General features: G+C 48.3%; 2 protein-coding genes and 1 non-coding gene across 4 annotated transcripts; 1 reads left to right on the forward strand and 2 right to left on the reverse strand.

Moving 5' to 3' along the window:
• Nucleotides 1-39,201: 39,201 nt before the first annotated feature.
• On the reverse strand, nucleotides 39,202-229,748 carry MCPH1 (microcephalin 1). Its single transcript, XM_058666665.1, has 14 exons — nucleotides 229,632-229,748; nucleotides 227,951-228,042; nucleotides 224,760-224,878; nucleotides 207,320-207,404; nucleotides 203,951-204,065; nucleotides 201,928-202,065; nucleotides 201,023-201,112; nucleotides 197,306-198,409; nucleotides 180,625-180,728; nucleotides 159,973-160,010; nucleotides 156,609-156,771; nucleotides 138,069-138,146; nucleotides 47,563-47,800; nucleotides 39,202-39,677 (listed from the first exon to the last, which is right to left on the reverse strand). Exons 1-14 carry the CDS (start codon nucleotides 229,669-229,671, stop codon nucleotides 39,622-39,624), a joined length of 2,460 nt encoding a protein of 819 aa, XP_058522648.1. The 5' UTR covers nucleotides 229,672-229,748; the 3' UTR covers nucleotides 39,202-39,621.
• On the reverse strand, nucleotides 83,169-83,277 carry LOC118759039 (U6 spliceosomal RNA). Its single transcript, XR_004995947.1, has one exon. It is a non-coding gene; the product is annotated as a U6 spliceosomal RNA (small nuclear RNA).
• ANGPT2 (angiopoietin 2) lies at nucleotides 89,606-135,945 on the forward strand. 2 transcript variants are annotated; one of them, XM_004590881.2, is made up of 9 exons: nucleotides 89,606-90,027; nucleotides 113,166-113,321; nucleotides 115,946-116,067; nucleotides 122,203-122,435; nucleotides 124,400-124,530; nucleotides 127,754-127,855; nucleotides 128,627-128,793; nucleotides 132,472-132,602; nucleotides 135,776-135,945. In XM_004590881.2, the coding sequence occupies exons 1-9, from the start codon at nucleotides 89,740-89,742 to the stop codon at nucleotides 135,934-135,936; spliced, it is 1,491 nt and encodes a 496-aa protein (XP_004590938.2). In that variant the 5' UTR covers nucleotides 89,606-89,739; the 3' UTR covers nucleotides 135,937-135,945. The 2 variants fall into 2 exon arrangements, with proteins under 2 accessions (XP_004590938.2, XP_004590939.2); XM_004590882.2 differs by having other exon boundaries at nucleotides 124,403-124,530.
• Nucleotides 229,749-288,358: the final 58,610 nt, after the last annotated feature.

Consider the following 288,358-nt stretch of genomic DNA (forward strand, 5'->3'; position numbering starts at 1 on the left):
AGGTCCTGGGTGACAAGGGCGAGCGATGCTCCTCCAGGCGTTCTCACGTGGCAGCCACGAGTGTAGAGGGAGCCACCCGTGGGCTGTGGCTGCTGCACACGCCCGTGCTGCTTACACTAGCTTTGAGAGAGAACAGGAGGAAACTTGTTTTGTGTTCACATTAGGATCTGCACATGGGTGGTCTTCACATGAGTTCATGGGAAATGCCTGCTATTAAAAACTGCATAGATGTAACTGAATAATTTTCTGCCGAAATGAGCTCATTACAGCTTGTCTGAACAGGGGCTTCTCGAGGCACCATCAGGTGGAAGAATGGCAGGATCATTGATGCTCTGAGCTGAGTGCATGGGCGCAGCGCTCTGAAGCGGCCGGCAGCTCAGAGACAAGCACCTCGCTTTCAGAAGGCCCGAGCCGGTGTTGCAGACAAGCCCACAGTGGCAGACCATCTACATCGGAGTGCGTGGAAGAGGTGAGTCGTGCCCTGATGGGTAGCAGGAAGGGAAGCCATCTCCCTGTGCGTGTCAGCAGGCGCAGCTAATGAGGCAGCTCCGCCGAAAGGTTCAGATGGTGCATGCACAGAGTTGTCAATGGAAATTAAACCCGCGAAACCAAGATCCTGAAGTGTTCGAAAAATTGTAGCAGGAAGTGAAATGGTTTATCAGTGCAATTCTGAAGTCAAGGTCCAGGCAGACCAAGAGGTGGAAGCGGTTTGGGCCACAGAGACCGAGTCAGGAGCAGAGGTTGTGTGACACTGTAGGGGATGCTCAAGGCATTCTGGATGACCAAAAATGACAAATTCTGCTTACTGTGAAAGTGACTTGAGAACGCTGGCTGAAACTTTACCTGAGAAACGCCGAAGGTCGGTGCGGCAGAGAGCGCCCGCGCCTGCAGTGGGCCTCAGCGCTCTGGCCACTGGCCCTACAGCAGGAGTGATTAGGTCCTCACAGGCCTGATTCGCTGCATTTCTCCCTCTGTCTCTGAGCTTTCTGCTCTGGAAAGTTGGGTTTTGGGGTTTTTTTAGGATTGCATTTACTTGGCCTTAAGTGGCTGGTATCATTATAAAAACATCTTGAACTTAATGGCGCTTACATTGGGCAATGCATGTTTACTTTCCATTTTATCTTTCAGTTCCCTTGTTAGGAACTGTGGTTGAAGTCTCTGTAAAGTCAGTGTATATGAGGACATGTCCTGTGATTTATTCCATGTTACCAAGTGGGATGTTTTGGCATGGAGACACTGAGAATTTAAGCTTCTCCCGTCCCCTGCTTATCTCTAACCCCAGCCCCTTTCTCAGTCATTCTCTAGGTCATACCTATGTCCTATTGTTAAAACAATCACATTTTCACCCTCATTTTGGCTGCCATGCCTTCTTTTTCCATTTCCTGCCTTCTCCAATCATATCTTCTTTTTTTTAAAGATTTATTTATTTTTATTACAAAGTCAGATATACAGAGAGGAGGAGAGACAGAGAGGAAGATCTTCCATCCGATGATTCACTCCCCAAGTGAGCGCAACAGCTGGTGCTGCGCCAGTCAAAAGCCGGGAACCAGGAACCCCTTTGGGTCTCCCACACGAGTGCAGGGTCCCAAAGCTTTGGGCCATCCTGGACTGCTTTCCCAGGCCACCAGCAGGGAGCTGGATGGGAAGTGGAGCTGCTGGGATTAGAACCGGCATCCACATGGGATCCCGGGGCATTCAAGGCGAGGACTTCAGCCCCTAGGCCACGCCACCAGGCCCTGCAATCATATCTTCTAAGTCATAAGTCCCGCCACCATCTGCCTCTGTTGCCCTCTGTCCAGGCGTGGACGCCTGCTGACTCTGCTAGGCACTAGCATGTTAACAGTGAAATGTAGCTGTCTCTGATGGGAAGTTACAAGTAGGTTGCAAAAGGGAAGTGTGTAGTATGGTGGGAACTTGTGTGGAGATGTGCTTACCATGGAGAACACGTGGCTGCCTGGGCGAAGTGATACTTAGGAGGAAGGGGCGGTGAGAGAAGAGGAGGAGGCCCTCCCTGTGTGAGGGTGAGAGATGAGGAGAGAGGTGCCCTCCCTGTGTGAGGAGTGCTGGGCACTGCTGAGGAAAGTGCAGATTCCGCTCGATCCCCCTTTAACACATCCTTATCTAAAATTTTCCATCCATTATGAAAGAAGTAGCTTCTGATGAGGATTGTAAATGGTCCTTCAAACCTTGAGCATTTAATGCCCACCATCATCCATTCTAAGAACAGTTGATCCTTTACCAGTTGGAAGTTTTATTTGGCTCATCTCTCCTTGAAAACATTTTAACACTTGTACATCAGGATTCTGTGTTAATAGAATATGCCTTTGTGGTTCTGGCGATGAGACTGTATCATAAGGGCTCTTCAGAGTTAAAAATTTGCAGGTGCCAACATTGCAGTGCAGTGGGTTATGTCACTGCGTGCAGTGTAGCATGAAATATGGTGTCAGTTCAAATCCAAGGTATTCCACTTCAGATCCAGCTCCCTGTTAATGGGCCTGGGAAAGTGGCAGAGGATGGCCCAAGTGCTTGTACCCCTACCGCCCACACAGATGGAACTGCTGGGTTTAGGCTGGCCCAGTAGTGGCTGTTGCAACCATCTGGGAAGTGAGCCAGTGGATGGAAGATTGACTCTATAACTCTGCCTTTCAGGTATTTTTTAAGTGTTAAAATTTCTTCCAAATTGAGCTATTATTGTCATTATTATGCATCCCACAAGTTATAACACAATGCATACCGCAAGTTATAACCTCAAAAGTTTAACTCTTAAGTTACTTTAATTAAAATAAACTTGCAAATTATCCTTTGCTGTCCTCAAAGTTGTTACACCTGTGTTTCTGTGTGTAGTGCAGCACATTAAAGTGACATGTGAGCTGTGCCAGGTGGGAGAAGGGCCGTTGTGAAGTGCAAGGCCTGGGCTCCAGAAGCACTCTTGGACAAATTGAACCCCTTATAAATGATTAGTCACATTTCAGGGATACTTGGTCCCCAGTTTGAATATTGCAGAGTAACAATGGGCAAGGCAAGAAGGGAAGAATAATAGAAACTGGGTGTGGAAGGATGAGCATCGGTAGAAGGCTGCGTGAAGCGTGGTGATGCGGGGCATGCAATGGAGCAGTTACGTAGGCAGACCTAGGCGCCAGTGTACGGCACAGCCAGCTAAGCCCCGCGAGTCACTGGCTTGAGTCCCAACTTTCTGCTAAGGTCCCTGGGACACGGCCTATGGTGGTTCAAGTACTTGGTTCCTGCCACCCACGTGGGAAACTTGGACAAAGTTCCTGGCATGTGGAGGCTGCAGCCGGTCCTGGACCTGGCTGGTGCGGGTGAGACTTTGGGTCGTACGCCAGCAAATGGAGCTGCTCTACTCAGGCCTACACCCCACCTTGCTGCAAGTAAATCCTCTTTGAGAAAGTCACCAACCCTATGCCTTAAAGTTAATATATCTGAATGTTTAGTCATGAAAAAGTCTATGTTATATTGAAGAAAGTTTCCAATATGCTGTTCCTGTAAAAATTAAACATTTCTAAATGCAATTGTCCAAAAAATATTGGAAGATATATTGATGATTGGTTGTCTCCCAGTTACAGCAGTGAGATCAGATCAAAGTCAACTATATTTCAGTATGGTATCAAATTATAGGAGGAAACGCTGATTGACAGGCATATACCTGTCTCTCTTAGATACCCCACAGCATGGAATATGGGTCAGGAATGCTTTCTGGAATCAATGCTTTCCTTCAGGGAGAAGGAAAAGGCCATGAGGCAACCTTTTGTAAGAAATAAAAGATAGCTAAAGGTGTGATCTGTGGGCATTAACTCAGCTGGCAGTGATAAAGAGAGGAATGAAGAACGCCTTTCAGACTTCAGGCTTGAGCAACCACAGAAAGTTGGCTTTTAACCACGGAGAGTGGAGGAAAGGTTTGTGGGTCATCATGATTAACTCAGTTGCATAAAATCAGTTTTGAACATAGATATTTAAAGTTTTTTCATAAGCTGATATTCCACCATTAGAAAACAAAATTCCAACAAATTAAGCTTTAAAGATCTAACTATCACCAGTTTGTGATCAGGGACATCCCCACCCCCGTAAGCTAGAAGGAGTTTTCATGGACTGAGCATTGGGGGGGGGGGGGTTTACAGGCAGAGGGCTCAAGATGCGAATGAAATGAAAGCCTCCCAGTCATCTCAGACTTACTCTCCCTAAAAGGTTACAGCAGAGAGGACGTGCTTTTCTGTGGGCTCAGGTGGCCTGGAGCCCTGCTGTTTGGCTGCCATAAATCTGTCCTTTGGAAAACTAGCTCGTCTTTTTTTTTGTTGTTAAGATTTATTTATTTTATTACAAAGTCAGATATACAGAGGGGAGGAGAGACAGAGAGGAAGATCTTCGGTCCGATGATTCACTCCCCAGGTGAGCCGCAACGGCTGGTGCGCGCCGATCCCAAGCCGGGAACCAGGAACCTCTTCTGGGTCTCCCACACAGGTGCAGGGTCCCAATGCATTGGGCCGTCCTCGACTGCTTTCCCAGGCCACAAGCAGGGAGCTGGATGGGAAGTGGAGCTGCTGGGATTAGAACTGGCGCCCATATGGGATCCTGGGGCGTTCAAGGCGAGGACTTTAGCTGCTAGGCCACGCCGCCAAGCCTGGAAAACTAGCTCGTCTTAAAGCTTGGGTTGCTTGGGTGCCAGTTCCATCAGTGGCCCCATTCTGGTTTGAGCTGAGCTGCTGAGTCCGGTATGCAGCAGCTCAGAACAGTTGACTCCATAATTTTTTTTTATTGCCACAAGGAGGAAATTATCAAGGGAAAAAATGTCTTATGTGTCTTCCATCTGTAAGATGGCATACTTCTCACTTGATTAGGAACCTGTAGTACTTTGTATAGAGAAAAGCAGTCATCTTTCTGCTAACATAGTAAATGGAAATTTGCTTTTATCACTGATTATCGGGAAGTATAAGATACCCAACTTTACTGTATTGTGGTCATACATACTGACTGGAGAGTAGCAGGATATGATAGGAGTTCTAGAAAGCTTTCCAAAACCAAGGGGAAAACAGCTCAAGATTTTTCTTAAAGACTTATTTATTTTTATTTCAAAGTCAGATATATAGAGAGAAGAGGAGATACGGAAAGGAAGATCTTCCATCCGATAATTCACTCCCCAAGTGACCACAACGGCCGAAACTGTGCTGATCCGAAGCCAGGAGCCAGGAGCTCTTCCAGGTCTCCCATGGGGGTGCAGGGGCCCAAGGCTTTTGGCTGTCCTTGACTGCTTTGCCTTGCCATAAGCAGGGAACTGGATGGGAAGTGGGGCTGCCAGGATTAGAACTGGTGCCCTTATGGGAATCCTGGTGTGTTCAAGGCGAGGACTTTAGCCACTAGGCCACCGCACCGGGCCCAAGAAATTAAAATTACTGCGTTTGCCAAGCAGTGTGCTGGCCATTTGAAGATGGTCACATAATTTCTGGAGCTAGGAATAGCTTAGGTTGCATGGCAGAGGAGAATTCAGAGCGTAGGTGGATCTGGCCTTGCTCATCAGCTAACCTTAAAAAGAAGTTTGACCTGAATTATCTCCCAGGTCCAGTGTAAACATGAGGGTTCTCGAAGTGGAAGGAGTAAGCAGAAACGGTGGCACAGTGTCAGAAGATACAACCTGTGTTGGCTGGCTTTGAGCATAAGGAAGATGCCGGAGCCAAGAGTCAGAGCAGCAGGTGTGGAAGTCGGGAAAGGTCCAGGAGTGTGGCCACTTGGCATGCCAGCTTCAGCATAGTAGGACCGTTCTGACCTGCAGAACCGTGTACTTTGTTTGAGATCCTAAATTCATGAGAGTTGGTTAACATCTTCCATAGAAAAATTGGTGCACTGGGTAAGGGCTTCTCCCAGCGGGCATCAGAGCATAGGAGTGGTGTTACCAGTGCCAAAATGGTGGATCACGGAACAGCCTGCGTACCGTGATGTGTAACTTGCATCGTGTTTTATCACAGAGGCACTTAAAATTAGAGCAGAAGGGGAGAATTAGTCAAAAATGTGTTGTTAGTGCAAATGTACTTTAAAATGTAGCATCACAGCCTACACCAAACTATGAGTCAGGTGGCACTCAACTGTGAAAATACAAACAACTGAAATACACCAGAAGAAACCGAGGACATTGGCTTTATAGTGTGGAGGCAAAAAGCGGACTTATTTGGTTTGATACCAAAGTCAGCAATGATAAAATCGTGTTGCCCGGGAGCTCTTGGCCCCTCTGCAGGGCCGTGTGACAAAGCAGAGCTGAGGAAACTTCTGTTTCGGTCCAACAAGGGGATTCAGTTACTGAGCTGTCCTGCTGTCGCTGGGGCCTCAAAGAACACCACAGAGTCCACAGGAACTCCAGCTTGGGGTACAATTATAGAAAGCTGTAACCTCATCAGTCACATTGTGAACTGATAGCCCTGCCTGGTGGCAGGAGGCGGTGCTGGACTGCCAGCTGCAGTGCGAGAGAACGCAAAGACCTGGTACTCAAATACCTGCCGTCCGCTCACTAGCAACTTTAAATGTCGCCTGCGAAATACGCCAAGAATCATCACCTCTAAGGGACCATGCTCATCCAAGTCGCCATCTTTTCTGACCTGAACAGCTGTGCCTGGTGTTGTCCACGCAGCAGATGTTAGGGGTTGAATTGTGCACCCCTCAAATTCAACGGCTGAAGTCCTTTCCACCCTCCCTGGTTCCAGACCCGTATGTGAACACAAGCTGAGCAGCCATCGGGGTGAGCTCTGCTGCTTTGAAGGAACGATATTTGGACACAGATGTGCACGTTGGAAGACGGCAGCCAGCTCCAGGCAGGGCAGGGGGCATCAGCACCAGGCCTCTGCCCTGAGCACACAGTGGGGCCGCTAGCCCATGCTGAGGACGGATCGTGTGTGAGCCACTCCAGGCTGCGGTGCGGATGCAAGAGCCCAGCAGTCTTTTGTCACCGAGTTAAATATGAATAAATCCACTTCATGGCCTGCAAAGCTGTCCATGAGCCATGTCCCAGCTTCAGGGACCACAGCTCTGCTCAGACGCTTGGCTTAGGCATGCCCTCAACCCGCCTCACTCTTCCACAAAGTTTGTGCCCATGATAAACCAGCAAATAGTTTCTTGAGGCATCTCTCAAAATTCCATTCTTCCACAAGGGGCTGCCTGGCGGCCCTCGCTCGGCACAGCAGATGGCTTGTTGGAGTTAACCATGCTGGCAGGACAGTACCTCCTCGACACGTTTGCTGTGTCACCCCTGTGCCTGCAGTCAGCCATCCTGACCTCTGGCTGTCTCCAGCACCTGGAGTAGGACGGAAGTTCCCTGTTTCCGCAGTGTTCTTAACCCAAACACAGGCACATCAGCACTCACTTCTTTCCCGGACTCAACTGCGTAAGAAACTGTGCCTGAGCACCTTCGGTGGCCCCTGAATACTCTGGTATGTATTACTGCCCTGCTGAGACCTGATCTGCCCCCCGCAGCCACACTCTCCTACTGTAATCACTAGATCTCTTATTTTAGTGAGACTCCTTACTGTCCAAAGAGCATGCCTTCCAGAGTCGCCTGCAATTAGCGGGCCTGCCCACGTCATACAGTGCCCAAGGCAGTGTGCTGATATGACGCACAGATAAGCCATTCTCTTTGCTCTTGGGTGTATGTACAGGTGAGCTCAGGTGGCCATATTGGCAGCCACACATGGCACGACAGTGATACAAAAGGAACATGATTTCCTGACATCATGAGGCATTGCGTCCACCTTGTCAGACTTGCCACCTTTGGACAAAGTGAAAAAAAAAATGTATTTAAGCATGTTCTAGGCTTTTGGTTCTTTTTTTTTGGAAATGCAATGCATAGTGATATGTGATATAACCCCCTAACCCTGCTTTGTATCAAATTGCACCTATTTAGCGAGAGCATGTGAATTTATCATTACCTATCTCTTCCTTAATTGAAAGGTAGCCTGCTTGAGGGGAGAGGAAGATCTTTTTTTTTTTTGCTGTATTTCTGCAGCCTGAAGCAATGCCCAGCAAACAGCAGGAGTTTGACAGAAGTGGACCAAGTAAATGAGAGGACATGTGCAGCCAGTGAGATACACACGGGGCTGCCTTCCCAGGCCATGCGCCCATTAACGAGCTGCTCCCCTAAGTAAGACAGAGCTCCAGGCATGGAATACCCTAGGGAATCCCTCCCCTCCAGCCCCTGCCAATGGGGTCCTTTGTCATGTCACATACCACCGGAGTCACAGATGACAGCCAAGCATGGGAGCCTGGAGCTGTGGGGACCAGTAGCGGGATCATGTGATGCTGTGGGGGAGGGGAACACGTGACCCTGTGGTGCGGCACGTCCCCAGCCTACGTGACTGCAGAAAGGGGCCCAGGGCAAGGCGGTTGCCAAAGGGTTCACCTCAGCTCACTTTCAGCACCTGAGTCTTCAGAGTTAACTCCCTTTTCGTGGACACTGCCCAGCAGTGGGTTTGTGTGCTTCATGAGGTTGATGCCCCTGTCTTCCTGGGATATGTGCTCCCGAGGACAGCACACAGGGTCTCCCCTGCCAGACCCAGGCCTCCTTTCTGACATCACGTCCTCTGGCTAACCAAAGTGCTGCTACCTGAGGCTCTGCTTCACACCGGCCATTGCAATTCCTGGAAGAGCCAGGCTCTCTGGTTCCATAGGGCATTTCTGTCATCATATGTACTGGGATTGTCCTCCCCAATTCACCCACTGGGACCTCACTCACATCTCGCTGCTAAAAGCATCCCTGGGCATTGTCTACTTTCCCCAGCAGGGCCGAACACTCCCTCTTCTGTCCTGCATAGTGCCTGGTTTTCTGTCTGCTGGTGCACTCGTGAAATGCCCAGGAGTTGTGGCCGGGTAAGGCTGAAGCCAGGAGCTGGGAATTCAGTTGACATCTCCCTCCTGGATGGCAGGGACCCAACCGCTGCACCGTCACTGCTGCCTCCCGGGATGCACATGAGTAGGGTCAGAACTTGAACCCCAGTAATTGGGTTCCAAGCAGGGTGGTACCTACTGTGCCACATGCCCCACCCACTGGACCTCTGTTTTCTGGAGCCAGTCCAGTGGCACCTATGGCTTCTCTGCTACGTGCTGATGATCTTCACTTCTGAGCAGCTGGCATTCTATTTTTATCTGCCTCATTGACATCCAAGTCCTGAGATTGCGTAGGAATTTTAAACATCCTCAGTAGAATGTGTCCCTCTCACCCCCACCAGCAACCCTGCTGGTTCCCAGGCTCTTCCCACTTTGGAACCCTGTACCGTCACCCATGGGCAGCCACCATTCCTGTTTGTTTCTCTACTGGCTGGTGGAGTCTGCCAGCTCCTGTCTGAGGGGACGCCTGCGCCTTCTCCAGACTTCACCAAGCATGCACCATGGACTCCATGAGAGCTTTCTTGCCTCTCTGGGATACTGCTCCCCTCTCAGCTTTCCTCTCCCCTGATGACTTCTCATCCAAGAGTGAGGTCAGATCCTCTTCATGCCACGCGAGGCCCTTCACAGGACAGCTCAGCATGTCCTACAGCAGGTGCCCGTGGGAAAGTGGGCTGCTCACAGGCTACTGCAGGAAGGCTGGCTCCTCCACTTCATCCTGCCCACGGCTCTCCTGGAGCTCACAATCACATTACCCCCTTCCGATTCATCCTTGTTGGTAGCTTGACATGTTAAGCCCCAACATAGGCTCCCAGGGAGAGGACTTAAGCTATCAGAAATCGATAAAATTTTAAAAATATGCTTACTCAGGCTCGGCAGCATGGCCTGGTGGCTAAGGTCCTCGCCTTGATCCCATATGGCCGCTGGTTCTAATCCCGGCAGCTCCACTTCCTCTCTATCTCTCCTCCTCTCAGTATATCTGACTTGGTAATAAAAATAAAATAAATAAATAAATAAAAATATGCTTACTCCACCTAAGCTCGACAACTGTATTAGCAAAAAGTTATTTCTTAAGTACTTTCTTTCTGGATTCATGCCCTCTTTTTCTTTTTAAAAATATATATTTTTTGAACCATGCACAATAGCCTAGTGGCTAAATCCTTGCCTTGTGTGCACTGGGATCCCACACAGACACTTCATGTCCCGGCTGCTCCACTTCCCGTTCAGCTCCCTGCCTCTGGCCCGGGAAGCAGTGGAAGTGGCCCAAAGCCTTCCACACATGGGAGACCTGGAAAAAGCTCCTGGCTTCAGACTGGCTCAGTTCTGGCCAGCGCAGGCACTTGGGGCGTGAACCAGCATTGCACCTCTGTATCTTGTTCTCTGTAAATCTGCATTTTTAATAAACACAATCTTTTTAAAATATTTTTAAATTTTATTTTGAAACAGTTAAAGAGAAAAGGGGAGAGACACACATACACAGCGAGAGAGATGCTCCATCCATTGGTTTACCCCTCGAGTGCAGTGGTCAGAGCTAGCAGTCAGGAGTCTCTTCCGATTCTCCCATGTGGCTACAGATTCTCAGAGATTTGAGCCCTCATTGACTGCCTTTCCAGGCCATTAGCAGGGAGCTGGATAAAAAAGTGGAGCTGCTGGGAGTCAAACCAGAGCCTAGATGGGATCCTAGTGCTGCAGGCAGAGGCTTAGTGTGTTGTGCCACAGCACCGGCCCTGGTGCACTCTTTCATACTTACTAGAGCTGTTTCCCCTCTTTTGGTCCCTTCATTAGACATACAAAGGCTCTGCAACTTCAAGTTTTTTCAGAGAACCAACATTTGGCTTCATTAATTATTGTTTGTCCATTTTATCTTCTCTCTCTTTTTAATGTATTTATGAATTTCAGAGGCAGAAAGAGAGAGAACAAGGTCCCAACTGCTGGCTCACTCTGCAAATGCCCACCTGGGTGGAGCTGGACAAAGACCCAAGCCAGGATCAGGCACTTAGCCCAGGCCTCTCACGTGGGTGCAGGGAACCCGTGATTTGAACCATCCTTCTGGCTCCCAGGGTATGCTGTAGCAGGAAGCAGTAATGAAAGTGTAGCTAGGGGGCCCGGCACAATAGCTTCACGTGCATCAGGATCCCGCGTGGGCAAGGGTTCTAGTCCTGGCGGCCCCACTTCCCATCCAGCTCCCTGATTGTGGCCTAGAAAAGCAGTCCAGGACAGTCCAAGGCTTTGAGACCCTGCACCTGCATGGGAGACCCAGAGGAAGCTCCAGACTCCTGGCTTCAGTTTGGTGCAGCTCCAGCCGTTGTGGCCGCTTGGGGAGTGAATTAGCAGATGGAGGATCTTCCTCTCCTGTTGTATCTGACTGTCCATTAAAAATAAATCTTAAAAAAAAAAAGGTTGCAGCTGGAAGTCAAACCCAAGCACTCAACGTGAGCCGGGAGGATTTCAAGCACAGCCTGAACAGTTGCACCAAACTCCCATCTGCACTCTTCGCCTGCATTCAATTTTAATCAAGTGGTTTCTTAACAGTTCTTTCATAACCTAGTTCCTTATAGTTGCATAAAAGAATAAGATAACATGCTATGTGTAATTTTAGCAAGAAAGGAGTTACAATTTGGGAAGTACTTAGCAACAACCACAGCTTCTATTTTAAGAATATTGACCTCTGGCTTGCCCTTCCGGTGGTGGGGAGGTGCAGGACCAGTATTCATCACGTTTGCTCTTTATGTCAGGAAGATGTGCCGTGCTTTTCATAGCTTCCATTGAGCACAGAAGAGGCGGGAGCAGCCTGGAGGGCTGGTGACTGGCAGTGACCCCTGGCTTGACCTCTCGGACAGTGAGTCTTGTGGTGCAAATTTCAATTCAACCTCGCACAAAATGACCTCAATATGACTGCATTGAACTGTGGAAGAAAAAAATCAGAGTTTAGAGGGAGTGCTTTGGTCTCAGTCTTCGCGCTAACTTCAGTTTAGTTATGACACACCCAGTAGGACGGAAATCACACAGAAAGGCTGGATCTCAGGTGAAGCCAGCAACTCGCAAACCGAGGTGTAGAATCCTCGCTGGAATGGCCTTTCACAGGCCAGCTGGCACAGTGAGAGCACAACAGCTTTCTGGTAGATGCCAGGGGTTGGGGGCTCTGCCAGGAGGAGCCCTCTCTGCCCTCACTCCATCTCCCCAGTCCCCTGCCCACCGTCCTTCCTTGCAGTGCCAGGCCTAACGATGTCCCCCAGGCTGGGGGCAGTGCCAGGAGCCACACCAAGCCACCACACTGCTTGCCCTCCTCACAGGTGTTAGCTGGAGCCACTGTGGTTTCTTTCGGCTGCTTTGAGCACAATACAGAGTTGCTATGCGCAGGTGTAAGGCCTTTCGTGCTTTGCAACTAGTGCAGAAAGCCATTTTATTTTTCCAAAGCCTTCCTTTATAAATTGCTTTGAGAGTTCTGAAATAATACGGCTGTTATCTAATCATCTTGTCATTTAGATAAACCATTCTCTTCTGATGAAAGATGGCTCTTCTGGAAGCATTCCTGTCTTTTCCTGTGAAGAAAACAATCCCATTGAGAGAGGCCCTTTGAGCGAGTCCTGGCCATTTGTGACTGCACAGCAGGCGGACTTGCCTTCTGCCAGAGAATCCCCTCGGTAATCCCCCTTGCCATCTGCCAAGACGTGTCAACAGCCCTCAACAGGACGTTGCTGCCGCCGGCACACATGACCCTGCGTGTGTCGCTGGCCTTGGCCCGTGACCGTGCTATTGCCCAGCTTCTGTCTCCTGATGGCTTCCCCGGGAGGGCGCTGGTGCCCGAGGAGCAGGGCGGCGGGCCGGCTGCCCTGGGCTCTGGCTTCCCAGCCCCTCTGCGCGGCGTCTCACCTTCACTCTCAGAGCACGGTCTGTTACGATTTTTGTTCTCAGAACTTCAAGCCTAGATTTTAAAAGTGCTTTTCTTCTTTTGAAAATCCACCCCAATCTCTGTTGCTTTCTGCACACTGTATCATTTTCAGATTTATCTGCTCTGCTAAGAGGATTTTTTAATTTTAATGTTATAAGTTGGGGGAACCTGCTTCCATTTAAATCTCTCAAAACCTCAATGTGTCTACAGAGTTTTTGCTGTTAATTCCAAGATTTAAGAATATATGTCACTCTGACAAAATCATCTCACATTTAGACTTGCTACATGTATTCTAAGTTCAATTCTCTTTGTGAGGGTCCGGCGCTGCGACACAGCTGGTAACGCTGCTGTCTGCGGTGCCGGCATCACGCAGGGTGTGAATGCCAGCTGTTCCACTTTTGACCCAGCTCCCTGCTAATGCACCTGGGAAAGCCACGGAAGGTGGGCCAAGCGCTCGAGCCCCTGCATCCAGGTGGGACCGCCAAGGGAAGCCGCTGCTGCCAGCTCCCGGCTTAGGCCCGGCTCTGACAGGGTGCCGTTCGAGGGGTGACCCAGCAGAAGGAAGACCTCACCCTCTGACTCCTCTGTCATTTCATATTTTAAACAAATAAATAAAAATTCTTTTTAAAAACATTGTTTTACTAAATTAACATTTTACCATTTCATCTTTCACTCTGTCCAGTGCGAGTTTGCTCACCACTTACCTAAACTTCACCAGGCGTCGTTTTGGACCAAGCACCAATAGGAGCCAGCTGGAGAAGAGGGAAGACCTCACACTCGTAGCGCCAAAAGCCCGATAAAGGACCAGAACAGCAAACAGCTGTTCATGCTGAACTTTTTTCGCTAAGAATGCCAAGAACACCTGCTTCTATAAAGACACCAGCAGGCAGGTGGAGACAGGATGGAAAACCTCGAAAATGATGAGTATACCGAGCTGCCAAAGATCTCTTGTTTTGTCCTTTGACTCCTTCCCCTCTCCCAAAAGTGTCCCGGCATCCTGGGTCATACCATTACACCGTAGGAACAGGGAACAGCAAAGAACCCCGGTGAAGCTCCTCCTGATTGGAGAACCAAGCCCCAGTGATCTGAACACCACGGCCGGTGCAAGGCCAGGTTCTCACCTCTTCACTGCTCGCTGTCCTGGCCCACCTTGCAGAGCTCCTCTGCGTCAGTGCAGGCCTGGACGGCTAAAGCCCAGGCAGAAAACCCCATCTAACCACGGGGTTGGGTAGGCAGCTGTTGCGGGGGCGATCCCAGCTTGGGGGGCTTGGGGGAGAGCCATGCTCGGCTTCTGAGTCGGAGAGCACCCGAGTGTGAGTGCAGAGGACGCCCAGCAAGGCAGAAGGGAGGCCTGGGGAAGTGAGCTAGGGACCTGGAGCCGGCCTGGTGGGACAGACGCAGCGGCGGGCCCACGGCTGACGCCGGAGTGCCCAGGCCCAGAGCTGCTTCTCATCCCAGCTCCCTGCTTCTCTGCCTCTTGGGAAGCAGCAGCTGTTTGCTCTCTCTCTGTAAACCTGTCTTTCAAATAAAAATAAATCTTCGAAAAGACGTACAGATTAAAAAAAAAAAAAAAGCAAAAAATATGGAGTAAAATGGGAAGGTCAGAAATGTTTAAATGTTTCAGAATTTAAGCTGGGGTAGGAGGAGTGAGGCAGAAAGGAAGGCTAGGAAAGGCGCGTTCAGAAACAAAACGAAAGGAAATGAATGGACAGCCAGCGGCAGAGGCAGCCACGTGGATGAGGCGCGACTGAGCGCACGCGGGTTGTCGGGGCAGGTGATAGGATCAGAGCACGAAGTCCTGCGCAAGCTTAAGGGGCGTGTGAAAATTCTAGAAATCAATCTCAGAAGGAAATTTAGCATGAGTACAGGGTGTGTTCACCAAGTAGAAATAAAAGCAGCCGTACATGTACACGCCCCTCGTGCAGGAGACAGCAACGGGCAAAGCCCGAAGGACGGACGCGGAAGCCCCCACACTCCTCGCCCACCTGCTGGGCCGGAGTAACGTCCCGGCCAAAGCAACAGTGTCCCCCAGCCTCTCTGCCTCTCAATCTTCATTTTTAAAAATGAGGGGACATGGAGGGGGTAGGAGCGGTCAGTTACATGGGAACTGCCTTTTCTGCTCGGTATTTTCTGTAAAATAGAAACTTTTTAAACAGTCTTTATAGCACTTGTTTTTCTTGTTCAGGATTCTTTTTTCTTGTTATTATTTTCCGTAATACAGTTTTGTAGGCATAGGGTTCCACCCTTCCCTCGCCGTCCCCCCCGTGTTACTACAGTATTACAGTACTACAGTAACACAGTAATACAGTCCTTCAGCTGCAGTCACAAGTTTAAGTGCATCGTGGCCGATTCTTCCTCCCTTCCGTCTTGGCCCTGAGTCCCAGCAGCCTGCCGGCAGGGGCTGCTAAAACGCAGGCTGCGGGGCCCCTCCGGGGGATGCCGGGAAAGCGGGCTGACCGTCACAGCTCCTTTCCTGGGTGTGCGGGTGTGCGGGGGTAGGACTCCTGCCGAGGTGGGCTTCTCTCACCTTGCAGCCGCCAACCCACTCAATCCAGATTCCCAGGGAAACTGCAATACGTTTTGTTTCATTAAGAACTGGGAAGGCTAGGGCAGGGCTTGCCTTGATTTTATGTTTTAGAAGCAAATTCCGACGAAAATGTTAAGGGCTTACTTTAAATGTGCTTTTGTCAGAAAATTGTGTCTGAAGCGGCACCTATTGGTGCACATCTGTTGCTTTAGGTACCCGAGGAACATTTAAAACCGCCAATAGGCTCATTGAAAGTTTTGCGAAAGTCCCTCCATGGGATTCTCAGTGGACCTCGCTTCAGTCCCAGAGGTTATCCAAGAAAGGAAGTGGAGAATGTTCCTTGAGAAAGCATGAAGTGGGAAAATGTTTAAGACTATTTATAGCAGCACTTACTGTGGAAATCCCAGACTTCACCATCTATTTATAGTTAGTCTTCGGGTTAAAAGGGTGAAACCAGAAATCTTGAAAATGCTGCGTGCTTTTATCCAGCAGTTAAAACTAATAAGCTGCCTCTCTGTGGTTATGGTAACCAGATACTTAGAACAATTCTGAACTTGACAATACACACATTTTGGTTATGAAAACAAGACAAAGACGATGTTTGAAAGAGCCACGTTTTCTCTGAGTGATTCCTGTTTGGATTTCTTAGGTTTTCTGTCTGTAGCACGTGGGGTTTCTAATAACAAGAGGAGGGCTGTGGGTTTGCAAAACTTGCTCTTGGGCTGGTGGATCTGAATGTAGAGGTGGAAACGCCTAGCACACGGAGCCGACTGGAAGCTTCCTGCAGGAACACTGACCTATGGAAATCCCAGCAGGCTCTCCCAGGCAGGCCTACAACGCGCACGTGCGGACCCGGGCAGGCTGTGGCTCCCGCCTGGGACCTCACTGCGTCCAATGAACGTTTTCTGTTTGGGAGGCAAAAGGGCCGACGGGAGGCTGCCGTGGTCATCTGTTCGGAGCTTGGGAGAGTTAGGACCAGGGCCACATGCTGAGACCTTGCTGGGGGAGACTGTCTTAAGAATGAGATCCTTGTGAGAGAAGACGTTTTGCACCAATGGTAACGTGACCTCTGTCTAAAGATTTGACTGTGGTGAAGACTGGATGCTTGAGGGCTGGCGCTGGCAGGCTCATCTGCCGCCTGGATGCTGGAATTCCATACATTTCCCAGCTGCCCCACTTCCTATCCAGGTAATCACTAAAACACCTGGGAAGACGGTGCAAGACGGCCTGAATATTTGGGTCTCTGCCACCCATTTGGGAGACCTGAATGGAAATGCCGGGTTCGTGGCTTTGCCTGGGCCAATGCAACCATCTGGAGAGTGAACTAGTGGATGGAAGATCTTTGTCTCTCCTTTTCTCTCTCTCTAACTTTTCCTGTCAAATAAGTCTAAAAGTGCATCAATAAAGCAGTGGGAAAATGCGATCATGCCTTAGCTACTGGTCCTTCCTCCTGCCCCACTCCACATGCAGGAGTTCTCACCTGTCGTTGGATGCAAGGCGGTCCCCAGAACCTGTGGAACCCAGGTTGCCTTGGCAAGTGCCAGCTTAGACACCAGAACTCAGGCGTCAGCTGCCCCTGCAGAGCACACGGGGCCTTTCCACCCACAGGCCCCACCATCTGGCAAGCTTCGCAAAGGCACAGCTGCTGACCAGTCGTGCCCTTCGAGCTGGAGGGCATGGCTTTTTCTACAACTTCTGCCCGCGATCGCTCCTTTCCCACCCGCCCTGCTGGGGCTGCGTGGGCAGGCCTGATTCCGTGCTGCCGCCACCTTTGACACGGCCGTCCTTCCTGTGGCTCCTGCAGCATGAGTTTCCTGTGGCTTCCGCGGGGTGGTTGAGGCATGGCCAGCCTCTTGACGTGCTCATGTCCTCAGACAGCCCTCGTGCAGCGTGAACCCGGAGGGACCTGGGGTGAGGCTGGAGGGCTCCCCAGGCCCACCCTGCTTCTGCTCTCCATTTCCAGTGACTCCGGGCGATCACTTCACCTCACCAGCTTCTGTTTCCTCTGCTGTGAAATGAAAGATGGGCCGGACGTCATCCCAGTTCCGTGGCTCTAAGTAGCCCCATCCCTTCACGCCCCTTCCCCACGCCTCTGCCCACAGTTCCTCCCTGGCTAGCCCTAAACCTGCTTTCCTGTCTGCCACCCTGCTTCCTCCCACCACAGCAGTTCTGAGAAAGCTCTGACAGCATCCAAAGCGGTTGGTGAAGACGTGGCCGGTTGGTGAAGATGTGGCCGGCTGCTGTCACTCGGAAGCCATGGGCTGCCTCAGGAGAGCCTGGGGGTCAGCAGCGCCAGCAGTTCACAGGTGGACATGGCCTCCGTGGAAGCCGACCCTGTGTGATGTCCTGCCTGCTGCCCAGGAGCAGGCACGTGCAGAGAGCCTTCCTGGCCTTCTGGCCCTGGGAGCTCAGCAGAGACACGTCTCGGGGAGTCTGAGCAACAGTCTAGGAAGTAAGCAGCAGTCCAGGGAAAGCCACTGAGTTGAAACCAAGACAAAAAAACAAATGGGCAACTGTGTTTGTCCCTGGCCTCCCTCAACCCAATCTCCCACCGAATCTTGTTTTGCACTGGGTGACTTTTTCTGTGTATTCAGCATTGGCGGCTGCGTGGCAGAATTTGTGAAGGAATAAGATTGCTCCTTGTAGCTCAGATCGAACTGGCCCAACAGCACAACCACAGCGCAGGGAAGCCATCCCCCTGCATTGAATGGTGAATGCGATTACACATGCAGCTGAAATCCGTGTGTGCGTGTTCAGATAAGAGCGCTGAGTTCTTGAACCATGGTCAAGGCACTGAGAGCTGAGATGCCCAGCTGCGTGGGAGAGAGGACTTGGTGGGGACAGTGCCACATGCCTGAACACAGAAGGCACTGTGGGAAGGTATGGGGGCAGAGGCTGTGCTCTGAGGCGTTGGCACCTGGGCTGGGACCTGCTGCTGGTCAGCACCAGAGAAGACAGAAAAAGGTGACTGCTAAACAGGATGCTTAGCCATCATACATACACACACACATAACATACACACATAGAATATGTATATACACACACACACATTCTTTTTTTCATGGAAAGAGAAAGAATTCCTTCATAAGGAATCCACATATCTGGGAGGTCAGCTGGAGCCAAGAAATGTGGTCATTTCTTGAGGCTCTCCTTGGGCACCCTCAGAGGGTCATGGGAGCTTAGTGGTCAGGGGAAACTGAGGCCTGCCTCACACGCCAAGCGTGTACATCTTCACACTCCACGGGAAATGCTGAGTGGGCTTTGTGTCCTGCTATCCATTTGCCCTTGTATTTTCTTGGTGTTGAATATGTGTGCCATCTCATGGCGTCTGCCATTAGACTTACCCCAGTCATTGAACGTGGTATATGAGGTTTTTTGAGGGGTAATTCAGTCATGCGGTAACTCATCCAGCTGCCTCTTAGGGGCTTCATTTGGACTCTGCCAGGGTCCTCAGATACATCAAGTGCACATTCCAATTCATGATCTTTCCTTTAAGCCTAGCAAATATTGCTGTATTCATCTAGAGTCCCAGTAACTAACCTAGGCAATCCATAAGTCCTAATGATCCTGCATCCCCAATACCACAGCTTCCAGCCCAGACCCTCACTCCAAGCACCTGAAGAGCCTCCTGCAGCCACCTTCAGAGAGCCTGCATTTTTGCCCCACTTGAATTGTCCACTCTCTGTCATTAGAACAACCTTCACCCAACACAAATGGGATCTCACTGTTCTACTGAAAAAGGTCTGAAGGCCTTTGAGTGCTTACAAGATGCAGGCAAGCTATGGTAGCACAAGACCACCCCCTTTCTGCTAGCTCATTCAGTCCCACAGCCTGCTGCAAGACTGCCTGGTCTGCCTCTGGCCCCACAGGCTAGGCCGCCCAGGCGGGCAAGGGCCCTCAGGTCTTCGCAGTGCTGTTTCCTATTCTGAAAGGCCCTCTTCAGCTGCTTACCTCTGTCCAGAAATCCCTTACACATTTTTAAGGAGTAATTTCAGTACCATATCCCCATTTCTCTTCTTCATTCCTCCTTCTTAATCCTCGGCCACTTTAATTCCCAACCCTCTGCGTTGAGTTGAGATTTATTTTTATGTGACACACTCAATCCATTCTGGTGCCTTATTTATCTTTCTACTGCCAGCTTCTCTAGTGCTCGAATTGTCAGTATTTTTGTTAAGATTCATTCATTCATCCATCTGAAAGGCAGAGAGAGAGTTCTTGCGTCTTCTGGTTTACTCCCCAAATGCCTGAGCAGGCAGGGCTGGTCCAGGCGGAAGCCAGGGGCCAAGCATTTTACCCAGATCCCTCCCAGGACTGGCAGGGACCCAGGTACTTGGGCCATCAACTGCTGCCTCATACGAGCCTTGAGAAGAAGCTGTACCGGAAGCAGAGGAGCCAGACCTTGAGCAGCATTCACGTAGAACTTGGCCATCCAAGCACTGACTCTGCCTCGCAGTCTCAGCATTCTCTCATATTTGAGGCCCTTGTGTCAAACAGGTGCTTAGGAAGTGTGCTTTAGTGAAGTAAGCCACACGGACCTTCACTGAGATGAAACTCATTGAAACTTCCAGGGGACCCCTGGCTTAACTTCCCACAAAGGTCACTTACAAAAGTTTATTTCCAGTTCTTATTCCCAGTCCGCTGAGTTCCTGCCCATTATCAGCGCAGCAAGTGGCTGCTTTCCAGCACTCCATCTCATAGGCTTCCCATAAGCATGGCATGGGACTATGACGCTGAGGGTCTGGAATCAACCTCCTCTGCTTACCAGGACAAGAAAACGAAGACAAATTTTTGAGAGATTTTCAAAAGGAAGAACTGAACTCAAAAAAAGCGTTTCTGGTTAACCATATTAACCAGGGAATTCAGAGAATGATGAAGTTCCTGTCTCTGGAGCTCATGGTGAGCTGAAGGCTTATTGGATCTGAAAGCAATAAACAACGTGGTGGATTTTTTAGTAGGTTGTAGAGTTCCAGTTGTGAGATTCCAAACTCCATTTTCCTCTCAGACCCCACTGCTTTGCTTTATTGTATTAACATAATTCAATTTAGATGGGATACTTATTTTTTGACATGATTTTGACTTTTCTCAATTCTATCTGTGGTGGTTAGAAAATTTTTTTTGGCCTGTAGTCATGACTTTGAGCATCTAAACCATTTCATAAAAACGTGTGCAATCATGACACTCCATTTGTTATTTTTATTCCTGAGAGAAACTTGTCTTGCTTGGCAGAGGTATCATTATTAGTGAATTCTAAGCACCCGCCAAGGTAGCGCTTTTGTTTGGGAACATTCACATGGCAGAACTAAATGCATGGAGTTGATCTAAACCCTGCTGCTCTCCCTTTCCAAGCTGCAGAAGCTGTTATTAGTTACTGTGGCATAATTGGTACCTGCTGGCAAGTCAGCCTATGTGGATATTTTAAAAAGGAAACAGCCTACTAACCAGGATGTGGCAACTGCTCAGGGCTGGCACAGCTCAATTTGCGATTGTTCCGTTCTTGAGCCAACCCATGTTCCCTCCCCCAAGCAGTTGCTGTGTTACTGAGATTCCCCCTGGGGTGCCAGGGAGCCGGGTGGCGGCAACCCTAATCCCTGGCTGGGTTTTGCTGGGGACCTGGGGAGCTGGAGGCAAAACACTACGAGCCTGAAGTAACCGATCCCGAAGGCGGCTTTCCGTCCTGGAGGGGAGTTCTAGCACATTGTCTGTCTTGGAACTCTGGTTGGAAAGAACATAGACTTTGGGATCACATGGATGCAATTGTAATCTCCTCTCTGCCACTTGGACATGGGTGACTTAAGCCTTGGCATAGCCGTCAGCGGCTCTTGTGTGTTCAGGGCAATTAACACACACATTGCTGCTCACAGGAAGGGCTGCTCAGTGTTAACTCTTGCCTTCACTTGTGTTCTTGACCTCACTTCAGCTCACGCTGGTTCTGCGTGTGCAGCACTGCCCCTCTCGCTCATGGCTTCGCTTTCCTGGGTTGTAGTTACCTGGAGTCAACCTTAGCCTGAAAGTATTATGTAGGAATTTCCAGCAGTAAGAACTCCTGTACTTTAAACTGATGCCATTCAGAGTAAGATGAAGCTCTGGCCTCCATGCTGCAGCCCACCTGTGATGAGAGCCTCCCTCTGCACACACCGTCCGTTGAGGTTTGGGAAACAGTCTGGGGGCCTCACGAAGACCCTGTGTTACGGGCTGCATCCATAGTTTCAGGTTACTGTAGGATGGATGGAAGTTCCGTCCTGGTGTCAGAGACAGGCTCTTGGAAAGTTACTGTACCGTCCTGGGTTGTTAGGCTAGAGCGCTGTGAGGTCATGGTGTCTTGGTCAGGGCAAACCAGACACGGCACAAGCACGCTGTCTCTGCTTCTGGCTCACGAACTGGTCCTTCCTCTGCCTGTGTTCCGCCATCTCTACTGCCTTTGTCGGACACCAGACTACTGGGACTGCAGGACCTTGCACTGTGACTCTCTGAAACCTTTACTTCCTTCTGGAGGAGCTTTGTTTGGGTGCTGGTCTAGTGAAGAAAAGTTGATGAGCACACCAGGCCAGTGACCCAACATCACCTGGACAGAAGGTCTCCTTATGAGTGACAGATCAACAGTAGCCTAATACTCATCACTTGGGCACTGAGTTATCTCACATCACCACAGAACTTGGGGGAGAAAACTCAGGCATAAGAAGAGGGAAACAGACCACTTTCACTACAATAAATATAGAAAGAGCAAAGGAGGTTGGGGGTCCACTCTCCTTCCTGGAAAACCCTGAGAACCGGGATGGGCTCTGCAGATGGGGCGTGAGACCCAAGGCTTGGCCCCTCAAGCCAGCCATAGCCTTGCCATCTATGGTCTGTTGTTGGCCCCCAGGAATCAAGGACACCCCAGCCTGGGCCACTCTCTGGCTTACAAGGCTACAGGAGCCCCAACTCCAACCACGTCGGCCTCGTCTACTCTCTTCCCACATCTTTCTCCATTGCTCTATTCCCACTGTTGTCTTTCTCTATTTCTGAATCCCCTAATGTCTTAGTGTCCCCAGGTGGTGCTCTTCCAAAACAGGACTGACTTCGGCTCTGCAAGTGTTTGACTAGAAACTTCGTATCACACAGGGAGGCTGATGCTGGAGAGGGAGCCAGGAAGAATGGAGCAGGGGCCATGCTGAGTCCTGCCAGCATTCCTGTCCTTGGAGGACCTGCTGTCACCCGGTGCGACCTGCCTCCCTCACCTTCCACCCACTGCTCTTCAAAGCCAGGGCTGAGGTCAGCCGAGGCTCCCCGTGCCCCAGGCCTCTTCCACATACTTCCGCAGAGTGAGCAGGGCTGTAGAGAGGAGTGTCCCTCCCTGGACACAGCATCCTCCTTTGGAGCAGATTCTCTGGTTTCCACATCCTCCTTCCGGGGTGAGTGAACATGACTTCTAGGGCTCTGTGGGTTGCACCCGCCCTGGGAAATGATTCTGAAAACTAGGTAATAGCATTTGTTCTATGATGTATTTCTAATCCACAATAGCACAATTATGCTATGGGTAATAGTTATGTAATGGTCAGGCTGAGAAGCAAGTACCAGCTGAGGCCATTTCTGTGGAACTGGGACTGCGCGGCTCATTAACTTACGTAACACGCTGTCATTTGGGAACCCCTGGCATGTTGTAACCAGGAAGGGGACAGATATGACTGATTTCTTTCAATTGCTCTTCATTCTAGGAGCAGTTCAAAGCCACTCTGGCAACAACTGAAGTGTGCAGCTCAACAGAGAGACTCGGGGATTTACAGTGACTGTGGTCGCTGTGCGGAACCCAAGACCTCTTGGTAAAACCAAGAGATACAAATTGTCCACCAAAATTGTGATGGAAGATTAAAGACAACAGATAACCGTGTAAAGTGTGCGTGTGCAAACACACACACACATAGGAGTCAGTCTGATGAATGGGGAAAAGTGCTGAGGGCGAGAGACCCCTGTGCTGTCACCAGTAGAACTCATCATCACTGCAGAACTCCGCCTTCAGGACGCTGAGTGCCAGAGCCGCGGCTGGCCCAGCAGGCCCAGCCCGTGCACAGGGACATCTTCCTGACAGGCCATCCGGTCCTGGTCCTCCCACGAGCTTGCCTCAGCAGTGAGGCTTAGTGGGGGCGCCGCAGGGTGGGAGGTGGGGCAGCTGCGCGAGGGGTTAAAGCAGTGAACCAAGGCCAGCACTATGTGGAAGAAGTTCATTTTCCTTGTCAGGGCTACCCCTGGAGCTATCAGATTGAGTGTGGGTCCAAATTAATTCAAACAGTTTAATGACCAGGCAATTATCAAATATTCATAAGTTGCAGATCCAAGTAGGAAAGCCTGAGGAACTGTTCCTTTCACTTCATTTTCATCTGAGTCCATAAAATAGACAGCCACGTGCTTTGTCTGGACAGTCTAATTCCACCGTAAGCCCCCACTGCAAATCTCAACCAACTTGTTGATTTACTAATTCCAAAGCCGCATTTGCCTAAAGCACAGCTCACTTCAGCTCTGCATGTACTTTTTCACCCCATTTCTTTCTCTTTATACAGGTTTCTGGCCTTTTAGTGGTTATTTTGAAGAGTCTCTATATGCAGTTACAGTGTAAAGTTCATGACTATTTTACCACTCTTCTGAATGACACAAATATGCCAGAGTGCTTTTGTGGCACCGTCTGCTACCTCCAGAATTCATACAACTGGGACATGACATTTGGAATCAATCTCGGTTTTTAACCTCACAAATTATGTAATTATTATAATTTACTCAATGTGAATTTACATTTATCCATGCATCTATCATTGGGTTTACTTCCCAACCCTTCTCACACCTCACACTTCTGGGATCATGTCATTCATTCTGAAGCACATTCTTTGAATCCGCCATCACCAAGGTTTTGGGGATAAACATTTCCAATTTATGTTTATTTGAAAGTGTTTTCATCTCATTTTTGGAAATTAATTTCACTGGATATGTAATTTTGGAATAGATCGCTCTTGCACACTGATGGTATTCTACTTCTAGTTTCTTTTGTTACTAGGTAAGAAGACTGTTGTTAGTCTAATTTACCTCTCCAGAACCTATCTTTTCTCTTTGGCTTCTTTATTAATCTTCTCTTTGCCTACATAATACATAGTATGACTAAACTATATATGCACAAATTTATTTTCACTTATCTTGATTGTTAAAAGTGTCTCCTCAATCCTAAGAAAATTTAGCTATTTTTTTTAAAGTAGTCAGGTACATATTCCTTATATGCCATTGCTGTGCCATCACTGTCATTTAAATCTCAAACTCAAAATGGCCATATACTGTATTTCCTTTTTCACTTTTTCTACTTGCCCTTAGGCGTAGCATTCTTAGCCATTTCTTTGGATATATTTTCCAAATTACCAATTCTCTCTTGAGCTGTGTCCAATTTGATTATACTTGTATTAAATACTATGTTTTCTCATAAGAAAAAATGTTATGTCTTTAGCTCTTCAAAAAACTGACATCTTTCTCCATTTGCCTTCATTACAGTAATCTAGTTTATCTTCTGAAAGGCCAAGTCATTTAGTTAGTCTGTAACTTTTCCCATCCTGTGAATTTTGAGTTGCAAACTCATGCATAAATCCTGTGTGATCCTTAGTGCATTTTCTTTTGGAAAAAAATACTTATTTATTTGAAAGACAGAATTAGAGAGATAAAGAGAGAAATCTTGCATCAGCTAGTTCACACCTAAAATGGCCTGTGTTCGCGAAGGGATCCAGTTCCTTGGGCCGTCCTTCCTTGCTTTCCCAGGTCATGAGAAGGAAGCTGGACTGGAAGCGGCACATGGGATGCGGGCACTGCAGGTGACAATTTAACCTACAACATTGTTTCCTTTGTACATTTCCTAAAAATTATTGCTGAATCCACTGACTGCATCAAAGTCAAGATTCAGTCCCTTTGTTGTAACTATTGGTGGCGTATGATGTCTAATTGTCTTTCTTTGGCTGATGACCTTATAGTCAAGTTGATATTTAATGTCTACAAGGGTAACTTGCTATCATTTTTTTATCATCATTGGCTGGAATATAAAAAGATTTATTTATTTTTGTGGAAAGGCAGATTTATAGAGAGGAGATACAGAAGAAAGAACTTCAGTCTGTTGGTTCACTCCCCAGGTAGCTGCAGTGGCTGGAGCTGGCCGAGCTGATCTGAATGCAGGAGTCAGGAGCCTCTTCCAGGTCTCCCACATGGGTGTAGAGTCCCAAGGCTTTGGGCCATCCTCCACTGCTTTCTCAGGTCACACGCAGGGAGCAAGATGGGAAGAGGAGCAGCTGGGATACAAACTGGCACCCATATAGGATCCTGGTGCATTCAAGGTGAGGACTTCAGCCGCTAGACCACCATGCCAGGCCCCGGAATATACTTGTCTAAAATACGTATTGGTGAAACAAAACAAAACAAACAAACAACAAAAAAAAAATTAGAAGAGACAGAGAACTACCAGGAAAACTTAGAACTAGACAGGAAACAATCAGTGGGGACTTACACTTACCTTACTAGGTAGGACACGAAAATAAACTACTCCTAACTAGGGTATGGAGGATTTCTCTGCACACCCCTCCCAACGGTGTCCTATGCCTCAATGGGTGTCACATGCCTTGCTAAAGGTATAAGCCAGTTTAGACTACTCTGAAATCTGCCAAGTTCAGTAAAAATCATGCTTCAACACAATAAACTGCTAAATACTAAAATGAAAATAGACATGAGATAGCTGAATAGTACCCTATAGCCAATTTAAGGTAGATAGAAGCCAGTTGTACACAAACTATAATTGAAATGTTAATGAAGTAGTCTTAGAATGTGGTTAAGATCTCGCATTATTTAACATATCAGTCAGTGAATACAATGTTAATTAACCCCACAACGTTGGAAACTGTTGTTGATGTTATGTTATGGCTTTTAATTATGTTATGGCATTATTCTGCCAGCTATGTCTTCAGACCAGAGATGGTCTCCCCAAGAAACTGTTGGATTGATCTGGACAATAAGATGCTGGACTCCATGCATGGCACATGCTTGCATTGAAAGAAACAAGACAAGATTTGAACCGTAATACTGCAACAAGGTGGAGCAATCCACCATGGGGGGAGGACGGGGGAGGGGATGGGGGAACCTCAGAGCCTGCGAAACGTTGTTACAAAATGAAATGCAAAAAAAAAAATATGTCAAAAAACATACTGGTGGTGTGACAAGGTGTTACAGATTCACTCATACTTTTTCTTTTGTGAATCCAGCTGTTTGTCCAAGAGGCTTTGAAATCCAGCTGTTTGTCCAAGAGGCTTTGAAATCCAGCTGTTTGTCCAAGAGGCTCTGAAACGTACCGTCTGTTGATCTATCTGACATCTCTGTTCCATTCAAATTACACTCTTCGGGCCCGGCGGCGTGGCCTAGCGGCTAAAGTCCTCACCTTGAACGCCCCGGGATCCCATATGGGCGCCGGTCCTAAACCCGGCAGCTCCACTTCCCATCCAGCTCCCTGCTTGTGGCCTGGGAAAGCAGTCGAGGACGGCCTAATGCTTTGCTACCCTGCACCCGTGTGGGAGACCCGGAAGAGGTTCCTGGTTCCCGGCTTGGGATCGGCGCAGCACCGGCCTGTTGCGGCTCACTTGGGGAGTGAATCATTGGATGGAAGATCTTCCTCTGTCTCTCCTCCTCTCTGTATATCTGACTTTGTAACAAAATAAATAAATCTTTAAAAAAAAAATCACACTCTTCAGAACTTGTCCTTATCTTGATTCGTTTGCTATCTTTTTGTATCCATACCTCTGAAGCTAAATTTCAAAGACAATAGGAGACGACAGAATTTGAATATTACATAAAACGACTTACTTTATGCCACATTATATCACAGCAACTTCAGAATAATAATGTTAAATCCACCACTAATATTGCTGAAAACAGGTTTTCCTACTCCCACCCCATCCAGATTTAAAATATTTGGTCTGTCCAAATTGTTGGACCGTCGCCTAGGACCAGGATACACTATGCTGCTCCCTCTTCCACTCATGCATATGAGTGTGTGTGTGTCCTTCAGACACCACCATGGTGTAAGTCAACTTCCTGCCCACCGCTCTGATTGTGTGAAGATTAAGCTAGGCTCACGCCCCGGCACGGGCTCAGGTGACTTCCGGCACGCTGATAATAGCTCATCTCTGTCTTTCCTACTTCAAAGTTAGTTTTGCTGGATATAAAATTCTTGGCTTACACATTCTTTCCTTCAGTAGCTTAGAACTATTACCTCATTTTGTTGCTGTTGTTATTTTTCTGGCATAAAACCTTACAGTGAAAAAGGCTGATAATATAATTTTCTTTTCCAAACTCACTTTGACTAACTCTAAGACTTAAAAAGTGGAATTTGGCCCTCCACCAGCTTTTGCCTGGGCTGTGAGCTAACAATGGTGTTTATGGGTTAAATGGTTCAAACCAACCTCAAAAGAAAACTATTTTTGTGATACGTGACAATTGTACACGTCAGATCTCAGCATCCGTCAACGGCCGTGTCCATCACTGACGTGTTAGCTACAGCTGCTTCTGCACCCTAAGCGCAAAGCCCGTCCGTCATGAGACCGTCTGCTGGATTCACTCGGATCGTTTAGAAGGACTCGCCGAATCTGGTCTCGACTTTTCCTTCCATCTCAGTCACTGCTGTCTTGATTGATCTTGGTTAAGTTTACCAGAAAGTCTCTGCAGCGTAGGGCCCTAGCCTGCAGGGGCAGTTGTTCTGCTTCTTATGGGAGATGGGTCTCCTTGGGACTCTCCAGGCCTTCGCAGAGTGTGCTTCTGGTGCCCACAGGTCCTGTGTCTAACCACAGCTGCTGTGTGCCCCCTGACAACTCCGCATCCTGCCCTTCCCAGGCCCAAGAGTCTCTGCCCACAGCTTCCTTGCTCCTTCTCTCGGATACACACTGGTGACACATGGGGCTTGTGTCATGGCTCACAGGGTTTTGTATCCACTCATTTATGTTTTGAAGCTCACGAGAATATGCTTTGGCCTGATTTTGCGCTCCAGCTCATCAGCTTTTATCTGGGCATTCAGAAAAATGTAAACACTATTAATTTTTAGGTTTTATGACTTTAAAATCTCTAAAGTTCTATCTGGTTCTTTTAAAACTTGATCTTATCGTTTGGGGGGCATTCTGGCTCCTTCCTTGTATTCTGTGGCCTTTTATTTCGTTTTTACATGCTGAACATTCTACCTTATCATCTAAGTCTGCTGATGCCAACGTCTGAAGTTTGGTCCATCTGGTTCTAGTTTGCTCCACTCTAACAGTATCATGGTTTATTTGGATCCTCTCTCTCTCTCTCCTTTCTGCGCCCTGTGTGTGTGTGTGTGTGTGTGTGTGTGTGCATTCACATTTACGGCTGTTCATTTGTTGACAGGCACTCCTTCTGGAAGACACACGTTATCTTCCCCCAGGGATATAAGAAGCTTGCGCGTCAGGACCAGCTCCTTCCAGTTTGCCTTCCTAGGGAAGTAGCCTTCCCCGTTCCCTCGGAAGAGTGGCCCTCCTGGGAGCGCATTTCTTCAGGGTGGGCTCTGTTCGCAGCCCTGCCCACCCCTAGATGTTTCCCTCCCTTCTCTCCCTGCATTTCCGGTTTTAGAGTATTTCTCCAACCTTCTTGCAGGACATCACTCAAAAGGAAATCCTCTGCACTTCATTCTGTATGTATAAAGTTCACGGTCCTGCTCATTAAAACTCTCCCGGCAGCTTCTGCGCTACCTCATGCCTCAACTCCAGTACAGAGCACAGAGTTTTGCATGAACTACCTCATGCTTGTGCCCAACACCTCCAGCTCCGAGAGCTTCCTCCCTCCTGCCCAGTGTGTGTGCACATACGCTTTCTCCCCTGAGCTTGGGAAAGGATTGCTATCAAAACACAGAGCCTCCAGACAATGCTACTCCTTCAGGCCTGGACCTCAGACTCAGCCTCACTCCTGTCAAGCTCCCTCTGCTGCCTGTCCGGCAAGGCCCCGCCCTGCCATCGCCCAGGCAACGCTTAGCTCCACCTCCTCCTCAGTCTGCAGAAGCTGTTTGTCCAGCCCTGCAACACATCTCACCTGGAAACTGAGCGCAAAGCCCTCCTCACCACCCGCTGGGTTCCTGCCAAAGCCTTCCTCTCAGACACAGTTGGGACTGCTCGAGCCCCCTCCTGGTCTCTTCCCTGTCCAAAATGGCCTCTCCTGTGAGCCTTCCACACTGCAGCTAACTTGCTGTCCAAGTTTGCTCCCTTCCAGGCACTCAGATCACTGAGTGCACGTGCCCTGTCTCACTTCTTGTGGCTCTTGGGCCTGGAGCAGTAACTGACACAGAATAGATGCCCGATATGTATGTTGGTGTTTTTGGCTACTTCTCCTGGGTGTAAGTAAACCTCAGAACATTTCCTGGAGGTGTTGGTGGCAGGAAGAGCAGGCAGGCACCGTGACTTCAGAGAGCAGATGGGACAGGCCTTCAGAAAGATGAAGCTGGGGGCCGGCACTGTGGCACAGTGGGCAGCACAGCATCCCATACGAGCCCTGGTTCGTGTCCCGGCTGCTCCACTTCTGGTCCAGCTCTCTGCCAATGCCCCTGGGAAAGCAGCAAAAGACAGCCCAAGCACCTGGGCCACTGCTGCCCACATGTGAGATCTGCAGCAAAGATCTGGTTCCAAGCTTTGGGTGAGTCTAGCCCTGCCATTTTGATCATTTGGGCAGTGAACTGGTGTTTGGAAGATCTCTGCCTCTCTCTGATTTTCAAATAAATAAATAATATTTTTTGAAAAAGAGGAAGCTGTCAAATTCTTGCTTTGAGTAACCGAAACAAAGACCACCTCAAGGGCAGAGGCTGCCCCCCATGGTTTCAGCTAACCCATCCACAGAGGTCTGCAAGTGCTAAACGGAGAGCTGCAGAAGCAGTTCCTAAGCTGCAAGCTGAGTGCCTTCCATGCAGCCCGGGACACCTGGCCCACTCCATTGCAGCCTGGTTGTAAGGCGAGTCACCTCTTCACCCAACACGGACATGCTCTGCCCACTTCCCGTACACGAGCCGTGCAGCAGCTGTCTGGACTCCACACTGGCTATGGCTGGACTGTAACTCGTGTACAAACAACTCCCGGTTCACTTTCCCAGGGGCTCCACAGCCAGGGAGTGCAGCTGCAAAGGAGGCACTGGGGCATAACTGGGCTGGCACTGTGCAGTGCTGTAGGGCAGCCAGGAGCAGCACACACAGCACTTGGCACTCCCAGAAGTTCCAGGCAGCTGCCAGGGGCTGCAGAACATCCTCCTCCTGGAGACCACAGTACTTCCCTTCTCCCCAGGGGAGGCTAAAACCAAGGACCAGGTCGGTGTTGTAGCACAGTGAATTAAGTTGCCACTTGCAGCACTGGTTCAAGCCCCAGCTGCTCCACTTTCGATCCAGCTCCCCGCTGAGGTGTTCTTGCAAAGCATGGGAAGTTGGCTCAGGTATGTGGGCCCTTGCCACCCGTGTGGGAGACCTGGCTGGAACCCCTGGTTCCTGGCTTTGGCAATCATTTGGGGAGTGAACGGGTGGATGGAAGAGAGCCCTTCCTCACATGCACTGACCATTATTCTGCCTTTGAAATGAATAAATATTAAAAGGTTAAGGACCAGGCCCAGTGCAGTAGCCTTGTGGCTCAAGTCCTTGACTTGCATGTACCAGAATCCCATATGGGCACCAGTTCATGTCCCGACAGCCCCACTTCCCATCCAGCTCCCTGCTTGCGGCCTGGGAAAGCAGTTGAGGACGGCCCAAAGCTTTGGGACCCTGCACCTGCGTGTGGAGATCCGGAAGATGCTCCTGGCATTGGATCAGCTCAGCTCTAGCCATTGTGGATGCTTGGGGGTTGAGTCATCAGACAGAAGATCTTCCTCTCTGTTTCTCCTCCAATCTGTGTATCTGACTTTCCAATAAAAATGAGTAAATCTTTATTTTTTTTTAGGGTTAAGGATCACAGAGGATCCTGTTTCCCAGTCTGTCCCCTCAGTGAGGGAGTGAGCCTCGAACTGGAGCAGATAAGTGCTCAAATGTAAGCTAGCTGAAATGACATTAGAAGGTGGCTGTTGAACCCTATAAGTCTTTAAGAAGGGGTGGGTTGGGACTCAGGAGGAGTAAAACCCAGAAGATTTCAGAATTTTCTTTTTTTTTTTAAAGATTTATTTATTTTTATTGCAAAGTCAGATACACAGAGAGGAAGATCCTCCGTCCGATGATTCACTCCCCAAGTGGGCGCAACGGGGCAGGTGCGGTGGAACCTCTTCCGGGTCTCCCACATGGGTGCAGGGTCCCAAGGCTTTGGGCCATCCGTCCTTGACTGCTTTCCCAGGGCAAGAGCAGGGAGCTGGAACCTCTTCCGGGTCTCCCATGCTGGTGCAGGGTCCCAAGGCTTTGGGCCATCCGTCCTTGGCCACAAGCAGGACTTGGATGGGAAGTGGAGCTGCCAGGATTAGAACTGGCGCCAATATGGGATCCTGGGGTGTTCAAGGCGAGGACTTTAGCCGCCGGGCCCGAGATTTCAGAATTTTCAAATCCCTATTCAAGTCTGACCATGCCGGAGGACCAGCTCCACAGCCCCTTCTGGGCTCGGTGCCCACGGAGGACCTGAGTCCTTCATCACCTGACCTGAGGTCAGTCTTGAGCCCCTGCCTCCCTACCGTGGCGTAGCCCACCCCATGCAGCATCCCCAGTTCTGTGTTTGGAACAAAGCATGTGGCCTCCTGAGTCACAACCCGGTCTCCGCCCCCCACTATCCACAGTGTCACACAATTGGGACAAAGAGTCCTTTCTCCTCTCTGACCGCTTCCCAATGACCCAATAGCTGCTGGCTGAGAGCAGGCTCTGGCTGATAAGGACTCTCCCTGCCAAGCTCTGAGGCCTGGCAGTCCCTGCCTTCCCCGCGCCCCTGGCCGCAGTCACCTTGAGCTGCTAGGCTGCTAACTCACCCCAGTCCAGCCTCCTCCCCCTTGACAGAAGGAAGGACGGCCCACCTCTGCGCTCTCCTTGGCTGCGGCTGGGATTTCACTAGCTGGCTTGCAGGACAGGACCCTAAAAGAACTTTTTCATTGAAATCTTCTCTCTTGGATAAAGAAGACTGAGCAGTGATTTGTTCCCTGAGATAAGCTATGAAGCCAAACATGTAAAAAATTGAAAGCAGACTAACAAAGTGACAGTGCCTGCCAGGACATGAGCCTGGGGCAGGGCGTTGAGGAGCCCAGTCCCCAGAAGGCCTCCAGGCTTTGGGCATTGAAGAAGCTGCAAGCTTGGAGCAGATGGTGCCCCTGCAGAGTCAAAGAATGATGGCCCCAAGAACAGACGACTAGTGCATCTGTCTTGGATTTGGTGTGCAAAACCCAGCAATGTTCCCATCCTAACCAGGAACTATGTTACCTGGTAAGGCAAGGGGGACTTAAGGCTGTGGATGGGAAAGTTTACTAATATGCTTTTTTTTTTTTTTTTTTTAAGATTTATTTATTTTTATTGGAAAGTCAGATATGCAGAGACGAGGAGAAAGAGAGAGGAAGATCTTCCATCCACTGGTTCACTCCACAAGTGGCCACAATGGCCAGAGCTGAGTCTGTCCAAAGCCAGGAGCCAGGAGCTTCTTCCAGATCTTCCACACGGGTGCAGAGTCCCAAGGCTTTGGGCCTCCTTGACTGCTTTCCCAGGCCACAAGCAGGGAGCTGGATGGGAAGTGGAGCTGCCGGGATTAGAACCGGCGTCCGCATGGGATCCCGGGGCGTTCAAGGCGAGGACTTTAGCCGCTAGGCCATGCCACCGGGCCCAAGTATTTAGTTTTTAAAAAGTCATCAGAGGGCCCAGCTGTAGCCTAGCTGCTAAAGTCTTCGCCTTGCACCCACCAGGATCACTAAAATGAAAGACAATCGATGAACAGTTTCTTTGAGAAGACTGATAAAACGGGCAACTATCTGAAAAATTTGGTCAACTGTTAGGACAAAGAAGGAACAAAGCAACATTAGGCATGAAGAGCAAATCCAGGTTTCCAAATTTTGAAGTGTTTGAAAAGTCATCCTGGGCCCGGCGGTCCTCGCCTTGAACGCCTCAAGATCCCACATGGTTGCCAGTTCCCTGCTTGTGGCCTGGGAAAGCAGTGGAGGATGGCCCAAAGCTTTGGGACCCTGCACCCGCGTGGGAGACCTGGAGGAGGTTCCTGGTTCCCGGCTTCGGATCCGGGCACAGCACCGGCCGTTGCGGCTCACTTGGGGAGTGAATCATCGGAGGGAAGATCTTCCTCTGTGTCTCTCCTCCTCTCTGTGTATCTGACTTTGTAATAAAAATTAATAAATCTTTAAAAAAAAAAAGAAAAGTCATCCTGGTATGAGATGAATGACAAACAGCTGAGAGCAGCATGGTGCAGACAAGGCTCTGTGACCGGCAGCACAAACAGCAAGGACTCTGACCGAGTGGTGGATGGCCAGCCTGGACCACTGTGCTCCTGGCTCTGGGGAGAAGCAGGGGAGGCCAAGGCAAGGAGGCACTTTCTAAGGCCCAAAAAGGAAGGTTACATAAGCTGCTTTGATAGTTATTTTTGGCAGTAGGGCCCAAGTAACAAGTGTAACACCCGTCCAAGTCACTAGGGGCAGACGTCCTCACAGAGCACGCTGAGTGTCGTGGCCATGTCCTCATGTGGGTGGTGGCTTTCCAAGAATCCTTATCACCATTTTGGTTCTGGGCAGCAGTGCTTGAAAATCTCCTCTATAGCCCCTTGACTGCACTTGGCTTGCATCTGGTTTAAGTGGCTTCATGTTGATTCTAACACGGCTTCTCTCAGAAATAAACCTGGCATTCAGCAAAACCAGGCTTAAACTTCAAACTTACAGTCAAGTAGGGTGAAGTCTAGGAGGGAGCCAGCACATGCCATACTCAGGGACCTCCAGGTGCTGTCCACTCCCGCTCGACCCGCCCGGGCAGTCGGTATGGGGGTGTCCTAAGGTAGGTGTGGTTGATTGTGCTTTTGTTTGGCTGACCTCTAGTCCTCCACTCCAGCTGCACCGAGCAGAGGTCACGACCACCCAGTTCCAGCCTGCTGAAGCTGTCTCTGGCGCTGGGAGGGATCCGTGAGGCCCTGCACGTGCCCCTGGCGTTCGCTGGAACAGCTGCTTCGGGAATCGCTGGTAATACAACGTATTCCTCCTTCCTCTGCACCACGACTCCCTCAGCCCCCCTTTTAATGAAATTAATGACATGTAACTCAGTAGTTAACACACCAGTTAAGATGCCAACGTCGCTATCAGACTTCCTGGACTGCACACCTGCCTGCAGCTCCCCACTGCACCTCCCTAACACAGAGACCGCAGGCCCACAGGAGACCAGGGCTGTGCTCAGCTGGGTCACCAAGGGAGTGAGCAGGAGATGGGGGCGCTCTCTCACTCTCTCCCTTTCAAATCATTTATTTTAAAAAGTATTTTACTTTAAAAATTAGAGTTGGAGGGAGAAGCAGTGAAACAGAGCTACGGCCTACTGGTTCCCTCCCCAGGTGGCTGCAGTGCCCAGCGCTGGGTTGCGGGAGTCTGGCTTCTTCAGCAACCGGCCAAACCGAGCCTGTTCTGCGCGCCTTTGGGACTGATGCTCTAGGCAGGTGACTCAGCACCAGTGCTACTCACTTCTCGCAGACCCCAGCCTCCCTGCAGACCCCGACTCCCGGGAGTCCACCTCCAGACTCAACGCCTGGGGCTGCTGCTTCTGTATCAGGACTGCTGCAGCACGCTGAAAAGCAAATCTGAATATTTTTCCTACTATTCCTAGCTATATGGTAGCAGAAGCACGCTTAGGTCACTGCGTCAACTCTGCTTCTCGTCAGTGTTTGCAAGTGAAAGCCTTGGCATCATGCTTGTTTTCCCTTTGCACCCTCTACACAAAATCCAGCTTCTCACTAACGCAAACACACTAACACACTGCATGGCTCCAAGTGAGCACTCTGCATGAACGTAACGCATGATCCAGAATGGTAAACTGTGCAGCAGAGCTATTTCACGGTCGCACAGATTTTCATACATGTTGCTTTTATTTCATGCTTTCAAATCCATCATTTTAACTCTCTGCTTTTCCAAGACTAGCTGCGGAATGTTGACTTTGCCCCTGTAGGCCTGGGTGTGACTGTCCCCAGGAGCCCGGGTCGTGGTGCTTTCCCCATGGGGAGCAGAGCTGGGACGCCCCGAACTCAGAATGCACTGTTCAAAGGACATTGCCCCAGGGGTCAGGACACACCGAGGTGGTCCTGTGTGGCTGGCACTGCTGCTGCTTCTGCACAGGGAAGTTTTTGACCAAAAAGCATTAATTTATGCTCACTGGTACAGGTAGGCACTGGCATGCGGCAGCGGATTAAGCCATTGCCTGTGACATTGCATCTCACATTGTCACTCTAGTTGGAGCTGTGTTGCTCTGCTTCCAGTCCAGCTTTCTGCTAATGCACCTGGGAAAGCAGAAGATGATCCCAGGGCTTTGACCCTGATGCCCACATGGGAGACCGAGAGGAAGCTCCAGGCTCCTGGCCCCTTCCTGGCCATTGTGGCCATCCGGGAGCGAGCCAGTGGGTATGAATTTCTCTCTCTTCTGCCTTGGCTGTGAGGTTAAAGCTTCCTCGTTGTCCCAAATCCCAGTTATCCAAATCACAGGTTGGCAAGCAGCCACAGGCCCCTTCTCAGCTGCTCTGTGTTCTCCCTGATTATTCACCCCGTATTGTTGTTTCTGCTGGCACAGGAGTGACGCTTGTGCCCTCTGAAATGCATGCCGAGAAGAGTGGTGCCATGAGGAGTCAGGAATTGGGCTCCGCTGGCCGCTTTGCAGAACTGCCGCCATGCTTGCTAGGTGGGCAGTGGGCTGTCAGAACGCAAGGCTGTCCCTGTGCTTGCTGATTGGCCCAGGGCTGCGTGCGCACCTGGACGCTGTGAGCACACACAGCTGTCACGCTCTCAGCTGCCAACCTTCACAACCCATCCAATCTAAGGATCTTCCTGCAGCAGCAGCAGCCGACAGCTTGAGCCGACAACCCGGTGACGCCCACGCCTTGTTGAGCCTCGCGGTGCGCACTGTTGTATCGTAGGAGGTGAGCAGTGCAGCAGTGGCTGATGGCAGTGAGGTCAACCTGCTCTGATCCCACCATACGGTGGGGGAGACCTGAGTCTGCCAACAGATTCCACTGCACCTCACCTCTCTCTCTGCTACACCTGCCTCTGTCTGATGCCCCCCTGCCCCTGCTGTGGACTGGTCCTACTGTCCATGCCAGACAGGGAGCTATCTCCTAAGGGTGTGTCCCACCTAGCCTGTCCTGAGGGGCAGGGGAAGGCTGAACAATGCGCAGCGGCTGGGAAGTCCTGGCTCAAGGTGCTGGCAGCTCTGCAGCCTGCCGGGGACCTGCCTGCAAGTGTGGCAGGGGAAGCAAGCTCTATCAGGACGCATAGTCACCTAGCAAAGACCAGCAACTTGGGGGTAAAGGGTCACAGGCAACGAAGTTGGGCAGGGGAAGGTGGGTGCCGCACAACGTGAGACTGCAAGAGGGAAGGATGGCAAACTGTGCCCCTCCCCTCCCCCCACGAACATCTGCTCCACCTCTGCTGAGATGCTTAGAGTTCAAAATTGCCCACCACAATACACCACCACATCCTTGGCTTCCACAAAGGAAGCTCCTGCCCTGTGGGTCAGAACCAAGTGTTGGCAAACACTGAACCATTCCACACGAGGAGGTGGCATTGTGCATTGGCTTTGCCCTGTTTGAGAAGTGGGTGGTTACGCGAATTCTCCCGGCTCCACACTGTGGAATACTGCTCAGCAATGAAAAGGTGACGAACAGCTGACATACCCAATGTGGGTGACTCACCAGAGAATTATGCCAACTTCAAAGGTATTATACTGTGTGGTTCCACAGGAATGGCCGCCTCAAAATGAGACGATTACAGAGGAGAGGACAGACGGCAGCCAGGAGTCCAGGAAAGGGGGAGCCGGCAGGGATGGATCGTGGCTGTCAGAGGCCCCACAGGGATCTGATGCCGTGGAAACAGAGCTGTTGGGTGTTCACTGTGGGGTGGAAACACAGACAGACACATGGGGCAAGCCATGTCCCCAGGGAGTGGGGGTGGGGCTGCCGGCTGCATAGACTTAACCTCACAGTTCATCCCAAGGTCCTGTGAAGGAGTGTCATTGCCCGAGCCATTCTCAAGCAGCTTGAGAAGCATTCCACAACATGTTATCAGCACAAGGCTAGCAACAACAGTTTGGTTTAAGGATGACACTAAGCTCCCGAACCATTCATTATAGCTCAGACCTAAGCGGAAAGTCGAGTAGTGTAAGTCCCCGCTACCCTCATAGCATTACCATCAACCGCGCGCTGGCTCCAGATCCGATCTGCTGAACTAAGGATCTACCTAGGAACCACAGGCCTGGTGATCGAACACACACTGAAGTCTCAGAAGCGCTTGCTGAAATCCTTTATTCAATTGTAAGGGAGTATGACTGCAAACAGTTACCTAGAAATGTTCTCTCCTAAGGCCCTAAATGGCATTTCCAAAAGCCTGACATCATCACACACGCACTGCTACAATGCACACCCCGAGTTGTCTTGGATGCAGGGAGCAGAAATGGTGAGCTGCAAGTTCTGCTCGTTTGCTGTGTAACTTGAGAGGTCTTGGCTTTGTTAGTAAGGCATGGATGGGGTGAGGTGGATGCCTCCCAAATCTCCTGGGAAGTACCCACAGAGGAGCTGTGCAGGCTGTCCTGGGGAAGGGTGAGCTCCCGGGGGGCCGGAAACCCCACACCACCATGGCCCGACCTTGAGGCCGTGCTGCTGGATCCTTTCTCACCCACTGAACCTCATCTGGACAAAAGAGCGCAACGGCTGCTTAACGAAAGCCGGTAACAAGCCGCACGGCACTGCTCAGATTCCGAGCGTAACGGCCATGCCGAAGTCTCGGGCACGGAACACACATGCGTGTAGCACTCCTTAGAGCGACTCCAGTGAGCCTTGTAAAATCAATGATGACTTAGCCTATCCACTGTTTTCATGGCTGCCCTGTAAGGGCGAACCAGCTTGCGGTGTAGTATGGAGAATGGAGCGCATACCCTGGAGCTAGCACTTGGCCAGGAACACTGGTTCCGCCACTGCCTAGCTCCTGTGATCATGAAAGCTGCCTATTCCTGAAAAATTCAGCAACCTTACTCAATGATACAGCCCCACCGTCCTTAATCTACAATTGCAAGATGCAAAACACTGAAGATCAGAATGCTTTTGTAGATGAATTTCTGTATAGCTTTCCCCGTCTGTAATTTACACACCATAAAGTTCGTTGCCCAAAACGTCTGCTTGCCCAGCTATGGGAAGCCCTGACGGTAACACTCTGTCCCTGCCCTACAGGCTTGTCTGTTCCAGGGGTGCCATTCAGCGGAACACACAGCATTGAGTCCTGACTGGCTTCCTGCACACGCTGTGCGGGACCATGCGTGCGGTCTTGGTCTCTGCCGTCGGCTCTATTTGTGAGTAGCCGTCTATAGACGCAGGTGCTGTCTGTTTACCTGTTTGCCAGCTGACAAACTGCCTTGGTTGTAGCTGTTATTATTAATCCTTTTATGAATTTTTTTGTAAATAAGAGCTAATGTAGACAAGATATTTTTAGGCTTCTTGGTTAGTGGCCGATACAGTAAATGTAGGTTTAACGTTATTTTACAGCAAAAGCAGGCACGTACGAAGTCTAATTTCCCCACATCCTGGCCCATTCTTGGTTTAGTGCCATCCCAATGGGTGTTCCACACAGACCTCAGCACAGGGCTATCTTCAATGTGGCCACTGTGGGTCATGATGCTGATCCACGTCAGAGGCGGCCACCTGGCGGGTACAGCCTGCCATCACGCAACGCTCCTCGCGCCTGTCTTGACCAGGTCCTTCCAGAGGACGCCAGGGACATCGCAGCCAGACTGTGGTGAATGGCTTTCATTTCTAGCATGTGACCCATTCACAAACACCTCAGAGCCCATGCCAGGAAACTCAGGGGGCTCTGCTCTCCATATCAGAACAATTCCGATGACTTTCCACACTTTAATTAGCAGCACTTTAATGACAGAAGTCCAGTGATCCACGAATCACAGTCCTTGCTACGATTCACAGACTGGCATCACAAACCAGGGCTGCCGACGCTGATGACAGCAAGCTTGGTCAACAGGGAGGCGGAGAGAGGAGGCCTCATCGCAGCACACACAGGCAGACGCGACCAGAGCACATGGCACGCTAGGCCTGTCTTCTCACAGCTGTTTCTCGCTTCAGGGTCCTACGCCATCCATGTGGCTTTGCCAGCAGCCATGTGCGTAATGTCCTGGTCACTGTGGCAAGAGGTAGTTGTCGGAGGTGCAGAGTTTGTGCTGCGTGATGGAATCTAAAGAGAGAGAGAGAAAGCAGTATGGCGTTACAAGTGCAGTGACTCGGGGAAGGATGTCTTTTCACGCACACTCAGCCAAGTTCAGAAAACCCCAGGAGAGTCAGAGCCGTGTTATCCGTATAGCACACAGTGGGGAGGGTGGAATTTAGAATAAAGGCAGCATTAGATCTTCAGGCACACTGGCCCTGGGGCCGATGCTCAACAGCACCTCTCACAACACTGTGTCCATCCCAGTGAAATGTTCTGTGGGCAAGGTGCTGTGTGGGACCCAGCAGACCCCAGCTCCGACCCCAGCTCGTGACCTCACACATGCCTGTTGACATAAGGCATGACACTAATGACAACGCCCAGTCTGTGTCACCCCGTCTCCTGAGCCAGGTTTTCCATCTGGAGTTTGAAGCTAATAGGCACAGTCTAAAAGTTCGTTCTTCGGTGACTTCAGAGATTTCAGGTAGTTCCTGGTCCCGGAGAGCATTGCAGGCGCAGCCAACCACCAGCACGGTTGCACGCAGCAGCTGGCTGGACAGAATCCCTCATTATTTCTTCAAGCCTGGATTGTCTCCTGTCCCGACTAGCAGAATGAAAGAGGCGCACGCACGCCCAGCACTGCAGGCTTCCACAGTGGGCTAGACTGACTGCGTTTGTTGTCCAGTTGTCTGTTCCACGTGAAGGCCCTGTCACGCTGTGGAGTGGTGGAAGATGGACAACCACCGTGGCTGTGTGGTACAAGGGCTCATCCCACCTGAGCTCCATCCAGGCAGTGCCCCAGGGATGTCACTGCAACCTCCCAGCACAAGTGTGCTTCCCAATGTCTGCTTGGGGGGGATCTCTCAGAGGAACTCCAGATGGGAGGAAGACTAAGACTTCCAGAGGCAACACTAGATGAAGAGTCACCTATGCACACACTGAAGTTACAGTCCAGATTACAGAACTCTAACAATGATCAAGAGTCAGGAGCACTGCCTAATTCCCCGTGACAGCCAAGTGGGCTAACTCATGTTTGTATATTAGTCTTTACTTTTGATATGGCTTCTGTATGTTTTAGACCTGTCATTTGTCTTTTGACTCTTCTTCTGCAAGCTTCTACTTTTTATGTTTTAAAAAATATACATTTTTTTTTTTTTACTGCCATCAGTTGTGGAGTCGCGGGGGGCAGCTCACTCTTAATGTCCAGATCATAAAGTAATTTAGCCATATTGCTTGACAGGTTGTGAAAACTCTATAGATTTGATTTTTACATTCAGATTTCCGACTGGATATAATTTCTGAAAATCAGATACACTGTGGAGAGCATGGTCTTTCCTATTAATCCAAGAATGCAATATAATCTCAAAGTTTTAAACTTGAAGTTTTATTTGAATGACAGACTCTCTCACACACAGGGAGACAGAGTGAGAAGGGGGTGGGAAAAAGAGAGAGAGAGAGAGAGAGAGAGAATATCTTCCTTCCACTGGCTTGCTCCTCAAATGGCCAACGAGGCTGGGGCTGGGCCGGGCTGAGGCAGGAACCTAGAACTCCATCAGGTTCTCCCACGTGGTGGCAGGGCCCAAGCACCTGGGCCATCACACACCACTACCATGTATTTGAGATGCTAGAGCTTTAACCTACAATACCACAAACTGGCTTCAAGTTTTAAGCCTTTTATAAAAAGATTTTTATTTATTTTTATTGCAAAGTCAGATATACAGAGAGGAATATCTTCTGTCCGATGGTTCACTCCTCAAGTGACCGCAATGGCTGGAGCTGAGCCAATCCGAAGCCAGGAGCCAGGAGCTCCTGCAGGTCTCCCACGCGGGTGCAGGGTCTCAAGGCTTTGGGCAGTCCTCGACTGCTTTCCCAGGCCACAAGCAGGGAGCTGGATGGGAAGCAGGGCTGCTGGGATTAGAACTGGTGCCCATATGGGGTCCTGGCACATGCTAGGAGAGGACCTTAACCACTAAGCCATAGCGCTGGGCCCAAGTTTTTAAACTTCTAAAAAAGAAAATTTGATATGTTTATTTTAATGTTTCTGCAAAAGGGAAAACGCACAAAGCGGTCGTGGAAAAGGGGAATGACGAGAGGGAATGTGACATGCAGACACAAAGGCAACCACGGCCCGCACTACAACGCAACAGTCTCAGCAGTCAAATGGCACGTCACGAGCCCAGGGCAGACAGGTCAGTGGGAGAGAAGATCCAGAACACAGCCATGCAGATAGCGGGATTAAGGACATGAGTCGGAGCGGCATTTTAAGTTGGTGGGAAACGGCTGAGCTTATTAAAATGGCCCTCTTGGATCACTCAGTAAGTAAACTAAAAACGAACTGAAGCACCAAAGTTAAAACAAAACCAAACCAAAGGAAAAACCCACCATAAACAGGAGGCTTACGAGACTGTTTGTGAACCTCTGGGGCTGGGGACCAGCTTCCTGACCAAACCAATAAATGTAGATTCCATGTAGGTTTCTGGGTTTATTAAAAACCAATAATCAAAAAAACTTAAAAGTTCTGCCATGCTGAAGACACTGTGAACAAGATACAGATGGAATCTTATGACGTCTATAACAAGATACTCTCCGCACCGTTCAAGTACTGCTGGCAAACAATGCGAAACAAAAATAATAATGAACAAAAAACAATGTAAAAATGGGCAAGAAATAGACACAACTAAATGAAATATTAACCCCAGGACAGCCACGCCGGTGAGTGGCTTAGTCATCAGGGAATGCCTGACTCACCCATGAGATCCTTCTAAACACATCAGACGGAACGTGGCTGGTGCCCGGCCTGGCAAATGCTAGGGGAAAACAGGAATCCACACCCTGGTGCGAGAGGCGGTGAGCGACCCAGGCAGCCTCCCGCAGACACAGCCCCGGGCACAGAAATTCCTCCTCTGTGAGTCTCCTACATGGAACCAGTCACAAGCCTGTGACTGCGCTAACAATAATTATAGCTCAAACAAATGAATCTAATTTGTTCCAATTAGAACAGATACAACATTTAAAATATATGGGCCAGTTAGACTAACCCAAATGTTCAAATATAGGGGATGCATAAATTCAACAGTTAAAAAGACTAAAACGTGTGAGATAAATAAATAAAAACTGGAAACATACATGAACTGCCTCTCACATGCAAACAAATCTCCTAAACAATTCCCATGTTCATATGTTTACGAAAGGGCAGAATGAGAAGCGAGCATGTGACAGGCGGTCAGCACCGCTTCTGATGTCAGCATCCCACGGGAGCACCAGCGCTGGACGCTCTGCCTCTGGTCCACCCCCTGCTAACGCGCCTGGGAAAGCGGTGCAGGACGGTGCAAGTGCCTGGGCCCTTGGCGTTGACATGGATGAGGCTCCTGGCTGTTGGACTCAGCCTTGCCCAGCCCTGGCCACTGAAGCCCTTTGGGGAGTGACCTACTGGATGGGAGATCTCTTTCTCTCAGTCTGCCTTTCAAATAAATAAAACACACTTTAAAAGGGTAAACCAATTGGGGTCTCCATGCATTTCTCAGCTGTTTGAAGTAGGACTGCATTTGGTCCCCATTTCTCCTCCTGCGTCCATGATTCGATAGGCGCCAAGCACAGCGTCACTTCAGCGGAGACAGAGTCTGGGCACCGAGCAGGGACCATATTGACAAGCTGGCTCTGAGCCAGCAGTGAGTGTGGAAGAGCAGGGCTCACGGCCGGATGCTGAGCCCTGCTGGGTGGCTCTGTGGGCCCGCTCCCTTGCCCAGGCCAACACCTGGCACAGCCCGGCAGAGGTGGTAAGGACTTCTGATACACAGAAAACCCAGAAGAAAAAACTATTATGTCTGTGAATGCTGGGTGGTTGATTTTGAGAGGAGACACAGAATGATGAGAGGGACCCCCGTGTGGCTCCTGGAGGCCCTGGGAAGAGACACAGCTGTTGTGGTGCCTAGCTTTGCTTCCACAAAGTGAAAAGAAATCCTAATGGTTTAAAAAACAAACCTTTTCTGGTCTAGCTCTTGTGACTTTATTATAACCCCCTCCAAAAGCACATAAAGTAATAGGAAAAAATCAAAGCCATTAAAAAGTGACCAAACCAGGAATGGTACTGTGGTGTGGCAGCTAAAGTTGCCCCCTAGCACGAGCATCCAGTGGGAGCCAATTCAGCCCTGGCTCTTCACCTGCTAATGTGCCTGGGAAAGCAACAAAAGACGGCCCACGTGCTTGGATCCCAGGAAGCACGGGGGAGACCCGGATGAAGCTCCTGAATCCTGGCTTCTGTCTGACCCAGCCCTGGCCACTGTGGCCATCTGAGCAGTGAACCCATGGATGCGAGACCTCTTTTCCTCTCTCTACCTCTGCCTTTCCCTCCCTCCACCAATTCCTTTCAAAAAAACTGAGTAAATCTATTTTTTTTAAAAGGCAAGCCAACACCAAAACAGCCACACAACGGTGACATTTTCATTTTGCAGTGAATTACAAATCTGCAAGTGGTCATCACAGGATGATTCCATGACTTTTAACAAACTGTTCCGTCCAAGCAACCTTGAAGAGCTTGCCTCCCACAACAGCCCCTTGGAATTCACTTCCTTTACACATTCAAGTAGGGCCTTTCATTCCCTCCCACTAAGTGACTGCTTTCCTTTTACAACAGCTCGAGATGCTGCTGTTTAACTTCACAGTGTTTAACGCAGCATCCTGCAGACAGGCTCTGGCGGGACTGGCTGTCCAGATGTCCACGTCCCGTACCCGGGGGGCTGCGTTCAGTTCCCGCCTCCACTCCTGACCCCAGCTTCTGCTAATGCAGACCCCGGGAGGCAGTGCTGATGGCTCCGGTGGCTGGGTCCCTCCAGCATGTGGGAGACCTGGGTTGAGCTTCTGGCTTCTGGCTTCACAACCTCCCCGGGCGTACCTTTAACAGGTGTCTGGGGAGTAAAACAGCAGACTAGAACAGAGAGCATGCTTTTCTCTCTCCACCAAATATAAAAAGAAAATGTTCGAGATGTGTTTGTCTCTAAGGATTAGTAGGACAAAGGCACCCACAACCACTGTGCTGCTGTGTCCTGGGCTCATTGCACTCCTCAGCGACCCTCGAAGATGCCTGCTGAAGACAGGTGCCACCACGTACCATGCACAGGCTGGGGGTCTTAACTCTGTGGATGAAGGACCTGAGAGAACGGGGCATCCACTTCAGGTCCAAGAAGAGACCAGTGCCAGAGGCTGGGGAGACAGCAGGTGGTCTGGCCCTATGTTTGATGGCATGTGCATGTGTAAAGTAAAACCCTCCACATTTGCACACAGTTGGGCTACTGGATTGCAATTTCATTCGAGAAAAGCAAAATATGAACTAATAAATATTCAAAACATCTATGGTGTTATGTCCAAGGTCTGGCTGGGGGTGTGGGGAGGAGGTGCCCAGGAGTTGGGGGATTTCATGAAGGAGGGCTGCTGTCACGCACAATACCCCGATGTTACCCTGACACACAGGTTTTCCACCGGGAGATCAGACTGGGACACAAGGCACAGCAGAGAAGAGGAGCCCAGTGGGGGCTGCAAACCCAGCCCCGAAACTCAAACTGCCAACAGAATGGGCAGGTGGTGACCGTGGTAGGAACAGGGAGCCACCAGTAGTCACCCAGCCTTGACGTGGCAGGATAAGTGCGGCTGGGCACCTGGGCCTCTCTGCCTGGCACATGGTCCCCAGGTCAGGGAGCACTGGAGTGGACAGTGACTATGTGCCCAGACCCGGGCACAGATCTGTGAGCTAAACCAAAGCCTGCTGTGCAGGCAGCGTCATTCTGAAGCACACAGGAGTTGCTTTGTGAAAGAACAAAGCCAAAACGTTGGGCCTGACACAGTAGCCTAGCGGCTAAAGTCCTCACCTTGCGTGCACCGGGATCCCACATGGGCACCAGTTCTAATTCCGGTGGCCCTAGTTCCAATCCAGCTCCCTGCTTGTGCCCCAGGAAAGCAGTCGAGGACGGCCCAAAGCCCTGAGACCCTGCTCCCACCTGGGAGACCTAGAAGAAGCTCCTGGCTTCGGATCGGCTCAGCTCTGGCTGTTGTGGCCGCCTGGGGAGTGAATCAGCAGACATAAGATCTTCCTCTCTGTCTCTCCTCTTCTCTGTATACCTGCCTTTCCAATAAAAAAAAAAAAAGTTAAAAAAAGAAAAAAAACCCAACCCTGAATGTTTCAGAACATGAGATGTCCTCGAGGTTATATTCTTGGCATCTGAGGAGTGAACAGTCTTCCGGCTTTCACACGGCAGTTAAGATTGGTTTGTCTTTTTTTTTTAGTAAGTTTCCAGGCAAAAGATAAATTACCCTGTGCCACACAGTTAAAAAAAAAAAGCCTTCTGATTGCCATACTTTAAAAACACATCCAAGGAAGTGCATCAATCACTTAGAGAATTGCACGCAGCCTCCGTGGCTCCGTGTGGCTGCAGCTCGGACAAACACGGCACCCGCTCATCTGCTGAGGGGAAAGGCGCAGCAGGGCTGGGAAGCAGCAGAGGTGTGGGACGCAGGGACGAGGGGGCACAGGGCACGACAGGGAGGCAGGGAGAGCCGGGGCGGGAGTGAAGATGGAGAAAAATCTCCCTGAGGAAGCCACGCGTGGCTCTGGGCCTGGCCTGGACTATCCGGAACGAGCTGTGTCCCCAGCTGTGTCTGCTCAGCCTGACCGCTGCACCTCACAAGTGGGCTCTCACTGCAGACAAGGTCCTGCAGGGGATGAGCAAGGTGGCCCGAGGTCCCCAGAGGTCCTGATCGGTGTGCTGTGGCTACTGTGTGACGAGATCAGGGACCGGTGCCGCGGCACACTGGGCCAGGCCGGCATCCCACATGAGCGCTGCTTCCAGTGCTCCGACCCAGCTCCCTAGTAACCTACCAGGCAGACAGCGGAAGGCGGCCACATGCTTGGGGCCCTGCCACCCACAGGGGAGGCCCTGACGGAGCTGCAGCCTCCGGATACTGGCTTGGCCCAGGCCATTCTGGCCATGTGAGGAGTAAACCGGCAAGCGGAAGTAGTTTATCCCTTTCTGTTACTCGGTCCTTCAAATAAATAAATCAGTCTGTCTTTTAAAAGGCGAGCAGCCTAGGGCCCAGCATGAGATGGCAGGCCCACACACACAGGGACAAAACCACGGGAGGGCACAGCAAGAAGGCAGTGACTGGCAGCCCTGGAGAAAGGCCTTGGGAGGAACCCATACTGCTGTCCCCGACCATGGACTTGCAACTTATGGAACTGAGGAAATGCCACGTGCCACAGCACAGCCTGTGGCATGCTGCTGCAGTGGCTGGAGCAGACGAGGGTGATTGCCAAGCCTAGGTCTGTCCCTAGAGAGGCCCCTGTCCAGGGCCAAAGCTCCGGCACAAACCCTGCAGTGCCACCTTGGCTGCATACCCACATCCCGACCGTGCTGGCTCCAACGCTCATTTCCCTGGCAGCCACAGGGCAGCTCCCGGAGCCAACACAGCAGATCGTGGCCGGCGGCGGCTCCTGAGCCAGTCTCTCTGGGGGCACGGGGACAGGTGTAGCTCTGTCGCGCCCGTCACGAGTGCTCCCCAGTGACCGTTACTGCCATCTCTAAGCCTTCACTATCACTGGAGCCAGAGAGAGGAGTGTGACAGGGACCCCGGGTGGGAACAAGGCAGGTGGGCAGGCAGGGTGACTCCGAGCACAGCATGCCTGGGCCTGCAGTGTGGGAAGGTGGGAAAGGCAGGCGTCTGCTAAGATGTCCCTTTCGCGCGGAGCTGTCCTCTAGCCGTCAAGGACAATGGGATCGGGCTCCAGGTTTCCTTCTCATGACCCCTGGCCATGTGGGTGAGGTCCCACAACAGAGGCCCTGAAGCAAACATGGAGCATTCACCGCCACCCACTGGTGCCATCCCCTCGCTCCCACAGACCCATCCGTTTCCACACCCGCCTTCCTACCTAAGACCCATTTCTCTGACAGGTACTTGACTGTTTCTTTCTTCTTCCCGCTGTAAGGCCCAATACAGATGCTGGCCTGGCCAGGAGCTCGGCTGACCTGACCGCCACACAGCTGCACCAGTTCACACAGCTTGGCCCAGGGAGGGCTGCTGGCTGGCGAGATGAACATGGGAGGCTGAGCAGCGAAGAGGGTCCCCTGGTACTGTCCCAGGGCCAAGTGACGCTCGCGACGGCAGACCTGGAGGGGGAAAGAGGGACAGGGTGAGGCACAGAATCGGCTCAGTCCTTGCTTAGCCTGGGTGAGCTGTGCAGCTCGTGTCACCCTTCTTGGGACAACAGCAGCCTACATGTAAGGTGTTTGAATTCTGAGGACCTGGGAAGATGGTACAACACTGGCACAAAACTGAGATTTCCTGAAGTGGCCATTAGTACAATTCCAAGCAGATAACTTACTAGGCAAAGCTATCCATACACCCTTGAACTCTCACACATCATACAACCAAGAGTTGAGAGTGACTGAGGGTTGAACAAGGTGAGAACACAGTGACAGTACTGCACATCCTCACCAGTCCCCAGGGCAAAGGGTAACTGGGGGTTTCGTAGACAGACCCAGCATTTCAAAGGCTCCTGGCACCTGCCTGGCGTCAGCAAGCCCTGGAGCCCCAAAGCGGCGGGCGGCAATGCCGCACTTCCAACCTGGTGTTCTGCATGGGCAGAGCAAGGATTCCCGTTGGCGGCAACACGACGGGATGTTACTGGAATGGGCGTGATGACAGGAGTAGGCATCAAACTGTGCTCCTGCTCACTCAGGGCACTGCGTCTCTCCAAGGAACAGCAAGAAGGCCTGTCAGTCTGAGTACACACACAGTTTACCAAGTACTAATCCATAAAGGCTCCTGCCTTAGAGCGGACGTGATGATTATTTGTCACTTGTACTTTGAGATTTTCACTTCCATAAAATCTGAGCTCAGTGCCTCAGAAACATCAGTGGCTTTGAGGGGTCTGGGGACTTGCAGGAGTGGATGTGGGGAGCTGGCAGGAACCAGATCCCAGAGTGGCTGATGAGCTCCCCGTCTGTGCCGCTCACAGAACTGCACAGTGACTTGTGCCCCTCTGCTCTTAAAAAAAAAAGACCAAACAGTGAGGAGAAAACCGCTCCAGTGCCAGTGCCATGGATCCAGTACACTCTTCCCCCACCAGGGGTTTTTATCCTTTACCCCTTCCCTGTCCCTTCTATCCCTGACCCCTGCAGCTGAGCACTGCACGCTAGTGCCAATGATTCTACCTGTGTGCTAACTGTGCCTATTCCTGGTGGAAAGATGATTAAGTTTATCTTGCAAATAAAAGCACTGAGCTGAAGCATGCCAAGTGCTTTGCTTTGGCTGAATGGTGAGGCAAGTTGCAGCAAACCCCTCCGGGCCAGGGTTTCCTGGATGAAATCAAGAAAGGCAGTCTTTTCTGCCAGAGTAGCATATGACTGCATATTTCAAACTGTGGATTCAAACAGTGATTGGCAATGGAAGCAACACACGTCTATGAAGTACTGCGACTTCCTGTGCAGATATGGTGGTGTTACTCCAGTCTCTCCTGTGTGCAGTGTGTGCATACACAAATGTGTATGAACATGCATGTATAAATACTAGTGTGTATGAATGTATTTGCACATGTGGGCACACGTGCATATATTTATGTGTGTGCATTTGTGTGTGTGTGTGTGTGTGTGTGCACACACATGGCGGATAGGAACTTAGAGGCTGTCTCTAGACAATCAGTTCTGAGGCTGCAGCCTGATTACCCAGTCCTCTGCCACCCTACCTGGACCAATGTTGAACAATGATGCCTACGCAATGGCTCCTCTGGATAAACCAATCTCTCCATGTGGCACTTGTTTCTCATATTGCCTTGGTTACCTAATCCTTAAATGATTTCTCCCTCCAGTTGTATGCTTAATTCTGTAATGACTCTCATGTCTACCTCCTCTGTATCCTTCTGTCCCTAGCGGCTGAAGGATGCAGGGCGAGTGCTGGCATGGGCTGCAGGAGAGAACATGTTGAGATCTCAGCTCTGCCACTTAGCAAATGCATGGCCCTGCTGAGTCCTAAACGCTGAAGTCTCAGCTTCTGCAAATGTATATTTAAAAAAAACCCAATGTTACGTATACCCAGCAAAAATACTGAGAGTTAGGATGAAAACCTATGCAAGCACAATGCCTGACTGCTAGGAAGGAGCTAAATGAACGCCAGCCACTACCTTGGTGCAGACGCCTTCTGCTGGTGTGGCTGCATGCCAGAGTCCCACGCGTCAGGAGGACCAAGGGGGCGGCACAAGTTAGCATGGAAGTCAACAGTTGTAGATTGCACAAGTATTAATATTTAGTGAATATCTGCATGCGCAGTATTAGTTGTCAAACTAGCTACTTTCTGCGAAAAATCCAATGTTAGTAGCCACAAAAGTCCTGTAAGGCCAAAACTCTCATTATACCCATTTTAGAGTTGATAAAACCCAAGGCTGGACTAATTTGACCACGATGCCAACTGGGGTGCTGTGGGACAGGTGTTCAACATGGATGTGTGGCTCAGCACACTCACGAGCATCATTTCCTTGACAGTAGCTATCTGAGGATACTCACGTCTGCTAGGACCATCTTTCACTTTCTGTTTTTTGTTTTTAATTTAGGATTTACTTATTGTTATTTTTATTTCAAAGGCAGAGAGTTATAGAGAGAAGAAGAAAAAGAGACAGATATTGTATCCGCTGATTCATTCCCTAAATAAATGATCATGCCTGGTGATGGGCTGTACTTCAATGCTTTTCCAAGGCCATCAGCAGGGAGTTGGACCAGAAGTGAAACAGCTGGGACACAAGGCAGCACCCAGACAGGATGCCGGTACGGCGGGCAGGGCTTAGCACGATATACCACAGTGCTGGCCCCCATCTTCCTCTTTCAAATAGGCCTGAGTCCACTGAATTTCTGTCTGACTTGAAGCTGGTTCTCCTTTGCTGATTTGGGACCTGAACTTGTGCTGTCTATAAATACGGTGTCCTGGATCTTCCTCATCTCCCAGTTACGTTATCTTGCACTACACAACCTGGGTACCTTCCCGTCTCCTTCGAGACCTGATATGGACAACAACCGCTGGTGCTTCTGCAGTGTCTTCTCGTCCTGGTGTTCGTGGACGCCAGGCACGTGACTAACACTGCCATATACCAGAGTGCTCCTGCACTGGGTCCTAACTGGAGCAGGGATGAGGAATTCTTTTTGTCGGCCAAGGCCATCTGGACATTTATAACACCATTTGTAGATTACACAAAGTCATCAACTTAAAATACCAACCTGCTGCAGATCATTGAATTTTGAGACCCACCTGTGCTGCCCTGGCAAGGCCAGACTCAGTGATTTCACAAGTCTCACATGCTGGCAGGTGGGATGTTCCCTGCCTCTGCTCTGGTAGGAGGGCCACACAGCTACCTGGCTCTTTGCTGTGTAGCAGGTATAGAGCCCATGTTCAGGGAGAAGTAGGGCATCTTTGTGGGGCGTGGGGGCCTATCTGTAGGGCTGAAGACTTCTCACACAACACTCAGATTAGCCCATGGAGGACAATGTAGACCCTAGATCCCAGGCCCCCCTTGTTCCCCGACCAGCCCATCTCCCAGCATGCCCTGGGCCTGAGCTCCAAGTGTCCCCATCCCAGCTCTTCTTAAGGAGCGGACCAGGAGGAGCCCAGTGGCGCCTCAGCTGCACACATCTGCATCTGTTTAGGAGAACTGGAAGCACAGAACATTTCACAGGCTGACAATGGGGAGAAGAGGACATGTCAAAGCAGAAGACTCACAAAACCCGTAAAGGAGTGCAGACGATTAAAAACCTCATGGCTCTTGGCAGCAAGTTCTCAGGCGAAAACATGTGTTGTCAACCATGGGAGTATGGTTTTTGTAATCAGCCTGTTTTAATGCCATGGCATTTTAGAATTTTCCAAAAGTAGAAAGAAATCCCAAAGAACTTCTCTGAGGAAGAGGGGCAGACATGATTGGGTGAGGGCAGCGAAGGGGCGTATGAAGGCAAGTGGGGGCTGCTGGTGGACACCTATCCTGGAAGCGTTGCGTAGCATAACCTTGATAAGGAAAACCCGCAATGGAATGAAGTCGTTGACACGGTCCAAGCAGACGAAAGGGAAGGGTTTGTGTTTTGTGTTTCTGAGACGCTGTCTTTAAGGAAAAGCTCTCATGGCTTAGCTTGTCCAGAGCTTACCTGTGAGCGAGCGTTCTCCTCCCGGGGACAGAGCATCGTGAAGCAGGGGCCAAAGGCATTCTCCCCCCTTCTGCTCAGTGCCCCTCGCGACCAACGCGGGGCTCAGTGAGTGCCAAATATGTCTCTTTTTTTTCTTAAAACGTCCTTTGAGTTTTTAAAAGGCTACATAAGTGATGGGAACACAATCGTCTTGGGAATCCACAAATAACTGTTTAAAAAGTCATAAATCTGGATTTCATGCCTCATAGTTTTCAACAACTACAAGAAGTATGTCAAAACTCCAAGCCAGCGTGCTCTGTCGCTGCAGCGGTCTGCAGGCTGGTGGCGCTGGGTCTTTTCCAGGCCCGTCGGTGACAACAACAGGGACTGCCCTGCAGTGTTTGGTTCGGAATTGCCGATGACTGGTTTAACTCTCATTTAAAAAACAAACAAAACCATGATAAACTGCAAGGAAATGAGCCCTTTTACATGTTGATGTGACTTATGTATGTGTAGGAATGGTTGTTTGACCCTTTATCAAGTGCTTGGTGGCAAGAAGTTTGCAAACCTTATAAAAATGCTATGTACATTCATGGTATAATTGCAATGGTTTAACTGCAAGTTCTAAGAGGAATTCTGGTTGTACCCCAATAACCCTAGGGTGTTCTGCAAGCTTCAGAGGAGGGCTCACTAAAATCTGCTGAAGCCTGGCACAGCCATGTTCGAGCTCTCCAGCTCAACCGACTGAGCTGTATAGGCAGAAAAAGCAGTTTAACAGGGGGCTCGCTAACACGAGCTCCATGACAGCCACGTGGGCCCCAGCCCAGAAGGACTTACAAAGACCGGAAGTGGCTGGGCATGCAGGAGGTCAGAAAAATCTTTCCATGCGAGACAAAGGAAAAGACTGGAAGCAAAGAGGTGCAGAAGAGACAGGTTGTGCTGTGACTCTGGGGTCCCCTGTCACCGCACACCTCCCTGAGGGCAGAGAGGGAGAACAATGGGCCCCAGCCCCTTCCAGATGGTGGAGACGGCCGTCAAGCATCTCTTACTGGCTGGTAAGGGCTGCCTAATGGGGTCTCAACACCGCTAGGAATCCAAGAGGTCCACGTGAGCTTCTCTATCCCCACAAGCTTCTAGGGTGACCGGGTGTTCTTTGGTCACACACAGCCCAGACCTTGCTACGATCACAGCAAAAGTCAGAGTTATCAGACAAAAGCACACCTATGCATTCAATGTAGATTTTAGGTGACACGGAAGCTTTCAGAAGAAAACCGAGGATCCAATGAAACGGGCAAATTTGGGTATTTTTGTGAAGAAGTGGGAAGAGTCGTGTGATTGCACAAATGGGATGCGACCGAATGGCACTGCCTGTCCCATTCTTCTTCGTGGCGTTATGTTCTCAGAGCAGGGGGAGAACTCCGCAGGGCTCCCCTTGAACGGGGGTCCTCTCGGGGAAGGTGAGGCGGCCTGCCTGCTCCCGTGGCTTTTTCAAGTGCCCAGAGCCCTCTCTGGGACAGCCAATCCTCCCTTCCTTCCGGCTGCCACACTGCAGAGGGTAGCTCCCTGTGGCAGCGATGGAAGGGACATCCCCACAGCCCTTGTCCTCAACTGGCAATCACAGGTTTCAGCTGCAGAGTCGGAATAGTCTCTCCAGTCCTCATGGATCTTCTTTTAACAGAAAATGGCCAAATGCTTTATGCAGTTCAGGGTTTTTTTTTGTTTGTTTGTTTGTTTTGTCTTGCTCTTTTTAATACTTTGTTTGAGCAATGGAAAGATAGCTCCTCTTCGCTGGTTCACGCCCCATATGCCCACAGCCGAAGGCAGGAGCCAAGAATTCCAGGCAGGTCCCCCACGCAGGTGGCAGGGACCTAGGTACTTGGGCCGTCATCAACTGCCTCCCAGCAGCGTTAGGAAAGAGCTGGATCCGACGCGGAGGGGCCAAGACCTGAACTGGTGCACATGCGGCATTTGCGCATCCCAAGGGGTGTCTTATTCACTCAGCCACATGCCTGGCCCTAACTCAGGATTTTCAAAGAAGCTGCTATTCAAAGCCATGCTGCTGGTTCAAGATTAAAAAACGTAACTTGTAAATTTTCAAGTATGAATTGGGATGAATTGTATTTAAGCGTTGCAAATGTTCTGCTTTCGTTCTACGTATAAGTCAATAGAATCAATCACTTCAAGCTTTTCCTTAGGCCAGGAAGGCTTGTCAAAGCACTCCAGAATCCTCACCGTGCTCCGGTCTTACCAATTTACTGCTGCTTAGAGGAGTTTCCAAACTGACTGAAGCCTGACAAACTTCCTCACAAGTTTTTCATTAAGATAAAATATACCAACTTGTATTTTAAAATTTTTCTCCTAAAAATTATTTTCACGGCTGGCACAGTGGCAAGAGGCTATTCCTCCACAGTGGTGCCACTATCCCATATGGGCAGCAGTTCATTTTCTAGCTTCTCCATTTCCCATCTAGTTCTCTATTCATGGCCTGGGAAAGTAGCAGAGGATGGCCCAAGGCCTTGGGCCCTGTGCTGTGGGGAAGACCTGGAGGAAGCTCCTGGCTCCTGGCTTCGCATCAGGTCAGCTCCAGCTGTTACAGCCACTTGGTGAGTGAACCAGTGGATCAAAGTCCTTCTCTATCTTTCCTTCTCTTTCTGTAAAATATGCCTGTCCACTCAGAACTCTGGGCTATTATTCTATAAGATAAATTAGGAAGATATCACTTTGTCTTGGTTTAAAAAGAAGTGAAAGGCACAGAAGTGAAACGTCACAGAAAAATGAAATCAAAAGATAAATTAATTTTGATGCAAAATCTTAAAATCTTTTTAATTTCCATGCAATGCCTTTTCTGTGAACTTGTTGAACACTCCGTGTATGCTGTTCGGTTCCACCACTTCCTTCTGTAGAGCCCAAATTTAGCTCCAGCAGAAAAAGGGTCAATAGGATGCCTGCAGGCAGAAGACCTTGTGAGATAAGGAGCGGCAGAAGACCTTGCAAGATAGAGAGCTAGGAGCCGTTGGGTGCTTTCCAAGAGCTTGGAACAGTAAGTTTCAGTTTCCCAAGTTTCTATTTTACAAAAGAGAGATAAGTTTCCATTTCTCAGACATTGAGCCATTCTTAAAGACTGCTTTAAGCAGGGGCAGCTCCTGTACCAATCATAGCCTTGTGTGACTTAAAGGTGCCAATGGGATCCCTGCAACTATGCATCTGCTTCTGTAACCCCGCTTCCTGCTTCCCATATCCTATAAAAAGACCCAACTTGTGTGACTCGGGGCGACTCCTTACTCGAACGAGCGGGAGCGCCCACGAGCCCGTGTGAAATAAACCTTGCCTCATGCGTGATTGCATCTCTTGGTCTCCTGTCTCGTGTCTGCCGGAGGCCTCCATTCGTTGAGGGGCGAGGGCCCCTGGCCCCTGCCCACTCAGGTTTAACATTTGGAGGTTCCACCGAGATTTGGGGACCCTCTGCCGCACCCACGGACAGCTGGCCAACAGGAGGTAAGGCTGTGACTGCAGTCAATCGCTTTCTGTTGTCTCTTATTGTTGTTTCTCTTTGTGATATTGTGAGACTTGGTTTTTGGAGATCTCTTTGTGATATTGTGAGACTTGGTTTTTGGTGATCTCTTTGTGATATTGAGAGACTTGGTCTTTGGTGTTTTCCTGACGGATCCGTGTGGCCTCTGATGAGGCGTGTGGGGGAGACTTGAGAAGGAGTTGACGGACTCAGACTTCTCTCTCCCCACTCCGGGGGGCGCCCCGTGGGAGTGGAAGCCTTCGGGCTTTGTGTGGAAGCCTTTGGAGCTTCATGTGGAAGCCTTCGAGCTTCGTGTGGAAGCCTTTGGAGCTTCGTGTGGTGGCCGTGTGGCCTCTGATGAGGCGTGTGGGGGGGACTTGAGAAGGAGTTGAAGAACTCGGACTTCTCTCTCCCCACCCCGGGGGACGCCCCGTGGGAGTGGAAGCCTTCGGGCTTCGTGTGGAAGCCTTTGGAGCTTCGTGTGGTGGCCACATCTTTTTTTTCCTTTTCTTTTTTCCTTGTTGTTGTTGTTTTTGGGTGCATTTATTATCCAGGGGTTAAGTCTGGTTGAACTCCCCGTGTGTTCTGTAGAGGCACCAGCGCTGTGTGAGTAAGCACGCTGTGTGTGTGTGTGTGAAGAAGACTTGTGTATGTTGCCTGTAAGGTGTAAAGTTTAATCAGTAAGTAGTGTATATGTGTTAAAATAAACCAAAGGGTCACAACTCCCCTGAGTCTCTCCCTAGATCACTGGAGTGAGGTCCGTGACCAGAGTCACAGCCTCTCCGTGGATGTGAAAAAGAAGAAATGGATGACCCTCTGTGTGACTGAATGGCCATCATTCGATGTCGGATGGCCACGAGAGAGAACTTTTCATCTACCCATCATTTTACAGGTTAAAGATCCAAATCTAGAAGAGTGGTAAATGTGTAGGAAAGTGTGTAAGGTGGACAGGTCCAAGTGAAAATTAATTTGCTGTGAAAATTTGTATATTTGCGGGCCTAAATTGGATGTATACTGTGTGTCCTTGTTTTGTAGCCCTGTTTTTATTTTAGGCTTGAATTAAATGCCTGAGAAGGCTCCCACAGTTTTGGAGTACTGCTGGTTGGCCAAGGTGTGGCTTCTAGACAACAAGACCTGGGCGGGAGCAAGCTCTTCAGTTAATTTAACTCTTTCTAGTCTGAGAGATTTTGGTTCCTTTTCTAGGGTGGTCTCTGCCTCTAACTAGGAGTGTAAAATCCTATGTGCCTTTTGTAATATATTTTACTAACATTAATAATGGGTTCATGTGCCTTATCAGAGTTTTTATATTATGGCAAGTGATTTCAGTAATAAACTCTCAAGATTTTACAATGTTCTTTGCTACTTTTTGGTCTTAAAAGTTAGCACTGGCTTCTAGTGTTGTAACTCAGATCAGATCTGACCTACTTGTCAGCATGCTCAGTTCTCCCGACTTTGGGAATTCCATAGGATCCATGGAACTCTCAAAGAAAGAGACAAAATTTGGATAATTCAGTTCCTATTTGAAACAACCTGGATTATATTCTTACAATGTTATAAAATTATGCAAAGTTGGTTGCTTCATATGTTCTATACAGTAATGGATATTTACATGGTTACAAAGAATGTGTATTGATGTTTATGTCCATTGGTCAAAATGTTTTTGATCACAAAATTGATTCAAGTTATAAGTTATCTGTGCTCTTATTTATGAAAAAGTACTGTTTTTAAAATTTTGCCTTACAAGAAAACAAGGAGTTTTTAAAGGATGTGTAATAAAGTTGTCTATATCGTACATAATCTTCTAAGTATTTAACCTTTTTAAAGCAACAGAATCGAAACAAAAATCAAAAGTTCTTGTCAGAAGTTCTTCAGTGCCCTTGACTTCAGTAAAACAGAAGATAAAAAGATAGTCCAGGCCAATCAGCCCAAGAAAAAAAGAAGGGGCATGCTTGGAGCCTGGCCTTTGAAGAAATTGAGACTTTAGAACCTTGACCTTGTCTCTGCCTTCATTTAAAAAGAGAAAAGTTCCCAAATCAACTAAAAGGAGGTAACCGCTTCTGGTTCTGAAGCGGGTTTGGGTTTTAAAATGTGTTCATGAGTTGGTTATATATAAAAAAATAATTAAAGATTGCCTAAAGCAATTGTATTTAAAGGTTAACCTGTTTTTGTTTAGAAAATGTTTTAGTTTAGAGTTTTAAATGTTTCAAAATGTAGATCCAGAGAATTGCCAGATGAAAGCTGGTTGTGAATCTGAGAATGTGTTCTTGGTAAGAAGGTTATGAAAAGAGAGTACTTTTGTTAAAGAAAGAGCATAGTTTGTAGAATTTTTTTGTCCTACAGAATGGCTAAAAAAAAAAAAAAAAAGAAGAAGAGCTGGGACAAAATACTTAAAGGTTTAAGCACGTTAAGAAAGAGTTGGGAAGTCAGAAAAGTTGAAATGTGAGTCTTGTAAATTTTATATAATTGGCTATAATTTTTGAGATACTATGACAGTATTGTTTAAACTTTTAACACTAATATCTAAGGTATATTGATATTAGATACAAATGTGTTCTTGATGAAAAATGTTATAAAGAAAAGGTTTTTTTGGAAAAAAATAAAACATTTGCAGAATAAAGTTTGCTGAAGAAAGAATGGAGAAGCCGTGAAAAATGTGAGAAGGATACATCTTATATGATTTGTATGCAATATAATTAATCATAGTCTCTAAATACTATTTACAACATTTCCTAGGTAGTCTGTTTAATTAGTGAAATTGTGAGATGATTTTATACATTAATTTCTGTCTTTAATGTTATAGTTTCCTTTTTGGTGACCGATTAAGGAAATATACATTTTGCCTTCCAGTTAGGTAACTTTTGAGTTCTCTATATTGTCTTTGTTAAGTTCGCATAACTTAAAAAGAACAGTGTTTTCAAGAGTATTTTCTGATATGTATTTAATTTAAAATATCTGCATAATTACTTTATAAGTAAAAAAATGATCTGGTACTGCTTAAATCAGCTTGACTAAATATTACTTGATAATAATGAGAAATCTCTAATTAGATCCTTTAAGACCTCTTGGTATATTTAACAGGTTTAACTCTTGTGTTTTGGAATTTCCAAATGGGCCCTGGAGGTCTGAAAGTCAAAAGAATGTGTGTCAAAGTCTCTATCTTTCTTTTAGTAAAGGTAATAACTTAGTTTGAATATTTGGATTATATGCAAAATATTGTAAAATGTGAGATTATGTTAAATTTCAAGTTCTCTCGTATTGTTATTAGTCATGATGGTTAGGCTCCTAAGCCTAAAAAGTACAACCATGTGTAAAATCCTACAGGTGATTTCACAACGCTAAATGAAACATAGGTGTCTCTACCTATTTAGTGTTTTATAATTCTAATCATGGCTACTGTATTTTCTAAGTTCTGACAGACCTATTGTATCCATTAAAACTATGATTTATTCAGATTACTAAGAGCAAGATATAATTCTAAATAACTGGTCACTTTAAAACACTTCAGAGAATTCTCAAGTAACTGTTATAAAAGCTGTTTTGTTTTATAATGTGTTTTATCTGATATGCATGTGCACGTTTATGTGGAAAACTATGAAGTCTATTTTAATTGGCTTATAAATGAAAATGTTCATAAATGAAAATTGTTAAGCTGAATCCTTTTGAAAATAATGTATGGATGCATAATTAAATTCTTGGAGAATTATGTCTGTTCCTGTTTTCTCAGGACCTACGAAGTCTGTTCAACTATATAGTTCTGCATGCATTCAAATAGACTTTCTGCTAAAGGCACAGTTTCAAAACGTCATGGAATGCCAGATCCCCATGAACTAAGTGGTAAAATGCATGACTGTATATATATATAAAAGTGTTCAATGATAACTCAGATGTCAGGTAGTGTTAAAAATGCTCCAACATGGGAAACGGTTCTTACAGCAGACTCATAGACTGACAATCTTGAGTAACACTCAGTGGCCTCAGAATCAGCCCAAAGGCATTCTGGTCTGACAGAAGAGCCAGCATGAGAACAAGCATATCAGGTGTGGAAAGCCAGGACACTGCTGCAAAGACTGTCCCTCTGCGAAGAACCTCAGTGGTCCACGCCCCAGTGCAAAGAAGCAGCCATCGAAGATGGTTGTGCTCTTCTCTCAATAGAGGAGAGAACTTCCACTTTGTATATGGCCTTGTCTAAAGAATCCTGAAAGTGTTGTGAATTGAAGAAGCTTCCACAGCCTAAGCATTGTGTGACAAGAGCCTCAGGTGATCACTGATGTCACACATAAGAGTGTTAATTTGTTAAACTCGTTAGAATCACTGTGTACTGACTTCCCATGCAGGACCTCTATCTTCAGAGTTACACTAGAAAGATATATTATTAATATTCATAGATTCTTTTAAGTAGTGATTTGTGAATTTCAAAAAACCTTTTTAGACTCCGCTTGGCATAAAAGCTAAAATAAAGGTCGCCTCGGCCCTTGTTTAGTAGAGTAATGTGGGTTGGTGCCCCTCATTAGTGCTACAGTGGTTTCACAACCTAAGAGAGGCCCCACCAGAGTTCTGCCATGCATTCCAGGTTTAATTAGAGGTAAACTCTACCTTCCTCTGATAACTGTGGTAGACATTACCTATGCAATAATTTCCAAAAAGTCAGCTTGCATTTACCTGTCCTGTAGCGGGCTTATATCCAGATGCTACATGCTAATCCTTACATTGTTACTGTGCCTTCTAATTAATCTAGGTCAACTATTTATACAGCTCAAAAAAGAGTTTCATAATTTAGTAAAACAAAGGTTAAAACCTAACAATTCTCTTACATCTAAGCTTTGGAGCTCAAGTATTAAAACTAATGTTATGTTTTGTTATCTAGATTTCAACAAGAAAAAGATTTTCATGTGCCAGGCTGTGCATCAAGCATCTGATGACTTCTGCCTTCTATCAGGAACCGTTAGATAGACCCCCCCACTATTACTGTTACTCGACTGCGCCCATTCTCAGCAGGAAGTAGTCAAGAGCGGAAGACGACGTCCCCTTTCCCTAAACAGTTGACAATTAAGGTCTCTGGTTCCTGACAGAACTGTGTTGTATACATGTAACATCTTAACACTAAAAGATTCTTAAATATTAGTATTTTCAACGATGCTTGTACATTGTTAATTGTATTAATAGTGTTATTAAATCAGATATTTAATTAGCTACTAAAATGAAAAATGAAGAACCTAAATGTTCTCTGCCTTTTGTGATTCTGCCCTAATGGCTTGGCTGAAGACTGTGTAAACTCCAGGCCTGACAGTCTACGTGACACCCGACAGAACGCCTGGCAAGTCACGTAAGCAGACCACTCCTCAAAAAGAAAGATTGTGCGCTGCCCTAAAGGAAAAGTGTTGTTTTCATGCGGATCAAACAGGCGTAGTTACTGAGACATTAGATAAACTGAGAGAAAGACTGGACCAGAGACAGAGAGAATTTGAGGCCCAACAGGGCTGGTTCGAAGGAGTGTTTAACCGCTCACCCTGGCTGACTATCTTAATTTCTTCGCTACTGGGACCACTCATCATTTCGTTTTTGCTCCTAACCATTGGGCCATACGTTATCAATAGACTAGTATGGTTCATGAGAAAAAGATTGTCAGTGATCCAGACTTCTATACTAACAAACCAGTATCAAGCCCTCAGGCCAGAACAAGAAGCAACTTGAGTCAATGATTTGCCTCATGCCCAAAAGAAAAGGGGGGAATGTAGAGCCCAAATTTAGCTCCAGCAGAAAAAGGGTCAATAGGATGCCTGCAGGCAGAAGACCTTGTGAGATAAGGAGGGCAGAAGACCTTGCAAGATAGAGAGCTAGGAGCTTTGAGCAAGGGCAGCTCCTGTACCAATCATAGCCTTGTGTGACTTAAAGGTGCCAATGGGATCCCTGTAACTATGCATCTGCTTCTGTAACCCCGCTTCCTGCTTCCCATATCCTATAAAAAGACCCAACTTGTGTGACTCGGGGCGACTCCTTACTCGAACGAGCGGGAGAGCCCACGAGCCCGTGTGAAATAAACCTTGCCTCATGCGTGACTGCATCTCTTGGTCTCCTGTCTCGTGTCTGCCGGAGGGCTCCATTCGTTGAGGGGCGAGGGCCCCTGGCCCCTGCCCACTCGGGTTTAACACTTCCTGCTGAACCTTTGGTCAGAAATGCAAGGCCATTTCTGGTGCCTTCCTGCTGATGGGCCTTTCCGAGGTGCTTGGGGAGGGGTGTGGGCAGAGATGAATGAAAGGCAGGGAGTCTGTGCTCACGGGGAGCAAGCCCTTGTAGGCCCAGCCCACGGGGAGCGTGCCCTCCTACGTCCAGCCCACGGGGAGCGAGCGCTCGTATACCCAGCCCACGGGGAGCGAGCGCTCGTATGCCCAGCCCACGGGGAGCGAGCCCTCGTATACCCAGCCCACGGGGAGCGTGCCCTCCTACGTCCAGCCCACAGGGAGCGAGCCCTCGTATGCCCAGCCCACAGGGAGCGAGCCCTGGTACGCCCAGCCCACGGGGAGCGAGCCCTCGTATACCCAGCCCACGGGGAGCGAGCGCTCGTACGACCAGAGGCTACACGTCACAGGCCTGGGTTCCCACAGGGCAGCATGATGAGGAGGGACTTTTCTCTTGCTAGCGATGTGGGCAGCCCACCCTAGTTTTACTGCATTCTCTGGTCCTTAACCGTCCACCCACAAAGGGGATGGACCAGCTTGTTTTCTTTGCCTTCTGCTTGAGTACTGTTGGTTTGGTGGTTCCTTCTTAGCTGTTGTCTCACTCCGTGGAACTGACTGTAAAATCTAGCACTGCTCTCAGCTCGGTCAGTCCCAGAATCCTTGCCCGCCCCTCAACTGGCTCCATGTGCCACTGTCTTCAGCCAACAGTCCAGGGGTTCCGAGGGTTTCTGTTGGTCTTTTTGTTTCAGTGCCTAAGTAGAGCACCAAAGCCTCAAACAGAGACGTGAAGGGCAGGTCTGCTTTCCGCCTCTTTCTAGCCACAGAAGCAGGAGAGCAGGAGTGGTGAAACACCTGGCTGGCTCCTCTTGGAGGGACTGCTTGTCCCCGGGGGAGGCCAAGTGGGGAAGCACTGTGACCCCAGAAAGCAACTTTCCTGGGAGCCCAATCTCGCAAGAGGGACCAAGCCAGCCAAAGGCAAAGGCTAGGCTCTCACGGCTGCTGCCCACTCAGCACCAGGTGCTACGACCTGCTGACCCTGATTCTCAGTATAGAGTGGAGTACTTATGTAAAAACTATATAAACGAGAGCAAATAGTGAAATACTGACGTGTAATCCCATGAATGTCACTGATATTTTCACCAAATTACTTAAAAAAACTGACATGCACATCAAGAGCCATTAAAAAAGTACATCCGGGTCTGGTACAGTAGCCTAGCAGCCGAAGTCCTTGCCTTGCACGTGCTATATTGCATATGGGTGTTGGGTCATGTCCCAGCTGCTCTACTTCCCATCCAGCTCCCTGCTTGTGGCCTGGGAAAGCAGTAGAGGACTTCCCAAAGCCTTGGGACCCTGCATGAGCATGGGAGACCCAGAAGAAGCTCCTGGCTTTGGATCAGAGCTCAGCTGTGGCCCTTGTGACTGCCTGGGGAGTGAACCGTGGACAGAAGATCCTTCTCTCGGTCTCTACTTCGCTCTGTAATTCTGACTTCCCAATAATAAATAAATAAATCTTTTTAAAAATCACTTTTACTGAGTTTCATTTATAAGCAATAAAATGTGCCCATTTTAAACACACTGTGGCATTTTAAGCTAAACCTCTGCCTGTGGTGACAGCACCCCACATGTGTGTTAGTTCATGTTCCAGCTGCTCCACTTCCATCCAGCGCTCTGGCCTTGGGACGGCAACGGAAGGAGACTTGAGTCCTCGGGATGCTCGGAGGAGGCTCCTCATTCTGGACTGGCTCAGCTCTGGCCACGGCGGCCATCGAGGAGTGCATAACCCAAAACAAGACCCTCTATTTCGGTTTCTTCCTCTCCCTGTAACTCAGCATTTCAAAGAAAAATAAATGTTTAAAATATATAAATGCGAAAAGGTTGATGATTTTGACAAGTTGAAGTAGTAACAGCTCAAAGAAAATGCAGAATTTCTCTGCTACTCCAAGAAATTCACTCATATTCCTTTGCGTGACCCCCCACATGACCACTCGAGGAAGGCAAATTACAGCCGGCCTCCTGAAAGCTGTTGAGCTGGAAATCCTGGCTGGGACCAAAGGAACCACCTCCTGCCCTATTAATTCTACTTGCTTATCTGAGAGAAGAACACAGAGCGCTACCACCCATGGTTCACCTTCCAAATGCTAGCAGTGGCCAGGGTCACATGCAGAGGCAAGAACACCATCCACCTTTTCTGCACCTGCTTGAGCCACTGCCGCTCCTCCCAGGGTCTGCACTCCCAGCAGCCTGGAGTCAGGAACCAGGGCAGGGCACGGAACCCAGGCATGCCAGTGTGTAATGTGGGCATCTTAACAGGTATATCAACTACTAGACTAAAAACACCTGCTCCTCTGAAAAAAAGAAAAAGAAAAAAGGAGTATGGATTACCTCCTCGGGAAACCGGGGGAATGCAGACAGGAGGTGGATGCGTGAGGAAGAGTGGCAGCGAGGTCAGGGAGTGCTCTCAGGGGGCTGGGGCCCTGGGATCCAGTAGCCTCACAAACACATAAATATAATTTATTTTTTCCTATCATAAGTCCATGCTTGCCAAGTCATATTTAGTTTATTGCATCTCTTAAAATAGTCAAAATAGAATAACATCTGAAAATACAAAGCAATTATGCTTTAGAGAGTGGCGAGAGGTCAGAGTTTAAAACAGTGAAACACAGGGAGCTGGGCCAAGAGGTGACTCAGAGGGAAGGAGATAAGATCTGTCTGCAAATACCTGGAGGTGGTAAACAACAAGGAACAAACCCGCCAGGCCACAGCAGGGGCTGGCCAGGAAATGATCGGCAGGCAGGAGTCCCACGCGTGCGCACACAGCCTCCTCTGCAGGCACTGCGGCCCTTCCTGCCAATCGCTCTAAGAGCTGGTCCTGATGATGTCTGTGCTGCTGGGCCCCCTCCCTTCAGGAGGCTGAGTTCTGCTGCCACCTGCCTTCCCTCCTCACAGAGGGACCTGCCACGGACCACCTTCCCTGGCAGAGTGCCTGCTGGAACCTTGTGCACAGGGAGCTCTGGCTTTCTAGACACGCATGCCTGGCCTCTAACCACACACAGGAGGCAGCCTGAGATGCACACAGGTGCAGCGGGCTACAGAGAGGAAACACGCAGGCCCAGCTTTCATGCCACTGCACCTCCTCCAAATGACACTGGCAGACCAATGAAGCTGTGGTACCTTAATATCCTAGTCCTAGGTATTCATCCTGGGGAATTCAAGATGCTGCTGCTGAAGTCATGCAATGGACCTCTCCGGGAGGTGTGGAAGTGGTCCCCAGGAACGCTTGTCCTTCGGCTAAGTAGGAAAACGTGTGTGTGTATGTGTGTGTGTGCACATGTGCTGAGTTGTGTGTGCTTGCACACACTGTGCACCGTGTTGTTTGTGTGGAGCGCACATGTTGCGTGCTGAGTGTGTGAGGGAGGCCAGGCATCATGAGGCTGGCACACATGGCTGGATGGCAGCAGCGACAGGGACACCTGCTGGGGAGACAGGCAGGGAAGCTCGAGGCGGCTGGCTTCACACTGAGGCTGGGAACTGCACTGAGCCAGCAGAGTGGGAACTGCTGCCATCTGAGGGCAGAATGTCACTGGCCAGGGTCTCCGCTGCTGCTCCTGGGGCTCCGGTCCCCATGCCAAGTGGCTGGCTTGGCATGGCCAACTCAGCATTCCCAGCCGAGGTGCTGTTTCACCCATGCCCTCAGCAGCGCCGAGCGGCAGCCGCCCATCTTGGATTCGCTTTGTGACTCTGTCATTCAGAGGTGCAGATGTCCTCTCAGACCCAGTCCCTTCCTGTCATGGGGACACTGCTCTGCTCATTGTTATTCAGTCAAAACACTGACATGGTGCCCGGGCTTCCTCCAGGGCAGACGGGCCAGTGTGCTGCCCACTCCATCTGAGACTTCCCGGCTCTCCAGGGCAGGGCGGGCTGCCCTGTGTCAGCCGGCCTGATTTCAGAAGTGGGTCCCCCAGGGGCAGGTGACGGAAGACTGGCTTGAAGCAGCACCTGTGTCCAAACGAGGCCCTGGCAGGAAGAGCCAATATACTTCCACCTGGAGCACAGGGGTTCTGGGGCCAGGCTGGGGTCTCACAGAAAGCAGACATGGGCCGTGTCCCTCCTGGGCTGCTTCCATGTGAATCTGAGGCACTGTTTGACTAGCCTGTTAGCTGACCAGCACCTGTTTAAACCTCTGACCTCTCTCTTGTCTGCACATCTTAAGGCTACGTTCTGGATGAAACGTTCAGAGCAGAACAGGCATCTCCAAGAGGACTGCTGTGCTAAGGACAACTCCATGGTGCTTCTGCCACTTCTTAATGCCAAGAATCAAAGTGAGCTATCTACTGCTGTGGCAGCTTACTTTACCAACCTCCTAACAGCAGGCAGAGTGTAAGAAGCTAAGTCACAACACTTCCTAACCATCTGCAAAACCACTCCCTGAGGCTCATGATCTACCAGTTTCACTCTTCTTCTAGTTCCCACACAGGTAATTCCGTAACAGCGTCTACTTACTGAAGAAGAGAATTCCTGCGTGTTTTATGTGCCTGACCTGAATGGCAGATAATATATGTTGCCAAACGCACACAATCTCTGTGTTTCTATGCAGTTTCCTACCCCTACCTGACTCCCACTACTTCCCAAAAACAAAACACAGATAAGTCAGCAGAGGGGAAAACTCCCAGGCGCCCATTTCCAACAACAGATGACTCAACGCGCACCTGAGAATTTGTTGTGCCTGTGTGTACTAAGGTTCTGAACTTCCTGTTTCAATAAAATACCAAACAAGTTGTGTTTCCTTTACAAATAGGCTGTTACATCAAGCCCTGTTCCTATCATTTCGGGTTTTTGTCTCCCTTCCAACATTTTCTTTGGCAAATGTAGAAACATTCTAATTAAAGTGGGGAGGAAAACACGCATCATTCATCACGCTGAGAATAATGCACAAAGGCACATCCTCGCTTGCCTTCTTTCACTGAGTTCTGCCCTGCTTTAAACAGCGGGGGCCTGGCGGCACGCAGCCCCCGACACGTTCCTACGCAGTGGCCTGCACAGAGCCTGAGTCACTTGAGGAAAAATTCCAAATGTATCAATGATTCCTGTCACAAGCTCCACATTCTCGGAGAAATATCCTTCCGGTCCTTTCAGGTAATCATGTGACCGCGGCGAGGTCTGAGATCACAGACTTCCGATGTGCAGGCACGGGGCTGACGTGGGGGGCGGATTCTCCCTTTCTGGGTGGTTTACACGTTGCTTTTTCCTGCCCTGCATGGGACCAGCTCCCTGGAAGTCACAAGGACCTGTTCCCTTGCCCACCCAATCGAGCAAGGAATGTGTGCATACGTGTGTGTGCGCACACGTGCGTGGCAGGATTGAGCTTGTGAGAACAAATGCTTATTGCTTTTCCTCTGAAGCCACCTTGGAAAGTCACTTTCTGAATGTGGAAGGCTCTCTGGTTCAGGTCATGGCTCTCCCAGCCTGACGGACCAGCGCAGCACAGCTGCCCATCTCACCAGCCATGACCTGGGCTAAATGGGAAATGCAGGGCCACCCGGGGCATGTTTGCTTCAGCTGAGGATGTCATGGGAGACAGAGCCACATGGAGAGACAACAACTGCCCTGCCTCCACCGCTGAGGCGCTCAGCCAGGTGTGGCCCAGCAGGCACAGAGCTCCTGGCTTCTCTTGGTGTGGCCAAAGCCTAGGCCCCGGCTTTGCTCCTCTCCAAGCTCCGACTCAGGCACCCGCACTGCTACTGCTTCGGCTCCCGCATTGCCCGCACTGATTCCGACTGTGGGATTCTGGAGTGTTCACTCTCCGGACTCTCCCGACCCCAACTCCTGAAGCCCAGGAAAAGTGCGGGCCAAGTCTCCGGTGACTTCCTATCATTGTCCAACTTGGTGTCTCCGAGCTGTCTCATACCTTCCTCTTCACCTGTGCACACGGACCTTCTCCTCCCTTAGGGGAGGACGAGATGCAGTTCTACACAGATGAGCGCTAAGGCTGACTGGTAGAGCACACAGCCTGCGAATGTGGCTGTTGAGCAGCAGGCACGACTGGCACTGGCTCTGTGACGCATGCTGGGGGCACAGAGATGAAAGCACAGCTGTGGCTTTGCCTTCAGGGAGCTGGCATCCCTGCGGCGCACAGGTGATGAAGGAGAAGCACTTCTATACTGTGGGGTGCTGCCTATGGGTGTTCTAGGATGGCAGAGGGAGGAAGGTCGCACGGGCTCAATGAAGGACAACATTCTTAGGTGGTAGAGGAGTTCAGCAGTAGCCCAGCAGAGCTGGAGGCTGAGAAATGCAGGGTTCCCATGAAGTTAGTCAACAGAAGGGGACCACGCATCCCTGCTCCCCTTCTAGCACGGACACTCAGCCTGCTGGTCTCCTGAGCACCGCAGCCATAGCCCCTCAAGTGGGCCCGGAACTCCTAGCTGGGCTGAGCTGTGTGAACGCTTAGCTGAGACCCCAGAACTGTCAGTCCTTATCTCTGCCCTATCAGTGTCACTTGGCACTGGAACAAAAACACCATCCTCCAAGAAACTCAGGCCACCAGTCAAGGAGCTGACACTGGCGCATGAGTCTTGGCTTAGCAAGGACTCCCCCAGACTGTCAATGTCTACCCAAGGCTAAACAGAAAACTCTGCGTCTCACTTGCTTCCTTCTAGACTGGCTTTATCTTGATGGAGAGGATGACAAAGATGAGCACCCAGGCTCCCTGCTCAGGAGGAACGCCATTGCATCTGCTCACTTGTACAACCAGCTCATCTTCAGTGACCGGCACCACCATCACCAAGGCTCCGAGAAGTTCCCTACAGTGATGCAATCACACCCAGTGAATAGAGAGGGCCTGTCTGACCTGGGCCATGGACCCGACTGCTGTACCTGACTGCTCCTTCTCCACCTTAAAGTCATATCTACACGACTGTTACATCCCCTGTTGATGCCACAAACTTGCAGAACTGCTTGGCTGCTAGGCCTCACGATGCAGATTCCTCATTGGGGCCCAGCACGATGGCTCCGTGGCTCAATCCTTGCCTAGGGCTGGCATCCCATGTGGGCACCAGTTTGTGTCCTGGCTGCCGCACTTCCTGTCCAGTTCCCTGCTTGTGGCCTGGGAAAACAGTCGAGGACGTCCTGCTGTGTGCCCCATGTGGCCTTAATATATAGAATTCTTTCTCTTTCATAGGCTCCATTTTGTAAACTGAAAATCATCAAAACTACTGTTTTAAGGATGTCAAGAGCCTTTACTGGTGCCTCCCTCACTATTCTAGAACTTTCTGGAATGTTCCTGGTCGTGCTTCCCCTGCCTCTTCCCTACACAGCAGCAACAGGGGCAGAGATGCTCCTGTTCTCAGACTTGTGTCCCCACATCTCAGAGCAGGGCTCCACTGCCTGTATCTGGGCCAGCTCCCCGTATTGGCAGCCCCTTGCTGGGGGTACTTTTGCTCCACACAGCTGCCCGTTGGTGATCTCGCTGGCTCACACTCTCTCCTTGGACCTTCTTGAGAGGTCATCACACTGTCCACCTGAGAGAGTTCCCACTCCTGGCCCATCGGGCAGGGTTGTGCCTTTGGTTTCTGCCACACTATTCCTGCTTGCCCACTCCGGATCCCTCCCCCTCAGGTAGGACACACCCTCCAAGAGGGCAGGATCCCTACTTCCTTTGCCCTGTGACATTGCCCCAGGTCTGGATGGTGCCTCCTGAGATGTGAGTGCCCAGCATGGGCTTTGCAACCCATGAATCCCTTCTGTTTCACAGACCAGGGACTAAGGATTAGAGGATAAAGTGATTTGTCTGAAGCCACTAAGCTAGTGACACACCCCACCTTGAGTTGCCTGTTCTTGATGCCTACACTCATGTCGCCATAAGATCTAGAGAAGTTCTATATGTCAGATGGGATAGACATTGAAAGTCATCCAGAAAAGCTTCCATCCTAAGGGACAGTTCAAGCCCACATAGAGGCCACGAGGAGCCAGTGAGCCGCTGACCCCGACCCTCGGGGCCTGCTCTGCTTGACTCTGCAGGATGCCCACAGTGGGAGCTTGTCGGTGTTTACAGCTTTCCTTGCCTGTCAGCCTGAGAGATGAGACTGCTGGGTTTGAGGCGAATCCCAGTGTCCTCTACAGTGCCCTGCAAAGGTACAGGTAGGTGTTGGGTAGTGCTGCTGCCAGAGAAGAGAGTCGTTGGCGACGGCGGGATGAGGGCTCTCTGCAGGTACCTGGCCTGAGGGCACTACATGCTGGACACCATGGGCAACAAGGAGAGCCAGGTCCTGTTCCTTTGCTCTTCCTAAATGGACTCAACTGGATCCCTGACCTTTCACTGATGCCCTAGAGGCTTTTATGGGGCACTCACATGGGTGTTTGAGAAGCATGACCTGGCCCACAGGAATGGAAGCCCTCTCTACCCTACCACACTGGCATCTTTGACCATGCTTCTCATGGTCATGTGCCACCATACTCATCCAGTGCCATGAGCTGGCTTACAGGCACTTGGTTAGGTGCTGGAGAGAACTGTCTTACAACATGGAATCTTGTACTGCAGCTTTCCAGGGTCTTGCTGGAGAGCTGCACCTGCTACAGCCAGTCTCTGGGGAGCAGTGACTTGAAGCTGCAAAGCAGCAGCCAGCCTGGCCAGAGAAGCCGTGGAGGGAGGCGGTCCCTGGGGGGCAAGGGGTGGTGGGAGAGCCACCTGTGCCTTTTCTCACCACAAATGTGCTCCCCTGAGGACTGGATAGAGCTGAGCCAGCTGGGCACTTCCTCCTGAAGACAAAAGGACGGCAAGGGGGCAAGGGAGAGGCCATCTGCTCTGGCACTCTGGTGTGGCAGTCACAGCCTTACCTCTACACACTGGGGGCATTCTCTGCCCACAGGGACTTCCTGTAGCCCAAGCAAGCGCCCAAATCCCCCAGTGAACAACAGTCTCTGGATAGGACAGCTTCAAAGCAACAATGTGACTTGGAGGGAGAGAATAAAGAAACAAAACAACAGAAGAAAACAAGGGCCCAAATCCGTTAAACAAAAGCAGCCTAAGCACTAGTCTGAATGTGATTTAAAAGAAGAGGCTGGTTCTGAGGTGCAGCATGCCAAGTCTCCACCTGCACTGCTGACATCCCATATGGGTACCAGTTCAAGTCCCAGTGGCTCCAATTTTGATCCAGTTCCTTGCCAATGGCCTGAGAAAGCAGCAGAGGAGGGCTCAGGTTCTTGGGCTCCTGCACGCATGTGCGAGACATGGAAGAAGCTTCTGGCTCCTGGTTCCATTGTGGCCATCTGGAAAGTGAACCAGCAGATGGAAGATCTCTGCTTCTCTAACTCCATCATTCCAAGAAAAACAAATACATCTTTTTTAAAAAGAGAGAGAAGACAAATGAACTCATGCTGGAAAGCCATGTTGTAAATCCCAATAGGATTTACAACGAATGTATAGGGGAGTGCAGTGTAAGCTGGAAGCAGATACCTGCTGGAGTGTGCCTTCCTGGAGGGCCAGGGAGCCGGCTGTCACCAGAGGTCTCGGGTTGCTTGCAGCTCTGGAATTCTACAGGCAGTCCAAAGGGGCATCATCATGAGGTTTCTCTGAAATGACTTCAGATGCACACAGAGCTCTGAACTGCCACTCTTTCCAGGTGCTACTCGTCAGCCAGGGGCTGCCTGAAGTGCGTCACTGGGTACTCACTGTAACCCCAAAGCATGAGAGTTACATCCTCCAGGAAGGGGCAGTCCGTTCTTCTCCTCTGACATCTAGCTCATGTCCAGTGTCTTTCGCCCCAGTGCATTCCCCTTGCTTTAGTGAAGTGTCACATAAAACTCCCAGGAGGGGCAAGGCTGATCCTCCACTTGTTAGCACCAGCATCCCATATGCGTGCCGGTTCATGTCCCAGCTGCTCCACTTCCAATCTAGGGCTCTGCTTACAGCTTGGTAAAGGAGCCGGAGGTAGCAAGTCCTTGGGCCCCTGTACCCACACGAGAGTCTTGGAAGAAGCTCCTGGTTCCTAGCTTAGGACTGGCCAGTTCTGGCCATTGCAGCCATTTGGGGAGTGAACCAGTGAATGGAAGACTGACCTCTCTCTCCCTCTCTGTCCCTCCTCTGTAAAAATCTTTAAAACAAACAAAAAGCAAAGCAAGCAAACAAAAAAACAAAAACCCTTTACAGAATAACTGTGACCACAAATTCGGGACCACTATTAACCGTATAAATTCTGTAATATTTTACTTGTGAAAAGCAAATGGAAAGGGATTGAAAACAGAAGTGTGGACACAGGTTATGTGTGGAGCGCATGGATTACAGTGAGCTTGCTCTTGCCATGAACTACAGGCATGAAGGACACGAGCTCTCAGGGATGATGCCCTGCCACAGCACCCCGGTTTCCCTCGTGGAATTTTCCCCCTACTTCTGTCCCAGAGACTTGCCCCAGCATTTTATTTGGAAAATTTTAAAGCACACAGCAAGGCTGAAAAAATTTTACTGTGAACAAGATAAATCCATGACCTAGACAAATGCTTAGAGTCACTTTCAACTCTCCCCCCTTTAAATTTTTTAATAAATGTAGAGTTTGTTGCGATCAAAATGGTCAATTGTGTGGATTTTAGACGGAGCTGCCCTGGGAGAGTCTGAATATCCTTCTAGTTCAATACAAATACTGAAGCTGTGGTGCTTGCCCGACGCCCGGCCCGACACCCAACCCTCCGCCTGCAGCAAGAAGTGGCAGCACTCTTCCCCAAGGAACGTGCCCTGGCACACAGAAGCCATCTACAGCCCCTACTGCACCCCAGGACTGAGCACGCTGGGCAGACACGTGCAGGAGGCCCCTGCAGGGTTCTTACCCACTGTACCCTCAGGGCATGGCAGCAGGACAAAGGGCTCTGGGTCCCACCAACACGGAGACTTCCATAGGAAAATTCCCATTATTTCTGCCCAGGCAGCAGAGGAATCTCTGGGCCTGGTTTATCTCTCAGCATCTGATAATCTGCAAACACCATGTGAGGTCAAGACCTTCAAAAACAATAGCCCTCCAGTTCAGCTATGATGTAACCAAAAGAGAGCAAGTGTGGCCACTATAGGAAGCAGGCAGGTGGCCAGTGTGCGTGACCTTAACTCCTCACGGCGGACAGCGGTGCTCAGTGTGGTACAAAGAGGCAGAGGCCACCGTGAATGCGAGAGCTGGAAAACGTGGCCCAGGGGAATGAGCTCAGAAACTCTCAATGGCTCTTTCAGGTTTATCTTCCATACTTTATTGCTAGTATTATTCTGCATATTTTGCCTTAAGTTTCCTGGTTGTGTTATAAGCATGTGTAACCAAAAGCTAGGCCTTGGATAAGCCTGAAGGTGGAGCTTGGGTGGGAATTTAGAGCAGTAAGGGGCTTCCTCAGCCCACGGCCACCAGAAGATATATCAGTGACTGGGTTCGGGTGGGCCCGAGGCTCAACCTGGGGCCTGCTCCAAAGCAGTTTTTGTTGTCCAATATATTCGGTTGCCACTCTGTGTTACTGAGACACTGTCACAGCCACAGCTTTACGAGAAAGACCAGCAAAACATGCAGGATAATAACAGCATCCACAGAGGCAGGCACTGTCTCAGTCTACGAACCTGTACTGCCTCCACTGCCTCTCGCTGCTTTACCAGCTGCCAGGCCAGCTCTCCTGCTCACTCTTATTTCTGTGTATGACTATTAGATAGCAGGAGCCCGAATGTTTTTAAACTTAACATTAGAAGAGTCTCTAACACAATAGAATCCACTGAAAAAATATTTTTTCTTGTTTGTACCATTTTCCCCACCATTCTTCGAAAACAGGGCACTGTGCCTCACTCCTTCGTGCGCTGCTGTCACAGGGAACTGTCTGACACACCAAGTCTGACGAGCAGGGCCACACTAGGGGTGCTTCACGGCGCGATAATTTGTGCAGGATAAGATGCACCTTTTCGTGCTAGACTTTTAGATCTTCAAGGAAAATACTTCTTTTAAGAAGAGGCTTCTCTTTTGAATTATTCTCTTATCAGGAAGCAGAGAACTGTCCCTTGGACAGTGCTGCAACTCCTTGCCTCCCTGGTTGTCTGATGGAGTCCAGAAGCATCCAAACAGCCACCATGCCCTGGGCACTTCAGATGCACCTGCCTGCCACAGGCGCTGAGGAGCAGGGTACACGCTTGGACTGGCGGGGCCCTTGGTTTTCGTTGCACAACACAGTGGGACATTACCGAGAGGAAGGCTGGACACACCACCACGCGGCAGGTACCCATGCCCTTCCCACTGACTTGTCTTCCTGAACGTGAAGTTGTTGTTCCGGATTTCATCATTTCCGGCTGCCGGCTCTTCAAATGGTAGCCAGGCAGGCCTCACTGATGTCATCAGGGCTGGAATTTCTGGTGGGAAATCGGCAGTAGATGAACTCATTGGAGACAGAGATCCTGTTTTCATGTCAATATCCTTAGCAATAAATATGAGGAAAGAGGAAGTTGAACATATAAATACTCTCCACTCACTGGCAGCGTTCAATCTGTGCTGGGAAACATTCCCACGGACTGAGGGGGCGGCTGTTCTTCAAGGAAAATACGGAAATGCAAAGGGTGTCCTTGGAAGGTAGAAACAGCGCCATGAAGGCCTGTGCGCCACGGCATTCCTCAGCCACTAACCCTCCAGCACAGAGCAACCCTGCCTCCCCGACAGCATGGCAGCAGCGAGCTCTGGGAGATTTCTGATGTCGATTTGTTACCAGGGAGGTTGGGGTTTTTAGAATCCAGTTATCACACAGGGAGTCTCTATTTGTAAAAACAAAAGAATGTTTCCAATGGCTGCCATGCCATTCCAGCCCTGTTTACTTCCTTCCCTTCTACCTGGCTGACTGTCATCTGTTCTGACCTGGAAGCCACAGCTGCCTTATGAACAGGAAAAGCCCTTGCTGGCACCGCGGGGTTCCTGCGCATCTGTTGTGGCCCTGGCAGACAATGCAAGGCACTGGTGGGAGATGGGCACATAAAGCACAGGGGCCCACGGGGTAAGATCCGAGTGCTGGGCACAGGCTGAGCACCCAGCAGCACGTGCAGGGGTGCACGGGGTAAGATCTGGAGTGCTGGGCACAGGCTGAGCGCCCAGCAGAACGTGCAGGGGTCCACGGGGTAGGATCTGGAGTGCTGGGCACAGGCTGAGCGCCCAGCAGCACGTGCAGGGGTCCACGGGGTAAGATCCGAGTGCTGGGCACAGGCTGAGCGCCCAGCAGCACGTGCAGGGGTCCACGGGGTAAGATCTGGAGTGCTGGGCACAGGCTGAGCGCCCAGCAGCACGTGCAGAGGCCTATGTGGATTCCGTCGCTGCTGTATGAGAGGGCAGGTGAGAGCTGGCAGGCAGGGAGGTCCCAGGGACATGGACAGTCCTGGGTACTGTGGTCCTCTGAGCTCAGCAGTGACCCAGACACACACAGTCTACTCCCCAAAGCCACCTGGACCTACTCTGTGTGCAAGAGGAGGGGGCCATCTCCTCTCTGGGAGGAGGGGTCCCACCCTCCCCCACTGGCAAGCTCACTTTTCAAGGGCATTCTAATGATGTGAGTTCCTTTCTGTTGCTGCCCATTTCCCCCTTACAACATTGGAAGTGGACTTTGGAGGTCCTGCTCCATCCCAGGCGTGCCTTCACAGGTGAGCTGGCACTATTTGAGCGTGGAGCAGGATGGGTGTATTCATCCTGCCAACATATCTGCCAGGGACTGCTTGCCTGACAAGCCCAGGCAGTGCCACTCACTCCTGAGCGTTTGCTGCAAGCCATCTGTCCAGGCTCTGTGTTAAGTACTAGCTTTCCTAGCAACCTACCAAAGCACCTGCAAGTAACAGTCCTTCCCTGAGAGGATACGCCGGGCAGCATGCTCATCCTGGGGAACTTCCTGACACCACGGGCCACTTGCCAGGCCCCAAGCTCACTGTGGACCTGAAAGATCATCAAGGGGCTGATCATACATACAACTGTGGCCAGAAACTGGAGGTGACTCAAACGGCCTGCAGCCATCATGAGCAATGCATGGTGTGCCAACTCTGGAGTTCTGTCAAAGCTAGCTGTCCACACAGTACAAGTGGGGAGTCGCACTGTGTGGGAATCCTGCACCAATGAAGCCGTGGACTCACAGTCCTGAGCTGACGTATGTGGAACACAACAGGACCAAAGTTAGAAGCTGACCCACTGATAGCAAAGCCTGAGGCACACAGCTGGAATGCAGTGTGGTCCAGCTAGCAGTCCAATCGGAGGCTCACGATCTGCCAGGGAATCATGTTTCCTAGCTCATCAGCATTATCATTTTTTTTTGTATACAAGATGCATCATACTGGCCATGAGCCTGTGAGATGTCACAGCAAGTCAGCACACAGTACCAATGACAGGGACACATCTAGGAAATCAAGGGCCCCCAGGGGCTGGGGCACGGCCAGATGCCCTGTACCAACGGCAGGGACACATCTAGAAACACAAGGGCCCCCAGGGGCTGGGGCACGGCCAGATGCCCTGTACCAACGGCAGGGACACATCTAGGAACACAAGGGCCCCCAGGGGCTGGGGCACGGCCAGATGCCCTCCCTGGCAGCAGGAGGATTCCCAGCAAACAGCAGCTACTCTCCCAGGTCAGGTCAGGTCAGGGTGAAAACATGAGTGAGACAGCTCCTCTAGCCAAATGAAGATCAGCCTGACGCGTGCTCACTCCTAGCAGCAAAGCTGCTGTGCCCACAAATGAATGACTCGCGCTCAGCACCCAGTCTCCCCTGCTGGTTGCACTTCTGTTCCCAATGCACAATGGGGTGCTCATGGTGTCTTCTTCAGGTCCTGAGGCCTGTCGTTCATGTTGTCACAAATACTTCTCATTATGTATGTTCTCATGCCTCAGGGAAGACTACAGCAGATACACAGTAACTGCTGGCTGAGAGAGGGTCTCCTCTCCAAGAAAGGTGACCACATGCAGGCTGGGAGGCGGCAGCGTGGCCAGTAGATGCGCCCCTGTGTCTGGACAGATCACCAGCAGCAGGCTGCTTTAAATGAAAGAAGTTTACTTCGAGAAGAACTTAAAGGACTTGTGTTGACATGAAGGCATGCAGTGGGAAAATCTACACCATCATTTCCCCATGGGCCGGCTTCCGTGCTGGAGAAACCAGAGCCCCTGCACTCAAGCCTTCTGCCCACAGTGCCATAGCTGGTCGGCAGCATGAAGTACTAGTCAAGTTTTCCAGCCACCAGGATGTGTTTTATAAAAAGGAGAAAGAAAGCAGTTACATGGAATTTTGTTGTGTTTTTATGGACAACACAGAAGGATAAGTACTTGATTTTGTATGGAAATCAAACAAAAACATCTAAGCAAGTCATTCGTTCGTGGGCACGCTGCAAACACATTCCGGTAAGAGAATTAGAGATCTATAATATTCTCATTTATGACCAGTTGAAAGCAAACTCGTGGAGGCTTCCTGCCACCCTCACGCTCATCTCAGGGCTTAAAGCAGAATCTAGGCAGCTAACGGGGCGAGAGCGGGGTGAGAGCGGGGTTCCGGTGGCCACGGGCCGGGCCTCTGTGCTCAGGAGGCAGCTCTCAGCAGTGGCACAGCCAGACCACATCTCCAGCCGAGCAGACCACTCGCAGAGGCGCCTTCCCTGCTGTAGCCACCCAAACCAGCTCGCCGAGACAGGAAGCTCACGGGACAGTGACAGTGGGGAGACCCAGTCCTCTCACCACGGGGGACACAGAGCACACCTCTGCTTGGTGGGGCTCCACGGAATCCCACACCCCCTCCCGAGGGGAAGGACTATCTTTGTGTGTAGATAAAGCCTCTGTTTGTCAGACACACAGAGAGAGACCCATTGTGTACTATTCTGAAAAGCTTAGAAACACAGTGTAGTGCCCAACATTCAAACTGCATTACTGGAGAATAGTTTGTGCTTAGAAAACATCACCCACTGTGCTGCCAAGACATGCTGGCACCACAGTGGGAGAGGGCGTCGTTTGTCTGCCTACTCAGTGATTGCTACTCCAAGCTGGACAATGTGGAGCAGACTCGACAGGAAGTCTCCTGTATTTTATTTGGGTTTTTAGGCCCATGGATACGTGCAAGAGTGTTTCCATTTTGCTATTTCTTAATAAAATATTGGATAACTTGTAGAATTGGGAGACACGGTCTGAAATGACATGGTTAGTGACGCTATTGGTAGGTAAGCACTCCCACAAATAGCCACATTTTGCAATATCATCACTGGAGTTAGAGAACGCATGTCCAACGGGGCCACTTTATTGTACAGTTGCTTCAAAAAGTCACTAAAGACTGCTTGATGTAGTTTAGATTTTGGAAACGTGTAAGGGAAGTTGTAGCCAGCACCGATGCCGGCCCCCGTTATGACGGTCTGAGAGCAAGGGCTGCGATGAACTGCCTTCTGCTCACGCGTCGGCCTGCAGGGCTGCACGCAGCTGCAAGGACCGGCGTGAGCCGAGGTTAAAACAGAAACAGCATGAGGTTGGTAAGAATTTGTTCCCCAGTAATCTCCATCTGCCGTGTCTCTTTGAAGCCAGTTGAAATACGATTTTGGCGGGGGGTGACATTTGTTTGCATTTGTGCTCACTTTTATGATTCACTAAGCCCTGGATTGTGATGTGAAGACAAACGCTTCCAGAGAGGAAAAGAATGAGCACTTGAGCCGGGCAGTGCACACGTGAACCTGCCCTGTGAGAGCCGCCTCCGTGGACCGAGGCCCTGCCCTTCTGGGGCTCCTAACTCAGAAGCTCATTTTTAAGGTCTGTATCAACTGTGGAGATCTCCATGTACACATCCAAGGCCCACAACCGCAGCTGAGCTTGACAGCTTCTCAGAAGTGGCCACTGCCAAAGAAACACAAAGAAAAGGCCCAGAGCTGGCATCTTTGCCAGCCCACATCTCCAACCGGCCAGGTAATAGTGTCCAAGTATGAATCAGCTTCTACAACGACCCTGGGAAGTGCCACCTGAAAGCAGCAGCACCTTAAATGTTAGGACCACACAAAGTGCACATGTGTGCCACTCCAAGAGGCAGCCGGAAAATACACCTGCCAAGGAGCCGACAAATGCCACCGAGCAGAGGAGATGGGACTCCACAGCAGCTCCAGGCAGGTGCCCGTTGCTGGGGCTGTTCACAGAGCACAGGCAGGGCTGAGCTAAGACTCCAAAGCTGCACTTCCTATCATCACCTCACCTAAGTCACGTGTTCCCAGGCACTCAGACACCGTTTCCTTCATTTGGGTGTCTTATCAGAGAGCCACATCTTGGCTGTGCTATAGAAACCAGGTGCTGTAACTGTGGCCAGCTTCATGTTACTGCTAGGCTTTTCGATCTCTCTGTCTCTCTCCACTGCACATGCACGCACACCCCCTCAGGGGGTTTGTGCCCTTATTCCTCACTATACAGTCAGTGCATGGAAGTCACATGGAAAGCATCTGAGACCGATTCCTGTGTGTTTGGGTGTATCTGTAACAGCCACGCACTTGCACAGCACGGTTACTAGGACTGCACTGGCCACGGCTCAGTTCACTCCTACCATGCACCAGCAAAGCAAAGAATTTCAGAGCAGAGAGAAACATCCCTCTGGGAATTACGGCCTTTTTAGAAGACTTTATGGACCTTCAAGGACGGGATGACTTTTCTCACTTGTAGCAAATGACTTGAGGGAGAATCAGTCTGATGAAATCCCAAAGGGTCCTGCGAACGGTGTTTGTGATGCAGAAAAGTTAGGGAAAGACAAAAAGAAGGAGCTATGCTGCGGATGGACTTCAGGAACAGGATTCCTGCTGAGGCCCAGGGAGCATGCGCAGAGGCCCAGCATCTGTCACATTACTAAAAGAAACAGTGCCGCTGAAGGACAGACAAGGGCCGGGCACGGGCAGCAAGAGCGCAAGAGCTGAGTAAAGGAGTGTGGTGTAAACAGGCTACACAGCAGTGGGCTGCGGCTCCGGAGCTTGGGGGGAAGCTTGTGATACCCACGTCCCATACGGGACCATACGGGACCCTGCCACTGTGCTTCCGCTCTGGCTTCCTGCTAATGCATTCTGGGAAGCAAGGGATGAAGGCTCGAGTACTTGCGTCTCTGCCACTTATGTGAGAGACCCAGATAGAGTCTGTGGGTTTCTGGGAGGTGAACCAACTCAAGGAAGATCGATTGATTCTCTTGCATTCTGCCTTTAAAATAAATATAAACAAACAAACAGTGCTAAAAATGGGAAATGGGTAGACAGGTGGATGAAGTAAGTGCTCTGAGCTTGGACTGGGGTTTGAACTTGAGCCCTGCCACACAGGGCTACACCCTAGTTTCCTCAATGCTAGCGCTGGGCGGCCTTGCAGGGTTACTGTGATGCCCACAGAGACGGCGGGAGCAGAGGGCAGCAACAGCAGGCGTTTATGAACACTTTATTACTCAGACACTGCGTTAAGCCTCACTGAGATGGTGCTCTTTCTCCTACACAAAAGCCAACCCTGCCTTCCCAAGGGAAAGCTGAATGTTACCAAACACACAGGACTCAGACCACAGGCAATGCTGGCCATCTGTGCCTCCCCCAACGTGATGGCCTTGGGAGGCGATGCGATTATGAGTGTGGTACCCTCATGAGAGAATTCACTTGCCCCTTCCATTCTGTTACACCTTCTTCAGGACTTCTGAAGTCAGGAACATGACATTTAAGCACTCATGGTCTGGATGTCTTCTTGTCGCTGGATGTAACTTTGTTTTTGGCAGGAGACCCTGATGGTAAAGTTAGGTGCCAGCTAACCATCAGAAAAGCAAGAGAACAGGGCAGGCTGCTTTTATCTCAGATCCTGGGCTCTGCCTGACCGCACCCTCCACACAGTTCCGGAACTCCTCACAGTTTCACAAGCTCCTTGCAGCACAGGGTGTGGGGCTTCTGCTGGAAGGTCCATGCTAACAGTGAGTCTACCCCCACCAGGACAGTCAGATGGTGGCGGATTCAGAATCAGGAACATTCAAGCTACAGAATCCTTAAACTCACAGCACTTATATGAAATCAAATTAGGCACTGCACACTGAGCAGCATCAGGACCTTGCCTAGGCTTGTGTTTCCCATCCGTGATACGAGGCATCCTTTTGAGTCCCTGCAACTCCAAGATCGCCACAGCTGAATGCAATGTGGGCAACGGCTAAATCCAAAAGGTGCCAGCTAGCAGCCGTCGTCTGGATCACACGGCGATTTAAGAGGGAAACTGCTAACACCTTGTTGCTTGCACAGGGATGCTTCACCTTGCACACGGCTTCCCAGCGCCTTCAGGGGAGCAGGTTCCCATCTGGGCTGAGCCTGGCAATCTGTCCTCCTAGGAGCTGGGCTCTGGTGACAGAAGCTGATTCCAGGGAGAGGAACCTGTTGGCTGCAGAGCCCATCCAGTGTGACGGAGCTACAGGCAGAAGTTACACCTGCAGGCCAGTGTGGGGGAGACGTGCATGACCGTGTCACTGTAACCTCTTTATTACTGCTCTTCCAAGCGATCTAGCATCTTTTCAGAAAGCTTGTATACAAATTACAGAGCACCTGTCAACCACTCTGGCTTGTACCGAGGAGCCGGTCCATGACTGCTGTGGGTGTCTGCGGGAATCTAAGGCACAGCCGGGCGGACTCTGCTCGTGTTGCTTTTCCAATCCCATGGCATTACTTAGTCATCTGTACTAGGTGCAAACCAGTTAGAAGAAAAGCATCAGGCATTCAGTTAGTGTTAGGCTCAAGTCAGCAACGGCATGTCTAAGCAGAATGTCCACAGCTGACATGTCAGCCAGACTCCTATCCCCTGCTCCTACACAAGCTCTTACAGACCACTTCTAACACAGTACAGGGACATGGCCACCTTCCGAATGCACGTGACCTAGTCAGAGGACTGCCAACACCTTGGCCTCACCAACACAAGAACACGAGTTTTGCCGTGTCTAGTGCTGACTGGGTGGAGGAGTGCTTCCTGGTGCCTCTTCCTAAGGCACTCGCTCTAAAACGGCTGAAGGATCCTTCCACGATAATTACTCAAACGGACACTGACAAAGGGAACACACTAGGAACTGCACCTCCTGCCTGGTCAAGGTCACTTAACTCTCCAAATAACCCCACCAATTATTCCCATTTAACAGAGGAAGAAGGTAGGGGCTGAGGTGGCGAAGGCTGAGACGACGGAGGCACTCCCTGGCCTGGGGAGCCTCAGCGCACAGTCCCATCTGGAATGTCCCTAGTGCACTGAGTTCCTCTGCTTGTCCTGGATGGCTAGCCCAAGGCCAGGACTTCTAGGCCATCTCTGTTTATGAGCAACGGTGTAGCTGGTCCTGTGGCATAGTAAAGAAAGCTGCTGCCTACGATGCCAGCACCCTGCCAATGACTTTAACAGCAGTGGAAGATACAGACAAAGTTCCTGGCTCCTGAGTTTGGCCTGTTCAAGCTCTGGCTCTTGTGGCTATCTGGGGAATTAGCCAGAAGATGGAAGATCTCTCTCTCTTCATTTCTCTCTAATGCTTTGAAATAAATACATCTTTAAAAACCAAAGGCTGTGGACTCGCCTGCCTGCCCTGCGAAGTAACTCCAGAGTAACAGAATCTCCAGCCCAAAGAAGCCACACTGTGGTCCTGATCCCCAGCCCGTCCCAAGCAGCTGGATGTGGGTCTACCAAGATGGGTATCTGAGACTGGACCATGTGCCCAGTGCTGTCCTGTCCACCTCTGTCCGTATCAGCTCACACCTGCTGTGAGCCTGTACCCTTACGTGGAGCACTGAGGAACTTGGGAAGCCCAGTCTGCTCTCCACAGAGGTCTCAGAGTACTGCCCCTCCCAGGCAAAACTGCTCACAGCACCAGCTCCCACCTCGTTCTACTCATTTGGCGTTTTCCAAATTACTGGCATTTCAGTGTTCATGAAATGAATAGTCTGCGTTGAGAGAAAAGGGAAACCCAACTGCACAGGGAGATGTAAGCACAAGTACAGAAAATGATCAGGTGTTCTGAGAGATTAAGGCACTTCACATGCACTCAAAATAAATACACGAGCATGGAAAAACTGGACAGTAGCTTTTGTCTTGAAAACAGGTGTATTTCTAAGTGGGAAAATCAGTCCCAATATAAAACCCACCCCATTACTGGAATCCCTGTGTCCCATCTGTGTCCTGCTGATGGTACCTCTTAAACAGCTGTCAGTCCGGCATGTGTACTGTTAGCCCAGGCCACCACACTACCTGAGCTGTCAGTCCGGCATGTGTACTGTTAGCCCAGGCCACCACACTACCTGAGCTGTCAGTCCGGCATGTGTTCTGTTAGCCCAGGCCACCACACTACCTGAGCTGAATGATCCCAGTGGCTCCCGTCTGACTCCCTGCACCGCACCTCACCTGTCCTGGGGCTCTTGGCCACACAACACCAAAGGCCATTCCAGATCAGCCCATGCCCTGGCCATCCCACGGGTGGAAGAGCTCCTTTGTGCATTGGTAAACAACTCAGCTCCAGTTGAACCTTGCAGGCCTTCCAGCTGTTCCCTGAGCCTGCACCTGCCCGATCCACCAGCTCTGTGTGCAGGGAGGGGCAGGCCCCCGGGAGTGGCTGTCCTTTCACACTGCTGACCTGCAGGACCCCATCGCTCAAGTCCATGGCTACTGAGACAGAGAGAACAGACCATTCTCTGGGCTTGCAGAGAGAGCACCTAGCTGCTTATGCTCAATGGATACCTGAAAATATTTCTTCCTGTCCTTTTTTTAAAATATGGAACGCTTCATGAATTTGTGTGTCACCCTTGCGCAGGGGCTATGCTAATCTTCTCTGTATCATTCCAATTTTAGTGTATTTGTTGCCCAAGTGAGCACAATGCCTGGAAATATTGCTTCAGCATGTGAGTGCGTGCGTGTACCTGTTTTGCACTAAAATGAAAACAAAAACACTCACTGTAAACAGTATATAGTTTGCTATCATTTCTCTTCATGACTAATAAGTAGATAGGGTAGCCTGCACTGACTATGAGACCAGCAGAGGGAGCAAGTGAGTACCACAAGTGGAGTTGGCAACTGAATCTAATAGGAATCAGATCTTGCAGCTTTTTATTTTGTTACTGTAGGGGCTGACTTTGTGGGGCAGCACATTATGCCACCATCTGCAACACTGAAGTCCCGTGTGGGCACCAACTCGAGCTCCACTTTCAATCCAGCTGCCTACAAATGCGCCTGTGAAAGCAATGGAGGTCGGCTTCAACACCATGTGGGAGACCAAGACCGGGGTTGCAGGCTCCTGGCTTGCGCCTGGCCCAGCCATGGCCACTGCAGCCTTTCGGGGACAGAATCAGGGATGGAAGAGCTCTTTTTCTAACCCTGCCTTTCAATTAAAATGAACATATTCTCAAGAGTTTTATCTATTTATTTGGAAGGCAGAATTGAGAGAGAGGAGAGAGAGCCCTTCCATCAACTGGTTCACTCTCCAAGTGGTCACAGTGGTCAGAGCTGGGCTGGGGCAGTCTGAAGCCAGCAGCCAGGAGCTTCTTAAGTCTCCCAGCTGTGCGCAGGGCCCCAAGCACGTAGGACACCTTTCGCTGGGCCAGAAGTGGAACAGCCAGGACTCGAAGCAGCGTGCATTGCGGCTTTTACGTGTTCTACCAAGCTCTGGTCCCAAAATCAATCTTAAAACCTTTTTAGTCAAGGAAGACTTTTTGACCTATAAACTTGAAGAGAAACTGACATGCACAGCATAATTTAATTTTTTTCCTTCTTGAAAGAAGCAGATATCATGAGTTGGCTCCTCAGCCCTGCCACATTCATTTCCTTTTCTTTTTTTCTGTCAAACTTTCTCTGGCATGAGACCCTTTCCTTGAAAGGGAACATTCTGAGGGAGGGAGACTGTTACCAGTGGAGAGTTACGCCAGTCCCAAGAGAAAGAGCTGACAGGGTGCGTACCAGGAGGCTGGGCCGGGCTTTGCTGACCCCGGCACCCAAGCCTCGACAGGAGAGAGGTGGAGCAGTCTGATACATTTAAACAGGAACATCACTTCCTTATAAGCACAACTATTTATCCTAATTCCAATATAACCTCAAACACCACTCGTGCATATGACGCGGCCACCCCGCCGCATTTCCCACAGGAAGATTCCTCTGCAGCACGCTGGCCAGATGCGTGAGAACCCCAAGGAGAGGTCGTGGGCTTTAGTTTTCCTCCTCTGACAAGCAATTTTATTTATGCTAACCTACAACCAAGAGGCATCATAGATCTTCATGTAAATAGCACATGTGACATTTTTATCTCTGTACTTTAAAAAGGTCTCTCAGTAATTAAGATAAAAATTTTATAAATTTACATTCAATGAAGATTAATCTAGATGGCCTCCAGCCACTTTCAAGAGAGAATTAACTGTGACAAACAGACAGGTCTTCACAGAGAGCCCAGGCACGTGGTGGGGAGGCAAGAGCTGGGAGTTTCTACTGCTCCTGTGAAGTGGATCCAGGAGCATGTAACATAAAATTACAATTAAGAAATGCATTTTGAACTCTCTAATGAAATACTCTGTGAAAGGAAAGCTTTTATTTGACTTAACGTAGGTCATGCGCAACACATGTAATCACCAACATCAACCCACCGGGAAAGAAAAAAGGTTTCGCATGTCTGCCGGCATGGAGAAAACAGGACACAGAATTACTGGAAAAATATTATCAGGCGAACGCACTCATCCATTGTGCGCGGTTTCATCTACTACCTTTTTAAAGTGGTGGCTCGTACCTTGACCTTTTTGGCATTTTTTTTTCTTTCAGTGGAGATAAAACACTCCATAAAAATATCAAGAGAATCAAAATATTTAAAAATCAAACAGCATTTGGGATAACTATGTGGCAGCAGAACTATTCAAACTAAAATATTCCTAAAAATTCTTGGAATTTATGGTGAAATCTTGAAAAAAAAAAGTGACTTGGAAGTTTCCCAAGTTTCTAGTAAATACAAAGTTCTTCCTTTCTGCGTCCTGAAACTTGCCTGGCACACAGCGCGGCTGCCGAGCGGCCAAGCTCTCTAGTTGAGGCTACTCCGCTTGGTTCAGCAGAAGCTCTAAGAGGTTCCAGGATTTTTGTTACTTAAAAAAAATCAAAGATCGTTTACACGTGATTCCACTGGGCAACACTCAGGTAAGTTGGCACCTTCTCCGGGTAAGGAGCCGAGCACGGCAGCTCAGTATGCCGGAGGAGCCACTTGAACCATGGCTACTTCTCTCATGTGATTCACTCCGACACCACCCCCCATCGTGCAAACAGTTTCTGTGGTCCTGTGTCAGACAGAAGTTGCACAGCTGCAGGCAGAAAGATAACTGAGATGGGGGGGGGGCTGCTGTGGGGCTGTCCTCTCAACTGGCCGCACCCCCCCAGCCCCCCCCCCCCCCCGCCCGGCGAACGAAAACACACTGGTGAGGCAGGGGAAACGACTGTTTCTCAGGAAAGGAAACGGCCTGAAAACACATCTGGCAAAGGGCTTTTCCTTCTCCTTTAACAGCTGGATATATTACCCATATACAGGCTTCCTCACCTTTCTCAGAGGAGAATTCTACCGTCTGAAATACAAGCAGAAGATACTTAGCCCAGGGCTACATGTGTGTATGCACTGATTACACAGACACCTTTAATCGCACCTGGGACGGGAAACTGCGAATGCAGGCCTTGGACTTCACTTCAGAGCCGGTTCCTACTCTAAAAGACCCTCCATGACCGTTTCCCTATCTGCATCAGGCGAAGAAGTGAGCAGGCTGTTGTAGGTGCCACAAAAAGTGAGCGTCTAGCCGCCTACAGAATGTATTTGCAGAGCTTAACAGATGCATTTAGAAACGCTGAGCTTTCCAAGACTCCGGTCTGTTAGTGAAATGCTATGTGCTCTCACATTGGGATGGCCCTTGTTCACAGGGCCCACTGAGGGCCAGCAAGGGTCAGCAAGCCAGCTGGACGCACTGCTGGGCGGAGTGTGCGGGGCGCAGGGGCACGGCTGGCAGTAGAGCGCTGTTCTCCAGCACCTGGAAGCAGACTGGCTCTGGACACGCTACAACTGGGGAGGAGATCCTTGCGTCAACACCCTGTGATCCATCACCGCAGAGGGAGAGCACTGCTGGAACGCGTGCCTCCTCGCCTCGCCGAGCCCGTTTCCTGGTCTGTGACACAGCAAAGCCACCTTGCACACTCAGGTGTACATGTCCAGGCTGCTTTTCCTGTTCGTCCATGTTTATGGGAACCTGAGGGGGTTTTCCTTTGGTATTCTGCCCAAACCCCACGGCTCGGAATGAACTTTCACAGCATTCCAGACTGGGTTTCATGGGCGCCCCAGAGCAGGGGGCCCTGCGCAGTGCTGACACCTGCCGCTGTTCCGGCAAAGCCGTGTGGATGGCATTTACAGCTCCTCAAACGCAGCTCAAGCCCAGCACGACGCGCAGAGCAGGTGCCCTGGCAGGAGGCATCATAAGAAATTGCTCTAGAGGTCTCTGCTCTGAGGAGGTTAGAGAAGTTTTTTTATTCTTTGTCGGTGGGGGCTACTTTTTAAAGTTCTCGTTTATTATCGTGTAGAAGTTTGGGGAGTAGTGAAAATAGATTTCTCTCACTAATGGTTTCGTATCCAGTGAACTCACTCAGTGTAGTTTTCCCCTGTGCACTGAACATTACGATGGACTTATAAACATGCTGACTGCTTTTATTTAGACAAGGAGAGGGAGGGAGGCGAGATGGCCAAGATGTCTGTGCAGTGCCCGATGGGCGCATCGTGCCAGATGCCTGACAGTCCCAAGTATGCCCGTCTGGCTACAAATGGCTACAATCAAACCGTAGCATCCGGCTTCATCTCTTAGGCCATTTCAGCACTCCAAGTTCCTCATGGAGGAACACAGCATCTTCCAAGATTTCAGGCCGTGCTGGCCAAAGAAGCGGAGCCAGTCACCACCTCGGAGTCGTGCAGGCAGCGATGACGTGAGGGAAACTGATTCCGGCTGGGTGGGGTGAGGCTGCAGACAGCAGCCTGGCTCAAGAGGGGCTGCCCGGCCCTGTGGAAATCAAGTCCAGCCTGGCTGTGCTGTGACAGAGGCCCCGGTGGAATCGACGCAGACTCCCAACCACCAGGGCTTTTGCAAAGCGACAATGGCTGTCTCCTGGGATTCTATCCATGGGGGCGCAGCAGTAACACCTCTCCCTGTTCCCCCAGGTCAGATTCCAGGTGCCAGTCCACACCTGGCTCTGTCCAACGATAGAACTCCCCAGGGAAATCCTGAACACAAATAAACTGGCTCCTCAGAGCACAGCAGAGGCCATGTGCACATTCCTCTTGGCACTGATAGCTAGGACTGCCACACCGGGTGTTGACCTAAAGCTGGCACCTGTAGGTGTTTCTGGTTCCCTGTGACACTGTGCAAGCACAGCAAAATGGCCAGTCGGACAGATAGTCCTGGACGGCTTGGAGGCCAGGCAAGGGTGTGCACCTGTCACTGACACAGGGGGCTGAGAGCAAAGACTAGAGAGTGTCCCTGATTCTGGACCTTGCTTAACAGGCACATGAGCAAGGGCCAATAGCTGTGGTTCTTTGTTATACTGGCCTCTGTCCCTGGAATGTTACAGTGACCACATACATACCTTAGGGTACTTAAAAGGGGAACAGGAGCCCCTGCTAGTACTCCACGCGGGCGGGGACCAAGGTTATTAAGAAAACAAGCAGCACTGTGCACAAGTGCTTGGCACAGAAGTATGGGGACGACGGACTGGGCAGCTGGGGGCGCTCACCTACCTGGAACAACCACTCTCACTCCTCCTTGCCTGCCACCCTGGCAGCAAGGCACAGTGGGAAGCCCTCAACTCCTGCCACACGGTGCTTCTTAAACGGCCATGGCAGGCTGTGGTCTGGAGGAGCCAACAGACACTTTCCCAAGGCACCACGTGCTGTGAGGATGGCAGGGGCAGGCGTGCAGTGTGGAGCACGTACTACAGCGCTGAGGACAGCGCATCCCACCCCAGGAGACACAGGTCACAGCGAAGGCCTGAGGCCGCTTTCCGGTGTGCATTTGGGCCAGGCAGCCAGTAAATCGGTAACTGCTTAGTTTTCAGCTTTAAAGAAAGCATCTCAGAGGACTTCTAGGGCCAGAGAACAAACACCCTCAAAGTTAGAGAAACTTCTGAATTCCACAGACGAAGCCATCAGAGGTTAATTAGGAAGGGGAAGTGATTTGCTGGAGTCTGACATCGGATGGAACTAATTTAACTGAGACTGCACCAGAAAATGATGAGATCTGAGGGAATTTCAACTTGACGAAGAAGTTCACACGTTTTTCTCTCAACACAATCTTACCTAAATTCTGATTTCTCTGACTTTCGATTGTAAGTTAATAATCCACTCATTGGTACAGTACATTTAAAGTCAATTTTGAATATCAAAATGAACGTTTCATTTAAAAGAAACAACAAAGTGAACTTAGCAAATGATCTCTGCCACAGGATTTGATAGTGGGACTCTCCCAGTCAACTTGTTTTAAAATGAAAACCATGCATCGCTTAGCTAGATGGCACAAAAGCCAAGTAATGTGGAGGAAACAATCTTCCCTGTGAAACAGCACACGGTTTATATGAGCCAAATTTCTCTCTTTATTTGCAATAACAAAAATAAGCCGAAGCCTTGACATAGCGGTAGTATTTTTATTCCTAGAGGGAAAAACAGGAACTTCATTGTACTTTAAAGTTAAAGTTCTTACCTCAGATACTCTGCCAGCTGAGCACAGCAAAATGAGTTTCAGACAAAAGAGCCCGAGTGCTCTCTCTAGGAAATACTTAATCAGGGTGGGGCCTGGGCTGTGCCCAGGGGTGCTGTAACCGATCAGCTTTCCCAGGGGGCTTCTGCAGCCTACAGCCCAAGCCGGCCGCCCAGCACGCACCAGGCTCCGGGTTTTCCTGTTCCCGGGCTGCTGACCCCCCTACAGGAAGATAGCGGAAAAGCCAGGAGGGCGGAGCAGCTGGCCGCACATGTCTGGCTGCTCTTATCAACTTATCATATAAGGAAAGGAAAGTGATTGATTCGGACACTGACACGGTAGAATCTGGGGGAAAGAGAAAACAAAGCCGCGGGAAGGCTGCTCGGCGAGGCTGCTCCTCCGGCTCTGCACAGCCGGCAGGGACAGGGGTATTAAAGCCGGCTCTGCCCCCGGGGAGGGAGGAAGAAGACAGACTTTCCTGGATGGACCCAGCCATGGCAGCATAGCTCAGCGTTTCAGACGACAGCTCAGGACGCTGGACTCGCGAGTGCCAGACGCTTGCTAAGCCGGTGGTTTATTGCCCAAAGCAAAGGGAGAATGTGGCGGATTGTTTTCTTTACCCTGAGCTGTGATCTTGTCGTGGCCACAGCCTACAGCAACTTTCGGAAGAGCATGGACAGCGTGGGGAGGAAGCAGTACCAGGTCCAGCACGGCTCTTGCAGCTACACGTTCCTACTGCCCGAGACGGACAACTGCCGCTCTTCCTCCAGCCCCTACGTGTCCAACGCCGTGCAGAGGGACGCGCCCCTCGACTATGACGACTCAGTGCACAGGCTGCAAGTGCTGGAGAGCATCATGGAGAACAACACGCAGTGGCTGATGAAGGTAGGAGAGCCCATCTGGGACAAGGAGCTGCAGCCGTCAGCTCAGGTGCAGAGGGAGAGTGTGCAGGAGCAGGCGGCCTGGAACGCAGGAGTGTTTCTTTTTCTCAAGCAACGGTGGGGTGAAACGTGGGCAGGCTTCTCTGAAGAGAGTGCAGGAGTCAAGACAGAAAGTCTCTGCTGACCAAGGAGAGGAAATGTGCTTGTGTGTAAAACTGGTGTGTGGTGGTGTCTGGGCTCCAAACAGCCCAGGGGAGGGCGCCGCACTCAGGCTGCAGGGGAGGCTGTGTGGCAGGGCATGTGCGGAGGGCCAGTGAAAAATGCCGCAGTCACGCTCACTGCTGACACAGGAGGCATGGAGTCAAGGGCTTTCCTAATCTCCTGGGCTGATTTACCAATGTGGATTGTGACTCCTGCTAAATGCGGCCAGACTCCCCACGGCAGCCAGGGCTCTGCCCCCAGGGACCCCAGTGCTCAGGTGATGCCAGGCCAGCGTGGTCTGACAGCTTGTCTTCTGAACTGTGATCAGCCAACTGTTCACAGAGCTGTTCACAGAGAGCGTAACTCAAAGTTCTGTGTTCTCGTTCACGAATCATCATGTCAGAAAACCTCAAATGACCCTGGAATTTGCTTTATACGGACCATATGTACTCTAAGAAGTCTCAACAAAGCCAATGAATAGATCAGTTGTTAAATATTATAATGACGACAGCACACGAGGAGGCTCACACAGCGAGTCTTTCAAGCCACATAAAACCTTTTATGAGCTGTTGAGCCTCACGCAGCACTCCCCCCCCAGAGCAGTGGGATTGTGTCCTCTGGCTTTCGTTTCTCCCTAAACTGTGTCTTCGGGCACCTTATCTCAGTCACAGAATAGGACTGGGTTCCTAATCTGTGTTTCTCATTAACTCTCCCACCTTCAGAGAGGAAGCGCCTAAATTGCGCCCAAGTCTAAATGAATGAGTGTTCCCAGCACAGCCGCTTATTGTGATGAGAGGGATGGCTCCCGGAGAGCAAGAACGTACCTAAAGACGCACTGGGCATGGCCAGTGCTGCAGAAGTCATTAGCAGTGCGGGCAAAGTTGCCAGAGAGGGTCTTTTGAAATTCATGGCTGTGCCAGTTCACTGTGTTAACCAGCAGCACAGGTTTCCACATGTGGCAGGCGCGCTGCGTCCAAACTTCTGGCAACTGCAGCTCTCTGCTGTGACCTCACACTCACCGGCTCTCCCCACGGTTACCGGGGCACGCGATGCTACAAAGGACAGCGGCTCCTGGGGGGTGACTGCAGTAAACATTAGATCTGCCTGCCTGCCTGCCTGCCTGCCAGGTGGTCTCCGAAAAGCAACAGTCACAAAACATAAAGGAGTGTGGCCAAGTGCTGGGGAGCCCACAGCAGTGTAGACACGCCAGCCCCCAGGCAAAGTGGGGGCTTCCTCCTCAGATAACACTCCGCTGGCACCACCATTTCTCTTCCTTCCCAGGCTCAGTGAGTCAATATTTGAATAGTTGGGCTCTGGTATTTCCAAAGTCTGTCTTTGGTCATTCGGCTAAATATCACCAAGAGTGACTTCATGTTTATCTGGCCGCAGGCCCAGCCTATCCTGGAGATGTGCACCTGAGCAGTGCAATTCGGGCTCCGGCTCACTGCCTTCAGGGGCTCCGCTTGGACAGGAGCGCAAACAAACATAAAAGCCGCTTGCAGCCACTAAACGGGCCCTCTGTGCTTGCTTTCCACGCCCGTGTTTTCTCACCTGCGCTAACAAACGCGGCTTCTCTCGTAAGGCAGAAGGAACACCCACGGGAATGACAGACAGACCACACACTTGAAGCATCAACATCACTGCCTCGTGAACCACGGCAGTCTCTCGGGAGGACAGGCACACCGTCCTGTGGCTTTCATTATTTCGCATATTTTCTTTTAGGCTTTTTTTTTCATGCTTCCGTATCTCCTTTCCCCTGATCAACACAGAAAACATTAGAGACATAAAAAAAAAAACCCAAAAAAACAACCCATAAAAACTCTACACACCTGTCAAAATGACCTTTGTGCTCCCCCTACCCCCTCAAAAAAATTAGAAATGGAAGGGCAAGGCTCTGGTTCATTTTCGGGCAGACGAGGCACGGAGAGGCAAGCCGGAGCGAGCTGCCGGGCACACCATCAGGATCTCCTGCCGCCGCTTTAATCTGCAGGCAAAGGAAGTGTCCGATTCTGAATGAATGCAGAGCAGTGGGAGCGGAGCCCGACAGCGGGGCCTGATGTTGCACAGTGCTTCAACAGGGATGAGCAAACCCATACCAGACACAAGAGCGGGACTGCAGGGACCACGTCCCCTGTACCTCTGTCCCAGGGACACTATACACTGGACAACTCGCCCATACGGCTTAGTGAGATGCACTTTCTTCTGCTGAGTGACCAAGCAGATTTTTTCCCTCTGATAAGAGGAAATATGAAAAGGAAATAATCAACTATTTCACACTGATGAGTGCTTCATATTTTATAAACAACCGCAAACCTCACAGCCAGGGTAGAACAGAAATTTGAAAAACAGAGCTAATGCCTATTAAGTTGATGTAAACATTTCCTCTGCCACCTTACTTAGAAAACAAAACAAAACAATGCAAGTCCAGGCTGGGAAACAAGCTTGAACTGAAATCCTTTCCTTGCTTTAGAAGTAACAAGAAACGAGAGCTAACGCTCCCCATTCGCTGAAGCGCGACGTGTGAAGCACCACGCTGCCTACTGCGTGCTTTGACCTGTGCTACAGCAAGTGCTTACTAGATGAGGCACCCAGAGTTCACTGATAACAAACTTATCTTTTTTTTTTTAAAGATTTATTCATTTTATTACAGCCAGATATACACAGAGGAGGAGAGACAGAGAGGAAGATCTTCCCTCCGATGATTCACTCCCCAAGTGAGCCGCAACGGCCGGTGCTGCGCCGATCTGATGCCGGGAACCTGGAACCTCTTCCGGGTCTCCCACACGGGTGCAGGGTCACAAAGCTTTGGGCCGTCCTCAACTGCTTTCCCAGGCCACAAGCAGGGAGCTGGATGGGAAGTGGAGCTGCCGGGATTAGAACCGGCGCCCATATGGGATCCCGGGGCTTTCAAGGCGAGGACTTTAGCCTCTAGGCCACGCCGCCGGGCCCCAAACTTATCTTTTAATTCCATTTTTTCCACAAACCTTTTGAAGTGCCCTGCGCACAGTTCAGAAAAGATAACAAATGTGTTCTCTATGCAGATGCATGTGCTTCCTGTGGCCAAGTGGTCCCTGCTTGTCAAACAGGCTGCTGGAACCCTCGGCTAGCTATCCAGCCATTACACTACAGGGACTGCCAAGTCCAGAACTAGGAGATGGACTCCTGTTATTTTGCTTCCTGCTGAGACAATAGACCACTGATATTTTTTCAATGCTGAAAACTGGTGATTGGTTGATTTTTAATCAATAGGTCACAGCTGACAAACAGCTTGTGCTCCCAGAGTTTATCTGTGTAACAGGTGCCCTACGCAGTGGTGGAAGGATCATGACCTTGTAAATGAAGTCAGGTGCTGACGGAAATGCTTTAAATCACTGGGATTTTCTAACTGTGTAATCAGACAACAACAGTGTAAAGCAAAACCTGCCACCATGTGGATCACTTCAAACAAAACAAAAATATTACAGAGCTGAGAAATGAGCACTGCTAACAGAAAGCAGGCTCTCCTTCCCCTGGCCTCCAGTCAGGTTTTTGGTGAGACTGGCATGCAGGAGCTACCTAACAGTTCACTGGGACAGATCGCATCCAAACACACGACTCTCCTTCTTCAAGCATGTACAGCAGCATTGTTCCTTGACCAAATGCTCTTCCGGAAGTAGCAAGGACAGAGGTCAGAAGGAAGTTTGTGTGGAAGAAAAGAGCACTATCTGCGAGGAGTAGTGGATTAAAGGTTGGATGTGTGTGTGTCTGGGCTGTGCGTACATGTGTGTGGAATGTGGGAGTATGTGTGTGGGGATATGCGTGTATGTGCGTGGGATGTGTGTATACATGTGTGGGATGTATGTATATATGTGTGTTTATGCATGGTACCTTCATGTATGTGGAATGCACGTGTATACATGTGTGGTATGTGTGCGATGCATGTGGCATGCATGTGACAGATCATGCACTCACACCAGCACACCTCCGTCAAGCTGAGGAACATGGGCAGGATGCGGCGTGACTGCTTTTAAAGAAAGTCATTTCACATCTGTTCATAAAATAACAGAGCCTGTACAAGCTTCATGCTCTCCTCATTGAGATCAAGGGAGGACAGACACCAATGGACTGAATGCAGGGCAGAGGAGAAAACTCGCAGAATATTTGAATACAATTCAACAGCAACACTAACTGAGCAAACGACCCTCCTTCCTACCCATGAGAACAGGCTTGATCGGGTTGCCCCGCAGGCTGTAATGAAATAGGACCCATCTGGGGACACAATGTCTGCTCTCTTTCTACTGTGCACCCCCTGGGCAATGGAACATCCTCCTGCCCTGCTAGGTTATTCTGGAATTACCTCCGACACAGAGAACGCGCTCTCTGCTCCGGCCATGCTACAATCTTCACTCTATAGCAGTGACGACACCACATGGGAGGGGAGAGAAGCCATGGCAGGGATTCTTTTATGCATTTTGTACACCTTGCCCCTTCTTGGCCCCAAGAACACCTCTGCTTGCAGGTGATGGGGGTGGGATTCCATGTACCTCAGTAAGTCCCAGCAACAGCCTGGCATGCTCTGACGTCACACAGCTCAGAAAGGTGTGCAGGAATATGGATGTGAACTCAAGTACATGCTATGTCCCTGTTACATGGATGAGTGATTACACGGTACTCCCACCACCTTTGGCAGGACGGGAGGGAGCGTAATCCTGGTTCAGTGTAGGAACCAGTGAGCTTTATTTATTTACTCAAAAAATATTTATGGTGGACCTACGCATGCCCAAGGCGGTGTTTGCTACGGGTGCATGGAGTAAGTTGGTGGGGAAGAAACTCCTGAGTCTTGCCCAGGGGAGACACATGCGCTCACAGACCACATGCTGTCCTCAGCATGGGCATTTGGCAGGAGCTGACAGCTGCCACTTGGGGGCCAGGAGCTCTGCAGACCACAGATCCTTTGGCCAGCACGCTGAGCCTTCCTGTACACGAAGGAAATCTCCCACAGCTCTGCTGGTGTGCTTTGTCTACCCACACAACGCACGCAGTCATTGCAGAAGCGTGGGCGTACAAAGGACATGTATGGTCTGTTATGTATAAATCCACCATGCTGAATAAGCACTGAGTAGATGAATATATAAACAGATGTGTATTATCTCTATGGAGAAATCTGTCATGCTGAATAACTTCAAAAGATTGGTTGGTTGATTTGGAAGCCATAGTTACAAAGAGATGGAAAAACAGTGAGAGATCTTTCACCATCCTTTCACTTCCCAAACAGCTGCAATGGTGCTCAAGCAGAAGCCAGGAGCCAGGAACTCCACGCAGTTGTCTCATGGGTGCAGGGGCCCATCAAAGACATGGGTGGCACCTGAGCACAGAGCTGGAAAGGAAGCAGAGCAGCCAGAACTTGAGCCAGTGCTTACATGAGATGCCGTTGTCACAGGAGGTGGCTTAACCTGCCACGTCGCAACGTCATCCCCAGTCAACGTGTATGTGTAGCTTTAAGACATGCTGCAGACCGTGATACTGACATACACACAGAGGTTGCCACGTGATGACTTCACTAAACATAAGAAGGCACTCAGGAGCTTGAGGAGCTTTCTCAGCATCCCTAGCTGGTGACAGCAGGGGTTCCCACCACACACAGGGCTCACGTCCTTAGAACAGGCCTGCATGAGCAACTGGAGCAGGTGGCTTTGGCAGGTACAGCACCCGAAGGCTATCAGGGGAGCCCCACGGTCCTCTCCAAGGGAGGATGGTGCCAGAGCCGCTAAGAAAGGACTCAGCTGTGGGAAGACCTGGTGTAGGGGGCAGTGGCACAAAATCCTGACAGCAGCTCCCCTCCCTTCCGGGGAGTACAGCCAAGACTCCCCAGGGATGTTCAGAATCAAGGACAGGACTGACTGTGTGGCCAAAGACACAAGGCACAGCAGAAAGTTTACAATAATAATTACTAGTAATAAAACAAGAATAATAACTTATGAGACCAAGCGAGCTCGATGTGATACCTGAGACAACTGTGGTCTGAACAATGAGTGGCTAGGACATCCTGCCAGAACACACGAGACATAGAGGGGACTCCTGTGTCTCAGGCAGGCGGTGCAATATGGCAGATTCCATCATGCAACCGGAATTTAAAACTCATCAACTCTTTACTTCTGGAATTTTCCATCTAATGGTTTTTGGACTGTGGCTGCTCATGGATAAGTGGGACTATAGAAAGGAAAAATAAGGACTGCAGGGTGGTGGCTGGGGCGGCCAGGACTGTCATATAGGGTCACCAAGAAAAATGATCACAAACCACACATTTGCTCACACCTCCTCTGGAAGTTGGCAGATGGAGAGCTCTTGAATCCTGGGAAGTTAGGCCAAGAAAATCCAGTCTCAGGAAGGTGATGGGTGGCCTCCCCTTTCTACCACTCAGGTGTGAGAACTAGCTGGACATGTCTCCCACCGACACCCAACAGTAGTTTGCCTCCACAGTAGTGTTACGCTAATGTTCGGGATGGGAAATGAGGCGCTGCTGTTCATTAGGCCAGCAACCAGCTGAGCTCCCCACTGCAGTATCAGGCTGAGGTTCCCAGCTGAGCTCCCCACTGCAGTTCAGGCTTCTGTTCCCAGCGGCGTCTCCCCAGTGCACCTTCAGTCCCGGCGGGGTTGTGTGCAACATGTGGGAGAGAAGCGGCAGATAAGGGCTCTCTCCACGGTGGCTTGTTTTCTTTTTCCTCTTCTATAAAGTTTTAAAAAATGAGTAAAGTAGAAAGATTTGATGTAAATAAAAATAGTGGGAAAAAAAGTCATGGAAAATGTTTTAGAATAAAAAAACCTCAACAATTAATTAGGATTAAAACGATTTTTTTTTCAAATAAGGGAAGGGCTCCTGTCCTCCATATCCTGAGCCTACAGGTCAGGTGTGCTAGTCAGCTGTCTTTAAATTAACATTTTAATTAGACACTTCCCTATGAAATTGCCTCTCTTTCATGTCCGAATCCTGACCTGCACCAGCTGACAACAGATGTGTGACCTGGGAAAACCTCCTGAGAAGTGGCCTAATCCTTTTACAGCAGGCTAAAACCATTATCTCCGCCACTCCACTAAAAGCTAATTAAAACTCTGCCTTTCCCCTCCCCTGCCCCCAAGTGCACCTCGGAAGGTAATTACCTTCCCACAAAAATAGGCCTAGTTTCTCCCTTTCAGCAACCTTTCGCCCATTGGGGAGAAATTTCTTTTGGAGTATTTACATCCACCTGCCACAAAGCAACAGATCAATGTTTCATCATTTAAAAAACGTCAAGCCTCTTGCAAATTAAAAATACACATAAAAATACTTAATGTGCTATTTTAATGTGCAGTTTCCTAATTTTCCATGGAAAATGGGGTTTATTTCAAAGGCGACAATGCTGAGCTGCAGCAGCCTTGGGAGACGCGATTTCACTGGACAGGTGCGTCATTCCCTTCTCTCTGCTGAGTCCCTGGCGTCTAGGGAGAGGATGCTTCAATGAAGCAGTGGAAGGCAGCGCACCTCCCTCAGCACTGCCTCACTCAGCCCAGACACACTGTGCACCTGCCAACACCTGCTCACATCCAAACACGCCTGCTGACAGGGAGCTGCAGCAGCCTGCCAGGTGGCTGCCATGGTCATGACCCCACCGATAAACGCCCGAGTCTCAGTATCCCAGGACATATATCAGCACCTTCATGGTGATCATTCCAGCGAATTCCCTGGATGAAGGTTAGGCTTAGACTGTGGGTTTTTCTCAATGTCAGCAGTATCCTGAATGTGCTCTACACTGAGGATTTCTACTTGGGCTGCACAAACCAAACCTTCATGATTATGTGCGAACAAAAGCTTTCTCAGGAGATCCTCCTGCTCACACACGCTCAGCAGAGCGCCCGTGCTCCTCAGCGTTAACTGGCTGTGCTGCGTATAACCAACGGGAGAGTGAGTTGGATGTTAGCTTTTCTGGGAGACTACCTGAGCTGCTCTGCCTAAGGGTCCTGTGCTCCAAGGGTGCCAAGGCCACCAGCCAGGAGAAACAAGAGGTCAAATCACAGAGACCACTTCAGAGACTGTCTCAAGCTGGCTACAAGATTTTGTCCAAACTGGAGCAGAGGGTGTGGCGCGTCCCTCACTCTCATACTGAGTGGAGGCATTCTACACGTCTCAATAGAATAGGAATCATGTTTACAAGCAAAGTCAATGCTATTCTCATTAGGCAAGCATGCCTTTGAAGTCATCTTCCAGGATGCTGGTGCCTGCACAGCCAATAACCTGGACGAGAACTGGACACCTTTCATGGTATAACCTGAACCTGAAAAAAAATCATTTGCCATTATTTACTCCTTTCGTAAGTGATATACTACCTTAAAAAACAAAAAATGATTTTTAGAGCAATTTTTTATGTTGCCAACTGAACTGAGAACAGTTTCCAATATGTTCCCCGACCCTACATACATATAGCTTCTTCCATTATCAGCACATCTTGCCAGAGAGGCCCACTTGTTACACTGATGAACCCCTGTGGACACATCGTTATCGCCTGCAGGTTTTGGCTCACACGGGTTTCACTCTTAGTGTTCACATTCTGTGGGTTTAGCACACCTGCAGACAGGCATCCACATCACGACCTCATCCACAGTGACTGCACTGCCCTAATGACCCCTGGCCAACACCGACTGCTTAGCTGTCCCCATAGGTCTGCCCTTTCCAGAACTGCACAGCTGGCATCACCAATTTATTTGGTATTCATTTACTACTTTCATCTACCTTTATAGCTCTAGAAAGCGGCAGAGACACCTTCCATCTGTTGGTTCATTCTTCCAATGTCTGCGATCGACAGGGCAGGGCTGGACTGAAGTCAGAAGCCTCACATTCCTTCTGGGTGTCCACGCTGGGCAGTAGGGGTCAGGCACTCGGGTCATAATCAGCTGCCTCCCAGAAGCATTAGCAAGAAGCTAGCTGGAAAGCTGGGTAGCTGGACTCCCACTGCCCTCTGACACACAGTGTGGCTCTTCAATACAGACGCAGCACCCCAAGCAGCAGCTTAACCTGCTCTGCCACCATGCCTGCTCCTCGATAACTTCCTGAAAAAACAGGTGTAACTGCATTCAACCAAGTGAAGTGCAAAAACTACCATGTGCATTTCACAAACAGTGCAGTCTTGGTTTCCCACCTTGGTGATCTCGCAGGACATTCTGTTTCAAGTAGGACGGTGAATTATCAAAGCACTCAGGAACCTGAAAACTGCTTCCCAGTTTGTGTCCTGTTTGTGACTGAGGAGGAGTGGAGGCCAGGCCTGCACGGCCCTCAGGTCCTCCCCACCCTGCAGGCTCTGAGTGCCTGTGAGTGCACACGCCCAGCGTCACAGGAGCACATCACGTGACGGCCACAGCCTCTCTCTCCGGAGACCGGCACTGTACCTCCTCACCTCCAGTCAAGTTCTCAAGGAACACACTGCCACTGTGCTCTCATCACTTCCGGGTTCTGTGATTTTTTTTTTTTAATCAGCAGGACTGGTCTCTTGTGAGCTCTTCTTTTATATTAGAAGAAAAAGCGAATCTAAAAGAATATTAGAAGTTATTCCCAAATGGCTTTCTGAGTGGGCATTTCAGAGTTAGCCGAGGCTTTCTGAGTGGGCATTTCAGAGTTAGCCGAGGCTTTCTGAGTGGGCATTTCAGAGTTAGCCGATCAAGCCGCCTATCTTGGTAGAAAAGATTCAGAATTCCTAAGAGGTTCTGTTTCCTCTACGTTTCAGAAGAAATTTTCTCTGCCATTAGGTTTCTGGAATTAACAGATAAGTATCATTTCTTTTGTTATCTACTGTATAATTACAAACATTAGTCTGAAGATAACTGAAGTATTATTTTGAATGCCCCTGGACGTTGGAATCTTGAAAATTTATTCAGTTCAGATGTTGCTTACAATTTTCCCCAAGAAAATGGTCTTGAGGAAGACCATGTGGGAAGGTTTCATGCAAAAATGCAGCTAGAGAGACTATTTTTCTGAGTAAAACCATCAAATTCCAATCATGAGCTAATTGTCTATGCTTAATATGTGGAACATGCTTATGAAATTTCTTATCATGGTTAACCAGTAAGGAGTAGATTATTCAATTTGCTTTGCTTTTTAAAGATCTGCCTTTAAGATAATCAAAGTTAACAGGAATCCCTGACCAGAGTTATTTTTTAACTATAACAGTGGAATCTTCTAGAAAGCGGTGATGAGTGGGGATAAAATGAAGCAGAAGTGCAGGTTGTGCAATCAGTCTGTGGAGAGGTGCGATTCTCGGTCCGTATCCTCACACATGGTGGTCGTGTGAGCACTCACACAGTGAACTCGTGTGTGAGCTCCCCACCCGTTGGGGGGCTTTTAACACAGACACCTTAACTACCACGCTGTCACCAGCGGGTCCCGTGGCACGCAGGTTTAACAGCCTCACTGTCTGGGGTTGACGGGGGACTGAGTGCTCCCTTACTTCAAACTCTGTGACCCTGGGCAGCAAACGAAAAGCAGGGAGAAAAAAACCTTGCACGGCACCTTTTGCCGCTTGGCTTTATTGGAACCTTTCTTTGTCCACTGCAGCCTTAAACAACTGACAGGTGCGGGTCAGGGGTGAAGGTCACACCAGAATCAGGTCTCAAAGACAGGACAAAGGAACATCTGTGAGTTCTTGCAGAAAAGAAACTGCTCCACGTGCTGGCAGCTGGGGGAGGGGCAGTGGGCGGGCGAGAGCTGTCGCTGCCCAGGGATGGGGTGATGGCAGGGCTCTCAGTGGCCGCAGGGGTTCCCCAGGTGCACGCTTGTGGCCACGCAGTCTCGGTGAACTCCACACTGTTCTCTCTCAACTTCCTCTTGAGCAGAACAGAGCAGGGCACAAAGAGGCATCAGGACACGCATGCCCGACAAAACAATAAACCTTCTTCATTTTAGAGTTTCTTAAAAGATTTAAATCTTTAAGAAAAAATCTGCATGATTCCTCCAGCCCCTTCCATAGTGACTCCTAAGAGCTCGCATGCAAGGAAAGCCTGATCCAGGACACAGGACCTGTTCTCCTGAGAGCTCTGAAGTGGCCTGCAGGTGCACATCTGGGATCTATGCCCACAGATGTCCAAGTCAAGCCCTGCTGCCGCCCTTGTGCCATCTCCAAATGCTGAGGCACCACGGCAGCACACAGCAGCCAGGGAGGTCTGAGAATGACAGTGTTCTGGGGACAACTGAGCAGTGAGTCAGCAAAGCTGAGATGTAGCGCCGTTGGAGACAGCACTGCAGCAAGAAGCGGTGGGCTCGGCAATCTTAGAGCAGGCTTTCGCGGCACGTGTTTTTATCTTTTTTTAAAGAAAAACTCAGTAATTTATTGAAGGGCAGAGAGAGAAATCTTGCCCACCGGTTCACTGCCCACATGTTGACAAAAGCCAAACTGGAAACTCAAGCTGGGTCTTGATGTGTATGGCAAGAATGCAAATACCAGGGCCATTGCCTGCTGCCACTTAGGTGTGTAACTGCAGGAACCTGGAATGGTGAGTGGACCCCAGACTCAAATCCTGGCACTCTGATAGGGGATGTGGCAACATCTGTTGTGTCAAATGCACACCCCAGTCTGGCTTCTTGATCAGCTACTGCAGTCAGGGGGACACCCAACACAGGTACCGCGGCTGGAGTGAACAGAGCTCCTGGTGCAGCATGGCTGAGCAAGGGGCTCTCAGAAAGGCATGGAGGATATGTGGATCAAAACATTGACTTAGGTGCTAACTCTGGACTCCTAATGCCAAGATGTTGGCAGAACCAGTACTCATAATTTGAGTCCCAACAAGGAGCTAAAACTCTAGTGTGGGTCTAGCCGCTGGGTGGGCTCGAGAAAGATGCTCAGCCACAGTTTTAGCTGGCACTTGGGCGACCTTCATTTGAAACTCCATTTCTACAACTGAGGCAGCTTTCAAGAATTTGCCACCAGTGATATAAAAAACAACAGAACTGGCTTGTAAGAGTCAAGACCAAATTACAGACTGAACCACAGTGAGCTCTGGTTAAAAACCCAGGGGGTGAGATGACTCACGCTTTGATAGAAACAAACAAACCCACCTAACAATAGACTCCCCTGTCACTGCTCCCTGGCCTCAGGACCTGCCCAGTTAGCCAGCGAGGGTGGCCGTCTCCAGGGACATGTGTGCACCAGGATGACTGCCTTCCCCAAGCCCAGGCCCTGCCCAGTGAGTCAGTGGGGGTGCGTGTCTCCAGGGACCCATGTGTACCAGGATCACTGTCTTGGCAAGAAGGGTGCGCTTAGAATGCCCTCTGGCATGTCTACCCCACAGAGCAGACGGGTGCCATCGGTAAGGAGGGGACCGCCTTGTGAAGTGGCAGTTCTCCTTCAAGTGGGGGAGTAAGAATTCCAGTGGCAGAAGGAGTTGGATCTCAATGGCACGCTTTCTCGGCTCATGGCGCTGCTGTGAAAGGGGACAGGAATTTTCCACTAGAACAGCCACACTGGTGAGGCTGGCGGGCTGGGAACTGAAACTAATTATGGGATTGTGATTCAGGTTCTCTGTATTTTTTACCACAAGCATTGACTTCCCAGATTGCTGGGGTGTTCAAGTGCATTTGGCTTTTCTGTGAAACTTCATCTTAGAACACGTGAGGATGGTGAGTACGCCAAGGTTAAATCATAAGCAGAAACGGGCCATGCTGTCTTCCTAAGACTGGCACACACTCCATAGCTCCGCTGACCACCCAAGTCATAGCAGCCTTGGGCAGCCTTGCCATTCCACAGGACACTGCAGGCAGCCTGGGAACATTCCACTGGGGACCTCTTGGTCACTAAAAGTCAGAGGAGACACAGTGTTGACTGATTGATTCCCTTGAAAGGCACAGGGCTCTTTTTCTTAATGGGTTCAGAAAATAGGAAAATATCTGCGTGTATTTAAATGTATAAAATGTGCTGGTTCTTTTCAATTTACCAATTTTTAAATAAATACATTAAAACAGAGGGAACAATTAAATATAGTGTCTGGACGGGGCATGAGAGGGAACAGGCTTGACTGAACTTGCTTCCTATCAAATGCAAGGTTCTTTGCTTGACGCTCTCAAACCATCTCAGCCCACGGTACCCGTGGTGCCTCATTAATTATTTTTCAGAGCATATAAAGACCAAAAGAAATCCCTAACATTTATCAAGCACTTAGTCTTCAACAACTTAGTCTTTTTGTCCAAGTAGTGGCCATTTGGAAACACAAATACATATAAATTGAAAGATGGGAAAAAAATCACTACTTTTCTCCTTAAGCAAACTCAGTGACTTCAAAATGGAATAAACTGGCCCTCACACTGTGAAATCAGACCCCCATCCTCTTCCAGCTGCCGACAGGAGGGGGCATTACGAGCTTCCAGTGGGCACCTGAGCTCCCACCGCGTTGATCGTGTGCCCGGAGACCAGGGGTGTTTTGGCTCATAGTTTGGGAAATGTGCAAATCCACTTACATTTTCGTATGAACATGGCTTGTACATGTTGGTTTCATCAGCAAGTGCAAGGTTAAAACAAGTGAATCTGGAAACTTGAGTGGAACAGAGATGAATTCACACCCAGATGTATCTAATTCTAAAATCAGTGCTAAAAATGACTCAAGAGCTTTAAAAATCAGCAATATAACTTCTCCTCTAACTCAGTTCAACACGAAAAAAAAGGTACTTTATCTACAAATCTGCATTACTGCTCAAGTCAGAAACATTTTACCTTGGAGGAATTCAGAATCAAATCCTGTTTATTTCACATTTCTCACAGTGATTTGTGTTCACGCAGTAGGAGCAATGGACAGAACAGCTTTTCAGAACTTAAATGATTGTCTTCCTACACTTGAAGCCAAGCCACTGAATGCAACAAAATGCAATACATGACTCAGACATTTATTTATTTATTACTTATTTTTAGGCTAATGGGAACGGCATGAATTCTCTCTTGGTCTTCCAAGAGCAAATGCCTTTTTTGCTTGATCTGGAAAGAATCATGGTGCGGAATGTTAAGTGACTGATTTACCTAACTGATCTTCTAACCCCCTCTGGGGTCTGGGACAGCATGAGCAGGGTGCTCTGCAGTCCCTTTAGAGTTACTTTCTCTAGGTGCAGCTGCGTAGGCGTTGTTTGGACAGGCCCAGATGGCACCTATGGCCGGAGTATCAGATCTATCAGCACTAGGCCCACGGTGCTGAATCTTTCTCAGCCTCCCCTCAACTACTCCTACCTGGAAGATCTCATTCTGATTTCCATCACTACTAATGCGTTTGCTCTATACCCTTGAACTTCATGCAAACGGAAAGATCCTCTATGGTGCAGTGTTAACTCCAGGTGCCATATCCATGCCTTTAGGTAAGGACATTACTTTTTCGAGTAGAACTTCATGAAACGGAAGTGCACCTGGAACAGTGACACTGTCATTTTATGGCCAAATTTCGAATCTCTCCTACTACTCAGCCATTGGAGCACCAATGGCCCCTAAAACCGACAATTGACACATCATGAAACAGAAATTTGATAAACTGTTTCTAAATATGAATCAGAAGCAGCAGCATCCCCAGAACTGTACTTGTAACAAGAAGTTTGAAGCAAAATCTAGTTTGTGGTGAGATGCTTTCTTATTTGGGGTCAGGAGGAGGCCTTGGAAGACATAATTAGAAGCTCCATGATTTGACCAAAGTCATAATCACCATTTGCAGTTCCCAGCCAAGCCTCTCTTCTCAGAGTCAAGCTACAACCATCCGGAAAGCACAGTCCATGTGGTTTCCGGAATCTCTCTGCTGGACTATGAGCCACAGGCCAAGTAGAGCGTACTCAAGTGAATGGCAATCCCAGGTTAACTATCAACATCTCAAATGGCCAAGAGTAAATGTGTTGATATTTTTGTAGCACATTGCCTATCAAATTTCAGATCGAAAAACACAAGTTGTAATCAGTAGAACATCATAATATTCTAGATGTTGCTAGTTCTGGGGCAATGAATACTGTCTGTCTTCATTTTAAAAACTGCATCAGATTTTACAGATGTTTGTTAAATTTCTAAAATGCATTACAGTTTTAAAGATTAATGTTCAAAAGTGCAGTTAAGTAACTTGTGTTTCCAGTGGGAGTTATGAAAAGAGTGGTCATGTTTAACTTCTGTGAAGCCCAGGTGGTTGTAGAATCTCTTAAAATACACACACAAGGAGACTGAAATTATGTAAATAAATATGAAAATCCGAAAAAAACCCAGCCTTGTAGCCTCATACACTTGGGAGAAGAACTGAACCAGAGGTCAAAGGAGAGACAGTCTAATCAAACAAAGAGCTTGAGTTTTCCCTCCTACACTGTCAAGACGACACAAACTGCAGCTGTGATAAATGACTGAATTAAAGGGAAATGAAAAAGCTTTAGCCGTAGTCCCTTGAACAACAATGCCAAAGAACAGGGTTTGTTGTCGTTTGGGGGATGTGGTGGGAGGGAGCTCCTAAAAACCCCCCTCTGTCTTGTTGGGCATGAGTCTTGCCCCGTGACCTGCCTGGTGGCCCTCTGCACACAACTCAAGGCGGCAGCAGCCTCCTGCTTGCGTGCCCTCACTGCGTTGGTGGGCACACGTGCACACAGGGTTTGGGAGACAGAGCGGGGCTTCAGTAGCTGGCAGCAGAGCTGGCATCCACACTGAGAACAGCCTGACAAAGCAAGCTGAGGGAGTGTGGCTGTTCTTGCACATCTGTCCTGGGGACTTTGAGCATCTCTCAGCTGTATCTCAGAAAATCCTACTCTGGCTGCCAACGGGAGGAGTTAAAGCAATAGGAAAGCCTGTCCGGGCATGTCTAGGAACAGTGGCAACCCGAGGGGCACACGTGACCCAATTCAGAGATTTCTCAGGCATTCCTTTCTGCATTCCCAAGTCCACTCCCCACCTGTCTTAAAAAGGAAATGACAAGGCCTCCTGCTATCCATGCGAAGGGTAAAAGGCATTCATGTTGCTTTAGTATTTCCCCTCTCCTAGCCATCTCGGGTACTCGCTGTGACCACATACATCTAAAATTCAACAAACAACACAATATAAAGCCATGTTTCCGAGATGGTCACCTGGCTTTCCCTCTGGAGTCCGGCCAGGACTGGAGTAAAGCCACGCAGCACGGGGAGAGTGGAGCGAGCACGCCCTCACAGAGGTGTGGCGGCACACTTTGTGCAGTCTGTCAGCGCAGCGGGGAGGGCGCCAGAGGATGTGAATGGAGATGAGATCTTACTCTACACTCTGCCACAGGCTTGCACTGAGCCCCAGGCCCCAGCACTTTCATTCAGACAATGAGTTCAACGTCACTGGTTCCTACCTGGAGTGTCTGAATGCCTATGACTGCAGGGAAGTGCACCGTGGACAGATACAGAAAGTCTACTGCGCAAAAGATGCTGAGCCCTTGTTCACTTTCTGTGCCTTTCCTTTGGTGTACCTTAAATTCAGCAAGGGAAGAGACTTCAGTTTCATTTAAAAAAGGAAATTCCTCGCATATTATACTGTGGCCTAATTTCACCCATGTCATTCTCAGGGCTGAATTTTAATTGTTTGCCCTTGTAATCATTTATAACTCAGTGCATTACTAAAACAAGAACAGTGCTACATTTTTTCTTTCTACTTCCGTAGGAAACATCACTGGTTTCTCCTAAGCTGAGGATCTAAACTGTCCCTAGGAACAAAGGAAACAGCAGAAAGCTGACCGGGCTTAGGAGGGAACTTTGGCTGCTCTGTCCTGGCCGGGCTTACCCTCTGCCCTCCCTGGCTCGTGAATACAGCCTTGGCTTCCTGTCTCCAGCCTGGTGCTTTCCCTCACTGCAGGAAACACTGTCACCTTCAGAGCGTGACAGTCCCCAATTGGCTCTCCCCTCCTTAGAGCACGCAGCAGCAAGCCACTGGCGCCCCATGTGTCCCAGCAGCTCCATGCCCAGCCTGCCTCCCAGGCCTGCAGCCCTGCTCCAGCGGACTCAAGTGTTTGAACCCTGGTCGCTCCTTTATAATAAAAGGGTCAGATAGTCTGAGGGAACATCAAAAAATGGAAAGAAATGTTCTAGTGCAAATTAAACAAATAAACATGAGATGCATGCAGTCTTTTCATGACAGGCATTTTCCATGAGTGTTCTTTGTATGTAAGGATTTCAATTTTTTTTTGCATTAAAATGAATTTTTCCTACAGGTCCACATCCCATGACCTCTCTGAACTACCCCCTGTATTCCTCTGCTTTCCTGCAGCTGCTTCCCATCCCCAGGCCCCACCTTTTCTCACCCTGGACTTGTTGCAGACCCTCAGCACCCTGCCCAGGACAAGTGGACTTCACGTCCCTTGGGACGTAAAGTTCCCTTGGGTGGGAACTTCCTTGGTATGGTGCCCGGCTATGCTCACTGGGGGTGGAACTCTTCCTGACACTCAGTGAAGGGCTCCTCCAAAGGTCCATGGCTTCTCCCAGCAGCTGCAGTGGTGGGGACCCAGGCCACGTGCTAAGCCCAGTCCCCCTCCTTCTTTGTCATCCTTGGCCACTCTCTGGGACCACTTCCTAAACAAACTTCCTGCATGCCTCTGCTGGTCTCAGGCCCTGCGCCTGGGTAAACCTGGGCTAAGGCAGTGTGAGCAGCCAAGGGCTCTATGGACACACACAGAGGGACTCAAAACGGTCATGAAGAAGGGCAGTCCGCAAAACGGCCTCGAGTTGCAGCTGTTCTGAATCCAAATGGACTTAGCTTTCAATAACATTTTCCACAAACCTTCTGAAGTATCTTTGTACTAAATTATATTAAAGTATGCATCTATAAACTGTCATAACCACTCATGTAAATATATATATGTGTACGTAAGTATGTATATGTGCCTTTCTTACAGCTGCGATGTTGTACTCACCGCTATCGGTACAAATGCCAGGAACCTGCAAGGTGCTCTAACAAATGTGTGTGTAAATATACATGTGTGCCAACCTTGTTTGTTCCAATGTGACACCTTTTGAAATAGGACAATATTATACAATTTATATGAGGATACTATATGTAGCCTCATTAAATCCGCATACAATCAAAATGGTTGTTATTGACTAGAAAAAAATTTGCCAGTAGAAAAAGTTTAGAATGTTTGGATAGGAAAATTATCTTTCTTTGAAGATTTTGAGGGATGCTGTGGGAAAGATGAAAAGAGGCAGGGAGAATGACATGGGAGAAGCAAAGAAAGGAATGTGGAGTTAGGCACACACACAGAAGACACTCAGGGGAGCAGGGACACTGGTATATCCACAGCACTTTGAACTATCAGAACATCAAATTATGCAGTAATATTTAAATAAGGAGAAGACCAACTTGAGTTTGCTGTAAACTGGGCTTGTGCCTCTATTCATTGCTGTGTCATGCTGTTAGCTGTGGTTTGTATACAAGCAGTAGGGGAGGATGGGAGAGGGTTCCCTAAAGGTTTAAATGAACAAGGCCTGGTCCCCAGGGAGTACTCCTCGGGGTGGGACCTTGAGTGGGTGGGTCCAGGGCAGGTCCTCAGGCCAGTGATGGCCCTTGGAAGGCAGCTGTGTTGGTGTTGGGTTCTCCAGCGAGGATTGCTACGAAAGCCTGAGTCTGGCCCAACTACACACTCTCAGGATCCCAGCTCCCCCAGCTCTCATGTGCACTGCCACCCACCTCTGTCCCAGCACCAAGCTGTTTGTACTCGGAAACTCCAGAACTGTAAACTGAATAGGCCTCTACTTCCATGGGCAGCCCGTCTCAGGCATTTCACTGCAGCAGCAGCAAAGAGCTGTCATCCATAGGAGGGCGTGAATGGAGGAACAGCGCTGGTTATGTAGACAATGGCACATAATCAGTAACAGAAATTCACTCACAATGACCAAACAGAACAAAAAGGACCTTTCTGAACAAACTAGAAGTTTGAAGTGCTTGGAAGATTGTGGGGAGCAGGGTGCTGAAGCTGCTCCGGGATTGGGAGGGGCCAATGCAAGATGGCGGCTGGCCCAGGGTCAGGAGGAGTTGGTCTCACCAGCAGGTAAACAGGAAGTCACAGGGATAGGCTAATGCCCTCGCTGTGATTACTGACCTATCAGGTAGCGCCAAGTGGACCCACGGGGAGAAGTGTTTGGTGGAGAACGATATAAGAGTAGCCAGAAAAAGCTAGACAACAGATGACAGATGACAGACGGTGGACTGAGAAAGACGGGATGAGGGAGAAGAAGGACGGGCGGGAGGAAGGGTGGCGGAGAGAGAGCTGGAAAAGAGGGATACAGACAGAAGCAGTAAAAGCAGAATGGAGAGTTGGGACAAGAATGGAGAAATGCAGCAGAAAGTACGGGAAGAAATATGGGCAGAAGGGTGGTGGAGAGAGGGCCTGAGAAGCGGCAGAGGAAAGCTAAGGCCAATGGGAACAGGAGCAGCGGAAAGAAGGATTTAAACACAGTCGCTTTTGGCAGTGAGGGGTCCGGTTGCGGTTCTGGCTTTTCCCAGTCCCTCAAGAGCGTGCCTCGTCATTTTAGTGCCGCTGCAGGGCGACGGTGACAGATCCTATGAGGGAGTTAGAACCCCGTGGTTGGGTGGGGTGAGGTCAGGGCTGCAAAGGAAGAAGTCCTAAAAAACCACTTGCAACAAGGCAAGCCTCCCTTGCTGTGTCCTCACTGGGCCTTCCTATGTTGCCTTGGACAAAATTACAAAGGGTGGGAAGAAAGGACAAAATTACAAAGCCCATTAGTGCAAGGCAAGTGGCCTTGACATGCACTTGTCTAGGTTAAATAAACCCCAGCCTGGCATCAATACAAAGACAAAATGGAACACCCCCTCCTCACTCCAGCTACACGTGAGCATGATCTCTGCCCCATGCATCCATCCTGAGGCTCCGGCAGGCATCTGGAGAAGACAAAGGTTTGTCCGAGCCATGCATCTCCTAGGCTCATCTCCTTTCATCTCAGCATCTCCCATGCAGTGCTGCTGAGTGCCCAACTGCTGAGGCAGCACAGTCTTTGAATTAACACACACACACACACACACACACACACACACACACACACACGAAACAAATCTACAAGGAGGGTCGGGAGGCCCAGTTTGGCCACTTTTCTGTCTACAGACGTTAAAAGGAGGCTTCCAAGTTTCCTCAAAACAGGGAACCAAGAACATTAATTCCAAAACTTTCTTTCTTTTTTTTTTTTTTTTAATTTTATTGTTATTGGAAAGCCGGATATACAGAGAGGAGGAGAGACAGAGAGGAAGATCTTCCATCCGATGTTTCACTCCCCAAGTGAGCCGCAACGGCCGGTACGCGCCAATCCGAAGCCGGGAACCAGGAACCTCTTCCGGGTCTCCCACGCGGGTGCAGGGTCCCAAAGCATTGGGCCATCCTTGACTGCTTTCCCAGGCCACAAGCAGGGACCTGGATGGGAAGTGGAGCTGCCGGGATTAGAACCGGCGCCCATATGGGATCCCAGGGCTTTCAAGGCGAGGACTTTAGCCTCTAGGCCACGCCGCCGGGCCCAATTCCAAAGCTTTCTAAACTGAGTGTCTTTGGATCCAATAATCTTGTGACTCCTTATGTTGTAGCCACATCTGACCCACTACCTGGAGACATGCGGGGCAGCAAATGGGGTGTAATTTTTCCCTTCTATTTGCATGATTTATAGGGACAGATATTCAATAAATTTAATTTAGCTGGTAAGTACTAAAAGGTTATACCTTCTTGTTTATACCAGTTTATAAAGCATGCTCTTTGCATACAGACTAGAGCTAAGCTGTAGCTTGGGAACATCTTTATGGAAATCTTTCTAAATATGAACTTTGCTGGGTGTTAATGGAAGCAAGCTACTAAGACAACTTCTCTGGTTGCCACACATCTCCAGCCTCAGGAATTCCACCACTCCTGTGGTGATGTGGGAGGTGACGAGCTACAAATCTCTCTTCATGGTTGAAACAGTGCATTTTAATCCTGAAAGTTTGTGTTTTAAGGGGAAGAGGGTCAAGAAAAGCAGAAATCAGGAGAGATCACACAGAGCATCACTTTGATCTGGAGGCGGGTGTTATGGCACAGTGGGTGAGGGGCTATTTGGAATTCCCACATCCATATAGGATTGCCTGGTTCCAGTTCCTGGCTGCTCCGCCTCCAGTCCAGCTCCTTGCTAATGCACCTGGGAATCAGGAGACAGGGGCTCAAACATCTGGGTTCCTGCCACTCACATGGGAAGCCAGAAACGAGGATGGAGTCCCTGGTCCCTGGCTTTGGCCCGGTTCAACCCTGACCACTGATGACATTTGCAATAGACGGACAATCTCTGTCTTTCTCTGTTCCTGGATCTTTTAAATAAATAGATGAATCCTTTTAAAAATAAGTAAAAAGCCTAAGCCAGATTTTATGTAGAGTTAACAAAGGATATCAAATTCTTTAAATTTCATGAAGCCAATATTAGTGATAGTTGTTAGAATCCAACTAATAGTATATGGTCTTTTATATGTTTATATACACACCATACACATATTTCCACACACACACACACACACACACTCACATTGGTCTAATCTGTTTTGATTCATATGGAGAATTGACAGCTTCAATTATATGACTTTACAAAGGACCACAGCTCTAATCCCAGTCACAGTTTATGCACACTTGATCATTCCAGCAGCAAGGGAAGAAGTCGGGGAGAGATACGCAATCCCAAGACAGCTAGGGTGGAGGGAGAAGCAGAGCAGAAAGGAGCAGGGCCAGAGGTGATGGTAGACTGGAAAATGGATGCAGTAAGCTTACAGCCGCACACAACTCTAATCACGAGGCACAGCTTACAAAATGCACCAACAGGGAATCCTTCAACTGTGAGAAACTGCACTTCCTTCTGCTGTCTTACTCGGAGGTTCAGGTACAGAATTATTATCAGGTAACATTTTAGAAGACATTACGTTTGATGACTGACTCAATGAATGATCAGTAGTAAATGTCAAATTTGAAAGAAAGACACTAGATTAGGGGACAGTGTTTGGCAAGATGGTTACATCAGCCCACTGGACACCTGCATCCTATATCAAAACGTCCCGTTTAAGATTCAGCTCCACTGGCTGCAGTTTAGCTTGCTGCTCATCCAGATACTGGGAGGCAGCAGAGGATGGCTCATGTTCTAGAGGGCTCTCATGTGGTGCCACACCGTGGTGGAGAGGCAGAGGGAACGTGCGTGGCACACACCTGTATTCTGCTCGTGAGCTAACTGTCAGGCCTCAGGAGCCTAACCCACAGCCCTTCTGAGGGTGGATACCTCATGACCCAATGATCTCCCACCAACCCCCTTGTACCATGACTGAGGACCCCACTCCAGCATGGCTTCTGCAGGACAAACCTCTCCAAACCACAGCAGCTAGTCCTAGTGCTGCTTGACAGGTAGATGGAGCTGGGTAGGCTCAAAGGCTTATGTGAGCAGTGAAAAGTGTATGCATGTCAGGGCCAAGTGAACTGGCTAATACACTCAACCAGAAGGAAGGTGGGAGTGTGGAACTCAATGGTGACTGTTGGTTACGGAGAAAATCACGTTTTCAGGCTTCCACAGTCAGCCTTGAGTAAGGTAGTCTAGACTGTGGCAGACACAGCGATGTTTCTCAGTGAGAGATTGTCATTTACTGTCCAATGTAAACAGGGCTGCAGGATGGCAGATCAGACACAACACCAGGCAGCAAAACCCCAGGAGTCCTACCCACTGACCCCCACGCTGCAGGGCCCAGCATGGGTGAACTCCCACAGGTGCACTGAGACAATACACAGCTCGTCTCTGATCTGCGCTGTTCCTGTTGCTTGATTTCAAACAGGAATACACTAATACGATATTCTACTGCTAGTGATAAAAGCAAAATCAAAACCCACCAGCAAGATATTAAAGCCAGGACAAGGCACAGTCCCTCGCTGCACTTTCGTAAAGCACAGGGAGGTGACACAGACTGGGACCAGGTTTCTGATCCCCGGACTGGTGGCCTTTTCCAGCTGGAGAACTACGTCCAGGACAATATGAAGAAGGAGATGGCGGAGATGCGGCAGCATGCGGTGCAGAACCAGACGGCGCTGATGGTAGAGATAGGCACCAGCCTGCTCAACCAGACAGCCGCGCAGACGCGGAAGCTGACAGACGTGGAAGCCCAAGTAAGTGAGAGGACGCAGGGCAGGCTTGTGAAATAACGGCAAACTGAAAGGTGTCTGGCTGAGAGAGTGGACGAGTTGACACAAAGCTAACAATGTGTGGCACGGTATAAACTTAAAGCGGATGGGTATGTTTTCATCTGCAGCACTGAGATCAAATTGGATTCATCCTAGAAGGGCTTTATTTCAAAGGCTTGTATTTAAATGAAAAGAACTGAGGTAGACAGCTAGACATTTTTGTTCTTAAATCGAATGTCCTGGGAGAAAAAAAATTTTACACAACTGTTAAAACAAGTCATGAGTGAATGACAGAGCAAGAGGCCAGACAGCAGCTACACTGCACAGATGAGCCGAGATCTGGAGTCAGTCGCGGCTCGGGTTTGCCTGCTGGCCACATGAACACCCCTGAGCACGGCCCCTGCCTCGCCCAAACCTCAGTGGTGTGGGCGATGGGAGGAAAGGCTGCCTAGTTCCCTTTGATCTCCACCGGCCTGTGAGCTGATTAACAGCAGTAAGGAGGTCCCAGAAATGGTGTACACTGTCCTGGAGGGGATATGAAGCAAGAGAAGCCAGCGGGCAACCCCGCTGAGAAGAACCTTTTAGCAAGGAAGGGGAGACGTTTCATGTCTCTACAACTGCAGGATGAGAAAGAAGAAACAGTATAAGAGTGGGATAATAAAAGACTTCTATGGGAGAACACAATAATAAACTATTGATTACAACGCATTTTATCAATAAAGATAGCAATCAGGTTCATTAATGGCTAAAAATTTGATCACAAGAGGTTACAAAAGGCATGATATGAAAATGAAAAGGTATGGCAACTTAAAAATACCTGAGTACCTCCACAGTCAATGACCAAGGTGACTACAGTATGACTAGTCCCAGTCCCCCACCTTCCACAGCGAGCCTGCTGGACAACACGGCTCACTCAAAACCTGTCTGATGAGCAGCACTAACTACATTTTCAGGGATAACAAAAAAGCGTGAAGACACACACTGTGCTGCAATTCTCTACAACATCCTGTGTCACACTCATTTGTGTGACTGTACTTTGATGTTTTTGCTGGGTTACATTTTTTGTAAGCCTTCTACCAAATAAGACACCAAATCATCCAGGAAAAGATGACAGTAGGAAAATGACCTGAAAACTCTAAATATGTACATTGAATTGGCTGAGTCAAAGGAAGGGCATGAAGAAACTCAATTATGTGATCCAATGGATACAATGCACTTGAAGGCAGGTATCAGCAGTTACTGATTAGGAAATAATTTCAGGTTGAAATGTAAAAGTTTCTCACTAGATGCAAGATTATTCTAGTGTATCATAGCAGAAGGCCAGTGCGAAGAGGCTGTGACCAGTGGCTGGAGGACTGAGATGTTACAAGAGCGGAAAGCAGACAGTGACTGACCTGGCTAATCCAGGCTGTCACATGTGTAAACCAGATGGGAATCTTGAGGCCCATGTCCCAGTACCGCACTCTACAGAAGAGTGAGGTTCTAAGTTACTGCAGTTACCCCTGGCCTCAAACACCACCCTTCCGCGCTGCTCTCTCAAATTCTCCTCATTTTATAACCCTCATGACCCCAACAGGAGCCTCAATCTTCCAGCTCCTTTTAGAGGTTAAAAGAGAATGCTTACATCCATGGAAGGTGCAGGCTAAGTCCACATTGCAGTTAGTAACATTGAAACTGAAACCTGCGGTTGCCCGACACCTTTGTTCATTTACAGAAAGACATTTCAAATGAATGTAACTGGCCTTCTGACTGAAGCCTGGCCACCCCTAGAGACAGGCTGTGGGCCAGGCCTTGGTTTTTGAGAATGACAAAGACCTGGAGCAAACAATGATTCTTTCAAGGCCCCCAAATTCCTTGGCAACAATTGGGACTTAGATTCACATGTGACATCACATCCTGAACAAGCAGGATCTGCAGGATGTGACTAATCCATCTTCCTGCGGGCTGAAGGCAGCCAGAGGCTCAGGAATCCGTCTTTTAAGTTGCATGAGCACAGAGGAAAAGTCATGCCGCACATGCCACACATCAGAAGAGCCTCCGGAGCAAACCCCGTTACCATGTTAAATTGCTATTTTATTGTTTTCAATTGGTTGAAACGAATTTTAAAATGGGAGTAAGAAAAATAGTGGAGAAAGGATAAAAGGCTACATGTGGACACAAACTAGGAAATACCAAGCTAAAAATATGCTGTATTTGTATATAATGGAAGCATGTGACTGACTTCTAGTCCTTTTGTCTACTCAGAAACAAACAAATAGGAGAATAGCATTTTGTTTTCAGCAGAGCAAAAATATTTTTCATTCATTAACAACTTTTGATCTCTGAAATGTGACTATTCTATACTCCCACTAGTCTGTGTGAAAGGCAGTGGCAGAAACGGAAACATAACTACTATTTCACACAAATGTTGGCGCTATTGACACCTTCCAACATAAAGACATGATGGGGAAGAATGGTTTAACATACACAAACGTAACCCAAGACACCAAACCTTTTCTGAAAACAAACAAAAAAATGAAATTATTAAAGTTCTATTCCATCTTTTCTACATTTTGAATGACTTAATTGAGATAAGTCTCAACTAAGGAGTTTCATTTTGTTACACTTAGGTATTAAACCAGACAACAAGACTTGAGCTTCAGCTTCTAGAACACTCCCTGTCGACAAACAAACTGGAAAAACAGATTTTGGATCAGACCACTGAAATAAATAAACTGCAAGACAAAAACAGGTAATACGCAAATATCTGCGATTGAGAGTTGTACACCTGCTATATACAAAAGTCTGGCGCATGACTTTTAGGTATGGCTTCCAGAATTTTTTTAAAATTTTACTTCTTTTTATTATTATCATTTCATGATACAGTTCCACAGGCCTGGGATTTCCCTTTTCCCCTCTCCAATTCTCTCCCCCAGACTTTTAGGTATGGCTTCCAGAATTTTTGTTTTTAAATCATGCCCAATGTAAGTGGGGTGGCAGGGACACAACCACTTGTGCCATCACCCACCGCCTCCCAGGTCTGCATTAGCAGGAAGCTGGACTCAGAAGCAGAGCTGCGCTGCCAACCTAAACACTCTGATGGAGCGGCACCTTGACTGCCACACCAAATGCCTGCCTCCTTTACTTTACATAAATGCCACACCCGCATTTCTCCAACTTAATGGCTACTTGCACAATTATTTGGGAAGACTTCGTCACACGTATGCATTTTGAAAAGCCAGTATTTTTTAAGAACTTATTTTTATTCAGAGGCAGACAAATAGACACACAAACAGAAATAGAGAGAGAGAGATCTTCCATAGCTTGTTCTCAGCCACATTCGCCCGCAATAGCCAGGGCTGGGCTGGGCTGAACTTGGGAGTCAGAACCCAGTTGTCTCACACAGCAGTCTACAGGAACCAAAGCACTTGAGTCACGCATGACCTGCTGCCTTCCAGGATGTTTATCAACAGGAAGCTGGAATTGGAAGCAGAGGTGGGATGGAACCCAGACTCAGCAATGGATGCAGGTGGTCCAAAGTGGGGACTTCACTACTGTACTAGCTGGCAACCTCCTCTGCTCTCCTCTTCCCTCCTCACCGTCCCCTTCATTTCCTGCCTCACCTGTCTCTTTCCTTCCCTTACTTCTTAGTTCGGCCACACCACTTAGAACAAGCAGACTGCTGTACAAAGCCACTTAGTGAGGTGCTTTGAAACACACCCAACAAGTTTCACAACTTTTTTCTCCCCTCCAGCGTCCGGTGACTTGGTAAAAATCTGTGTGTCAAAGCTTTTCGATGTACGAGACTACTCCAAAAGTCTATGGGAAGAAGAATTAAAAGAGCGTGTGTGTTTTTTATTTTGAAGCACAAAATCTTTGAAATCCTTGTGGGGGCTACTGTGGGTGAAGTCACACTTAGGGTACTGGCATTTCACACTGGAGTGGTGGTTTGAGTCCCAGTAGCTTGGTGTCCAATCCAGCTCGCCGTCAATCTACCAGGGAGGGCAGTAGAAGATGGCCCCAAGTGTTCAGTTCCTGTTACCCAGGTGGGAGGCCAGGATGGAATTCCTGGGTCCTGGCCTGTCCAGCCCAGGCTACTGTGATTAATTGGGAAGTGGATACAGATCAATTCTCGCTGACTCTCTGTTGTTCTACCTTTCAAATAGCTAAGCAAACACTGTTCAAAAAAATTGACATAGTCTCTGAAGAAATGTTCCAAAACTTGCTAAGAAATGTGCATTATGGAAACCCACGTCCGGATGTTGTATTGGTGGGACTCCATCCACAGGCAGCTGGCTGTGTTTTCTGGTCACTCTGGCCTACACACTCCTTCCAGGGTTTTTGTTTTTGTTTTGTTTTTTAATCTTAGTCTTCCACCTTTCCTATTAGTTTAACTCCCATTATCAATAATACACATTTTCTGTAACTCAAATGTAGTTTCATATGAGACTAAGTTAAAAAATACCTGTGAATCATACCAAAGAGGAGTAATAACTGTACGTGGCATGCAGCAAGTGCGCATGGCAACCTGAGCGGCAGAACATTGGCCTCCATGGCTGAATAGCAGCCAGCACTCCATCATCTCCCAGCTGGCTACCTGTGGAAACCACCAGTGCTGAGCCTGGACCTGCAGGAAGCATGGTCCTTCCAGCAGCGGAAGAAGCCATCTTCTTGTTTATCAGGAACACAGAATAATGCCAAGATTTTCTTTATCAGGAGCTCCAAATACTAGGAAATTTGCATTGATGATGTTCTATCTTTCAATGAGCTTGGCTTGCTATTGTTTCTGACGTGAACTTTGACCCAAGAAATTATTTGCAAGACCACCACCCAAATGTGCAAATGGTGTTTGACCTTCCAAGGACCACATTTTATTTATTTTTATTTTTTTAATATTCATTTATTCATTAATTACATTGTATTACATGACACAATTTCATGGGTACTGGGATTCCCCCCCCCCTTCACCCCAAATCCTTCCCCCATGGTGAATTCCTTCACCTTGATGCATAACCACAGCTCAAGTTCCGTTGAGATTCCCTAATTAAAAGTTCACACCATACAGAGTCCAGCATCCCACTTGTCCAGTTCAAGTTCAACGGCCTCTTAGGGAGACCCTCTCAGGTTTGTAGGCAGAGCCAGCAGAACGTCACCTCGATCAATTAGAAGCTCCAACATATCATCAGCAACAGTCCAGGTATGATGAGGCTGGTGCAGAGTCCACTGATTGACATAATCCATCTTAGAGTTTCCCCTTGTCCAGTTTTCCGCTGGAAGCACATAGCTGAGGTGGTTGATTGATCTACTCCATTTTCCATCTTTTGTTGGTTAATGCTTTGATTCCTCCATTTTGTTCAGGGGAATCCCCTAAAAAACTTTGAGGCATTCCCAGTCCAGGCTCCTACATGTACTACTAGTAAGCACAGTGCCCGCCGATATGGTTTTTAAATCTTCAATAGTACTTTAAAGGTACTCTTTACACAATGGTTGCTAAGTCAAAATCTCAGGGTAGGCCTTTCCCCTGAAACTGCCCCCGTTACGCATTCAGATTCGCCGACTGAAGTTAGCACTACCATGTGTCTCTGCAGCCCATTATTTTTCTTCCTTCTAAAACTAACTAATGTGTGGAGGGACTGTGTGCCCATTCAGCTAAGCTGTGAGCACTGCCCTCCTCCACAGTGATGCAAACTCGGGAGAACCGAGGTTCAAATGATCTGCACTTTGCAAAAGTGTGAGCCCTCCAACTCCTCCAGCTGTAAGAGCCAAGAGCTGTGCTACTGAGCGCACCACACGCGCTGCCCAAGCTCGGAGCCAGCCTGCTCTGACGCTCGCTCGAGTGCCGGGCTACCTCCTCAACTGCATGCTCATGTTCCACCTCGTGCTTCATTTGAGATCAGGATACGAGTGCCCTCTGGAGCTATACTGGCACAGGATTAGGAAGAAGACATGAAAACTGTTTAGGACTGATCCGCGAACGTTGGCCTCCGTCCCCTGCTCCAGACTGTGACATCCTTCTGTCAAGCTTCTCCCATAGATTATTAGGAACACCCAAAGAGGGTGGGCCCAGAAACGTCAGCAACATTATTCTGTGGACAGCACAGACTGATGTCCTAAGGTGTCCCACGCATTTTATATTAATTCTTTAGGTCAGGCCTTACAGGAATGTCCCCTATAGCATACTACCTAGTACGTTGGTGGTATTCAAAATGATCCTAGGCAGAACAAAAATGAAAAATATTCATTTCAGGTTTCCGTCTGCTAATGTCATGTCTTTATAAATTTGCAAAACTAACACAAATTTTCTTTCAAATGAAATAAAATTTCAAATAACTCAGCTGACATAAAGGAAACTATTAAAAACCTGCGGAATAAGATGGATGTGGTAAACGCATGACAGTCTTAGATGACTGCATTACGGTGACATACTTATGGTCACATACTGACTTGCAATCACAGGGCTGTGATGAACTGAATTATTAATACTGATTACTGTTAGTCACAGGAAACACTTGTAAATTATAGTTAGTTCCTTGCCTAGTTGGTATCGTCAAGCATTTCAATTCTCAGCAGCTTAAAAATATGGTTTCTGATTTTGTTTTTTAATTCCTGATTACTCTGCAAAACCCTAGAACTTCTCATGGGTATGGCTCGGTAGATGCTCTATACATTGGAAAGATTTTAACAACAGATACCAAGTTAAGATGTGTTGCAAACTTGATGAGTCAACTTGTCCACTCAGGGAAACCTGCACCCTGATTTCTCTCCCCATAAAAATAACTGCAAGGGATCCAGGAGGTTTTAAATAATTCAAGGCGGGACTAAATATCTGGTTCAAGTTTGCCTCCATCAAGCAAGTGGAGAGAATAATGTTTTTCTCTCCATAAAGCTTTTTTTTTTTAAAAGGATTTGTTTATATATTTTGAACATCAGAATTACACAGAAACAGAGAAACATTCCATCAACAGGATGACCACAGCGACCAGGCCTGGGCCAGGCTGAAACCAGCACCTGGGAGCTTCATTATTCAGGTCTCCCACAAGATGCAGGGACCCAAAGCCTTGGGTCATGCTCTGCGGCTCTTCCCAGGCCACTAGCAAGAAGACGGATTAGATTTGGAACAGCCAGGATAGAAAAGGGAACCCGTACGGGACACTGGTGTTACAACGGTGGCTTTATCCACTACAGCACAATGTTGCCCCGTTCACTCCCTCTCCCAAACTCCTAACAGCTTGTGGGAGCACCTCATTAGTGCCTAGACAGCCAACAGTGGAGGCTGTGGAAATCCACTAGCGGCTTCAAAGGACTGTGAGTGGAAGGAGCCATCAGCTGTACACCTGACCTAGAGAAGTCAGTGATGTCAGCTGGCTCCAAAAGGCAGAAGAGATGCTGTAATGGGTAAATTCACTTCCACTAAATTTGAAACTGGGAGGAAATGTCAGAGATAGGATTTGACATCTGGTTTACTGTTTCTCCTTTTTCTTTTTTAAAGTGTCTGTACCTTGAAAGCTTTATTTACCAGCCTTGAAGGGCCCTTGGTTGCTGCATTTCCCGCAGTTATCAGAGGAAGCCCCTTAAGTACTTCATAAAGCAGTGACGAAACAGCAAGATCTATCATTAAGTGCCAGGCGACCCAGGGTTCCTCTGTGTCTTACTTAAAAACAACAGCAACCTGCCAAAGTACCTTTCCCATGTATGTCTTTGAGTCTGTGTTGGAAAACAGACCGCTCTTAACCCGTGCAGTGTTTACGCAGGCCACACACCAGGAATCCTTTTCTCTAGCTTAATGGAAAACAGCCATTTCCACTTCAGATTTCATGAATTCTTAAGTGAACATACTTACAAGTAGCAACTTATCTTCATGATACAAAGAGAAACAAATAAAATAAATAGAGTTACCATTAAAGACAACCTTGAGACTTTTAGGGTTAAGTGTATCAGCTACCAAAATAATTTCCAAAAGGTTTTTATGAGATAGGATATGCTTTCTCAAGTGGAAATGAATGCTTTTGAAGGGACTAGCTCACATTTGAAGAGTTAAGTATTAAGTATATGAGACAATGCTCATTAAATTTCTCAAAGAAAAAAGGGATCAATATTATAACAAAGAGTGGACTCCATTGTCAGAAAGACCTGGGTTTGAATTCTGTTCTGCTACCTGCTTTGTGAGTGACCATCTGAGAGCTCTACCTCGAAGCTACCATTGGTTTGCTGGAACTGAGGGTAATAATAACAACATCCATCGTGTCAGGAACTAGCCTAAGCATTTAGACTTTAAGATGCATTTCCTTCTCAGACCAACCGCATGAAGCAGGTGATACTGCCCACTTAACAGATGGATGATGGAATATTGATTGGATAGCTTAGAGCCATGGGGCTGATGAACCAGGATTTGAATCTGAGCAAAGACTTCAATCCCCTCATTCAGGATTTGCCACGGGGCAAACAAAGAATGCCTGCAAGTAGTCTCCAAAAAATCAGTACTAAATATATATAGATGAGGAGAAAGCTAAGATCCAACAGTCCACCCCTGCTAACAAAGCATTTCATGAACACTGTTAACTGGAACAGTATCACCCAGAATGAGATAACATCCTGTGTTGTCTGATTGTGCAAGCATGTGCACAGATACACAAACACATGCAGCCTTCCGGAAGTATCTAATCTTCATTGCAAGACAGAGATTTTTAGGGCTGTGCAAGATTATTAACGCTGCGAGTTAATAGCCCAGATAACATCTTGACAGAGTGCAGCGGAGAAGTAGAAATTCCGTAAAAATACAAAGTTACTCTAGAATCATGAAAATGAGTAGAGATTTTGCCAAGCGTTTGGTGTTGATGGGAATCAGATCATTACAATGTCTTATCATAACAATGGTTTTGACTTCAAGTTTCCTAGAAAAGAAAGTGCTGGACATGGAAGACAAGCACATCGTCCAGCTGCAGTCCATCAAAGCAGAGAAGGACCAGCTCCAGGTGTTGGTGTCCAGGCAGAATTCCATCATCGAAGAGCTCGAGCGGCAGCTAGTGACGGCCACGGTCAACAACTCGGCCCTTCAGAAGCAGCAGCACGATCTCACCGAGACGGTCCACAGCCTGCTGACCATGATAGCAACCTCCACCTGTGAGTCAGCGCATGCGCTCTGTTCTCTTCTGCCTACACCACCTTTTGCCAGTGACAGTCGGGTTCTAAAACATTCTCACCTTTTAGGAAAGACACTATTTCTCTTGTACATTTCATGGGAAAGTTCCAGGGTTCTCAATTCAGAATCAACTCAAGAGAAGGTGGAAGGGGGAAAACATACGCTCTGCTAGTTGCTGATTGGGAGAGAAATCTCCTACAAACATGGTCTGAGTGCAGGAATATCCTGTTTCAAGTCATTTTTGCCATCAAGGTTGGGTTAGGCACCTAACTGCTGGTGGAATAAGCTTCTTCTTATTAATTTATTTTTAAGATTTAATTATTTTTATTGGAAAGTTAGATTTTGCAGAGAGGAGGGGATATAGAGAGAGAGATCTTCCATCCGCTGAGTCACTCCCCAAGTGGCCACAGCTGAACTGGAGTTGAGTTGATTCGTAGCCAGGAGCTAAGAGCTTCTTCTAGCTCTCCCACATGGATGCAGGGCCCCAAGGCTTTGGGCCGTCCTCCACTGCTTTCCCAGGCCACAGGCAGGGAGCTGGAAGGGAAGTGGAGTAGCCGGGACATGAATCAGTTCCCATATGGGATCCCGGGAGTGCCAGGTGAGGATTTAGCCACTAGGCTAGCATGCCATGCCTAAGCTTCTTTATTTTTCAAAGCAGAAAAAACAGTAGGAGGCCCAGGAGACTGTGGTGCAAACAGGCCATCTTCCCTTTGTCACCAGGCCCCTGGAGACTGGGATATTCTGCCTTCTGCGTGAGTGCTTTACTTTCAGCTCCTCTTTGATACTGGCAGAAGGATTATGCCTTTGACCACTGATTAGAGATTGATGTATAAAGAATTCAAACATTTCATGGAAAAGTGTGATTGAAAAATAACATGAATTTTTCATGAACCTTGTGGCATTTCTGTTTCCGGGTTTTCTGAGTTGAGTCTAGTGCTGGTTGTTCTTTGCCGATAGCTTCCCAACCTGCACTCTACCCGAGGTGGTTTACACGCGAGCCATGTAGACGACTTCCTTACTCCACAATCAAGAAGCCCCCCATTTTCCTTGCGTCAAGCAGTCACTGCAGTGTCAACAGCAACACCTCAATTAGGTTTCTACTGGATCCAGCACAGACAGGCAGGAAGAGTCAACGGCACAATCCTGACAGATGAGGCCCTGGGTTGCCAGTCGGCAGGGCATACTTTCCAACTAGAGCTTCATCACCCTATATTTAAAATCTCCCTGTTTACAAAGAAAGTGCAATCATCTAAGGCTGTCTGCTGGGTGGAGATTATAGATGGGACTGTACTGATAAAAGGAAGAGCACAGGAGAGGGCGCTCAGGCCAGGCTTTCCTGTCCTGGGTGCCTTCAGTGTGCCCTGGCAGCTGGCAAGGCCCGCAGGCTGCTGCTCCACGGGTAGTGTACAGCACAGACACGCACATTACACCCCTTGCTAATGGACATTTCCATGCTACAATGGCAGAGGTTCCAGACAACTCAATGTCTCCACCCAATAGCGTAAAGAAAATTACTGACTTGGCTCAAGCTACAAAACAAGCGGGGATGGGGTGGGAATACAGGTTAATGGCACAAAGGGATCTCTGCGGTGCCAGAGCTGACGATGTGCTTCAGCCACTTCTCTGCCTACCCTTCTGCTGCAAGGCCACTGATTCTGCTCTGGGCAGCAGGCTTCCAAGATGTAGTAGTTTATCAGAACCAACCACAAAGTCCTGCACTACATAAGTAGAAGACTCGAAAACAGAAGTGTGGATTGTTTGTAACACCTTGAGAATCAACTCTGAGCATGAAAGTAACTTTTTTCAAAAAGGCAGAAAAATGGCATCTCTCGCATACCACAAGTATAAGAACTCAAATAACAAACTGAGCAAATGACTTGGTCTTCAAACAATCACCTTTGATCCATTCGTGAACTCCATTTAAATGTATCCTTTTATTTTTAAGCAGCTAAGAACTCCCTCGGGACTAAGGAGGAGCAGGTTACATTCAGGGACTGTGCAGAGGTGTTCCGATCGGGACTGACCACCAGCGGCGTCTACACATTAACGTTCCCTAACTCCACGGAAGAGACGAAGGTAAGCGGTCAGTTTCCTGCGAGGATTCGCGGTGCCATGCAGGTCACCTCAGAGGGCGAGACTCCACAGAGCAGAACTCCCCATGCCAACCTGGAAAATCAGTTAACATCCCAGGTGGCATGGAAGCAGTGTGTGGGAGTGGGGAGGGGTGGGGAGGACAAGGCACTGCAGGTGAGAAAACAGCTAGAAGCCAAGATACAGCCTTCAGCCTCCTTTCAGTTATCTGGTTAGGATGGCAGTTCCTTGCGTGTTACTGTCTGCTGCCAGATGCTGGTGGGTTCTGAGCCCCCATGAGGACAGATGTGCCTCTGGGGAGCGATGTGAGCATGGCAGATACTAGGCACACAGCACTGTGGGGTGGCCCCAGGCTCACCGGCCTCCACATTGCCACAGCAATGCCTTGCCCAGTGCAGCATCCCAGCTCTGGTGCCCCCACACACGGCCCCAGACTGACTAAAGCTCTCCGCCACAAGGTGAAAACAGCTAAGGCTCGGGGATGATATGAATTACAGAGCTTGGAAACATCACAGTTTATACTCTCCTTAAACATCTGCAGTGAAAATAAATTCATTTACACAGCAGGAAACAATAATCTTTCAAACCTCAATTTTCTTATTTCTAAAGTAAATGGTTGAGATCAAGTTACCACTAAGTTTCCTTCAAGAAGTAAGACTCTAACTCACCCTCTGATCTGGGGGAGAGAGTCCCAACGACTTGGGCTGAAATCCCAGCTCTGTGAGACTGCAGTTCTGGGCAAGGCTTCTTGCCCTCCGAGCATCCAGGTTCCTTATCTACACCAGGCAAGGCGACCCCTGCCTGGGGGCTGTGCCAGCAGGACAACATGCGCCATGTGAGTGGCTGTTTTGACTGCCCTCAGGGATGTCGGTTTCTCTGCGGGTGGTGCAGCCTCCTCGCTTGGTTCCTCTACCTTGGCCAGAGACCATCCAGGGGCCTTAGGCTGGATCTCCTTGCAGAAGGCCAAACACTGCAGCTTCACTCTGGAACAGTCTCGTGTTTCTGTAGGATGGTGCTAGTCAGAGGCATGAGAGCATGCTCTTGCTAGCGGCAGACATAAAAGTTTCGTTCCCTAAATTTCACAGGACACTTGGCTCCAGATTCTATCTGTGTATCCTTGAATCAGTTACTTAACCGAGGCTTCAGAGTCAGAGCACAACATGCAAATCAAGCATTATTTGTAAGAAAACATCAAGCTTTACAGCGGGCAAGTCCCTGAACCATGCAACACTGCGCAAACAAAAGTATTAACTGCCCTCAGGTTTACTGTATTTGGTCTTGCACGTTATCTGATTATTTCTGTTCCTCTGATCTCGGTATAATCTCTATTGAATCATTTTCACTCAGTATCTCCTGGCTATGTGGATAACTCATTTTGAACACTCTTTCTCTTCAAGTTTCATGACCCAATGAATGCTTCAGTTTTTATAATCTTCTGCTCTTTGCTTGAAAATATCTGGATAAAGTAGTAAGAAAATAACTTTACCATGGCCACTAATGGAGTCAGCCAAAATAGTGACCTGGCATTTCAGTTCTGGCAGTCACTCTTGACATCTGAGAGTCTTGCCTTGACTTCTGTAGCAGATAACTTTCCCTTCGATAGGACAGCATGCATTGAAATAGTAGCTTTAAGAAGGCAATATTCTTGCAGCAAGAATGGGCTCAGCAGGAACCACGGTTATTCTTTCAATCCACCAATGCATCATTTAAGAAACAGAAGAAATAAATTCTAAATATACATGTGAATCCACAAACCAATGTGGCTTATTAGTTAGGTTACTAAGTAGGTTTTTCAAAAGACACACACATTCTTGGAAGCAGGCGGCACTGACCACTTTGCTGCCCACAGGCAAATAAAGGACAGTATTATTCATGAACTGATTTCAGCTTGGAGCTGTGCTGAGCCTTTTGGCCTATTAACAAAAGGGTAAGGTTTCTCTGTGTTTGGCAGAATAGTGTAGAGGAAGAAAAATGGCACCATGAGGAATTAAAGAGAACTTGGTCAAATCTTATGTACCACTTATGAGCTGAAGAGGTTTGGATTGAACTGATATAATTTCATTGGATCTTTCTCAAAAGTGGAGTTATGATCTCACAGTTGGCTGCTGTGAGATTACACATCCCAACTGCAGAGTAGCTGGCATCCTGTTTGCAAGGGAGGTGTGTGACAAAGGCAACATCACCACCAGTATTATGAGCACCGACAGAGGGTTCATCAGAGCAGTTTAACTTGACATCTCTTACTCAACTCAAGGGAGAAATAGTTCTCTTACCAATAAGTACAGTTTTGTTTGATGGTCGTTTGTCTTTCTGGGCACGAGTTTCACTGGGGAGGGTAGGAGAAGCCCTGTGGGCTTCCTGGAGAGACGGAGACAGAAATGATGGCAGAAAAGAGTTCCAGGAAAGCAGGGCATTCCAAGCAGCGCTGTCGGCTCAGTTCTGCCCCGCTGGCCGTGAGATGAGGCAGCCCAGGTATGTGCACAAATGAAGGCAAAGCCTAGTGCCAGGTGCTCTCCTGGCTCCCTCCGAGCTCCTTAGCACAACATCTGCTCACGGAATAGTCAAATTTCCAGTTGATGATGCCAGAACCTCTGTGTTATATTCCCCAAGATTGTAGGAAACGAGGGGATGAACAGGTCCTACCCTGTAAGCTAGGCTGTAGGGAAAGGGCCTTACTCTCTGGAAAACTTCCTCATCCTCCCAGAATCTGATTATTTAAAACTGTTTATAAGATCTTATGTGCAGGGGTCTTTAAATTCTTAACTAAACTCCAGCTGAGCTGAAACTGGGCATGCATCCTCCTAGCCCGAGAAACAATTCTGTATTTGGGACAACACTGAAACCCACTGAGTCAGTTTAATAGCAGAAATAAAGGGTTGGGTGGAGAAAGACCATGGTGGTGAGGAAAGCGCTTAGGAGCCTTGAGCTAGCCTCACACATGATAACACAAATCCATATTTTCATTAATGCCTCACATTGTATTACTGTCTTTTTCATTCATTTAAAAAAAAAACCCTTTCAATTACAATTAATGCTGCTACACAGCCACACCCCCCCCCACACACACACTGTCCAGGTCTAACCCCACTGAACCCTGTTGTCTGAGCTGTGCAACAGGTATCCATGTCCACACTGTTTCTGGCACTGAGGGCAAAGCCTTGGTCGCCAGGGCAGAGCCCGCGGCAGTAACATGCACATCTCCTGGCAGGCCTACTGTGACATGGAGACGGGCGGCGGCGGATGGACAACCATACAGCGGCGGGAAGATGGCAGTGTGGATTTCCAGAGGACGTGGAAAGAATATAAAACGGTACAGATATTTCTTAAGCTTTCTGGAAAGAAATCATTTCTCTTATGTGAAAAATCACTTTCAAGATCCTCAGGGCCTTAGCTGCAAATCCAAAAGTAACTGAAGATTTGGGTGCAGTGTTTGCAACAGAGGTTTCCCCAGCCTGGAGTGTCAGTAGCATAGCATGTGCCCTTTGCTGTAGGCCCAGTGCAGTGGGGGTTTGGTAAGCAGCTCTCCATGGTGGCCTTTGCTGTAGGCCCAGTGCAGCGGGGGTTTGGTAAGCAGCTCTCCATGGTGGCCTTTGCTGTAGGCCCAGTGCAGCGGGGGTTTGGTAAGCAGCTCTCCATGGTGGCCTTTGCTGTAGGCCCAGTGCAGTGGGGGTTTGGTAAGCAGCTCTCCATGGTGGCCTTTGCTGTAGGGCCTAGTGCAGCGGGGGTTTTAAGCAGCTCTCCATGGTGGCCTTTGCTGTAGGCCCAGTGCAGCGGGGGTTTGGTAAGCAGCTCTCCATGGTGCTCTGTGCACCTGGTAGGGTAGCTGCTCATGCTCAGGTTTTCATGTACCCTCCCCAAGAAGCTATAATTATGCTAATACTAACTTCCTTCAAGCACACCCTAGTTGCTGAAAACAGACCTTTTACAATGTAACCTATGTTCCTATGCAAAAAGCCCAAGATTTTCACAGCATAAAAAGTAATTCCCACCATCTGATCTTACTTCATGCTGAACTGCTGAAATGTTGGTTTCAAACACCTAAACAAGAAAATATAAGTGACTTTCACAACTTGCATTATAGGGATTTGGTAACCCTTCAGGAGAACACTGGCTGGGAAATGAGTTTGTTTCCCAGCTGACTAATCAGCAACGCTATGTGCTTAAAATCCACCTGAAGGACTGGGAAGGGAACGAAGCTTACTCACTGTATGAACACTTCTACCTCTCAAGCGAGGAATTTAACTACAGGTAAGCAAATGATATTTGGTGTGGGGTGGGTGGAGGGATTCTCTGGGTAATTGTTCCAGAGAGTGAGTACCATATTCACTTAACCATGATGTAAATTACTCTGAGAGTAACTCTAAGGAAAAAAAAAAAGGCCTATGTCTTAGAACAACTGAACTCATTAGCTAAGTTTCTCTAAGTTTCAGAAATTCTAACTTTGTCTATAAACACATAAGGGAAACTTCATGAGGATTATTTCTGCTTTTCTGTTGTGCTTGGTGTGTTCTCCAGTATTAGCAAAGCTCTGGTAAAGCACTGCTGCTCATAACCACCTGCAGAATGGCAACTGGTGGCTGAGCCCACGAGGGTACTTCGCTAAACTCATGCAACAGTGCATATAAACGATACATTTACTTCAACACAAACAGTGGACACACAGCAAGTGCAGCTCCATGAGTTTTTACTGACCCTTCACACGCATGGATTTGTACTAAGACAACCTTATCTTTTAAGCCCATTTGCCTCGAGTGTCCTGAAGTATCTTTGTTTACTTCCAAGAGGTTTTTAAAGTTACATTTCAAGTTTAAACAATTTGACTGCATTCAGTACCCAATTCAAGATTTGTTGCTGAGCTTAAAAATGGCTACATTAAGTAGGGAAGGCTCATCAGTTCCTCTACTCTTTGTTCTGGGACAACATCAGACTCAGCACTCCATAGCAACCAACCAGGCATTTGTTTTCTGGTTCTAAAATGCTGCAAGAGTTGAGACAGAGAGCATAAAAGGAACATGACAATCTACATGCAAGAAAAGTGTCATGCAGCCACACACATACGGAGGCACTGCGAACTGTACGCAGGGGAAGGAAGCATGGGAAAGTGTGTCAGAGGGCACCAAATGCAGTCTCAGAATGGCTAGGAGCGACAGCAGCTCAGAGAACACAGGCTGTTGGTGCTTGCGGAGGGGAGAACACACATGGTCAGACACCGACCCCTAGCAAGAAGGCAGCAGAGTCAGGTTCAACGAGAACATCCCAGAAACATTCCATCTCTGGTCTGCAATCCCTCCTAAGCTCCTTCATGCCCAACTCAGATCCCCTGCTCAACAGAAACCCCAAGATGTGAACTCTGGGAAAAAGTAAAGGGCATTCCCATGTCTTGGGCTGACTTCCCACAGGAGACGCACAAGGGACAGCACGGGAAAGCAGGCTTTCCCAGACAGGACACCTGAGCCTGCGGAGAACTACATGGGACCAGTGTGTCCTGCTTGACACATGAGGCATAAAACCTGCTGAACACCAAGGTGACTGTTCCAAGGCCTGCTGCCTCGGTTCTTATCTTAGAACAAGCACGGCTCGCTTGGAGAGGCAGCAGCCAAGATGAATGGGAAGATAGGTGCTTGGACTTCACAGCAGGTCCAGCGTAACCCCAAAACATCAGAACTTCAATGAATTTGAAGTGCTTGGTCATTGTTTTCCTTCCAAGCTAAATATTTTCTCAACTGGTAACAGTTAGGAATCTAACAGAGGAATTAAAAGGAAAGAAACACAAAATTAAGGATTAGACTGTTTGCATAAGAAGATTTTGCAAAATGGGTCATTACCCTTATACTCTGACATTATAAAAATATTTTAAGCTGTGATGATTCTTAACAGACATTTCCTTTGGAAATTTAATCAATTTGGAGGTATGCCATTGAAAAAATGTAGTGTTTTAAAGCCCAATTTAGCTGCCAATATAAAGACGATAGTTCATGAAAAATTACTATACTAATAAAACATGATGTCAGTGTGTTAAGGAAACTGTGATATGACTAAAACTCTTCATCACTTCTCCATGTGTTAGAAGCCCAACTATATGCAGCAGTTTCTCCCTAGGAATACTGGGAACTGAACAGCACATGTCATAAGAAATGCACAGAGCATCAAGGAGACATGCTTCTTTTGTAAAAAACAGACAAAAACTATAAGCTATTCGTCTGTACAACCTAAAATACTGGCCACCTTCCATCAGCATTCTGAAAGTTTATTCCGCTGTTACATAAGATCAAGACAACCCATTTAAAGCAATGTCAGGAATGTAGCCATTTAGCTACACGTTAAAAGAAAGCAGTAAGCCACAAAATGATCTAAAATTATACAACCAACGTAATACTGGCTAATGAAAGCTCGTGGTCTGCTCTATTTTGTTTGCCTTTGGGGAAACGGAATGGCTTCCATGAGAACTGAAACTGCTCAAGAGGGGGGTCAGCAAGGCAGCTCCTCTGTAGGACACGAATCATGAGCAGAGGCTGGAGGAAGAGCCATGTGTTAGAAACCATGGGGAAGGGGAGCCGTGCGTGAGAGACAGAGCTGGGCTCAGCTTTGTTTTAGACAGTCTAGGAAAAAAACACTGAAATCCAGCTGATTCATCAGTGCCTTGTCAGGAAACTTCTAGGGCCATTAAAAAATATGTCAAAATCCAAGTCAGTAGTATCACAGTTACTCAGGACCCAGGCCTGGGAAACTCCACCTGCCGCATTCCTTAGATTGAACTCTACCCAACTTTTTCCTCGCTTCCGAGACACCTGGCTTAAGGCATGACCAGAGTGCAAAGAACTGCAGAGTGAGGCACGTCTGAGCAATCCTCGCCTCACAACGTTAGCTCAGGTGGGCTCCCATCTCTGAACCTCCACACTGCCCCCTTCCAAGGGCTGCCATGTCCACCGAGGACACATCTGTGAGCAAGCTGAACCGGGGCCCTTCCCCATGTCCTCTGCACTCTGGTGCAGCAGGCATCTTGGAAACTACTACTGTAGTGGTCAGCAGATGCCAGCAGCAGTCACAAAAGCCAAACGTGGTCAGATAGGCCCACAGGGCACTTCTCTTCCCAACACTAGAGCAGTAAGCTGCATGGGATTCTTTTAGGTTGTGGGCACGGGTGCGCCAGGCCCCATGAGCCAGCACTGTGACACACTGCCCATGGCTGTCCACACTGCAGGAGAGCAGGCTCGCCCATCCTGAGCCATCTGCCAAGGGGCTTTGTGATGGCAGTGACTTAAGCATCGTTACGGGAAAACAATAATCTAAAAGGCACATTCTTCTCCCTGACACACAGACCCTGGAGATGAGCAGCATTCTGGAGGACTGGGCTACCGTTATCTGGTGGTTTCCTGCGGCACGCGTTCCTCTCTGCACACAGAAAAAGGCCTGCACAATGCAGTGTGGTAATCATGGCAAAGGAACTGCAGGCTTTGTTCTCTGCACAGCTCCAGATTTCGACACCAATCTCAATGATCATTCTTTGCTGATTGTCACCCTCCCCGCCCTTGAGCCATCCCTGTAGAAAACAATGGTGTCTGGGTTGTCCAGTCACTGAGGACCGAGGACATGGGTGGGGGGTCCCCCTCTGGCTATATCTCCTTGCCCCGCCTCCTCTGTTTATGAGAAGGGAGCAGGAACATAAATTGCAGGGCCCTGCAGTCCCTGCAAATGATATGTGTTGACGTTTTCCTGAAAACATCCCTGTCTACACGGGTTTGATGATAAGTTGGTTCCTGTTTATAGCAGTGCAAAATATTTTGTCCAGGGTAGGCATCCGCGCATGTGGACCAAACAACACAACAGGAGCTTGTGCAGAATGGAGTTCTTCATTAGGAAAACTTTCCGCAACGTAAATCAACACCCTGAGCCCATGACAGCTTTTATTTTTTCCTTTGCTTCCAGGATTCACCTTAAAGGACTCACAGGGACTGCCGGCAAAATCAGCAGCATTAGCCAACCAGGAAATGATTTTAGCACAAAGGATGCAGACAACGACAAATGCATCTGCAAATGCTCACAGATGCTCACAGGAGGTAGGGATGGCTTTTCTGTCTTCCTACTTGTGTGACCAGGAACAGCTTCCCAGAGGGGAGGTGAACAACACACACTTCAGACTATGAGTGGTGACTGCCCAACACTTTGTAACTGCACACAGGTGAACATGCCTTCACTTTCCTACACTATGTTTTAACTCAAGGTATGTGACCCAGAGCTGGAATCAGCAAACCAACAGTGCTTCCTCAGGACGACCCTGGCAAGGGGCCCCCGATGCTCTGTGAGCTCTCCTGAGTTTGTGTCTGCTGAATAGCAGACTTGACTCCATTCTGCATTATTAAAAGTAAAAATTCAAAATTGCAACCACAGTGATGACACAAAATTATTACTATAGGAGCATTTCCAATCAACGGTGTAAGGTTTAAGTGAGTGACTTTCAGCTGTCTTTTAAGGATCACTGATACTCAGCCAACATCCCTAAACACAGAGGAACAAACTAACTACCACATTTTCTGGCTCATCAAATCAAAGCAAATTGCATTATGGTCTTTCTTTTCAGGACTCTCTTGTGTTCCAACTGCAGTATCAGATTGCTTTCAAATTAGAGAATGGCAAGTGTACTTTAAATCAACAGATTGTGATAGCATGCCTTGATGGTGGTTGGCATGGTACTCAGAAACACCGAAGGAGTTCAACGGTGAATCTGCCATTAGAAAACTTACCCTTCTAATATTTACAAGTTCAGAAGTTGGGCAATGGGAGGCAGTGCCCAGTGACTGGCACAAGAAGTCTGGCGAGTGCTGCCAAGTTAGTTCTTAAATATACTGGGCGATATAAGACAGCAATAAAAACTCCATCATGAGTGTAGACAGGAATCGGTAGGGCTTGATTCGGTGAGAACATAAAAGATGGAAAACCAAAGGTCATGGCGTGTGGTCAAAATATTTTATAAATATCAATTACTGCATGCAAATGTAAAAGATGTAAGCTTAGAGTGTATTTAGATTTCAGCTAAGAATAATAAAAAGGGAGGATTTACTTATGAAAATATTCTGAAATTCAGTAGTTTTCATATCTTTGATAAAATGGAAGGAACTGGGCTCCACTAAAAAGAAAAGGCATTATTCCTGCACGCACTCAGGCTGTCCCCCTCCCTCCTGCACTGGACCCTGCACACACTCAGGCTGTCTCCCTCCTGCACACTCAGGCTGTCCCCCTCCTGTACTGGATCCTGCACACACTCAGGCTGTCCCCCTCCTGTACTGGATCCTGCACACACTCAGGCTGTCTCCCCTCCCTCCTGTACTGGATCCTGCACACACGCAGACACTTCTAATAGGCTTCTCCTGGGTGACTTAGGAGAGCAGGAGAACTACCACTGGCAACCTAGGGAACTTAATGTATTTATTTACTGACAATGGCACTGGAAAGAGGCCTAGGGAGCTAACGCAGCCCAAGAGGGAAAGTGGAGTGGTCTCGATTGTAAAGCTGCCAAATTCCTTGTAGTATTTGGGCCAGGAATGACATGGCCTGATGAGCAGCTAGGATCTGGCATGGACACTGGGTTCTCACGTGAGGTCAGACAATAGGCTCCAGAGGCGGCTGAGCTGAGGCTCGGAGCAACCCTGTGCCATACAAACATCAGCACGTTTGTATCAACCCAGACCATGGGAACTCATGGGCAGACATCGAGAGCAGAGATGCAGGCAGCTGGGGAAAGTGACTGACACACTCCATAGTGCAAACCTTGACCATTTCTCTCTAAAGTCAGACGAGGCAGAAGCTGCCCTACTGATATCATCCCCTACCTGCCACAGGGGGTGAGCAGGGAGGGCACAAGGTTCTTCTGCTTTATTTTATTACTTACGATGACATCAACAGTGATTTTGTTGCTGTTTTCTGCATCTTAAAAATAGGTGATCAAGGCTGTCAGGCAGGATGTTTGTCCTTAAAGCATGGAGTTTATAAGATTTTGTGGGGAGCAGGGTGCTGAAGCTGCTCCGGGATTGGGAGTGGCCAACGCAAGATGGCAGCTGGCCCAGGGTCAGGAGGAGGAGTTGGTCTCACCAGCAGGTAAACAGGAAGTCACAGGGATAGGCTAATGCCCTCGCTGTGATTACTGACCTATCAGATAGCACCAAGGGGACCAACTGGGAGAAGTGATTGGTGGAAAACGATATAAAAGTAGCCAGAAAAAGCTAGGCAGGGATGACAGGCGGACGGACAGAACCAAAGAGGACAGATGACAGATGGATGGACAGCGGACGGAGAAAGACGGGATGAAGGAGAAGAAGGATGGGCGGGAGGAAGGGTGGCGGAGAGAGAGCTGGAAAAGAGGGATACAGACAGAAGCAGTAAAAGCAGAATGGAGAGATGGGACAAGAACGGAGAAATGCAGCAGAAAGTACGGGAAGAAATATGGGCAGAAGGGTGGTGGAGAGAGGGCCTGAGAAGCGGCAGAGGAAAGCTAAGGCCAATGGGAACAGGAGCAGCGGAAAGAAGGATTTAAACACAGTCGCTTTTGGCAGTGAGGGGTCCGGTTGCGGTTCTGGCTTTTCCCAGACCCTAAAGAGTATGCCTCGTCATTTTAGCGCCGCTGCCGGGCGGCGGCAACAAGATTTACTCAGACTCCACACCTGCAGTCAATACAGGTCACTCTTTCTCTGGACACCCTGCCCCTGGCAGGCTCCTGCTTCTAGGTCTTTGGGATGAAGCCGTGCAGAGACCTACCAGGGTCTAACCTGCAGCCTAGCAAGCCCTGTACTCCAGCCTGAAGTTCCGTTTTATCTAACACCCTTGAGCACTTACCATGCTAATCATCATTCAACCAAAACAACTCCTGCTTAAGGAAGGGACGTCTGAACTGGTGCAGGCCCAGCTGCGTAGGCCACTGAATGTTCTCCAGCAGTGCTGGATTTTGTTCATTCGCAATTATGATCACGGAGGACTTCACCAAATCTGGACTGGAGCATGTGTGCATGTATTCCTTTCCATATAGCTTAAGCAAAAAGAAGCCAGACAGCTGTGGCGACACTTGCCAAGGTAGCACTCCAGTTGCCTGGGCAGACTTGGAGTGCCACACTTCTGCCAGAGCAGTGCCTTAGGCATGTGTGAGAGCAGCACAGGATATGCCTATGGTGCGGCTCCCAGCCTCCAGGGCAGGAGCTGTCCTCACCCCCTTCCTAATGCCTGCTGTGTTTTACTTTCACAGGCTGGTGGTTTGATGCATGTGGTCCTTCCAACTTGAACGGAATGTACTATCCACAAAGGCAGAACACAAATAAGTTCAATGGTATTAAATGGTACTACTGGAAAGGGTCAGGCTACTCGCTCAAAGCCACAACCATGATGATCCGACCTGCAGACTTCTAAACGCCTGCACACACCTGGGGAAACTGCGCACAGCATGTCCAGATCGACCCCAGGGCACTGGCAGGCAGGGGTGCTCGTGCCCCCTCGGCCACCTGGGCCACACACTCCCGGAGCCTGGGGGACGCCTGTCCTCAGACTAGCACTCCTGGAGCATCGTCACTTAACGAACCCAAACAAAACTCAAGACGGGCCATGACCTGGCCCTGTGAAGCGGCGGATACCTAAGACGAGTTCCAGGTTGAGAGAGTGACAACTTACAGACTCTGCTGTCACAAGTGAGAAAGCTGTGTGTGAGTTTATCAGTAAATAACTGGAAAACAGAACACTTATGCTATACAGTACAGATCATCTTGGAACTGTATTCTTGTAAGCACTGTTTATAGACTGTGTAAATATCCTTATTCCTCAACTCAGCTTCACCATCACAATTAAAAGGAAGGAAACACCCTCTGGGCCCCGGGGATATCTCTCCAGGGAGAAGGCAGACACGGCTCCAGCTGTTGAATATTCGGAATAGCAGAGTCAGTGCCGTCCACTCCTCCTTCTAGGGGCTTCAAGTCTTCTTTGTGGAAACTGCATACTTACACATGTTTTGACAGCTTAGTTTTAAGTTGATGCTTAAGTATATATTTCAAGTTTATAAAAGTGAACATTCCCAGGCTCTCTGATAGCACCAATGGAAATGTGTACCCTTTTAGTTCATATGAAGATTGTACTATGTTTTTTTCTGCTTGGCTGTTAAATATGAAGGTATTTTTTAGTAATTAAATATAACTTATTAGGTAAGAAGATTGTTTAAATTTGACAATTATATTTGCAATTTTGTAGTTTTGTTATGAAATGGCTGACTGTGCCTCATGAGGAAAACCTTGATTTTATTGATGACGAACATTACACATTTAATTTTGAGACAAAGAGACTGTAACGTGTTTTCCTAGTCCAATACAGAGATCTATATTCTCTTCTAGTAAAACATACTTTACAGAATTAACACGGCGTCAAGTTTAAAAAAATCATCTCATAACAAGAAAACCCAAAGCTTCAGAGACAACATTGACTTTCTGATACCTCAGAGGCCACAGTGCTGGAGATGGAGCTATGCTAAAGGCAGCATGGAGCAAAGTGGCAACGACACGCTCATTTCTGTCAGTTCTCCATGCAGAAAGCGAGACTGAGCGCAAAGGCAAGCCTGCTTCTGTCACCAAGCGTCCCACACAGAAACTCACTGCCACAGGGGAGGGCAGGGCTTTGGGTTTCACTTTACACTTCAATTCCTCCACAGTTTTCAAACACATACTTTACCTGGCAGAAAATTTTCTCTTCTGAGAAAACATTTACAAAGTTGAAGAGAATTCAAAACAGTAACTTGAAAAATGAAAACAGAAACAACCCGACAAGGTAGGTGACCAGCGATCCGCGGCAGAGGCCGGCTTCTAGCTGCGCTATCACTGACGGCTAGTCACATGATCAACGGGGGCGGGGCACAGGGGACCAGCCTGCAACCAAGAGCTTCACTTATCTTTCTGATAGGACGCTTCTTCAAGAACAAGTCCTGTCACAAGCCAGTTCACATTTCTCAAAACGTAAGCCAACTTCTGCAAATTCCTGCTTCCAGCCAGATCTTAAAACTTCTACACTGCATCGTTACTGAATCCTTTAAAAAACTAAAACCTGGAACTTTTCCATTAGGCATTGGAAATACTTAAAAGTCAGTGGTAAACCTGAAGTGAAGCCGAGAAAACATATCAACATATAGATACTATATAAGATACTATACTATCTATAAGATACTATATAATGATACTATCAGAAGGCTGGCAAGTCGTCCTGCTCACACCCATCAGCTCTGTCCACATCCACAGCAAAGCGTTAGTTTTTAAATAGCAAATAAGACATGATAGTTTTAAGAAAATCTTTTTTTCCTACATTTGTGTTTCTCAATCCTGACAGCAATTACAACATTTCTTGAACCTTCATTACTCACTACTTTTCTCACTTTGTATTAAGTTTGTTGCACATCTTTTTGTTTAACGGCATTATTACTTTTTCCTAAAAAGATGAGTTTATCCTTATAAGCATGGTTATTTCTTGAGAACACCAATGTGTCATGAGTCATAAAACATCTGACTTACAGGAGCTGCAGGAAAGTAGTTAGACAGTTCAAACGGTTCCTCAGAAATCCAATGACCCAGTTCCAAAGACCACAGAACCTACAAGTAATAAAACACACAGAACAAGTATAGGTGTGTTAGGGTGTTGGTGGCAACAACCAAAAGGCGCTTCAATGACAGCGCGCACATAAACTTCCTCGCAGTGACAGACTCCATACATCTGAAATAGACATAACAAGCACAAACAGGCAGAGTCTTCATGCTGCATAAATACTCTATACATTAATAAACAGCTAATCCAAAGTCTTACTATCACTAGGAATCCGGCTCATTATCATAATGAGGTCTAATATTTAAATATCAACCTGAAATCATGTTTACATATAAAACACTGTCATTTTTTTAAAGTTTCAAGTTTCCAATTTATGGAGCACTTGTAAATCAGCCCCTGTAAATATGCCAGGATTCTTTTTTTATGAAACAAAAAGAAGCTGGAGATGGAACACACACGTAAACTCAGAAGCCGGGCATTTGGCCCTGACTTTGCTTCTAACACTGCCTGACCTGCTCAATACAGGTCCTGGTCGTCACTCCTACAAATCTCCTCTGGACTGGAAGAGTCAACATGTTCCATAAATGAACTTACGGCTTCCTCCTCATGATCAGCACCTTATAATCATTTAAACCCATGCATTTTTAAATGATTAAAGCAATACAACATCTTTAGGTCAACAATATTCGTGATTCTGCAGTAATCTCCCTTTGTGACCAAACTCGCTAAAAAAGTGTTTCCATACACCAGGAGACCTTTACAGTTGAAATAACCAAACTGAACATACTAATGTTTATAAACATACCTTACATTCAGTGAATCTGTAACCTTTTTCCCAGAGTTGCTACCCAATGCTGAGGCTCTGTCTGCTGAATGAGCAGATGAGGTAATTCCTAAGACATATAGGTCTTAAATGTTTCCTTCTCTCTCGAGTAAAGCTAATACTGTTCAACATGAGACAGCATGTTTTCTCCCTAAGGACTAGACACGACACTGGGATAAACATGGAACAGGATGTAAAAGCTGAATGGGGAGTCTCAGCAATGACAGGGCTTCTGTTTTAAACAGAAGTGTTGATTTATCCAAGAACCATATTATATTCCTGTTCATTCCGTGAGCATCTATGAACAACCTGGTCAAAGCTCACCATGTCTGAACACTGATGATCCACCCTCTGGAGGCAGGCACAAAAGGTGAACCTCAAATGATGCTGCTACTCAAGCAGGAGGAAGGAATGACCCCGACCTAGGAGCAGCCAGGGAAGCTGCCAACGTGGGCTGGAGTGAGAGGACTGGGCTGGAGGGCACAAGGCAGGGCACAGGGTAATGTTCTGGAAAGTGGTGAAACAATAGGCTTGGTTAGAGCACAAGACGGGCAGAGAGGTCGGGCTCTGTCCTGGTGAGCTGAGGGGCTGGAGCACAGGGCAGGGGCACCAGGCAGGAGCGATGGAAGCCAAGCCCAGTAGGACAGGCTCTAACAGCCACAGGGACTGACGCGGGGAAATCTGTCTCCATCAGAGACGGAGAACACAGCTGTGTTCCCAAGGAGCCCTGTTCCACCGAACTACGTAACGTTCAACCAGATCTGTGTGTACAAAAGCACTTTGGCATCTCCGTCTCTTCGTTTTCCCACAATTATTGTTGCACTAACAATATCACAAATCCATATTAGTAGGTTCAGTGAAAGAAGCTGTTAAAAAATTGGAGACTCTGAGAGCATACTTTTCTCTGGCTTTTTAAAGGTAGTTAAAAACAGTGAAGTAACAGGGCCCAGCACAGTAGTCTAGTGACTAAAGTCCTCGCCTTGCATGCGATGGGATTCCATATGGGCACCTGTTCAAATCCTGGCTTTTATACTTCCCATCCAGCTCCCTGCTTGTGGCCTGGGAAAGCAGTTGAGGACAGCCCAAAGCCCACAAGCAGGGAACTGGATGGGAAGTGGGGCTGCCAGGATTTGAACCAGTGCCCATATAGGATCCCGGGTGTGCAAGGTGAGGACTTTAGTCATTAGGCTACCATGCCAGGCCCTGCTGTAGAACTGTATTAAGAAGCCGCATCCCAGTAAGTAACTTAGTATAGCGGTGGCAGAAAGCACTATTGGATTGTACCAAGATCCATCCAATCAGACAAACTTTGTCTTAGCATGGTGCTCCAACAGGACAATCTACTCTGGAGGATCGTATGAAGGGCCATGAGTGAACTTGAAAACAAAAAGTTGGCTCAACAGACTTCCTATAAAAACAGCCGACAAAACATGACTAAGGAGCAAAGCAAAGCCCATCTCAGGTTAATGACCCTTAAAAAGAACGCAGTTAATTGGGCATCCACTGCGAAAGAAACCTAGCACCCCACACAATACAATCCGCCTGTATTTTTTGTTTTTACAATTTTTAAGTTTTCACTGATTAATTCAAAAGGAAGCATTCCCAGGCTTTATTGGATGAACAGCTAGAAAAAGCCAGCTCACATCTGGGCTCTGCTTTTGCACATGCAAAGCCATATACCACTAGTTAGAATACTCAGAAAACACAGACAGATCAAGAGGATCATCAAACGCCACGGTCTCACCCAGGACCAATCAAATGAACTTCATTCTCGGCATTCACCGAATTTCTTCATTGGCTAAGAAATTTCTAAAGTTGTTGAAAAATAACATCGGATTAGCAAAAACACTAAACAAGGTATCCACCTTTGACTTCTCAAAAAAAAAATGTTTAAGGAATAAAAAAGAATATGTTAATGTTCAAGTGAGGAGTTTAGACTTTGAGGAAAAAGGGAACTATCAAAAGTATTTTAGATAGGGCTTGGAAAGCGGAACGATCCAATTTGTTTGTTTTTTGAAGAACTTGCTATGGGCCTGGCATGATGGCTCCGTGGCTAAATCCTCACCCTGGATGTTCTTCTCCATATCTCCTTCTCTTTGCAAATCTGTCTTTCCAATAATTTTTAAAAACTTATTTATTTGAAAGGCAGAATGACTAACAGAAATGATTTGCACAGAAAGGAAAGACATTTTCCACTTGCCAGTTCACTCCACAAATGGCCACAGAAGTCAGGGCTGGGCTGAGCTGAAGCCAGGAGCGAGGCCCTTTCCATGTGGGAAATTAGGCAAACACTGCTGCCTTCCTTGGTGCAACAGCATGGATCCGCATCAGAAGTGGAGCAGCTGGGATTTGAACCAGTGCTCTTATGGGATGCTGGTGTGTAGGCATTGGCTTGATCCACTGTGCCAAGGTTGGCCCCATGGTCCCATTAATAATAATGAATCTCTACTGAATGATAAATGTTAAGCATAACATGAAGCTAATTTCATTTACTCACTGGAGACACCATTGACCATGCTGTAAACTTCTTAAAATTCAGCTTTTGGGGACTGGCATGATGGATCAACAGGCTAACCCTTCACCTTGAAGCATCAACATCCAACAAAGGCAACACTCTGTGGCTGCTCCACTTATGCTCCATCTTCCTGTATGGCCTAGCAAAATGGTGGAGAATGACCCTGTGGGACCCTGTGGGAGCCAGGAAAAAGCTCCTGGCTCCCACTTCAGACTGGCTTAGCTCTAGTCGTTGCAATCATTTGAGAAATAAACCAGCAGATGGAAGATCCTTCTCTGTCTCTCCTCTCTGTAAATCTGCCTTTCAAATAAAAAATAAATCTTAAAATCAGCTTTTGATAAGCATCCTATACAGGCAATGGTGTGAATCTCCACTGCTCCACCTCTGGTTCAGTGCTCTGCTAATGTGGCTGGGAAAGCAGTGGAAGATACCCCAAGTCCTTGAGCTCTTTTACCCACGTCAGGGACTGGGAGGATGCTCTGGGGTCCCAGCAGCAGCCCAGCACAATCCTGGCTGCGGTGGCCACTGGGGAGAGAATCAGCGATGGAAGAATGGGCTCTAGTTCCCTGTGTCACCCCTCCATTCTCTCTGCCACTCTGCCTTCCAAATCAAGAAAAAAATGATTCTTTAATGAGTAAATAAAGGCACAGAATCCAGGCAAGAGGACTTGAGTCAATCTCCATCTCTTTGGAACTGCTGCGTGAGTGCAATCTACATCATTTATGGACTAATGTGCAACAGTGGGACAATGCGGCAATAAAGTTGTTTCTAGGTTACATCAAACCCTGGGAGCAAACAATTGGGGATGTCAACATTACAGTTTTTTAATAAGAAAATAATAGGGCACATATGTCCCAAGCACTTTGGAGCCAGAAAACACAGGAGGTCTGGTCTTCTCAAGAAACCAACTTAAGCTGGCAGAGTTTCAAGGCAATAATGTTTGTTCCAAAATAAGCCATTCCTCTGCATTTCCAACACATAACATCGAGAAATGCTTCCTGCAATTCCGCAAAATCCCTTCAAAACTGGAGAGCTCTTTAGCAGATGCAATGACTGTTCCAATCAAGCAAGTCCCCACAGGACATGTATTTAACTGAAGGTGAAACTTAACACAACGTACCGCTTTAGAAGAGACAACTCAGCGGCACATGGCACATTCACCGTAGCGCATGATCCCCTTCCGCTCTGGTTTCAAAATGTGCTCATTACCCAGGAAAACACACTGGACTCATTAGGTGAGCACTGCCCTTCTCTCTCTGCTCCACCCCCTGGTCGCTACGAATCACCTCTCCTGTCCCTGGATTTACCTCTCAGGGTACAGCAGTCCTGTATATAAATTAAAATCGAAATGTCAATGAGCTAATCATAGGTTGTGGTTAGGACTTGCTTTTTTTTTTATTTTATTTTTTTTTAACATGTCAATTCCATAATATTGCAAATTGCTGTTGATGTTATATTGGGACTCTTAATTGACTGTGATGATATTCTACCAGCTCTAACTTCGGACCAGAAATGGTCTCCCCAAGAAACTGTTCAACCCATCTGGACAATAAGTAGCTGGACTCTATGCTTGGTATACGTTTGCAAGGAAAGAATCTTGATTGAATTTGAACTGTAATACTGCATCAAGGTGGAGGAATCCACCGGGGGGAGGGGAGGGGGAGGGTGCGGGGATTCCCAGAGCCTATGAAACTGTCACATAATGCAAAATAATTAATAAAAAAAGAAACAATTAAACAGGTGCCCTTCGGCATCTACTTTTTTCATTTGGTATGTTTTTCAAAAATTTTAAGTTTATTTATTTTTCATTTCATTGGAACAACTGGTTAACTTCCAATGCATACAATCATCCAGGGCTGACTAGGCCGAGTCCCGAGCCAGGAATCCAATATGGTCTCCCACATGGGTGGCAGGAATTGAAGCGCTGGAGCCATGGCCAGCCACCTTAGCCCACAGTGCACCTTAGCTGGAAGCCAGCAAGGAATTTGAGCTGTGCCTCAAACTAGCGCTTCAGCTACAGCACAGTGTCCCAAGTGGTGACTTCATTGCTGAGCCAAACGCCAGCCCTTAACGTAATTATTTAAGGTCCATTTAAGTGTCATTGTTAAGGAAAACAAGTTACAAGCATCAAAAATGCTGTGGAAAGCAATCAGTACTTTATGCTCAGAATGCCACTGGGCAGTTCACTCAGATGACTTTCCCGTCACTGCCCACATGAGGCCCTGAGCTTCAAGGCCACTCAGCTGGCAGAGGCCAGGTAAGCACAGAATCTGCTACCTTGTCCCTGCTGTTTCAAGACACACAAGGCCATGTGTGAGCACAGCATAACTACACCTCAAAGTCCATGACCATGAACAAGATCCTCAAGACTGCCTCTGGAAGTAGGTGCTAGAAAAACACCAGATATGGACAAAGAAGTGCAAATTCAACTCAAAGTGTCAACAACAGTATGACTAAGGATTTCCTGAGTGCTGAAACAACAGTCCCCAGGACCCCATCTCCAACTGAACACATGGTTCCCCAGCTCCTTTGGATCCAACACAGGCTGCAGGACCAGCAGTGCCAACCTTGCCTGGCAGCAAACAATTCGATTCTTCATTTTAATTAGCTCTCACAGCCCCTTCCATGGGTCAACAGTCTACAAAGCAGTACCTTTGAGGCCAGGGCTGGCTGCATAAAGGGTTAAGCTACTGCTTGCAGTGCCAGCATCCTGTATGTTGCTGGTTTGAGTCCTGGCTGCTCTATTTCCTGTCCAGTTCCTGTACTGCCCATGTGGGAGACCCAGAAGAAGCTTCCAGCTTTCACTTTGGTCATTTGGGGAGTGAACCAGTAGATGGAAGAATTCTCTCTCAGCAGCCTTGCCTTTCAAATAAACAAGGTCCTTTTTTTAAAAAAAAACAAGGGGGGGCAAACAAATGAGGGTACAATCCTAGCCATTTCATTACGAAAGTGGTTAGAGAAGAATTTAACACAACCTATTCAACCATAACAAAAGAAATAAGCAACAAAGAGCCAAAGATAAGAACTTGATTCCCTTTTAAAGGTGGACTGTGAGACGGCAGGAGGACAGCCAGGCTGCTGCAGAAGCGTGCCTGCTCTCCCTAACCTCTGCCCACCACCCTAGGGCATGAAAGCTGCATTCATTCTGCTGGTATCCTGTCCCACCTCTCCCAGCTTCTAAGTTGAAAAGGGCTCATTCCCAGATGTACAGTCTTGAGGGTTCAGTCACAAGCACTTGTTAAATTCTGCTGAGCACTGACCAAGGTGACCTTACATTTCACCACTGTGCTTAAATGTGCAGTCCAAACATCTTTATAAATAACACAAGTGCGTACCGTTCTTATCAGAATAAAAACAAAGAAATGAATATAACAAATTCCAATGTAACTAAAATAAACAGCAGAAACTTTGCTGTATGAAAACAAAGCAAAAACTATTATCAACAGACAATCAACCAAATATGGCTTCCAAGGGTAACACTGGTATTGGTCCTTCTTTCCAGACATTTGGATTGTAAAGCTGTTTTTTCTTAAATGGATATTAGGTCATCCTATTTTAATGAATCTCAATGAGAAAAGCATGAACTCTATGGATACTTCTTTCATTCAGAATGTGTACCACATATTCACATGCCATTCTGAATGCCCCAGAGGGAGTAAGCCATCCATCTTGGCATTTACCTACTCCCAGTTCATGTAGACCAACCAAGCTACCAACCACCAGACATGTTCCTCGTGTCTGCCGGCAATGCTGGAGCATCTTGAGTCTCACGTCACGTGGCACTGGCCACTTCCAACCTGGCCCCAGACACCTGTCTAGAAACAGCCTCCACATTTGCAGCTTCTCTGGCTTTCTGTTCCAGCAGCTCACCATCTTTGCAAGGTCTCTGCTGCCAAGCTCCTAGCCAAGTGCTGGTCACTCCAGCTCCCAGGCCTCGCCTTTCAGCCGCACTCAGCCCAGCCTGACAGGCCCCTCCTCCCTGTACCCCCCACTTGATACTGTCCCTGCATTCATGGGACGTTGGGTTCCTGCCTGCCCCTCCTCTTTCACTCTGCAGTCCTGGCATAGCCTGGGCTTTCTCTCTTCTCCACATCACTCCCCAGGAACCCTGGCTGTAAGGGTTATACACACACTCACGGTTCCAGGCTACACATTTACAGCTCCAGCCTTCACCCTCCACATACATGTGTGAATGAATGGGCCTCCAGCTCAACACACCTATGCCAGCACGAGCTATACCCCACTGCCCACACTGTTCTCTGCTAGGCTCCCCACCTCAGAAAACAAAGCCACCATCTATAAACTCGGTTGCACTGGGAAAAACTTAAGGTACGAGCAATCTGGCTTTACAATTTGACATTATTGAATCCCACCATTTCTTTCAAAGATGTTCATGACCCTTCTTCTTCCCTCCACCTTAACCCCTCACTGCCCTGGCCACAGAGTCTCCAAGAGATCCTAACAGCCCCCTGGTGGCCGCTGTAATGCTGCCGGACTGCCGGCCGTCCAGCTATGCAGAGAGGCCGCTGTAATGCTGCCTGACTCCCCCGCTGTCCATCTATGCGGAGTGGCCGCTATAATGCTGCCGGACTGCCGACCGTCCCTCTATGCAGAGAGGCCGCTGTAATGCTACCTGACACCCCCGCTGTCCTCAAGGAAGGCAGCCACAGAGTCCTCAATCACAGACTCCAGCGGGGGAATCCAGAGGCTCCAATGTCGGGAAAGCACCCTACTCCACGCTGGGCCAGGGTCTTGCCAAAACGAAAAGGAGCCCAGTGGGAGAGAATGGAGGACTCCAGACAGAACCAGCTGCTCCCAGTGCTCCCAGCAGCTAGTTCTACGACGGAGAAAGAGTGTGAGCCCTGCTTGGTAAGCACCTCAAGTGAAGAAGGCAGTCAAGGCCCACAGCTTGTAGACTCAGCAACAAAAATGTAACCATCGTGTGAACACTGCCTCACTGAGACTTTCCGACACCCACACTCAGGAAGGGCAGCAGCTGCTGCCCGTACTGCCAATACTGCACAGTGTTCTCCCTATGCAGACACGTCAGCATTAGAGATGAAGACCACCTGTGAAAGGTACAGTTGTTACCGAGGTGTAACCTGTGACAGCATGAAACAAATTCCGATGAAGTCTCTGGAGTTCAAAGACCCAAGTGAGATGCTGGCTGGCCCACTGTGGCTGCAGTCCCTGCCTCGCACGTGCCAACAGCCCGTACGGGTGTTAGTTCATGTCCTGGCTGTTCTACTTCTTTTCCAGTTCCCTGCATGTGGCCTGGGAGGGCCTTGGGACCCTGCATCTGCATGGGAGACCCGGAGTAAGTTCCTGGCTCCTGGCTTTGGATTGGTTCAGCTCTGGCTGTTGCAACTACTTGGGGAGTGAACCAACAGATGGAAGATCTTTCCCTCTGCCTCCTTTTTACTCTGTAAATCTTCTTTTCCAATGAAACAAAAAAAAAAATATATATATATATATATATATATATATATATATATATATAAATCTTTCAAAAATCTGGGCCCCGCACAGTAGCCTAGGGGCTACAGTCCTAACCTTGCATGAGCTGGGATTCCATATGGATGCTGGTTCATATCCTGGCTGCTTCATTTCCCTTCCCGTCCCTGCTTATGACCTGGGAAAGCAGTAGAGGACGGCCCAAAGCCTTGGGACCCCGTACCTACACAGAAACCCAGAAGACGCTCCCGGCTGTGGTTCAGCAAAGTTCTGGCTTTTGTGGCCACTCGGGGAGCGAACCAGTAGACACAAGATCTTTCTCTGTGTATCTCCTTTTCTCTGTATATCAGCCTTTCCAATAAAAAATAAATCTTAAAAAAAAACCCAGAACAATTTGTCTATTTTCTAGAAAGAGTTATAGACGGGGACAGAGGGAGAGCCACAGTGGGAGAGAGATCTTCTACTTGCTAGCTCACTCCCCAAATGGCCTCAAAGGCTGGGACTGAGCCAAGTTGAAGTCAGAAGACTGCAGCTCCATCTGGGTCTCCCACAAAGGCAGTTTGAGCCCAGGTTCTTAGCCAACCTCCATTGCCTTCCCAGGAGAGTTAGCAGGGAGCTGGTCAGAAGTGGAGCAGCTGGGACTTATACTGGCAGCGGTAGGAGGTGCTGGCATTGCATGCAGTGGCTTCATCCTCTGTGCCACAATGTGGGCCCTGACAATGACTTGAGACGACAATGACCTGACAATAATCTTGAGATGGCTACACGGTGTGCTAACATGAGCCAGATATGAGAACTCCAGGTCTGCGTCTTCCACGGTGCTGCTCCTTGGTGTAAAATGAAAGGCACACCTTGCAGGAACTGCTTACTCTATTCTGATGATACTGGCGGCCACGCTCCCCACCGACCACACACACGTTAATCATTCACTGTTGGCTGAACTCAGTGTGAGAAAGCCAAGCCTGGATCGTGTTGCGTCATGAACACTGACTCAGTGACACCACATGTGATTTATGACACACTTGGTGATTTGCTAGGAGTTAACTTCCCTGATTTAGCTGATTTAGCTTTTAGACCCTGCTCTCAAGATTTATTTAGAATCAACATTCTATAATCTGAATTCAGGCTGAATGGTTCCTCACTGCTGTGCTGCACCTTGGACAGGAAGATACAGTGATAAGGGAGGAGAGAAGTGGGGGAAGTGAGTCTAGGACACTCCACTGGCCCTCTGTTGACCATAAAGACTTACAGACAAAGCACAACTGTAGACACGCCATAGGAAAAGGCAAGAATCACCCAAGAACTGAGGAGGAAGACAAAGAGAAGAGAACATTGGAAGATTCAAGTAGCAAGACTCGAATCAACCCGAACACCTTGAGTCTAACTTGCTTTCTTTTCTGCTCTCTTTCTGCTGGCGCCCCATGAATAGCAAACAGAGCCATCCTCTATGTGGTTTTTCTTTCTGGGGATCTACCAGACACTGGGTTCTCTTTCATGAAAACAGCAGAATTAACACTGGAACCATGAGCTGCTGTAAACATGCAGAAATTGCCAACCAAGTTCTCAAGAGAAAATGGTCAAGTAAAAAGTTCACACTGCATTTTGTTATAAAATCAGCATAATTTTTTTTTCATATGACTAAACGGGCCACATTACAACCATCTAATTTTGAAGAACTGCTAACAACTCTACTTTACAAGACATTTCCAGAGAATACTACACAAACCCTGAAATAAAAACATTCTCAGCCCTGTTTTCCTTGGAGGCAAGTTTTTACTGCTAGCCAAAGAGAATATTTTAAGAATCCCCCATTGCACTGGAGACAGGGTCAGGAGAAGGGGCACAGCAGACAGCTTCCACGGGACCCTTCAAGTAATGTGACTTCAAAAAGTTCCTAGCAAAGGGGAATTCACAAACAACTTCATGCAGAAACTTTAGAACTCAAGCATATGTTTGTCTTCTCAAAACACACACACACACACACACACACACAGCTATTTATTTATTTGAAAAGCAAAGTTTCAGAGAAGGCAGGGAAAGAAAGACACCTTCCATCTGCTGGTTCACTCTCCAAATGACCAGAAGTGGGGCTATGTTAGGCTGAAGCAGGAGGGATATCTCCACTGCCTTCCCAGAATGAACTGGCATTCCTATGGGATGCTGGTGCCCCAGGTGGTGGCTTAAAGTCCTGTGCCACAATGCCAAACCATCCAATTTTCATCTATACTTTCCATACTTTTAAGATTCCTTATGTGAATGGAAATCAACATTTTCTTTTTTTTTTTTTTTTACCAAAAAATAACCTTTTAATCCTGTTTTCTTTAAAATACTTCATATATCAATACAGATACTTTATATCTTGATCCCGAAGAAAAAGCAAACCCCGTTGAGTTCTTTCCAAAGTTATACACAAGTTGTAGAAGAGTTTCACATTAGGTTGACAGCATTAGAACTGTGGGAAGTGGCTTATTAACAATGGTGGCAAGAGCGATCTCTTAAAACACATACCGTGTACTACCGAATTCTGAAAATCCAATGAGGGAAGCCACGCAAGAAAAAGCAACATCCACCAAACGGCTGGAACAGGAGGACACCCTGTTGACTGAAATAAGCCAGACACAGAAAAACACTGTGTATTCGCCCTTACTTGGGGGCACTAAAACTAAGAAGGCAAATAGGACAGAGGAAATGACCGTGGGCCAGTTTTGCTGCAAATGCAGTGTTTGGACAAATTTTCCTTTAACTTTTTATTGTCAAAAAGTGAAGACAGATATCACTATAATTTCAATGATTTTGCAACTACTTTAAAAGTTACTTTTATGAGGGAAACTGAATATCTTTCAATGTGATTACTGTGTATACACCTTGTCTATTTTCCTGTTGGACTTTCATCAGCTGAACTATTCTTTAGTGAAACACTATGCTTTTGACTAGAATGTAAATTAAAAACACATTAGCTAGAAGTAAGTAAAATTTTAAAGAAGAAAAAAAGTGGAAAAAGAAATTAAAAACAGAATAAACAAGTGGCTTTGTCTTCTTCAATCTGAGAGAACAGTGAGCTCATTTGTAACCTCTTCCGGTTTTGAATGCGTGTCAGCAACAACCTATCAATGCGCCATTGCTTAAATCAAGTTGTACCTTCTTCTTTTTTTAATTTAGAGGAACTCCTTTCCTTTTGTCTGTACCCACAATGATGGTAGGTAGCAACTAATTTTACGCCTGTTTTCAGGGAGCAGTTATTAAGCTGCTATTTTGGTTGAAAGGTTAACATTAGTTCAGCTGTTTTCTTCTGCTAGTCACCAGTGTAAGCCCTGTGCATGGTGAACCCAAGACTGCTCGCAGTCCTAACGGGAGGGCTGGTGTCAGCTCCGTGTCACAGACAAGGAGACTGCAGGTCTGTGAGCTTGAGTCTCCAGCCCAGAGCTGTTGAGCCACAAAGGCACCCAGTATGCAGGAAGCTCACATGTTAACTCCACAGGTTCCAAGTCTATGAAATTCCCAAAGGTCATGGGTGCCATGCAGTATAGTATACCATACCATGAGGGCGGGGAGCGCCTGGCTCGAGGCTCCACAAAGGCCCGTGAAATCATTTGGTCTGGTGCTGCCAAGACAACTGCACTTGAAAGTCCACGCATCTATAGCAGCCTAATTGCCTAGATGATGATTTTATATGGTCCATGAATGATGTTAGAAATATCCAGATGGCCTCGTGGCAGAAAAAACGTTTCTTATCCCTGCTGCATTAGATTTTTATAACTTTCATTTACTTATCAGAGAAGCACACAGAGAGGTCCCCTTCGCTGTTTTACTCCCCAGAGGCCCGCAATGGGCCAAAGCTGGGAGGCAGGAACTAAACTCTGGTCTCCTACATGTGCAGCAAGGACCCAAGCCCTGGCGTCATTGCCTGCTGTCAGTGTGACACAGTACCCTGAATGGGGCAGACACCAAGACACAAAGACCTTCATCAGCTGGTTCACTCTCCAAATGGCTATGACAGCTGGGCAAGGCCAAAGTCAGGAATTCTAACTATGGCAGGGCCCCAAGTCCTCTGGCTGTTGTCCACCGCGTTCCCGGGTACACTGGCAGGGATCTGGAGAGGGGGACAGCAGGGACACAAACTGTGCCCACACAGCATGCAGGCAGCTGTCGTCCACCGCGTTCCCGGGTACACTGGCAGGGATCTGGAGAGGGGGACAGCAGGGACACAAACTGTGCCCACACAGCATGCAGGCATCACAGGCCGTGGCTTAACTTGCTGCGTCATAATGCTGGCATCAACAAACATCTCCCCTGGTGTTTAACTGCTAGGTTGGATGCCTGTCCCTGGAATCATGTTCTTGCTTCAGGTTTTCAATCTACCAACTTTGAAAACACCTGAAGCTTAATTTCATATTATAATTTTATCAATCATACTTCAGAATAATCTTTACATAAATGTTTTATTGACTAGGATATTCCAAACAACCACAATGAAGTGTCTGGGAACCTCTCAACAGAATATGTATGCCTGCAGTCGCGTAAGTGCCTTCATCCCTTAAACAAATAATTTGTTGATTTTTATCTTCTTAGTGGAAGGAACTGGCCATACAGGTAAGAAACTATCAGTTACATAAAGCCCATGCACTTGTTGGAAGCTGTATCTTAAAAATCTCGGGTTTCATGAGTAGTTCAGTAAACAAGAAATGATGATAGTACATTTTGAAGCTGTCCCTTATCACTACTTAAAATCACTGTATTAGTATGCAAAATGTGTTCTTGGGAAATACTGACTGAGGTTCTCCACACACATCTTCTGCTCCCAGGTACTCCCTGAGGCAGGCTGTCTCTGGGGTCCAGCTACTTGGGTTGCTTCCGCACTGGCCCAGCCCAGCAAGCGGCAGCAGCAGCTGGGCCGCAGCGGGAGATCCCGAGCCAGCTCCTCCTCCTCTGTTTTTTCTGTGGTTTCTCTAAGCTGCCTTCCTTCTCGTTTTGTGATAGACAAGGCTGGTTCCAAAGGCCGCATGCCCAAGCTCCAGGTGCAGGCAGGGCTGAGGAGGAAGGGTCTGTCCCAGGCCCCTGTCCCAGCTTCTTGGGGGCGCGAGACCGTCAGTGTTCCTGCTGGTCGACACTCTGTTCACATGGCCCTTTTCCCTGTGCAAAGCTTCTCCCCATGGAACTAAACCATGTTAAAACCCGTTATCCTGCCCCACAATGAACCCTGTGACACAAATCTAATGGAATTAATTTCTATGTGTGGGAGTAGGCAAAACAGTGTCCCCAAAAGGGGATTACATCTGAAACGTTGGAGCCTCACACAGTGAAAGACTTCATGAACAGGACTGAGTGGAGCAACCTGCAAGGAAGACAGCCTGGAAGACTCAAGGCTCAACGGCATCAGGTGGGCTCCTGCACGTCAATGATGGAGGCAGAAGCCGGAGGACGTGTGAAGGCGATGGAGGAGGCGGCGCCCAGCAATGCAGCGGCCTCCCGCAGCATGAGACAGAACAGAGCCTGCGTGGCACTTGACGGAAGCCTGAGAAGTGCTGCCCAGGGCTTCTGGCCTTCAGGAACAAAAGGTAATTCATATACACTGTTTTAATTTGTAGCCGTTTGTGACCCCAATCACAGGAAACTACTGTAGTGCAGTGGACCACCTACCAGAAGCAATGATCTGCAGTGATGGGACAGAGTAGAGCATCTCAGAGTGTTCTGTTAAGGGGCTGGTGTGATGGCTCAACTTGCTAAGCCTTAACCTGCAAGCACTGGTATCCTAGATGGGACCAGTTTGTGTCCTGACTGACCCCTTCCCATCCAACTCCCTGCTTGTGGCCTGGGAAAACAGATGACCTAAAGCCTCGGGACCTTGTATCTGTGTGGGAGACCCCAAAATGCTCCTGGCTTCAGATCAACTCACCTCTGGCTTTTGTGGCCATTTGGGGAGTGAATCAGTAGATGGAAGACATTTCTTTCTGTCTCTCTCTAAATCTGCCTTTTCAATAAAAAGTAAATAAATTTTTAAAGAAAAATAAAGAAAAAATAAAGTGCTCTGTAAGGAGTGCCTACCCCACAGCTCCGGCTTTTATCTGGTGTCCTCCTATTGGGGAGCACATTATCACCATGAGGTTTGAGTGGCAGCTGCGCTTCGGTGTACTGCTGGGCTCTCTACTCATGGTTGCACACCAGAGTTCACCCAACCTATGGGAAAATTTACACCGAGCGCCCTGTGGTGACCAGTAGGAATACATCCTGGAGCCTGTGATGTGGGGCAAGAATTCAAGCCATTGCCTACCATACTGGAATCCCACAGGAAGGCCAGTTCAATTCCTAGCTGCTCCACTTCCGATCCAGCTTCCTACTAATTATTCCTGGGTAAGCAAGAGAAGATGGTCCAAGTGTCTGGGCCCTACCGCCCAAAGGGGAGATGCAGACGGGACTGCAGGCTTCTTGCATTACCCTGTCCAGCCGTCTCTTATGACCACTTGGAGAGTGAACCAAGAGAGTTAAGACCTCTCTCTCTCATTCTGCCTTTTAAATAATTAGATTAAAAACAAACAAAACATCGTAAGGACTACAGTACTTTACTGTAACATATAGATGATTTAAAGTTTTCAGAAGGATGTGTGTAGGTTACATGTAAGTACTGCACTATGTTCTGTCACAGCCAGCCATCTGCAGCTTTGGATCACAGATCATATCTTCAACCATCTGCTTACAAATGCTGGCATTTTGTCAGGTGGCTGACCTTGCTAACCCAGTGAGTCAATTCAGAAATCTTGCTAGTGTTTAACACACACCCCGTAACCATCCTAGGCTCCCCGTCTGTGACCACTGCTCAGCCTTTCGCCCCAACATGAGGCAGGCACAGCGAGAGGGCACAGGCACCCAGAGGGACCTGAGGCTGCCCTGTATCTGACAGTCACGGATAAGCAGGGCAGAAAGGGCAGCGATGTCAGTACAGCAGAGAAGGCCTGCACAGTGATCAAAACCAGGGATGCCCTCAGCTTCTCACAATGCTGCTGAAATGTCTAGGAAGGGCAGCACGAGTGTTCAGTAATGAAACAAAATGAAACATGTGTCCAAAGAAGCCAGGCACCAATGAGGTTAAACCTCGTGGGGCTCCGCAGGTCCCGGATGGCCTGATCCTATGCCTGTGGGAGCTAAGGACAAGCAATGGAGCAGGCTCACTGGGGAAAGGGAAGACAGCAGGCTGCACAAGGACCAAAGGGGCCTGAGGAGGGGCACAGGAAGAAGCTGTGCAGACGGAGAACGCTGTGCCCATCACCTCTCTCCTAGCAGAAGGCACTCCTGTCCTGTGCCCCGTCCCCCCAGCATCTGGAAGAAGGCCAGTGGGCAAGTGGACACAGCCAAGGGTGGATCTGGAGTGCTACCCTACATGATCTCCTGGGGAACCCAGGAACAAGAAGAGGCGTGTGGTGCGAGCTCAGCTCAGGGCACCCCTGCACAGGACAAGAGATCCCACCTTCCCTGGACTCCTGGCTCACAGACAGGAAGACTACAGAAAGAACAGAATCACTTTTTGACAACTGCACTCATTTTAACTTTCATATAACTCTATTAAAAAAAAAAGGCATAGAAAAGTAGCAGCTACTTTTCCAAATGCTAACTCTAGTGTTGCTTACCATAAAAGGGAACACGGGGAGTTCCTTTAAAGGGACAGATCGAGGTACATCTGGACGTTCCAAAGGCTAGCTGACACTGCTTTGCTCAGTCTCAGTGCAGTCACAAGATGCTGGCTGCATAATATTCTGTCAATGCTTAGTTAATGGAAGTACTCGGTGGATACTGGCGGCCTTTGCAAGGAGATGATCAGTATACTGGATCAGGCCATGCCCAGCTGGAATGCTTGGAAGGCTACACAGGAAGCCAGGGACTGGGCACGGGCAGAGAAAGGTAGTTGTGAGGCTTTGCTGGTAGCAGAGAAGGAAAGGGCAGTGCAGAAGGCAAAGAGAAACCCAGCATACATTATTCTTTTTAACTCAACATATTTTCAAACATAGCAGGGAAACTAAACTCCAATGCTGGCAGAAGTCCTGAGGGCAGAGATGGAAGGAAAAGGCTGCCCATTGCCCACTGTGAACCTGCGGAGCCCAGCCTTGCTGGAAGATGGCGGGCACTTTCCACATGCCTCTAACATAACGATTCTAACCACTTTTCCTGGGCTTACTGCCATCCGTGGTAAAAAGTCTCCAATTTTGGGTTTTTCAAAGTATAAGAATAAACAGGGGGCGGGCAGTGCCATGGCACAGCAAGTTAAGCCTCTGACTATGGTGCCAGTTCATGTTCCAGCTCCCTGTTTACAGCCTGGGAGAGCAGCCAAGGGTGGCCAAATGCTTGGCCCCTTATGGGAGACCTAGGCGAGGGTCCTGGCTCCTGGCTTCAGTTCGGGCCAGATCCAGACGTGGAGAGTGATCCAGCAGATGGAACGTCTCTCTCTCTAACTCTGACTTTCAAATAAAAATAAATGAATTTTAAAAGAACAAATAAAACTGTCATATTATGATTTGGCTATTTTTTTTCAGCCCATGGGAAAAGGTCTTTCTTCCTTTGATTTGTTGAATATTATAGGTAGTGATACATTAAGCCTAAATTTATAATGTAAATTCAAATTGCATTTTTGCCAAAAAAAAGTTTAAAGGAAAGATGTATTGAGAGAGGCATGTGCTCACCCTCTTAGAATATTATCTATGAAATACATAAAATCTGCTCCTAAAGTTTTGTTTTGTTTTTATGATCTATCTATTTTTATTGGAAAGGTGGATCAGATTTAGAAAGAGAAGGAGACACAGAAAGGTTCTCCATCTGCTGGCTCACTCTTGAAGTGGCCACAATGGCTGGAGCTGAGCCAATCTGAAGCCAGGAGCCAGGAGCCCCCTCCAGGTCCCCCACATGAGTGCAGGGGCACAAAGACTTGAGCCATGTTCTCCTGCTTTCCCAGGCCACAAGCAGGGAGCCGGTTTCCTTGCTAAGCTGCTGCTTATGCCCTAAGAACTAATCTCTTTGCAGCAGCGTTAAATTATTACACAGGAAAAAGACCACAGCCATTCTTAGGAGTACAGCTGTAGCTTGTTTGCATATTACAATCCCACTGGTTCTAATTTGCATATTAACACAATACATTCTTGGGGAAAGAGGTGGGAGGGCAGATACTCAGACATACTAACACAAGCAACACTAAACAGAAAGCTGCACGGTAAGCTTAGGTTGGGAAGCAAACAACAACAAAAATAGATCAAATAACGGTTAATTCCAACATTCATGAATAATCAAAATTTTAAGGACCACGTTTAACGCACAGAAATAAGAGTAACGTTAGCGACAGATGTGTAGCATAAGAGAAAACACATCCAAATGGGATTCAGTGAGCATGTTTCATCCTAACTCACTCCATCTGTAACAACAATCCCTGAATTCCTTTGGCTTTCCAAACCATCGTTAGCGTGGGTCACATTATTTCTTGGTCAAACACAGGGTCAGCTCATCTGACTGTGAGAACACGCATTGCGCGTGCTCACTCCAAGTCTTTCCTGATCCGCTCCCTGCCAAAGGCGACGGGCAGCTCACGGTCCGCAGTCCACCTGAGGGCTGAGCGCCAGCCAGAGAGGAAGAACACACCATCAAACGGCGTCCCTGCGGACCCACGAGGGCCCACTGCGCCCTGACTGTGGCCTGCTCACCCCGGGAAGAGGTCACAGCACATGGGCTGGGCACAAGGCTTACCCACTCATAGGAGAGAATCCAGCAGCCACGCGCGATGCCCAGTAGCACGTTGAGGGTGCGGAGGGGCTGCCCGGCCAGCACGTGGGTTGTGGTGGCACAGACCTCAGCTGTCACTGTGAAACCTTTCAGCTTTCTCACGACCTGGATGATGACATTCTGTTGCCTGCCACATGGGAGGGAAAACAAACCAACAAGATGAGTTTGTTTCGCTGTACGGAAACATCAGCGTGACTGCACTAAGGGATGAAACAATATCAAAAAGGCAAAAAATTCTGATTATGATTACCCTACTCATGTCTTTTTTTTCCCCCCAAATTTATTTATTTTTATCAGAAGGGCAGATTTAGAGAGACAGAGAGAAAGATCTTCCATCTGATGCTTCATTCTCCAAATGACTGCAAAGCCTGGAGCTAAGCCAGGAGTCAGGAGCCTCTTCCAGGTCTCCAAATGGGTGCAGCTTTCCAAGGACTTGGGCTGTCCTCCACTGCTTTCTCAGGCCACTAGCAGGGAGCTGGACTGGAAGTGGAGCAGCCGGGACACGAACTGGCATCCATCTGTGAACAGGCACTGCAAGGCAGACAATGAGCCAGTTGTGCTATTGCTCCTGCCCCTCACGTCTTGATTTCTTTACAAGTAAGGGTTTTAAATTTGGAGGGAAAAAGAAAAATAAACTGGAGAAAAAAAAATGACAGTGAGCTCTGGACTTTGCCTAATCTATTTTAATGACTGAGAAGGCAGGCCAAGAGGCTATAAACGGCTACCCTGGGGGCTTCTGGGCTGGCCAGGGCTGGAGCCAAAGGCAGAAACCGGAGCCCTGACAACAGCCCAGCGCCCTTCCCACTGCACCAGTGATCTATCACAGGCAGGCATGGGCCCATAGGCATGGTCAGGACCCAAATTCCATCTGCTTACTGACTTCTGAAAACAGCATTCTCTGAGTGTCACACACACAGCTTTCCTTCTAAGGGACCCAAAGAGATAATCTGTTAACTCGCTAACTCTCAGGCAGATCTGTCAGAGCCTCCTTAACTTTACAAAGCTCCTAAATATTTATCTGCTGGTCATTCTCTTGTTGTCTTCAGTATCTTTATAAAAAGCAAACCCAAACAAAAAACCTATGCCTCAATTCCTTCCCCAAAACTCTTTATTTTTCTCTCCTTTCGATAGCCCACGACATACACTATGGCTTTGATGCAATACTTGTGTTTCCCAGCCAGTTCTGGACATTCCTGCTGAAACACAAAGGCTATGGAGAGCTTCCTCACCGCACGTGGAGGTCCACCCTGAGGAGACCAACAACTCTCCCCCAGAGGTCACACACAAAGGAAGGCAGGCTGGCCCAGGGGTCCCTGCCATGTGTCTGCCAGTCACAGGTGCTGCTCAGCTCCCACTCTGCTAATCCCGAGACTATGGCTGGCTGAAGACCTCAGTTTCCCTATCTGTAAAATGGGGAGATGGCTGGTTTGAAATCCCTAGAGACCCATAAGGAACAGATGCGTGGAACAATAGGCCAGGCCCCGACCATCTCATCCAGGGTGTACAGGCTCAGTGGAGGCGATGAAAATCACACATTTGGAATAAAAATACAGAAAAGCCAACTGAAAATCCAAAGCAAGAAGAAGCCAAAGTGTTCATGTGAAATGAACCCTACAATTCTGTCCTCCTGGCGGCTGCCAGCTGTCTGCGGGGCATGCTATGTGCAATAACTAGTGGGGGGTCAGAACAAAGACCTAGACAAGAATCCAGCCTTAAACACACACACCTGGGTCTTTTTCAACTCCTGAATGGGGAATTAAGTAGCTATGGATGTTCACTTCAATTGAGCGGGCACATCCAGCTCCCTGCCAATGTGCCTGGGAAAGCAGTGGAAGGTGGCCCCAGTGCTTGGGTCCCAGGGCCACTGCGTGGGAGATCCAGATGGAGTTTCAGCTTCTTGGCTTCAGTCTGGCCCAGCCCTGGCCGATGAGGCCACGTGGCGAGTGGGTCAGGGATGGGGGAGCAGATGGGAGAGTGACCTTCCGTAACTGCCTTACGAATAAATAAATCAATGGATCTAAAAAGAAAAGCTTTGGCTGGAGCTGGCCATCCTACTGGCCATGGGTTTGTTTCTTTCCCCACCATCCTCGGTTTATTGAAAGGCGGGGTGTCTGCCACATCGTAGATAAGATAATCAAGAGGGCGAGAAAGCAGGAAGTCAGGAATTATGAACATATTTCACCTTGAAACGCACAGTTCTTCACAAAGGAACCACATGAACACGTTCATATGTCCCGGGGAATGGGAATTACTACAAGGAAGTTCACTGGTAAAGTCCTGAGCAGATAATACTCAATTTTGTTCAACAGGCCTATCTTGAACTTGGTACATTATTTCAGATGGACTACCCTTATCAAAATGCTATTTACCACTTTCATAAACTTCCTTCCCTGTCTGCACAAAAACAACCAAATATTCTGATCTGCACAGTTGATATAGCAAATACAATAATTTTGTTCATTCAGGCATCCTAAAACCTTGTTGTTCCTGAGTAATCATAAATAAGCTGGAATCAAGATTTAACTTTCATTTGAGTTTCCAGAGTAAACTTAGGCTGGAAATAAAATGACTGATGGATAAGAGAAACCAACCAACTTAGGGAGAAAATACAGACCTTAAAAATATGTCCCTATTCACCAGCCATCTCTTTATTGGACGATTTGTAATGTACCGTCCCCACCAGCCCTGTGCTGCTTACTGAACATTCCCGAAGTGCAGACGGTGGAGAAGCGTTAAGGATGGGGCCACCAAGGGGCAGGGAAGACAGCCCGAGAGCTCCTTTTGAGCCTAAAGGGTCACAGGGTGTCTTTAGCAATGAGCTCTACACTGAAACACATTCTTCATTTTCAGTCATCTTTGAAGTGAGATATTAAGGATTTGGAATAAAAGCAACAAGGTGGGCCCGGCGGCGTGGCCTAGAGGCTAAAGTCCTCGCCTCAAAAGCTCCAGGATCCCATATGGGCGCTGGTTCTAATCCCGGCAGCTCCACTTCCCATCCAGCTCCCTGCTTGTGGCCTGGGAAAGCAGCTGAGGACGGCCCAATGCATTGGGACACTGCGCCTGCGTGGAAGACCCGGAAGAAGTTCTTGGTTCCCAGCTTCGGATCGGCACGTACCGGCCCATTGCGGCTCACTTGGGAAGTGAAACATCGGATAGAAGATCTTCCTCTCTGTCTCTCCTCCTCTCTGTATATCTAGCTGTAATAAAATGAATAAATCTTTTTTAAAAAAAAAAAGCAACAAGGTTCAGAACTAGGAATGGCCTGCAAGTCCACAGTATGACAGGACATGAGAGAATAATACAAAGTTATCAAAACAGCGATACTTACTCAGATGGCATGCTTGTCATGACTAATGTTCTTGTTGGCTAGAGTTTTCAAAAGAGAAAGAACAAAAAACAGTCAGACATATGAAAAATATTTTTCCCACAGAAATAAACTTTATTTTCAAATTTTTTGAAAAGCTATCATCACTTAAAAATAAATATTTAAGCATATATCAAAGAAAAAAAAAACCTTTATACTCCTGTAAAAAAAGCACAAGAGATAGAAATCCAGATACTAGCACCAAACCAATCTAAAATAACACAGACATGTGCCCAGAGAGCAAACACACACTGCCCTCCAGAGCTCTGCTCCGCCCGCCACCCACCGGCCCACTGGCCCACCGGCCCACCGGCCGGCTCCTCCTGTCTGTGGCCCTTCACGGAGAGTCCAGAGTGGCAGTCCTGCAGGTGGAACTCCACACTTGACACGCTCTGGGCAGCCACAGGCTCACTCCAGACGCCAGGGCACAGGCAGTGCCTCTTGCCTTAGGCACAAAGGCCAAGCAGGCCCTCACACACAGAAGCATCCAATCTACTTCACCGGGAATCACAAACACCTATGTGACTAAAAGGTGACTTCACTTATGTAACAGACGCGCTGATGTTAGAAAATGTAAATGTTATAAAAAAACCAAAATAACAGTATGAATGCCCTCTACTTCTATCAGTCAGAAATGATTAGTTTTTAACAATCTGGTCATATAAAATATGCTCATTCTTTGAATATATGCATTTATGTGTATATACATATTTATTTAAAAGCAAAACTGAACCATATTACTCATGTGCTTTAGTATTTCACAGGATACTTCAATGCAGCTCACTGTACACCAGCACTATGAACCACTGCATGCTCACTCCTGTCTTGAACACACAACATGAGGCGAAGGAGAACAGGCATTCAGAGGGCTAGAGACTAAGAATGTGGTGGACATGAACGGGATTGTATACCACGTGTCAAGAGGCAAGGCCCTTCCTTATGTGGGAATCTCCCATCATCATGTAAGATTCTCACTGAAACCTAATCCAGTTCTCCAACCTCATCCTAGCCTGATGACGTGATCCACCTCAGCATGTTCTGCAGAACCTTCCTAAGAACCTTGTTGGGTTCCACATGGAGAAGTTATCCATCCCTAGGAAGAAGGCATGCAGGCAGAAAAATCACCCTGACTGCAACTGGACTTCTCGGATACTAGCTGTCTTCTCCAGGACTCGGGGCTGCTTCTCTTTGACCTGTTCTCATCCCCAGTCTGATCCCTCATGAAACCTCGTGGCTTTAAATTCCAGACACGGTAGAACCGGGTCTCCTCGGCTGCTGAAGCCTGCGCAGTGCACAGCATGCCCGGACGCACAAGGGGACATGACAGATCACTGAGGCCTGCAGGGGACACCAAGTACCACGGATGGCAGAACAAACTGGACAACACTCCCAGCCAACCTTTGACAGCAAGTGTCTGGGTGAGCGGAAACTCTAGGGTGGATGATGCCAGCCAATGAACCTTGGAAGGATTTCCTCAAGCCTGCAGCAATGAAATCAACAGCATCTCTATGGAATCCACTTAAGCAGCACCCTGGGAACATACTCCACAGCGGGGACCCAGGGATGATGTCGAGTGACCTTGCGCCGTTTCTGGGTACTCATGTGGTTAGGCTGCTGGGAGCAGTCTTCTCCCCTTCATTTCCCTTCCCCCAGATACAGGAGGAAAACAAAGGTTGGGAGCAACTGTTTCACCTGCTTCCCCCCTTCCTCGACCCTCCCCGCCCTAATCAGTGGTCCGCATGTGTACACATCCTTCTCCATTATGCAAACATGAATAAAATAAGTTTATATTAAAAAATTCCAGACATACACTGGCAATTTCCAATTTCATTTCATTACACAAACCTAAAGCTTGACCTTCAGACTCCAATACTCGGCCTACTTGTCATCGGAAGTCTAATAAGGATCTTAAAACTAACATGTCCCAAACCAAACAAAAATAAACAAACAAGACTCAAATTGGAACAGAAATAGTAAAACTATTTTCATGAGAAGACTTCATACACAGAAATCCCTAGGGCAGCTAACAAACATCTAGAAGTAATAAATTTAACAAAGTTGTGAATATAAGATCAACACAAAAATCAGATTTATTTGTATAAGTTAGGAATGAACAACCTAAAAACAAAACTAACAGTAACAGCAAGGAATGACGAACGATCAAGGAGGTAAGATCTGTGCGCTGACAGTGATCCACGTTGCCGAGGGATACGCAGTTGGAGCCGTGTGCTAAGCCAGCCACTGCAGCGCCTGCGTCTCTACAGAGCTCAGGCCTTTGCTTTTCCACTGCCATCCTAACGCACTCTGGAAAGGCATGAGTGACAGCCCAGGCACCTGGGTTCCTCCCCCTCCCCCGGCCATGCCAGGAGACTGGAGTGAAGCTGCAGATCTCAGGTTGGGGGAGGCCAGAACCAACTGTACTGGGCACTTGGGAGTGAACATGGAAGGGAGGTTCTCTCTGTAAAACAGACTTTTTAAAAAAAAATTGCTGAAATAACCTTTTCTAAAAACAAAGAAATGCTAAATAACCTAAATAAATGGAAGGGTACCCAGTGTTCATGTGTTAGAAGACACAATATTATTAAGATGACTGTACTATCTAAAACAAATACAAATTAAATAAAATCTTTATTGAATAATCAGTGTGTTTGTTGGGTAGAAATGAAGAAACTCTAAAACTCATATGAAATCCCATGGAATTCAGAATAGTCAAAACAATCTGAAAAAAGGAACAATTTTGAGGACTCATAATCTTCAACTTGAAAGTTGTTTGGCCCAGGCATAAGGAAAAGATTCATAGCCCGATTCAATAGCACTGCGTCCAGAAATGGACACTCAAGCTATGGTCACCATCAGTGCATGGGCACACAGGCACAGGCCAGCTGGACATCCCACGTGCAGAAGAGTGAACACAGGCTATCGTCTTATATGATATATAAAAGTTCACTAGAAATATATCAAAGATATAAATAGAAAGTGTTGAAAAGGACATAGAAAAGTTGGAAACCTTGTGTACTAATGGGGGGGGGATGTAATACGGAACAACTGTCATGGCAAACCACTTGGTAGTTCTTCAAGAAGCTAAAACTAGAACTTCATATGATGACCAATTCTGGGCCTAAATAACAGAAAGAACTGAAACCAGGGACGCAGATGAGTTTTAATAGGCATGTTAGTAACAGGAGTCAAACTGGTTGGGTTCATTTTGTGCTAACATAACTGATTACCAAAGCCTTTTTAAGTCATAAAGAAATTTATTTCTCTTCGTTCCAGAGGATGGTATGACCAACATCAAATTATAGGCCTTGATGAATCAAGGAGGGCCCTACAACCACATTCATTCATATCGCAGCATGTGGAGAAACGAAATTTTTTGAAAAAAAAATTGGACAGTTGATGAAGGAAGACATAGATGGATATATGAGAAATATAGCAAGAAAGATAAAAGTTATAAAGTCAGGGCTGTAGGGAAAAACTGCAATGTGAGTACTTCCACTCTCTCATATACTGAAAGATTATCTGACTTGGGGTGACGTCTGGGCTATTTTACAAAGCTCAGTAGCAGAAAGTTGATAGTAGTGATTCTTGCTTATAGAAATACAAATTCTGTCTGGGGAAAATTAAACTGATTTCCCTTTCTCACTAGGGAAAAAAGCCAGTTCTGAATTTATTAACAAAGCTATTTCAGCACTCCTGACAATCTACCAGAGTGGCCAGCCGTTTCTCATCTCCCTTGAACAGAACTGCCTTCCAGTTCCTTCTATGAGGATCATAAAATATTTAACACATAATAATCTTGCATTAATCAGAGAATGTGATTATACCTTGAAGAAATCATTTTTGCACAGTTCTGAGGGCCTTCTCCCGAGCAGCCGATCTGTCACTGAGAAGCACACTTCGCAAACAGCACAAGCTTGTATATAGCCTTTGTTGGTTTCTTGAAGTTCCCAGAAGTACAGAACCTCTCCAACTTCCTTTCTCTGTAATTTCAATCTCCACCTCTACCACAGTTTTGCTTTGTTTCATTTCTGGATGAACCGTTCCCATTTCTGGAAACGCTGCTGCGGAGTCTTGCTGGAAGCTCTGATCATCGGGTGTTCAATGTCAATGAACAGATTCCAGCGATGAAGGTGCCCCGTGGGTAAGACAGAACACACAACCTACTTTGTTGGTCTGGTTTTATTTTATAGTTGTTAAATTCCACTAGAATCGGCCTGAGAATACTTCGGAATTTTGAATCCTTATGTAATGAACTACAATCTAACTTAGTATGTAAATTAACTGAAAGATACACATTTTTTTAAAAATTTATTTGAAAGACTAAGAGTTACAGAGAGGAGAGGAGAGGAGAGGAGAGACAGAGAGAGACAGAGAGAGAGAGAGAGAGAGAGAGAGAGAGAGAGAGAGAAATCTCTATTTGCTGTTTCACTTCACAAACGGCCGCAACAGCAGATGCTGGGCCAGGCTGATGCCAGGAACCTGAACTCCATCCAGTAGGCAGCAAGAGCTGCTTTTCAGGCACATTAGCAGGGTGCAGGGCTAGAAACGGAAAACCAGGACTGGAACTGGCACTCATACGAGCAGCTGGGAACTCAGGCAGAGGCTTACCCCACGGTGCTACAACACCATCCCAAGAAGTACAGTTTTTAAAAAAAACACTTAAGTCTCAAACAAACTAGCCAAGCTTCAGTGAATCAGAGGTGGACAACCGAACAGGTCATGCTCAAAGAAGGCAAATGTGGAGCTGTAACCACATTTCCATCCATAAATGCTGTTTGTCCACGTTACAGAGCAGAGTGTCTCATGGTTCTGAAGGCTACCTGTTGCACAGTTTGGCGTCAGAAGCAGGTACCATTTGCCTTGCCCCCGGGAGCACCAAGATATTAAGTGAAGGTGACAGCCAGGATCCGCTGCGCCCTGTGATGGCTCACGGCAGCTGAGTCCTGGGAAAGATGTTTCTTGGATTTGAGCTGCATGAATCTGTGTTCTGAAAACTATTTAGCCTAGGTTGGGTTCAGGGTTGGAACCAGTTAGAGGCCTCGGGTGTCTCAGTCACAGGAAATGGACTTGGTTCAGTTGGTAAGGTCAGAAAGCCACAGGGAAGGGCTGGCTTATGTGACCTGGGCTCCCTTACTCTGGGAATCTGTGCTTTTTGAGATAAGGGGTCAACCTTATTTTAAAACCAAACCAGCAACAACAACAACAAACTTGAGTTAACAGTGGTCTCAATTAGGAAGCTTTAACCAAAGCAAAACTGCTCGTCTGTGGGATGCATTAAGGAAAATGTAAGGCCATGCCAAATGCCCCAGGAACAATGGGATGTCTTTTAATTCTAAAACACTAAATACAAGCTTAAGCAACTTACTGATGCTGAAAATATTCTACATTGACTGACAAATCTCAGCGGATTTTCTCTTTTTCTACCATCCTTGACCTACTTTTCATTTAGTATATCTTCCACAGCAAAGATGGGGGAAAGTTCTTGTAGAAGTTAAGTGGCAGACCAAGAGTCAGCTTTAGCTACGAATGTCAAGTTTGTCCAAATCTGAAGCTCCGGACAATGACACACTATGATGTTTTGTGTGTCCATTGCTCTCTGAGAACCACTCTGCTCTCCATATCCTAACTAAAGCTCTATAATCCAACAAAATTCCATAACAAAATGGACTCTTTACAGCTATTTTGAGTCATTTCGTAAAAACAAACAAACAAAAAACACCTGACATTTTCCATGGAAATCTCAATTCCACAATTTCTAACAGTGTCTCGTCTGCATCTTAATCAGGCCATGCTTTCAATGAAGGGGCCAAGTCTTGACTGGGCTTCCTATTTAGCAGTACCTCCATTCAACAGATAATGGTATGCAGACCCGAAACCTAAGCTTTGTGGTTTTCAGAGGTAAGTGTTCCACTTGGTGATGCCTGAATCATCACATTAGAAATGAAATTTCAGAGTGAAAAAAAAATGCTACATGGTTAAAAGTCAGATGAATAAAAGTGGAGCGATGGGGCCAATTCAAAGGCATTTACCCAACACGACAGGAGGCTAGCTAGACGTACTTGATACGCTAAATCATATGGGAAGCATTGTTTAAAAACAAGTGAGGCTGAAACTTCTTCAATCTGTAAGCACAGGTTAGCACCATCTGTTCCAGAAATTGCATGAAATTCCTATAAATCTTATCACATTTTTGGATTGGGTATGATTTCCCAGAACTCTAATGAAGAAACTAACTGGTTTTATAAAGCCAACCAAGCAGAACAAGAATGAACTGAATACCAAGGAAATGTTTGGGCAGATTTTCATGCTAAGTCAGCCAGTGCTGAAACTGGGAAGATACATAATTGGAATGATCTTCATAAAATGATCCAAGTCAGCACCAAGTCTGTGGTGATAAAACTCCACCGGCGGCAGCACTACCATCCTCTCTGGCCGTCGGCGGAGTCCCAGATGTCCCGCTTCCCACCCAGCTCCCTGCTCACATCTTGGGAAAGTAGCAGAGGATGGCCCAAGCGCCCGAGCCCCTGCACCCACGCGGGAGAACCAGAAGCAGCTCCAGGCTCCTGGATTCAGCTTGGTCCAGCCCCAGGGACTGAGGGCATGTGGGGAGTGAATTAGCTGATGGAAAACCTCTCCCTCATTCTCTCCCTCCACCCCTCTCTCGAATTCTGCCTTTATAACATATGACATAAATCTTAAGAGAAAAGTATCCAACTCAAGCTACCAAGGACAACCTATTTTTAAAATAGCCCTATGTAGCTGGATTACAGCAACTGTTGTGTAAAAGATTGAATCATCATTAAACACAAGCTCAGGGAGGGTTTAGACGGACACTAGGTCCTTCCTGAATCCTTAACGTTTGTTATTAAATGTCATTTATTTTGTTACTCTTTAGGAAGCAGAACAAATAACTCAAATTATGAAAGAACATGCTGTGGTGACTGTTCTAAAACTGCTGAGATGGTTTATAACCAATGTCTGGTTTGCCAAACTTGTAATCCTAAGAAACAATCAAAATCTGTTGCTACACTTTTGCTTTTGATGATCCATTTGCATATTTGCAGGGGAACTTCAGTAAATCGCCACATTCCTGATATAAATTAGTTCCTGTAATAATTCATATTTTATGCTTTCATAGAAGCCTTCCATGCAGGATGCTAACACAGTAGCATTGGTAAAAGGTTACTCAAAAGTCGGTTCCTCTTATGGGTCCGATTGTAACTGGACAAGTTAGGAAGCAGTTAAGGTGTAACAAGCACCCATGTGTGAATCACCATTAGGTCTTCATTTCCTTATGAAGAGTCTCAAGGCACAGCAAACTGAAATTAATCTCTAGACTCCCTTTAATCTGTATTTATCAGTTTAATCTTTAGACATACTCATAGACCCAAAGATGACCAAGGAAAACATTTCTCCCATACATTAGCTAGCCAAGGTATAATAAGGAAAACAGCTACACAGACAGGCCCGCACACAGTGGCGCATCTGAGACGGAGGGTCAGTTAATCACATTTATGAAGGTCACCTGGAAGAATCTGAGCATGAGTTCAACTAGGGAGCCTGTGCTTAGAAATTTCTCCTGGACAGCTGGCCTGCCACCGCCTCAGAGTCCCAGCCTTCATAGCTGCTGACGCATCCCACAGAGCTCAACAACAGAAATGCACTCAAACTGACAGAAGCAGCAGGTGAAGTGGGGTGTAGGGTTGTTGAACTTAGTCCTCAGCCTTAAGACAATCAACCAACAAAACAAAACAAAAACTAGGGTTCTAGAAGTCCTCACTGTAATTACTAATGACAGGACACAAGTTAATTCTGTAGTTGTCTGACACTGGATGACAGAAAATCTATACAATGAGAATTCTCGAGGACACGTGAGGCTGTGGCAGCGAAAGGCAAGAGGAGCCACAAGCGTGGAAGATGCCGCAGGCTCCGAGCACCAGCCACGGTGAGGCCAGGGATGCAGCAAAGCCAGCTTCCAGTCCTCTGGTGTACCTTTAAAAAGAAGCATCAAGGGCCTGGCATTTGGCCAGCGGCTTTACGTTGCCTGGTTCAGATGCCAGAATCCTGTGTCAGAGTAGCAGGTCATGTTCTGACTACCCTGAGTCTAACCTAACTCCCTGTCAACACGCCGGGCAGAGGGATGGTCCAAGTGCTTGGGTCACTGCCACCCACACAGAAGACCAGGATGGAGCCCTTGGCTACTGGTTCTGCGTTGGCCCAACTCTGACAGATCCAGCCACGGGGGGTAAAGAACTAAATGGGGGACCTCTTTCTGTGTGCCACTCTACCTTTCAAATACGTAAACAAAGCTTTGAACAAATAAAGAAAGCCTTCATAATCAACTGTTCAAATTGTCCGTGTTCAGGGGACAGCAGACGCACTAAACGACTCTGCGAATAAGCTCAAACTCACGGAACCAAACTCGGGAGAGGGAGCAGGCACAGCCAGTTACTGGTATTGGGGCAGCAGGGACGTGGCCCAACTCCCTAGCGTCTCTCAGTGGCACCCCAGTTCACCCTACAAACCGTTTCTGACTCCCACTTCTCTCGTCCACAATCCCTCCATGCTGCTAAAAGTTAACTCAAGCAACGTAGTAAAAAAACATCAACATGAAAAAGAAAAAAAAAATGACACAACCGCATAACCGTAACAATGCTGAGACTGGCTTCACTGCTTTTCTTTTGAATAAAATTAAATCATCATAATAAATACACTGACAAAGATAAAATCAGAACATATTCCCATAGAAAAATAAAAGGGCATGACTGCAAGAAAAAGAGCTGCTGAAACGGGCCATGAGCAGCATGCAGGCAGGGTGAGGCGTGCCCACGCCGGGCCTCCGGGATCCGGCAGCCGCCAGCACTGTGCCATTTCCTTACACACTCACGAGTGATTTATGAACTGAATCTTAAGTCACATTTAAAAGCCACAAAAGCATCTGCCAACTATTTGTTTGAATTGCCTCATATTCTGCTTTTTTTTTTCTTTTTAAATGACTCCCTAAACATGCTTCATTGACTTTGAATTACATGTTCTATCACTCCTCGGTTTTAACCCCTTTCCTTCAGAAGAAAACTGTCTTTACTCTTCGTAAAAGCAGAAATTTTCCTGGAGTTAATACCCAACCATTTCCTAAATCTATGAAAACACTCAGGAGTGTTGTGGAGATTTCAGCAAAGCCTGTCGCAAATGCCTCACGATGGGGAAGCAGACAGCTGCTCGGGGAAGAAGCCGGGATGACGGGGCTGCCACCACGGCTGGAAGGGACCACGGCTGGAGGGGACCCCGCCTGTCCACAAGGATGTGCTTAGATATCTACATATCTACGCGCACACGTAGGGTCCCAGCCCGGCAGCCCTCGGGGAGCACCTCTGATGTCAGGGGAAACAGGCCATCTCCCCTCCCTCGCTGTCCTTTCCTCCACTTCCCGGCCTTGGCTTCGTGTTTGAACTGTAGCCGTTCCAGGACACACATCCAGCCCTGCTTCCCAGAGCTATCTCCAGTGAGACAACGCTTTTTCCAGAAACCTCCCAGGACTTCACATCATATGGACACAAGTGAGTCATGTTCCCAGACCAGCTGCTGGTAACAGCAACAGCACGGACACTGGGGTCTGCAGGGGTGCTGCGGGCGGGGCAGATGACTGTGGTGGGATGAACAGTTCCCTGGAGAACAGACCTTTGCGCTGGGGAAGCCTGACCTTGAGTGTTTTTAAAAATTATATATGTGTATTTATTTTTACAGAGAGAAATCCTCCATCTACTGGTTCACCCCTCAAACGTGACAACTGCTGGCATTGGACCAGGAGTCTAGAGCTTCACCTGGGTCTGCGCCATGGGTGCAGGGGCTCAAGGACATGGGTCCTCCATTGCTTTTCCAGGCCACAGGCAGGGAGCTGGACAGGAAGTGGGGCATGCAGGAATCCGACTGGAGGATTACTCTGCCGTGCCACTGCACCAGCCCCAGGATTGAGCCTTTCATGTATCAGCTCTCTCACTCACTCCCCATGAACACAAGCATTCAAGTTGAGTCTGCAAAGCTGAGATCATTTCTAAATCAAGTTACCACGACTTACTATCATTTAGTTAACATGCTTCAAATAATGTGTTTAATAAGCATCACCTCAAAAACCAGCAGCAGTTCCTATTAATGTCTGTGAGGCAGCAGGTGCGGAAGACATGGATGGACACACTGGTTTTGCCTGGCCCCGCCCTGACTATTGCAGATATTTGAAGAGTGAACCAGGAGATAAAGGCTCTCCTGTTTTACTTTCAAATAAATTTATCAATATACCACAAGGAGAGAAACACACATACACATGAGACCAGCAGCTGAATCTATTGAAGTGGGTCTGCACACGTCTCCTTGGCCAGAAGCAAGGGAGCTGCAGGTCTTAGAGAGGCCCTCTTTCATGGCTCTCTCGCAGTGGTTAGTCTGCACTACCGCTGGCCGCAGCGGGCCAAGACGACCACCAAGGGCACCAGAGGATCCACCCCGACTTCTCTCACGCCCACCACCTCCAGCCCAAGCAGGTGTGATGACGTCGGAACCATACACTTTATAACAGATACAGAATCCAGCATTCTGTACTAAATACAGAAAACTTACTTAACTTGGGACTCCATTTACCATTTTCTGTAAACCTATTTTCCCCAATAAGTAACAAAAAAAGAAATAATATACTAATGGGAGCTGAACGCACCTGACGCAGGGCGAGGCGGCTGGTTGTTCAACGGCTTCTCGGGCGCAGCTATCTGCCAGCTGACCCCACACCTGTCACAACAAGCTCGCCCTCCCATAGCTAGGTCTGGGTGCTTTGCCAAGAGACAATTCTGCAATGGATTTTGGATCACTAAATGGCTGTCAAGGGCACATTAGTCAAGTGAGGCCACCTGAAGGGGCCTATCTCACAGCACATAGCAGATCCCCACAAGGAAAATTATTTAAATGGGCGATTGTGAGGGGTGTTGTTCTCAAGAAAGTGTTGCAATTCCCCTAAGTGTGTAACAACAACAAGCTCACACTGTTTCCAAGAAAAATAAATATCACCTGGCATTTGGCAATCTCAACTGGAAGGCTAAATTTAAAATCAAAACCACAAGAGTATACATCTCCAGTCAAATGTATTATCTAATGGCGACAGCCCAAATCCTAGAATTACTGAAAACTGTAAACCCATTTCGACAAAATATTAGTGACTTGGTTATCCTAGCGAACTTCTCATTCCACGACCTGCTTCTTGGGAGGGCAAACAGCTTGCGAAATAACCTACTGTAACCAAAGCGTGGCTTGACTTGCCCATTTTCCTTCTTCAAGAAGGCTTCAACATCCACCCATTTCTTCTTACGAGCCCACAGCTGGCCATCCCAGGCTGCACCTGTCTGGCAGCTTTCTCTCCTCCTGGCCATAGCACCAGGACACTTTTGTGTCTTTTCCAACACAGCACTTCTCCCTCGTGGAAGTCAGACTCCAGTTAGTTGCAGTTCCCACTGGCTCTCTCACAGTACAGACAGAGCTGGCACTCTCTGTAAATGTTTTCTTTCCAGCATCTCCATGCACCTGAGGCATAGAAAACTCACTCTGGGGGGACAGGGAGCTGAGCAAACAACAGCTGTGCGCACACGGCTCCAGACTCCTAAAGGCCCATGGTTCTGATGATGTTAAAGGTGATGAAAACACCACAGGGGAGGCCCCAGCAAGGCCCCAGCAAGGCCCAGCAAGGCCCCAGCAAGGCCCCAGCAAGGCGGCAGCAAGGCCCAGCAAGGCCCCAGCAAGGCGGCAGCAAGGCGGCAGCAAGGCAGCAGCAAGGCCCCAGCAAGGCGGCAGCAAGGCGGCAGCAAGGCCCCAGCAAGGCCCCAGCAAGGCCCAGCAAGGCGGCAGCAAGGCCCCAGCAAGGCAGCAGCAAGGCGGCAGCAAGGCCCAGCAAGGCCCCAGCAAGGCCCCAGCAAGGCCCCAGCAAGGCGGCCCAGCAAAGCGGCCCAGCAAGGCCCCAGCAAGGCGGCAGCAAGGCGGCAGCAAGGCCCCAGCAAGGCCCCAGCAAGGCCCCAGCAAGGCCCAGCAAGGCGGCAGCAAGGCCCCAGGGGCTTTCGGGGCCTGGAACACGCACAGCCTTACCTGCTGATGGGAAGCAGGGCACAGACCGCACATCCACAACACAGACTCCAACCAGCAGGATGAGCACTCATCCTCTAAGACCAGCTCCCTGCCCTCCTCGTCCTGTGCCCAGGCGTGATGGTGGCCAATAAACCCAGGCAGAGACATAGTTGGGACTATCTGTTGTCACTGAAGGCACCTAGCAATCCTTGGGGAGGAACAGGGACAGGCAGAGACACAGTTCACTTTGATGGACAGCTGTAAAACAAAGGGCCGTCAACACATGGACATGACCTTCATTCACATTTTAGAAACTTGGCGGCACTGTCCTCACAAACACCCTGGGAGGAGTCTCTGATGTCAGCAGTTTCCGGTCCGAGCTTCACCATCGATTTGGCGTGCTTGTTCTTGTGGTCGGTAGCAGGGCTCATGGTGCTTGGGTTGGGCCTGCTCCTAAAGACACTTTGTCATCAGTGTCTCAAGCTGAGCCCTGCTCAGAGCTGCTGTGACAGCTTGGGAGGAAGTTCTCAGTCCCAGCCTCCACTTGAAATCCATGCAGTTTTTATGTGAAAATATATATATAAATAAAACGCTTTCTATGTGTATTTTAAAGTTTCTCCTCAAATGTCTTTTCAGAGGGAGAAATATAAAATGTTATCACAAGTTTTTACCTATTTTCTGTGTTACCAGACACAGAATCCAAAAAAGGGCAATGTAGGATCAATGCTAGTTTTGTCCAAATTCTTCTGTGTATTCTATTCCTGTTTGCTGTTCTAAATATTGATTATTGTCCTCAGCAAAATTTTTAGCATTTGAGAGCCCAGTGTGGTAGTCTAGTGGCTAAAGTCCTCACCTTGCATTTGCCAGGATCCCATAAGGGCACTGGTTCTAATCCCAGTGGCTCCACTTCCCATCCAGCTCCCTGCTTCTGGCCTGGGAAAGCAGTCAAGAACAGCCCAAAGCCTTAGGACCCTGCACCTGCATGGGAGACCTGGAAGAGACTCCTGGCTCCTGGTTTTGGATCAGCTCAGCTCTGGCCATTGTGGCTGCTTAACAGAGTGAATCAGCACATGGAAGCTCTTCCTATCTCTTTCCTCCTCTCTGTATATCTGACTTTCCAATAAAAATTAAATAAATCTTTCAAGAAGCTTTTTTAGCATTTGCTCTCAACTGGGTACATTTTCATAAGTGCCTAAGTTTTCTTCTCTTTGTTCTTTTAAGATTCATTTATTTACTTTTTTTTGGAAAGGCAGATCAGATTGACAGAGAATGAGAGACAGAGAAAGATCCTCCATCTGATGGTTCACTCCCCAAATGGCAGCAACAGCCAGAGCTGAGCAGATCTGAAGCCAGACCTCGGGGCCTCCCACGTAAGTGAAAGGGCCCAAGGGCTTGGGCCGTCCTCCACTGCTCTCCCTGACCATGCACAGGGAACTGGATGGGAAGCAGAACAGTCAGGATGTGGACCAGCACCCATGTGGACGCAGGTGCTGCAAAGACGAGGATTTGGTAATTGAGCCATGGCCTAGGCCAGCGCCTAAGTTTTAAAGTCTCATTTCAGAAACATAGCTGTCAATCCAGATTCTTCTATGGGAGGATGAGCTTGGGTCAGAGCAGAGATGTTCACAGAGGGCTTGCATAAGCTTGGGGGCCTACAGTGATGTGAAGGACCAAATTCAGTATACTTCTTTCAAACTTCTTTCAGTATACTTCTTTTAAAAATGGAATATGAGAGCCTGGTGCAGTGGCCTAGCAGCTAAATTCCTCTCCTTGAACGCATCAGGCTTGGGGAGCCAATTCTGATGCCAGCGGCCCCGCTTCCCATCCAGCTCCCTGCTTGTGACCTGGGAAAGCAGTTGAGGACGGCCCAAAGCCTTGGGATCCTGCACCTATGTGAGAGACCCGGAGGAAGCTCAGATCGGCTCAGCAGTGGCCATTGCTGTCACTTGGGGAGTGAATCAATGGACAGAGGATCTTCTCCTCCTCTCTGTACATCTGACTTTGCAAGAAAAATAAACCTTTAAAAAATGGAATATGAAACTCTAGACCAGACAGAATGTTTAAATTCTACAAATGTTTCAAATGACTGTTGCTTCTTGGTTCTATCGTACTGAACATGTTACTGAACGATCCATGTCTGTGCTTCGTCTGTGCTTCCTTGTGCATGGCACAGATAAAGATACTATCAGTCTCAAAGATTTCACCAGTTAAACGACATGAACCCCACTAGATAAACAGCAGTGCTCAAAACACACTAGCTGAACAAGCAAGAACGAGCACACCAAATGGACAGAGAGGCTCAGACAGAGAACTGCTGACACCAGACGCTTCACAGGAAGCTTATGAGGACAACGCAAGTTTCTAGATGGATATCTTGTTTTAAGAAGCAGTGAGACAACACTGAAGATGAAGCCTACAGTGGGAGACTAGCTCAGATTTTGAGAAAATAATTAGTCTTGGTGATTCCTTAATTTAAGAGGACCACAGTTATCAACAGAAACATAAAGCAATGCCCTGGCACTTTAACTGGTCCAGCTGAAATGATACAATGGAGTGAACTCTCTGCTGTGCTCCTGACAGCTGCAGACCAGGGCAGGACTGTCACTGGGATCAAGATCAGGGCATTTCTTCAAAATTGCAAGCTGGGATGAGATGTGGCTTCATCAGTGAACAACCAGAGCCAGGGCTACAGAAAGCTGCAAACAGTATTGTCAGGACAAACGCTGTGTCAACCTCTTGTAGGGACACTCAAAGAATGGTAACTTCTGCTTCTTGGCTCTGGTCTTTGAGGGAATTAGCCAAAACTTTAGCCAAAACAAGCAAACACAACAACAACCAGAGAGCCCTTCTTGAACTCAGCAACGGCCCTTCTTACTCCTCTCATGAAAGAGGGCAACAGGGTAGCCACTGCACAGTTTTCATTTGTCTTGGAAGGACTTCTTACCTAATCCTTAAAATGAAAAATCTTTAAAGGACACACATTTTTCTTAGGAAAATAATGTATAAATCCCAGGAGTCTCAGTTCTCTAGGGATGTACCAAATGGCTGGAATCCACACTTAGAGAAGAGTTTATGGGGTGAGGGTTAAGGCATGGTGGGTTGAACTACAAGTCTCAGATCAGAATGCCAGTTCCAATCCAGCTCACTGCTAATGCAGCTGAAGATGGCCCAGGTATACTTTGGGGCCCTGCCACCCATGTGGGAGACCCGGACGGAGTTCAGACTCCTGCCTTTAGCCTGGCCCCATTCTTACTGCTGCAGGTATCTGAGAAGGCAATCAAAGGATGAAGATTTCTCTCTTCTTCCTTCTTTCCCTTTCCCTCCTTTCAAATAACAAGTGTTTAGATTGATCTTTTAATTCCATTTCCATGAAATTTTTGAAGTTTCCTTTCCTAACCAGTGACCTACTTACAGAAGTAACTGGAGCCTCACTAGATCTTTTTTTTTTTTTTTAAATCTTACTTAGTTGATTAGGGAACAAAGTGTCAAGGGCTACAGGGTGAAAGTGGGTAATACCATTGTTTCCACATCAATATCATTTTACCCTGTATCTGGGGTCAGGGAAAAAAACAAAGGGAAAAGCCCCACCCAACCTCCCACCCATCCCAGATCCCCAACGGGAGGCACGCTCTGAGGGTCCTGCTCATACAGTTTTGATTGTTCATCAGTTCTGGATTGCTGCCAATATCTCAGTTCCAATCGCAACGAACCCTATTCAGAGTCCACTGGCTAACAGTCTCTTCTTCATGGTTGGGGTTCTAAGATCAGCAGTTCAGTTGGAGGGATCTCCAAAGAAACTTCGTCTGAGATGATCCCAGGCCTGATTCTTGCGCGAGTTGGCTACTCACTAGATCTTTTAATGTGTACTTACAACAACTTCTAAGATGGCTGATTCCTCTTTCCCTCTGGTTTACAGAACTGCAGGACTCAAGGCTAGCCTGGCCACGGAGGGCATCTGGGGAGTGGACCAGCAGGTACAATCTGTCTGTCTTCTTGTCACTCTGCCTTCCAATCGACAAATGAATCTCCTAAAACATCTTCTCTTGCGGTAGCCATTTAACCTAGTGTCTAGGGTGCCACTTCAGACGCCAGCATCTGACCATGGAATATTCACATTTCATTCCCAGCTTTGGAAACTCCGGTTTTCCACTAATTTAGATCTGGAGAAAAGCAGTGATGGCTCAAACCAACATGACGTGGGGTCTGAAATCCTGGCCCTACTCCAGAGGCTGTGAACAGTAGACAGGAGCTTTCGTTACCTCCCTGCCGCTCAAATAAAGAAAGAATTCATTTTCTTAATGGTGTGATGTCCTATTACTCTATTCTCAAGAAATATTCATCCCAGGAACCTTTTATACAACCTGCTGACTCAAGGAGAAAAGGGAATGATTGAAGTGATCATACAATCCTCAACACCAATGCTGTGTTTGGTCTTTTTTTTTTAGTGGTTCCATTTTTTTGAATTATTATTATTTTATGATACAGTTTCATGGGCTCGGGATCTCCCCTCTAGTATTACAACGGGTAGTGCTTCATGAGTAGACATACGTCCATCATTCTGCTATTCGAGTGCTTCCCGACACTGCACGCATGGACCGTGGCAGAGAGTCCAGCATCCTACTGTCGGATATTTTCCACAGTTTCACTAGGAGTCCTTCTTTGGTCTGGATCTGGAGATGTATACTGCACTGTGTCTTCACATCTAGACATGTCAGTCTCTGCTACACTTCTAGTACACATCCCCTTAAATACAGGGCCAGGAAACACAGTCCACAACAGGGAGAAAAACAGAAAATTCACATCAACCTGAAGTTAAACAACATGCTACAGAACGACCAATGCACTGCTAAAGTGATGGAAAGGAAAATCAAAAACCTTCTTATAGAAAATTCTGTTGCTGCATGACCCATGTGGCACTGAAAAAAACCTTTTTTTTTTTTAAAGAAATGACAATAAAAACAAAACTATCAATGCTCACGAGATGCAGCAAAAACAGTGTTGAAAGGACACTGACAACATCAGGTACTTAGAAACAATCAGAACGTCTCATAAGAATGATCTAGCAATGAATCACAGGGACTTACTGTGAGACACAAATGCGAAAAGGTGAAAGTCACAGCAAAAATAATTGGATTTGAAGGCAAAACAGTACAAATTGAAACAGAAAGAGCCATTTGCTAAGAAGATGAGCAAAACAACCATCAGCCGTATTAACAGAGCCAAAACTGTCTATGTAAGTTATAGGTCAAACCCCTTTAACTCACCAAGTGAATCCTAATCCTCCATGGGTTTTCAATACTGGAGAATTTAGTGTTTGCGTGCACATAAGATGTCCACGTGAACGCCTCTTATCTCCACATTAAACAGATCCCCAAGTATCAGGAAGCTTTGCTGCTTTTCTGCTCTGTGATCTAAGATTGTGTTTTAACAATCAGGTATAATTCATCTTTCATCTTCTGAAGTGCTAAGCCATGACCTCTCTCTATTGTTCTGTACATTTTTGCTTTTGGGGTCGGTGGGTGGTGTAGCTAACCAAAGCCACTCCCTGTGGCACCTGTACCTCACACGGGTGCCAGTTCATGTCCCAGCTGCTCCATTTGCGATCCAGCCCCCTTCTTGTGGCCTGGACAGCAGCAGAGGACGGCTCTCATCCTTGGGCCCCGGCACCCATTTGGGAGACCTGAAGAAGCTCCTGGCTCCTGGTGTCAGACCAGCTTGGCTTTAGCTGTGGTGGTAATTTGGAGAGTGAACCAGCAGAGTATCCCTCGCTTTCTGTCTCCAATTCTCTCTGTAACTCTGCCTTTCAGAGAAAAATAAACCTTTTTCCCCCATGTCCTTTTAAAATACTGAATCTGTAAGCAAACAAATCTGGATTTTTATTTTCACTTTTAAAGTCTTAAATGAAATAAATGAAATAAATGTTTATGAGGAGTTTGGGGAAACAAACATTTCTTCCAGGATAAACTATTCGTTAACATTATACTTTAGGGCCCAGTGTGGTGGCCTAGCGGGTGAAGTCCTCACCCTGAACACGCTGGGATCCCATAAGGGCACCAGTTTTAATCCCGACAGCTCCACTTCCCATCTAGCTCCCTGCTTGTGGCCTGGGAAAGCAGTCAAGGACGGCCCAAAGCCTTGGGATCCTGCACCTGCATGGAGACCTGGAGGAGGTTCCTGGTTCCTGGTTTTGGATCAGCACAGCACTGGCCATTGCGGTCACTTGCGGAGTGAATCAATGGACAGAAGGTCTTCCTCTCTGTCTCTCCTCCTCTCTGTATATTTGACTATGGAATAAAAAATAAATCTTAAAACAAACAAAAAATTACACTTCAATCCCTAAAGCAGTGGATGATCACCTTTGCTGCACATCAGAATCACCTCTGTAAGTTTATTTTGCTTTTAAAGTCCTATTGGCCAGGGTCTACTCCAAGTTAAGGAGTTTAGGAAGTGTGGGATGTGGGCCAGGGATCAGTGTGTCTTACTTATTTTTATTCCAGGCAATTTCAAGTGCAACCTGGCTGATAGACTCTACCCTGGAGAGTGCTGGATTCTCTAGACTGTATGGTGGACGAGTGTAAGACACACCAGGAAGCAAGGCAGGGGTAGGAGTGAACTCCAGGTCTCATGCCCTCTGCTGGCAAGACACTACACCTAATGAGATGACCCACTCCTGCTGGAGAGCTTCCTCCCTGTTGGCAGGAGGCTTCCTGTAGGCCCAGGGAGTCTGCGTACTCAGCAAGCCATCTCTTTAAGAAGCAAGCAAGGGAGATACGTGAAGGTATGTGTACATCCTGTCCTTGCCTCTCTGAGCTGCTTTGTGCTAATATGCATAAGCACGGCAGCACAGCCTTTCGTGTGTTACACCGATCACTTGATCCACAGCATTGCCACCCCACCCAGGAAGCCCAGGGCTACCCCCAGGCAGGTCGCTGTCAGACACATAATTCCCACTGTGAACCAATGAAGAAGTAAAATTTCATGCTTTAAAAAACAAAAACAAAAACACATTTATTTACTTATTTGAAAGGTATAGTTATAGGGGAAAGGGGAAGGAATGAAATGAAGAATGGGGGAGGAGAGAGAGAAAGTGGGAGGTAGGGAGAGAATCCTCAATCTGCTACGACAGGCGGGGATGGGTCAGCCGAAGCCAGGATCTTGAAACTTGATCCAGCGTTCCAACACTGGTGTGGAGTCCAGCCACTCGGGTCGTCTTCTACTGCCCTCCCAGGCACATTAGCAGGGAACAATTTCTGAATAACAGAGATACATCAGACATCTCCACTCTGTCAAGAAGAAACCCACAGAGGGCAGCAAGCAGACACTCGAGAATGGCAAACGGGAGGGTCTTAGGCAGCGCTGTGGACAGGCAGTCACGGAGCGAGCAGAGACACACGCTGAGCAGAGCATCTCTGCTCATCCCACAGGCCTTTATCCTTCCTACCCAAAGAAGGAGCCACACGGCAACACGCCAGACTGCAAACAGGGCAACGAAGCAGGAGCTCGGCTGCAGGCATCAACAGAGTTCTCGAGAGCGCACAGCCCGGTCAGCCTGCCGGAGTTGCTCACACTAATGTGCTGTGGGCCTAGACCATTTCTCTCCCTGTAGGCTTTAGCTTGGCTGCTTTCCAGTCTGTGCTTCATTTCCGCTAAGACACAACAGAAAGCCCCAGAAAGACACCTAGCATGTTTCTACAAGGACAGCAGATGCTCCGGCACTCTGTAACTAACCGTGAGCGCTCGAGTGAAGGCCCTGCAGCTCCCGCCCAGGCTGTGCCAGCCCTGCTCAGCTCTCGTTTCAAGCCTGATGTCCGTTTACAGAAATTGTTGTTCCTTCCACTTCTTGATCCTTAGCACTAGTTTTACACTTGATCTTAGCCGAAAGGCCGAGAAGTGATTAGCACTAATTTTATCTCAGCATCTTTCAGTGGGACCCAGGTCCCACTACATGGCTTCATGAAAACGAGACACAAGATAGTAATGGTAAATTTTGAATTTAAACAATGGAGCAAATGTTGGAGAACCAAAAACATCCTAAATCGTTGCTACGTTATTCATGTGAGCATACCCTGGGACAAGAGAATTTTCATTGCTGTTTAGAGAAAGGGCTAAGTTTTAAAGCCGAAACCACAAAGGAAAGTGTGCCCCCAAGCGTTAATACAGAAAGCTTTCACTTGGTGGCTGGAGGTCTGACCTTGTTGATACTTCACTTCCTACCTAGTAAATATTTATTCAATTACAAAATGGCAACAAACACTGACACAACCACCATTCTCAGTGTGAGACACAGCAGGGATTTAGAAGCCAGAAACTGCACTGGAGAAGCAACATGAGTGCATTCTGTTAGCAGCAACCAGGTCCTGACTGCAACAGCCAACGAGTTTTCTATTCCGAGTTTTCCAACTTCACCCATAACCAATTTTTAAAGTTAAGCACAAACAGGGGAGGCTATTTGGTTTCCTTGGCTCAGAGTCACACACTCTGTGTGTAGCAGCTTTTAAAAGGCTAACATGTTTCCACACTGACCTTCTTGCTTTTGCCACTTGTCTTCAACTCCTCCTGAGGTCTGATGAGGAGCTCAGAGCCTACACACGATGAGGGATTGTGTCTTGTTGGCCCATTGTTGACACCTGAAACCCAAGTGAATTCAAGGTTAGAGTATTGCATGACCTGAACATGAACAAAACTACTAAACACAAAATTTAACTATGCATGATGGCAAAAGGAAAAGCACAGGTATCCCTCCTGAACTCTGAGATCTACTCAAAACTTCCAGGTCTACACTTCAGTATCCCAACTAGCTCATTTAGCTCAATGTTTAGGAACAATTTTGCCTGCCAATCTGATGATGCAACAAAAACGTGCCCGTACACGATGCACTGGCAGCAGCCGGGAGGCCCCGCCACAACCACAAACAATGCCTAGCTACGTGGCACACTCCACACCCCCCGCCTCACTGCCCAATCGGAAGGGCAATCTGGCCTACCACCCAAAGGACGTGCAGAACTCATCCTAGCTACAACCCAACACAAAATGCTGATGAAAACACATACATTACCAAGCAAAAATGACACCACAGTCCTTAAACATTTAACATTAAACCCTATCATAAATATTGGTTACAGAAATCAGAGAACAGGAAGTTTGGGCAAGCTGATTTAACCAAAAGGGAAAAAAGGAAAAAAAAATGGAAATATTTTCTTGACTCAGAATTATTTGTAACCTGGCCTAAAATATATTTTAAGATCAGGTTCCAACCCACAAGCCAACCATCTGCTCTAAGTCCCATGACAGGATCCCACGAAAACTGGAGAGCAGTCATACTGACCCCACACCACCTCGCTCTCGCCTCTCCTTCTCAATCAGTCCCAGACGCTCCTCCCATCACAATAAGCTCGTTTAGGGAGACTGAGACACCCGGACAGCAGCAGGTGAGCGAGCAGCCATGCAAAAGGGTATGACACAGTTGACATTATGTTCCAAGTCTGGCAATTTTACTCAAGGTATCAGTTATGTATTAATTTTCTCATAGATTTCTTAAAAATGTGAGTACTCCTAGCCGTCTATCATAAGAAAGACTTGCCATTTTTAAAGCCAAAGACTAAAAGGAATTAGTTAATATTCACTGGAGGACAACAGTGCGGTAGAGTCCTAAGCTGAGTAAGCTATGCAAGTTGAGAACCTGAAGGAGACACCTGGCACCCCTCCATGCTTTGCCCATAACACCACAGTGTCTAAAAAGCTCTGCTTTCCAACATCGATCTCCAAGCAAAGTCTGTTACTTCCAATCATATCGTTAACAATACTGGTAATGACAATGCAGTTTAAAAGCATTGGCACAGGACAATCTGCAAGAATTGAACACTTGGGGCTTTAAAGACTTCTGAAGGGGGCAAGCATTTGGCACAATGGTTTAGATGTCAGAGCAGCTACCATCAGCCCAAGCTCAGCTTCCAATCTGGGCAGACTGTGCACCTAAGATACAGACGTGATGTTTCAAACACTCAGGTGCCTGTCATTTACATCAAAGGCCAGATTAGTCCTAGCTGCGGCCTTTAGTCTGGCCCTGCCCCAGCTAAAGTAGGCGCTCGGGGAGTGAACCAACAGATGTGAGGTCATCCTCTGATTGTCAAATAAAAATGCAAAACACTGGTAACCCTTCCGAAGGCCAGCGTTGTGGCACAGCAGGTTAAATTTCTACCTGCGAGACAGACATCCCACACGGGCACTGGTTTGAGACCGAGCTGCTCCAGCTTTGTATGGCTTCGTGCAATGTGCCTGGGTCAGCAATAGAGGACTATCTGATATTTCAGGCCTCATAGCCACGTGAAAGAATGAAGCTCCTGGCACTGCCTTCGATCTGGCCCAGCCCCGCCCAGTTAAGCCATGTGGCTGGATCTCTCTAACTCTGCCTTTTTTTTTTTTTTTTTAATATGGCCTTTTTTTTTTTTAAGATTTATTTATTTTTTTATTTTTATTACAAAGTCAGATGTACTGAGAGGAGGAGATAGAGAGGAAGTGGAGCTGCTGGGATTAGAACCAGCGGCCATATGGGATCAAGGCGAGGACCTTAACCACTAGGCCACGCCGCCGAGCCCTAACTCTGCCTTTTAAATAATTACACCTTTTATTAAATGAAATAATAGCTTCATCACATCAGCAAAGCTTCCCCAAAATATCAAGTCTAACATGCATACATTTTACTATTAACTCAATTCCTTAAACCTGAGAAATAAATTAAGAATAAGCTACAATGTAAAATCTGAAGACAGAACTTTAAAATATACCTGAAAACAACACCCTACACACTAGTAGGATACAGACACGTTTTTCACAGACCCCAAGTGGGCTAGTGTTGTGGCACAGCACATTAGGGTGCTGCCAGCAACGTCAGGATCTCATCTGAGAGCCAGTTCCAGTCCTGGAGCTTCCATTTCTGAACCAGTTTCACGCTCCTGTGCCTGGGAAAGCAGTGGAGAACGGCCCAAGGGCTTGGTCCCTGCTACCTACACGGGAAGACTGGATGAAATTCTGGCTCCTGGTTTAGCTGGCCCCGCTTGCGCCACTGCAGCCATTTGGGGAATGACTAGTGAAAGGAAGCTCTGTCTGCACCTCTACTTTTCAAATATATAAATCTTCAAAACAGAAAACACCTGACACGAGACAATCACACTCATCTGTTAAAAACAAAGAAAGCAAAATTTAATGACCTTCAATAGATACGCATGCTTCTATCATTGTAAGGATAATAAACTATGGCCTTTGCTATAGAAAATTAGGCTGAATAACCACACATAATAAATTAAGCAAGTTTTAATAGTATGTAATTTTCCCGTTGGGTGTCGTCTGCATCACCTTCATTGTTTGCCCCTAATTGCTTAGGAACCTCTAGGGGAGGGACAAGGCTGTGAGGAACACCCCCTTTTGTTTGCCTGAGTACCTCACACACAGCACATGCACAGTAAGCATCTGCTTAATGAGAAATGAATAAATGGCAAAGAGCTTTCCAAGTCCTCACCAGGGAGTTCGGACGCCGCTCCCCTGGTAGCAAGGGCTATGGGAACAACGATGGAGAATACTCCTTCCAGTAACTCAAAGTTTCTTCAAATTGCCCAAAAGTACAGTAAATATTCTTACCCTAATGCATACTCCTTCTTGAGGTATTCATAATCCATAAAACATTGGCTATCAAATAAAATTATCCAAAGGTCACATGGTAATGGGCTTAGTTCATATGAAGTACAGAAAGCATTGTTCATGGACCCCATTTTGATGACACTGCCTTTTGATAATTTCAGTGAGAATGGATCAAAACATCAGGATTTCCAAGTTATCTCATAGTGTTGCAGTCCAGACAGATTATCAGCACAAAATTTTATGCTTTAGGATTATGAATTAGAAAATATATAGGTTCGGGCCTTGGGTTTGGGGGCAAGTGCCGGTCCTCACAGTGTGGCGGCTGTGGGGGGTGCCCCTGATGGGTCGGACCCAATGCTGGGGGCTCATGCCAAAGACACTGCCGCAAGGCAGTGAACGAGTCCTCGGCCTCCCCCAGGGCGGCCAGTGCACCATGTGGTGCCAGGCTTTGCCTGCTGGCCACCCGGCGGCCTGCTTTGGGATTTTTTAAGATATGTTTGCTGCCTGGGCTCACCCATGACTAAGTCCAATTTTAGTGTAGGTGAGTAGTGAATCTTGGGTGATTCCCAGTGACAGGGTCATGGAAGTTTTAGGCATGCGTGGGGACTGAGACCTGGTGGTTTGGAGGGAAGTACCCAGGAGACAATTACAGTTAGTCAGATACACCAACCCAATTCGGAACACAGAAATGGCCTGTTTGCCTAGAACATCACTGATCGTCACACACCAGCCCACACCAATGCTATGGATGGGGGCCTCTTTGGCAGTGATGGGTACCATTACCCAACTGTTTGGTGGAGTTGGGGAGTGGTCACATCTGGCAGGGTCAAGACTGTATCCAGCACGCGAGAGAACTTGGTCTGGGGGTACTCTAGAGGGTTGTGTGGGCCCAACCCTGTGGAAATACAAGTTCCCCTAGTTGGACACCCTAACAGGGTTGAGGTTCCCACCAAGGGGCACGTGTGCTGGAATGGGGGCTGTGTTCTATCTAGAAAACAGTTGCAGTCATCCGAGGCACTAGTGTGGGCTGGGATTGGATGCACCAGGCCAGTTCAGACCCCAACACCAACTGGTGTCATGGAGAACCAGGGTAGATGTGGGACTGACTAGGCTGAGCCATATGTGAGCTGTATGTGGGTATGGACGAGCCATGGCTGGGCTGAAACATCCAACAAGAACCAGAATGGGGTGAAAGCCAGCCAGCCAGGTTAAGCCACTGTTCCTGCTAGGACAGGAGGTGAACTGAGTAGGGCTGGCTCAAGGACCCCCTGGTATGCGCAAAATCTGGCACTGGGAGGGGTTCTGATGGAGGAGCCTGGGCAACTCCTCTGGTAGGACACAGTCCCTGCAGGTAAACGCAAGAAGCATGATAGGAAACAGCCCAGAATAGGCCATGGAAAGTTTCCCACTGGCACACATTTGGCATGGGTCAGGGGCAGACCAGGCTCAATCAGTTCATGTCATCCACTGGCAAATCCGAACACCAGAACAGCGTGTGGATCAGGCCGAGACTGGTCGCGACAAAACCAGTGCACACTATGGAACGCTAGGGTGAGGTTGCCTGTACTGGATTTGACTGCAGCACCCAACCAGCACACGTGAGATCCAGGAAGGGAGGGGCAGAGCTGGCGGGGGGATTAAGGGGCTGGTCCCCTCGCCGGACAGCTACTCCCACTGGAGAGTGTGAGCTGGGATGAGGACAGACCAGGCTAAGCAAGGCTGCAACACCTGTGCGCAGCATGTGAACTAGATCAGGGAAAAGCCAGGCTGGGCTGATTATTCCTGTGGGTGCAAGCATAAATTAGAGAAGGTGAGGGATGTTGGGGCTTGGCCGCAGCATCAGCTGGCAGAAGCTGGCACTGGGGGCTAATTCTGTCAAGTCAAATCACAGAACCACCTAAAGAGTGCATAAACCGGGACTGAGAGAGACCTGGGAGGGAAATAGTGGGTTCCCCCTTCCTGGGTCACTAGTCCCGTGGGAGGGCATGAAAACTAGGATGGGGGCTGGGGTGGTTAGACAGAGAGGCACTCAACAACATCCGTGAGGGCTGGATGGTTGAGTTGGTTAGATGGAATTAAGCTTTAATACCCATTGACAAGTACAAGAGCTAAATGGGATGGGGGACAGACTGGTCTTCTGCTAAACATACTGGCAAACCAGGGTAGGGGGCGGGCCTGGTGGGGGTTATTGTGGGTCGCCCAGACTAGGCTGCAGCTCCCACTGGTTGATGTAAGGGTCGAGTACGTGCTGGGCAGAACCAGACTGGACTGCAACACCCATTGGTTCCAGTGCAACTCGGGACTGAAAACAGAACCAACCCAGCAATTGCAACCACCAGCTGATCGGGGTGATGGACTGTGCCGGGCCCTGTGCTTGCTAGAACATACAAGAATCTGGTCTGGGAATACCTCAAGGTTTCTTTGGAGATCTCCCCAATCGAACTGCTGGACTCAGAACTCTAACCAAGAAAAGACAGAAGACAGAGCAAGTCAATCATTCATCTCAGCTATATGTTGGCAGCCAAATATGGGGCAAACAGAGACTTTATGATGGACCATAGCAATCAGTGAACGACCTCATCGAGTAAAACTGGCAGCGATTCATAACTGAAGAACTATTAAAACCACTTGAGCAAATATCTCAAAGCATGCCCCACATCCGGGACTTGGGGTGGGTGGGAAACCAGGTGGGGCTTCTCCCTCAATATCCCCCTTTACCTCAGATACATGATGGAAACAATATGGACATAATAGTATTACCCACTTCCCTATACCCCCTGAACTATTTTTTTAACCACAATTAACTATGTAAAGATTGTCAACAACAATACAATAAAAGAAAAAAAAAGAAAATATATAAAGCATGTCCTTTACACTTATTATAGCACTTCGGCCTCGTTTGGAACCAAAGTAAATGGCATCTTGACACACACCAGACACTTTTCAAAGCCATGGGCACCCTGGAACCCTCCCCATCAGCTGCAGGCAGTGGCCACCGACCAATGAGTCAGCACAGGCACAGTTCCCTGTCACTTCCATCAATGTCCAAGCTACGCGAAAACACCATCGGGTTGTAAAAGCTTGGAACATAGCTTAAAACGCTTCAGCATGGACCGAATGAGCACTTCACAAAATCTGTAAAATCCATGCATGCACGGGATGTATAAAAAGTTAAAGGCAAATGAACTTTGATGCAAAATCTACCCCAAAGACTTGAAATTTACTGGTACCAAAATAAACATCTTTCGTTTTCCCATGAACTGTCTGTCTCCTAAAGTACAAGTTACCTCACCATACTCCAGAGGTTCTCAGTGACCAGGCTCCTGAAAAATTAACACAAACCCTTCAGCTCAACACAAGAACAGATGACCTCAATGATTACATCATCTACTTGGTAATCAGCGGAATGTACATCTGAAACAGTCTTTCACTAGCCGAATTAAGACTAAAAAAAATGGTTTGGCTTAATGGGGCACACAAATCTATAGGCTTTAGCTGGGATCCACAGGGATCCCAGGACCCTGGATCCTGACACTCACCCCAGTTGACAGTAACCTGCGTCCAGTTAACCTCAGGCAAGTTATAGGCAGTCAACCCTATGTCAAGAGGGCAGGGCCGCAGCACATGGGCCTTCTTGTTGGCCACTTCCTCTGGCTGCCTACATAAGTGTTTAGTAGACGTCTTTGAAATTTGTCTCCAGTAAGAGATGTTAGAAGTGGCAGACCAATGACTAACCAACACTGACATTCAGCAATTGGTGACAACCCTCTGAGATAAAGATTCTGATGGCTGGATAGCTAAGCTCACAACACACGTGCACGTATGACATTTCATCATGCAGAGCGAGGAGAATCTCTGCTCAATCGGTGGACACGACTGGATGGGCCTGTGCCGCTCACCGCATGATGTCCATGGGACCTTGGATCTCTGCAGCACTGCAAAGCAAGCAGGAGCCACACTGCACCCTGGGCCAGACCAACCAACGTGCTTTAGATACTTCGCAACACAAACCGAGTTCAGGTGGCTGAATGGTTGAATCAGCAGTACCAGACAGTCAACACATCATCTCAACACCTGAACTCCCACTTAAGAGATGTGTTTATTCTTCCCCTCAAAAAAGTAAATCTACTCTCATTTGTGGGCATCATTATAAAAGAACGCACTTTTTTTTTTAATGTTTTGAGTATAAAAATTTCACAAAATTACCTTTCATCAATTAGCCACATAACTACATATATATTAACTGTGACCCACTACAGAAAATTTTGCTGACTCTTGCATTAAACATTAAAGGTTACTGATATCAATACAGAAATATATCAGACATACTGAGGGGCACGGGGAAAGTACATGTTAAGCCAGTAATGTAATTCTGGGTACAAAAAAAAAATCCACATTTTCAGAAAGCATCTACCTGCTTTTTTATGTTGCACACCCATGTACAGTCTACAAAAGAACTGTTGCCAATGATTGCTTTTAGCAGATAAACACTGTGAGCCACAGTTTGTTTTCCATAAAGTATCCAAGGTTACGTTTAAAACACACACCAGAACTGGTTATCCCCCTACTCAAATCCCCAATGGCTGCTCATCACAATGAGAAACAAAAACAACCGCACATTCTGGCAGCGATTTACAGCCCTATCATCCTGACATCTGGCCCTCTTTCCAATTTCCTTTCTCTCTAAAGATTACTTGAAATGTAGAGAAGACAGAGACAGCCAGACGTTCCCCCTGCTGGACCGCAATGGCCCAGGCCTCCCACACAGGTGGCAGGGCCCAACTTCCGAGCCATTCCCTCCTACCTTCCCGAGCACATTAGCAGGCAGCCCGATTTGTAGCAGAGCAGCCAAGACTCAGAGAGGGGATGCTGGAGTTCCCAATGCCACCCCTCCAGCCTCCTATCTTACCAGCCCTCATGTAGTTCAGTAAGTTGTTGCTGCATGGACCAGGCATTCGTGTTGCTGTGCAAACATTTCTCCACTCCAGGGCATTCATCCTTGCTGTTGTTTTGGACTGGCACATATTCTGGCAAGCGGCACCACGGCTCCCTTCAACACCTCCCTCCCACAGGCACTGGCTGAACGGGACTCCTCAGAGAACCCTACCTTGCTGCTTTACCTAACCCCCTGCCACTTCCCATCTGCCACTTGCTTCTCTAGATAATCCCATGCTGCACATTCCTTTACTCTCTCTCTTCCTCATGCAGTTTGTTATAAGAAAGGGGCATGTCACTCCATCCTCCACCATCTCACCAATCAGGTAAAGGCCTGGAATACAACAGATGCACCACTTTCAATAGCTATTAATTCACTTTTGTAAACTTGAAAAAGTTTAACCATATCAGCAATCTCTGTTATGACGGATGTGTACTGTTTTAAAATTTTAATTTAAAAACGCAAAGCCATGACTTAAAAATTGTTTAAAAACAACATTGTTTCCTTTTTAGCTTTTAATATTCATTACTGAATCTCTTAGCTTATTCTTGAATGCTTTATTAAATTCTTTAGACATCAACAACAGGAAGTGAAACTGAGCTGAACACAGCTTTTATTTAATCAGAAAGGACATGGAGAGACACGCTCAGATATACACAGTCCTCCTGCTCCGGCTCTGCTCGTGCAGGGCCCATTCACCCCAAAGGACCAAGCACACAGGAGGCTCGGAAACATATCTGACCATAACTTAAATGTAATAAAACAAAAGGATTATTTAGGCTGGACAAGTCTTTTCTTCTCTTGGAACCACATGATTTCCCATCCCTTCAGGAAGAGGTAAAATGGAGTAGATGACTCGGAAGTGACACTCTAGGAGGTTATGTTTCCAACTGTGTCAAACTGGGCCACACCTGCCCAGCCTAGAGTGCTGTGCAACAGCCAACAGCCATCTTCAGCCACCCCCCAAGCCTCACTAAGCCAGCCAGCGCCCCGCCTCCTCTTCTATCCTTCCCATTACCTCCTGGAAGCTTAGAGTGTGTCGACCTTCTGAAGTCAGGCTTTCCCCCACTTACTATGTATTTGCATATCATTAAATATTGTGAAAAACGTTAGAAGTGTGTATCATTATTTTCCATGTTAAATAAGAACAAGTATCTGGGCTTTAAGACAGAATGTTCCTAGGTACTAGAAACTACACATCTTCTCTGGTATTTAGTTAACTTGATTTTTCTTTTGAAAATCCATGTTAGGGAGAAATCAAGATGGCGGAATAGAGTAAGGACACGTTTATACAGACAGAAAAACATTTAATCAGGATGAAGCAGAGAGGACATATTTCAGGTTGTAGGAAAGGACAGAACAACAGCAGAGGGTACCTGGAGACTGACAGACACAGGAAAGCAGTGGACACAACGGTGTGGTGTTGCAGAGACTGATACTGCAGCACGGTGATCTGAACTCCACAGCAGCCGGAACTCTACCAGCAACCAGGTGGGAAGGGACTTTCACTGGGAGATTGGGTGGTGAACCCACACAAAGAACTGTCCGTTCTGCTGGTCCGTTTGATTTGACCAGGAGCAGAGGCAGAGCAGCAGATCCCAGATGGGCAGTGCGAGAACAGAGTGGATTCCACAGCCCAGTCAGCCCCCTAGAGCTGAATTGGGCGCCATTTTGCGTAAGCAGGAAAGGGTAAGGGAAGGGATTGAGCATACGCTGAGCTGGGAGTGAGCTCATTTCTGACTCAGTGAACTGCAAGGATGTGGCATTCTACAGGTTCCACCCGGGGCAGGTCTGGGATAGCCCTTGGATTTGATGGCCAGCAAATCAAGAACCTTAGTGGTTGTACATCAGGCGCCATTTTGGGCAATGTGGCAATAGCTTTGGGACTGCAGGGGACAATAGTGAACTGCGCAAGTGCTGATCTTGCGAGAACTTGCTGAGGTCCGTGATTGCACTGGTTCCGCAGGAAAATTATACCAACTGTGGCATCGTACCAGCCAAAATAGGTCCGTGTGGCACACAGACCTAACATCCAACAGGTTCCGAAAAGATCAGCACCACCAACAACCTAATTATATAGGACACCTGGCGTCTCTCTAATCCTGGGACCTGCTCCAACCAGAAGTGGGAGAAAGGTTGCAGGGACAACAGTGCAGCCTCAGCACGGTATCACAGGAGGTGGAGAGTGGTGAGCCAAGAGCTGGGGCTGTGGAGACCATGGTGGAAATCTAACATAAGAACCCAGACCTGGAACTTGCTGGAGGTTGTGGCACAATTGGCTGCACGCAAAAAGGTGTGTACCAACTGCAATAAGTAAAATTGCATTGTAGCCCTGTGGGTGACACAGCTTAGAAACCTGAGCGAAGGAGAAGGCTCTGCTAACCAGAAGTACAATGATCAAGAGCAAAAGAAGAGATAAAGGCACAATGAATATTACCGAAGACTCCCCGGCAAGGGAGCAAAACCCACTGCCAACCTCAGAATTAACTGAGGAAGACATTGAGAAAATGGGGCACACAGAATCCATAAGACTCATTTTAAAGATTCTGATCAACAATGAGAAGCTCATGCAAGAGTTCAAAGAATTTAAGGAAGCAATAAAGCAAATCAAGGCTGGTATATCAGAAATCAAGAACACAGTGGAGCAAATTGAGAGTACAGTGGAGAGTCTCCAAAACAGAATGAAGCAAGAAGAAGAAAGAATCTCAGAATTGGAAGATATTTCCTGTCATCAGGGGGAAGCAAACAAAAAGCTGGCAGCAGAGCTGGATCAGGCCCAAAAAAGTATTCAAGAATTGAAAGACACTATAAAGAGGCCAAATATAAGAGTTATGGGGGCCTGGTGGCGGGGCCTAGCGGCTAAAGTCCTCGCCTTGAAAGCCCCGGGATCCCATATGGGCGCCGGTTCTAATCCCAGCAGCTCCACTTCCCATCCAGCTCCCTGCTTGTGGCCTGGGAAAGCAGGAGAGGACGGCCCAATGCATTGGGACCCTGCACCCGCGTGGGAGACCTGGAAGAGGTTCCAGGTTCCCGGCTTCAGATCGGCGTGCTGGCCCATTGTGGCTCACTTGGGGAGTGAAACATCGATGGAACATCTTCCTCTCTGTCTCTCCTCCTCTGTGTATATCTGGCTGTAATAAAATGAATAATTCTTTAAAAAAAAAAAGTTATGGGAGTCCCAGAAGGTGCAGAAAGAGAAGCTGAGTTTGCAAATGTATTTAATGAAATAATAAAGGAAAATTTCCCTAATCTAGAGGAAGAATTGGGAAACAAGTTCCAGGAGGGGCACAGAACTCCCAACAGGCTTGATCAAAAACAATCTTCACCAAGACATATGATCTTCAAGTTGTCTTCAATTGAACATAAGGAAAAGATCCTGAAATGTGCACATGAAAAAAATCAATTGACATATAAAGGAAAGCCAATTAAGCTCACAGGCGATCTCTCACAGGAAACTCTACAGGCAAGAAGAGAATGGAGTGATATATTCCAGATTCTGAAAGAAAAAAAATGTCGGCCCAGGATAACATATACAGCAAAGCTTTCTTTTGTCTTTGAAAATGAAATAAAATTCTTCCACTGTAAAGAAAAGCTAAAGGAATTTGCCTCTTCCAAACCTGCCCTACAAGGGATACTTCAAGATGTTCTCTTCACAGAGGAATAGCACCTACCAAAACCAAAGGCAAACAGGAAGAACATCCCACTAAATTGACAACAGAAGACTAAACCAATGAACAACCCATTCCTAAAATGACAGGACCAAAGTACCACCCATACATATTAAACCCTGAATGTAAATGGCTTAAGCTCAATCAAACGTCATAGATTAGTACACTGGATTAAAAATCAAAACCCATCTTTTTATTGTCTGGAGGAGACACACTTCAACAAAGATCAGCAGAAACTATATCACATGGGTTTTGTTGTTTTCTGTCAGTTTCATCTCTTCAAAACACTTCCTTTTGATTAAATCATTCAATGACTCGTAGATCATGCAGTGACATCATTTTCTTCAAGAAGTTTCTTGATTTTCACTTCAGCTACACATTAGTCATTTAATAGCATGTTATTTAACTTCTTGGTGTTGTTAATTTTTTTTCTCCCAGATGTTGATTATGTTTTGTGGCTTTTCATTTAATGAGATGTGTAGTAGCTGTGTAATGGAGACCGTCATATCTAGTAACATATCATTTAGCTTCAGGCATTGTAAATTTCTATTTTTCTTTTCATTGTTGATTTTGTATTACGACTTTTTTTTAAGGGGATGTACAGTAATTGTGTAATGGACACTGTCATATCTAGTAACATGTCATTTAACTTCATGGCATTGTAAATTTCTACTTTTCTTCCTATTGTTGATTTTGAATAATGACTTTTCATTTAAGGGGATGTACAGTAGCTGTGAAATGGAGAAGACTAACAATCAGATGTGAGGATGTAGTGTTGTATGCATTTCTGCTTCCAGACAAAGGACTTACGATGAAACTGTTTACTATATCTTGACAATAGGATTCTGGACTCTCTGCCATTGTCTAGGCCCGCAATGATGGACATAAGACTGAGTATGGTGGGGGCAACGGAGCCCCCAGGTTAGCAGCAATGGGGGCCACCTCAGAGCTGGACTAAAGTCTGAGCTCCGCCCTGCTCCCATTAGTTGGGAGCAGGCAACTTAGATGAGTTCCATTCACCAAACCCGCAGCAGGGAGCCTGAGGGCAAGTCCTCTGTTCTGGGCAGCCAGTGCACCAAGTGGTGCCAGGCTCTGCCTGCTGGCTGCCCAGCAGCGGCGAGCTCAGAGATTTTTACATATGGAAAGCTATTTGGGGACACCCATCAATAGGCCCAACTTTGGTATAGGGGAGACAGGATTCCTTGCAGTGTCCAGGAACAGAGGCTTGAATCTCTAGGACAACACACCTACCGCCCACGTTGGATGGTAAATGGGATTGAAAATGGCGCGATCTAGAGCTCGGGGGTTCAAACCTCCGGCAACTGGGAAGTTGCCGGGGGGCCGCAGGATAGGGAGTCTTGCTCAGACCCTGACTCCAGCCACCAGGTGCCCAAGGCGAACTGTGCCCGGGCCTGCCAGGATAGAACACAGGTCAAGCTGAGTTGGGCCATTACACCTGCTACTCTGCTTGAATCAAGGATGTGAAGCCACAATGTCTAATGCTGAGGCTAGGACAAATGAGGGACTGCAACAAGCTGAGTCAGAGCAACCACTGGCTGGCATATGATGTACGGCTAGTAACAGGCCCAGTCTGGGAGCCAAGGGGATACGCTAACTGGGTTGAGGCTCCCTCCAAGGGGAACGTGTGCGGGAATGGGGGCTGTGTCCTAACCTAGAAATAGTTGTAGTCTCCCAAGGCACTAGTATGGGCTGGGATTGGATGCACCCGACTGTGCCGGACCCCAATACCATCTGGTGTCCTGGATAACCAGGGTAAACATGAGACTGGCTAGGCTTGGTCTTGACCGCCCACTGAGCCACTTGTGAACTGTACGTGGGTATAGACAAGCCACAGCTCGGCTGAAACATCCTATAACAAGAACCAGAATGGGGTAAAAGCCAGCCAGGTTAAGCCACTGTTCCTGCTAGGACAGGAGGTGAACTGAGAAGAGCTGGCTCAAAAACCCCCTGGTATGCGCATAACTTGGCAAAGGGAGAGGTTCAGAGTGCGGTGCCTGGGCAACTCCTCTGGCAAGATACAGACCCTCCAGGTTAGCGCAAGAAGCACAATAGGTAACAGCCCAGAATAGGCCATGGAAAATTTCCCACGGGCATACATTTGGCACGGGACAGGGGCAGACCAGGCTGAATCAGTGCATGTTGTCCACTGGCAAATCCAAACACCAGAACAGAGTGTGGGCTGGGCCGGGTTTGATTGCGACAAAACCAGCGTACAATGTGGAATGTCAGGGCGAGGTTACCGGTACTGGATTTGACTGCAGCGCCCAACCAGCACACGTGAGAACCAGGAGGGGCAGAGCTGGCATGGGAATTTAGGGGCTGGTCCCCTCACCGGACAGCTACTCCCACTGGAGAGTGTGGGCTGGTTTGGGGACAGACCACAGTAAGCAGGGCTACAACACCTGTGCGCAGCATGGGAACTAGACCAGGGAAAAGCCAGACTGAACAAATTATCCCCTACTGGTGCAAGCATAAATTAGAATGGATGAGGGTTGTAAGGACTTAGCCGCTACACCAGCTGGCAGAAGCTGGCTCTGGAGACTAATTCTGTTAAGTCAAATCGCGGAACCACCTGAAAAGTGCATAAACTGGGACAGTGAACGACCCAGGAGGGAAACAATGGGTTCCCCCCTCCTGGGTCACTGCTCCCGCGGGAGGACATGATAATTTGGAAGGGGGCTGGGGTGGCTAGAAAGAGAGGAACTCAACAACATCTGTGGGGGCTGGATGGCTGAGCTGGTTAGTTAAAACTAAGCTTTAAAACCCAGGGACAGGGCCCGGCAGCATGGCCTAGCGGCTAAAGTCCTCGCCTCAAAAGCCCTGGGATCCCATATGGGCACCGGTTCTAATCCCAGCAGCTCCACTTCCCATCCAGCTCCCTGCTTGTGGCCTGGGAAAGCAGGAGAGGACGGCCCAAAGCTTTGGGACCCTGCACCCGCGTGGGAGACCCGGAGAGGTTCCAGGTTCCCGGATTGGCGCGCACTGGCCCATTGCGGCGCACTTGGGGAGTGAAACATTGGACGGAAGATCTTCCTCTCTGTCTCTCCTCCTCTCTGTATATCCGGCTTTCCAATAATAATAAAATCTTTAAAAAAAAACAACCCAGGGACAAACACAAGAGCTAAATGGGATGTGGGACAGACTGGACTAGTCTGTTATACACATAGGCAAACGAGGATAGGGGGCGGACTTAGTGGGGGTTATTGTGGGTTGCCCCGACTAGGCTGCAGCCCTCACTGGTTGACGCAAATGCTGAGTACGTGCTAGGCAGAACCAACCTAGTTTGCAACACCCACTGGTTCCAGAGCAACTCCAGTCCGAAAACAAACCAGCCCAGGAATTGCACCTACAAGCTGATTGTGGCTATGACCAGTTGGACTCAGAACCCCAGCCATGAAAAGACAGAGGACAGAACGGGTCAATCAACCATCTAAGATATATGTTGGCAGCGAAAACTGGGCGAATGAAGACTCTATGATGGACAGTGTCAACCAGTGAACTCTGCAACGACCTGATCGAGCTGGGAGTGGCGAGACTGGCAGTGATTCATAACTAGAGAAATACTAAAACCACTAGGGGTTGATTGCAGCTAAATAGTCTCCCCAAGAAGCTGTTCAATCCATCTGGACAATGAGCAGCTGGACTATGTGCTTGGCATGTGTTTGCAAGCGAAGAATCTTGATTGAATTTGAACTATAATGCTGCAATGGGGTGGGGGTGTCCATCGTGAGGGAGGGGTATGGGTAGGGGTGGGGGGGAATCCCAGAGCCTATGAAACTGTCAAATAATGCAAAATAATTAATAAAAAAAAAAAGACTGAGTATGAAGAACTATATGTTAGTAATGATATAGAGGAACTGGGGGGAGGGAACTGGGGAGGGGATAAGTGAATATGAAACTGTATTATAAAATAAAAACAATAATAATAAAATGTATTTAAAAAAAGAGTGGAGGCAATAAAAGCAGGCCTCGAGAGAGGCCAGAGAGAGACATTTCCACCCAAAAAAAAAAAAAAAAAAGAAAACCCCTGTTCGGACTGATACAACCAGTAGATTCTTGCAGAATTTCACATGTCCAGAAAGTTGAGAGATAAAGTCACTTCTGAACATACTAGTTAACTCTTCGTGAGAACAGAATGCAACCGACCGCAAGGAACAGACCCGGGCAATGGCTGTCAGGACTGCACCCCGTACCACAGCTTATCCATGAAGATCTAGGTAAGATCAAGAGCAAAACTTGGCTGTCCTTAAATTTTGACCAAATCTTTTAGGTAAATATAGTCAAACCTCAAGACTTCTTCAATTATGAATACTAGAATCCAATTGTGATTATAAAGTAAAAATACTTCTCTTGCTCCTACTTTTGCTACAAATTACTAAATATAATTCATTATGCCATTTGCTGTAGAACTCTCATGGTTACAGTTAAATTACAGATAGCAACAAATCTGATTAAATGATACGCTTGATGCAAATAAGAAATCCAATGAGACCTGCTATAAATGAGCTTTTTACCTGAGGGAAAGGGCTAAGTTTTAATTTTCTTTCTCAAGAGCCTCACCAGTACGAATCTAGATTTTTTTAAAGGCTAATTTAGTATGCCTCATTGTAGCATAATCACATCATGGAAAAGCCCATGACTGAACAATAAAGCAGCATGCCGCAGTCCCTGACTCCCAGCAGGGAAGCACCTCTGCTTCGGGCCTGAAAGCAGGAAAGGCAGACAGAGGTACTCCGGAAACAGACTGCCCAGTAAGCGGGGAAATGCTGCAGATGGCAGGTCCTCCACTCCTCAAGAAATTTTATTACTTGAAAATATTATTAAATACACATTCTTAAATTAAAAGCGGGGAGGAAAATAATTATGAAAATCTGACAAACCTAGCATACAGACAAGCTGTCACACACTCAAGCAACAAGGCACCTGGAAATGGTTTGTCACATACTTTCACTGTATCCTCTGGACATGTTTTCCTTTTCCTCCGTAGACTTCTCCACCTTACAAGCATCTATCACATTTAGCTCACGCTCGCTCTGCACACCAGCAGCACAGGAGCTCAGCCTCCTGGAACTGACACCTTGCTTCTGCATGCTTGGAGGGTCAGTCGGCTGTCTGTCCATGGAGGTCAGCTTGCCGCCATGTCCTCCGGGACGTGCAGTGTCATCAGGGTGAGAGGAGCTGTCCCTGCGTGGGCACACGGGGTCCTGTCCCTGCTGCAGGCCTGCCTGGCTGTCACCTCCGGAGTTTTCTGGAGCAGCTGTCTCCTTGGAAGCCGGGAAATTTAAGGCTGTACTGTCTTCAAGTTCGTCTGTGGAGTTCTGACGACTGAAGCTAAGTTTCCCTACTAAACTGGTAAAGTCAGCTGCCCTGGGCTCTTCACCAATGCAGGAAAAGTCAGACATCCCTAAGATGCTTGCTCTCTCCCTCTTGGAAAGACTTGAGCCGTGGATCGGCACAGGCTGTGATGGCAGTGGAGACTCAGACAGAAGCCTCTCCGAGTCCCTTTCCTTGAGGTTACCAGGGGAAAAGTAATCCTCGTAGGAGGCCTCGGCGTCGTCCAGGGCCTCAGCGGTAGGGCTGGCCAAGAACCGCGGGCTGCTGCCCGAGCTACACAGCGGCAAGACTAATGTCCTCCTGGACCGTTTCTTTGGGTTATCACCTGGAGCCAGTGTTCTTTTTCTCTTTGTTGAGAAATTCCTAGGTCTTGAAGTCAGACAGCCGTGGGCTGCAGAAGGCACCAGCGACCCTATCTTTTTAGATATACCTTCAGCTTGCTTTCTGTCAGAGGTGGCTACATCACCGACAGGGTCTTCTGGCCCATCTATTTTTTTCTCTGAGTGATTATTCACAGGTTTTGGAGGACTTGTGTGACTCACGCAAGCAGAGGAGGCTAACTGAATGCTTTTTATTTCCAATTCAGGTGAATCAATGCATTTGTCATTTTTCACTTCATTTGTAGGTACTCCCAATATAGTCTTCTGATTTCCACATTCTGAGTTTCCAAAAATTTCATCAAAGGATGAGTGTAAATCCCCAGCAAAGGATTCACCTGGAAAATATTAATGAAGCGTTTAACTTTTAAAAAATGGTTTACATTATTATAAATTTAATTTTAAGTTCACCAATAAAATCACCCTTTTTAAACATAGCCCTTAGGAAGAGCAGTGAGCACAATCTGGTTCTTCTTTTATTTATGTGAAAGGCAGAATTAGAGACCTTGGGAGAGAAAGAGAGAGAGGAGGGGGGAGAGTGACAGAGAGAGAAGGAAGAAAGGGAGTGAGTGAGGGAGGAAAGAAGGAAGGGAAAACATGAAAGAGAAGGTGAGGGAAAGGGAAGAGGAAGGCAGGAAGGGAGAGAGAGAGAGGAAGATGTCTCTCCGACTTGCTGGTTCCCTCCTCAGGTAGCCACAATGGCACAGGCTCAGGATGGGCCAGGTCAAGGCAGAGCCCGGAGTTTCTTCTGGGTCGCCCCTGTGGGTCCAGGATCCCAAGCACATGGTCCATCCTCCACTGCACATCCCAGGCACTTTAGCAGGGAGCTGGATCAGAAGTGGACCTGCCATAAATCAAACTGACACACACATGGACACCCACCACTGCAGAACACAACTAAAATACCAACCCCTGGTCCTCGTTTCCACCTCAGCAAACTCCGAAGGCAGGATTTTTAACCAGGAAAGCTGGCTTGGGGGACAGGCTGGGAAGAGGGAGATAGCACTTTCTTCGAGAACGCACCTTTGGGAGACCAGAAATTGCCAAGTTCACTAACCACTGCCTAAGTCATACCATACCAGTGCACTGGTCCAGTCTCTGTCATTCCACCATCTCCAGCTCACTGTTTCACGCATCTGGGAGGCATGGCTGACGGCACACGGCTTTGGCCTGCCCCAGTCCCAACTGTGGTGAGCATCTGGGAGGCATGGCTGACGGCACACGGCTTTGGCCTGCCCCAGTCCCAACTGTGGTGAGCATCTGGGAGGCATGGCTGACGGCACACGGCTTTGGCCTGCCCCAGTCCCAACTGTGGTGAGCATCTGGGAGGTATGGCTGATGGCACACGGCTTTGGCCTGCCCCAGTCCCAACTGTGGTGAGCATCTGGGAGGCATGGCTGACGGCACACGGCTTTGGCCTGCCCCAGTCCCAACTGTGGTGAGCATCTGGGAGGCATGGCTGACGGCACACGGCTTTGGCCTGCCCCAGTCCCAACTGTGGTGAGCATCTGGGAGGCATGGCTGACGGCACACGGCTTTGGCCTGCCCCAGTCCCAACTGTGGTGAGCATCTGGGAGGTATGGCTGACGGCACACGGCTTTGGCCTGCCCCAGTCCCAACTGTGGTGAGCATCTGGGAGGTATGGCTGACGGCACACGGCTTTGGCCTGCCCCAGTCCCAACTGTGGTGAGCATCTGGGAGGCATGGCTGACGGCAAACGGCTTTGGCCTGCCCCAGTCCCAACTGTGGTGAGCATCTGGGAGGCATGGCTGATGGCACACGGCTTTGGCCTGCCCCAGTCCCAACTGTGGTGAGCATCTGGGAGGTATGGCTGACGGCACACGGCTTTGGCCTGCCCCAGTCCCAACTGTGGTGAGCATCTGGGAGGTATGGCTGACGGCACACGGCTTTGGCCTGCCCCAGTCCCAACTGTGGTGAGCATCTGGGAGGTATGGCTGACGGCACACGGCTTTGGCCTGCCCCAGTCCCAACTGTGGTGAGCATCTGGGAGGTATGGCTGACGGCACACGGCTTTGGCCTGCCCCAGTCCCAACTGTGGTGAGCATTTGGGGAGCAACCAGCACACAGATCTCAACTATCTAAGTAAACCAGTGGATGGAAGTCTCTCTCCCCAGTTCTTACAAAACAAATCTTAGCAAAAAAAAAAAGATTAGGTTAGCTATCAGAACTTTACTCTAATTTCAGGAAACAAGCGTATCCAACATAAATAGAAGGACTAAAAGTATTTAAATTACTTAAGGCAAATAGACAAATAATTGCAACACAAAAGCAACAAAAAAGAATGGATTGCCAAGAAGCTATGATGTTGTCCTCCATTGTTTCACGCCGTTCCTGCCGTGGAACGCGCTTACTAAGACAGGTCGTCAGGGATCACAACTGCTCAGGACCTACGGTGGGTCAGGCAACAAAACCTGCTGCAGTCAAAGCAAAGCAAAGAATGTGGGAATTATTCTAACTCAAGCAAGGGCTCAAGACCAAACTTCATTTCTCACTGACGTTCTTTCTGCTCCTAATTAGAAGTCCTCTACTTGTTTCCTGAATTATTGATAACTTCTCTATACTCCACTGACCCCACTCAACAACACGTTCTTTATGTTTATTGCACACTGTGTGAAACCATTTTTCCTTAGCTCTGCCTCTTCTCCAAGGGGAATCTACGACTGGTGTACCGCCCAGCAGAAGCCAGGCCCCAGGGAGGCAGGCCCAGGGCAGGGCAGGGACACAGCCAGCCCAGCCATCCCTTGCTCCCTCTTAGACCACATCAGCACACAGCTGCACTCACAGCTGAGGCTCAAACCCAGCCACCGTGACGGGGATGCGCGTGCTCCAAGAGGGGTCTTAATAACTGTATGAGCTCCAGTTTCATCCCCGAAACATTAGAACCCTAAATAAGAGAACCACACAAGATCAGAGAAAACAGCGAGTTTTACCTGTAAGCGAAGTACTCTGCAAGTCGCTCAGCGGCACGTCACACACTGAGCGACCCGGCTTCTCATCAGACTGCTCAAACCTCTGGGAAGCTAAAAACAGAATCACATTTCATTCCATCAAACTTCAATATTTTCAACAGATGAAGGTATACAACCTTATAACAAACACAGGTGAGGTGTAAAAGAAAGTGTTCTAAAAAATTTTAAAGAGAACATAAACTGGTATGGGCCGGGGGCAACAACTCGGGGACTAAATCCCCGCCTTACAAGCGCTGGGATCCCAGAGGGTGCTGGTTTATTGTCCCAGCTGCTCCACTGCCCATCCAGCTCCCTGTTCGTGACCTGAGAAGACAGTGCAGGGTGGCCCAACACCTCACGAGTGTCCTACACTTAGGAGACATTGAAGAAGCTCCTGGCTTTGGATCAGCTCAGCTCCAGCAACTGCGGCCACCTGGGAGTGAACCAGCGGTTGGAGAATATTTCTCTCTGTCTCTCCCTCTCTCTGTAAATCTGCTTATCCAATACAAATAATAAATTTTAAAACATAAACAAATGCATTGCTTGATTGTTCTACCTGAACAGCTTCACAATACAGACTATAGACGATTACCTACTTTAAAGCAATTTCCTACCCAAAAATCTGATTAATTTTTAAAAAGGAAAAATATCCAAAGATGCTAGAAATAACAAAGGAGCTGCAACCAGTAGGAATTTAAACCTGGAAAACACCGTACAATCAATATATGCTTTGCAGTGTGAATCTTCTAGAAGAAAGCACTAACAATGGCTGCCATAAAACTTTAACAAAGGCTAGCGCACGGCCCTTAGACTCGGAGACATTAACTAACATCTAGATGACAACAATTTTTCTTCACCAAAGTTAATCCATGACTATAACCACTCACAAGTAGGGGAAAGGTTTTCTCTCTTCTCTTTCATTGCCTGGAGCCTCTTCTCCATCGCAGAGTGGTGACTGTAGCTATGAACGGTCGAACTGTACGTGAGCACACCATTAGGTTCAAACAAAAGAACAGGGATATTATCTGAAAACAAACAGATTGAATTTTGAGCTCAAAAACGCTCATGACTTCCTTCAAGAAATCTTCCCTGCACTTGTAGTGTCCTCTTTTTAACATCAGTCCCTCGCCCTCTGGAACATTCTACCACCAGCTTAGTGGCCAGCAACGTAACTGCTAAGGGCCATCGGTTAAGCCACCACTTGGAAACCATGCCATCCCATGCTGGGGTGCTGGGTCATGTCCTGGCCGCTCTGCAAGTGGACGGGCCACTGCCACTCTCGTGTGAGACCCGGACAGAGTTCTGCGCTCCGGCCTTCCCCTAAGCCAGCCATTTGGGGAGCGAACCAGCTTACATAAGATCTTTTTGTCCTCCTCTCTGCTTTGCAAATAAATACATTAATTTTTTTTTAAGATGAGCATAATAAAACAGAGGAGTTCAATAACTTATCTGTAATCAAACTACACTGCCAAATTGCAGAGCAAGAATGTGATCTGACTGCTAAAAGCGATTTTGCTTAGTTTCAGCTTGTCTATGTGCGAAGCAAGGATTATGACTGTTGTCTGTGCCAAAAAAATATGGATTTTTGTCGTATGTGGATACATACTTGTACATTTTTCTAGAACTTAACTGCATATGCTCAAAGTTTAGCATTTTGGCAATAACCATCCAGTCCCATCTCCTCAGTAACTTTCAGAACACTCGTTGTAGTCTACTAATCCACAGGTACACATCAATGCAGTCATTAATGTCTTACATTTATGATTTCTAAAAGGCAATTTCTGGGACTAGCATGCAGGTGCAGCTAGCTTACTCCTCTACACTACGGCAGCAGTATCCCACGTGGGCACCACTTCGTGTCCCAGCTCTCTGCTTGGGACCTGGAAAGGCTGCGGAAGACGGCCCGGGGTCCGAGGGACCCTGCATCCGCAGAGGCCTGAAAAGGGCTTCTGGCTCCCAGCTTCAGATCAGCTCAGCTTTGATTCATCTGGGGAATGAATCAGAGGAAGAAAGACCCCTCTCTCCTTCTAAGACCTGCTTTTCAAATTATAATAAAATAGAAACTTGAAGAGCAATTTCTACTAATCTAAAAAGGAGATTTTTGTATTTATTTCTTCCCTCTTGTTCAATTATTTTCAAACATACTATCTGGTATAAGTAACAAGGCCAAAAGTTGCAGGGGAAGGTATAGCATTGACTTGAGGCCAGGCAAAGTGTCGCATCACACAGGTTCCAGGACATCAGCCACGGCCAGCAAGGCATTTTGTCCTCAACCGTCGTCTTTGGGAGGACACCGGGGAACTGTAGAGCAGGATGGGGGCATCTGTCGGACCCAGGCAGGACGGACAGGGCAGCTCTGACCCAGGCAGGACGGGCAGGGCAGCTCTGACCCACGGAGGACGGGCAGGGCAACTCTGACCCAGGGAGGACGGACAGGGCAGCTCTGACCCACGGAGGACGGGCAGGGCAGCTCTGACCCAGGCAGGACGGACAGGGCAGCTCTGACCCAGGCAGGACGGACAGGGCAGCTCTGACCCAGGCAGGACGGACAGGGCAGCTCTGACCCAGGCAGGACGGGCAGGGCAGCTCTGTGAAGGCTGAATGTCTGATCCCTTCTGTCATGCTGTAGAGGCTTCAACAAAGCTTGATTGTTTGACCTGAACAGCGTCGCAATACAGACTGCAGAATCTGACACAGTAATACAGATGAAAAAAAGCGTTGAACGAACGCGTCCTGTGTTTGCATCACGCACGATCGAGTCGGCTTCTGGGCCATGCACATTTTGTGCTCCTTTCTCGGGCCTCAAACTCGTGCAGACGTTGTCAGAGACCCACACCTGCCCACCACGGCCAACAGGAAACGCGGCCAAACGCATGGACACACACAGGTTTCTACAGTGCCGTGGCTGACCTTGAGTAGTTTTCTGCCTCTGTAGCTCTTGAGCCATTCTGTCAAATTTCTTTTGAAGTCTTTTATCATTATCTGGTGTTCTGGGAAGAAAATCCTTGGGCTGCATGCATTTACGCTGTACAAAAAATACAAAAGTACTGTAAGTGTTTAACGGGGGAAGGAATCTTCCCCAAATACTTCTGATCTTTCATAACACCAATTAAACTTACTGAAAGTTTCTTTCTTGCATTGTCAATTGCAGCATTTCTTTTCGTACAATTATTTTTTTTAAAAAAGAATGTAATTTAAAAGACCAAATAAAAGATTCTATATTATGCTGTTTCTCAGACACTTTCAGGATCTCAACATTCCTGATTTCACGAGAATTCTTACCAGAAGTAAAATCTCTTACGTTTTACTACTGTCAAACCAGCTTGCCCTCAAAGTCGCAGCACTGAAACACAAAGGCGGACCTGCCTGCACACTCTCACTGTCTCTGTGTCCCAGGAACTCCACAGGAGGCTGCAGTGTAACAGCCACGGGCCACGCCCTGGTTAACTAGACATTCTCATCGTCCTCAAGCAAAGTGGACACCGCCTGAACACAGACTCACAATGCTCCCACGCTCACTGCTTCGGGCTACCCCACTGGGCCCATCTTCTACCCAACTTTCACCAGAGACAAACTGTACTTTGCACAAGTGTTACTCCTCCATGGCAAAGTTCTTTCTATAGAACCCTAGCTCTGCATGAGTTCTCTCGGTTCTAGGTTGCAGCTAAGTCCCAGCCTGGCTCACATGGGGTCCTGGTCTGACTTCTTTCGTTACAGGCTTTGTTTGAGCGATGTGTGGCTCCCGATCTAGCCCACCCGTCACTCGCTCACTCCTGGACAAGCCCTGCTCTTAGAACCCAGAAAGGTCCCTGCCACGATGGAACTTGCACTCTAGTAAGGAATGGCAGGAAACAATCGTAAAAATACAAGCCTTGTTCCAGCCCAGCAATCTCATTTCCAGACACCTAACTCAGAAAATTATGTCACAAAAAAGTACTCAGCAAAACTGGCAGGGTATGAATACAGGAAAATTAACCCACACTACAAAATACAACAGAGAGAGAGAGTAGGCAGCAACATCACCACAGGACATGGGCAAAAATAAACTGTTAGGTGGGGAAGAAAGAGCAGGTCTCCCAATTCACACTCGGCATGCAGAGCCTGGCAGGCACCTCGAGAGCAGATGTACGGAGGCTTAACAATGACCAAGACAAGAGGCTTCCTTCGCCCTACTGCACGGCTTCAATGAAACAAGCATGGACCGCGATGGTTCAGCTCATCACGCCAGAGGCGGCTCTGCTCAACTCCCTTCTCGCTGAGGTCAGAAAACAAGGTCGGGTGGAAGCTGGTCCATCCCCGGCCGGCCCGCAGGCTGGCCGACCGCAGATGAGATGTGATGGGGGCTGGACACAGCTGTCTTGGTCAGGTCTCTCGCAGCATCCCCCGCATTGCTGGGGGCAGGTGGCTCGACTGTCTGTCCATGTTCCTGGGCCCAGGACACAGCAGGCCCAGGGCAAGGCACATGGAATGAGTAGTAACTGAGCAACATCAAGCAGAAACCCAAGCATGCTGGCTGGTGTCACGCTCACTGCGCCAAGAAGAAGACGCTCTCAGTGGGACTTCCCTTAAATTTCCCTGCCTTGCCTCACCCAGCACCGTTTCAGGCAAAGCAGATCAGTGAGAACTCCAACATGAGGAGGAGGAAGTGGAAGCCGGACTTTCCCCAGCTCTCTGCTCCACTTTCCTATTACAAGGCATTTCAAACACTGGCAACAGTCCACAAAAGTGCAGGGAAGGTGGCCCTGCGCACTCAGCCCCCCTGGCTCACTCAGCACTCCTGGCTCACTCAGCCCCTCTGGCTCACTCAGCCCCCCTGGCTCACTCAGCCCACCCTGGCTCACTCAGCCCCCCTGGCTCACTCAGCCCACCCTGGCTCACTCAGCCCAACCTGGCTCACTCAGCCCAACCTGGCTCACCGTTAGGCAACTCTCAGCTACCGGGTGCTTTGCTTTTATTTGCATACATTTCAAAATGTGTCTAAGATAAGGCCTCTTCAGAACATACAAAAAACTTATCATACTGTCCAGTCACCAGTGATCCCAAAACATCAGAAAATGTCAATTCAAAGCTTGAATAGCCTCCCCGCCCCCAAAAAAAGGCAGCAAGAGTGGGATCATTTACTGTCTTCTGATCGCGAACACAGCCTCACACAGATTCTCAGATCACGCACAGCAAGCGTGCAGTTTTCTCCACCTAATTCAGTTCAGTGAGGAGAGAGTTCTGCCGAGATTTTCACAGGAAGACAGAGTAGTGTACAAGTGGGCCCAGCGCAACAGCCTAATGGCTAAATCCTCGTCTTGCATGTGCCAGGATCCCATATGGACACTGGTTTGTGCCCCAGCAGCTCCACTTGCCATCCGACTCCCAGGTTAAGGCCTGGGAAAGCAGTACAGGATGGCCCAAGGCCTAAGGACCCTGCACCCACGAGGGAGACCCACAGGAAATTCCTAGCTTCGGACTGGCTCAGTTCCGGCTGCTGCGACCACTTGGAATCAGTGGATGGAAGATCTTTCTCCGTCTCTCCTTCTCTCTGTACATCTGCCTGTCCAATAAAAATAAAATAACTTGGGCCCGGTGCAACAGCCTAGCAGCTTAAGTTCTCACCTTGCATGCACTATATAGGATTCCATATGGGCGCCGGTTCTAATCCCAGCAGCCCCGCTTCCCATCCAGCTCCCGGCTTATGGCCTGGGAAAGCCGTGGAGGATGGCTCAAGTCCTGGGCCCCTGCAACCCACGTGGGAGACCCAGAGAAAGCTCCTGGCTCCTGAGTTCAGATTGGTCCAGCTCTGGCCATTACGATCATTTGGGGGAGGAAATCAACAGATGGAAGATTTCTCTTTCTCTCCTTCTCTCTGTATTTGTTTTTCAAATAAACATAAATCTTAAAAAAACAAAAAGCCTACAATGTGCATAAGAGCTTAGATCAAAGCAATAACTTGACCACCTTTTACTGTTTGCAGCCAGATTCTCCGCAGCTGGGCAGCTCAGCCTGCAGCCCGAGTGACCGAGCCAAGAGCAGGAGGGCTCTCCCCGCACACAGCAGGCCGGACCCCACAACACCACAATTCCTGCACACCAGCCACACGCACCTCTGCCACGCCTTACCATTATATCAACGCACTCCTAGGAGAAAATGTCTATAATTCATCAAAAAAGGTTACTTGAAATGAACCTTACCAATATCAAACTTAATACAACTTTTAAATATATTTCTACAAGAACAGAAAATAGGAGTAAATTCGTAACCGCCACAGCGCAGACTGACAGCACCTCTTACCTTCTTCCTCAGGCTTGGCAAGTGCTCCGTGGTGTTGGGCGCAGGGAACAGCGACTCATCCACGTGCGCTCCCACTGTCCTGCACCTGCGCGGGAATACAAGCAGAGAATTAACTCGGCCGTACGTCAGTGAGCAACGTAACAAACCTACACTTGGGGCATTTTTGTAGACATTTCTTTGTAGTTATTTCTGTAGACACAGAAGTCAGAAAAAATTAAATTTTCCAAAGTATTCTCTCTATATTATTTTTTTAAGTATTTGAGAAGCAAGTGGCAGGTAAGGAATCACAATTTTAGCAAACTTTGGACTTGTGATACGTCAGGACTAGCAGCCACGGAGCGTCGCCGGAAGCAGCCAGCCAGGGCGGCTCAGTGGCTGGCCGTCGAGCCCACGGCCAGTGCCCTCTGCACTGCTCTCATCTCCAGCCAACGCACAGTCCAAACCCTCGTCTATTCTAGTGCTCACGGGATAATCTCACGCACATGTTTAAGTCTTTTCTAACATGGCCCGAAACAAGCTCAGGCTGGCTTTAGTAACACGGTCACTGTTCAACATCTAATATGCAAAGAGACATTTCAGAAAAAACTGAATATGGCGCATATTCAGCGTGGTCATGCGACACCCTCGGTGCTGACAGCCATGAGCGTCTGCAGTGTAACCACTTCTGTAACAGAAAGGCTGCTTGTGTTTTTCGCCAACCCCAATAAATCAACCAGAGATGCAGGTGAGAATGCAACCGTGTTCTGCTACGGGAGACATGAACAGTTAACAGAAAGCAGTGCAGGACTGTCACAGGAGAAACCCAGCTAGGTCAGCAGAGGCAAGGAGGAGCCTAAGAGACGTGCAAGTGCCAACCCAGTGCCAGCCCCAGCTCCCGGTGTGGCGCTGCGGGGAGTCAAAACTGTCCATCCGGAAGCGGGGCAGCAGAGCGTGCTCCTGGGCAGCTCAGAGCAGATGGAATGAGGAGATCCAAGACAAAGAATTCAGGTTGTCCTGAGGGCCATAGTTGCCAAGCTTGAACACACTGTGTGGGCTCCAGAAGGTTACGAAAGGTGCAAGTGGGCCCAGTACGATGGCTCAGTGGCTAAATCCTTGCCTTGACCACTGGGATCCCATATGCGGCCGGCTCATGTCCCAGCTGCTCTGCTTCCCATCCGGCTCCCTGCTTGTGGTCTGGGAAAGCAGTCGAGGACGGCCCAAAGCCCTGGAACCCTGCACCCACCCGCATGGGAGACCCAGAAGAGCTTCTGGCTCCTAGCTTCAGATTGGCTCAGCTCCAGCCACTGTGGGCTGAACCGGAAGTAAAGTTGTCTCTGTCTCTCCTTTTTGCTGTAAATCTGCCTTCCCAATAAAAATACATAAAACTTTAAAAAACAAAACAGAAACCTTTTGGCTTGGGTTGTCGAAGGCAAGTGATCCCTGGCACAGGAGGTTATTTTAAAAAGAAAGGCACAAGAGAGGGCCAGGTCACGGGTCGGGCAGGAGACTGGCTGGCCTACAGCAGTGACTGAGGCCAAGGTGAAGGGCGTGGGCGGGGATCCTGAATAAGCAGAACCAAGAACATGTACTTTACTCATGCCCCTCAAAACCCCAGTAAGAGGACTGCAAAGGAAAACAAAGTTATAAACCAACAAAAAATGAAAATAAATAGTACTCCTTGGGAAAATGAGAAGGAAAGCAGCGGGCGTGGCAGGCAGAGGCAGCGAGCAGACGCCCCTCCAGCTGCGGCCCCGGGGCCCAGGGACCCCAGGGGCAGGGGTCTCCCCGCAGCAGCTGCGGGCCCTGCTCACCACCACAGGAGCAGTGTTCAGTTTAGATGGCTAGAGCCTGGCCAGCTCTGAATTGATGGCCAAATTCAAGGAAACCGAAATTCTCACTCAAAATATCCTTTAAAATTCTGTTCAACACAGCTACTGACTTGCCCCAAATGTACTATGCACCCTGGGAAATGAAGCCCGAGGGTAAGCGCCCAGCAGACATGTACACAGGGAACAGAGCGCCCGAGAGGAGACAGGCTCCATCAAGTTCCCATCCCGTGCTAGCAAGGCCCAGGCCAGCGCGCAGACACGCAGGACGCGCACACCCACAGAGGCCCTGCGTGCATACCGGACGGGCTGCCTCCACCCACAGGTCTCGTGAGCTCTCACTGTGGGGCTTACACCTTTGGCCGTGTGTGTGTGTGTACACGTACATCCACACAAGGGAACATTACTTGAGCACAAGAAGGAATGAAATTCTGATACACACATTAATGGGTGTCGCTGGGAGAAAGAAGTGAAGTTGAAGTCCGAGTACTGTGGGGTTAGCATTGAAATCACAGCCCTGGAAGCCTCTACAGAAGGCAAACTAGTGGCTGCGTTGAGTTGGGAGGACTGGCTAAAGGATCTAAGTTTTCATTTTAAATATTTCCATCAGAATGTTTAAACACACACACCACCAACTACATTTGCTGGAATGGCTAAAACTCCAAAGAGGGAGAGGCTCTAAGTGGTGACACACACAGGCCCTGCTGGAGAGAACTCAACACCAAGACCACGGAGAAGTGTGGGTCACAGCTCGCGAGCAAGGTAACCACACCAAGACACAAACACGACGTCCACGGCAACTTAATCCGAACACTGCCCCCGAGTCCACCACCGGTGAGCGGCAGACACAGCGACAGAGTGCGACACAGCTACAAAAAGGAATGACAACACGGGATACACTCCCTGGCAGAACCTTACAAACACACCGCTGAGGGAAAAGCAGCCAGCCAGGAACAGCCCCTGCACCCAGCGAGGCCCTGCAGCGCCAGGCCGGAGCCTGAGCACGGTGAGCACCTGCAGCGCCAGGCCGGAGCCTGAGCACGGTGAGCACCTGCAGCACCAGGCCAGAGCCTGAGCACGGTGAGCACCTGCGGCGCCAGGCCAGAGCCTGAGCACGGTGAGCACCTGCGGCGCCAGGCCGGAGCCTGAGCACGGTGAGCACCTGCGGCGCCAGGCCGGAGCCTGAGCACAGTGAGCACCTGCAGCACCAGGCCGAGCTCTGGTGAGCGACACCGGGGACCGGGCCGTGGATACCAGCTGCACACAACAGCTCATGTCTGGATGTGACGGAATTCTTGAAATTATGGCCATGGTGGCGACAAGACATGTCCTTTATCAAAATACACTTTGAGTACAACTACTTAAATCATATTTTTATATAAACTTGCTTAAAAACACCAATTGCCTATGAGTGTGGAAAGCCCACAGGAATGGGAAAAAAGGAGCCAGGACCTAAGACACAGATGGGAAAGTGGGAGCAAGAGAAAGGAGCTTATTGGGAGCACCTTTCTCAAAGGGGCCCCTAGGCACCAGTTTTAACCCTGAATAGCGTCCACCAGGTTGTCTAACTCACCTGACCTACCTCTTTACACATAATGAAGCAGCAGCAGGTGGCTGCACGCGGCACTCACACCCCTCAGCACGGAGCTGGCCCAACACCCGCCCACACACAGGGGGCTCAGCTGACCCTGGGGGGCAGTCAGGTCCTCGAGGGCTAGCAGTCCGGGCATAGCTGGACTCGGTGGAGCAGAACGCGTGTCTGCTGTACAAGCGCACTGCCCATGCCCATCCAGCACAGGGTGAGGCTGCAGACCCCCACGGCACTCGGTCAGCTTGGGCTTCACTGCTACTTTTCACAAGGAAAGGGCACCAAATGCAGCGGATCGAGCAGCTCAGAAGCTGTTCTGGAAAATTCTAAACTGCTACATCGAAACACACACCTGCCAGGTACACAATCAAAATTCTATGCAATGGCCTGTCCAAAAAAGTTCCCAATTAGACTTCTTTCTGCTGAAATGTAAAGTGTTGACACTGTCCCCATCTAGTGGCCAAGAAGAGCAGTGCTTGAGAAAGTGCCTCTGAAAACAGGCCACACTCACTGCACCTGCCGTTCCAGGATGGCTCTGCAAGACCGCCCTGCTGCTTCTCCCTGCTGCTCACCAAACCCAGTGTGTACAAGGATGGGACTGTGTTAGGCATTGGCTGCCATCTTTGTGAAGGCTCCAGCCTGCCAGCACCCGATCCTGGACACAGAGAAACTCAGCGCTAGGGGCTCAGAAGCGGGGATACCACCGCTCCCCAAGCAAGCAGCAGCTGCTGTGGCCCAGCCACCGGACAGCCCACTGCTCCCAGTGAGGCTGCGCCGCTGCAGGAGGCCGGCCTGAGCTGGAGCAAGGCCACAGGACCCGCAGTGCTCCTGCCCACCTGGCCCCGCAGTGCTCCTGCCCGCCTGGCCCCGCAGCACTCTGGCCCGCCTGGCCCGCAGCCTACCTCCGCAGTCCACAAGCTGCTTCCTTAGAAAGCTGAGAGAGAGTTCTGAAGCAAGCCTCAGGGAGGAAAAAGCCTAGTAACTGTATGTAGGGTAAGAACATCTGAGGAAAACAGCCAATGACGAAGGGAAACTACAAGGCCCCAGAGATGCGCCTCACCTACAGCCGACACATCATTCCTTTCTTTGTGGACGCACACGCGGTCAGACAGCTCTTCACTCTGCACACATCGGCTTGACGCACGTAGGTCGGCCCTGCATGCCCAGGAGGGACCCTGCACGTGACCTTCAAGCTGGACAATGCACACACCACAGAGGCAGAACCAGACTGGGACAGCTCTAAGGAAACATTTCTGGATGACCAACTTCAGTGAAGTGCTCCTTTTAAGTTACAGCACTGTGGTTTCCTGAAAGCACCACAGTCCCCTGGAGTCTCTTCCCTGGGCCACGGCCCCTCAGCACCTGCAACACCGACTCCCCAGGACCCCTCAACCAGCAGCCCCAGCTCTGCCACACGGCCTCTGAACTTGCCACAAAAAGGCTGCCCAGCTCCACAATGAATTCATTCATTCCCAGAGTGCGGTGATCCTTCTTGAATGACGTGTCAGATGCCACAGCCTGCTGGTTTTACCATAAATACTGACACGTGACTACAGCTGGTGCCGAGATGGCAACCAGCTGTGGAGCAGGACCAAGGGCCTCTGCTGTCTCTTCCAACCACTGCCAAATACTCACATCTGGAGAGAGCACCGCGGCAGCCGAGCAGTGCCCACACAGCAGCTGACCAGTTTGCTCCCGCAATGCATGCTGAGTTGGACAGACCCAACGCAGACAAGCAGATGCCTCTGGACCCTTCTGTCATTTAAACCTTGTCTGACTGGCACTGCTTCTAACCCCAGCTGACGGTGAGGTTCGCGCAGGCCGTGCGGGAGCAAGGCAAGGCTCCAGGGACAGGCTCCCTCAGGTGGCAGAGGGAGACCGTGGGACCCAGAGCTGCCAGCAGGATCAGTGAAACCACAGAAAACAAACCAATACACCAAACCTGAAAGCAATGCTTCTCAAACTTCATGGACAGGAAATCTCACACTCTAAAAACACTGAGGCGCCCAAAGTCTTCTATTGGCTAGCAGATACTAAACTCATTACCACAGCGTCTATGAAAAGGAACCCCACTGCCCAAGCAAGACAAGCTGGGAGCAAAGTGGCTGGGCTCACACAGTCCTGCAAAGATCACCAGTGGGCTCCTGCGTGGCAGACTTCTGAGAGCTGACTCAGGACGAGTGCCTGCCTTCCTGATGCCTCCAAGCACCGTGGCTCGAGCAGGGCCAGGCACCAGGCCACCCCCACTGAGGGAGTAGTGGGTGGCATGTCATCTCAGTCAAGCTTGCTGTTGGAAACAGAAAGTGGGTCTCTCTCTGTCGCGCTGATGTACTAATTAAAGAGTATGTTTCCATCTACTTGAAAGGCAGAAGGAGAGAGAAACCACCCATCCCGCCTTCCCCAAAGGCCAGCAACAGTCAGGGTCTTGGATTCCCCGGAAGTGGCAGAGGACCACTGCCTCCAAGGACACATCAACAGGAAGTGTGATCGGAAGCAGAGCAGCCCAGATAGGCCGAGGGTCCAACACTCCTCTCCAGCTCCCAACTGCAGCTTCCTGACAGCACACACCATGAGACACAGCGGGCGGTAGTTCACGCGCTAGGTCCCCGCCGCTCATGCGCAAGGACTGGACCGAGTTCCAGCCTCCGGCTTTTGCCCGTCTGGGCCTGTTATGGCACTCGGGCAGTAAAACAACAGACATAGATCTCTGTCTTTCCAAGAAACATCAAAAGAAAAAGTTGTCAATATTCTTCAAGAAAATTTAGAGGTGGTAGGCAAGCAACTTTTATTTTTCCTTTCTTCAATGTATTTCCACGGCACAAAGTAAATATGGTAACTTTATCAGACTGTTATGCAGTCTGGTTAACGAGAACTCGCCCCAACAAGCCCAGTAAAATGGGATCTGCTGCCACCTAGTGGTCATTCATCTTCTCAGTGGCAGCATGCGCAATGGCCCCAGACAGGAAGCGGAGAGGCAGGCGTGATGTGTCAACTTACCAGTAAGTTCTGATGAACAAAGTTCAACCTCATTAAGACCCAAGAGAATGCAAATGCTACCTCTCACCTATAAGCTGGCTAAGACTAACTCAGGACTCACAGTGTAAAGCACCAAGAGGCAGGTATTCTTGTACCCTGCTAGAAAGACTAGAAATTAGGACCCTCTTTCCAGAAGACGATTGCAGGAAATCTGTCTAAATGCACAAAGGTTTCGAGCAGCAATCTCCCCTTCTGGAACGTGAACTGGCAGAGCCCGTTCACGCTCACACACTGCATTTAGAAGCTTGACAGACAACTGTTGACAGAAAAAAAGGAAATGAAAACTCCCCACGAGCCGACCCGTTACATCAGCCACCGGGCAGCTGGGGAGCCTGGAGCTGTCCTCCACTCACCCACGGCTCAGGCAGAGCGAGCAGGCAAGAGGTATGGGCAGGAAGAACTTGCCACTGTGACACTACACACATATTCACACAAAAACAGGCTTCTCTAAAATAGCGGATACCTAACATTCAGTGATTATAATGATTAAAATGGGACTGGCTTATAATAGTTACCAAACAAGAAAGGAAAAATTCTGTATTTCGAATGCCCAGGTTTAAGTGCATTTTTAAAGTTATTTATGTGGAACACAGACCTCACAGTGAAGAGCTAAGCCTTGCATCCTGCTGCTGCACCGAAAAACCGGCAGCAAGGCCACAGCTGAGCTGGTCCGCGGCTGGGAGCCAGGAGCCCCTTCCAGGTCCCCCAAATGGGCACAGGGTCCCAAGAAGTGCAGCAGATGGAACACAAACTGGAGCCCAGAGAGAGGGCCACCCTTCACTGCTTTCCAGGGCACACAGGGAGCTGCACGGGAAGTTCAGCAGTGGGACACAAACCAGCGCCCACATGGCATCCTGGCACTTGAAGGGGAGGGATTAGCCAATCAAGGCACTGCATTGGGTCCCGTGAAAGAGAAAAACTTCCAGGGGCTAGCACGGTGGCGCAGTGAATTAATCCTCCAAGTGATGCACCAGCACTCCTTATGGACGCCAGTTCAAGTCCCATATGCTCTGCTTCCAGTCAGCGCCCTGCTTACGGCGTGCGACAGCAGCACAGGATGGCCCAAGGCGTCGGGTCCTAAACCCAGGTGGAAGACCTGGAAGAAGCTCCTGGCTCCCAACGTTAGTCAGCTCAGCGCTGGCTGCTGTGGCCATTTGGGGAGTAAAACAACAGATAGAAATCTGTGTCCCTCTCTCTGTATTTAACTCTTTCAAGTAAAATAAATAAATCTTTTAAAAAGAAATAGAAAAAAAACATCCACCCAAGAAAAGAATAGTCAGGGAAGCTATTTTTTAAAGTGAAGGGGAAAATGCCAAGACTGGCAGCAGGCCGCCTCAGGAGCCTGGCAGGGGAACTTCAGGGACTCTCTTCTGGGTGCTGCTTCCGCTAGTGAGTGGGAGAGCTGAAAATGGGGGCGGGCCAGGCTGGCCGAGGCTGCATACCATCTGACACGCACAAGAGCAAGAATGGGTGCCAGCCAGCCTGGCTAGACCGCAGTACCCACTGGTAAGTGCCGGGACTGGGTGTTAACTGTGTCAGGCTGCACTGGGTACCCACCCTGGCAGGCACAAGACCTGGGCGGAGGGCATGAGTGGCAGACGAACCTACTAGGCTGTAGTTATTGCTGGTGAGCACAAAGCCCAGCGCTGGGAGTGGATCAGGTGGCACAAGGCGACAGCATCTGCGGGCACATGTAAGGGCTGGTTGGTTTGGGCTAAGAGAGGCCACAGCACCCACGGGTGTGCAAGAGAGCCGGCTCGGGTACGGGCTGGGCCAAGCTAGGTTGTAGCAGAGACTGGCATGCACAAACACTAGGGCTGGAACCGGGCTTGGTGGGGGCTGTTTGAGGTAGCCCCAACTCAACTGTGGCACCGCTGGCATGCATGAGGACTGGGTCTTTGGTGGGCTGGCTAGGCCGGGTTTCACGAGATACAGGGCTGCGTGGAACTGACCAGGAGCCCAGACCTGTCCTGGCTGGGATAGAGTCAGATCTGATCTCACCCAGACGATGTTTCTTGGGAGACTTCCCGACTAGGCCACTGGAGTCAGACCCTGGTCACAGAGAAAATCACAGGATGTGAGGCCCGACCTTGGAGAGTGCATGTCAAGACCAAACTTGCTTGGCCGCTGATGCCAGTGAGCTGGACAGCACGTCCAGGCCACAGGAGGGAAGTGACATCTGACTCACCCAGGCCAGCAGGGGTTGCTGACCACCTCACCAGAGGATGGAAAGCAGAACAGGCTGGACAGCTCTGGGCCAAGCTTTGCAGCACGCTCCTGGACCTGAGAAAGCACTACACTGGACTTTGTCAACCAACAGACCCTAGAAAAATTTTCTCAAGCCCAGGGCAGCAAAACCAGCAACTTCCCAGAATGGTCAAAACCACTCAAGTCACACCTCAGAATGCTCTTCCCCACACTGGGGTCTCTATGTCTACGGCATCATCCAGGGGCCATCCCCTACCCCCAGGTGCTGAGATTATGAAGTTCCTCAAAGCAAATATAAGGGGAGCACTCTAAGATACCAGTTAGGGGACGACCTCCTGATGGAGGTCTAACCAAACTAACCAAACGGAACTAAATCAGACCCAGTAAGGAAAAGAGAGTGAGCCAATCAAGACACAATCCAACCGGAAGGGAAAAACTACAAGCCACCTATTTGATAAAGGATTCATAGTTCAAAAATATCACCAGTCCCCTATCTGAGACACCAGCATCCCATATGGAAATCTGTTCTAATTCCAGCTGCTCTACTTCCAATCCTGCTAATGTGCCTGAAAAAGTAACAGAGGATGGCTCAAGGCTTTGGGACCCTACTCCAGGTACTGGTGGCCGTGGCCGTGCCGTCACAGGCCTGCTCTGGGTGCTGGTGGCCATGGCCATGCTGTCACAGGCCTGCTCTCTGGTGCAGGCTGTCCACAGTGATGAAGGCTCAGGAATGTATGTGTGGCTGACAGCAGAAGAGGTGTCATGCAGAACTTCCAGAGAGTCAATTTTGCTCTATCTAGATATGATCTAAAACCCCAAGTCCCTTCCACAGAGCTCCTAAACCTCTTAGAGTCCTGTAGGAGTCTGTGTACTCCTAACGAGTCCCTCTCCTGCGGCCTGAACCGATGGTAACGGCGTGTAGTAGGCTGGGTCCTGGATAACCTGGGAAGAGGTGATCACTGGGGCCGGCAAAGGGAGGGGCTGCAGGCAGTGCTGTGAGAGCTGAGCCGCTCGGTGCCCATCCTGGAGAGGCAGAAGAGGCTGGACCTGCTGACACAGCAGACCTGCCCCACGCCAGCCCTGCTACTCTTGCAATTGGCCATCCCGAGCTGGAGCAGGAAAGCGTCTCCCGGAGTTCCGTGAGCTGTTCTAGCAATGATTAAACCCAAGGAGGGACCTTGGGCTCAGTTTATAGCTGGTCAGTGGGTAGCGACAGAACCCTGGGGCTGTGGCTGGCACTGCAAGTGGGCACTTGCAGTTAGATGTTGTCAGAAGTGAATCAAAGCATAGGAATCTGGATGGGATCTCTCCCTACCCCTCAGTGGGCAGCCTGGGCGCCAGTGGCACCAGGCGAAGTCCTCGGGCTGCCTGACAGCATGCTCTGGGGACTTGAGAGTGCCACCAGGGATCTGGGAGATGACACAGAGGGAGGCCAGCGGGGAGCTGAGGGTTCATGTCCAGGTGAGCAGTTACTGTACGTGCAGGTAAGCAGGGGCTGAGAGCAGGAGGGTTGGACAGGGAGAATGGGAAGACCTTTAAGCGGCAGACTGAAGTACCAGCACATGTGGGAGACCTGAGCTGCGGTTCTCAGCATCAGCCATCACTGGCACCACACGCTGCCACACACCAAAGCCAGGACTAGGGGCCTACCTAGCAGGGCTAGGTCACGGTACCTGCTGGGTGTGGAGAACAGGAGGGTGTGAGGACAGCCACCCCACTGCAGGCAAGGCAAACACCTCAAGGCAGCTCCACCCCTTTGCTCGGACACCTGACCACCCTGCTGAGAATTGTGTAATCTATTTAGGCATTGTTTGCCACTGTGGAGTTGGCTTTTTCTATCTATGCGAGCTTGGAACTTGATGTTGCTGATAACGTCTTGGCAAAAGGGCTTTAAAGTTTCTTTGGAGATCCCTCCAACTGAACTGCTGATCTTAGAACCCCAACCATGAAGAGACTGTTAGCCAGTGGATTCTGAATAGGGTTCACTGCGATTGGAAAGGCGAGATTGGCAGAAATCCAGAACTGATGAACTATCAAAACTGTATGAGCAGGACCCTCAGAGCGCGCCTCCCGTTGGGGATCTGGGATGGGTGGGAGGTTGGGTGGGGCTTTTCCCTTTGTTTTTTTCCCTGACCCCAGATACAGGGTAAAATGATATTGATGTGGAAACAATGGTATTACCCACTTTCACCCTGTAGCCCTTGACACTTTGTTCCCTAATCAACTAAGTAAGATTATTAAAAAATAACTTAATAAAAAAAAAAAAAAAAAACAATTCCTGCTGTCTCTACTGCTCCTTCTGACCACAGGGGTGGAAGGGAAGGCTTACACTAACATTGGGTGTTAAGTTATGGCTATAGTGGGAATCTGTGTTTAGGGTTTTTTCCTTTTTTTCCTTATTCTTTAGGTCCCTCCTTCTGTGATGCATTTCCTCCCTTAACTGATTCAAGATTAAGTCATAGAATGAGGATGGTAGTAGGAATGTGTTACTGATTGATATGCACCATCTACTGAGAACTTCTAGATGACAGGGTCAGGATGGACAACATCCCACCTCCAGGTGAAACAACTGGCAGATTATCTTTAGAAACACCCACTGGACTGTGGTGTAAAAAATCGTGCAAGAGTTTGTGATGGCTTCTGTATAAATAAAGGACACCTTTCTTGCACGGTCCGTTATGATCCTGAAATCGTAGTGGTCCATTTCTTTTCTTTACACCTACTCCACATATCCTTAGTACCCCCCAGTGCGAACTGGAACAGGGGACAAGCGACTTTAGGCTGGGCCACGGCAATAACCAGCCTGTGAAAATCAGGCCTGGAGGCAGAATCTGTGGGGGCCATGTGGGCTCACCCTTGTGGAACTGCAATCTGTTGACATGAGCAAGAGCTGTGGCTGGCAACAGGCCTGGCTGGGGAGCTATGGGAATGCCCCGGCTGGGTTGGGGTTCATACTGGTGAGTGCAAGAGCCAGAATGGGGGGAGGAAATGGGCTGGACATGGCTGCAGTCTCCCTCAGCACGGGTGTGGACTGGGCCTGGGGAGCACTAGGCTGGGCAGGACTCCAGCACCCACAGGTGCTCATGAGAATCGGGGTAGGAGCAGAATGCGCTGGCTAGGTCTCAGCTCCCACTGAACCACACAAGAGCTGTGTCTGGATGTGGACCAGGTGTGGCTGGGCTGCAATACCCAACAGTGAGAACTAGAATGGGTGTGGGCCAGTTTGGCAAGGACACTATTCTTGCCAGAACAAGAGGTAGACAAAGGCAACCTGGGCCAAGGACCCACTGGGGTACGTGAGATCTCCCACTGAAGGCCTGATAGAGGAGCTTTGGAACCTCCTTTGTCAGGATGCAGTCCCTGCACGTGAGCACAAGAAGCAAGGCAAAGAGCAGACCAGACCAGGCCAGGTTACAGTACCCGCCAGCATAGATGTGGTTAGGTCTAGGGGCAGACGAGGTTGGGCCACACAACCAGCCAGTTCACATTAGGGCCTGGCTGGGCCTGGCTGGGTTGCAGCACCCACCAGCAGGAGCTGGAACTGCAGGCAGGCTGGACCGAGCCAGGCTGAGCAACGCTCTGGTGGATACCAAGGTGAGGCAAGCCATGCCAGTATGGGAGCAGTGGGTGCCAGCTCTGTGAGCTCCAGGGGCAGGGAGGTCCAGCGGGTCCCAAGTCTCCTGGCCTAGGTCCTTGAGCCCACCTGCACGGTGGGTATCAGGTTCGTAAGCCCTGGGACATGGGGTCCAGTAGAACCTGGGACTCCTGGCCTGGGTCTTTGGGTCTGCCTGGGAGAACAAGTCCTCCTCAGTGGGAAAGACCAGCAGCAGACGGCAGGCCCTGACGCACAGAGCGAACGTGGCAGCCCAGAGAACATCCGCTACCATAGCAGAGGAAGGACAACAGAACAAACTGAACAACTGTCCCAGTCAAGTGGTGACAGCAAAAATCTGGGCAAATGGAGACTCTGAGGTCGACTATGTCAGCCAGTGCACATTGGAAGGTTTCCTCATCCTTGGACAGGTGAGGTCGAGAGCATTTCAGAACTATCGAAACCACCTGGGCAGAACCTTCGGCGCATGCACCACAATGGCACCCCGGGTTGATACTGGGTGGCCATTCCCCACCCCATCCGGGTACTGGGATGGTTGGAAGGGTGTGAATGGCTTCTCCCCTTTTCTCCACACTTTCCCCAGAAACAGAAAGGAGAAACAGAAAATTTGAAGACAACGATCACACCCACTTTCCGCTAACCCTCAATCCTTCCCACCCTGATCAACTATGTAAACACAATCAATACTAAAAATTTTAAAAATAAACTTTAGGAATCACTGGTGTTCAGAGAGCTGGAAAATCACTCGGTGTGAAAAAACCCACATGGTGTCAGGTGTGGTATGAGAGTGCAGAGAACAACTGTGTTTTCCCAGAAGTTGCCTGCTAACTTGGAAAGCTAACAGCAAGGCATGGCCACTCAACACCAAGCCTGCAGGCTGATGTCTCGCTGCAGTGGGAGTGGGCTTCCTGGAGCTGCAGTCACATGACTCTCACCACCCCACCCTGGAGCTCTGCCAGCCCCCACACCGAGTTATGCACTGTTGCAGCTGTAGTTCTTGTGGAGCACCAAGCAGGGACCTGTTTTTTGTGCAACTGAGTAAAAGACTTACGCAAGTGCAAAAGACACTGAAATGGGAGGGGCGCTACGGCTGTGACGCACCTGCTTAAGGGACTCCCCTCTATCTGCTTCAAGCACCACCCTCTCCGGTTAACCTCTGTCTTGGACACGTGAGCTCCCTGGCCCTCTCACTTCAGGGCAAGCTAAGCTGCCTGCAAAATCCCAACCTGGGCACAGGGGCGGGGGGTTGGAGGTTGTTGGTATTGATGTCTCACTGGCTAATCCTCCACCTTCAGGTGTCAGCATCTCATGTGTGTCCCGGCTGCTCCACCTCTCACCCAGCTCCCTGCTTGTGGCCTGGGAAAGCGGTGGAGGACGGCCCAAGTCCTTGGGACCAAGCATCCACATAGGAGATCTGGAAGAACCTACTGGCTCTTGGCTTCAGATCCCCTCAGCTCTGGCTGTTGCGGCCATCTGGGGATGGACCAGCACACGGTTTTCTGTAAATCTGCCTTTCCAACCAACCAACCAACCAATCCTTAAAAACAAAAAAAACCTGATTAAATCAGCACGGCCCCTTCTCTAACCCGGACACTCTGCCCCTTCTTACACCCTCTCGGGCCTTCTCCAACCTCCAGATTTGACTTCCATGTCATTCTCAAGAGGCAGTCTTGCTCCTCTCACTGTGACAGAGGACAAACTTCCAAAAGAACTTCCACATGGCCTGACTGCCAGATCTACTCACTTATAACCACCCCTGGAAACAGCACTCCTGCTACCCTTGAGCCTATCTGGCTCAGCTGTCCACTGGGGCCTGACCCACAGCCGCCTGTCCCAGGGAGTGTCTCCTCATTCCGGGCATCCCCGCTTCCCTCCCACGGGAGTCCAAGGCTGACATCTCTCCTTCTCACAGACCCTTCCGGTACTGCCCAGCTGTCCTCTTCAAAGAGGCCTACCTGGAGTTCCCAACGCCTTTCCTCCCAACTTCTGCTCTGTCACACAGCCTCTCTCCTGCCTCCCCTCTACCAACAGCACTTGTTGAGATGCCCAGCGGGGCCCGGCGTGATAGTGCAGTGGTTAAAGTCCTCGCCTTGCACGCACCGGTTCTAACCCCAGCAGTCCCGCTTCCCATCCAGCACCCTGCTTGTGGCCAGGTAAAGCACTTGAGGACGGCCCAAAGCCTTGGGACCCTGCATCTGCGTGGGAGACCCAGAAGAGCTCCTGGCTCCTGGCTTTGGATTGGCTCAACTCCAGCCGTTGCGGCCGCTTGGGGAGTGAACCATGAGTCAGAAGATCTTCTCTGTCTCTCCTCCTCTGCACCTCTGACTTTGCCATAAAAATAAATAAATCTTAAAAAAAAAAAAAAAGAGAGAGAGATGTCCAGCGACTGATTCCGAAAAAAACCTTTTAAACCCTACCTCTCCCTCAAACTTTTAAAATATAAAAATAAAGAAATAGTTCCACGCCATCCAGGCCATTGGACCTGAAGACACTGTCGGGGCCCACAAAGTAGGATGGACCGATGGACAGATAAACAGCTCTAGGCCATCTGGGCCATTGGACCCCAAGAGACCACTGCCCGGGGAGTAGGGGTTGGGGAGGTGTGACAGCCAGGCAGCCAAAGGAGTGTCTGACAGGTGGAGAATCACTTCTGGGGGAGCCCCAGGATTGGGCCACTGCACTCACATGAGAGAAATAAGTTCAGGGGGCTTCCATGTTTCAGGACACTATACTTGGAGGTAAATGAGGAAGCTGATGGCTGATTCAGAAGGGAAATTTGAAGGCATGTGTGGGTCAGACCAAGGCACGCACCAATGCGAGAGAGCCAGGCTGGCCTAAGTAGCATCACCCACCACCCTCCAGCAGACAGGAAAGCTAGCTTTGTTCTGCCTGGCCGCACCATGCAGCGAGTCTCAGAACATGGGCTGGACATGCGAGCTGGGCCATGGCAACAACCAGCTCGTGAGGGAACTCGGTCTGGTGGCAGATTCTGTAGGGCACTTGTGGGATCCCCCTGTGGGACTCTAATACATGCCAGTTGCATGAGAGCTGGGGTGGTGATGGGTAGTCAGGCATGACCTCACCAACACTCAGGGGAGCCGGCATTGAGAACAGGCCGTGCTGGGGCAGGACACAGCAGCCGCCAGCACAGAGGCCAGGACTCGGGGCAGAGTATGCCAACAAGTGAGCCAACACCTGCGACACACCTGAGAGCTGAGGCTCGGAGTGGACCTTGTAGGCGAACTTGGGGACTTCCTTACTAGGCCACAGTTCCTGTTGGTGAGCCTAACAGCTGGGACTGGGCAAACTGAGCTAAGCTGCAGTACCAGTCAGCATGCGCAGGGGCTGAGTCTAGAAGAGCTGGGCTGGGCCAGGCTATATCCCCTGCTGGGTCACATGGGGGGTACCAGGCTAGGCAGCCATGGCCAGCGGTTCCCAGAGTCAGGACTGGGGCCACGCTGTACCACCAGCTGGTTCATGTGGGGGCACCAGGCTAGGCAGCCATAGCCAGCGGTTCCCAGGAGTCAGGACTGGGGCCAGGCTAGGCCAGGCCAGGCTGCAGCATCCACTGGCAAGCACTGAGACCGGGGATGGGCCATGCACGCTGGGTTAAAGCAACCACAGGCAAGTGTAATGCTTCTTGTGTGACCTGATAAAGAGCGGGAAGACAGTTGTGTAAAATCTTGAGTTCACAGACTGTTGGTGCCAGAGACCGAGGTAAACTTTGCAGGCAACAGTCCACAAGTGGGCAAAAAAAGTCTGAAACCAAGGTCAAGGCCTGTGGACAAGTGTCCACAACCGGGTAATCGTTCAAGGCCACACAGACTGTGTGCTTTGGGATACCCTTGAGACAGGCAGGAACTGACAGGTTCATGTAGGTCACACTGCTGCTCCCCGATCATCAAGCACTGACTGGTTAACACTGAAATGTGATGTAACTGTCAAAGTTTGTGCCACATTAACACCTGTCATTGACTCCCCAGCGAGTCTCCTAGGTCGACCATCCTCAAAGAAGCGGGCCTTCCCCTCTGGCTGCCCGTGTTTGAAATCTTTAGCTTGTACCTGCCTCATTTCTTATTTTCTCAACAGCACGGCCTCCTCTCCGACTCCATCCGTGCCACGCACAGGATGTGAGATACAGAGATCACCAAGTGAGGACACAAGAAAGACCTGCGGGCAAGGAGAGTCCCCAGGGGAAACAACACTGCCAGGCGCCGGACCCTGCACTGCCAGCTTCCACAGTGCGGAGGAAAGATGCTATTTTAAGCTTTCCATCTTGGGCTTGTGGAATCCCATCACTGATTCCTAATGCAAGCTGCTCTCAGGTCCTTCCGGAGCATTGAAGGCACACCAGTGCCTCAGGGCCCCTGGGTTTATTTCTCCCCTTGGCAGAGACAGCTGCAGAAACTGAAGTTTAAAGATGTTAAACTTATAACTCACTGGGTGGGACACAAAGATTAGTTATTCCTCACTGGGGTATTGAAGATTTCTCTGCACACCCCTCCTAAAACTGTTCACCTAAACTGTTGACATATGTCTTGTTAGAGTTATAGAGTTAGACTACCCGAAAAACAGCCAGGTTCAGCAAAATCATGCTTCACCACTATGAACTGCTAAATACTAAAATTAAAATAGACATGAGACAGCTGAATAGTAATCTATAGCCATTTTAAGGTGTATAGAACCTGGTTGTGTATAAACTAATAATTGAAACGTCAATGTAGAAGTCACAGGATGTGGTTCAGAACTTGGCATTCTTTTTTTTTTCTCTTTTAACATACTGGTTACTCAATACCATGTCAACTAATTCCATAACGTTATAAATTGTTACCGATGTAATGTGGGGGCTTTTCATTGATCGGGATGATACTCTGCTGGCTCTACCTTCAGACCAGAGATGGTCTCCCCAAGAAACCGTTGAACTTATCTGGACAATAAGATGCTGGACTTTATGCTTGGTAGATGCTTGCAATGAAAGAATCTCAACTGAATTTGAACTGTGGTAATGCAACAAGGTGGCGGAATCCACCATGGGGGGAGGTTTGAGGAGGGGTAGGGGGAACCCTAGTGCCTATAAAACTGTGTCACGTAATGCAACGTAATCAATAAAAAAAAAAGATGTTCAACCAAATGCCTTGGCAACAAGACGCGAGCAGACAAAGTCAGAGGGAGCCAAACAGTGGCACTCACTTTTCCACCCAGAGAACAGACACGAGCTTCACTCCTCTCTTCTGGGCTTTGTCCCACGTGCTCTGATAACCATCTTTGAAAACAACGTGCGTTACTTGTTTGTTAAAAGTTTTTGAAACCTGCAAATAAAATGCAGAAAACAAGATGCACATTATCATTACATATACATCTAAGAACAATTAATCAACAAGGCTGCTTCACTCATTATTTTTCAAATTGAAGATGCTCAAAATCCCCATTCCAGAAATCCCATTTCTTAGGATCTGTTAGAAACAAGCTGCTAAAGGCCATGTCTCCAGCTGCTATCGTGGCACACTGGGGTGAGCTGTCCCCTGCAACACCATCACAGCGCTGCATCCACTCGAGGTCCAGCTGCTTGCTAACGTGCTTGGGAAGACGCCCATGCTCCCAGCGCCTGGGCCCCAGGTGTCTGTGAGGAAGATCAGGATGGAGTTTCAGGCAACTGGCTTCACCCATAAGTAATAAATCACAAAAGAAAAGTACCTGAATTAGAACTGCATATCACAGAACTTAATCTCCACACAATTCTCCAAACCTCTACACAGCTCAGACAAGAGTGTGAAAGTTACTAAGCTACATTCCCGTCCTACAAGAATAAAAGACCCTGGCCAAGTTCAGGTGCCACATTTTTAAATATGCAAAGAGTGATAAATGAACTACCTCAGTACATTGCACAGAGCTGTGAAACAAACAGAAACAATAAAGGAATACTCAGAGTGAGTAAGGTTTGCAGAGGTGAGTCACATTCAAAGAAACACGGGGCTGCCCCAGAACAAGCAACAGGAAGCACAGAGCGAACTGCCATTTTTTCCTCGATTTCAATATGACCTTCATGGCACCACCCTTTAATTGTTTTAAACAACATCCATTTACTGCTTTATAAAAGGCCCTGGAAGCCCATTAAGCAGCTAAAAACTATTGGTTTCAGATTGGGAGCCAAATGTGATACTTGGAGAGATGGCCACTTCCCCCAAACTAGGCTGTCAGCATAGTCAGCAGACACTGAAGCAGCACTTTTAAACGCATCTCAGAACAAAGGGGGCAAAAGGAGGCTGAAGCCTCAGAAGAAGTGTTGAAGATGAACTATTATCCTGATCCCACACAGGTCGCAGGGCAATTTTGTATCATCTCAGACCCCAAAGAACAATCTCAGCACTCCTGGACTGCGAGGACCACAAACATTCTATAAATGTGAGTATCTTGAAATGACAATTTGGGGGCATGTGGTGGTTTAGTGTTCAAGCCGCCACCATGCCAATGGCACCCATGTGAGCACAGTTAGGAATTCTGCCAGCTTCCCTTCACACAGCTCCCTGTTACAAAGATGCCAATGGCACCCATGTGAGCACAGTTAGGAATTCCGCCAGCTTCCCTTCACACAGCTCCCTGTTACACAGAAGATTCAACATGCATAATATGCACGTTAAAAAAAAAGTCAGAAAGCCAAGCATCCAAGGAAACAACACAAGGACAAAATGCACTGAATTAAACAAAAGTAGAAGCAGTTACAGCTGCTGCCATCTGCCAGACTTCTGGAGAAAGGCAGCTTAAGTTCTGGTTGTGGAAACCCATGACCCAAAACGCATCCCTAGCTGGCCCCGTGGCGTAACTGACAAATGCAGCAGTCTGACAACCCACGCACGCATTTCAGAAAGCTGGAGGAACAGAGCTAGCCGACACCCGAGAGACAGTTCACCAATATCAAAGGCCAGAACTAACAAAACAGCAAGTCACATGAAAAGGGGGGCTCTGAACAGCAAGAGCTGGATCCCTGCAGAGACTTCAATAAAATCAGCAAAACCCAGGTACGTTAATACACACCCAAATACACATTCAAATATACAATCAAGAAAAAAGAAAAAAGGCACGAATAACCACCATCAGAAAGGGAGAGCCATTACTACAGATCCTAAAGACATTCAAGACACCTGAGGCAAAGCCTAACAAAATTCACATTTTTTTAAAATGAGCACTTTTTTGAAAACAGCTCAATTTTCAAAAAATGCTCATATAAGATGCAGCACTCCACATTATTAAGTGAATTACAACTGTAATAAAGATTTTACGCCCAAGGCAAGTCCTGTGTAGTTGAAGAGAACCAATGCCACAGAAACTCAGAAAACAAGCAATGTTTCTAAATTCCATCTTCCGAGTTCTCCCCTCCTGATGTACACATTTGTTTTTCCCAGCCCTGCTGGAAAGCACTCTCTGCTTCGCCCTGGCACTGCCCTCGGCACTCTTCCCTCTGACCCTCCCCAGGTGGGCTCCCCACATCTGCAAACCCACCTGTGCTAGCAGCCTCGCGCAGGTGTTACAGGATCCTAGCGCCCCTTCCTTAGCTTAAGGGAGCAGCACAGCTGACCCTATCTCAACACTTGCCTCTGTCCTAAGACCCCTTGCAAGAACTCACAGGAAGAATTCCTTTACCCCCCACAGATAAGGTCCTGCTACATGTTTTTTCACAGACTTCAAAACCCCAATCGAGTAACACCCAATCTACTTTCAGACTCACACTGTTGCAGTCCACCTTTGTCATTCTAAAGCAAAGCACTGTCCCCCACCCCGCCTACATCTGACAAAGGAAGCCCGTGTACATGATGGCAAATCAGAGGCCCACACGAGACGGTCATCCACTGCTCGTCCCCAGATCTGGACATGACTTGGGACAGGGACTTAGCAACAGCTGCCTGACCGCTTGCTGGGTGCATGACCGATGTCAGTGGTTACCTTACTACACGGCAGGCCTGAGGACGCAGGCCTGGGGGCTCTACACCAATACCTTCCTGCAGCTCTGGGGGCTGTTCCAAGGCACAGCTGGGGCCTCACCCAACTCCTTGGTGAGCGACTAGGCTGGACAGCCTTGGCCACCTCAAGTTCCAGACTCGTGGATTCAACATCTTCCAGATATTTCCACTGAGTCCCACTTTACAAGCTGTCCTTTGAAGTCTGTTCCTTTTCTTGGGCTGACTTTCAATAACAGCATCAATGTCAGAATCCAGTTTGCACCTCAAATTCCAGCTCTTCATATTCTCCAAGTCCTAGTATTCTAAGTTTTTCATGTTTGTTTTTCCACCACCTACCCACTGCTTCGCCCTTCCTGTCTTAAATTACTTGGAAGACACGAAGATGGAAACAAAGGACAATAATGCGTCAATGGCAACATCTCTTACCTTTGCTCCCATATCTGCAAGCTGGTTTGTAAAAGTCTTTGAGTAATTTTCAGTTCTCTTGGAGGACCACACTTCAACATAGGCCACCACATCTGAAAGCAAGAGTATCAGCAGGAAATTGACATTTGTACTTCCGGTATCTCCTGCCCAAGGGATTTTTCGTATATTTTACTTACATTAAAAAGCCAACCTAAGGGCCCAGCACTACAGTACAAGAAGACACTATTTGTAGCACCACCATCCTATATGGTAGTAGGTTCAAGTCCTGGAAGTTCCACTTCCAATCCAGCTCTCTGGGAATGACTTGAGAAAGCAGTGGATAAGATACCAAGAGCTGGGCCGCAGCACAAACGTGGGAGACCCAGATGGCACCCCTGGCCTCAGCCGGCGGTCGTAGCCGAGCGGGGAGTAACCCAGTAGATGAAAGAGTTTCTTTTTGTCTCTATAACTCTTTCAAATAAATATTTTTAAAAGCCAATTTAAAATCTCTTCTATTAAGGACCTACTCAAAACAGCACCAGTGCAATTTATGATTCTTAAAATATTAAGCAAACAACGTTATTCATACCATGTCACAATCTTCGTTCCTAACACTTAACGCTCCTTCAGACTCCTACGTTAGCCCGGATGCAGCCGGCAGAGGCCTGTGCCACGAAGGGACAGCACACACTCTGGCTTTCCAAGTCACACAGCAGCCTCACCACCACTAGATGCTTCTACAGTATTTACTTTTCTTTTAAAAAAACAGATTTACAGAGAGGAGAGACAGATCTTTCATCAAGTTTGTTTGCTCCCCAAATGGTCACAGCAGCTGGAGCTGAGCCAGTCAGAAGCCAAGTGCCTGGAGCTTCCTCTGGGTCTCACACATGGGCACAGAGATCAAGGGCTCGGTCACCTTCGCTGTCCTCACAAGCTTAACGTCACAGGGAGGGCCCAGGGACCACCAGCAACGAGCCAGCAGCGCAGCGCTCACATACAACTCACAATGTTACTGACTCCCTCCGGCAGTCACTCCCACAGGTGCAGCACAGCCTGAAGGCCCTAGGGAGGGGCAGGATGTGGCTCAAGGGTGGCAGAAGCAGTTTGCGCACCAAACTGAGGGTTGTCATCTTATTAAAATGAAAGCACCGCGTTCTAAAGGATTTCCAGGTGCGCACAGCAATAGGGAATGTCTGCAAACTGTCGCCAACTGCGGAGAAAGGCGCAGCTGGGACGGGAGTTAGGAGATCGGGGTGTTTCTCCCAGCTGTAAGGGCTCTATCTCACCCCAAACATCCCTAGACACGCACCCAGCTCCGCCAAGCCGGCAGACGCGGGGCCGAAGCGTCCGCATGGAGGGGCAGGCGGCCCTCTCCCGAACCCCACAGCTGCCCGCGCCCCTGAACTCACAGGGACACCAAGGAGCGTGGGGCTGCCGGGAGAGCCGAGAACCCAGGGGCCCCGGGCCGGACGGCCGTCCCCAGCAGGAGGCTCGGCCGTGGCCTCCGCGTTCCGGGAGCCGTGTCCGCTGGGGCTCGGGCCGGAGCCGGGGGACCCCACGTCTCCACGGGCAGCTCCGGGGTGCAGAGGGGCGGGGGCTGCTGCCACCAAGTGCCGAGGCGCGCCCGCCACCACAGGTGTCCACAGGTGTCTCTCCTGACGCGGCGCGCCCCTCCCGCCCGGGGTGCAGCCAGTCGCCTCACCTTTCAGTATGGAAGCCGCGGCGCCGCCGGGGGCCGCCATGACTCGCGCGCCTCCGGACCGCGTCCCGCCGCACGAGACTGACGGAGCGGGCGCCGACGGGGCATGCGCACAGTGCGTGCCCCTTCCGCGCGCGCCGCCCCTTCCGCGCGCGCCGCCGCTTCCCGGGCGGCTCCGAGCTGGGCGTCTCGGTGCTGGCGCGAGATCACCCCGGCTGTCCCCACAGCGTGTGCGGCCGCTCCCGCCGCCTCAGGGCCGGCCCTCCGACCGGGGGCAGTCACTGGGCGCGGGCCCCGAGGGCCACAGGCGACACGCGCGCCCTTCGCCGCCCGAGGGCCACACAGGTGGTCCGCGCGCGCCCTGCGCTCGGCAGGGTCCAGGTGTGGCCCGGGCCTCCAAGGGATGGAGGAGGGTCCCGCCCGACCCCACAGGGGCAGCCCGTCGGCCGCCAGGACGGTGCAGCCCTGCGCGCCGGGATCCCGCCTCTTCAAACTTGCCGCGCTTGGGAGCCGGTCCGAAGGCCCTGGCGGGGAGGGCCGAGCTGTGCGTGGATAAGGGTCGCTGAAGCATGATGGTTACCAGGAGGTGGACCCCACGTGTGTGCCCGGCCCCTCTGGGGCTCCCAGGGGCACCCGTCCCAGAGCTGCGGGGCACTGTGCGGGAGGAGTCACTGGGAATAGTAGGCAGTTAGGGTTTTTCTGGTCCCTGGTGGAGTTATTCTTTTCAAAAATATGAAATTCTGTTTCTCCCCCATGTCTTAATTTCCCCAGAGCACGTTTCTCCCCGGGACACCCTCTTTGCCTTGAAAGACACAGGGGTAGAATTAACACCCATTAGCACCCAGGGTGACCCGCCTAATCTCACGGCCTCCAGCTTGTTGGAGCGGGAGGAGGAAGTTAACCAGTCCCACCCTTCCGAGGTTTGATTTCTGTTACCAGAAATGCCCGGTGGGTTCTTTCCTCAGCTTAGTATAGAAATAAAAAGCGTGGAATCTGTTGCAGACAGAAACGTTTGTTTGCGAAGGGACCAGGTGAGCAGGGCAGGGGAACGCACCTTCGGAGAGAAACCCAGGAGGCGGGGGGAGAGACCAAAGCGGACACATCAGAGGGGAGAGAGACACCAGAGGGGTGAGAGACACCAGAGGGGAGAGAGACACCAAAGCGGAGAGAGACACCAAAGCGGAGAGAGACACCAAAGCGGAGAGAGACACCAAAGGCTTGAGGAAGGGTCTTGGGATTTTAAGCATTCCCTGACCCCTGGTTTTTAGGCGGGGACCTACAGTTGAGATGTTCCCCATTGGGTGGTCCTCTTAATCAGGTAAGGCCAACAGCTGCACTGACAGGGCTGGAGCTGCCAGAGCCCTCAGCTGCTTCTCCTGTTCCCAAGCTGCTGTGTTTGTCCTGCAGAACCAGCTCGAGCTCAGGTTGTGGTGTCTCCACAGGTGCTACTGGCCAAACACAAAACCACAACTACTTGCTTGTTTTCGTAATTCATGAGTGGAAACAGCCTGCATTATACAAAATTGAATGAAACAGTGGTTTTGTTTGAAGGAGGGAACAGAGAAACAGTAGGGGCAGGCAGTGATAGCTGGTTAACATTGGCTTACTTTTTATTCACTCATTTTTAATAGTTGTCTGAAACAGAGACCTGCAGCGACGAAGAGGCCTCCCATCTGCCGGTTCACGTCGCAGACGACCTTACCACGGTGGCTGGGCCAGGCTGCAGCAGGGAGCCCAGAGCTTCCTCCGTGTCTGCTGTGTGAGTGGTAGAAACCCAAGCGTGTGGGCAGTGGGGCGCTGCTTTTCCCAGGCCGCAGGCAGAGCTGGCTCCGAAGCCAGGACAGGAGCCCATGCCACGTGGGAGTTGAGGTAACAGACCTCTGCCTTACCAGCTATGCCACAACACTGAGCACCTACCTTTTATTTTTACAAATAGCAAATCAGAGGGGACTGACCACTGCTTTTAGAACAACATGTTGTCTTTGGGAGCCTTCTGCTTCGTTACAGCTGCAGTTTGACAAGATGGCCTTTCCCCTAAGTGACTGCCTTCGGCGTGGCCAATCAGAAGCCAGAGCAGCCTCCCATCCCCAACCTTGGGCAGGCTCTCCCACCAGGCTGACTGAGTGACCTAAACTTGAGAGATTCTCGTTCTCACTTGGTTTCAGTGTAGATGTCTGGTTCCAACATGGGGCTCTGGAGAGATTTCCAGTTCTCTGGAAGGAGTCCCTGAAGGTCTAAACTCCTCAGTAAAATCAGGCCAGCAAGCAAGGAAGGGGAGAGGGGCGGAGAGCAGGCACTGGATCAGTGTACTTGGAGGCCCCACTCCATTTTCCGCTAATCCCCAGCCTGGGAAGCAGAAGATGAAGGGTTAAGTCCTATCACCAGTGTCGGAGGCTTCCAGTGTGGCAACGCTTCTATGGCTTAAACTGCGGGCTGAAGGTGTAGCACCTGTAAGCCACTCATAAAGGCTGCAGCTGCAAAAGCATCAAGCAGGACAGCGCTTACCTGTGGACAGCACTACTGAGGACGGTCAGCTGGAGGAGAAGCACCTCAGGTCATAGGTGTCCCAGCCAGTGGCACTGGCTGCTTCTAGACAAAGACCTGACCCTTTGTGCACCCCCCCCAGCGCCCCCCAACAGCAGAAAACCACGGCAGGGGGGGGGGAGAAAGTCGGCTTTCCAAAGCCGGACTCCTGGGGGCACAAACCCAGAGGGGAGGACTCTTTCTACTCCATGGGTCCCCAGAGCACCTCTCCAGAGCAACACCAGGGGTCATCCCTGTGTTGGTGCAGTGAGTGAAGCCACTGCCTGAAACGCTAGCTTCCCAGCTGGATGCCTGTTCAAGTCCTGGCTACTCCATTTCAAATCCAGCTCCCTGCTAATGACAAAGGAAATGTGGCCAAGCTAGCCTGAGTCCTTGGGTTTCTGTACCCACATGGGAAACCAGGAATTAACTCCTGACTCCTGGCTTCGGTCCAGCACAGCCCTGGATGTGACAACTGGCGAATGAATGAGGGGACTTGATCACTTTTTTTCTTTCTCTGTGTCTCTCCTCTCTGTAACTATACCTTTAAAAATATTCTTACAGAGTAATACCGGACACACAACAAGTCACGACATCCAAGGCACTGTTGTAGGACATTCGATGAGAAAACACGGTGGTAACCTTGTTTCTTGCCTCACACGAAAGAATTTTCATGTCGACAATTCCAGCTTGCAAAGCAGGATTTATTTAGGAACTTGAGCTAGTTTAATTTGATATGCCATGATGCCACAAATTTGATTGAGATTTTAAGGTGAAACAGGATAGTTTCACGTTTTCAAAATTTCCCCCAAGATATGTGTGAATTATAAAGGCAGAAGTCACTTTATAGTGGAGCACTGGGTTTTTTCTTTATATATTTATTTATATTTATTGGAAGGGTAGAGTCATAGAGAGGAGAGACAGAGGGAAAGTTATTTCATTCACTGGTTCATTCCTCAAACAGCTACAACAACAAGGCTTGGTTGAGTAACGAATCCAGGTCTCCGATGTGGGTGCAGGGGCCCAAGGAGTCGGGCCACAAGCATGTAGCTGGGTGGGCTGGAAGTAGAGCAAACAGACATTAACTAACGCCCACATGGGGTGCTGGGAACCAAATGTGGAGGACTAGCCTGCTGAGCCATAACTCCTGCTTGGGTACCATCTCTAAAAAGTGACTACAAGTGGCCAGTGAGGGGACAAAGGCCGATGTTGAGACTGTCCAAGCCCAAGGTATTGACCACATCCTCAATGAGTGACATGAGAATTGCCCAGCTAGTTTCTAACTAGTTGAGTGACCACCGGGGGGAATGTCTTCCCCTCAGGTTCCTGTCCCGACAAGGAAGAGTCAGTGACCGTTCAAAATCCCAAGATCCTTCCAAAAACCTAAGTGTTTCTCCCTCGTTCCTTTCTCTCTTTTATTTCAGTTTGTTTTTCTAGTTTATTTTATTGTATTTTGAATGTTGAAGAATATAGTGTTTGGGCCTGATGCAATAGCTGTATTTGCTAATCCTCCTGCTTCAGGTGCCAGGATCCTGTACGGGTGCCGGTTCATGTCCCGGCTGTTCCACTTCCCATCCAGCTCCTTGCTTGTGGCCTGGGAAAGCAGAGGAGGATGGCTCTGCAGGGGCCCCTGCACCCAGATAAGAGATCTGGAAGAGGCTTCTGGCTCCTGGCTTCAGATCCATTCAGCTCTAGCTGGTGTGGCCATATACGGAGTGAACCTGCAGATGGAAGCTCTTTTTGTCTCTCCTTCTCTCTGTAGATTTAACTTTTCAATAAAAATACATACATCTTGAAAAGAAAGAATTAAGGGTTCCTTCCCATAGCATACCCTCAACCCTGCCCCTGGCTCAGCTGGGCTCACACCGGGGCTGATGTGCCCCATGCTGCCACTTCTGTTGTGACATGTGAGTCCTGGCCCTGAACCTGTCTTCGCGGTGGACTTCCAGGCACAAGCAGAGCAACAAGCAACATGGTGTCAGTTCTGAAGTGGAGCATCTCTCAGTCCTGAGGCTCACACTCTGAGGAACTTCAAGAATGCACAGACGCTCAGTGTCCCAGAGGGCCTCTAGAATGCCTTGTCCATTTGTACTCTCTGCACTGGGCTGGCCACAAGAAAAAGATGCGTGATGGTAAGAGCCCTTGATCCCTTAGGGTGGAAACGTGTGGAGTCCCATCTTGCTGGCGCCTCTCAGCGGTGCATGGATGCCTCCTGGGACCACACAGTTCCCCTGAAGCGGGTGGTGGTAGCCCTTCGGCACCAGAGGAAACCGCACAAGCTTCTCTGAGGGGGAAAAGCTCATCCCTAAACTGCTGCTGTTGGACAGCAGTGCAGCCAAGAGGCGAGCCCTGGTGTGCCCTGCTCGGCCAGCCCACTAGCACTGCTGCAGTAGGCTCGTCCTGAAGGCAGGGTCCACGGGGAAGGGAGAGGGCACCTGAGAGCCAAGGACAAAGCCGCCTGGACAAAGCAGACTGGATTTACCTCCCTACCTCCAGGGCTGCCCCTCTAGCTGAATCCCTGCTTCTCCTAATCCTGACTTAGGGAGACTCTCTGATGCTTCCCAACCCAGCTCCTTTCCCTCCCTCTGGGGGATGCACTGCAGGGCAGCCCCACCCTTACTCTCTCCTGTTGCCCATTTGTAGGGAGCTGGTTACCACCCCGGGGAGCCGGACTTTCCTGGAGCAGCCCTGGGGTGGGGCGCTGTTCCTCTCCCAGCTCTAAAGAGCAGGAACTGTCTCTAAGTCCTTGTTGCTGTGCCTCAGTTTGTGGCCAGCAGGTATGGACAGCTTCTGAGGCACAGACTTGAGACCATTGAGGTAGGGAGGGACCCAGCAGGTGACAGAACTGAGAACGGTTCCGGGTTCCCAAGCTGCTGATGGGACAGAGACGCTGAGGGTCCTCTGGCAAGGCATGCGCTTTGCTGGGACCACCAGCAGGCACAGCAGGCTTCTCATCTCCTGAGTGAGTCCTGAGTTTGGCCCTGCACGACTGCTCTGTCCCATGCTACTCCTTTGCTGTTTTATTTATTTATTTTTTTAATTTTATTTTTTTCTTTATTTTTGACAATCTTTACATAGTTAATTAGGGCAAAAAAGGTTCAAGGGCTACAGGAAAGTGGGTAAGACTATTTTTTCCACATTTTTTCCTGTATCTGTGGTAAAGGGGGAGACAAAGGGAGAAGCCCCACCCAGTCTCCCACCCATCCCAGGTCCCTGATGTAGGGTATGCTCCGAGGGTCTTGCTCAAGTGGTTTTGATAGTTCAACAGTTCTGAATTGTTGCCAGTCTCGCCATTCCAAGCACAGTGAGGTCGCTGCAGAAACCACTGGTTGACATAGTCCATCATAGAGTCTCTGTTTGCCCAGTTTTTCACTGCCAACATATGGCTGGGGTAGTTGACTGACTTGTTCTGTCCTCTGTCTTTTCTTGGTCCTTTGCTGTTTTAAAGACAACATAAGGCCTTGTGTAGCTTCAGCACAAAATGCCTGCTTTAAGACCCTCTACTCTATTTAATTTTTAAACATATATTTTTATTGCATTTCATTTTTTTAAATTAATTACATTGCATTATGTGATACATTTTTTTATGCACTGGGATTTCCCCCGTCCCTCTCCATACCCTCCCCCCCACGGCAGATTGCTCCACTTTGTTGCCTTTCCATAGTTCAAATTCAGTTGACATTCTTTCATTGGAGGTATTTACCAAGCATAAAGTCCAGCATCTTATTGTCCTGGTAAGTTCAGTGGTTTCTTGGTGAGACCATCTCTGGTCTGAAGGTAGAGCCGGCAGAGTATCATCCCAATCAATTAAAAGCCCCAACATAATATTTCCAACCATTTACAACATTGTGGCATTAATTGACATGGTATTAATTAACCAACGTGTTAATAGGAAAATGCAGGTTCTCAAGCACAACCTGTGACTTCTTCATAGACATTTCAATTTTGGTTTATATTCAACCGTGTTCTATACACCTTAAAATGGCTTAGATTGCTATTCAGCTGTCTCGTGCCTATTTTAATTTTAGTCTTATAGCAGTTTATAGCTTTGAAGCATGTTTTCGCTGAACCTGGCTGTTTTTCAGGTGGTCTAACTATAATTCTAACAGGATATATGTCAACAGTTTAGGTGAGCATGTTTAGGAGGGGTGTGCAGTGAAATCTTCCATACCCCAGTGAGGAGTAACTAATCTTTGTGTCCCAGCCAGTGAGTTATAAGTGCATCCCCGCTGACCGTTTCCTGTCTGTTTCTAAGCTTTCCTTGTTGTTCTCTGTCTATCTATTCTAGTTTTGTTTGTTTGTCTGTTTGTTTTGAGGGGTTTCTGGAGCGCTCCTGATGGTTATTACGAGAGGGGGTGGGGACCCAAAGTTGGAAGCAGACAAGGACCAGAGAAAGCTCCTCTCCCTAGTCCCGAAGGAAGTTTACTGTTCTTCTGTTTCTGCAGACCGCTCAGGGATCCTGGTTGTTCCAATGACCCTGGATCCTGCAAGGCAGGATTTGGGCTTCTTCCATCCCATGTGGTAGATCCAATTGGGGGTGGGTGGCCTCAGAGTTCTTGAAGACCCTCTACTCTAAATGCAAGGAGCTCTGGACCGCTTTCTGTGAAGGACACCCCCCCCCGCCCCCCCCGGAACCAGCAGAGCCTTTATTCACTTACTGTTTCTCAAGTCATATTCACTTTTTCTTTTTAGATTTTTAAAAAAGATTTATTTTATTTTTATTGGAAAGTCAGATATACAAAGAGGAAGAGAGGCAGAGAGGAAGATCTTCTGTTTGATGATTCACTCCCCAGGTTGCCCATCCAGACCCATCCAAAGCCAGCAGCCAGGAGCCTGGAGCCTCTTCCAGGACTCCCACACGGGTGCAGGCTCCCAAGGCTTTGGACCGTCCTCCACTGCTTTCCCAGGCCACAAGCAGGGAGCTGGATGGGAAGTGGAGCTGCTGGGATACAAACCGGCACCCAAATGGGATCCCAGGGTGTGCAAGGCGAGGACTTTAGCTGCTAGGCTACCACTCTGGTTCCATAGATGTTCTTTAAAATCTTTATTTTTGATGATGTTTACATAGTTGAGAAGGATGTGTGCCCATGTGAACCACTGATTAGCATGGGAAGGGTCAAGAAATAGGGGAAAATAGATGAGGCCATTGTTTCCAATTTTCTTTTTCTTTTTGCTGTATCTGGGGGAAGTGGAGGAGGGTAGAGAGGGGGAGAAGCCATACCCAGCATCCCAACCGCATCAGAACCTGCTACCCCATGACATGACATCACAGGTTCCCAGATGTAGAGCATGGTCCGAGGGTTCTGCTCACATGGTATCAATAGTTCTGAAATGCTGTCAATCTCACTGATCCAAGGATGAGGAAGTCCTTCCAAGGTCCATTGGCTGACATAGTCCACCTGAGAGTCTCCATTTGCCCAGATCTTTGCTGTCATTGCTTGGTTGGGGTAGTTGTCCAATTTGTTCTGCCATCTTTCCTCTGCTGTGGTACCTGATGTCCTCTGCAGGCCCCAATGGACTGCCATATCTTCCATGTGCATCTGTGCCTGCTATCCACTGCTCTATTGTAGCCACTGAGGAGGCCCAATTCTGACACATGCACTCATTGGTCAGATCACACATCCTACGACTCTCCCCATGGTTGGGGTTATGAGTCCAGCAGTTCAGTTGATGGGATCCCCAAAGAAACTTTTTCTGAGGTGATCCCATACCTGACTCTTGTGTGTGCTTGTCAGTACAAGGTCTGGCTCAGTCTGTCACCCATATATGCCTAAATACACACTGATGGTTGCAGTTGCTGGTTCAGTTCTATCTCCAGCCCCATCTCTTTTGCAAATCAGTGGCTGCTGTAGCTCAGCTCAGCCCTGCCCACCACACACTCGGCCCTCGCAGACACCAGCAGGCACTGTAACGTTGGAGTGACCACCAATAGGCCCGCTTCCAGTCCTGGTTTCTGTGCATGCCAGTATGTGCAGTAGACTGGTCCAGTCTGTTCCACATCCCGTTCAGCTCTCATATACATCAGTGGTCACTGGAGCGTAGATCAATCCAACCGACCCCATTATCCAGCCCACACTCATGCCAGCAGGTACCACTGCCTGTCCAGCCAGGTCCTCCCCAAGCCCTGATTCTCATGCTCACTAGTGGGAGCTGCCCATCAGAGAGGTGCCAACAGTTTCCCTACCAGGCCCACTGCCAGTTCCAGATCTTGCACTTTGCAGGTGGTTCTGCAGTCTTGCCTGACAGGATTGGTCCCTAGTCCCAGCACTTGCCAGCTGATGCTGCGACAAAGCCAACAAGCCTGCACTTAATTTGGTTCATGCATGCACCAATGGATAAAGTCAGTTAGCCCAGCCTGGCTTGCTCCCAACCCAGCTCAAATGCAGGCCGATAGGTGTTGTAGCCTTATCCAGCCTAGTCTGTCCCCAGTCCTAGTTCTCATGTTCACTAGTGGGAACAGTGACCTGCCCTGCCCCCTTACTGGGTTCACACCACCTCCCTGCCCCCACAGGTCTCACATGTGATAGTGGGTGCTGTGGCCCAGTTTGGCATGACCCACCTCACCTTGGCATTTGCCAGTGGGTGCTGTGACCTGGCCCAGCCCAGTCTGTCCCTAGTTCCCACTCGCACTGGTGGGTGCTGCAGCCCAACCCAGCACAGCCAGCCTCCAGTCCAAGCCCTAATGTGAACTGTTGGTGTTGTACCTGATCCACCTCTCCTATGCTCTGTCCTGGTCCTCAGATCTGCCAGAGGGTGTTATGAACTGGCCCAGCCCGGCCTGCCCCTAGATAACAAACCTGGCCTGCTCTGGGCTTCTCCCAGCCCTGCTTCTTGCATTCACCTGCAGGGACTGCATCCTGACAGAGAAGTTCTCCAAGCTCCTTTATCAGGTCTCCTCCCAGTGGGAGTCTCCTCCCAGTGGGTCCTTGGCCTGGACTGACTTAGTCCATTTGCTGTCCTGGCAGGAGTGGCCTTGGTGAAGGGTGCACTTTTGTCCAGCGAGTGTGGAGCAAGTGATGGTACAGAAAATGCACCAGACTGTCTGGGCTGATACGGGCGTATCTGTGTGGTGAGGCCTGTGAATCCCTGGAGGAGGATCACTCTCTCCTGTCACCAGGCACCCCATCTTCCAGCTGCCTTATCCTTCTTCTTTTCCATGTTGCCTGTTCATTTTGCAAATAAAACTCTATCTGCAACCAATTCCAACATTTTCATTTCTATACCAAGTGGAGGAAAGCATCCACCCGACCTTGCTAGTTACCGATCTGATGCCTTGAGGAGTCCAATAATATTCCCGGTGTTCCTGCCAATGATGCAAGTCCAAACCCAGGATTTTCCTATAAAATCACTGGCTACAAAATAAAAAATGCGAAGGTTACAAAAGACAAAGAAATGTGAGCAGTTCCATTACATTAAAGGAAATTGAAGAGGCTGCAACTAAATACAATGTATATTATGGGTCAGACCATGAACTGCATACAATTTTTAAATATTTTCTGTAAACAATATCAATCAAAAATTGATGTGGTTTAGAAAAGATCTCTGAATTGGATAAGATAATTAAAAGTATTTAATTATTTTTGTAGAAAATGCAGATCAGGTTTACAGAGAGAAGAAGATATGGAGAGAAAGATCTTCAGTCCTTTGGTTCACTCCCCAAGTGGACACCATGGCTGGAGCTAAACCAACTGAAGCCAGGAACCAGGTGCTTTTTTTGGTTCTCCTGCCTGGGTGCAGGGGCCCAAGGCCTTGGGCCGTCCTCAACTGCTTTCCCAGAACACAGACAAGGAACTGGATGGGAAGTGGAGCAAGCAGGACATGAACCGGTGCCCATACAGGATCCTGACACTTGAAAGGTGACAATTTCTACATTGAGCCATCACAATAGGCCCCTTTGGTAAGATTTTGGTCATCACACTATGGTTAGAATTATATAGGATATCTTATTCTAATGCAATGCATACTGAAGCATTTACATGTAAGTGGCATAACTGCGATTTCCTTCCGTATGTCTGAGGGTGAAGCCCGGAAGCACTCGCACATGCATTCTTAATGCAAGAGCAAATGTGGTGATATCGCACTATGTGGGAATCTGGGGCAATGGCTTGTGTGCATTCATTTCACTAGTTTTGTTATTTTCTTATAAATCTGAAATTCTGTCATAATAAGATTTTTTTAAAAAGTCTGGCAGGAAAAAACTGGCTTGTATTAGAGCCTTATTAGTCCTAGCAGGTAGAAGCCACGCACCGCGGCTGTCACAGCACACCCAGCCAGACACCAGTTCTGATGGACGTGCACAAAGCAACAGCGCTCCAGGACAGCCAAGAACTGTGTTACTGTAGTAGTCATTTACCATATCACCGTGTCTGTTTCTTTAATTTTTTTTTTACTCCAGCAGTAGGCAACTGCCTAGTTTGCCTTGTTCTCAGGCAAGTATTAAATTGTTGAGAGAAAAGCAGCTGGTAGCTGGCAGACATTCAGGAGCTGGTTAATGCCAAATGTGTGTTGATTATACTGGTATGCCAGCATAGTTGCTTAATTCTTTTCTTTTTTCTAAATTAAAAAAAAATTTTTTTAATGATACGTGGGGACAATGAGGAAGTCAGGACTGGGACACTCCACCCCAGTCTCCAGGCAGGGAGGTCGCAAATTGCCCAAAGGGGGCGGTCTAGGGACATTTTCTAGTGGGAGCAGCTGAGGGCATGTTTTGCAGCAGAGAAATGACTTCTGGACTCTTCCATACACTGTGCCACTGCACTTTCAGGGAACTGAGATGGAGTGGTTTAGAGAAGGAGAATCAGAGTGCATGTCCGGGTCGGGCCAAGGCAGCTGCCCATGCGGGAGACCGGGGTAGGCCAAGGAGCATCGCCTGCCACCCACTAGTACACGGAAAGGCTGGGGTGGCGATGGGAGTCTGTCCGGCTGGGCTAGGCTGCAATACCCGTCCACAGGGTCAGAACAGTGGAGAGGAATGTCAGGCTGGGGACAGCACCCACCAGAGAGAACAGGATCTGGGGGGGTGCAGATTCTGTAGGGGGCTTCTGGGCTTTCTCTGGGGACCATAGCATCTGCCAGAGAGCTGGGAGTGGTGACTGCCCAAGCCAGCAGATTCTGTAGGGGACTTCTGGGCTTTCTCTGGGGACTATAGCATCTGCCAGAGAGCTGGGAGTGGTGACTGCCCAAGCCAGCAGATTCTGTAGGGGACTTCTGGGCTTTCTCTGGGGACTATAGCATCTGCCAGAGAGCTGGGAGTGGTGACTGCCCAAGCCAGCAGATTCTGTAGGGGACTTCTGGGCTTTCTCTGGGGACTATAGCATCTGCCAGAGAGCTGGGAGTGGTGACTGCCCAAGCCAGCAGATTCTGTAGGGGACTTCTGGGCTTTCTCTGGGGACTATAGCATCTGCCAGAGAGCTGGGGGGGTGAACGGGCAACCCAGAATAGACCACAGAACTCACTTGACAGGAACCAGCCTGACCCTCTCAGGAGTTGGGTCTGGGAGGAGGCTGGATGCGTCCAGGCTGCAGCACCCACCAGGGCACGCAAAGGCTGGGACTGAGGGAGGAAATGCCGATCAGAGAGCTGCCCTGGTAGAGGAACTTGGGAAACTGCTTCTAGGCTGCAGCTCCCACTGGTGGATGTGACGGTTGGGACTGTGGACAGGTCAGACCAAGTTGGGCTGCAACACTCATTAGCATGCGCATGGCCTGCATCTGGAGGCAGATTAAGATAAGTTCACGGCACACACTGGCATGAGCGAGAGCCAGGATGGAGTGCAGGCCAGGTCTGGTTGAACCACAACAACCACAAGTTTACAGGAGGACCAGTGCTAGGAGTAGGCCAGGCTGCTGCACCTGCTGGCGAGAGCTAGACTAGGGGCAGGCTGGGCTGAGCTAGGCTACAGCACTTGTAACTGAATGCAGAAACTGGGAGCATGCTTTTTTAGACTGGTGCACAGCACCTTTGGCATGTGCAGGACCCAGGGCTGGGAGTGGGTCTAGTTGGGGAACCTCTGGGACTCCCCTGCTGGACCACTGTTTCCATGGGTGAACGTGAGGGCTGGAACTGGGGACAGGCCAAGCTGGGCTTAGCTGCTGCACTCACAAGGATGCACAAGGGCCAGATTATATGCAGGACAACCAGACTATGTCAGAATACCAGCTGGCAAGTGCCAGGAATGAATGTGAGTACCCCCTGGCAGGCTCAAGATATGGGGCTGGGAACATGCCTGGTAGGGCAGCTATGGGCTGTACAAACTGCTGGCGAGCCTGAGAACCAGGGCTGGGAGCAGGCCAGGCTGAGCAAGGTGGTAACATCTGTTGGCATATAAGCCTAGGATCCCATGTGGACACTGGTTCTAATCCCAGCTGTCCCACTTCCCATCCAGCTCCCTGCTTATGGCCTGGGAAAGCAGTTGAGGATGGCCAAAGCCTTGGGAGCCTGCACCCATACAGGAGACCCGGAAGAAGCTCATGGCTTCGGATGGGCTCAGCTCCAACTGTTGTGGCAACTTGGGGAGTGAATCATTGGACAGAAGATCTTCCTTTCTGTCTCTCTTCTCTGTATATCTGAATTTCCAATAAGAATAAAATAACAAAGCTGAAAAAAATTAAAAACAGGCAGCACAGTAGCTCCATTTGTGAATCTTCCACTGTTAAGCAAGGACATCCCATATGGGCGCTGGTTCAAGTCCCGGCTGCTCCACTTCCCATCCAGCTCCCTGTTTCTGGCCTGGGAAAGTAGTTGAGAATGCCCATAAAAAGCCTTGGCACTCTACCCATGTGGGAGGCCTGGAAGAGGCTCCTGTCCTGGGGAGTGAACCAGCAACTGGAAGATCTTTCCCTCTCTGTAACTCCTTCTCTCTGTAAATTTGCCTTTCCAATAAAACTAAATACATTTAAAAAATCAGTCCTTTTTGAAAAAGACCCGTCCCTGGCTGAATAAAATGCCAAATGCAGGTGATGGTAGTGTCCGAGGCAGCTCATCTGGGAACCAAGGCCAAGAGCTCAGGGCACAGAACCCCCTCGATGAGCACCCAAGCTGCACTGCTTCCTGTCAGCCTCATGTGTTCGCTTCTCATTCCGTGGTTTTTCCCCCGGATCCCCCTTGAGCCCTCGTGTGTTTCAGGAGTTGCACCGGACACTGGACATGCTGTGAGGAACCTCTTCTCATTTGACTTCTATCCTCCACCTCTGAGGGACACGCCCACTGACGCCTAAAACCTCCTTGTCCGGAACAAAGTGCGTGACAACTCCGGGAGCCCGCTCAGAGCTCAGCTAATGCAGTCGGAGTTGCCTTGTTTTGTTGCCTTTCTCTTCAGGGTGTTTAATAAACTAATTCCATGCAAAGGCAGAAGCCTGTCAAGGCCCACGGAGAGCCTCCCGGCTGCATCTTGCATTTCCTGCAGAAGCCTGAAAGATGAAAGCCATTTCCCCAACCAGTGCTCGCTGGGCATGAAAGGGAGCGATGCTAGAAAGCCTTTAAAACACACTCAGGCCATAGTGGAAGCTGGCTTTGCTGCGGCCCCACTCGGGCTCAGTGGGTGGCTTTCAGACACTTCTTCCCATTTCTTCCTGACAGCGCTCGCACAGGACTCAGGAGGGGAAGGACTGTGAGAAGCCGTGGCAAACCAGTCAGATAAAAGGTCTGGCACTTCAGAAGAAAAATCCCGCGCCCTGGAGTCTGGGCTGCCTGCGGAATGTGCCATTCTCAACAGCACGGCGGAAGCACGGAAGCCAGCAGTGGAGCTGGGTTTCTGAGGAGTTCATGAATTTCAAAGGTGAAGCGCAGATCACTCAGGTACATTTTTCCTGTGGGGTGTTTCTGTAAAACCAAAACAAAGGCAAGAAAGACAGTGACTAGCATACATTCAATCTAATAGAGAACCTCATTTCTTGGCAAAAATAGAGTTCTCTCATTATCTGAGAAGCTAATCTTCCTGGAATATTGGTAGCAAAATACTCTTGTTTCTCTTCAACGGTTTGTTATTTACTGAAAGCATAGTCACTGAGAGAGAGAGAGATGGAGAGACAGAGCGACACCTTCCAACTGCTGATTCATTCCTCAGGTCGTTGCAACCGCCACGCTGGGCTGGGCAGAGGCCAGGGGTTCCCTCCAGGCCTCCTATGTGGCTGACAGAGCACATCGGCCATTTTCCGCAGTTTTTCCCAGGCGTTAGTAGGGAACGAGACCAGAAGTAGAGCAGGCAGGACATGAACTGGCGCCGATGTAGGATTCCAGTTGTGCAGGCAGCGGGCTTACCTGCTGTACCACAACCCTGGCCCTCCCAAATACTCTCAAACTTAAACTTCCTTTCAAATAAATTGTCTTCAACAAATTTACTAAAATGTGTACTGTGAAAAAACTGTGCATGAATATAAAAATGTTTACACCAAAAGAAGCTATCTTTTAACACTATTTTCCATGAAGTTTCTTCATAAATTGTAAAATAAGGATATTATTTGATGACATAGAATAACTAACATCAAGCATTCATAAAAACTGTAAGTACCTGAATTGAGAGAGTAATGAGAAGGGCACCAAGCAGAAGTGGGCATAAGACACTGGATGGCAAAAATAGTCAATTTTTTATTTGTATCTTGTGTGTTACATCAACAAAAGTGAAATTTAGTGGCTAGCTGAGGAAACGTAGAACAATGAACTCAAACGTGAGTCTAAGTAAGATAAGACGTTAAATTGATTTGAGCAAGAACTCCCACCTGCGGGTTTGTTCCCCAGAGGCTGGGCAGCCTAAAGCCAGCAGCTAGGAATCCATGTGAGGTCCTGCAGGTGGCTGGGCACCATCACCCCTGCCTCCCACGGTGGCCCTCGGCAGCAAGCTGGGGTTGGGAGCCTGAGCAGTGTGTTGGACTCCAGCACTCTGACACGGCGCCTGTGCCCCTCCATCTGCTGAATGCTCAACCAGGATTTCTCACCAGGGACGCCTTCACTTTGACATCACATTTTACTCAACTGAAGATTCACAATAAATGCCCATAATTGCTATCCCTGCTAGGATCTACATAAACATCACTCAGCAAACCCAAAACGGTTACCCATTTATATGCTGAATAAATGAAACTGTTAAGACAAATTTCCAGGGGACTGGTCCTGTTGTAGGTTCCGGCTTGCAGCTACTGCAGTTACTAAGACACCTACATGTGCCGCTCCCCCCTTGGCAGCGCCCTCTGTGTGGGCCTCCTCCCTCTGCTCCAGAAGCTGTCTTGCCGCCTCGGGGGGTCCAGCTCCTGGAGGACCCACAGGCACGGCAGGGAACCCAACAAAAGTCCCATGCAGAAAAGAGGGAGAACACACTGTAATCACTGTGCTGGTGGATGGCATTCTAAATGCCCATGGATCATTGCAACTAGCTGTCATTCTGAGCTAGCCCAGTCTGGCTGCCCCAGTGCCCTCTCCCCTGCCCTTACTCCTGCCTGGCTTCAATGTGACCAGTCATGGACGTGTGCACACTGGCTAAGCGGCCTGCTCCAGCACTCAGCCCCACATCCTCTCTTCTGGAGGGTTGTAGCCTGTGCCATGCTCTATGTTGAATATTGTTCCTAATTTTTCATGTTTATATGCAGAGATAACTTTATGAAAGCTGACTGCAATACTCTTGCTCCTTAAGAGAGATTTTTGAGAAAGTGTGGGGTGTAGTGTGCTATTTTGCTACTTGCATACAATGTAAATAATGAATAAGCCATGGTAACTAGTGTATTCATTTATCATATCTTTGTGGTGAGAATGTTCACGATTTCCTCAGCTAGCTGTTTTGAAACAGACTCTACCATAGTGTTAGCCACAATTACACCTCTGGTAACAGTTCACGATGTCCTCAGGCTTTATGCATTTGGCAGCACTGTGCAAGTATCACTTTGTTTTTTCTTTCTTTTTCTTTTTTTTTTTTTTTTTTAAAGATTTTATTATTATTGGAAAGCCAGATATACAGAGAGGAGGAGAGACAGAGAGGAAGATCTTCCATCCGATGTTTCACTCCCCAAGTGAGCTGCAACGGTCGGTGCGCGCCGATCCGATGCCGGGAACCAGGAACCTCTTCCGGGTCTCCCACGCGGGTGCAGGGTCCCAATGCATTGGGCCATCCTCGACTGCCTTCCCAGGCCACAAGCAGGGAGCTGGATGGGAAGTGGAGCTGCCGGGATTAGAACCGGCGCCCATATGGGATCCCGGGGCGTTCAAGGCGAGGACTTTAGCCGCTAGGCCACGCCGCCGGGCCCTGTTTTTTCTTTCTTAAAGACCCTGAGAACCTCACAAAGTCATGAAGTCCATGGGCTTGAACCTGCGTATCCAGTGTAAGAACACCCAAGAGACTGCCCAGGCCATCAAGGGCCTGTGTGTGGCTCTTAAAGAGAAATGCTGTTTTTATATAGACATTAGGAGAAGCAGGGATGATTTGAATCCTGGTTTAACCAGTCCCCGTGGTTATTAATGCTTTTAATTTTTGGACCCTTTATTCTCAATCATTTAGTCACTTTTATTAAAGAAAGAATTAGTGCGGTGCATGTTCCTATGTTATGACAACAGTATCAGTCCATCAGCCCCAATGATGTGGATACTGAAATCCCATCATTGGGATTTAGTTACAAGAAAAAAAGGGGGGAATGAAAGGGAACATTTGGGATTGGAAGGACAGTATAGGGCAGTGAAACATTTCATGATAGAGCCTGGGGGCCTGAGAGATAAGGGGCACCTGCAACTAGCCTCCGCCCCTAATTGCATGGCCCCCTCCCTGATTATGTTAGTGATTCCCCCTCCCTGCTTATGTTAATGGTTCCCCTCCCTGTTTATGGTTCCCCCTTCCTGTTCATGGTTATGGTTTTATGATTTTAGCCTTAGCTTAGCCTTTAAAAGAACCTCTGTACAATGATTCGGGGTCAATGCCTAGCCTCCTGCGTGAGGAACTGGCCTCAGCCCCAGCGCGCTGGTAATCGAATAAAGCCTCTTGCTTTTGCATCAAGTCTCGTCTTCGGTGGTCATTGGGGAAACTCACTCCCTCGAAACAATTGGTAAGGTTTTTTTCCCTGCTGGGGGGCCTTACACCACCACCTCGGTGTTCCCTCTTGCCCACCTGTGATGCTCACCTATCATCACCTAGAACCTGAGAGGGGGTGGTGCTGTATTGTGTAACCACTCCCCTCACAAGCTGCTATAAAGGCTCATGATAGGGAGGGGCTCTCTCTTGGCAATAGACCTCATTCGCTCTGGCACTCTGGCTCTTGGCCTTCCCAGTACCTGCTTGCTCTCTGGCTTCCCAAGGACAGACTGAGGACAAGTATTCCCTGAACATGGCCTCTGTAGTCCTCACCTTCTGTTCACCGCTTGGGCGGGGCAGTGAAGATAACAATGCTAAGATGCTTTGTATTTCTAATGTGTGTACTATCAGGAGTTCCAGGAGAGGTGAAGCCTAGCAGTAGTGGAATGTGGGCAGAAAAGCCAGGGAAAGGTGAATGTCTGCAGCTTTGTGAGTGTGTCCAGTTCATTCGTTGCCAGTCTCTTAGGATAATCTATATTATTGGGGAAGCTGGGACATAGGTCTTCAGCTTAACGGATGGACTTCAGGGTAATGACTGTTCCTCTTGGGGTTATGATTGACTGGATTGCTATATGGACTTGTGATTTGCTAATTTCAAGTGGGTCCTGTTGTCGTCAAGTTTGGTTAATAAAGACTCCTTAATAAATTCTAGGCTTGTCTGGTGTGACCTTGGTCACACCCCACAACAATTAGACCACAGAAAATGCATGGTTTGAGAACCAAAGTAATTTTATCAGAACATTTGGCCATCTTATCAATTGCATTGAATCAGAAGTGACGCAGAAGTGAAGGCTGAGGCTCCTGCAGTTTGAGATCAGACAATGCATATGTGGCTCCTAGAATTACCTGTTAGGAAGCAACCTTTCTCTCAGTCTGCAAGGTTATACAGCTCCTGGGAGTCGAGACACATGGACTACAAGACCAGCTGTTCTTAGCAGAGTGGCTGATCCAGGGTGAAGAGTGTTAGATTTGGAGGCAATTAAAACAAAGAAGCTTTTAGTTCAGGCAAAAAATTTTATTAGTAAAGAGAGAGTCTGACAGACTTCTCTCTGGTGGGAGATGGCCTGGGGACCACTTTTACATGGTGAGGTGACCGCGTGAGGAAAATGGCTGCCCAGTGCAACACTGAGCTTTTATACATGTTAGCTGTGGGGGATGGGAGAAGGTGGCAGCGCCTGTGTTTGTGCAAGGGAGTGAACTGTGCAGGGTACTAGTGCGTTGGGCTGAGACACGGTCTGAGTGGTTGCTGCAGGCCATTCCAGACATTCCTGAGGAGATAAGGCCAAGATGATCCAGCTCAGGCCCACTGGGCTCAGGCCAGCATCCTGCTCTGCCCATCCAAAGAGCTGGTTCAGTAAGGAAACCATCTGGCTGCCATGTGAGGAGTCAGATGGGCTAACAGGCAGAGTCTACGGTCACTGGTGAAGTTACTTTCTGGGAACATAAGATCTTGCTTCTCCTCCATTGTACCCTTCCTAGGGCACATTCTTTCTGGCTTTCCCCCAACTTGGCCCTGAAGGAGAGCAAAGGGACAAGCTGAGAACATCAATTCCTATTACTTGGAGTTGTTGTCATGTCAAAAGCAGCGGCTGTGGGGAGGACACCACCAGCCACACCCTTCTGACAGGCTAGGCTGTCGGTGAGGTCCACGCTCCTCCTTGACTCATTTGTCTCCCTCCCTGAGCCGGTGCATAAAGGATACCACTTGCACCATTTTCTTGGGGTTTCCTCCCTTGGAGCCCCACTTCTGTTACTATGGCGGAGACCTCTCTTTCTTAGATAAATATTGCTTCGTACGCTGAAATTTTCTGCATGAAATGATTCTTTCATGTGAGACAAGAACCAAGTTTGCTGTCATCTTTTGCATTAAATTTCCTGCAACAACAATTGTCTTCCCAAGTCAGTGTTTTGTGTGATGGACCAGAGGCTGGTAGCACTTGAATATTTCACAGGGAAGTCTTAAGGTAAGCCAGGAGCAGCACAAACCTCAAAGTCATAGGCTAAAGTGTTGTGCGTTGACCAAATTCATCCCCCCAAATGAGTCAGAGGCAGACACTTAGAAGCTCAGGAGTCTTTGTTGCCTGGCTGGTGTTGACCGGTAGACTGCCCCATTGTATCCCATGTAGAGGAGGGAAGCACCCAGCCAGCTGTACTCAGGGGGTTTTAACTAGTAATCATTCAATCAACTAAGAGACCATAGGTATATGGTAGGAATTATTCAATCAACCGGAGTGGTGCAGGACACCCAATCAGTTTAAACATTGGGTACCCTAGACTATCCAGTCAGTAAGGGCTGCATCCCATCTGGTAGGAACAGCAGGACTAAGCAAGCAGGTCCTTCCCAATCTGTTCACAGAAAACAATTTGGATCAATCGGCTTACTGCTAACTGCCTGAGCTGTAAAAGATCTCATCCTGGGATGAGATAGGCATGCTCACTTCTCTTTCGGGACATTTCAAGAATCCAAGGTTATGGCAAAAGTCAGGTTATGGACATGTCCCGGAAGTATTTCAGAAACCTAGCCTTGTGTTGCCATTTTCTATTGTCTGGGCTGTCACATAAAGGAGAGTGTTAAGGGGCAGTTGTTATGAACTGAACTGTGTCTCCTTAAAACACATACGTTGAGGCTCTCAGGTTCATGCAAGGGAAATTGAAAACACAAACTGGAGAGGTGACTAAGATAAAAGATTCTTGTGAAGAATGGGCCTTATTCCAACACGACTGTCACTCAGAACTCTGTCCCTGAAAGCCACACACAAGAGCCCTCGTGAGGATGGCTCCAAGCCAGGGCAGAGCCCCCATGAGCAGCTGCTGCACCTGCTGGCTCCTCCCCTGAGCTCTGACTTTGTGTTAAGTCATCCAGGCTCTGTTGTTGTTATGGCCCAAGAAGACTAAACGAGCATCGTACTCAATGCACACCAGATCTTTTCTCAACTTCCATAATGTGCTTCACATTTGAACACAATGGCTCCTAAAAAAAATCCAGGACTTCATTAAATGACAAGGACACTATGATCTGCCCTGTAAGAGCTGCCAGTGCCAGCGTAGCCACAGGTGTCTTGGTCCCGATGGGATTATATGACAGGCACACACTGACCCGGAAATACAGAGAAAATAGACCATATTTTGGTCTTCCTTGAGAGAGAAGGAAGTGTTCTACAGGCTGTTTGCTATCGTTGTAACATCTTGCTGTTGCTCCTGCAATAATTTATCATAAATCCAGTGTTTAAAGAAAAATATTGCAAAAAGAAAAAAAGAAAAGCCTGGGCCCAGATGATGACTCATTGGCTGCACCCTCCCCTTGCCAGCGCCAGGATCTCATAAGCACGCCAGTTCATGTCCCGGCTGCTCCCCTTTCCATCCAGCTCCCTGCTTGTGGCCTGGGAAAGCAGTCGAGGACGGCCCAAAGCCTTGGGACCCTGCACTCAGTGTGGGACACCTGGAAGAAGCTCCGGGCTCCTGGCTTTGGATTGGCTCAGCTCTGGCCATTGCAGTCACCTGGGGAGTGAACCAGGGATGGTAGATTTTTCTTTGTAGCTCCTTTCCATTAAAATCAACAAATCTTAAAAAGAAAGAAAGAAAGAAAGAAAGAAAGAAAAGCAAAGCACAATGTACTGCCTTATGTGACTGCAGAGGTAAGTTCAGTTCAGGAGTTTGTGATTGTCCCTGGTTTCAGTGAGGATGTCAGGACTGGATTTTCTCTGGAAGCTCTAGGAGAAGGTCTCTGTTGCCTTCCAGATGCTGCCCACATGCCTTGGCTTGTTTGTCACATCACTCCAACCTCTACTTCTATCGTCGCATCTTCTAACTCTAGCCTTCCTGTCTCCCTTATTTATTTATTTATTTATTTATTTATTTATTTTTTTTTTTTTAATTATTTATTACTTTTAATTCATTAATTACATTGTATTATGTGACACAGTTTCATAGGTACTTGGGTTCTCCCCACCCCTCCCCAAACCCTCCCACCATGGTGGATTCCTCCACCTTGTTGCATAACCACAGCTCAAGTTCAGTTGAGATTCCCCCATTGCAAGCATATACCAAACATAGAGTCCAGCATCTTATTGTCCGGTCAAGTTCAATGGCTTCTTAGGTATACCCTTTCTGGTCTGAAGACAGAGCCAGCAGAGTATCATCCCGATCAAATAAAAGCTCCAACATACCATCAGCAAAAATTTACATCATTATGGAATTAATTGACATAGTAATGAGTAACCAATATGCTAAAAGTAAATGCGAGTTCCCAGCCACCTTCTGTGACCACCTCATTGACATTTCAATTTTAGTTTATACACAACATATAACATTCATAACATAACATGTTATACATAACATCATATCATCTTAAATTAAGGCAAACATGTGGTATTTAACCTTTGGGGATTGGCTCATTTCCCTTAGCATTATGGTTTCCAGTTTGGCCCATTTGGCCACAAAGAACCGCATTTTGTTTTTTTTAATAGCTGAGTAGTATTCCATGGAGTAGATGAACCATAGCTTTCTTATCCAATCCTCTGCTGATGGGCATTTTGGCTGCTTCCATGTTTTTGCAATTACTGATTGTGCTGCTATGAACATAGGAGTGCATGTTGGTTTCTCATAAAACAAGTGTTCTGGATATATTCCTAGGAGTGCTATTGCTGGATCATACGGTATGTTGATTTTGAGTTGTTTGAATATTTTCCATACTGATTTCCATAGAGGCTGTACCAGCCTTATTTATTTTTTTAAAGAGTTTTATTGCAAAGTCAGATATACAGAGAGGAAGAGATACAGAGAGGAAGATCTTCCATCTGATGATACACTCCCCAAGTGACCACAACAGCCAGAACTGAGCTGATCCAAAGCCAAGAGCCCAGAGCCTTTTCTGGTTCTCCCACAAGGGTGCAGCGTCTCAAAGCTTTGGGCCATGCTCAACTGCTTTCCCAAGCCACAAGCAGGGAGTTGGATGGGGAGCGAGGCCCCTGGGATTGGAACTGGTGCCCATATGGGATCCAGGTGCGTGGGAGGCAAGAGCTTTAGCCGCTAGCCTACTGCGTTGGACTTTCTTGTGCTGTTCTTAAACCCACTCAGTGAGTTCAGCATTATCTTCCCGTCTCATAATCTTTAGTTCTATTATGCCAAGTCTGTTTTGTCATGGATCTAACAGATGTGTTTGTTCCAGTAGTTAGAAAGTGAGTCTCTTTATGGAGTATCTGACTTACCAGTTCTACGCCTAATATGGCTAAAGATTTGAAAAGATTTAGGAAAGCAAGACAGTAAGGTATTTTACCTGTTAGAAGGGAATAATCTTTAAAATCCCCCAAATAATTAGTTTATTCATGTAATGAATACTTTAATCAATTATTTTAGACACTGGATTGATGGATTATTTTACGATAGCATTATTTTTCTCAGTACAAGGTATACATTTTTTTATTTCACAGCAATTAGCATACTATCATTATGTAGGTGAAGACTTTGTGGTCAATCCAACCCTGGCTATAGAATGCAGTCTTGTTCATATTATCCAAACTCTTTGGCTCCAGGTTCCCCACCTATTTATTTTATTTATTTTTTAATTTATTCACTTTTTAATCATCTTTCCCTGTCTATTTAAATAGTGATGCTAAGACCCATAGTAGGATTTTTTGAGCTGTTAAATGACTTCAAGCATGTTATGTGCAACTTAGAGTTCCTGGCACACTGTGAACAATCAAGAAATGGGTGTTTCTTCTTATAGTCACCAGCTTTCTACTCATGGTACCTACTATATTCTGTGCCACCATTTTGCTTACCATGTTACGTCACCACTTCACTTATAAAATAGGTAGGTAGAATTATCTCACTTTTGCCTAATTTTCAGCATTGTTAGCACAATCAAATTCTATGGGAAGGTGCTTTGTAAACATTAAGGTGCCATAAAATGCAGCATTTTGAACCCTTTTTATTGCAAAAGATGTCTCATGCTCACACAAATATGAGACATGCATATGAACTGCTTCACACCCTTTAGGAGAACCATAAAAAAGAGACAAGACCAAGCGCTGAGGAGGATTGCAGCAACAGGATCATGGCTGAGAGTGTGAAATTGTCTGCAAACTTGAACATAAATCTTCCACATGACTCAGCAAGTCAACTCCAAGATGCTCAATAAAACAAAAATATGTGGCAGACTTGGCACATGAGTGTTCCTTCTGTCTTTATTCATAATGGTCAAAAGTTAGAAGGAAACTCAATGTTGATCAAATGGAAAATAGACAAAGCAAATTTCCATACAATATACTACCCACCAATATGAAGGAGCTGCTAGGAACAAGTTCATGAGCACATGCTATGGTGTTCATGAACTTTAGAAGTCTTGTGCTCTAGATAACTGTAGAAACTGTGATACTCTAAATAGCGTCTCTTTGATAAAAACAACAAAGACACCAGCAAAAGTTGTCAAAATTAACTTCCTTCAGAACTTCTGATATCGACCAGACTTGCAACAATATGGGGCATATATGCTCAAGAAAAACAGCTGAACCTTCCCAAACCAGTAAGCAACGTAAAAACTTTACATTGTAACTGGTTCTATTCTTCCACAGCTTCTTCTTTTTTTTTTAAGATTTGTTTTACCTATTTATTTGAAAGGGAGAGATTCCATTTTCTACTTCACTCTAAAAATGGCTGCAATAGCAGAGGCTTGGCCATTCCAAAGCCAGGAGCCAGGAACTCCAACTGGGTCTCCCATGAGTGTGGCAGGAACCCAGTCACTAGGATCATCTTCCTCTGCCTTCCAGGGTGCGTTCTCAGGAAGCTGCGTTGAGCAGCCAGGATTGGAACTGGCACTCCGATATGCAATGCTGATATTGCAGGTGGTGCAATGGGTGTTTAACCTGCTGGGTCCAGTTCAATTTTTATGCGCCTCTTTCCAGCTTGCAATAACTTTAAAAACCACTGACTCCATCAGGTTAAAACAGAAGCATAAGTATAGCATCCAGTAGAGCAGAATGGAATTCCCTGCTGTGCTCAGCTGGAGCTCCACAGGCGGGGCGCCTCTCAACAGTCTGCCTACCCGGGCAGAGGCGCAGGCAAGCGGGGACACAGCAGCGTGCCTCCCAACAGGGGATCACCTTTGGAAAAAAGTGTAACAGGGAGAGGAGCGGTGCACTAGGGCAGGGCCGCAGAACTCCCCGACCCAGCTCGGGGCTGCGGACTCTGAGCAGCAAGCAGCAGGAGACTCAGGTGGAATTCCCTGCTATACTCAGCTAGAGCCCCAGAGGCGGGGCGTCTCCCAACAGAGTCTGCCTACCCAGGCAGAGGCGCAGGCAAGCGGGGACACAGCAGCGTGCCTCCCAACAGGGGAACACCTTTGAGAAAGTGTAACAGGAAGAGGAGCCCACACTGGGATCGGGCTGCAGAGCTCCTGACCCAGCTCAGGGCTGTGGACTCTGAGCAGCGAGCCACTGGAATCGCGGGTAAACAAGCCTTGAGTAGAATTTTTGCCCAAGAAAATCCGCTGGACCTAAGGACAAAAGTTTAACCAGCTATTTAAAATATGTTCCAGGGACAGTCATGTGGTGCAGTGTGTTCAGCTGCTTCTTGGGGTGCCACATCCCACACGAGAACGTTGTTCTAGTCCCAGTTACTCGGCTTCAGTCTGGTTCCGAGTAATACATCACGGGAGGAAGAAAACAGTGGCCAAAGTGCTTGGGCTTCTGCCAGAGTCGAGGGAGTCCTGGAGAGACTCTGGTCGCTTAGTTCCAGCCTGGGCCAGGCTGGCGATTGCCACCATGTTTCCAGTGGATGGAAGGTGGATGGAGGGTCTCTCTCTTCTTACTTTGACTCCCAAATAGATGAAAATAAACAAACATAAAAAAAATGTTCAAAGAACCAAAGTCTACACAATCAAATACACAACTAAATAAGAATGTTTTCTTTTTTTTTAAAAAAAATATTTATTTATTTTTATTGGAAAGTCAGATATAAAGAGAGGAGGAAAGGCAGAAGGAAGTTCTTCTGTCTGATGATTTACTCCCCAAGTGGCCACAATGGCTGGAGCTGTGCTGATTCTTAGCCAGGAGCCAGGAACTTCCTCCAGGTCTCCCACAGGGGTGCAGGGTCCCAAGGTGTTGGGCCATCCTCTACTGCTTTCCCAGGCCACAAGCAGGGATCTGGATGGGAAGTGAAACAGCTGGGGTTAGAAACAGCGCCCATATGAGATCCCAGTGCGTTCAAGGCGAGGAGTTCAGCTGCTAGGCCACAACACCAGGCCCAGAATGTTTTCTTATAAAAGAGAAGATACTATAAAGAACAAAAAGAGGCTGGTGTCACTGTCATCGTTTGTTGGGGGTAGTTGTCCAGTTAGTTCTATTCTTCTCCCACTACAGCACCAAATGAGCTGCCATATTCTCCTTTTACAACAGGTTCTATGTCCACTGCTCCGAATTCTTCATTAAGTAGGACATGTTCTTGTAGGCAAGTCCAAGTACCTGGGTCAGGCACCCCAAGCATTGCCAGATTCCCCATCCCTGGAGCTCACAAACCTGGCACCCACCTAGTAGGTGGACCCCAAGACATAGATCAGGCAGCCCACGCCCCGCCAGATCTCCCACCCATGGGGCTCATGAACCCGACATCCACGTAGTAGACCGTGACCCACATCCTCAGATCAGTGAAACTGGCAGCATTTCAGAAGTATCCAAACCATGTGGACAGAACCCTCGGAATATGGACACATTGAAACTCTGGGTTCGTGTGAGGTGGTGGCTCCTCATCCTCAGGTACTAGGACATGTAGAAAGTCATGAGTGGTTTCCTCTTTTGTCTCTCCCCTTCCCCTAGGAACAATTTTCCCCAAATCTCAATCCTTCCCACCTTGATCAACCATATAATCATTATTTTAAAAAATATATAAATATATAACAAAAAAATGAAGTCTAGGGTTGGAAACATAATAAAGAGGGCCTAGCACAAGTGCTCAGTGACCAAGTCCTCACTCATCTTGCACACTCCAGGACCTGATGTAGGCACTGGTTGCTCTACTTCCCATCCAGCTCCCTGCCTGTGGCCTGGGAAAGCAGCAGAGGATGGCCCAAGTTTGGGGCCCTGCACCCATGTGGGAGACCTGGAAGAAGCTCCTGGCTTCAGATCGGTGCAGCTCTAGCTGTTGTGGCCGTTTGGGGAGTGAACCAGCAGATGGAAGCTCTTTCTCTCTGTCTCTCTCTTTACAGAGCTGCCATTCCAATAAAAGTAAATGAATCTTTTATTGTTATCTATTTTTGAAATTATTTATTTTTGATGATACAGTTCCTTAGGCTCAGGAATTTCCCCATGCACCTTCCCCCCACCCTCTTACCCCACTATTTTCCTCTATATTGTAACAATAGTTTAACCCCTCAGGAGCAGTCACAAGTACATCATTCTGCATTTTTTCCCCTTAAATTTCAGGTATAGAGAATGATACAGTGTCCAGCATTCTATTGTCAAGATGTCTTTAACAGTTTCATTGGAAGTCCACCTTTTATGCAGAAGTAAAGATGTGTACTGCGATGTTTCTCCAATTCATGGCATACTTGTCTCCATTATACAGATCCTCTAGATAAATACATGTATATACATGCTTACCTATATATCTATTGGTCTTGTGTTTTGCATGAAGGTTGCCTTATATGAGACAGAGCATATGGTATTTGTCCTTTTAGACAAGCTAAGTGTAATAGTCTCTAGTTGGAACCATTTTTGTTGCAAATGCTAGAATTTCATTCTTTTTAATAGCTAAGTAGCATTCTGTGAAGTAGACATGCCACAGTTTCCTAATTTCTCTTTTGATGAGCATCTGGGTTGTTTCCATGTCTTTGCTATTGTCGATTATGCTGCTGTAACTGTAGGATTACAAATCACTTTCTCATAGGCAACTCTCATTTCCTTTGTGTATATCCCCAGAAGTAGGATAGTGGGGTCACACAGCAGCTCAATTTTTAATTCTCTTAGCACTCTGCATACTGACTGCCATAGTGGTAGTACCAGCCTACACTCCCACCAACAGTGAAGGAGGGTACCTTTCTCCTCGAATCCTTGCCAGCAAGTTCTGTTAGCAGAGTTCTGAATGTAGGCCAGTCTCATTGGAATTAAGTGGAACCTCAATGTGGTTTTTATTTGTATTTCCGTGATAGCTGGGGAGCCTGAACATTTTTCCATATGTGTGTTAACCATTTGAATGTGTTCTTTTGAAAACATCTGTTCATTTATTTTGCTGGTGTCTTCACAGTTATTTGTTTTGCTGTCTTTGAGTTTCTGAAGTTTTTTGTAAATCCTGGATGTTTTTCCCCTTTCGGTTGTGTAGTGTGCAAAGATTTCCTCCCATTCTGTTGGTTACTTCACTTTGTTGATCTTTTTTTTTTTTCCTGTACAGAAACTTCTTAGTTTGTTGAGATTCCATTTGTTTATTTTGGCTTTGACTGCCTGTGCTTTTGCTGACTTTTCCAATTCCTATATCTTAGAGAGTGCGCCCCATGCTTTCCTCTATCTGTTCGCTGGTTTCTGGGTGCAGCTTCAGGTTCTTGATTCATTTAGAGCCGATTTTTGTATAAGGTGACAGGTGGGGGTCTTGCTTCTTACCTCTGCAGGTTACTATCCAATTGTCCCAACAGCATTTGTTGAAGAGATAAGACATTTCTCTTGAATTATTTTCAGTTCTTTTGTCAAAGATTAATTGGCTATGCATGTGTGGTCTCCTGGAGTTTCTGTTCTGTTCCACTGATCTTCTCTGTTTCTGTACCAGTGCCAGACTGTTTCGATGACTGCTGCTCTGTAGTATGTCTTGAGATCTGGATTGTGATTCCTTCCGCTTGATTTTTATTCTTCAGGATAGCTTTGGCTATTCGTGGTTGCTTGTGTTTCCAGATGAACTTTTGTACCATCTTATCTATTTCTGAGAAGAATGTTTTTGTGATTTTGATTGGGTTCACATTAAATCTTTATATTTCTTTTGGTAATATGGACATTTTGATGATATTGATCCGGCCAATCTGGGAACATGATAGATTTCTCCATTTTTCAATGTTTTCTTCTATTTCTTTTTCCAATGTTCTACAATTTTCTTCATAGAGTTCTTCCACATCTTTGGTAAAGTTAATTCCTAGGTAGTCAGAATTCCTCCCCAGTATTTCAGAGGGAACCAGCAGATGGAAGAACTTTCTATCTTTCCTTCTCTTCTCTCCTTAGATCTGCCTTTCCAATAAAAATAAATAAATCCCTTTTCTAAGATATATTTTTATTGGACAGTCAGATATACAGAGAGGAGGAGAGACAGAAAGGAAGATTTTCCATCTGGTGATTCACTCCCCAAGCGGCCACAATGGCAAGAGCTGAGGCAATCAGAAGCCGGGAGCCAGGAGCTCTTCCAGGTCTCCCACGCAGGTGCGGGGTCTCAAAGCTTTGGGCCATCCTGGATTGCTTTCCCAGGCCACAAGCAGGGAGCTGGATGGGAAGCAGGGCCTCTGGGATTAGAACCGGTGTCCATATGAGATCTCAGTGCATGTGAAGTAAGGAGTTTAGCCACTAGGCTGCCGTGCCAGGCTCAATAACCCCCCTTTTATTTTTTTAGGAAAAGAATAAAGGAAATGAAAATTCACCAGCAGAGCCTGCCTGCAGACCTAAACAGTCAAAACCAATCCTAGAAATTAAAGATCATTTGAGAGTATTCATCTGAGAGAGAGCGAGAGAGAAAAAACAACTAAAGAGAAATGAACAGAATCTTAGAAAACTGGGGCTCCAGGAAGTGTACCAACATTGGGTAATGGGAATACCAGAAGAGAACGCACACAGAGAAGCCAGAAAGAGTCCATGAAGGCAAAGTCACTGGAAATAAGCCTGGTTTCATAAAATACATTGCACAATGCATCCAGGAAGATCACCAAGTTCCGATGGCTCAAACTCAAAAGGATCCATACTTAACCTGATTATAATGAGACTGTCCAATGCTGAAGATGGAGTTCGAGTCCTAAAAGCAGAAAGAGGGAAGGAATTTGTCATATGCAAGAGATCTTCAATAACAGTTGACCACTCACGTGAAATCAGAAAGCAAAGAAACATCATAGGCAAAGTCCTCCTGCAACCCCAAATCAACCCCAAATCCTGCAAATGGCAAAACTCTTCTTCAAAAACAAACAAACAAAAATTTGTACTATATTTTCTTGTAACCCAAGCCTTCCTTTATGTAATAGTATGTTACAAAATTTGTGGGAAACTTTATAAAAAGATAAACATGTTCTACTATGAGCTGAATAACTCATTGAATTTTGATACTGCACAAAAGGTTTTGTTATGTCGCCAGTCTAACGTAGATGTATCTTTTGCAAAGTATGATATAATCGCCAAAATTATTTCAAGTCATAGAAGAAAAAATTTAAATATTTAACCACCAATGCTTTGCGTAAATGCTCCAAGCAGTGGAATATGATCACTGTTCCAAATATTTCTGCCCGGAACCGGAATCAGATTTCTTATTCTTGGTACTCTAATGTAATTCCATCAAAAATGTCTTTGAATATGTATTTATGTACTGACATATTCTGCAAATTCCTTATGAGAAGTCTTCGCTAATGTTGTTGGAATTGTTCATGTTTCGTGCACAGAGCATGCCTATATTCATTGTCTGTGCTGTTTTCTGTCACTTTCTAAGATGCAGAGCATCTTGTTCTGATTATAAGATAGCTGACACGCTTACAAAATAAAACCCTGAGCCCCCGTTGACTTAGGTCTGTTCTATAGCACAATATGTTTAAATGAGGATGTAGAACTAGACTGTAACGGCCATTCGCATTTATGGAAGGTCTCCGCGAGCTGTAGTGTCTGTCATTCCTCATTCCTGCAGTGATCCAGCTGGTGCATGTGACAGAGGAGTCACATAAGGAGTAAGAGGGTTGAAGTCCAGGCTTGCTGCATGGTAGCTACCTCAGAGTCACCACATTCCTCCAGATGAAGGCGTCAATCCTACAATTTGCCTTTCAAGCCCCTCACTCGCCTGAATCTGCTCTTAATGTCCCCAGGGGTCTCCCTGCCTCAACTTTTGTCCTTCCCTTCACTGACATCCTGAACTCTCTCTCTGAATCAGCACCGTGTTTTGCCTTCCTCAGCACTCAAACTCTTTGAATGTGTTTGACTACTTTCTCTCCTGCTATCACCAGCTCATCTGGGATCACCTACTGTCACCTGCTCATCTGGGATCACCTGCTGTCACCTGTTCCTCTGGGATCACCTGCTGTCACCTGTTCCTCTGGGATCACCTGCTGTCACCTGTTCCTCTGGGATCACCTGCTGTCACCTGTTCCTCTGGGATCACCTGCTGTCACCTGTTCCTCTGGGATCAGCTGATGTCATTTGTTCATCTGGAAGCCCAACAGAGCTTCATCTTCAGCACCTTTGCTTTTCTATCTCCTTTCCTCTCCTCTCCCTCCCCATCCCCTGTTTTCTCTCCCCCATTTTCTCTTTTCCCTTCCCTTTCCTATATTATTTTCCTCTTTTCTTTTCAGATTTATTTTATTTTTTTAATTGGAAGGTTAGGTTTACAGAGAGAAGGAGATACAGAGAGAAAGCTCTTCCATCTGTTGGTTCACTCCCTAAGTGGCCACAATGGCCAGAACTGAACCATTCTGAAGCCAAGAGTGCAGGGTCCCAAGGCTTTGGGCCATCCTTTGCTGCTTTCCCAGGCCACAAGCAGGGAGCTGGATGGGAAGTTGAGCAGCTGGGACACAAAACACTCGAAGGGGGAGGATTGGCTAGTTGAGCCACTGTGCTGGGCACTGCTTTGGTTTTTTTTCACCATCTGTTTCCAGGCTGGACCTCCACCATCTTCTGTGACTGTGAGCCCCTCAGCAGTGAGCACCATCCATCTGTAAGCCGTCATTGAAACATCCTTCAATACATCAGATGCAGTGCTAAACTCAGGATATGAAGATGGATACATTCACAGCTTAGATTACCAAAACATAGTCTGCCAGAGGGAAAATCATTTCAATATAACATTTGAAAATATTTTGGAGATGTTGTTCAGCTTATTAATTAACAGTGAAAATAGTAAGATATTCACACTACTTCAAAGGTCATTGGAGGAGCTACCTACTTATTTCTGACCAATTATTGGAAACCTGCTGGAATAAGATAACTTGGTGTGACATAAAACTTGCTGCTTTGCAGGGCAATGAACTAATATTTTTGTGGTTATAGGGACAGAAATTATTTTCATTTCTATCAGAAAAGAAATCTATGGGCCCGGCGGCGTGGCCTAGCAGCTAAAGTCCTCGCCTTGAACGCCCCGGGATCCCATATGGGTGCCAGTTCTAATCCCGGCAGCTCCACTTCCCATCCAGCTCCCTGCTTGTGGCCTGGGAAAGCAGTCGAGGACGGCCCAATGCATTGGGACACTGCACCCGCGTGGGAGACCCGGAAGAGGTTCCTGGTTCCCGGCTTCGGATCGGCGCGCACCGGCCCTTGCGGCTCACTTGGGTAGTGAATCATCGGACGAAAGATATTCCTCTCTGTCTCTCCTCCTCTCTGTATATCTGGCTTTGTAATAAAAGATAACTCTTTAAATAAAAAAAAAGAAAAGAAATCTATGTTTTTTTCAACATTCTTATTTTTTTAAACATATATTTTTATTGCATTTCATTTTTTTAAAATTAATTACATTGCATTATGTGATACATTTTTTATGCACTGGGATTTCCCCCGTCCCTCTCCATACCCTCCCCCCCACGGCAGATTGCTCCACTTTGTTGCCTTTCCATAGTTCAAATTCAGTTGACATTCTTTCATTGGAGGTATTTACCAAGCATAAAGTCCAGCATCTTATTGTCCTGGTAAGTTCAATGGTTTCTTGGGGAGACCATCTCTGGTCTGAAGGTAGAGCCAGCAGAGTATCATCCCAATTAAAAGCCCCAACATAATATTTCCAACCATTTACAACATTGTGGCATTAATTGACATGGTACTGAGTAACCAATATGTTAGTAGGAAAATGCAGGTTCTCAAGCACAACCTGTGACTTCTTCATAGACATTTCAATTTTGGTTTATATTCAACCGTGTTCTATACACCTTAAAATGGCTTAGATTGCTATTCAGCTGTCTCGTGCCTATTTTAATTTTAGTCTTATAGCAGTTTATAGCATTGAAGCATGATTTTGCTGAACCTGGCTGTTTTTCAGGTGGTCTAACTATAATTCTAACAGGACATATGTCAACAGTTTAGGTGAGCATGTTTAGGAGGGGTGTGCAGAGAAATCTTCCATACCCCAGTGAGGAGTAACTAATCTTTGTGTCCCACCCAGTGAGTTATAAGTGCATCCCCGCTGACCGTTTCCTGTCTGATTCTAAGCTTTCCTTGTTGTTCCTTGTCTATCTATTCTATGTTAATATGTATATTCACCAAGTCTGGGACTTTCATCGACCGTGAAGTTAACCCAGTCCTGTGGGCTTTCAGCCCCACTTGCTAAACAAGTGCCTGTTCACTTCTGTCTTGCGTCCCAGTGCTGAGGAACCTTGTGAACACTTTGCTCCGGCTGGTGACTTCTGGATTACAAACAGAGAACACATAGTTACAGTCCAAAGTGGCAGATTCACAGCACAATGTGGAGTTTTCTGGCACAGAATACAACCGTAAAAACCAGTTTCATATTATTCTGGAAACTGAGAAAAGAGTCAAGAGAGATTTTGAGAAAAAAAAAAAAAGATGTTTGAAATCCATTCCGCGATTGCTGATTTTGCCAACATCAACGAATTTTGTGAAAAGGTCTGGGAGGTTACTGTGAATTGCAGTTCTGACTTTTGCTGCTAGATGGTGCTGCTCTGCTTCTGAAACGCGAAGGAGCGCCAAGCCCTCGGAGCGCGCCCGTGTCCGGAACAGCCGCGGAGCCCGGGGGCTGCCTGCGGAAGCGTGTGCAGGGCAACCTGTCGCTTGGCAGCTGTGTAAGCCCCACACGAGGGGGCAGCTGTCTTGGGAAAGCGTCTCCCAAGTACACACGATAGTTACTGTGCGCCCAGATGATCTACTCTCTGGGTGTAGATTGCATTAGCAAGGCGGACCTTCCTGGAACAAAACGGCGTCCAATCACGCAACACCGCTTGGAAATTCTCTTACACATCGCAGTTATGATCATGGCCAACCAGAATCAATCTAGGAGTATTAGAAGACACAGAAAAGCAAAACGACAGTAAAATGGGACTCTCTGGGCCTCATTTCCCCAGAAGCAAGGCTGGCGGACTGTCTCTGGATACCTCGGGGATCGAGCACACCACAGGCAGTATGAATTTGACCCCGCCAGCCCTGCACTGGGTCCCGTGGCAGTCTCCGCAGCGCGGCCCTTCTCTCTGCCCCAATGCGGGATTCGGCGGTGCTGCGCTGCAGCCTGGCTCGGCGTGCACCTGTGCCGTCTTACCGTCGGCAGCCAGGTGGCGGTCACGCTGTGGCCCTTGAGGAGGGCAGGAGAGCCCTGTCAAACTGCTTCTTTGACGTTTAGAAGAAGGTGGGAACACTGCCACGGCAGGTGTGTTCGCCTACAGCTGTTCTCCTCACACGCTGGGCGGGCGTACAAGCCCAGCAATGAGAGGCTCTAGATGAATTACGCTGTCTTTGGGCCAGACTGCTACACCAACCGTTTAAACTATGTGAAGGATGCTATTTTGGGGGTGAAAAAAAATATGTTGACTGTATCTCTGAGAAGTGTTTCAGGATTGGACTGGAGCACAAAAAGGTTTTGGGAAGCACTAAGTATTTTGTTCGTGTTTCTCTAATCTATAAAATTAATATATGAAGCAATCTTTTTCCAGTGAAGCCTGTGTAAGTTATTTTTTCCAAGAATTACACATGCCTGTTCTGTTATTACTGTGTCTTAGTTTATTTATTTATTTTTAAAAATTAATTAATTTTTAATTAATTACGTTGCATTATGTGACACAGTTTTATAGGTACTGGGTTCCCCCCACCCCCCCCCATGGTGGATTCCTCCACCTTGTTGCATTACCACAGTTCAAATTCAGTTGAGATTCTTTCATTGCAAGCATCTACCAAGCATAAAGTCCAGCATCTTATTGTCCAGATAAGTTCAACGGTTTCTTGGGGAGACCATCTCTGGTCTGAAGGTAGAGCCAGCAGAGTATCATCCCGATCAATGAAAAGCCCCCACATTACATCGGTAACAATTTATAACGTTATGGAATTAGTTGACATGGTATTGAGTAACCAGTATGTTAAAAGAGAAAAAAAAAAGAATGCCAAGTTCTGAACCACATCCTGTGACTTCTACATTGACATTTCAATTATTAGTTTATACACAACCAGGTTCTATACACCTTAAAATGGCTATAGATTACTATTCAGCTGTCTCATGTCTATTTTAATTTTAGTATTTAGCAGTTCATAGTGGTGAAGCATGATTTTGTTGAACCTGGCTGTTTTTCGGGTAGTCTAACTCTATGTGTGTTAGTTTAAATAGAAAGATTTTCTTCTCTCTTAGGGCAACAATGGACCTTAGGATCAATGAGATTTTCAGTTAGTTATAAGAGTGATAAGAACCATAAAGTGTTTACCCTGACAGTGATTCAGTGTCAGTGTTTTGGCTAATTCTCACCAGCTTTAGTGTTCCCAAACTTGCGAATGACATTATTACCTGCTTTGAGCACATTTCCCACTCCACTTGTGGAAAGGGGAAGATGCCTGGGTTTGTCTCTTCATGTAAGTTAAGATGATTCCACACACAGTGGACAGCCAGGAGGTGCTAACAACTGCCACAATTAGGCATCATGGCACATGGGTTTTAGGAGAAATCATAATTTATTCTAACTTTCGGGTCACTGGCAAAGAGTCAACAATGACTGAGGGCCCTGGGATTCAAGGGGCCTGCTGAGGGCTCCAGCAAAAGGGCCCCTTTGCACCCACTGCTTCCGTTGTGACACTCAAGCTGTGGAGAGCTAATAAACGTTGGACATGCTCTAGCTCAACCTCCATGGCTGCATTGCTGCTATAATCTCGGAAGTATTTTCTCATTTTCACCTCCCTAGTCTCCGGAGAACTTCTGACCCCCTTTTCACTTCTTCCAGGAGACCAACAAGGCTTTAATTGTTGTCATTTCCCTTTTTGTGTCCTATGCCTCCACTGCCTTGATTTTGTATCTGGATTTCACCTACCCCAAGTCGAAGGTTGGAATGCATTACATAAAATCAAGCGAAATTCATAGGGAAGACACTATGTCAATCAAAATAGCTTGTTGCCACTAACAAAGTGCAGATGCTGACAAAGGAGAATTTAACTTTTTCTTCTTTGATTCAACAGAGTGAGTTCAGTTAATTATGTCCGCTTCTTTGTCACCTCTACTTAAGTACAAATATATAATTTGAAAGGGAAGGAAAGAATGATATATAGACAATCTCCATCTGCTAGTTAATTCTCCAAATGTTTACAACAGTCCAGAACTCAGTGCAGCTCCCTCCCACGTAGGGGGCGGGACCCACGGGCTTGAGGCTTCCCTTGCTGTCTCCCAGAAAGGACAGAGGCAGGAAGCCGGTGTCAGGAGTGGAGCTAGGACTACGATGTGGGTGGAATCAGGCACCACATCGATTCCCTGGGGATGTCCATTCGATGTCATCTGAGAAAGTCTGACGTGGAGAGAAATGTGGTTTTGACAGTTTTGAGATGCTGTTGGTTTCATTGCTCCAAGACTGAGAAAATCCTTCGGCTCCAGCCAAGCAGCGTCTTAACTACTGAGCCAAATGCTTCCCCCAAACACAAAGACTGAGGTTGTTTATGTAACTAGCCTGAAATGAGAGTTTTCAGTGTTTGCAAAGGGAGCTAAAGTTATCTGAAATTATTTAGCATTGATTTAATTGCAAACACAGGTAAGCCAAGTTATCTCACAGGTGGTGCTGTTGCCTTTTGTAACTGGGACTCCCACTTCACTATTTGGTCTGTTGTGTGGCACTTTCATCACCATGAAAGGCAGGCACTCTGGCAGGAGAGACGAGCTGTGTTCTCTCCTCCAGGGGGCAGAGGAGTTAGCTCTGGAAGCATTCGCAGGAGACAGAGCTTCCAGGCAAGCAGACAGAGCCTTCTGGGAGAAAGGTCAATCAAGTGACAGGAGAGTTTGCAGTACTGGAGAGGGAATGGTTTAAGCGACAGACCCAACAAAACTGCACCAAATGTTAGCAAAATGAACATTTATTTTTTCTTTGTATGAACATAAAATGTTACTTGGTATTAGTCATCTTCTTTGTTGGATGATTTTAAAAAGATTTATTCACAAGGCAAAACAGCTCCCCCCGCCCCCACTCCACACACAGATATCCTCCATCCACTGGCTGCAACACCCACATCTCGGCCAGGCTGTTAGCAGGAGCTAGGAATTCTACTCTGTTCCCCATATGGTTGGAAGGAACCCCCAAGGCTTTGAGCCATGCTTTGCTGCCCTCCCAGAGTGTGACCTAGCAGACACTTGGCCTGAAAGTGGAGTAATTGAAACTTGAATTAGTACTTGGACATATGATGCAGGCGTTGTAAGATTAGCTCACTGAGTTACAACACTGATTGGTGCTATTTTTTAAAAAAGAATTTATGAGCCTGATGCAATAGCCTACTGGCTAAAGTCCTCGCCTTGCGTCTGCCAGGATCCCATTTGGGTGTCAGTTCATGTCCCAGGTGCTCCACTTCCCATCCAGCTCCCTGCCTGTGGCCTGGGAAAGCAGTCGAGGATGGTCCAAAGCCTTGGGAGACCCGGAAGAAACTCCTGCATTCTGGCATTGGATTGGCTCAGCTCTGACCACTGCAGCCACTTGGGGAGTTAGGCAGCAGACAGAGGCTCTTTCTGTTTGCTTCTCCTTCTCTCTGTAAATCTGCCTTTCCAATAACAATGATAAAACAAGTCTTAAAAATGAAAAATAAACACTTTGTGCTTAGCATGTATTACTCACATGGTGATTCTGTTCTTTGGTTGACAAAGTGACTTCAGTGCTTAGGGGAGGCTGGAGGAGTAACAGGGAGGTGTGAGGTTGGTGTCTCGGAGAGGGGGAGATCTGTGTGTGTGAGAGCTGGGGTGGGCATTGCAGGGGGGGCTTCTGTAACGGCCAGCAAGAAGATGAATGAGTGCCTCGTGGTGCAGACAAGCATGTGACTGCCGGCAGAGGTACGCTCACGCCTCGGTGTGGGCAGAGGCTGCGGTGGGAGCAGAGTCGGAGTGTGTCCTTGTTTGGAGCTGTTGCTTCCACTTTCGCAGTATCTCAGAGCCACAAGGACAGCTGGGAATGCAGGTGAGCATGTGGAGCTGGGTGTGGGAGAGCAGCGCTATCCGAGTTTGGGGTACATTAAAAGTATACATGAATGATGTACTATAACCAGTATTCTTAATCAAAGAACAAAACTTTTATGTATATTATAACTGCTGTCTTCAAATTTTAAGCAAAGTTAATCACTAAGAAATACTCCATTTTCTTAAGAGCACTGTCTACGTGGATACAAAAATTTGCTTGGTAATAACATTTTTTAAAACATAATTTTTATTGGAAGGTTAGATTTACAGAGAAAAGGAGATACAGAGAGAAAGATCTTCCATCCAATGGTTCACTCCCCAAGTGGCTGCAACAGCCAGAGCTGAGTGGATTCAAGCCTGGAGCCAGGAGCTTCCTTGGGGTCTCTCACATGAGTGCAGGGTCCAAAGGCATTAGGCTCTCCTCTACTGCTTTCCCAGGACACAAGCAAGGAGCTTAATGGGAAGTTGAGCAGCCAGGACTTAAAATTGGTGCCCATATGGGATATGGGCATTGCAGGCAGAGGTTTAGCCTGACAATTCATGTCTCTCCTTCCCCATCTTTTTTTTTTTTGTTGTTGTGCTCACCATGGTCTTTCTCCACTGAGCTAAAGTGGTATAATAGGAAACCTTCTGGGGGATGACAATAAAATATGCAAGTGGGAATTTTTTCCTTGGGGAATGTGTATAAAGTTTTCATCTTCTTTTTTTTTTTTTTTTTAAGATTTATTCATTTTTATTGGAAAGCCGGATATACAGAGAGGAGGAGAGACAGAGAGGAAGATCTTCCGTCTGATGATTCACTCCCCAAGTGAGCCGCAAGGGCCGGTGCTGCGCCGATCCGAAGCCGGGAACCAGGAACCTCTTCCAGGTCTCCCACACGGGTTCAGGGTCCCAAAGCCTTGGGCCGTCCTCGACTGCTCTCCCAGGCCACAAGCAGGGAGCTGGATGGGAAGTGGAGCTGTCGGGATTAGAACCGGCGCCCATATGGGATCCCGGGGCGTTCAAGGCCACACCACCGGGCCCAAGCTTTCATCTTCTAACTTCAGCCAGACAATACCTCGGCATTGAACTCTGGGTTCTGTCTGCAGGGGTCTGTGCCACCTTTGTGAGCATTTATTGCTCGAGGCCCAGTTAGATCTCCTGGTGGAGGAACCTTCATTCCCTGTAAGTCCACACTCACCAAGCTGGTGCCTCATGGTTTGTTTTCTGTGTGCCTAGCCTTCCACAAACTGCCGGCTGGTAGTTGACCAAAATTGTCCTTAAGGTAAGCATGGGCATTTTTTGGTGTGATCATAGCTGGTCCCTGCTCCCACTTTTGTTAATAATAAACTCACTTTATATTTAATGATGTTTCCATAGTTAAGAGGGATACATGCCCATGTGGACCACTGATTAGGGTAGGGGGGTTGAGGAAAAGTGAATGAGATGCCTGTCCACAATCTCCTTTTTCTTCCTATATCTGGGGCAAGTGGGAGGGCTGTTCCCGGTAACCCAACCACATCAGTACCCAGGGATGGAGAAAAGCCCATCAGAGGGAAACCTACAATTTCCCTACTAGGCTCACTCCCAGCCCCAGGGCTTGCACTTTGCAGGTGGCTCAATAGCCTTGCCTGGCAGTATTTGCCCCCAGGTGCAGCGCTTGCTAGCCAACGCTATGGCAAAACCCAAAGAGCCTGCACTTATTCTGGGTCATGCATGCGTCTGTTGATATGGTCACTAGTCCAGCCTGGTCTGCCCCCATCCCTAGCTCTCACACTCACCAGCAGAAGCAGTGGCCCAGCAGGGGAAGCCCCCACAGTTCCCTGCTGGCCTGGCCCCCACCCCTATCCTGGGTCTTGCATGTGGCCCAGATTGGCTTTGCCTCACTTCAGCATTCACCAGCAGGTGCTTCAGCCTGGACCTGCCCCCAGTTCCAGCTCATGCTGGCTGGTGCTGCAGCCTAGCCTAGCCTAGCCCAGCCAGCCCAGCCAGCACAGCCCAGCCCAGCCCAGCCTGCCCAGCCTAGCCAGTTCAGCCCAGCCAACCCAGCTAGCCCAGCCCAGCCCAGCTCAGCCAGCCCAGACCAGCCCAGCCAAGCCAGCCTAGCCCAGCCCAGCTCAGCCAGCCCAGACCAGCTCAGCCCAGCTCAGCCCAGCTCAGCCCAACCAGACCGCCCAGCCCAGCCCAGCCCAGCTCAGCCAGTGCAGACCAGCTCAGCCCAGCTCAGCTCAACCAGACCAGCCAGCCCAGCCCAGCCCAGACCAGCTCAGCCCAGCCCAGCCTAGCCAGCCCAGCCCAGCCGGCCCAGCTGGTCCAGCCAGCCCAGCCCAGCCCCTAGTCCTAGTCCTAATGTGAACCGGCTGGTGTTGTAGCCCAGTGTGGTCTGTCCTGCACCCTGTCTTGGCTCTGACATCTGCCAAAGGGTGCTATGAACTGGCTCAGCCTGGCCCACCCCTAGACCTGACTCAAATGTATGCTGATGGGCACTGTAGCCTGGCTTAGTTTGGGCTGCTCCCAGCCTTGGTTCTTTTTTTTTTATTAATTATTTTGCATTATGTGACATTTTCATAGGCTCTGGGAATCCCCCCACCCCTCCCCCTCCCCTCCCCCCTGGTGGATTCCTCCACCTTGATGCAGTATTACAGTTCAAATTCAATCAAGATTCTTTCCTTGCAAACATATACCAAGCATAGAGTCCAGCTACTTATTGTCCAGATGGGTTGAACAGTTTCTTGGGGAGACCATTTCTGGTCCGAAGTTAGAGCTGGTAGAATATCATCACAGTCAATTAAGAGTCCCAATATAACATCAACAGCAATTTGCAATATTATGGAATTGACATGGTTTTGAGTAACCAGTATGTTAAAAAAAAAAAAAAAGCAAGTCTTAACCACAACCTATGATTAGCTCATTGACATTTCAATTTTAGTTTACATACAGGACCGGCTGCTATATACCTTAAAATGGCTATAAGGTACCATTCAGCTGTCTCGTGTCTATTTCATTTTAGTATTTAGCCATTTGTTGTGTTGAAGTATAATTTTGCTGATCTTGGCAGATTTTAGGATAATCTAGACTGGCTTGTAACTCTAACAAGATATTTGTCGACATTTAAGGTGCAGAACATTTTTTTTGGGGGGGGGGTGTGCAGGAAAATCCTCAACACCATGGTGAAGAGTAACTAATCTTTGTGTCCCACCCAGCGAGGCATGAGCCAATCCACGCCAGCTCTTTCCTGTCAGATTTCAAGCTCTACTTTCTGTTGTTTGTCTATTTATTTTAGGTTTTTTTTAGTTTGTATGATTGTTTGCTGTGAGGGGTTTTCAAAGTGATCCTGATGGTCATTGCGAGGGAGGGCGGGGGTCCAGAGGTGGAGCCAGGCTCTCGGACCAGAGAAAGCTCTCCTCCCTGGTCCTGAAGGACATTTATTGTTCTTCTGTTTCTGCGGACTGCTCAGCCAGCCTTGGTTCTTATGCTCTCCCGCAGAATCTGTGAGGCCACCTCTCAGTGGCAGATTGTGCAGACACTGGCGGACTTGTGGTGCAACCTGACTTGCCGCCTGCTTTTACTTCTTCACTGCACCAAGGCTGGGTTTGTGGGTGTTTCCTAGTCCCCTTTACCAGCCACCTCTCACAGGCTGGCTGGCTTCTTGTCTGCTCAGGACAGCCTGGCTTGCATGTCATGACATCTACCAAGCAGCAGCAATGGTGTTAGACTTTGTTGCTGCTTGGTTTGGTCCTCTGTCCTTGTCTGGCCCTGGACAGCTCCACAGAGTCCTGGTGGGATGAGGGTGCTGCCCAAAGGATAATGAGGAAGGAACTGGGAAGTCTAGAGCTGTGGCAGCACTGTGTCCACCCTGTCATCATGGTACAGACCAATGTGCAAACAAACATTTCTTGAGATGCTTTCATTCACATGACATGGTGGTGAGAAGGCTTTCAGTGGCCTGTCAGAGCAGGTAACTGGAGTTTGGGGGAGACAGACTTGGGGCAGTGAATGGAGTCAATGGAAAGACTGTGTCTCCTACAAGTTATGTTTTGGCTGGCATTGCTCCAGGACTGTAGGAGAAGCACACACAAGAAGATCATGCTGCACTCTGTATGATGGTGGAAAGGCTCCTGTGGTCACCGTGTGTAAGTGCCAGTGTGTGCCGTCACAGGCACATGCAAGCATGTGCAGCACCCTGCAGAGGAGGACCCTGCTACATGGTTTCCTTTTGCATTATGCATTCTGTATTGAGCTAAAACATCTTTGTAAGAATGAAAGATTTTGATTGTTCATCACTTAATACATACAGTTGAGGCACCTTTAAAATCTCCATGGAAAATGTGGAGTATGAAGAAACTGCATTTATTTCAAAACATTTTGCACTCAAATAAGTTTTCCCTTAAACTCCATTTTCTGTGAATCTTTTGAAGTATTTCACACTGTTTGAATCGATGTTTATCAGATATTTGGAGTGCGCTGTGTGAGTGCATCTTGGTGGAGGGAAGACCTCAGGTGCCTCATTTTTATTCATTAAAATAGGGCTAAAAGGAGCAGGCAGTGGGTTAAGTCGTCACTTGGGATAGCAGCACCCCATATCAGAGTGCCAGTGTGAATCATGCCAGCTCAGCTTCTGGTCTAGCTCCCTGTTGATGCACTTGAAAAACAGTGGGTGGTAGCCCACCAGGGAGACCCAGATGGAATTCCTGGCTCTGACTTCAGCCTGGCTTGGGCTCTTCCTCTTGCTTAGAGAAGTGAACCAGTGGGTGGATGAGCTTTCTCTCTCTCTCTCTCTCTCTCTCTCTCTCTCTCTGTCACTGTGCTGTTCAAATAAGTAAATCTTAAAATAAAATGGTAATAATAAATACTATGGTTAAAGTGCTTAAATGAGATGTAGACTCAAAAGGCAAAACATTTATCATCTAATCAGAAACAACCCTTCAGAGGTAAAACTTTGCAGCCCTACTTTCTGGAGAGAGAATCTTCTGTGTCCTGGACTTACGGACTGGATCTCTCTCTCTCCCTCTTAGTAGCCTTCCCCCCTTTCTCTCTGTTACATACATACACACACACCCTCAACTCTCTGCTTCACTCCTGCAATGGCCAGGGCTGGGCCAGGCCAAGGTTAGCGCTGGTGCCCAGCAGCGGTGGCACTAAAACGCCGAGTCATACTCTTGGGGGTCCGGGAAAAGCTGGAACCACAACCGGACACTTCACTGCCAAAAGCGGCTACGTTTAAAACCTTCTCTCCACTGCTCCTGTCCCTGTCTCTCCATACTGCTTTTACTGCTTCTGCATCCCTCTTTTCTACTTCCTCTCCGGCACCCTTCCTCCCGCCCGTTCTCCTTCTCCCTCGTCCCGTCTTCTGTCCCTCCGTCCCAGTCCGTCCGTCCATCATCCCAGTCCTTCGTGGTCCCCTGCCTAGCTTTTACCGGCTACTTTTATATCATTCTCCACCAATCATTTCTCCCCATGGGTCCACTTGGCGCTACGTGATAGGCCAGTAATCACAGCCAGGACATTAGCCTATCCTTGTGACTTCCTGTTTACCTGCTGGTGAGACCGACTCTGCCTCCTGGCCCTTGACCAGCCACCATCTTGCAACGGCCCCTACCAATTCCAGGAGTGGCTACAGCACCCCGCTCCCCACAGGTTAGGCCAAAGTCAGGTCAAATCTAGGGGTCTAAAACTTAGTCTGGGTTTCTCATGTCTGGTGGTAGAGGTCCAAGTACTTGACCCATGGCTTGCTGCCTCCCAGGGTGCACCTGAGTTCGAACCAGAGGAACTGGGACTTGCTGCAGGCACTGCGCTATGGGATGTAGATTCTCTAAGCAGTGTCTTGACTGCTGTGGCAAATGCTCACCCCTGGGCATTGGAACTTAATCTGCAAGCAGATCCAAAGCCAACATATATTTCTGTGGATTATAATTTGCTGCAGCAAATGACAGGGAGGGGATGGAGGAGCTTTGGGGAGTCTTCCCACAGCTGTAAGGCCCGCCGTTCCTGTGGAGGTTGTATGAGAGTTTAGAAAGACTTGTCGAATGTCGCCTGCTTGTTTCTCCTCTTGTTGGCACCTGCCTGTCTCAATGTCTGCCTTTGCCTTTTGTTTTGGTTTTGTCCGTGATGGCCTGTCATGCTTCTTGGTCCTGTATTCCATACATTCTGCCATCGGCCTGTTATTTCCATGCTTGTGTGTGTTTTGACGTTATGTGGAAAGGCAGGGAAAAAGGTCTTGGGGTGTCCCTCAAGCTGCAAACACATTCTCAGGGTCTGTGTTTAACAAGAAAGCTGGCATGATTCAGTAGCACATGGAAAATAAAGTAGAATATACAATTACCCATGAGTACACAGAAAAATGAAATCAAAAGATACTGAAGAATAAAGAGTAAATTCAACTTTTTTGTTTGGCTTCTGGCTTTAAAGTTTTTCATTTATAAGAAAGCTTTGTTTTTGTTTTATTGTGTGTTTGCTAGGATTTAACATTGACATCCACTTCAAAGGCAGCTTCTCCCGTAATACACCAGCATTTGCTTTACTTTTCTGGCTCTACTACTATTTGATGTGTTTAGCAGACATTGACTGCCCACTTAGACATGCTTGTCTGCTTTCACCAAGTACAGACAATTCAAGCAGGTGATTGGGTCTGCACTGAGTCTTCTAAGTCCATGACTGCTTTGGAATTAAGCTTTGCAACTTTGCAGCTTAAAATAGGTTAAAAAAGTTAAGATGACATGAAATATAAGGAAGCAACTCGTAACTTTACTTTCTTTTATTTTTTTTATACAACATTTTTTTCTTTATTTTTGACATTCTTTACATAGTTAATTAGGGCAAAAAAGGTTCAAGGGCGACAGGAAAGTGGGTAAGACTATTTTTTTCCGCATTTTTTCCTGTATCTGTGGCAAAGGAGGAGATAAAGGGAGAAGCCCCACCCAGTCTCCCACCCATCCCAGGTCCTTGATGTGAGGCATGCTCCGAGAATCTTGCTCAAGTGGTTTTGATAGTTGAACAGTTATGAATTGTTGCCAATCTCACCATTCCAAGCATGATGAGGTCGCTGCAGAATCCACTGGTTGACATAGTCCATCATAGAGTCTCTGTTTGCCCAGTTTTTCACTGCCAACATATGGCTGGGGTAGTGACTCACTTGTTCTGTCCTCTGTCTTTTCATGGTTAGGGTTCTGAGTCCAGCATTTCGATTGGGGAAATCTCCAAAGAAACTTTGAGGTGTTCCCAGACCATATTCTTGTGTGTACTTGCAAGCACAGGGCCCGGCACAGTCCATCGCCCCGATCAGCTGGTGGTTGCAATTCCTGGGTCGGTTCTGTTTCCAGCCCTATCTTCCACTGGAACCAATGGGTGTTTCAGCCCAGCCTGATTCTGCCCAGCACACACTCAGTCCTCACATAAACCAGTGGGAGCAGCAGCCTAGTTGGAGTGACCCACAATAACCCCCACCAGGCCTGCCCCCTATTCTGGTTTGCCAGTATGAGCAGCTGACTAGTCCAGTCTGTCCCACATCCCATTTAGCTCTAGTACATGCTAGTGCATGACAATGGGCATTAAAGCCTAGTTCAACCAAACCAGCCCGACTATCCAGCCCTCATGTTTGTTGTTGGGTGCCTTTTTGTCTAGCCACCCTAGCCCCTGTCCTGGTTTTTGTGCCCTCCAGTGGGAGTGGTAACCCAAGAGGGAGGAGCCCACTATTTCCCTTCTAGGCCACTCCCACTCCCGGATTTTGCACTCTCCAGGTGGTTCTGCAGTATAACTTGACAGATTTAGCCCCCAGTGCCAGCTTCTGCCGGCTGATGCTGCAACTAAGCCCAACCAACCCTCACCTACTCTAATTTTTATTCGCACCAGTAGGAACAATTAGCCCAGCCTGGCTTTTCCCTGATCTAGTCCACATGAGGCCCACAGGTGTTGTAGTCCTGCCCAGTCTGGTGTGCCCATCCCAGCTCACACTCTCTGGTGGGAATAGCTGTCCAGCAGGGGGGCCCCCCACATTCCCCATGCAGGCTCTGCCCCCTCCCTCCCTGGTTCTCACATGTGCTGGTTGGGTGCTGTGGTCACATTTGGTACAGGTCACTTCACCTTGGCATTCCTTAATGTGCACTGGTATGTGTCGTGACCGAACCTGGCTTGACCCACACTCTGCTCTGGTGCTCAGATTCATCAGTGGGTGATGTGAATGGGTTCAGCCTGGTCTGCCTTCGACTCATGTCAAATGTATGCCAGTGTGAAACTTCCCATGGCCTGTTCTGGGCTGTTTCCTATTATGCTTCTTGCGCTTACCTGCAGGGACTGTGTTCTGTTAGAGGAGTTGCCCAGGCTCCTCCATCAGAACCTCTCCCAGTGCCAGATTTCGCGCATACCAGGGGGTCCATGAGCCAGCCCTACTCAATTCACCTTCTGTCCTAGCAGGAACAGTGACTTCTCCTGACTGGCCTTCAACCCAATCTGATTCTTACTGTTTGATGTTTCAGCCCAGTCACAGCTTGTCCATAGCCACATACAGCTCACATATGGCTCAGTAGGGGCCAAGACCTAGCTTTGTCCATCCCATATCTCCCCTGATCCTCCAGAGCACCAGATGGTGTTGGAATCTAGCCTGGCTTGGTGCATCCAGTCCCAGCCCACACTTGTGCCAAGGGAAACTACAGTTATATCCAGATCAGAACGCAGCCCCCATTTTAGCCCACGAGCCCCTTGGTGGGAACCTCAACCCAGCTAGAATGTCCCCTTAGCTCCCTAACTGGGCCTGTTCCCAGCCATAGATTACACGCATGCCAGTGGTTGCTCTAACTCAGCTTGGCACAGTCCCTCACCTGTCCCAGCCCCTACCCTAGATGCTGTGGTTTAGCATCTCTGGCTCAAGCAGACCAGTAGATGCAGGAGCCTAGGTCAGCATGACCTGTGCTCCATCCTGATTTCTAATTTTGCTTGTGGGCTAAGGTTAGCTCAGTCCTGCCTGGTACACCCCATTCCATTACCAACCCACACATTAGCCAGCCATTGGGGCTACTTTGCCCAGTTGGCTGACCCCCAGGTCTGGACCATGTGTTCACCAGCAGGAGCTATGACCCGCCAGGGTTTCCCCAAGTTTTTCTACTTGACATACTTCCAGACCTAGTTCTCACACATGCCAGTGGGTGTTAGGTCAGTGTCCGGCATAGTCTGGCCTTCCATTTGGCCTTGTATGAATGAGCTGGTGAACATTGCAGCCCGGCCCACCTCACAACCTATTCAGAATGCACATTCGGGTGCTGCTGCCTTGACCAGTCCAGATTGTTGTGGGTTCCTTTATCTGTGAGTGATGGCAGGCTCCTTGGTCACACCTAGCTTAGTCCATCACCACCCCAACTCTTGAGCTAACCAGTGGGGCTAGTATTTCCATAGGGTTTGGCCACCCCTCCCCGCCACAGAATCTACCCCTGGATATGGTCCCCTTGTGTGCTAGTTAATGTCACGGCCCTGCCTAATGAGACATGTCTCCTGATCCATCATCATGTCAGGTAATAGGATATGATCATGCTAGACAAGCCCTGAGCCTTAGCTTTTGCAGGGACTGGTGTTCGGTGCTCAGCTTTGTTCAGTGAATGCAAGTTCTACACAGGATTGATAGGAAGTTGGTATATCAGACTTTTCCATAAAGATCATCTGGTCCCTCTCCTCAAACCTACCAGGTCTCATTACCCTTGTCTACCTTCAAAGGAAAAGTTACTCTGTCGTTGGGAGTCTTCAGGAGTGACTGACATCCCAGAAGTACAGTGGGCTTAACATGGAGCTACCTAAGCAGCAATTCAAAGCCCCCAAACCCCAGAGCTGACCAACGGACAGCCAGCAGGTGGAGCCTGGCACCAAATGGTGCACTTGTTGCCCAGGGACAGGTCACTGTGTGAACATGGTGGCTGGAATCGGGGCTCCACACATGCAGATGATCCCGGCCTGGCACCCACTAGCAGCCAACAGGCTGCTGGAAGTTTTAATCTAAGTTTACTTTCAAAATGAAACATTGTGGTGAGAAATGATGGTTTTGGCATAGGTTGTACTCAAAGTAGCATTAGGATTTGCAAATTGAGGAGTGTCCACAGGATAATTCATGCGCGTGCTCATATCCTGCTTGCTGGTTATTAGCCAGGGCTATAGGGCAGCACATGGAGCTGAAGACAAGGGAATGACATTAGGGATGAGCAACTGCATTCACATCCAATTCTCAGCCCATCCGCCTTTCCAGGAGTGGGTTGGCTGTGCGTGAGGCAGCGCCTGCACAGGGAAGCGGAAGGATCCCCCTGGCAGGGGAGTTTTCGACAGCACAGCCCTCAGTCCAGAGGGCAGCTGACTTGGCAGTGATGGTTGGTTTTCAGGAGAGGGAGTGGATGTGGTTTCACTAATCTTGCTGCTCTTTCAACTAAAACCCTCAAATGTTACAGGAGAGTTCCTCAAAAAAGTGCAAGAGAAAATGCATGTTATGAAGAAATTGTCAGTGGATTTCAAAACTTAAATTATGTGAATGGAACAGACAGACACACACATGCACAGACACACTTCCCATCTTCTGGTTCACTCTGCAAATCCCTACAATGGCTAGAAAATTGCTGGGCTGATGCCTGAAGGCAGGAGCTCCATCAAGGTGTCCCACATGGGTTGCAGAAGACTCATGTAGTTGAGCCATCCCTGCTGCCTCCCAGGGTCTGCATTAGCAGGAAGCTGGAGTCGGGAGCTTGAGACTTCAGCCCAGCTATTCTAAAGTGAGATGTGCAGATCCCCAGTGCCAGATACCCTTCCCAGGTTTCAAGTTTTTAATTTCAGTTTTGAAGTACCCTTATTTATGCAACAGACAGGAGACAATTAACAGGAAGATTAAGGAAGACAGATAGCAAGGGGCCAGTGGCACTGAGTAACATAATGCTGGAGGAGCTGTCAGAGGAGGTCCTATGAAGGACTGGAGCTCCCAATACTCTAGTTAGAAGTCATGCTTTGGGGAGTCAACAGAGACAGAGTCTGGAGCCCAGGCATCTCCCCTCATTTGGAAGTAACAAGATGACATTCTCCTGGTTCCAAGCAGCATTTTGCTCCTTTGGGACAGATTTAGATTTTTTTAATGTAATTGTACTTGATACTCTCCATAGTATTTTCTGCATCAGAATTCTGCATCAGGACAACTTCTGGTGATTTGTGATTTTGTGAGAAGGAGCTGTAAGCTTCTGTCTTAGACTGTGGCTTCCTTGAGGCAAAGATGGACTCTAATTCATCCAGGAGTTAACAAACCTTAGGCTCAGGTCCTATGTTTGGGTAGGAAGGTACTTGGTCTCCATTGTATCAATTCTTTATGGAGGTGTGGAAGGCATGAGCACTTTACACTAACCAAAGTGACGGGTCTGTAGACTAACGCAGACAACCCTGGTGCTGGGATCACACTGTTACCAAGCTGAATCTGCAGGGAGATGCCAGGGCTGCCCCAGGGGCAAGCTCTCAGAGGCCCTCAAACTCTGCTTTTCTGGGGAACACCCACATTCGGGAGACCGGCTCTAACCAAGCTGGCAAGAAGGTTGGGGATGAACCACAATGATAACTTATTAGATGGCAGCTTTTTGAGCAAGGGTGTTGAGATGGTTGGATCCTTTACTGCTGGATGCATGCAAGAGGGGTGAGCTGATGCTTGGAAATCAGGACAGGTGATGACCTCATGGCTGGCACTTTCTGGACAGGGCAACTTGCAGACTCCCATAGTGGCACTTCACTTGCGGAAAAAAGTCTTTGTTGATAAACATTCACTCTTGCATTGGCTCAGATTTGTAATACATGTTCTATAATACTGGTCATATTCACAGTTTTCACACTAAGAATATTTTCCTACAAGCAGTCTGGCTTGAGAGTCATTTTCAAAGGGAGCCAGCATCCACTGCTTAGAGTGGCTTCCTCCAGACAGTGTTTAAATCACACAAACCCTGAGTCTTCTGTTGAGAGAGTGTAAGATTTTGAGTTAGATTCTGAGCCAAATCTCACTTTCATGCTTTTGGGGGAAATTGTGTCACGTTTCTGCATGTTCATCTCCCCTGTAAAGGAGAGGTGCAGAATTGTTGGCGAGTCCAAGACAAAGGACACAAAAAAGAGTCTGGCATGGTGCTTGTCACCTGCTATGGTCTAGGCCTTGCTGTCTCCTGATGCTATGTTCTTCAAACATGGCACAAGGATCCTAAGACTTCCTTGATGACAGATCCAGGTCCAGTCCCTGCCCACCACTCACATGGACTATGGGCCTGTTTTTGCAGACTCTTTGTTTACATATTAATTGAGAAAACAGCTCTTAACTTCAAGATCACAAGATTTGCCATGCAATGCGCCCATGGATATGTGTATTTGAAATAAATAACAAAAGATAATACATTCAATAATTGGCCAGTCTTTATTTCAATTAATGCATAAATAGAATAAACAGAAAATTCCCATTTGTAAGAAACTATCTTTCCTCCAGGCAGGAAATCACTCTCCTTTTTAGCATGCTCATATCACTTCTCTGAAGATGTTGAATTCTGTATGAGGTCAAACAGCTCTCGTCTATGTATTTATCTCCATAGCTTTTCTCCTCTTCAGCTTTTTATTGCAAAGACCTGGAGTTCAGCTACCAGCTATAAGCAACCACCATGCGATAGCGGGAAGACCACAGATAGGTGAACGGGATAGCTGAATGACCACACGCCATTAGTCAATTCATGATCAGCCCTGAGGTGAGTGGAGAAGCTTTTCAGTGTTGAGCATAGAGTCAAGTTTACTTCCTTGTGTCTTGAGAGAGCACACAATTTTGGCTTTGACCTGCCCTTGGAACATGTCTCCGAATCTTGCCATCTTAGTTGCTTTGCACAGCTTGTTCTCAGTGCTCTCCTTCCTTTGTGAAAATAATAAAAATAGATAATGTTTGTTGGTGTCTACTGTGAACAGGTTTGCAATTCATAGTTTGTGCACGTGCCACATGTAGGAACTCTTCAGAGTCCCTATAAGCTTAGAATTGGTGTCACTCATTCTCAGAAGAAAAAACTAAAACCCAGAGAGATGGAAAAGCTGGTCCTAGGTCTCACCACTTGTAAATTGTAGATTAGAATGAACTCCAGTCTTTCTGGCTCTGAAAATTCTATCCTAAAACAGGATCACTCTGTTTCATTTGCAAAACTGACAAAAATATCAACCTTAAAGGGATTTAAAATGAAGCAGTAACGCATGCAAAATTTCCAAAGCAGAGTCCAGCTCAGGAGAATACACTGAGTCAAGGTGGTTCAAATTCTGTCCTTTGGAAAAAATCATGAGAAAGATTTGCAGAAAACACGGAACAAAATCCCGCTGTTGTTTGTGAAGGACAATATGTGCTCAGCTCCCTGTTGGATGATTGTGTGTGCACTTTTATATTTATTGTTCATAAAATCGACTACCCAGATATTTCTGAGCCCTTTCTTAAATGGAAATCACCTTAGAGAGGTCCAGTGCCCCATCCACAGTGACTCTAGCTGCAGGATCCTAAGTCATGTTACACAGTGACTCTAGCTGCAAAGCTTGTCTTTTGTGTTTGTTTGTTTAGATTTTTAACTATTTTGCTAAATGGCTTCCTAAGGAACTCAAGCTTCCAATCCCCTCAAACGGGCTAGAGTTTTGAGAAAGGCATGGATCAATGTGCGTCAGAGCACCCACCCGGGGAGAGCAGGCTCCTTGGTAATGGAAGGCGAGAAATAAAAGCAGCTTCAGAGATCAGAATGCTGAGCAGGAAAGCAAATGTTTGAAGCCCAGAAATGGCAAATTAATTCATCTGGGGGAAAATAACTGAGCATATATATGCCGAAAAACAGAAGCTGAAAAGCAGCACAGTGAATCTTGTTAGAAAGATTGATTCTGGCTTCCTCCTGTTCATTACACCTGGATAATCACTGCAATCTAATCCATAAGTGGTAAAATTCCCAAATCAGCTGGGACCTCTGTCTCTATTTCATAAACTCTGAATTAATTCTGGGAGACACTTGAGTGCCATGCAAAGCTACTGGCTTTGTGTCTACTTCTCTTCAGTTTCTCCATCAACCAGTGTTCTTTTTGCCCCTAGACAGAGAAGCCACTGTGAGTGTTCAGGACACAACAGGTTTTGCTCAGGGCATCACTGGAGGTTGTCACCCGGTGACTCAATGCACTTCCGGGGTTTCAGCCTGTAGCCCCCACACCCGGCCTCTGCGCAGTTCACAGGAGCCCAGTGTCGGTCCTTGGCACAGACGTGGTCTCTGAACAACCCCTGACTGAAAGCTCCTTGGACGCCCTCCCAGGGCAGAGTACCACAGGGTTGGCCCCTGGCCAGAGGCACCAGGTCAGCTGTCTGTTTTTCACGGCCTGGTCAAGGGCTGTGTCAGCTTTGCTCTCTGGCTCATTGCCACTGACTGGCCAGCTATATTTATGGTGAAGTGCATGAAATGGCCACTGCTTGACGGCCTACAAGGCTAACAACCTGCATGGTTCAACCAGATGCCTAGCATCAACTGGGTGCTTCAGGAATATTTCCAGTGTCACTTTCCAGCTTGTGGCTTGAAGCCACGTAAGGTAGCCAGTAATTTCGGCAAATCCCATGAGAGTTGGTCAAATTGACCTGATGCTGGAGCCAGGCAGGCACCTCATTAAAGCATAAGGTGATTAAGTGACTGTGGCCGAGGCTTTCCACTGCTGTGAGCTGCGTGAAGTAGATGACTGACCCCACATCCTTCATACCTTCAGTAACTGACTCCCTCCCCCGCTCTGCCAGCTTCTTCTGATCCATGGAAACTTGAGCAGTATTCAGGAGTGACTCTCCTCTCGCTGCACTCAGCACAACGCACCCCACAACAGGCAGGGAGCCAAGGTCAGGGAAGGGCACAGCTCGGTTCCGGGGACGTGAGGACTGGGGCCTAATCATGATTTCAAAGGGGCCTGCAACTTCAATCAATTTTGGGTCCTGCAAAGCCAAGGGAGGCAGATGACTTCTGGAAAACAGTAACAGTAAAAGTGGGAGGACGCTCCTCTCTGAAGTGTGCTGGCATTCTGAGACCAAACTTGTCCAAAGCCAAGCAAATAAAGCACACAAAAAAGTTTCTTTAGTTGTTAGTTTTTGAGATAGTTTCTTTTAACATTTATTATTTTTCTATATGAAGACAGAGTTACACACACAGGGAGAGATAGATCCACTGGTTCACTCTCCAGATGGCTATAGCCAGGACAGGAGTATAGAACTCCAGGTCTCCCCCTTGGACGCAGGGCTCCAAGTAGTTGGGTGATTTTCTGCTGTTTTTTCAGGTGCATTGACAGGGAGCTGAATCGTAAGTAGAGCATCTGGGAATTGAATGGTTGCCCATGATGGATGCTTGTGTTGCAAACTGTGCCTTGATCCGTTGTGTCACAATGCAGACCCCAAGATAGTAAAATTTTTATTTACATTACAGATTAAGGCTCCACTAAATGAAAGATTCTTTAAGTAAAAATTTAAAGGACAGTGGTTCACTAGGAATATAGGTAGCAGCTGTAATTGATAATCAAGTGATAAAATGCCCACTGCACTCATATACAGTACATTTTATTTATTTTTCAAGATTTATTTTATTTGTATTGGAAACACAGGTTTTAAGAGAGAAGAAGAGACAGAGAGAAAGATCTTTTGTCTGCTGGTTTACTCCCCAAGTGGCCACAACAGTAGAGCTGAGCCGATCTGAAATCAGGAGCCAGGAGCATCTTTGGGGTCTCTCTATGCAGGTGCAGGGTCCCAAAGCTTTGAGCTGCTTTCTATTGCTTTCCCAGGCCACAAGCAGGGAGCTGAATGGGAAGTGGTGCAGCTGGGAAACAAACTGGCACTCATATGGGATCCTGGCATGTACAAGGCATGGATTTGGCCACCGAGCCATCATGCCAGGCTATACAGTAAAATTTAAAATAATCACAATTTATTAAACCTCTGGTAGTGTATCTATGTATAGTAACTATCACAAATAAAAGAAAAGGAGGTATTTTTATTTTTTGAACTAGCTTGTTTCATTCAACATAATGATCTCCAGTTGTATCTATTTTGTTGCAAATACCAGAATTTCATCTTTTTTTGTATGGCTATGTCATTGTATAGTATTACACATTTTCTTTATCTAAACATCAGCGGATTTCTATATTCATTCCCTATCTTAGCTGTTATGAACGGAGCTGCTGTGGACACGGGAGTGTGGGTAGCTATTCCATATGCTGCTTTCATCTGCTTTGGCTACATTCCCACAGGTAGGATAGCTGGGTTACATAGTGGCTCTATTTTCAGTTTTCCGAGGAATTTCCACACTCTTTTCCATACAGGTTAGACCAAGACCATACAACTTTACTGCTATAAATGATCAAATTAGACAAGATTTTAAAGGACAAAAGTTTTCAAGTTTAACTAGCAATGCCACATAATGGAGGGTAGACACATTTAAAAGACAAAATATTTGTCATTTATATCTCAGAGAAGCTAAAAGAAAGGAAGTTAGTTCGATGAGTTTCTATGCAGTGTGAACTTTTTCACATGTTGGTATCTCATGTGTTAGGAGCAATATTTGACTCTAAAATCATTTTTTAAATTTAGAATACAGAGGCAGAATAGAGATATCTTTCAGCTGTTAGCTCACGGCCCTAGTGCCTGCAACAGTTGGGACAGGCCAGGCTGAAGGCAGGAGCCCAGCACTTCACCCACATCTTCCAGTGGGAGACAGATATCCAACTACTTGATACACCACCGTCTGCCTCCCACACGTGCTTTAGGAGGAAGCAAGAATTCAGAATGGAGCAGGACTTGAATCAAAGGGCCAAGTGTTGGGCTAACTACCGCACGAAACACCTGCCCCATGCACTTTACATACAGATGACCACTGCGGTTCCATTCAGGGAAACAATCTACACAAACATCCCCTTGCTATTTCTTTTCTATGTAAAGTGCTTCCACATTGTGTTTACTTATTTGTTATCATCACTCAACATTTCCCCTCCTTCCTAGCTACTTTCACACTCCCTTTTGGGGAGTCAGCCCCCTTTGGTGCAGTCATGGGGTACTGTGAGGTCTCTTCCCACTGTTGAAACTGAACTGTCCAGGTCCTTTCCTGCTGGCCACGTGCAGCTCTAGAAGAACGGCACCAGTGGTTGGCCACTGGACAGTCTCGTGAGCGCTTACTCCTTGAAGAGCTACTCGAGCAAACAGCAAGGCCCTGCAGCAGAGCTGTTGCTATGTGGGTGGCCTGCTGGGCTCTGGCATGTCACCCTTATTGGTAGGCTACCTGGTTCTTTAGCCTCCCAGGGTTTTTACAAGCCAGCCCCAAGCTCCTAATAACTACCCTTTGTAGGTTTCTGGTGTTTCTAACCGAAGCACTGTCCCAGGACACTCACACATGGGTAGGAACTTGTCAACTTGGAACCTGTGGTTTGATACCCCAGATTCTCCTGGGGAGGGCTGTGGAAGGGTTTTCACTAAGCTTTGGCTAACGTTCAATGTCTGCAGGCTGAGGAGTGTGTGTCCCCTTTCCTGAAGTCCATTTGAGAAGTGATGCTAACATGGCATAAAAGCAGTCTCTTTGTCTGGTGTTGTTGGAAAAGCTGAAATGCTTCATATGAGTGTGATGAGCCTGGGAGCTCAGACGCGTTGCAGTTGAGCTACCTGAATTTCCGGAGCTGGACGCTGGCCACGTCCTGAGCCTTCCCTGACAGCCCAGGGCCCCAGAGAGATGCTGACCATGTTCAATTTTTCGTTTGTTCCAGGAACAGATACTCGGCTGGCATCTCCTGCATGCCAGTAACTGTTGGGTAGACAAAGGTGAAAGAGATACAGTGTTGTGTTTGAAAGGCCTAAGAAAAGAGGTGGAAATGTACATGGAAGATGGCAGTTCAAAGCCATTGGCAGCGCCGGCATCCAGCAGCTGTCGGAAAGGAGGAATTGTTTATTAGGTTTGCAGGGCCAGGAACCCTTGGGCTGGGTCTTAGAGAAGAAGAGCTTTCCGGTAGCTGGGTAGCAGGACTGGCCTTGCAGGCAGAGGGCACAGCACGGCACGGTGATGTCACAGGCTGAAGGGTGGGGTGCACTGGGCTGTGAGTGGGATTCCCAGGGCTTGTGGCACTGCAGGCAGTACGTGGGGACAGTGCCTGGATCACGGCAGGAAGGGCCATGCAGCAGCACCCAGTGGGTGACCTCTGTGTGTTGGCCCCAGTGTGCTTCCGCCCCTTCATGCATGGTAGCCTGGGTGTGTTGAGGCACCACGTACCTACAGCAAAGGGATTAGACTCACCCGCCAGAGTGGCTTGTCTCACTCGTCCAAAGGAAGAGACATTTTTACACACAATTTTGCTTTCAGCAAGGATTGCTTTCACGCTGAGAATTCAATAGAACCAAATTCCAGCGTAACAGCCTAAGCAAATCAACAAACAAGCCTGGGATTAGAAGTGATGGTGAGGCGCTGCACAGAAGGTGCTGGAATGTGAAGGAAGGGAGAGAAAGCACAGTAGCCTGGATACACTGGCCCTCCTGTCTTTGCTGTTCTGTTTCCTTCTCCTTCTGCTCTATTGTTCACTTTCTTTGCATCATTCCTATGTCTTCATTTCCCCTCTAAGGCGCTAGGAAAGGAGTATTCCGGGCATTTGTCACTGGTTGGGGATTTTGACTTGTCTGGACAAATACTGGCCTTTCCAAAGACCCCCACTTGTCCCAGAAGACCTTCCCTGGCTTACATCATCTGAATTCATTAGGTTCATGGACTCCTTAACACCTCAGTGATTTTATTCATGGTCTTTGTGGACTCAAAAATACATCTAATAGTTCTATTTGTTAAGAAGAGAAATAATAGCACATTCACACATACTTATGGCCTCCTAATCTAACAGTTGCTTGAAAAAAATGCAAATTGAACCTGAGCTAACAGATGTGGTTCTTAGCTCCTGGGCGGGATCAGTGGGCCACAGCCACTGCCCCTGCAGGGTTTTCTGCCAACAGAATCATCCTTGACACTACCGCCCTCCTCTCCTGGTCCATCTGATGAGCCTGTGTGCTGCGGCAGATATAATGTCACCAGATGCTCTATGTCTTAAATCTTTTCTTCTTGCTGTTTCTTTCAATATAGAGTAAATCTTGGCCTGTGGATCAAATTGAGCTTATCACCTGCTTTGAAGGACCTGTGAGCTAAGAATTTTTAGTTTGTTTTTAAATGACTGAAAAAACTTTAAGAAGACAACTAGCATTTTGTGACCTGTGGAAATGCACTGGACTGCACACTCATGGCCATGAGCAGTTTCAGTGGTACAAAGCCCATTCATGCAGGCACGCGTGTGCTTCCTCTGTTGCTTTAGGTCCATGACAGCCGAGCTGCTGTGGCGAAGCACTCACAGCAGCTGTTGCTGCTTCGCACCCCTGCTCGGCACCTTGTCCGTCAGGTGACTCATTCCCAGTGGGCTCGTGATTTCATCAAGAGGCTCTGGCATGTTATTTACTTATTTGATTTACTCACTTCTTCATTATGTTAAAACAATGTGAAAGAATAAAGATGGAAAAGAGGACTTCAGATGTCATCCTTTGAAGGCATATTAGGGCATTGGTTATTTTGTTATTGAGCTAGTGAGCCAAAGATTGTACTTCAGTTAGAATCGTAGTACAGTTGTGCCTAAAACCCAATATGTATCACTCAAAATCGACATACTGTATGATCCAGCAATAGCACTCCTAGGAATATATCCAGAACACTTGTTTTATGAGAAACCAACATGCACTCCTATGTTCATAGCCGCACAATCAGTAATTGCATAAACATGGAAACAACCAAAATGCCCATCAGCAGAGGATTGGATAAGAAAGCTATGGTTCATCTACTCCATGGAATACTACTCAGCTATTAGAAAAAACAAAATGCGGTTCTTTGTGGCCAAATGGGCCAAACTGGAAACCATAATGCTAAGGGAAATGAGCCAATCCCAATGGGTTAGATACCACAAGTTTGTCTTAATTTAAGAAGATATGATGTTATGCATAACATGTTATGTTATGGATGTTATGTCATATGTCGTAGATAAACTAAAATGGAAATGTGAAGGGGTGGTCACAGAATGTGGTTAAGAAATCGCATTTATTTTTAACATATTGGCTGCTCAATACTATGTCAATTAATTCCATACCGATGTTAATTGTTGCTGATAATATGTTAGTGCTTTTATTTGATCGGGATGATACTCTGCTGGCTCTGCCCTCAGACCAGAGAGGGTCTCCCCAATAAGTAGTTGGACTTGACTGGACTATAAGATGCTGGACTCTGCTTGGCATATGCTTGCTAAGAGGGAATCTCAACTGAACTTGAACTATGGTTATGCAACAGGGTGGTGGAACCCACCATGGGGGGAGGGTGTGGAGAAGTGGGGGGAGAATCCCAGTTCCTATGAAATTACAACACAATGTAATTAATGAATAAATTTAATAAAAAAAAAATAAAATAAATATAAAAAAAAACACCCCTCAATATGTATCATCCCAAGCAGGCTCACTCCTCTAACAATGTCCCTGACTGTCGCCGCCGCCCAGCAGCGGTGACATTAAAACAACGCCGAGGTAAACTCTTGAGGGTCCGGGAAAAGCTGGCAACTAGACCCTACACTGCCAAAAGCGGCTGCGTTTAAAACCTTCTCTCCGCTGCTCCTGTACCCATTGGTCTAAGCTTTCCTACCCGCTTTTTCCGCCACCCTTCTTCCCACATTTCTTCCTGTACTCTCTGCTTCATTCCCCAGTCTTTCTCCTCGTCGCCCCCTACTCTCCTTGTCACCCCCCAGTCTGTCTCCGCGTCTCCCCCCGTCTTTTTTTGGTGTCGTTGTCTGTTCCATCCGTCCATCCTCGTCCGTCGTCCCAGTCCTTCGTCCAGCTGTTACCGGCTACTTTTATATCGTTCTCCACCAATCACTT

The sequence above is a fragment of the Ochotona princeps genome, chromosome 7 (assembly GCF_030435755.1).
Source record: "Ochotona princeps isolate mOchPri1 chromosome 7, mOchPri1.hap1, whole genome shotgun sequence".
Lineage (NCBI taxonomy): Eukaryota > Metazoa > Chordata > Mammalia > Lagomorpha > Ochotonidae > Ochotona > Ochotona princeps.

Coding starts and splice junctions, on each gene's coding strand:
- ANGPT2 (XM_004590881.2), top strand. CDS start 89,740: ATGTGGCGGATTGTTTTCTTTACCCTGAGCTGTGATCTTGTCGTGGCC. Junction 127,856..128,626: donor CGTGGAAAGAATATAAAACG/GTACAGATATTT, acceptor CTTGCATTATAG/GGATTTGGTAACCCTTCAGG. Junction 128,794..132,471: donor AGCGAGGAATTTAACTACAG/GTAAGCAAATGA, acceptor CTTTGCTTCCAG/GATTCACCTTAAAGGACTCA.
- MCPH1 (XM_058666665.1), bottom strand. CDS start 229,671: ATGGCGGCCCCCGGCGGCGCCGCGGCTTCCATACTGAAAG. Junction 202,066..203,950: donor GAGGCAGAAAACTACTCAAG/GTCAGCCACGGC, acceptor GTTTGTTTTCAG/ATAATATCCCTGTTCTTTTG. Junction 180,729..197,305: donor GTCCAGAGGATACAGTGAAA/GTATGTGACAAA, acceptor CTTGGGTTTCAG/GTGTCAACAATGGGCCAACA.